Source organism: Crinia signifera, chromosome 9, assembly GCF_055691185.1.
Source record: "Crinia signifera chromosome 9, ASM5569118v1, whole genome shotgun sequence".
NCBI classification, from domain to species: Eukaryota; Metazoa; Chordata; class Amphibia; order Anura; family Myobatrachidae; genus Crinia; species Crinia signifera.
The window spans coordinates 142,803,141-143,044,614 of record NC_139225.1 but is presented as its reverse complement, the minus strand read 5'-3'; the positions used below and the strand labels follow the sequence as shown (position 1 = coordinate 143,044,614).

The 241,474-nt window shown below is 47.8% G+C and overlaps 7 protein-coding genes and 1 long non-coding RNA gene across 15 annotated transcripts; 3 read left to right on the top strand and 5 right to left on the bottom strand.

The window, feature by feature from the left end:
* The first annotated feature begins 17,758 nt into the window (after positions 1-17,758).
* Positions 17,759-57,853, top strand: CLIC1 (CLIC family member 1). Of its 2 annotated transcripts, none has more exons than XM_083160056.1 (6): positions 17,759-17,979; positions 47,946-48,055; positions 50,748-50,873; positions 53,389-53,495; positions 53,605-53,786; positions 55,784-57,853. In XM_083160056.1, exons 1-6 carry the CDS (start codon positions 17,944-17,946, stop codon positions 55,943-55,945), a joined length of 723 nt encoding a protein of 240 aa, XP_083016182.1. In that variant the 5' UTR covers positions 17,759-17,943; the 3' UTR covers positions 55,946-57,853. The 2 variants fall into 2 exon arrangements, with proteins under 2 accessions (XP_083016182.1, XP_083016183.1); XM_083160057.1 differs by lacking the exon at positions 17,759-17,979 and adding an exon at positions 47,302-47,523.
* On the bottom strand, positions 57,841-82,514 carry LOC146036201 (uncharacterized). Of its 2 annotated transcripts, XM_083160058.1 has the most exons (6): positions 81,283-82,514; positions 79,926-80,193; positions 76,180-76,406; positions 74,823-75,090; positions 67,756-67,878; positions 57,841-59,117 (listed from the first exon to the last, which is right to left on the bottom strand). In XM_083160058.1, the coding sequence occupies exons 4-6, from the start codon at positions 74,863-74,865 to the stop codon at positions 58,915-58,917; spliced, it is 369 nt and encodes a 122-aa protein (XP_083016184.1). In that variant the 5' UTR covers positions 74,866-75,090; positions 76,180-76,406; positions 79,926-80,193; positions 81,283-82,514; the 3' UTR covers positions 57,841-58,914. The 2 variants fall into 2 exon arrangements, with proteins under 2 accessions (XP_083016184.1, XP_083016185.1); XM_083160059.1 differs by lacking the exon at positions 76,180-76,406.
* Positions 58,842-142,192, top strand: DDAH2 (DDAH family member 2, ADMA-independent). Of its 2 annotated transcripts, none has more exons than XM_083160052.1 (7): positions 58,842-59,019; positions 132,584-133,019; positions 133,138-133,237; positions 137,058-137,131; positions 137,406-137,525; positions 139,493-139,636; positions 140,262-142,192. In XM_083160052.1, exons 2-7 carry the CDS (start codon positions 132,756-132,758, stop codon positions 140,376-140,378), a joined length of 819 nt encoding a protein of 272 aa, XP_083016178.1. In that variant the 5' UTR covers positions 58,842-59,019; positions 132,584-132,755; the 3' UTR covers positions 140,379-142,192. The 2 variants fall into 2 exon arrangements, with proteins under 2 accessions (XP_083016178.1, XP_083016177.1); XM_083160051.1 differs by lacking the exon at positions 58,842-59,019 and adding an exon at positions 130,534-130,662.
* LOC146036196 (CCN family member 5-like) lies at positions 86,654-91,678 on the bottom strand. Its single transcript, XM_083160050.1, has 6 exons — positions 91,592-91,678; positions 91,286-91,493; positions 90,792-90,962; positions 89,563-89,721; positions 88,346-88,545; positions 86,654-88,263 (listed from the first exon to the last, which is right to left on the bottom strand). Exons 1-6 carry the CDS (start codon positions 91,655-91,657, stop codon positions 87,913-87,915), a joined length of 1,155 nt encoding a protein of 384 aa, XP_083016176.1. The 5' UTR covers positions 91,658-91,678; the 3' UTR covers positions 86,654-87,912.
* LOC146036199 (uncharacterized) lies at positions 142,172-152,098 on the bottom strand. Of its 3 annotated transcripts, none has more exons than XM_083160054.1 (8): positions 151,842-152,098; positions 150,317-150,414; positions 147,532-147,610; positions 146,437-146,778; positions 145,333-145,471; positions 143,999-144,030; positions 143,576-143,649; positions 142,172-143,488 (listed from the first exon to the last, which is right to left on the bottom strand). In XM_083160054.1, the coding sequence occupies exons 2-8, from the start codon at positions 150,329-150,331 to the stop codon at positions 143,393-143,395; spliced, it is 777 nt and encodes a 258-aa protein (XP_083016180.1). In that variant the 5' UTR covers positions 150,332-150,414; positions 151,842-152,098; the 3' UTR covers positions 142,172-143,392. The 3 variants fall into 3 exon arrangements, with proteins under 3 accessions (XP_083016180.1, XP_083016179.1, XP_083016181.1); XM_083160053.1 differs by having other exon boundaries at positions 143,576-143,670; positions 151,842-152,092; XM_083160055.1 differs by having other exon boundaries at positions 143,576-143,670; positions 150,289-150,414; positions 151,842-152,090.
* Positions 152,099-156,301: 4,203 nt separating this feature from the next.
* LOC146036735 (uncharacterized) lies at positions 156,302-163,650 on the top strand. The gene is made up of 2 exons (XR_014460947.1): positions 156,302-156,576; positions 161,177-163,650. It is a non-coding gene; the product is annotated as an uncharacterized LOC146036735 (long non-coding RNA).
* A 7,597-nt stretch (positions 163,651-171,247) lies between these two features.
* On the bottom strand, positions 171,248-202,290 carry VWA7 (von Willebrand factor A domain containing 7). The gene is made up of 17 exons (XM_083160049.1): positions 202,208-202,290; positions 197,094-197,338; positions 188,925-189,206; positions 188,394-188,490; positions 185,280-185,402; positions 184,773-184,968; positions 182,647-182,816; positions 182,435-182,547; positions 182,079-182,195; positions 181,786-181,974; positions 181,544-181,676; positions 181,322-181,450; positions 180,585-180,677; positions 177,433-177,692; positions 176,226-176,356; positions 174,701-174,869; positions 171,248-173,416 (listed from the first exon to the last, which is right to left on the bottom strand). The coding sequence occupies exons 2-17, from the start codon at positions 197,298-197,300 to the stop codon at positions 172,961-172,963; spliced, it is 2,865 nt and encodes a 954-aa protein (XP_083016175.1). The 5' UTR covers positions 197,301-197,338; positions 202,208-202,290; the 3' UTR covers positions 171,248-172,960.
* Positions 202,291-210,404: 8,114 nt separating this feature from the next.
* On the bottom strand, positions 210,405-240,304 carry VARS1 (valyl-tRNA synthetase 1). 3 transcript variants are annotated; one of them, XM_083160046.1, is made up of 31 exons: positions 240,180-240,304; positions 239,012-239,351; positions 236,789-236,932; positions 234,213-234,327; positions 232,532-232,686; positions 232,347-232,431; positions 231,946-232,046; positions 230,448-230,575; positions 230,041-230,205; positions 229,858-229,939; positions 229,019-229,138; positions 228,227-228,335; positions 228,022-228,110; positions 227,816-227,906; positions 227,431-227,555; positions 226,935-227,038; positions 226,665-226,823; positions 226,294-226,384; positions 226,060-226,165; positions 225,381-225,451; positions 222,633-222,758; positions 221,369-221,473; positions 221,204-221,272; positions 221,048-221,126; positions 220,808-220,935; positions 219,576-219,731; positions 219,228-219,434; positions 217,174-217,285; positions 213,824-213,999; positions 213,560-213,709; positions 210,405-212,332 (listed from the first exon to the last, which is right to left on the bottom strand). In XM_083160046.1, exons 2-31 carry the CDS (start codon positions 239,324-239,326, stop codon positions 212,264-212,266), a joined length of 3,732 nt encoding a protein of 1,243 aa, XP_083016172.1. In that variant the 5' UTR covers positions 239,327-239,351; positions 240,180-240,304; the 3' UTR covers positions 210,405-212,263. The 3 variants fall into 3 exon arrangements, with proteins under 3 accessions (XP_083016172.1, XP_083016173.1, XP_083016174.1); XM_083160047.1 differs by having other exon boundaries at positions 240,168-240,268; XM_083160048.1 differs by having other exon boundaries at positions 239,012-239,348; positions 240,180-240,242.
* Between the last annotated feature and the right edge of the window lie 1,170 nt (positions 240,305-241,474).

The following is a 241,474-nucleotide window of genomic DNA, read 5'->3' as shown; positions in this document are numbered from 1 at the left end:
AGCCAAACTGCGGGCAGAAATAAGGGCAGAGGTGCACACATACGTGCAGAAACCTTGGTAGTTTGCATAGCATGGAACGGGTAATACACTCCAGCTGCTGTGCAACTACATATCCCAGCACAGCCTGCTACAATTATGCAGTTAGGTCATGGTAAAACTGTCTGGGCATGCTGCAATGTGTAGTTCCACAGTAGCTGGAATGCTTCACAATGTGTGTACCCAGTAACGTCTATAGCTGGGGTAGCCAACTCCAGTCCTCGAGAGCTACCAACAGTGCATGTTTTCCAGATCTCCTCACGCAATCACAAGTGAAGTAATTAGCTCCACCTGAGGATCTTGTTAAATGTGTTGGTGAGTAACGATTACACCTTTGCAGCAGCTAGGTTGCCAGGAAAATGTGAACTGTGTTGGTAGCGCTCGAGGACTGGAGTTGGCTACCACTGGTCTATAGCGATGAGACCCAGCGAGAGTGACGGTATCGGTAAGTGCATAAAGCCGATGCCAGCGGCGATGTATTTTGCAGCATGGACCTCTGGACCTCAGTAGCTATGTCCTACATCGTCTGTACATGCAGGATGACATTGTTAAGGACCTGCAGGAGTGTGCATCATTAATGATATAGTGCGAACACAGTAGCCGATATCGTTAATGCTATTGTTAGCCATAGTGTGCAAATAGTTAACAATAATTGTCTAATGTGTACCCAGCTGTATACTAGATGGTCTATATAGTAAAAGCTGTATCAAACATTTAAATAAAAAAAATAAGTGGTCAGGAAAAGGTTAAACACAAACATAATAGAAACACTGCACTTTCTATCTCACATTCTCCCACCTTATAGTAATCAAAAGGGCAGCGAAATGGCTGATTTACATACAATCGGTCGAGATTGTATCTAAATTGGCTCATTTTGGGCCATCTCGTCCTGGTGTGTACCCCACATAAGGCTCCTGTCTCTTATTCCTGGTAGCTATTCTCTGGCCCAGTGCACTGACTGATCTTTCAGATCCAAACACACACAGCAAACTTGGTGGAAGAAGTTGCTACCACTAGGCACATGCTATCAAATGATGGCTGGGCATCCACCATCCAATCTTTCAATGTGACGGTATCTGGTCATCGCATAAAAAAAAATTAGATAGAAAAAAAAATCGTATGATTTGTACATGCATGAAAAATGTCCATCCTAGCTCTGCTCTGGGCTGCATTTATCAAATAATATTTGCGGGAAAATCGTTTTCGTGGGTTAACCGCAAATATTAAGTATCCCCCTAATGTATCACAGGGGATGGCAGCAGGGATCGGATCCCCCCCTGCAGCGCCGCCGGACGCACCCCCCATAGGTTTCTATAGGGGATGCGAAGCTGCCCGATGTATCAACATCGGGCAGCCCGGCTTCGCACCCCTGGGCTATCGCCATTCTGATATGGTGATAGCCTATTGTAGCCTATGGCTACATATCGCACTGCCCCAGCGGCAGTGCGGTCAGCAGGGTCGCGGGGGGTCAGCGCGTAACCGCGCATGCGCGGACCCCCCGGCTTCTGGCTCCGGGCATCACAAGGACGGGCTCTTTTCGGAGCCCTGCCTGGTAATACATTCGGGTGAAATTATAGCATTTTACAATGCGATCCTGGGCGGTAATAGTGTTCCCCCTAGGAATTTTTTGGGGCAGGGCGCCGCTGTACGGGATGGGGGCGGACCGGGCCTGCCGACGTCATCGTTGTAGGCAGTCCCAGGCCGCCGCGTCACCAAAGGAGGCGTGCCCGGGCCGCCGCGTCACCAGAGGAGGCGTGCCCGGGCCGCCGCGTCACCAGAGGAGGCGTGCCCGGGCCGCCGCGTCACCAGAGGAGGCGTGCCCGGGCCGCCGCGTCACCAGAGGAGGCGTGCCTGGGCCGCCGCGTGCCTGGGCCTCGCCGAAGTCCGTGAGCTGCCGGGGAAGCCTAGCGCCGCTGAGATTGTGGTGCCTGGAGCTTCCCCGGGCACAACATTAGTCAGGCAGCAGGCTCTTTTAGCGGGGCGCTGCTGGAGGGGCAGGGTGCATTTTGCCCTTTAGAAATCGGGCAGGGCGCAGCGCCCCGCTAAAACAGCCTAGCGGGAACACTAGGTAATATTCTGCCCAGATCGCATTGTAAATGCGATCAATGGTAAATGTCCCTTACACTGCATGATCTGGCAGCAGCTCTAGTAATCATATGACACACCATTTCTATGGTCATAGTTGGATGCCATTTGCCCAGAGGATGGGGGTTTCCTCTGGGCAAGTGGCTTCCCCCCTCCCCGCGTTTGCCATTGGACCCCTACTGTACCATACAATATAAAGGATACTCATAGCACAACAGTTTAATTGCGCTTAGCATGATGAGACATGCTGGGATGTGTAGTAATTAGGGATGGCCATCGGTGCCTTTGCCATCGACGGCAAAAGTGCACATAGCCATCGATAGTGTAAAACTATGCAATGGGTGACCATCGATAGTTTTACATATCTATGGTCTTCTATTATGTGTGAGTGATTGTACTCTGAGCCAATCAAAACACGTGGGCAGGGCTTCACAGGTGTCGGGGGAGGAGCTATGCTCCATGTCCCGGCACTTTGGCGGAAAAAAAAAAGCAAAACATCGGTTTTGCTGTGTCATCAATGTAGGGAAACCATCTGGTTCTCCCCCATCATTGGCAAAAGTATTCGACATCGGCCATAAACCATCGATGATTTTGAATCGTCGATGGACATCCCTAGTGATGTTACCTATCACTATGCAATATTGCTCACAGATGTAAACACGTATAATCTTCCACAGGGGGGACAAAGATGCACGATGTTTCTTGTGGCACCAGGCTGAGTTTAATCAGGACAAGTAAAATCTAATCGAGGAACCACTCCTACCTGTGGAGGCGATGAAGATAGTGGATAGCTGACACACGAGGGCGGAGGTTCTATTATATGTAAGAGACATGATTAAAGACATGCTACACCCGTACTAATAATTTAGGTAGAGTTACTTAACTTCTTATTTCCCAATCCATTATTCTTTTTGATGTGTCAAAATATTTTTCTCATACAGGGGCAGATGTAAGTCTTGGAGAGTGATAAAGTGGAGAGAGATAAATGGGTACATGTACTAAGCCTAGGAGATAAAGTGGAGCTGATTGTTAATTTATCGCTCTAATGTCTCATTCTAAAATGGCTCACTAAATAGACCCAAAGTACCAGCCAATCAGCTCATAACTGGTATTTTTCAAACACAGCCTGATACATGACAGTTAGATGATTGGCTGGAACCTTATCACTCTCCCCTTTATCATTCTCCAAGGCTTAGTACAGACTGTGGAAGAACATTGTGAAATATGAATAGGATAACCTAGTTCTGCCACTAAGGTGACCTGGGCCCAGATGTACTAAGCTTCAAAAAGAGATCAAGTAGAGAGTGATAAACTATCAGTAAATCAGCTCCTGTCATTTTAAAACACAGCCTGTAACATGACAGTTAGGATCAGATTGTCTGTTTCTTTATCTCTCTCCACCGTATCACTTTTTGAGGCTTAATGCATCTGAGCCATGATTATACTTGACAGTACTCTGCTACCCTGAGGCAGTGGCGCATTAAGCACACAACGACAGTGGTGGTCGCCCCGGGACCTCCACACCTGCTGCCGGTGTGGGGCTCCTTTCACCCTGTGTTTGGGCAGCACAGGCGGGCAGGGGGTCCCTGCAGCAGTATGGGCGGTCAGCGCCAGGGTCCCTTCCGCGGATGGGAAGTCAGCGGCGGGGTCCCTGTGGCGGATGGGAACTAGTAGCCAATACCGCTACTAGTTCCCATCTGCTGCAGGGACCCCGCCACTGACTTTCCATGCGCTGCAGGGACCCCACTGCTGACTTCCCATACGCTGCAGGGACCCCGCCACTGACTTCCCATACGCTGCAGGGACCCCGCCACTGACTTCCCATACGCTGCAGGGACCCCGCCACTGACTTCCCATACGCTGCAGGGACCCCGCCACTGACTTCCCATACGCTGCAGGGACCACCCACCCCCCTGCTGACTTCCCATACGCTGCAGGGACCCCGCCACTGACTTCCCATACGCTGCAGGGACCCCGCCACTGACTTCCCATACGCTGCAGGGACCACCCACCCCCCTGCTGACTTCCCATACGCTGCAGGAACCCCGCCACTGACTTCCCATACGCTGCAGGAACCCCGCCACTGACTTCCCATACGCTGCAGGGACCCCGCCACTGACTTCCCATACGCTGCAGGGACCACCCACCCCCCTGCTGACTTCCCATACGCTGCAGGGACCCCGCCACTGACTTCCCATACGCTGCAGGGACCACCCACCCCCCTGCTGACTTCCCATACGCTGCAGGGACCCCGACACTGACTTCTCAGACCGCTGCAGGGACCCCCTGCCTGCCTGCGCTGCCCAGGTAGCAACCTCCTGTGGGAGGGGGGTGTCTGTGGGGGCACCCACAATTTTGTTGTCCAGGGCCCCCTGAGGCTTACCATAGATGTCGCCCGCTACCCCCTTATCCATATTTTGAAGCTGCTGAGCTACTCTTGGGAGCTCCTGAACTTTGCAAGGTCCAGTACAGTGGTTGTTTCCAGAACGGGTTGACTTGTTGATACTAAAAAGGTCGACCGTCATTAAGTCTACCACTACTGCTCGACAGGGCAAAGATCGACACACCAAAAAAAAAGAGGCCAGTGTGCATTAGGTCGACATAGTCAAAATGTCGACAAAAGCAAAAGGTTACCATGGAAAAGGTCGACATGAAAAAGGTCACCGTGAGGTGTTTTTGTGGGGTCTACGTTGACAAATGTCGACATGGACACCGTGTAAGTGTACCACGTCCCCTCGCATGGTAAGCTTCCCTCGCCATGCTTCAGGCACGCTGTTATATTCCCCCTCCGTGTCCACTGGGATGGTAAAGTAGGAACAGGTCCTTTTTTTTCTAACAATTGTGAAAAACACGTCAACCTTTTTTCAAGTCATGTTGCATGTTGACATTTTGCTTGTGTCTATGTAGCCATAATGCATGTCGACACTGGGGCAGGGACTGATGTGAATGTTCAAATATCCTTTGTAAAGCGCTGCGGAATATGTGTGCGCTATATAAGAAACTGTTAATAAATAATAAATGAAATATTAGGGCCGCCGCCTGGAAACCTGTGATTCAGACAGACGTGATGTCATTTAGCTGTGTGCTGGTGTTCAGTATCCCAACACCGGCATACAGACTGCTGCTAGGACCGGTGCCAGAACTTCAAATAGATAAGGATGCCAAGGCCAGAATACTGACAGTTGGCATCCCAATCGGTAAGTATGCAGGGCGAGCTAGCTTACGTCTGGGGAGTTAGGTTTAGGCACTAATGGGGGACTACTGGTGTCCGCACGCGGTGAGATGTGTGCTAGGTGTGATTTCAGCTATACACTGTGCTATTTGAACTACATAAGATTTAGACAAGATTATGTAATTTACAGTATATATTACATATCGCACGTGATTCCCTACACAGGGTGCGATGTGAACCAAACACGATGCAATGTAGTACGCAAATACCGGCACTAGCCCTACAGGCTGTAAGCTTGCAGCAGGGCCCTCCTGCCTCCATGTCTGTCTGTTGTTACCCAGTTTGTTCTATCACTGTCTACAATTGTAAAGTGCAACGGAATTTGTTGCGCTATATAAGAAACTGTAACGGAATCTGCTGCGCTATATAAGACACTGTAACGGAATCTGCTGCACTATATAAGAGACTGTAACGGAATCTGCTGCGCTATATAAGAAACTGTAATGGAATCTGCTGCGCTATATAAGAAACTGTAATGGAATATGCTGCGATATATAAGAAACTGTAATGGAATCTGCTGCGCTATATAAGACACTGTAACGGAATCTGCTGCGCTATATAAGAAACTGTAACGGAATCTGCTGCGCTATATAAGACACTGTACCGGAATCTACTGTGCTATATAAGAAACTGTAACGGAATCTGCTGCGCTATATAAGAAACTGTAACGGAATCTGCTGCGCTATATAAGACGCTGTAACAGAATCTGCTGCGCTATATAAGAAACTGTAACGGAATCTGCTGCGCTATATAAAAAACTGTAACGGAATATGCTGCGATATATAAGACACTGTAACGGAATCTGCTGCGCTCTATAAGACGCTGTAACGGCATCTGCTGTGCTATATAAGACACTGTAACGGAATCTGCTGCGCTCTATAAGACGCTGTAACGGCATCTGCTGTGCTATATAAGACACTGTAACGGAATCTGCTGCGCTATATAAGACACTGTAACGGAATCTGCTGCGCTATATAAGACTCGGTAACGGAATCTGCTGCGCTATATAAGAAGCTGTAATGGAATCTGCTGCGCTATACAAGACGCTGTAACGGAATCTGCTGTGCTAAATAAGACACTGTAACAGAATCTGCTGCGCTATATAAGAAACTGTAACGGAATCTGCTGCGATATATAAGACACTGTAACGGAATCTGCTGCGCTATATAAGACTTGGTAACGGAATCTGCTGCGCTATATAAGATGCTGTAACGGAATCTGCTGCGCTATATAAGAGGCTGTAACGGAATCTTCTGCGCTATATAAGACGCTGTAACGGAATCTGCTGCGCTAAATAAGACGCTGTAACGGAATCTGCTGCGCTATATAAGACGCTGTAACGGAATCTGCTGCGCTAAATAAGACACTGTAACAGAATCTGCTGCGCTATATAAGAAACTGGAACGGAATCTGCTGCGATATATAAGACACTGTAACGGAATCTGCTGCGCTATATAAGACTTGGTAACGGAATCTGCTGCGCTATATAAGATGCTGTAACGGAATCTGCTGCGCTATATAAGACGCTGTAACGGAATCTTCTGCGCTATATAAGAAGCTGTAATGGAATCTGCTGCGCTATATAAGACACTCAAAAGAAAAAAGGTTTGGTACCGTGTTAGCCAGTTGATAAGAAAAGTTTTATTGTTCCTCAGTGAGAAAAACAAAATAGCAATCTAGCAAATATGATACCTTTTAATGGTTAACAAAAATAAATGTTGTTAAAATGCAAGTCTCGAAAGCTTGCATTTTAACAACATTTATTTTTGTTAGCCATTAAAAGGTATCATATTTGCTAGATTGCTATTTTGTTTTTCTCACTGAGGAACAATATAAGACACTGTAACGGAATCTTCTGCGCTATATAAGACACTGTAGCGGAATCTTCTGCGCTATATAAGACACTGTAACTGAATCTGCTGCGCTATATAAGACACTGTAACGGAATCTTCTGCGCTATATAATACACTGTAACGGAATCTGCTGCACTATATAAGACACTGTAACGGAATCTGCTGCGCTATATAAGACACTGTAACGGCATCGGCTGCGCTATATAAGACACTGTAACGGAATCTGCTGCGCTATATATAGGACACTGTAACGGAATCTGCTGCGCTATATAAGACACTGTAACGGAATCTGCTGCGCTATATAAGACACTGTAACGGAATCTGCTGCGCTATATAAGAAACTGTAACGGAATCTGCTGCGCTATATAAGAAACTGTAACGGAATCTGCTGCGCTATATAGGACACTGTAACGGAATCTGCTGCGCTATATACGACACTGTAAATAAATAATTATAAATAGCAGGGAGGGTTAGGGTGAAGGTGATGGAGGGGGGTAGAGGGCTAGGGTACTACGGAGCTCCTTACGGGATCATCTGTATCGGGATGTCTTTTGAACACCAGCTTCCTACACACTGGACTATCATATGTACAGTATACACCGTCCAGGCGCTGTAAGGAGCACTGCTAACCAGTGGGAATGCCAGGGGGTATAGCTAGATCCAGCTTGCCTATCATACATTTCGTGGCTGCTGCCACTCCCCGGCTCTGTGCTAGCACTCTGCACCTGAAATCACCTGGCAGTTAGGTCACCGAGCAGACACTGGGGATCCATGAAGCAGTGGGAGGGGAGAGGAGGCTGAGCAGCCTGTAATTATCTGCAGCGACAGGTAATTTTAGAATAGTATTGTTCACTTCTCAGCAACCGCTTCTTAACCTAACATTCCGCCAGCATATAGCAGAAAGGGCATTGCTGCCATCCGCAGCGCTACCCTCCTGTCCTGCGGCAAGGCCTTCTTAGCAGCATTGTAGGCCCTGGGAAAAGCAATGCACTGTGGCACCTGAACCAGTGTCCACCCCCCCCCCCACACACACACACCATGCCCCCCTCTCACATGCTGCGCCTCATGTTATCTGTCCCCTCTAGATTGGAAGCTCCTGGGTCCTCCTTCCTTCTTACAGCCCTCTTCTCTAGCACTGCAATGACAACCTTCACCCCTACCCATTGGCCATTTAGGGCCTGATTAAGATTTGATCGCTGATGTGCGAATTTGCAATCCGTTGAGTTATGGAATGGCTGCTTATGTGTGGGGATCGTGGTGCACACTGATTTGCAGGGTAATAGCGATATTTTTGTAATTTATTTGCAGACTTGCACGGGGTGGGTTTCCTTGCCTGGGCAGCGGCTATCCACTCGTTGTCACCGGCAACTCTGACGATGAGCGATCAACTCTGAAACGGTGGTGTGTCCAGGAAACCGCTAGGCGTGCCGATCATTTTAGGGGAGCGTGTGTGACGTCAGCTCCAGGCCGGATAAGCATTGTTTAATCGCACCGCAGAGTAAGTTTCTGGCTACGCGGCGCCTGAGATGACTTGGGCCCCATGTAAAAATCATTCGATGATGAGCCTGTTACTGGTTTGGACACATTCTCACAGCTGCGAATATATTTGCAGCCGTACACATCCATTCCTACAGCAGACACATTCATTCGCAAGGTGGGATTCACTCTAGCGGCCGCTGAACACTGACCGCTGCGATCAGCAAGAGCGTAGCTTCCATAGGCGCAGGGAGCGCAGCTGCTATGGGTTCCACAGAGTCCTGGCTACACCCCTGCACGTACGCTACATCCTAGCAGAGTGTCTCATCAGCACTACATCGCTTTATAATTTCCGCTGGTAAAAGATGCAATTAATAACTTGCCAACCCAAATGAAGCTCTTAAACCAGCTAATTGCATATAATTGCTGTAATAATCTAGAGTTACTGTACAATAGATTATTATTATGTGATCGTTAAGGCAGACTGTAGCAAGTTATGATTCTTCAACTGTTTTGTACAGCATCAGGGCCGGATTTGCCACTAGGCCCGTGGAGCACAGGCCTAGGGGTGGCCGTTTTACGGGAGATGAGCTGTGCAGCTGCACGGAGCGCCGCACAGTGTCCGGGCTGCTGGTGCCTGCCACCACCGCTATCACCGCTATTGCCGCTGCTGCTACCAGGGTAGAGATGGGTCATTCGTGAACGAAGCGGATCTTTTTGACGGATTCCAAAAAGGTGAACTGTTGTTCTTTTACTTTCAGTTTCGTTTTTCATTACAATGCATTTGCCTGATCTCAGCACTGCCACCTGTGGCAGCTGAGATGTACTAACTCTGGAGTCTGAGTACAGTGCTGCGTCTGCAAGTGAAAGAAAGAATAACAAGGCTGCTGCTGCTGCTAGGGATGGTCATCAGTGCAGAAAAAAAAGTTTAAAAAAAATGGCAATAAATGATGTCTAAAACAAATTATGCTTCTTTATTATCAAATCAGCCCGTTTTTCAAAGTGAGTCGAGGACCCGCCTAAAAGATCTGGATCTTTTCACGGAGTGATCCGCTGGTTCACAACTCATCTTAGTGGCCCGTTTTGCCCATCTTTAGGTGTCTCACCTCACTCCCTGCCTGCTGGTGACTGCTGCTGCTGTGGAGGAGGAGGAGCGCAGTGTCCAGGCTGCCAGTACCTGCCACCTACACCATTGCAGCCGCTGCTGCTGCTACCTGGGCGTCTCAGCTCTCTCCCTGCCTGCTGGTGACTGCTGCTGCTGTGGAGGAGCGCAGTGTCCGGGCTGCCGGTGCCTGAACAAGTGGAAGCGGTGACTCCCGGGAGCAGCCCTTTTGATCTCCCTCCACTCTGACCTATGTTAAAAATCCCAAAAGGGTCCTCCCTCCCTCGGGGTCCAGAAATGTTGTTCATAAAATGTTGTGCCATGGGGCGGCCTGACCCCTAAATTCGGCCCTGAACAGCATGGAGGGTTATTTTTTTATTGACCAATTTCATTAATGACAAGACAGTAATAAACATATATGGTATGGGGCACAGTATGATGTAAAACCAATTTCGAAGGAAGTGTAGCCCTGCATACATCCACACACGTGTCATGGTTATTCTGTCGGATTTCCGTTATTGTACGTCCCCCCTCCCCTTCTTCCTTCCTCCAGACTCTTGCATCATATTAAAACCTTGTGTTCTAATGTTAAACCCACTTTATGTGCTTAATCCAGGGGTTCCCAAACTTTTTTGAATCACGGCACCCTAGTGTATCGGAATTTTTTCGCGGCACCCCATGGCCCAAAAACAATTAATTAGATTGGCTTTATATGCGATTCTTAGGGTCAGTTATGTGGTAAAGGGCAGGATTTGCTTCTTTTTGTACACATTTTATGATTGGCAGCCACCAGCACTGGTTTTGCCCATAAATAATTAACCATAAAAAAATTGAATTGGTCCTGGACCACCAACCTGGGGCACCCCAGCAAGTGTCCCGAGGCACCCCAGGGAGCCACGGCACACAGTTTGGGAACCACTGGCTTAATCGTTAAAACTCCGTCAGAATGTTCGCTTCTGCAATGTCACTGTGAGCTGTGACAGTTTTTACTCTCACTTTGAGCTGTGCCGGTTTTTAGCCCATAAACTCTGCACCCCACCCCCAGTCCCTATATACTCCTTCCTCCAATCCAATTGCTTTACCTTTCTGTTTTGACATCTTTTAGCACACAAAGGAGTAATTTTCTGTAATGGTCAGTGGCGGTACTTCGCCTCATCGGAATCAGATGAATGATAATAACTCCATAAGGCCCGTGATAAATTAATCGTAAAGAGAATATCAATAACATTATTAATTCAGGGATGGATTTCCAGACAGAATGTTTGGACTACATTACAGGATCGCATACAATGCATTATATCACCTTGTAGTAAAAAAACATTGGGTGGTTCTGTACCAATGATGGTGGGAAACCATCTGGTTCTCCCCATTGATTACAAAATTATTCAACATAGGTCATAGGTCATCAATGGTTTTGAATTACTGATGGTCAATGGCCATCCTCTCCTTCACGAGGCAGTGGCAGTGCAGGTCCAACCTCCAGACTCCAGAGCCTCCCCTGGGCTACATTGACCCATTTTTCCTGCCAGCTCTGGCACCGCTGCCTGGTGACCAATTCTGCTCCTTTCCGCCTCTAGAGAAGCTCTCCCTGTTGTCGGAGGCCGGAGATGAGCAGAATTGTCCCCATCGGAGCTGGGTCACCGCAGTTCTGGTTGAGGTGGAATGGGGAGAGCCCCAATAGTTTATCCAGCTGCCCCCACTATGAGACTGCATAGTGCTCTGGGTGGTGGGGGGGCTCAATCATTATTACTTACTAGTAGTTCTACTTGCATGCTCACCAGCATAACTCACATCCCTGCAGACATCTGGCTCTACCTCGCGAAGCTTATAATCTAATTATCCGACAACATAATGCACTTACTGTACACAGCAAAACTAGTCAAGCCAATTAACCTGCAGGAGGAAACAAACACCGGGGAGTACACTGATTGTTTGCAGCCTAGGTCAAAATAAAGGGTGTGGTCAGGACTCCACAGTAAAATGGTGGAGGTGTGGCCACCTGATGAGGGTGGGGCCTCTGGTATGGGCGTGGCCACGTCCCTGTGAGAAAGAATTGAAATAAACGAGAGGGATAGAGAGGAAGCAGCTGTCTCTCTCCCACCCTGCACAAATGACAGTGCTTTTTTTAATGCCACGCCCCCCCCCCCCCATCCAGTGGCCCGCCCCCTCTATTTTACCAGGGCCTGGCCAACCTGTCAGCGCTCTTGTATGTATACAGTTTATCTTTCACCATATATCTTGGCACTGAATTGATGAACCCAACATACACTGTTATATATATGTTATATATGTAGCATATGACGAGAGTACAGAGCAGTGCTCTTCCTGTAATGGCCCATACACACTGGGCGGCTTTGAGCTGAAAGCCGCTCAAAACAACAAGTTTGAGCGGCTTTTAGCTCAAAGCCGCCCAGTGTGTATGCCCGGCGGTGAGCGTGATGCGCTCTCCCACATCATCGCCGGGAAAGCCGTTCATCTGGTGGTATTACCAGCAGATGAGCGGCTTTGAGGACAGCTCTGCATAGCACTGCGCTATGCAAAGCCCCCGCCCCGCTGACAGCGCCAGGCAGGCAGAAAGCAGCTTAGTGTGTATGCACTGAGCGGCTTTTCCCCCTAGCGATGATAGCGACCATTGCTGTCCATACACACTGAACATAATCACCCATAAGTCTGGCTTTTGTTCTTTGTAGAAAGTGACACATTGCCGTATGCAAATACCCTGTGACAAACAATTGTGCAGTGCTACTCTTATATCAACACACTGACAACATCCACATTATCCCAGGAACAGGAGGACAGTGTTCTGCAAATAAAATAAAAAAAAAACACTTCCTAAAAAATATGAAAAAGTCTCAAATACAAAAAAAGAATCATAAGTGTATCAAGACGAACAATGTACAAATTAAATAAAAACAGGACAGACCATAATAAAAAAAAATAAACATTTCTGCTGTTCTCTTCCTTTCTCTAAAGCTGGGTACACCCCAAACGATACGATATCGCTAATGATTTCTATTGAAATGCCTGGAACTCATCGACAAACTGTATAGTGCATGCACATCAAATTATATCATTAACTACTGTATATATCGGTCAGTGTCCACATCCAGTAGTATGCTGTCATCAATACAGAAAGTTGCATGTATAGATGACAGATGGGGTCCATAAGAGTGAGCATTATTACCGATATAGTGCGCATTATTACCGATATAGCGTCATAATCTAGCGTAAACCCTAAACCTTCACTTCCAATACACTGTTATGTACTAGCAGACAGAATTATCTCATTTATTATTTTACTATGGACTAGTGACTAGTACCACTTTCAGACAGTAATGTATGAGATTCCCACCTTTGCCCGGCATTTTTAGTGCCGGGTCATTTGCCGATTGTAGCCTGAACCCCCTTCACATAGAAAAGCAAATCCAGGTTAAAAAATTCTACCCAGTAATTTGCTGAATCATACCCCGTTCTCACGGCCGCAAAAACCCGGGTTTTTGCCAGGGCAAGCAGTAATTTACCGTGTCCTGTCTCAGTGTGAAAGTGTCTTTGTGAAATTCCCGGGTGTTATGCCCTGGGAATTACACACAGGTTTTTTGCAGGGTTTGTCCTGGGTAATACACGGGTATATGGCAGTGTGAACAGGCTAGACCTGGGTTTTTCACACATGATGCCAAAATACAAGCTCATTGGGGGATGTAATCATGTGATATGTGACAGCCAGCCAATAAAAGTTGGTTTTCAAACAGCCAATCACAGCAATTTGCACAAATTTCCCAACACCCAATCAAATTCCATACACTTGTTTGAAGGCAGACCATGGAAAGCAGTGTGAAAGGGGCAGACCTGGGAAATTCCCGGGTCTGAGGTGCAGTGTGAAGGGGTCTGTTGAGCTGACAAGCTCTGTGCCCTGCCAAAAATCTGGCAAAAAAACCCCCAGGATTGTGCAGGGGCGGAAATGAGAACATGGTATTACACAGGTATAACTTCTGTGTGAAAGGGTCAACCCAGGTGGAAAATCCCAGGTCCTTGACCCTGGAAAAATTCCGGTTGACCCTTTCACACAGAAAAAGGACCCATGTTGAACAGCAGATTACAATTTTCTAGGGTTTTACCGCATTTACATATGTACTAGGGAGGCAAATCCTGTGATCTGGATCAGCAGGATCCAAGATTTAGACCAAAATTTCCATGATTTCAGTCAGGTTTTCAGGATCAATTAGCACATATGCATTTGAGTTATATATGCCGGGCAGCACGGAACACCAGCAGCGCTCAGCTCAGACGCTGCCTGACAACCTGTGCGGTATGATGTTGGCAGTCACACTGCACAGACACACCTTAAGGACATAACATGAAAAAAATTAGTTTAACCTGCATTTTTGACCCCGCCCCTAAGAAAGGAGGAAGTGGGTGTGTCAAAGTATTAGCATAAATATGACCTTAAGGACTCGGCTCCTATACACCCTGAGGAAGTCTCTTAGGGAGATGAAACGCATTGTAGATACTGTATGTGTTTTATGGTATGAATAAATGTTGTATTTGGTACTTTTCACCCTATGAGTAATGCACCCTTGTTTGTGTGTTTGAGGAAACCGTGAATTTGGGATGGAGACTTGCCCTTATTTTATGAGATCATACAAGTAAACCATGCCTAGGAGAGGCCTACATCTGGTACAGTTTCACACCATACGCACCATGAGGTCCCTGTGATATTTTGTTTTTGAGGGACTCTGAGGATCAAAGTTTATTTTAATTTCAAAGATACATTTTGAACTCTTATTATATAGTGACGCATTATCAGGTGCAGACCAATAGATGTATGATTCGTAAGTAATAGGATTGCCAATCTGTATATCTGAGGTGCTATTGCTCTCTGGTAAGGGCAGACACATAGTATTCAGGTTGTAGTTTATTATCCTTTATTTATAGTGCCACACAGGCAGAAGCAACACCATAAAAAGTGTATACACTGTACACTGATACTCTCCAAACATAACAGGATATGAAGTGCACAAAAAATACAAACAAACAAAAGCAGAATGTAGTGGGAGACAAAGCAAAATAAACATGTCAGGCAATTAATAAACATTTATACTACAGACAACATAACCACAGGATCATCACTTGTGGAATGGCTACCCTAGTGGACACAGCAGGTAGGTGCAGGGCCACTGTTGGCAATGTGGATGTAGATTTATTTATTAACAGTTTCTTATATAGCGCAGCAATTTAGTTGCAGCGTCTTATATAGCGCAGCAGATTCTATTACAGTGACTTATATAGCGCAGCAGATTCCGTTACAGTGTCTTATATAGTGCAGCAGATTCCGTTACAGCGTCTTATATAACGCAGCAGATTCTGTTACAGCGTCTTATATAGTGCAGCGGATTTTGTTACAGTTTCTTATATAGCGCAGCAGATTCCGTTACAGTGTCTTATATAGTGCAGCAGATTCCGTTACAGTTTCTTATATAGCGCAGCAGATTCCGTTACAGTGTCATATAGCGCAGCAGATTCCGTTACAGTGTCATATAGCGCAGCAGATTCCGTTACAGCGTCTTATATAGCGCAGCAGATTCCGTTGCAGTGTCTTATATAGCGCAGCAGATTCCGTTACAGCGTCTTATATAGCGCAGCAGATTCCGTTACAGCGTCTTATATAGCGCAGCAGATTCCGTTACAGCGTCTTATATAGCGCAGTAGATTCCGTTAGTGTCTTATATAGCGCAGCAGATTCCTTTACAGTGTCATATATAGCGCAGCAGATTCCGTTACAGTGTCATATATAGCGCAGCAGATTCCGTTACAGTCTTATATAGCGCAGCAGATTCCGTTACAGTTTCTTATATAGCGCAGCAGATTCCGTTACAGCGTCTTATATAGCGCAGCAGATTCCGTTAGTGTCTTATATAGCGCAGCAGATTCTGTAACAGTGTCATATATAGCGCAGCAGATTCCGTTACAGTGTCTTATATAGCGCAGCAGATTCCGTTACAGTGTCTTATATAGCGCAGCAGATTCCGTTACAGTGTCTTATATAGCGCAGCAGATTCCGTAGCGCTTTACAATAGTAGACAGTGATGAAACAAACTGGGTAACAACAGACAGACTTGGAGGCAGGAGGGTCCTGCTGCAAGCTTACAATCTATAGAGATATAGGAGGTAAACACAAGGACAGGCAACAGTAATAGCATAGCGGTCCCACCAAGTTACAAGTCCAGAAGGGAAGCTATATAATACATACTGTAAGTGCCTCGGAGGGTTATGTGTGCTGTATATAAATATGATAGGTTTGCCTGAAGAGGGGAGTTTTCAGGGAACGTTTGGAGACTAGTGGAGAGTCTTATTGTGCATGGTAGGGCATTCCATAGGATGGCAGCAGCCCGATGAAAGTCCTGTAATAGTGAATGGGAGCTAGTGATCTGTGCAGAAGAGAGACACAGATCTTGTGCAGAGCGGAGTGGTCGAGATGGGGGATACAGTATATTGTGATAAGTGCAGAGATATAAGCTGGTGCAGTATGGTTATATGCGAGTAGAAGTGCTTTATATTGAATACGGTAAGATACAGGCAACCAATGGAGGGACTGGCAGAGCGGATCAGCAGACGATGAGCGTCTTACAAGGAAGATCAGCCTAGCAGCAGCATTGAAAATGGATTGTGAGGTCTGGGTTTGGTATACGGTTGTAAGTATTGGGTTGACACCAATAGGTCAACATCGGTCTAGGTCGACACAAGCATTAGGTTGACGTGGGTAAGGTCAAAAGGTCGACATGGGGTTTTCACTGGTTTTTTGAGCCGACAGGCGGTAGGTCATGACCTACCATCCACTAGGGTGTGGTGGGAGAATAAATGCTACATGCTACATTTCAGTGTCCATGTCGACATTCAGGTAAAAATAAACAGTGAAAAACCCCATGTTGACCTTGCCCATGTTGACCTATGATTGTGTCGACCTAATGACCTGTCAACCTAGACCCATGTCGACCTAATGGTGTTGACCCAATGCTTGTCAACCTAATGATCCATATCTGAGGGTTCTGTTCCTGAGAGCCAGGGCAATGACCTGAATTGAAAGTCCCGGGAATAGCCCTGGTTGGTTGCAGGATCGTAGAACCTGGACTGTCAACCCGGTTCAGACCCTTTCAGACATAATGGGTCGTCTCGCTGTGTCCCAGCAATATCCTGGGTTTTTGCTGATGTCTGAAAGAAAGGGGTGTCAGTATGTGCTATTAAATGATATTTAGGCAAGTGTGGAAGTATACTAAAAAAAACATTTTTTAAAAAGTTATTCCAGTGATTTGGGGGCCTATTTACCATGGGATCACCCGCCCAGGATCACATTGCAATATGTGATCTATCGGTCTAATGTATTGTGCGGCAGGGGTACCGAAAGGAGTCCATCCCTGTGATCTGCTCTCGCGGAGTGTATCGCGCAGCATGGCCCTCGCTTGTGATGTCATACTGATTACACAGACAACAGAGTATGCTGCTGACAATGCGCGGAAGTGGGCATTGTCAGCGACATAGAGCATACACACTAGACTACACCATATTAGGATGTTGTCGTTCCTGTAGATCTAGACGCGGCTGACTATCTTTAGATAGAGGGATTCCACTAAGGGTGCTTGACTGTAACATGGTCGATCCAGACAGCATTGATCCACAATACCTCAAACCCTTATAATACCCCCCTTCCACTGCTCTTCTGACAAGTACCAGGAACCCTGCACTCTCTTTCCAATAACCTTCCATACAGTAATCCATACACCTGTCTGCACTCAGGATAATGTCATCTCTGCATGCACGACATACACACACTCTGTCAGCAATGCAGCAACACACTCCAGATCCCTTCTCCCTCTCTGTCTGCTGCTGCTAGACCATAGCTGTCTAACCAAGGCAACACTGACTCCAGTCTCCAATCCCTGCTGTCTCTCCTCCACACCCCTGCCCTGTGCTGCTCTGTGTCTCTTCCTGCCTGGGTTACAGACCCACCCCTCCTGCAGTCACTTCCCACCCCACCCTCTGGGCTCTAGGCAGCGAGGCAGCTCCCATTCACATCACACGTTCTCTGCTGCCTTCTCTCTAGCAAAACTTTTATTTATTTGTTGTCTGAAGAAGAGAAGAATAGAGGAATATCAGTATCTGGCACAATGTCCCAGCAGCCAGAAGTGGAGTTATTTGTGAAGGTAAGATAGGAAACGCTCTTTTATTGCACTTAGTAAATACAGTAGTGCTTACTATAGTGCAGGGGTTGTCATGTACATTGTTGCCACTGGTTCGGATGTGTAGTGGCCAGAGGTATCCAACAGCAGGTGTATACAGCACACTGTATGTATATTCCCCATGATATGTATGGAAGCAGTATATTTTGTACCTAAATCAACAAATATATAGACATAAGTTTGTGTGTATGTATATATATATATATATATAAATCCCCTTTGTAAAGCACAACGGAATATGCTGCGCTATATAAGAAACTGTTAATAAATATATATATATATATATATATATATATATATATATACTTTTTTGTTTTTTACTTCTATAAAGACTAGTTTTTGAAAATATTTGTTACTTTTTTGGGGGGTGGGGGGGCTCCCTTTCTGTATAAATTGACTTTGTGGCTGGCTACTGTATTAATTGATCGTTTTGACATATAAATGGGGGGGGGGGTAATTATCAAAGATTGTGAGAGAGTATCAACCAATTTGCTCCTAGCTTTTTCAAACACACGCGACATATAACGCAGAAGCTGATTGGCTTATACATTATCTCATAATTGTATCTCTCTATGAGCATTGATTAAATAACCTCCTTGGTCTTCAGTGGGTTTTATTCAATTAATTTTTGCTTAAAGGTGGAGATATTCAATTTTTTTATTTTAAATATTACGGTTAACAAAACAATTTCTGCAGGCGTTGACTGAGGAAGTGATTGGAAAGGATTTTGATACGGACAGGATGAATTAAGGAACTGAGGGGTAGATTTATCAAGCTCGATGAAGTGATCAAGTGTCTGATTTTTATCACTGGCCAATTAGCTCCTACCTGTCATTTTTCAAACCAAGCCTGTAACTTCACAGTTAGGAGCTGATTGGCCGGTGATAAAAAACCAGACACTTTATCACTTCACCGAGCTTAAAAAATCTGCCCCTGATACTCTTCCATCCTTTCACCATTGATATTGTATAACTGAAACGTTTGTCTTTTTGTACAAACTGCTTGACAGTTTTTTTTTCTGCCATTATTTTGATTGTTCCAGTTTTTAGGAGAGCAAGGCATTTTGTGTGTGTGTATGGGGGGGGGGGGGGGGGGGGGTAATATAATTTAATAAAATGTGTTTAGTAAATTCACACCCATGCACACACACTTGTAACCTGTTATGTTTGTACTACCCCTGTATAATGATTACACCAGGTCTTCTGAAGAACAGGTTTAGGTTGTTCGTGGAGGGGGATGGTGATAAATACAGACTGATACCTCTTTCACACAGAAAACCAAGTTACTGGGTGAAGCAATTATGGGGCCCATTTATCATGATCGCATTTACAATGCGATCTGGGCGGAATATTACCGCCCCAGGATTGCATTGTAAAATGCGATCATATCGGGGCAATTTATCAATATTACGGGCGCATAGGAGCCCGTCCCTGCGAAGCCCTAACCCGGAAGCCGGGGTGTCAGTGCATGCGCAGTTATGCGCTGACCCCCGCCGACCCCTCTTACCGCACTGCCCTGCTCGGGCAGTGCGAAGTGTAGCCATAGGCTATAATGGGCTATCGCCACATTACAGTGGCGATAGCCCCGGGGTGCGATGCCAGGCTGCCCGATGTTGATACATGGGGCAGCTTCGCATCCCCCATAGAAACCTATGGGTGATGCTGCCGGTGGCGCTTCAGGGAGGATTGCGGTCCCCCTTTAATACATTTGGGGGATACTAAATATTTGCAGTGAACCGTTTTCGGGGATTTAACCGCAAATATTGCTTGATAAATGCGGCCCTATATCCGGTAATTTGCCATTCAATACGGGTCCTATTTCTGGGGTCAATTTGGGTCGTAAATTCCAGGTCCTTGACCCTGGAATTTACCAGGGTTGAGGACCCTGGAATTTACCAGGGTTGAGGACCCAGGATTTATTACCTGGGTTGACCCTTTCAGAATAAATACACGTGTTATTCAGCATATTACCGGGTTTAAATTTTTAAACTGATAATTTGCTGTTCAGTGTGACAGAGGGTCAGGCTGCTCCCGGGAAAATGACCCGGCACTCTAAATGCCGGGTAATTTGTACTATGGAAGTTACTGTAATAGTAATAGACGCAGCATCAGCACAGCATCTATTCAGTGATAGAGTATAGATATGATTCTCACCTAGGATCTGGGGGCATGGCCAGCAGCTTACACATCATTGGTCATGCCCCCATAGTGATGAAAAATGGGGGCGCGACTTGCAACTGTGACATCCCCAACGAAATGATGCCCCCTTGGACCTAGGCCACGCCTTATTTTGGCCATGGATTCCGTTTAACGAGCATCCAGATCCTCGGGTATATTAAGTGTTGGTGTGTGTTTGTTTGCATAAGATGGGGGAAATAAAGTGACCACGGTTCACTGGAGCTACCGACAGGAAATGTGCTGTGTGTAGCTAAATAATGTCCCCCTGAGACAACTGTGCCTAACCCCTCATACTTACCATGGTGATTCTGGCCATCAGGATGCCACTGGGCATTCCCTCTAATATGGGGATAGATTTATCAAAACTGATGGTTATGGGCAACTTCACCTAACTCTTCACTGCTTGATCCATCAACATCATGGTAACTCGGATGGTGAAATTGGCCAGATAGCCTGATTCTCATGCATCCAGCTATAACTCGTGCTGTATTATTATTGGTTGTAATAATGTGACATATTACATACGGATTCAGTATAATTTCCCGGCCGCTGTAATGGTGGCAGCGGAGGAGCCCAACGAGGCCCATCATGGGCACGGTTGCTTGCTTCTCTTGTTGCAAGGTTTTATTCCCTCCTCTTTTGGGGTTGTGGACACCCACGAGGGAAAATAGACCCTGTGAGCTGGGATTCTGGTTAGCCGTAATGTTGTTATTCGGGATCTTGGTGTTGGCATCCTGACTGTCAGGATCCCGACTGTCAGCATTTTAACTACATCCCTTACAGGTGTGGTATAGGGGTCCGACAGTCGGCATCCCGACAGTCATTATTCCGACGTTGGGATCATGACTGGCCGGACCCAGACAGCATGGTGAGCGCAACTAAGCCCCTTGCGGGCTCGCTGCACTCGCCACGCTGCGGGCGCGGTGGCTCGCGAGCCACCTATTCTATTCTCCCTCTATGGGGGTCGTGGACCCCCACGAGGGAAAATAGCAGGTGGCCGTCGGGCACCCGGCTGTCGGTGTTTTGACAGTCATCGGGTTAATGCCTGTCGGGACCACGTCCAGCACCCATCCCTTATATGTGCTGTGTAGGGGCTTCCTGTGTCTGACATATTACATACACTGTATAGCACAGAGGATGAGGGTAGAGGTTAGCATGAGGCAGAGGAGGTTAGGGTTAGGCACAAGGGTGTGGGGTGGAGTTAGGAAGAGGTAGGGGATGTTAGGTACTAGGGTGTGGGTTGGAGTTAGCATGAGGTAGGGGAGGTTAGGGTTGGGCACTAGGGTGAGAGCTAGGATGAGGTGGGGGTATTTAAGGGTGAGGATAAGGTGGGGGGTTTAGGATGAGGTAGGGAAGGTTAGGCACTAGGATGATAGACTAAAGGTGCCCATAGACGGTCCGTTCATCGGATCCATTCGGCACTTATATAGTACACATCGCATTGCATGCATTCTGCATGCGATGCGATGAACAGCTAGTACAAAAAGTATGTGCAGCACATACTTTTTGTACCGTACGATGAGATGCGCGGGAGCACGCATCGCATAGTACAGAACGGACGGTCCGGGAACGGACCGTCTATGGGCACCTTTAGGATGAGTTAGACACTAGGGTGAGAGTTAAGGTTAGGATGAGGTAGGGGAGGTTAGGCACTAGGGTTAGGTTGAGGTAGGGGAGGATAGGCACTAGGGTGAGGGTTAGAATGAGATAGGGGAAGTTAGGATTAAGCACTAGGGTGAGGGTTAGAGATAGGATGAGGTAGGAGAAGCTAGGGTTAGGCACTAGGGTGAGGGTTAGCATGAGGTAGGGGAAGTTATGGTTAGGCACTAGGGTGAGGGCTAGGATGAGGTAGGGGAAGTTATGGTTAGGCACTAGGGTGAGGGTTAGCATGAGGTAGGGGAAGTTATGGTTAGGCACTAGGGTGAGGGTTAGCATGAGGTAGGGGAAGTTAGGGTTAGGCACTAGGGTGAGGGTTAGGATGAGGTAGGGGAAGTTAGGGTTAGGCACTAGGGTGAGGGTTAGCATGAGGTAGGGGAAGTTAGGTTAGGCACTAGGGTGAGGTTTAGGATGAGGTAGGGGAAGTTATGGTTAGGCACTAGGGTGAGGGTTAGGATGAGGTAGGGGAAGTTAGGGTTAGGCACTAGGGTTAGGGTTAGGATGAGGTAGGGGAAGTTAGGTTAGTCACTAGGGTGAGGGTTAGGATGAGGTAGGGGAAGTTAGGTTAGGCACTAGGGTGAGGGTTAGGATGAGGTAGGGGAAGTTAGGATAGTCACTAGGGTGAGGGTTAGGATGAGGTAGGGGAAGTTAGGTTAGGCACTAGGGTGAGGGTTAGGATGAGGTAGGGGAAGTTAGGGTTAGGCACTAGGGTGAGGGTTAGCATGAGGTAGGGGAAGTTAGGTTAGGCACTAGGGTGAGGGTTAGGATGAGGTAGGGGAAGTTATGGTTAGGCACTTGGGTGAGGGTTAGCATGAGGTAGGGGAAGTTATGGTTAGGCACTAGGGTGAGGGTTAGCATGAGGTAGGGGAAGTTAGGGTTAGGCACTAGGGTGAGGGTTAGGATGAGGTAGGGGAAGTTAGGGTTAGGCACTAGGGTGAGGGTTAGCATGAGGTAGGGGAAGTTAGGTTAGGCACTAGGGTGAGGGTTAGGATGAGGTAGGGGAAGTTATGGTTAGGCACTAGGGTGAGGGTTAGCATGAGGTAGGGGAAGTTAGGTTAGGCACTAGGGTGAGGGTTAGCATGAGGTAGGGGAAGTTAGGGTTAGGCACTAGGGTGAGGGTTAGCATGAGGTAGGGGAAGTTAGGTTAGGCACTAGTGTGAGGTTTAGGATGAGGTAGGGGAAGTTAGGGTTAGGCACTAGGGTGAGGGTTAGGATAAGGTAGGGGAAGTTAGGTTAGGCACTAGGGTGAGGGTTAGGATGAGGTAGAGGAAGTTAGGATAGTCACTAGGGTGAGGGTTAGGATGAGGTAGGGGAAGTTAGGTTAGGCACTAGGGTGAGGGTTAGGATGAGGTAGGGGAAGTTAGGGTTAGGCACTAGGGTGAGGGTTAGCATGAGGTAGGGGAAGTTAGGTTAGGCACTAGGGTGAGGGTTAGGATGAGGTAGGGGAAGTTAGGATAGTCACTAGGGCGAGGGTTAGCATGAGGTAGGGGAAGTTAGGTTAGGCACTAGGGTGAGGGTTAGGATGAGGTAGGGGAAGTTAGGGATAGGCACTAGGGTGAGGGCTAGGATGAGGTAGGGGAAGTTGTGGTTAGGCACTAGGGTTAGGATGAGGTAGGGGAAGTTATAGTTAGGCACTAGGGTTAGGATGAGGTAGGGGAAGTTAGGGTTAGGCACTAGGGTTAGGATGAGGTAGGGGAAGTTAGGATAGTCACTAGGGCGAGGGTTAGGATGAGGTAGGGGAGGTCACGAACTAGGGTGAGAGAGTTAGGCACTATGGTGAGTGTTTGTTACCCCGATATGCCAGATAAATCATGCTGACATTCTACATCACGCCGACTTTTCTTCAGTGTTGACATGGTCAATGATGACATATCAATTCGTTAATATTACGTCCGTGGGTGATATTCTCAAGTCAACAAAATATACCCGTCACTCAGGAGTGGGTAGAACAGTTTATGCCAATGGTTAGGTATAATTGTGTATTGTGATGAACATTGGCGCAATCTGTTGTATAGTGTGTGGTTATAACTGGTGAGTCTAATACAGGGCTGGGCAACACCGGCCCTCCAGATGTTGATGAACTACACATCCCAGCATGCCTTGCATCAGTTTCAGCATGGCCACATAGCAAAACTAACATCTGGAGGGCCGGTGTTGCCCAGCCCTGGTCTAATAGAAGTTATGTTTAGGTCCCATATAGATGTGTTCTCCCGAGTACATGAATACTGCTGGCTGGAAGCATTCTCCTATAGATCACACCGGCAGGGCGCTGCTGCAATGTATCGGGATGCATGAGCCTGTGTCACGGTGCAGTGTAGGGAGGTGTTGCACTCTGCCCCCGGCCAGGGACATGTTTGCTGAGCACTGGTAGAATGTGCTGCTGTGCACGGAGCATACTCCCTCTCTATAAATATTAACCTGCAATACCAGAGCAGAAGAAGAGATTATAACAAATGCTGCAAGAGAACTTTATATTGTGATCATGTCAGCTCTGAGAACAGGTCCTGGGTCCAGAACCTTGGCCTCCCCGTGGAACCGTGGCCAGGAGCCAGTGGTGCCCTCATCGGTGGTTTCAGAGCTGCTTTCTGTCATGAGAATTGTATTTTAGTTGAATGCAGATTTGGAGAAGACTGGACTCGGGCAGGAAGGAAATCGCTTTATAAGGAGGGAGAGCCTAGAAGTGGACAAGTGCTACTTGGGAACCGTGGAGGGGGGTAATGGGAGATAATACGGCTGCTTCCTGTGACAACAGCTGTCTGACTGCTACAGGAAATGTGACTTATCAGCAAACATCCTGTGCTCACATACCAGGACCACTGAGTCTTCTGTGCGAGTGTGTGAGTGTGTGAGTGTGCTGGGCTGGTCTCATTGCTGATGGGACTTTCTTACAGGCAGTGATTTCTGTTACAATGTTAATTAAACATAGTTGACAACACTATAACATTTCAGGTGGCGTGCTGCTTTGCTGGGCTGCGCATCTAAGCAGGTGGCGCGTTGCAGGTGGTGCGCTGCTTTTCCAGGCTGTGTTGCACATATAGGCAGGTCACGGTGGCACGTTGCTTTTCTGGGCTTCGATGCGTGTCTAGGCGGGCGGTGCACTGCTTTGCTTTCCTGCGTTATGCATCTAGGCAGGTGGCGCACTGCTTTGCTGCGCATCTAGGCAGGTGGTATGTGCTTTGCCAGGCTCCGCATCTAGGTACGTGGCATGTGCTTTGCCAGGCTGCGCTGCGCATCTAGGTAGGTGGCATGTGCTTTGCCAGGCTGTGCAGCGCATCAAGGCAGGTGGCGCGCTGCTTTGCTGGGCTGCGCATCTAGGCAGGTGGCGCGCTGCTTTGCTGGGCTGCGCATCTAGGCAGGGCCGGATTTGTGCCTAGGCCCGTGAGGCATCGGCCTCAGGGCGGCACCAATTAAGGGCGGCAGGCAGGCTGACATTCTGTTAAATGGCACAGCGGATGGGCAGCGGCGAGTGACGAGCGCCGCCGCCGTAGACATGAGCTCGTCACCAGCCACTGCCCACCCACTCTGCCATGCACATTACATCACCGCTTAGTGGCTGGGTCCGACGGTCCCCCTGCGGGTCCGTAAATGGCTCAGGCTCACTGCTGCCAGCTTCCGCCCATTGGCTACTCTACACACACACATTCTATTGGCTGCTGTGTATCCAGCAGCTGAGCGACGCGCAGATCCTCCCTGCACTCAGTCACAGTGTGTGAGTCGGAGAGAGACTGACGGAGACACTGTGCTAATCACTGTACTAATAAGTGCCTCCCTCCCTCCGGGTCCTCCGTACAGTGAGCAGTCCACAGTGCTTAAAAAAATATTAAGGTGGGCTACAGTTACATTTTTATGAAATATATATAAATAACAATGTATATACATATATGATTACATTAAAATAGGGGGAGGGGGGGGCGGCACAAAAATGTTGTGCCTAGGGGCGGCCTGACCCCTAAATTCGCCCCTGCATCTAGGCCGGCTGGCACGCTGCTTTGTTGGGCTGCGCAGCTAGGCAAGTGGTGTGCTGCTTTGCTGGGCTGCGTTATGCATCTAGGCAGGTGGCGCGCTGCTTTGCTGGGCTGCGTTATGCATCTAGGCAGGTGGCGCGCTGCTTTGCTGGGCTGCGCATCTAGGCAGGTGGCACGTTGCTTTGCTGGGCTGCGCATCTAGGCAGGTGGCATGTGCTTTGCTGGGCTGTGCTGCGCATCTAGGCAGGTGGCATGTGCTGTGCTGGGCTGTGCTGCGCATCTAGGCAGGTGGCAGGTTGCTTTGCTGGGCTGCGCATCTAGGCAGGTGGCATGTTGCTTTGCTGGGCTCGCTGCGTATCTAGGCAGGTGGCATGTTGCTTTGCTGGGCTCGCTGCGTATCTAGGCAGGTGGCATGTTGCTTTGCTGGGCTGTGCACTTAAGGCCTGATTCAGACCTGATCACTGTTGTGTGATTTTGCGATCAGATAGCTGCCACCTAGACAGAGTGAAATCCCACCCGGTGCAAGTCTGGGAATGACCCGCTAATGGATTGCTGCAAATCCATACGCACCTCACTCTCCATCTAAAGATTTTCCCAGTCTGTGCAAGTGCCAGTAACACTGATCCTCCCACAGCTCTGCGACAGAGCCAGGCTGATAGGGACTGACATCACAGACCCTCCCTGAGCACACCTGGGCATGCCCGCACACTCCATGACACTCCCAGACACGGCCGGTTACACCCCCCAATGCCGGCTTCCGGTCCAGTTTCCAGGGGATTGCGATAAAAGTAATCACTTTTGCTGTTTCCTCTGCTTGCGCTCTACGATCTGCATCATTTGATAATTGATCAGCTTGCAAATTCGTACAGCAGCGGTCGGGTCTGAATGCCTCCGCCTCCACCACCACCCAAGGCAGGTGGCGGAGTGCTCTGCTTCATGCGCATCTAGGAAGATGACACACCGGACCTCTATTGGTGCACACCCAGTGTTAATTGAGCTACATGGTTTATAAGCCAGGTCTGTAAGAGGAACGGAGGAGTCACATGGCCGTCACGGAGCTCAGGCTGGGAGAGGAAGCACCAATTGTATAGAAGTGGTCACTTAAAGGCCCATTTATCAAGGATGGCTGGAATATTACCGTCCATTTTTCAATGCGATCCTAGCGGCGGGATGTATCGGGTTGACGTGGGTTTTTCACTTTTTTGTCCTGAATGTCGACATGGACACGTATTGGTGCACCATATCCCCTCGCACAGCTCATTCCGCTTGCCATGCTTTGCGCACGGTACCGCCCTACTCTCGCCACTCTATCATATTCTCCCTCCACGCCTTAGGGCGTTAATATGCCGACTGTCAGCTAAAAAAAAGTGAAAACACCATGTCGACCTTTTGACTGTCTACAGAGACACTGTCAACCTAGTGCTTATGTCGACCTTCCAACCATGTCATCCTTAAGCATGTCAACCTATTTTAGATGTTGACCTAAGCTGTGTCAACCTTTAATGGTTGAACCAATGCATGTTGACTCTTAGTGTGTCGACCCAACGACCGTATACCATTATAGCACCCACATTTTGAGTATTAGATTACCATTTTACAGGAGACCTATAATATATGTGGCGGATTGGACCAACATATTGGGCATATCACCTAGTGTGAACCCGCTATTTTGCTGGCCATGCAGGCTCCCGTGGGTCGGAACCTATCGTCGTTCCGTCGCAAATGTGTATATATTTTCCGATGCTAGGTCACATCGCTTGCGATGTCGGGCTGGTTCCATCCTGTGTTCTAGAGAGCATGGCATCTCCGTCATTAATTGCTACGAGGGCATTGGTTTGTTTGTTTGGTTTGTTGTATGCATGTTAGTTTGTTATTTGTATTGTACACAAGTATCATAGGCAAATAACAATTTGCTGTTACTTTTTTGTTTAATGTTTATTTTTCTTTATTGACCCGATCCCGTTCTATCTTTTTACACCTCCAGCTCAATGTTTATATTATGCCCCATGAAAATGACAAATTGGTTGTAGCCTCTGATCACACAGGACTCCAAGCACACACAGTACAGTGTGACAAAGAGTGAATTAATAAATAGTAATCCTTCAGTATGCGCGGTTTAATGCTCCTGTGTTTACAATAGACAGGAAGTGGTTGTTCCAGAACAATGGTCCGTCATAAATTCACTCTAGCACCAGTAATCCTTAATGGTCGTCGCGTCCTGCCAATCTTTCCCATATTTGGATGTTTTCCCCATGTGGGGGATATTCCGGAAGATCTGTTTCTTACAATACGAGTCACGTGACACGCATACCCATACCTTCCAAATTTTGACGCGTGGCCGAAATACGAGGGCATGGCCTGCCAAAAGGGGGTGTGGTCTACCAACCGCAACATTTTGCAAGGCCACGCCCCAGTTTTGCCGCTGTGGGAGCATGGCCCAGAGGCTCTGTGAGCTTCCATCCATGCCTCAATCCCCTCTGGCTGTGGGAATAGACGCTGCTAGGCTGATGACAGGGGGGACTCCCACTTGCCCCTCCTCCCGCCACGGGACGTGAGAAGGTCCCCAAAAACCGGGGCTTTCCCATGAAAAGCGGGACAGAAGGTAAGTCATACCCCTTTTCCACCTACAGTCTTGGTCTGAACCGGGATTTGGAACGCCGGGACAGATGTATTAAGCCTGGTAAAGTGATAATGCACCAGCCAATCAGCTGTGTTTCAAAAAGCGAAGGAGTTGATTGGCTGGTGCGTTATCACCTTCCACTTTGACAGGTTTAATACATCTGCCCCAATCTTCCAAACCAGGTCAGACCCACGGGTGCAGTGTCAGCTGTGATCTCTTGCCGTATGACCCAAGTTATCCATGTACACTGCAGCTCACCCAGGTCCGTGCCGGGTAAAACCCTGCTAGCTGCCTGTGTTGGATTGCCAGCTTACTGGTCCCGGGTGGACCCTTTTGGACCAGCAAAATCCTGGGTTGCTGATCATTCGTGTGCAATAAACTGGATTCTCAGGTCCATGGAATAGGTTGTTTCATCTGAGGAACACCGTCCAAAATCAGGCACTAAATACCCTTAGATGATTCGTCTAAAGCAATATTTCCCAACCCTGGTCCTCAAGTACCAACAGTGTTTTCGGTCACCCGGCAGGTGCACTCATTATTCAGACAAAGTTTGTGAACAGATCCACAGGTGAAGCTAATTACTTCACTTGCGATTGGGGGGGGGGGGGCAGATTTACTTAGCCTGTTGAATTATTAATGTGGCTGGTACTTTATCCCCGGCCAATCGGCTCCTAATTGCCATTTTTCAAACCCAGTCTGTGACTTGACAGTTAGGAGCTGATTGACTGGTAATAACGCACCAGCCACATTATCACTTAACTGGCTTCATATATCTGCCCTTCTATGTGGAGACTTAGAAAATGTGAACTGTTGGAGTTACTTAAGGACCGCGGATATTGAGATATAGGCATACAGTATATATAGTGTTCCTTCTAGCACCCGCCATATTTGAAAACCCATGCAGTTCCTCTTCCCTGCCTGGGGTGTCGCTGTCTGCTGTAGTGCTTCTAGCACAGTGTGGTCTGTATATCAGCACTGATATGCAAACCAGACCTGTGCTAGAAACACCACAGCAGATAGCGACACCCCAGGCAGGGAAGAGGAACTGCATCGGTTTTCAAATATGGCGGGTGCTAGAATGAACACTATATATAGAAGGCCGATACGGCAGTGAAGGTTGCCTATTGATTTTGTTTTTCTTAATATTGATCAGGAATTCCTTCTGGAAGGGACTATGACCCTTATTGTGGTTCACTTGCAAAGGCAAATTCCTTCTCAAATGGACAAAACCATGTGCACTGCAGGTGGGGCAGATGTAAAATGTGCAGAGAGGATTAGATTTGGGTGAGTTATTTTGTTTCTGTGCAGGGAAAATACTGACTGCTTTGTTTTTACACTGCAATCTAGATCTCACTTTGAAGTAAAACCCCACCAAATCTAATTCTCTCTGCAATAGTTACATCTACCCCACCTGCAGTGCACATGGTTTTATCCATTTGAGAAGGAATTTGCCTTTCCGAGTGAACCAGAATCAGGGCCTATGTTTGTATTTGTAGACGCGTTCAGTCTGTATTGTGTGGGTGATGGTATGGAAGATGTAAGACCATGTTATAGCGGACCACGCTTTGCCAAACCCATCTGGTCAGCCCGCTTCTAGATCTACAGTAATGGAAGTTAGATGCAAGCGTTGGTCGACGGGAGCGTTATCGATTCCTGTGAATTTGCGCATTCACAAACCTCTTTAGCAGTGCTTGGTTGGGGGGAGAGGAAGCACTGCTGCCTGGCCTGTTGGAGGGCAGGACCATCGGAACACCATCGAAGGTTTACCATTCGATAGCGGCAAACATTGGAGGGCCGCCATCAAATGGTAAAACTACTACCATGTGATGTCCATTCCTAGTTGACCCATGATTTTTGTTATTTACAAATTTTTGCTTATCTTGGGCCAGATCCTCTAATACCCCTTTTACACCGCCGAAAAATCCAGGTCAGCTGCGGGTCAGACCCGGATCATCGGCGATGTAAATGGGGTATATCCGTGTCTATTTACACGGGCCCTCTACCCAGGTCCTGACCTGGGTAGAACCCGGATAGGACCCGTGTAAATGGTCCCACAGCGTGCAGCGCTGGGGAAGATGTGCCCAGCTGCTGCGGGAGGAGGGGGGTCCCTGCGGCTGCTGAGGGGAGGGGGGGTTCCTGTCCTGTCAGCCTGCGGTCGGAGCTCAGCGGAGGGGATGATGTGTGCCGCTGCTGTACCCTCCCCCGGCAGCCGGTCCCTGCGGCGAATGGACAGTCAGTGTCGGCGGGCCCTCCAGCGCATAGGAACTAGTACTAGTTCCCATGCGCCAGAGGGACCCCCGCCACTGACTGTACATTCGCCGCAGGAACTTCGCGGCTGCGGGGAGTGGTACAGCAGCGGTGCACATCATCTCCTCCGCTGAGTGAGCTCTGACCTCAGGCTGACAGGTACCCCCCTCCCCTCAGCAGCCGCAGGGACCCCCCTCCTCCCAGCACCCAGGGACAGCACTCCCCATCTACCCCCTAAAAAACACTGAACCTGGGTCAGCCCTGCCTTAAATATTATATATATATATTATTTAAGGCAGGGCTGACCCAGGTTCAGTGTAAATGGTGCAGACCCAGGTCAAAGTGCTGTGTAAATGGGGCATAAAGCAGGGTCAGACCCTGTATACTCCAGCATCCAAAGACCAGGGTCCGACCAGGGTTTTTGGTGTAAAAGGGGTATAAGCTTCAAAAGTGATAAACTGGAGAGTGATAAACAGCCAGCCAATCAGCTCCTACCTGCCATGTCACAGACTGTGTTTGAAAAATGTCAGACAGGAGCTGATTGGCTGGGTGTTTATCACTCTCTCAATTTTATCACTTTTGAAGGTTAGAGAATCTGGCCCCTTGTCTCTTTCCGGTTATGTGACCACCTTCAATAGAAACTAACACCCTCGCTTCGGGACAGATGTTCCTGTGTATAGTAAATAAAGCAAATGTTGGAGAAACCTATGTTGCCCATTTTCATGAACCTGTCCACTGCCTGTAGATCTATACATTGTGGCTCTATCATCCGTATGCCCCTGCTGTATTGGGCATTGATCATACGTGCTGCATAGACTTTTTTATTCTTTTTATTGAAAGTGGACTTGTAATGGAGTGGCTCCAGAAGTGGGGCTACAACACAGTCCAAAATTCAAATGGGGGAGGCACACCAACTGCCATTTCAAATACTGCCAAATATCGCTGTATGTGGTCACTGGCACTTGGTGCGGCTTTCGTATTTGAATTTTCAACTGTGCTGCATACTCTCCTCTGGAGCCTCCCCTGGTCACGTGACGTCCTCCGCTGTCTGTGTAATTGGCGTCAAAATGACCGAACCACATAACGGTAATGTCGATGACTGTGCATGGCTCAATGGAGCAACACTTGCTCCACCGGGCGCCATTTTGTGTCCGCTGACCCGCAAAACACTTGAATTTCCCCAATAGAGGTGAGGAGCAGTGAAAGCCTTTTATGTAGTATACATACTCCCTGCTTTCCCCATCGCCTCATCAAGAGCTCGCTTCTGTACCATTTTGCCACATGCCCCCCTTCTTCCCAGTCCCACTCGCCCAGTATCTCCACCTAGTTCAACCTACTGCTCTTTGTGCTCTGGACACTTTCAATGGCAGAATGAACAACCTTGGTGTCTTATTAGTCAGCACTGTACTGGACATTGTAACCAATGTATGGTGCCCAACATGGCCGCCACGCCTGGTACTCTATAGCAGGTACTAAAGCAGTGGTTCTTAACCTCACCCCCAACAGTGTACGTTTTCCAGGCCTCCACACAGAATCACAGGTGATATAATTAGCTCCACCTGTGATCTTTTCAAATGTGCCAGTGAGTAATTAGTGCACCTGTGTATCTGTGAGGTGACCTGGAAAACATGCACCGTTAGGGGTCCCCGAGGACCGAGGTTGAGAACCACTGCTCTATAGAATACAATGTACATTGCATAGGCCTGATGACTTAGCGACTATATTTTATTTTATATTTTGTCTTACCAATTTAGTGTCAACGCTTCAGCCTTGTGTAATCTTATCTTGTGTGCCTAAAATGGATGCTTCACCCACATCCTTCATGGGTACGATGAATAATCCATGGAACTGATGACCCAAAATGTCTGCCACGCCCTTGTATTCTATTGATTTTTTTTTTTTTTTATTGAAATCTAAACGATCTGCAAAGCAAATATGGAGCAATGTACACTGTGCTATTACAGATGTTATAAAGCCATCCTTGAGATCTGTGACCTGTATTAATGGACTTTTCCTTTATATGATCGCAGAACTTACGGGTGACTTGACCCTTTCAGGTCCAACGTCTGGTCAGGCTCAGTAGCCCTAGCGCTAGTAGCAGATCCAGTGGTGAGACTTTAAAATAAGAACATTAACATCATTCTACATTCAACGTAGACCGTTTTTGAATAAAAAAAAAAAAAAGACAATTTAAACCAGACTTTTGAAAACTAGTTTCAGGGAGATTATAGTTGATAATAGAATTTTGCTAAGTGACCCATTGAGGAGGCGTGTCATGCTCCACCCAAAAGGTGCATATATGGAGAGATTGTGAAAAGAGATTGTGAATGTGGCACCTAGAAGCGTGGGTGTGTACTGCTACATCTGAGAGGAATCTTTTAAAATGACATATCCAAATGTAGATGAGCCCCAAAGCAGTTAGTAAGAGCTACTACACTTGGTAAAGTGCTGGGAAATGGTGCTGAGGATTCAATGTAAATGTATCTGTCTCTCATTCCTTTTCCTCCCCATAATGTAACAGTGTAATGTGGGCTAGCTGACTTGAGGGAGATTGCTGGACTAATGAGGGAGAGTGGAAGATTGCTGCAAAAAAAAAATGGTTTAATGGGTGGGGCTAATGCTTTAAAGACCTACAACCACGGTTTAATGACCATGTCAATGGAAGATATGACTTTTAAGGAGCAGATTCAATTCTCAGCCGATATAGGGCTGATTTATTAAGCTTGGAGAAGAGATAAACTGGAGATAATGCGGAGAAAAGGTAAAAGGAGATAAAGCACCAGCCAATCAACTTCCAACTGTCTTTTTCAAACACAGCTGATTGGCTGGTGCGTTATCTTCTTTTACCTTTTCTCCGCTTTATCTCCAGTTTATCTCTTCTCCAAGCTTAATAAATCTGCCCCTAAGTCTCTCAGGTTAGGGATGGCCATTTACCATCAAACATTCAAAATAATTGATGGTTTATGGCCGATGTAGAATAGTTTTGCCATCGATGGGGGAGAACCAGATGGTTTCCCTCCATCAATGGCAAGCATAACCAAAGAGGTTCCTTTTTTTTTTGCTCCCTCCCCATGGGGCCGGAACATGGAGTATAGCTCTGCCCCAGCACCCATCAAGCCCCGCCCCCAGGTTATGATTGGCCCACGGGCCAATCAGTCAAAGAAAATAGATGACCATCGATAGGTAAAACCATCATTGGTCAGTCATTGCATAGTATACCACCATCGATGGCAAGTTGCACTATTGCAACGATTGCAACCATTGATGGCAATGGCAATGATGACCATCCATACCGCAGGTAATGGGCCCATAGCTATTCACTTACAGGCCAGCAAGCGGCATCAGTTAATAGTGATTTCTGCTTGCACCATCCGGATCGCTAACTTGCCTGATATTGAATAGGTTAGTAGCTCCAGGCTTTTCTAGCCAATAGGAACAGACCGCGTGACCAAACCCGCAGGTAATTAAAGGCGCAATGTTATTATTTAAAAATTAGCTGCAAGTACCTGAAATGTTATTGACCTTGATATGCTGAACTTTCTGTTTGGCACTGACAATGAGAAACAGTTACCGCTTTGGGAAGATATCTGGATCGGCTGGTTTAGCCTAGTAGCGGTGAGTTTGTTTGTGGAAACCAATCTGCAGATACGTGAGGACCAATCCATGTGCAACGGTCTTGTGTGTTAACTCCTTAGAGTCCAATATATTTGCTGTCTGCAATTTTAACTCTAGAACGTGTCAAGTAGACACTTTGGGATTTATTTACTAAGACAGGAGTTCCATTGAAGATGGGTGTGTTGCCCATAGCCATCAATCAGGATCTACTTATTTAGCACATTCTAGAAGATAATAGATGGGATGTTGCTATGGGTAACCGATCAGATTCTATTTATTCTCTTCCAAAAGATGCTATATAAATAAGAAGTAGAATCTAATTGGTTGCTATGGGCAACATCTGGTCTTCAGTAAAACCCCTCTGAGAACTACAGATCATCAGCTGCTGTAAGGCCAACTGGTGCCTGTAGCACCACAGATTTGATCACCCATTGCATCCTGTATGTGGGCTCCGCATGGGACAGTTTGTGTCCGTATTGCCCATTGATCCCATTGCACAGGCAGATGTGCCGGATTCTTCAGCGTTTTGCTATTTTGGTTCCCAGCAAATTTTGTTCAGTTGTTCTAGAAAAGTTATTAATTTAAAAACAAAAGTCAAATATCGTTATGAAATCGGGTGTGGATCGTTTGGTCTACAACAACCAGGTCGACATGGGTCTAGGTCATCAGGACATTCGGTCGACACAAGCAAAAGGTCGACATGGGGTTTTTCACTGTTTTGACTCGAAAGTCAACACTGTCAACATGGACACAGTTTCAAGTGCACCGCATCCCCTCGCATTGCTTGCGGTTCCTTGCTACGCTCGGCACACTATTTTATTCTACCACCATGCCCTAGTGGATGGTAGGGCATGAAATACCTACTGTCGGCTCAAAAAACAGTGAAAAACCCATGTGGACCTTTTGACTGTCGACCTTGCTTGTGTCGACCTAGACCCATGTCGACCTAGACCCATGACAACCTTGTTGCCTATCGACCCAATGCTTGTTGACTTAGTTGCTGTAGACCTAATGACCGTATCACATGAAATCTTATCGGACCAGATCGGTTGGTTGTGCTTCCAATGACCTGATTGGCTACCCGGAAATCTTGCTGCTATAGGTGCGTGAATTAAGCCCTGCCCACTGCAGTATCTTATCTAGAGACATTATTGGGGTAATACCAAGGCACTCACCGTAATCCTATGTCTGCCTGTGCGTGAGGTCATCTGCCAGCCTCAATGTAGTACCCCATGCGGTGGGGCCATTGGGCCTGAGAATCACACTCAAAATCTTTCCTAATTGCTTAATGATATTGCTGAATTGTAAGCTCTGTTGCCCAGGCTAAAGCTGGCCAAACATCAGGTCGACCTGCACACAACCCTGATCGTATGCAGCTCATGGAGAGGTTGAACAAGCGATTGTATGTGATTGATTAAAAGCGACGTATCGTGAGTAAACATCTCACGATGTGCGTTTATTCCATTGTATGACCCCTTGAAATTGTACGTTTAGGTACAATATCGTTCTGGTGTATGTGGGCCTTAGGAGATCAAATCAGTCCAGGTGCCTAAAGGGCAGTGATCCCTTAAATCCGGCATGTCCAAACTATGGCCCTCCTGCTGTTTTGAAACTAAAAGTCCCATCATGCCTATTAAGGAATGCTAAAACTATGGCAGGGCATGCTGGGATGTGTAGTTTCACAACAGATGGAGGGCCACAAGACATGCCTGCCTTAAATCAGGGTTGCCGACTTTTAAATGCTCCTCTCCGGGAGAAGCCCGGAGAAGAGACTTTCCTCACCCGATCGGGGGGCGGGGCTTGACTGTGACGTCATTAAGCCCCACCCCCATTACGTAAATAGGAGAAATGACTGATCTCCATGGAGGAGGCGGGGCTAAAATGACACGATTGTGCCATTTTAGCTCCGCCCCCTCCTCTGAGACCCGCGGATTGTGGCATTTAAATGCCGCGATTCGGGGGGCTCAGGGAGGTCCCACAGATTCCGGGAGGGTTGCCCACCCTTTCGGGGGGCCGGGAGGGGGACCCGATTTTCGGGAGACTCCCGGGAGGGTCGGTAACCCTGCCTTAAATGAAAAAAAAAAAATCTGATAGTATTTTATAGTATAGTATAGTATGGTCAAAATAAATCAGTTCTGTAACTTATGTCAGTGGAACTGGATGGAGCCACAGAGGTGATTTAGGTTTTGTTGTGTGTCTATAGCAGATCTGGCCAGCCTGTGGCTCTCCAGCGGGTGTGCTCTTAGAGAATGATAGAACTCTGACAGTGCATGCTGGGATATGTAGTTTCACAACAGCTATTATGTAGTTGAAACTGGATTGGGCCACTTCTGCCCAGTGATTGCATGTAGGTGACAGTGAAGAGGCTGCGGCCCAGGTGAGACAATCAGTCCGGTGTTTGCACAGTAACGGTCCAGCACCAGCTGTCATTCTGTGTGTTTACTAAACCTCATCACTGCCTGTAGCCCGGCGGGCAGGACACTCAGGAAGGTGCAGCTAATCCTCTGCAATCTCAGCCAGGTCTGCTTCTAAATGTCATTATTTTAGTTCCCCCATAGTAATATAAACAATTCCGGATCCCCTTGTTACATGGAGTTTGTTCTTCCTATGGGGTGCTGGACGAGGTCCCTACAGCCGGGATCCCGACAGTCATTTACCCGACATCGGGAACCCGGCTGTTAAAACACCGACCGACTGGTTCCCGACGGCCACCAGCTATTGTCCCTCGTGGGGGTCCACGACCCCCATAGAGGGAGAATAAAATAGGTGTCGAGCGTAGCGAGCCACCATGCCCACAGCATGGCGAGCGCAGCGTGCCCGCAAGGGGCTTTGTTGCCAGTCGGACTAATGACTGTCGGGATCCTATACCACACCCCTTCCTATGGAAGCCCCTCTTGTTGTAGTAAAACAGTGACCGGATCCTGTGTAATTGTGCTATTATGCTCAGACCTCCCTCTATGGACCCCCACGGTGGAGAATAGCCCCTGGCAGTCGGGATCCCAACTAGGTTAGTCAATCCCAGGATTGGGATTGCAGATCCCAGGATTTGGCCCCAAAATTGCCGTGATTTTAATCCTAGGATTGGAGTTTCCAATACTGGGATTTCGGGATTAGACTGCGCATGCTAAACCCGGCTGTTCCTTATCCGCCACCGTCACCCGCCCGCTTCCGCCGTCACCCCAGCATCCGGCCGCACTCTCTTGGCGGCACCCTGCAGCGCCACAAAGCCCTGCCTAATTTTGCGGCACGGCCACTTTGGAAGGGACAGGGGAGATATTTTTATTGGGGAGACCAATCCCGGGATTGACTAAAATGCCCCATTATTGGCTTCCCTAATCCCAACTGTCGGTCATTTAAAAGTCGTGATTCTAATGTCGAACTAACGTCCATCGGAATCCCCGCGGCCTGCCTTCCAACATCGCTAACCTTCAAATTATGACTTGCTGCGTCGAAGGGGCGGCTGTCCCAGAAAGGGCTAGCGTGAAAGGGAGAGTGAGTGGGACCTTGTGTAAAGGGGTGTGGCCTAGTGCTTGCTTGTTTTTTTTTTTTTACATTTTCAGGGCGTGCCCAGCGCTCTTGTAGCAACTCTACAGCCCCTGGTCCCCTCCTGCCCTCCTTCCCTCCCCCCTGCACTGAAGAGATGCCACGCAATCTTTTCAGCAAAGCTATTCTTCTATATTGAGAAGCGAATGACAATTATTATTTGCATAAGGTACAAAGTCATTGTACATATTTCAATCTCTGAATTTAAAGTCATTATTAGTTTTGGAGGTGTTACAATGTGGAGCTGGGAAGGGAGTGGTGCGTGCGGGGAAGAGATAGAAACAGACACAGGAGAGTAGGCAGGGAGATGGAATAAGACAGAGGGTGGCAGCGTCTGGTGACATCTAGTGAGGAATATAGCCCCCTTGCATGCTGAAAACTATGGTGTCCAAAAAAAGGGGTGGGGTATACTAAGGAAGGCGTGGCCTCACGGGAAGCCCCTTATTACATCACCAGAGATGCTGGGCTTCCCCTGGAGATTTTACCTTCATGGCTGACTCCTCGTCAGTGACCCGGAGCTGGTCACCACATGATATCTTGGTCACTGCGCAGGAGCTGGCATTTTGGTATCACCTCTACAGAGGGTGACACCTGGGTGCGGCCCGCATTCTCCTAGTGACACCCGTGGGGCATAGATCATAAAATCTTGGAATTTTGGAGACATCCTATAGTCTCCAATGCCGCTTTGGCCAATAAACAATTGTGATTAATGACCGATAGTCATGACGAAAATGGTCCCATGATCTGGCGAAAACACATGAGTTCGGGGATAAGTCCCTGATCCCATAGGCAAACTCAAGGGGTCTTTCTGGTTGCTGGAAACCCCCCTCCTCTTGGCAAGTGCCTTAAATGACAACAATAGCTGGTATATAATATGACCAATAGAGCTGGCACCACATCATGCAGTGTAAGGGACATGCCCAGTGTACCAGCTTCTTCTACCACATTTACTGTATGTGTGGATCTGAGCCCTCAAATATCACAATAGACCAGAGAGCAGCTGCCAGGAGGAAGAGACAGGAGTCTTACTATGAATTGGGAGATTGTGAGCTTAGAAAGTGCAGTACTGTTCTATTATGTTTGTGTATTTATATTTTATGTTTAACCTTTTCCTGACCACTTACTGTATTTAAATGTTTGAAATAGCCTGAACTATTGACCAGCTGTAGTGTTATATGTTAATACTGCATTCCGTACAGTATCCAGTGTATAAAGTCCAATATTCAGGGCTTTTACCCCTCCCCCAGACTCCTGTACTTACTCCAATGTGCTGCAGAGTGGGAAATTTTGGATTACTTTTGGAAACCCCCCTCTAAAAATTCTGCCTTTGCCACTGGATCCCCGTGTGTAATTATCGGTGGCTGGTTATCTGGTATTATGAGGTACGCGAAGCATAATGCGCGATAACAGTGGTTAAGTGATGCGGACGTTGGGGCTAATAGGATAGCCCTGGCGAACCAGCTTATACGGCTGGAAACTGACATGTTTCTCAGCCAATAAGGAGCGTCCTCAAAGAATGACTGAGCACTACCAGTATATTATAACGATACAGAAGAACGGATAGTGTGTGTGTGTGTGTGTGTGTGCGGCAGCGTTTCCTCTCACTGTAATGCTGACTGTGGCTCATCATACTGTCACAGTCTGCGGTATTAGCTGACACAAGTGAGAGAAGCCGATGCTGCTTTCAAGGCCTGCCAGACCTCTCCCCTCAGATTGTCTGTGGGAAGCAGTGAGCAACAGGCAGCTACAGTCCGTGTTGTCTGTGGGGCTTTCCATAGGCCGCCGCCCTGCCTGACTTGAAGTATGAGTAAAAAAAATATATATAACATTTAGGAGTTTTTAGCAATGTAGTGTGACCATGCCAGTCAAAAGTGTTGTCATAACACCGCTCTGTCGTATCCCAGGGCAACAAAATAAACCACGGTGCTTGACGACATAACTGACTAAAGGACGTCTGTAAGATGGTGACTCATTTAGTAAAGGTTGCAGAAGGGCAAAGAACCTATTCTTTCGAAAGTGATTCAAATTAGTTTTCAGTAGCAGTCCGTCACCTGCACACACCCACCGAAACACACACACACACACACACACACACACACACACATACACACACATACATATACACACACATTCTGGAGACAGCCATTTTGGATCCGAACTTTAGGTCAATCACTATTTGTCCACATAATGGTCAACATTTTTCATGTGTTTTTTTTTTTTTATTATTCTTTTTTTTCCACTTTTTCGTACTTTTACCATCCATGTGGACTACGATTCGGAACGGTAAATTGTGCCGATGGGACAGGGTACACTAATTGGAGGTCCATGTGCTAGAAGTAAGTTAGAGGGGATACGGTCACTAGGTTGACATCGGTTAGGTAGAAAGGGTCATTTGGTCGACTTGTTTTTTTTTTTTTGAGCTGACATGTGCCGACAGGCATATTTCATGCCCTACCATCCGCTAGGGCGTGGTGGGAGAATAAAAGTGTGCCGAGCCATGCGAGGGGACGCGGTGCTACGTTTCAGTGTCCATGATCACTTTGTCGACATTCGAGTAATAAAAAAGTGAAAAACCCCATATCGACCTGACGATTGTGTCGAACTAATGACCCTGTCGACCTTCATGCTTGTTGACCTAGTGGTGTCGACCTAGTTGGTGTCTATCCAATGATCCATACCCAGTTAGACACCCATAAAAAAATTTAAAAGAAAAAGTCAATGTTTTTATGTCTCAACCATTTCCATGTCGACCTTTATTCCATGTACATCTTGTGCATGTCGACATTTTGAGGTTGACCGAATAACTGTCAGATTGATATGTACCCGTGACCTATCAGAGGGCCAGATGTATCAAGCTTCAAACAGTGATAAACCACTATCCAATCAGCTGCTAACTATCATGTTAGACGGGGTTTGAGAAATGACAGTTGGGGGCCAACTGGCTTGGAGTGTTTATCACTCTCCACTTTATCACTATTTGAACCTTGATGCATCTGGCCCTCGGAGGAGATCATGACTAGTCTCCTGTCCATGCCGTGTTGGTATCACCTGGTCAGTTTGCAGGTTCTGTCGCTCATGAATTTTAATGCGGCCCAATAAAATATGGGTTGCTGTATGAAGCAGTGAAGGGGTTGCCCCTAGCAACCAATACAGCTTCAAGGCAGTAAAGCATTTATCAAGTACCTTCTATAAAATAATCTGTAGGAGCTGATTGGTTGCCATGGGAACTTCTCCACTGGTCCATCTCTCCATCTTCTCACTGCTTGACACATGACCCTCGGAATACTCCTCCATGCAGTGTGTGGCAGGGGTGTACTATTTGGGGCAGCAGTGCTGTTGTGTGTATTCGGGGGAATGAGAGGAGATCATCTATAGGTCTCCAGTAGGTTTCGGATGTTCTTATAAATGTTTGTGTTCCTAAACTTCAGTCACTTGATGGCCCTGGATTAGCGAGATTAATGGAAGTCACTTTCTATTACGAAACGTATTGGTGTTGGCACCCAAGTAGAAGCCAGAAGTGGCTTTGTTACGCTGAGTGCCCTTTCACGCATGCATAATAATGAGTGACTAGGAAAAATGCTCAAACAGGACACATTAGCTATAATAAACATTCCCATGTTATGAGTAAGCACCACGTACAGAGCTGGCCGCGGTAAGATGCTCTCCCCTCTCCCACACTCCTCTCACCGTGTGATGAAACCAGAGTTTGGGGCCTTCTAGATAAGATGTGAAGGTTCTCCTGAGTAAACCGTTGTGCTAGGAATTTATCGCTCTCCTGTTTCACCCTTTGAGTGCCAACGGTGCTGGGAGCGTTTCTCAAAATATCCGCTAAAAATACCAGCGCCACTCACAGAATAAGTAAATACAAATACAGCCAAGTCCATTGATTTGTCGCTGTGAGCAGCGCTGGCATTTTGAACGGATATTTTTAGGATCTCTCACGGCAAAAAGGTTTGCTTGGCAGTATTCACACCAATTTTGACAAATTAACTTGGCACTCAAAGGGTTCATATTCTCTGGACCCAATCTCTGGAGCTTTGGCGGAACTGCTGGCACTTGCAGTTCCATGTCAGCAGTAGGTACACCATGACAAAACGATAGGCCAGATTCAGAGATGGGCCCAATGGCGATGTACTATACAGTGTAGCGTTTGTTTTTTGTCCCGAGATGTTTTTACATTGTCTGTTAGTGTTCATTCTAGCACCCGCCATATTTGAAAACCCATGCAGTTCCTGTTCCCTGCCTGGGGTGTCGCTGTCTGCTGTGGTACTTCTAGCACATGTACTGTATGGTTTGCATATCAGTGCTGATATACAGACCACACTGTGCTAGAAGTACTACAGCAGACAGCGACACCCCAGGCAGGGAAGACCAACTGCATGGGTTTTCAAATATGGCGGGTGCTAGAATGAACACTAGCTGTTGCTGGGGAGCTTTTATTCACAGAGTGAAAGTAGCGGACTGCTTGTGTGAGGTAAAGTGGCGCCTCATACACAGCCATTTTGCACCCATTTTATGTGTGGCCAATAGTCCTGCTTCACTGGCCGTTCCGGTGCAAATCCCGGTGGCTGCAACGTTTGCGTATTTTTGCACAGCAGCTACTAATGAGCAACCACAATGGCATCAGCGTCCATCTGTGAGTCGGCCATTTTTGTTGCTTTGCCATGGTTATGACCATTACCCGCTGACGGCCTGAGGTGAATGAGCAGTAAGAATGCAGAAGGCTGCTCATCCATGCCTGGGCATAATGCTCTCAAGAGGAAATCATTAAAATGGAAGCTTCCAGATTAATGATCTACTTTGGATATTATTGGTGACTAATACAGAGCTACTAGGAACGTGCAGAAATCTCAAGAGCTTACTGGAACTGAAGGCTTCTGAGACCACGGACGGTAATGCCCTCATTTCCCACCTTGTAATGCGGGAGGAGTGCAGATGTAAATGGCCTAAACCATGGGTCCTCAAACTGCGGCCCTCCAGATGTTGTGAAACTACAAATCCCAGCATGCCTTGCCACAGTTTTGCTATAAGGGAGTGTTTACAAATCCCAGCATGCCTTGCATGTTTTAACACTCCCTTATAGCAAAACTGTGGCAAGGCATGCTGGGATTTGTAGTTTCACAACATCTGGAGGGCTGCAGTTTGAGGACCCATGGCCTAAACTATTGAAACTTTTACTTATTGGGGTTGGTTCCATTAGATATGGACTGCCATTTACATCACATTGTTTTTCCATGTGCTGGGAATATGGAGGAATATATTTGTGTTCACCTCTGACTAAAATAAGGAAATATTTTCACCCGTGATCCCTTACCGTACATTGAATTGATGTATTTACAGATCTGTCCATATGCACAAGTGCTTAAACTGCACCAAACAGACCTAGCAGCTGGGCAGCCGATTGTGGCTAGAACCACTTCTGTGTTTTTTTTTTTTTACTTTTTTCCCATCATGCACTGGGTCCACGTATAGCTGGAGGGGGCATATAAATCTGCCGGTACCCGAAGCGTGGGAGTGAAGGTACAATCCAGCTGAAATAAATCAAAATAACTTACACCTACGTAAATTACAGATACATTTAAATGAGGGCATCTAACAACTTCCGGCATTTGTATTGTTCTTACATGTGCCATATGTACGGCGCTGCCAACCACTTGTGGCGCCTCCTAACTAAGATGTAGTCATAATAGTTGGTGTTCATTCTAGCACCCGCCAACTTTGAAAACCCAAGCACTTCGTTTTCCCTGCCTGGGGTGTCGCTGTCTGCTGCAGTGCTTCTACCAGAGTGTGGTCTGTATATAAGCACTGATATGCAAACCAGACCTGTGCTAGAAACAGCACAGCAGACAGCGACACCCCAGGCAGGGAAGAGGAACTGCATGGGTTTTCAAAGTTGGCGGGTGCTAGAATGAACACTAATAGTAATAGCTGTGCATTGTGGTATGGCTGCAGGGAAACGTGTTCCTGTATATACAGTACAGAGGTTACGTTTGCATCCTGGAGCAGAGACCTCTCACATCCCTGTCACACTGAGCACGGTGACTGAGTCCATAAACCCTGGGACGGATTAAGGGCCTAATGGGCCTGGAGCTGATAATGTACAAGGGCCAATTATGAGAAGAGGAGGAGGTGAGGCCATACACTATAAGCCCCCAGTGTCTCCCTAAATATATAAAAATACAAACATTGCAATTGTAATACTTACAATATATAGCCAACCATGTGGCCGTGTGATGTCGGTCTGGTAATTATCATGCTGCCATGGTGAAGGGCCTATTTTTGTGGAGGCCTGGCCTGGAGATGCGGCTCCATCCGCCCCATTGTAAATCTGGCCCTGCTTAAACCCCCTGGATGAAGTGCTCCTGCTGCCTTACCAGATCTTGCAGCCCAGACTTGCCCTTTCCTATGGGAGGAAACCAGTGCGTACGGGCACCACCCTAGTCAGGATTTACTTAATGACATAATCTCTTTGTAGGGGCCGGGTGTGGTGTGTGTACTCTCACTTGCTCACAGCTATTTCTGTACAAGAATTTCTCTCCTATTAAAGATTTAAATAAGACGTTTATGCCATTTCTGTGCCCTAAAGTCATAATACCACTGCACCTTCCTATAAAATGTTTATTACCATTTTTTCTCAATTATAAATAGGCCTACAGCACTGCAGCCTGGTCACCAATGTGCTCCCATGTTTCATTAATTTGTTGTTTGACGTACAGTATGTGTTTGTTTCTTTGTTTTGCTGTAAATGTCAGTCTTGCTAAGTTTCAGTGACTGTTTAGACCAGGCACATCTAAACTTGAATTTCAAACTAGGGGTGGCCATCGATGTTTATAAAACATTGATGATTAATGGCTGATGTCAAATAGTTTTGCCATCGATGGGGGTGAACCAGATGGTTTCCCACCATCGATGTCAAGCTTAAACTAATAGTTTCCTTTTGCTTTTTCCTCAAGGGGCTGGGACACAGAGTAGCTTCGCCCCTGACACACATGAATCCCCGCCCCCCGTATTCTGATTGGCCCACATGCCAATCCGTGAAAGAAAATGGATGGCCATCGATATGTAAAACATCGATGGTCATCATTGCATAGTTATAGACCAGCAAAGGCCAGTTGAACTTTTGCCATTGATGGCGAACATCGATGGAAAAGGCAACGATGGCGATCCCTACTTCAAACTACACATCCCAGCATGCCTTGCAATAGTTTTAGCATTCCCTAATGGCAAAACTGTGGCAGAGCATGATGGGACTTGTAGTTTCATAACAGCTGGAGGGACATGCCTGGTTTAGACCTCTTGATTGCATTACTGTGTATTGGGAGAACCTCTGGAGGAACTCAGGGAGTCGCTGTTACTCACATCCAGGGGCGTAACTAGATATTCGTAGGCCCCATAGCAAAGGTTTGGGGCCCCCTATTTAGCAACTGAAGGTGAGAAATGTATGTAAACATGCTGTTGCTGGAACGGGAGCCTGAGAGGTGCTGCGCACGCATGCGCAGCAGCCCTCCCATGGCCTTTTTGGATTTGGGCAAAGTGCTGCGGCAGGGGGAGCGCGGCCGGCCCCTTTTTAATGAGTTTTGGTGGGCCCACTGGGAAATGGCCCGGTTTCCCAGTGGGCCAATCCGCCCCTGTTTCATTGGCATGTGCACAAAAATGCTGGGCGGGTCCCATGAAATGCAGGTGGTCCATGGCCTGCTTGGGGTGGGCGGATGACGTCACATGATGTCGCCGCCAATTCACCTGGCTTACTTTTAGCAGAGAACAGGAAAAATCATTCGATGGTGAGCTACCATCAAATGATTTCTCCTCTGTCCGGGCGCATCGAGCAGATGCACAGTGAGGGGATCTGCCCAGAGGGGGCTGTGTCTGCGTTTGCCGGGGCAGCGTTAACCTGCTTGATGGGCTCCGAATATCCGCAGCCTAGCGTGCAGTTCTGAATCAGGCCCTGTGTGTGCATGGTATTGTTTGGCCAGGAGTGTTCTGGATTTCAAAGGAAATTGTGTAAGACATTGGGTTGTTCATTCAATCTATCCATGTGTGGGCACCGTTACATGCAGTGTGAGTATAATGCTGTCCTGCATATGTGCAGATCTCCTGCTATGTGTCCTGATCGGATGCGATACATGGCGGGTGCAATAAAAGCATCTGTGCGCATCTGGTTCCAATAGATTATACGTGCTCCACATATGATCCACAGCAGGGGTGTCCAACCTTTCACCTTCCCTGGGCCACATTAGAAAATTTGGTTTGGGCCGCACATAAAATAAAATAACAGTAACGATACCTGTTCATCCAAAAAAACATGTGTGCAGGGGCAGCTGTGATCCCGGTGTGCAGAGGCAGCTGTGATCCCGGTGTGCAGGGGCAGCTGTGGTCCCGGTGTGCAGGGGCAGCTGTGATCCTTCTTGCTTGATGTTCTGCGCTCTCTCCTACTCTGCGCGCTTTACGCCCTGCGCTCTCTCCTGCTCTGCGCGCTTTATGCCCTGCGCGCTCTCCTGCTCTGCACGCTTTACGGCCTGCGCGCTCTCCTGCTCTGCACGCTTTACGGCCTGCGCGCTCTCCTGCTCTGCGCGCTTTACGGCCTGCGCGCTCTCCTGCTCTGCGCGCTTTACGGCCTGCGCGCTCTCCTGCTCTGCGCGCTTTACGCCCTGCGCTCTCTCCTGCTCTGCGCGCTTTACCGTCTGCACGCTCTCCTGCTCTGCGCACTTTACGCCCTGCGCTCTCTCCTGCTCTGCGCGCTTTACGCCCTGCGCTCTTTCCTGCTCTGTGCGCTTTACGCCCTGCGCTCTCTCCTGCTCTGCACGCTTTACGCCCTGCGCGCTCTCCTGCTCTGCGCGCTTTACGCCCTGCGCTCTCTCCCGCCCTGCGCGCTTTACGCCCTGCGCGCTCTCCTGCTCTTCGCGCTTTACTGCCTGCGCGCTCTCCTGCTCTGCGCGCTTTACGCCCTGCGCGCTGTCCTGCTCTTCGCGCTTTACGACCTGCGTGCTCTCCTGCTCTGCGTGATTTACGCCCTATGCTCTCTCCTGTTCTGCGTGATTTACGCCCTGCGCACTCTCCTGCTCTGCGCACTCACCTGCACTGCATGCTTTCTATTCTGTTATCTCTCCTGCTCTGCACGTTCTTTGACCTACGATCTCTCCCGCTTTGTATGCTTTTTGCTCTGCACTGTTTTTTGCCCTGCTCGCTCACCTGCACTGCATGCTTTGCACAGGGCTGCATTAAGGTTTAAGGCAGGGATGGGGAACCTTTTTTGTGCAAAGGGCCGTTTGTATGGGGAAAAAATTCTTCAGGGGCCATATGTAAAAATTTCTCTTACAAATTGTCCTGTTTGCAGCCGTCCCACGCTTCGGCGGCTGCCGCTGAATAGCACTGACAGTCTCCGGCTGCTGTTGATTAAGAGGTATCTCACGAGAACTACCAACCTCACGCGAGATTTCCCCTGTACTTGACTCCCGGCAAAGCCACCGGGCGGGTTGGCGGGCCACTCAGACCGGCTACGGGAGCTGGTCCCCGGGCCTGAGGTTCCCCACGCCTGGTTTAAGGGGATCCCAGGGCAACTAATGCCTGCCTTTGAATTCTGCGCTGCCTACTCTGAATAATCACCGCTGTCCTGCCATGGAGCCTCAAATTCCTTCTGTGCACACTTACTGTCTGCAGTCGGAGGTGGAAGAACCCAGAGATTCATGTAGGAATGTGCTAGGGAGGATCTGCCAAGTGTGGGAGACCTAGCTGCCTCTCACCTGCTTATCTGACGCATCTCTGCTCTACAATCATCCCCACCTCGCCCTCATTCCCCAAACCACCTCTGCTTTCGTTACTGCTCGCTCCATATTCTTTTTCTTATTTGCTTTTTAACGGTCTATTTGGCCCCGTTCCACCCTTCCGCTCTCGCTCTCTCTCGTCACTTACACTCCTGGACACTCTCTTGGCCTCATTCTCTCTTGCACAACGCACTCATTGTTAATGTGTAACATAGATGCCCAGTAGTGTGAGCGTATCCAAGTCTGTGTATGGCTGTAGGAATCCTGCTGTTCTCCCTTGTTGTCTATGAATGTGGTTCACTGTTAAAGCTTCTGATCCCTTCTCCCTCTCTCTCCTCCTCCCCAGGCTGGCAGCGATGGACAGGCCATTGGAAACTGCCCCTTCTCCCAGCGCCTGTTCATGGTCCTCTGGCTGAAAGGAGTTACGTTCAACGTCACCACAGTGGATATGAAGAAGTGAGGCATCTGGTTTATAAAGTTCAGTCTGTAATGCCATATAAATGTTGGTAAAAATATATTGTTGACCACAATAATTCTAAAATTACACAGTAGTGTTCACTTTAGCACCCTGCATTTCCAAAACCTCTTAATCTTCCCTGCCCGGAGTGTCCCTCTCTGCTTTTGTTGCTTCTAGCACAGTGTGGTCAGTATTTCAGCACTGGTATGCAGACCAGACTGTGCTAGAAGCACAACAGTGGAGAGCGACACCCCAGACATGGAAGAGGAACTACGCAGATTTTGGAAAATGCAGCTTACTAGAGTGAGCACTATGCAGTAGCACATACTTGTGGGAGATGCCAATCCTGATGTAAACAAGTAGATACGAAGCTCGCTGCCTGTCAGTCAGGCAGCGAGCGAGCTCAAGTCGCTTGCTGCGGGGGGTCTAAACCTGTGCATAAGCAGAACCCCACCATCGACGGAGGGGCTAAATTTCTGCTCTACAAGCAAGTCTGAATCGGACCCACTGTTCAAAGCAAAGCATGGTGTATTTGCTTTGGACTGTGTTGCCTTTTACCGTTATAGCCAGTGGCATAGTAACAGAGCCTGCAGACCCCATGGTGACTTGGAGACGCTGAGGGTACTGTAGGGACAACTGTCCGGGGCCGCCACGCCGCTGTCCGTACAGCAGCGAGGAGCTGCCGGCCTGAAGAGCAACCTTGTGGGAGAGATGTCTCACCCAAAATGGCTGCCACCTCACAGGAGACAGTTATTAAACCTTTGAGTGTCAAAGGAATTTGTCAAAATAAGTGGGAAAATTGCCAAGCAAACCTTTTTATTAACCCTTTGAGTGCCAAAGTTGCTGTAAGAGATCCTCAAACTATCTGATAAGAATGCCAGCGCCGCTCACAGCGACTGTTCTTTTTTAGGGTCCAATATTTAACAAGACTTCAATTAAATGACTTTGGTTGTTTGTTTTTTTTAGCCGATATTTTGAAGATCGCTTACAGAAACATTGGCACTCAAAGGGTTAAGTATGCTAGAGGTGGCAGTGGCCATTTTGGAAGGAGCATTTTCAATAGTACGAATAATCCCTCCACATAGAATCTAACGGCCAGGGAGGCCTCAATTAGACCGTCCTGTGGGTGTTTTAGATGAGGGCTGACAGCCTGGGGTGATTCACCCTCTCTGAGTGTCTCTGCCCTAGGACGTATTGAAAGGTGGCAGCGTGCCATAGGGCAGAGTCATAAGCTGGCATCGCAGGCGTTCTTTCCACACCCAGCCCACAATAGGCAGCGAGGAGGTGGCAGAGGTTTAGCTGTGAATGTTATTTCTGTCCATCCCTGTATAATACTCCTGACACAGAAGCCTGCGTTATAGGGCATCATATAACCCAAGGACTGTTCTTATATAAAGGCTGCGGTTTATAATCCCATATCTATATGAGAGGTTGTTGGAGCCCATAAAACATATAGGGCCAGAGGCACTAAGCTTCAAAAGTGATAAAATGGAGAGTGATAAACAGCCAGCCAATCAGCTCCTACCTGTCATGTCACAGACTGTGTTTGAAAAATGTCAGGTAGGAGCTGATTGGCTGGCTGTTTATCACTCTCCATTTTATCACTTTTGAAGCTTAGTGCATCTGATGAATAATCACAGTACTACTCTGCAGTATATACTGATATAACAGTAGAGGGCTAATGTGGACATTTTGATCAAACCTATGAGGCTGTATTTGTCATTTAAGCTGGGTACACACTTCATGATAATATGACCGATTATTCCAAATCGTAACGACAGTATTATCTAGTGCAGGCCTGGTCAACCTGTGGCTCTTCCAGTTTGAAACTACAAGTCCCAGCATGCATTGCTAGTGTTTTGCTAATAAGGAATGCTAAAATGGTGGCAAGGCATGCTGGGATGTGTCCTTTCACCCTAGGGATATTCATCTAGAATTCTGTGGATTTAATACTTGTTCCATGTAAACCATCTGATAAGTGTCACGCTATACAATATAGTGCACATTCTAGCACTCTGCACCTGTCATAACCCACTCAGTTCCTTTTTCCTGCCTTGAGCCTGAGATACAGACCAGAGTGTGCTAGAAGCATCAGACTAGAATTTTAACAACTTATTTAATGTTATGTTTAACTAGGGATAGACATTGGTAACCCAACACCTCTTCGTTCTGACATCGTGATGTGAAGGCTACTACCCATCACTCTAAACCAGTGGTTCTCAAACTCTGTCCTCAGGACCCCACACAGTTAACATTTTCCAGGTCACCCGGCAGGTGCACAGGTGCACTCATTACTGACTGACACCTTTTAAAAGATCCACAAGTTCAGTTAATTATTTCACCTGTGATTCTGTGAGGAGACCTGCAAAACATGTGGGGTCCTGAGAACCTGTGCGCTAAACTATTCTAATCCAGGGCATAATTATCGATGCTTACTATGTACACGAAGCAGGCGGAGATTTGCTTACGCGCACTAAAGGTGCATACACACTGGGCGTATTTGCCCATTGTGTATGGACAGCGATGATGCTGAAAATCGCTCTGTGAATACACACTGAGCGATTTTCGCCCGTGCAAGCGATTTTCATGGGGGTGGACAGCTTTTGAGCCTCCATGGAGGCTGGTGCAAGAGGCTTTAGTAAGTAACTTCAGGTTAGATTTAGATTTTAACAACCGTTCTTTATGCCACAGGAAGCCAGAGAGCCTGAAGAATCTCGCCCCCGGATCCCAGCCGCCCTTCCTACTATTCCGAGGGGACCTCAGGACAGATACTAATAAGATAGAGGAATTCCTGGAGGAGACCCTGTGCCCACCCAAGTATGTACTTACAGATTAGGTAATAGATACGTTATCCCACTGAGGTATGAGGCACGAAGTGTCTCGGGTACGGTGGGACGATGATTGGTTCAGCAGATAGAATATGCCCCTTTAGTTGTGTCTCAGTGACCGATCCACCGCGGTCTCCTGGACGCAGGCCTAGTGGCGGAGTTGCACGTGTGGTTGCTAGGAGGGCAGCAATGCGCAGTGTAACTCTGAAGGCGCATGCAGGGGATGAATGTGGTCATTGAATTTGATTCTAGTTTAGGGCATTACTTCCCCTTCCCCAGGAGCTAACGTTTTCTACGTGCGGTTCTGGTTCTTGCTTCACCTGCAGCTCCGCGCGTGGTGTTCTGGTTGGTAATCAAGCACGTGATGGGGATACGGTCATTGGGTTTCGCGACATGCATTAAGGTCGACGTGGTTTTTTTTCTTCAAAATAGTGAATAAAATCGTGTGCCTAGTGTAGCGAGGCACCGTGCCCAAAGCAGGGGGCGCTGTGCTACGTTTCAGTGTCCATGTCGACTGTGTCGACATTTGGGTCAAAAAATTTGAAAAATCCCATGTCGACCTTCCTGCATGTGGACCTAAATGCATGTCGACCTAATGATCCATACCCCACATGATGAACCTGAAGCACTTTATACAGTAACTATAGTTTGTTGCTGGACCATGTATGGAAACAGACAAACGATCCAGATACATGGGGGAATATAGATGCCCAAACAAGGATCCTGACCCTCCCCGTTAGTTCCTAACCATAACCTTCCTACCCCCCTATCTAAACATAACCCTCCTGGCCGGCATTTTAATTCTAACCTCCCCCCTCCCAGCCTGAACTGCCCAACATACCTTTGATCGGGAGTCAGGATTCTGGTGTCTGCATATTCTGCAATGGTCCCTGAGACCCGATTTTACATTGATTTCAATATAAAAATTCCCAAAACCCCCATTTTAATACCAAACCCCCCCTCATGTTTGAAATGCCCCCCCCCCCCCATTGTTAACGCCACCCCACTATTGATGCCAACCCGAAGCGTGGAGAGCACAGCGAGCCCGCGAGGGGCGCGGTACGCGTCCTCGGACCTTTTCATACCCCTATTATTCACGTCGGCGTGGAGTTGATTTTATAAAGTGCGGCGAGCGCAGCGAGCCACCGAGCCCAAAGCGTGGCGAGCGCACGCAGATACCTTCACAGGTATCCGCGTCCCCTCGCGGGCTTCACAGGTATCCGCGTCCCCTCGCGGGCTTCACAGGTATCCACGTCCCCTCGCGGGCTTCACAGGTATCCGCGTCCCCTCGCGGGCTTCACAGGTATCCGCGTCCCCTCGCGGGCTTCACAGGTATCCGCGTCCCCTCGCGGGCTTCACAGGTATCCGCGTCCCCTCGCGGGCTTCACAGGTATCCGCGTCCCCTCGCGGGCTTCACAGGTATCCGCGTCCCCTCGCGGGCTTCACAGGTATCCGCGTCCCCTCGCGGGCTTCACAGGTATCCGCGTCCCCTCGCGGGCTTCACAGGTATCCGCGTCCCCTCGCGGGCTTCACAGGTATCCGCGTCCCCTCGCGGGCTTCACAGGTATCCGCGTCCCCTCGCGGGCTTCACAGGTATCCGCGTCCCCTCGCGGGCTTCACAGGTATCCGCGTCCCCTCGCGGGCTTCACAGGTATCCGCGTCCCCTCGCGGGCTTCACAGGTATCCACATCCACTCGCGGGCTTCACAGGTATCCGCGTCCCCTCGCGGGCTTCACAGGTATCCGCGTCCCCTCGCGGGGCTCACTGCGCTCGCCACGCTTCGGGTTGGCGTCAATAGTGGGGTGCCGTTAACAATAGGGGGGCATTAAACATACTTTTTTAACGATATTCAATGTGAAATTGGCCATATTCACATTGTGACGTATGTCAAATCGGGTTGATCGCATCGCAGGCCATTATAATGGCCCGCGACCGACGCGATCAACCCGATTTTCACTTTAAAAATAATTTAACATTGTTCCCTATGGGAAAATCGCGTTGATCGCATCGTGGCCCCTTATTAGGGGCCGCGATGGACACGATCAACCCGATTTTGTCTTTCACCGGCAAATTAGCTGGTGATTGACAGAAATTCGGGTCCATCGCGTTGATTGTATGCCTTAAGTGCCTTAAACTTAAGGCATACAATCAACGAGATGGGCGCCGTGCTAGGAACCAAGTACCGATCTTTCATCTGGATACCGTCTGACTTTCCTCTATGTACTATTTAGTCTTACATCCTTGTTCTATTGGAGCTACAGATGGAGCCATCCTCATCTAGACGTCTCTGGATAGCCATGGTGAGCCATAGCTATCCCAGGCCTATTGTTCTCAGCTGCAATACAATACATAGAACAATACAGTAAGGGATTAGCAGAGAAATCCTATCACTCACTTAATCCTATAAAAGGGCTAGATGAGGATGGCTCCGTCTGTATGCTGTAAACACAGCCTCAATGGGACGTGGCAGTAAAAGCGATAACTCTGAGATATGTGTCCCCCAGATACCCAAAGTTGGCAGCGAAGAACCCTGAATCCAACACAGCCGGGCTTGATGTCTTTGCCAAGTTCTCTGCCTACATCAAGAACTCCAACCCGGGACTCAACCAAAGTGAGTATGAGTGAGGCCCTTTATAATCTATCAGGGGTCACTACTAGTTTTTGCCCCCCTGCTTCTACCCATTGCTCTCTCTTTATCCCAATCTCCTCCCCCCCCCCAGCTCTGGAGAAAGGGCTGCTGAAGGCCCTGCGGATCCTGGACAGTTACCTGAACACGCCTCTTCCCGATGAAATAGACGAGAACAGCGCAGAGGACGAGACCGTGTCACAGAGGAAGTTCCTGGACGGAGACGAGCTGACGCTAGCGGACTGCAACCTGCTCCCGAAACTACACATTGTACAGGTCTGCTGGATGGGGCAGTGTGTGGGGTTTAATGGACATGGGCTATACTCCATGGGTTCTGTCATGCATCGGTGGCATGTCCAGTATATCCCGAGCACTGATTGGTTATTGGTGTTTAACCAGCGCTGCAAACAGGGAACATTGATTCCTACATAGGAGCATCGGAGAGAGAATAAATGTCACTCAAACCAACCAGCTCCTGAGTGCCAGGTGCAGGTTGTGCTGGAGAAATGACAGAAGTTGACTGGTTGCTATGGGCAACTTGTAGACTTGATCTCTCGCCAAGATTTGGTTAATCTCCCCCCATTATCTACCTACATGTGAATGCGGGATACCTGGGGCGTTCTAGATAGACAGTCAATATGTGGAAAGGATTTCACGGACAAAATGTTGACATGCAATATGTCGTCAGGATCAAAAAAATTTAACTTGAGTTTTTCACGTTTTCTTTTTTGTCCCGAATTTCGACGTAGGTTGCCATGGACACCGTCATTTTTTTGTTGTTGAAAACTCATGTCGACTTTTTGACTGTCGACCTTCCCATTGTCAACCTTAGCCATGTTGACCTATTTTATGTGTCGACCTAATGTGTCGCTCTTCATGGTGTCGACCCAGCGACAGTATCCCTCTGCCGCAGGGAAATCATTTCAGATTTCATGTCATCTCAAAGCCTTGAGTCATTTCTCCGTAAAGGTTTTAAGTCAGGGGTGGGGAACCTTTTTTGTGCCAAGGGCCGTTTGTATGGGGAAAAAATCCTTCGGGGGCCATAAGTAAAAATTTCTCTTACATGTCCCATCGCATCTGATCGCATCAAGTGGTGCCCAGTGCAACACCCGATGTTGCATGCCATCCTGCGATGGACATCGGGTGCTGGAAGAGTGGTGGTGTGTGGCTGTGTAGGCGGGACCGGAGCTGGGGACCATATCGGTGGAGCTTTCAGGCGGCGGGACTTGTCAGAAGCAGCAGCTGACATTTAAACACTGGACGGCCCTCTGATTGATTGGCTGAGAGAGCTCTCTCTCAGCGGCATCAGCCAATCAGAGGGCCGTTCAGTGTATCTGCTGCCGCTGCCGAGTCCCGCCGCCTGAAAGCTCCAACACTCCGGTCCCCGCTACACAGCCGCCGTGACTCCCCTGCTGCTGCGGAGTCCCTCCGGTCCCCAGCATTAAGGTACTGGCTCCCCGCCAGCACTCCGGTCCCCATCCCGGCCCCGCTCACCGAACCCGCCGCTGATTGCATTCAAGCAATCGCATGTGGTTTGATAAATATTCGATAACTATTATGTGCAGCTCATAATATCTATCGATGCGACATTCGACTGCGTGCCTGCGCATCGTGTCGAATGTCAGCTTGAATTGAATGATTGCATGCATTTTTATCGGCCAGATGTGGTCGAAATCGAATGTGTATGGGCAGCATTAGGGGGATATTCAATCCTGGGTCATGACTGTGGGGCAGGCCGTGACCAGTGTTCCCTCTAAGCTGTGCGCACGTGCGCGCGCACACACCTTGACGAGCGTGCGCACAGACATTACAACTGAGCGCACAAAGCAGCAGTGGTCCCTTTTTGCAGTTGTGGACTCAATTAATGTGTGTTTCACCCATTAACTACATTGTGTGAATGTTTAAATGTTTAATATCATTTTGAAGTAAAGTTAACACAAATGCTGAACGTCATTTTCCAGTTATATATAAGTGACGCACAAAAATGTAAATTTCATTCCAAAGTTGCACAGCCAAAATCTTTAGCCGCACACAGCCTTCGTAAAATTAGAGGGAACATTGGCCGTGACCCTGTCCTATTTTTGGTGGGCTCGATGAAGAATCGGCCAGCTGGAATAAATGGTCCGCCTGCTGAATGCCGAAAAGGGAGTGTGGCCGTGAGATACGGCCGTGGATCGTCGAGCTGCGGCCAAGAGGTCAACATTCTACGGCCTTTCTAAGCAGAATTGTCTCTTGTGGACCCCTTCACTCACATCTCTTCTCCTTTTTTTTAGGTGGTTTGTGAACATTATCGGGGGTTTAGGATCCCAGACGAGTTCTCCGGCATTCAGCGCTACCTGAAATACGCCAACCAACGTGAAGAGTTTTTTAATACGTGTCCGGCCAAAGATGAAATTGTACAAGCATACGGTGAGGTGGCCAAGCACCTCAAGTAACCAGTCCTGGCTCCTTACCGAAGGAAAGAAGAGCTCCTCGTATTTAAATTCCAGAAAAGAAAGAGAGAGAAAAAATAACATTCCTAACTTTTTGTATCTCCAAGAAGGATAGCGCATCAATTGGCCTGTCCGCCTGCCAGTCATTTAATGAGTTGTGTCTCTCCTCCCACCCACCCCCTTCATTCTCGGGACACTGTCATACAGTAATATAATAGGATGTAGTTGCCGGACACCACCACTGGGCGGCAGTTTACTTTAATTGCTCGCATAGGCTGTGACTGTTGTACTAGCAAACGGTCACATGTTCATAAGGGGTAATTCATTTCAATTGTGCCTTAAACTCTTTAATTTCCCTATGAAGGAATGACTTCTTCCAATTCGTACGACTGACACTATAGTTTTATTTGCTACAATGAATTTTGTGTTCATTTTTTATCTTTTGCAACCAAACAACCCCCAAGACAGATAAATGAGATAATTTGTTTCAAACTGTTTTATACACGTGCCGGCGTTCAGCTATATATGGACCGTGCCCAATCCTGCCCTTTACCATTATCCACGTCTTGTCCCTTGTGCGCATTGAAATCAAATATAAAACTGTGTGCAGGCAAGACTATATAGTACAGGTCTGTACTATATAGTCCAAAACAAATGCGCTTAGCTTGACGTGCGTTTCGAACCCGATCTACAAATGTGATCATGTCTGTGGTATGATATAGAGACACGGTTACCAAACCCAGAGGGACGTTGTCAGGAAAAAATAGTGATCTTGGTAAAATTTGCGGGAAGGCGTATACAAACTAGAAAGGGAAAAAAAAACACATCAACCAAAACTCAAGAACATTGAATTTTTAGGGGACTTTTTAACTTAAATACAGTTTTATTGAAGCGGTTTAGAATACTCCTATACTGTAAGTTTCTTTATTAGGAGTAAATGTCTCTAAATACTTTGTATGATTGGGGAGGGGGGGGGGGCTGCTTCCTGTCTGTCATCTGCTATCTATCCGGTAACAAGAATAGTTTACAGTGGTTATACACAGAATCCAGCATCCGAACGCCTTTCAATTATTGACTTTTTGAGTATATGTATTCAGGAACATTAAAAAATGTGCCTATTCCTTGAGGAGTAATGTGTATATTCGGTATATATCAGCAGTTCTGGCTGAGAACAGCAGTGGCGGCTTCGCTATATCCCCCTGTGGGCCGGAGGTGACCCTATTGCATGGAAATAAAGGGGATACATTTATATTATTAAAGAATTTTTTTTCTCATTATATAAACTCCGCATAGAAGTTGTATATTTAATATGCTGAGGAAATCATTCTGAAAATTCACATTTGTATTAAAAAGAAAACATAAAACCCCAAAAACAGTGCACTCCTTATGTATGTCTTGCTGGGAAGCCTGGTTCTGGGAAAGAGCCTGCAGCTGGGTGTCAGATCATGAAGGGCCAGATGTATCGAGCTTAAAAAAGTCTTATCCCATCCACATATAAATCTTAATGATGATATAGCGATATTTGTTGTTACATTGTTTCTTTAATGTTTGCATTCAATTGTTATGATTGATGTCTCTTCCTGTATTTGGACCCTCTGCGTTGTCATTTATGCTCTTACAAATGCTCTGTCTGGTCCCTACTTCTGCCATCGTCATTGTATGCTTAATCTTAATAAAGTATATGATTTAAAAAAAAAAAAGTGATAAACGGCCAGCCAATCAGCTCGTACCTGTCATGTTGCAGGGTTTGAAATATGATAGGTAGGAGCTGATTGGCTGGTTGTTTATCACTCTCCATTTTAACACTTTTTGAAGCTTGATACATCTCGCTCCAAATCACTATAATCCCAATCATGGTGAAACCTAATTCTGCATGTACCAAATAAAGAGATGCAGAGTCATTTGTAATAATTGCATTTATTTGTAATAATTTAGCCATACATGTGAAGTACAATATACTAGGGATGGCCATCGACCATCGATGATATGAAATGGCCGATGTTGAATACTTTTGCCATTGATGTGGGAGATCCAGATGGTTTCCCTACATCGATGGCACAAGAAAACCGATGATTCTTTTTTAATTTTTTTTTCTAATGTGCTGGGACACGGAGCATGTTCTGATTTGCCCATGGGCCATTCAGCTAAAGATAATGTATGATCATCGATAGCTAAAACTATTGATGGTTATCCATAATAGTTTATGACTATCACTGGCTGGTTGCAGTATCACCATCGATGGCAACCACCGATGGCCATCCCCAGTGGTGCAAGTAGAATTTTTTTCTTGGTGGTACTGATAGCCTCCACCAAAAATGGGCATGGTCATTTGTCATCAGGGGGCGTGGTCACACAAAGCTAGAGGAGTGACTAAATGACAATAGAGGCGTGGACACAGGAGACAGGGAATGAGAAACAGGGAATGACTGGGGGTGGGTTGGCTCTTGCTTGGGGGAGAGCCAGGCAGCTTGTGCTTACAATAGTGGAGCCTGCTCTTCATGCTGTCGGCGCTGCTGATGCCTGTCAGTGTGACAGGCTAAATCAGCAGTAGCCGGTAGCTGCATACAGCACCAATCAAAACGCTGGGTGGGCGGGCTGCGGATGCATTATATTTAGACTTAAAATGAAAATAGAAATGACAGTGGATCAGGGGTAAGTGGTACTGCGTACCTGCAACATATTTCTTATGGGTACTCCGTACCACGCCGTACCCCCTTACTTGCAACACTGGCCATCCCTACATTATACATGACCTTTTACTTTTAAAAAACAAATCCCAAAAACGCTACTGCACCACCTGCTGGTAGGAAGTAGTATTGCAGCAAGTGTAACACTGGGCAGTTAAAGCCAGTCAGTTTATTAATACACATAACATGCATCTATGAAGACAGAATGGTTTATTTGTGTAAATGTGCAGCCTGGGCCCTGGATTCCGCACAGTGTGCAGCCTGTACAGCAGTGGACCAGTTCCTTCACCATAGGAGCAGAAGCAGCAGAGGGGTCAGCAGGGCGATGCTCAGAGATATTTTGGAAGCAGTGGCGGAGTTGCAGAGGTCGGTGTCGCAGCACGTGTTGTGGTAGGTCACGTTGATGCCCAGCGCATTTTTCTGCCCGCTGATGCCACACAGAGACTTGATGGCGCAGCTCATCTCATGCAAGACGAATGGGAAGTTCTCTGTAGGAGAGAAAGGGCACTATCACTGTGTGCAGACGAGTGGTCCTGTAATGCTCAGGGCTGCCTTGTTCCTATGAGTCTGGGGAGGGAACCTCCTGCTACCTGGCTATACTCTGTATGTAGCTAGTCACCCCTGCCAAGCCATGGTCATTCACACCTCTGTTGTCATGGAAACCCTCCACTAAACTGTTCGCCAGCTTCTAAAGGAAATGTCACAATGGTTGTGCAAATGTGGATCAGCGACCAGAGGGCTCTGTTAGAGGGGAACGGGGCTGGTACAATGAAGGAGTTTCCAAACTGCCTCCATCCACCGTTCATCTTCCAGATGACCCAGCTCCTACAGCAGGGCCCAGTTCCCCATCACTTACAGAACATAGGGGTAGATTTATTATGCTCGGTGAAGTGATAAAAGCCCTTATTCTAGTTCACACTTAGAGGCAAATTCCTTCTTAGATGGACAAAACCATGTGCACTGCAGGTGGGGCAGATGAAACGTGCAGAGAGAATTAGATTTGGGTGAGTTATTTTGTTTCTGTGCAGGGTAAATACGAACTGCTTTATTTTTACATGCAATATAGATCTTGCTTTGAAGTAAAACCCCACCCAAATCTAACTCTCTCTGCACAAGTAACATCTGCCCCACCTGCAGTGCACATGGTTTTGTCCATCTAAGAAGGATTTTGTCAGAAAGAGTGAACTAAAATAACCCCCACAGTGTCTAGGTTTTATCACCGGCCAATCAGCTCCTACCTGTCAATATTGAAACCAAGCCTGTAACTTCATAGGAGCTGATTGGCCGGTGATAAAGACCACACACTTTATCACTTCACCAAGTTTAATAAATAAATCTGCCCCTTATTCTGAGGGTAAAATTCTGGAATTCTGTGTAGTGCTTTCTATCAGGATTTGCCCAAAATGAGATACACGGGGCGACCGGCCTCTGTGCTGAGTGACGGGCTTAAGCGCGATCGCTTGCAATGTGTGCTGAGCCATCTGTGCAGCGCGGGCCCTTGCTTGTTGTTTATAGGCCACGCTCCAGGATCTATCAGGAAAGACACTGCAAGCACAGTCTTACCCTGCGGGGCTATGATGATGCACAGGACCGCACATCGCCATCGCTGCAGGTTATACACACGGAGCGATCAGTGCTCCATTTCTAAGCGATCTAGTCAGCTCCCTTAGAAAATCTCCCCATGTGTATGACCCTTAATACTTTAACCCTTATTTATCAGTGTCCTCTTTATATTTCTGTGCATGCGATTGCCTTACAATTTGCATAATGTGCGCGTGTGTGTGTGTGTGTGTGCGCTTACATATTGCACTGCTCTGCATAGAGTATTTAATCATTCACAGGCGGGCAAAAGCTGAAAGAGTCCAAATAAAACCAAAATGCATCCGCTCAAGTTCAGGGTCTGAAGTTCTCAAACTTTTTGTTCGATTCTCAAAAGAGTAGAACTATAATTTGTGAGAAAAAAAATCTCTTCACTCCTGGTGCTACCCGTTCTGATTTCCACACACACCTGTGCTACCAGTGCTGGCTACCACACTGACTGCCACGCACCTGGGCTACCAGTGCTGACTGCCACACACCTGTGCTGACTGCCACACACCTGTGCTACCAGTGCTGACTGCCACACACCTGTGCTACCAGTGCTGACTGCCACACACCTGTGCTACCAGTGCTGACTGCCACACACCTGTGCTACCAGTGCTGATTGCCACACACACACCTGTGCTACCAGTGCTGACTGCCACACACCTGTGCTACCAGTGCTGACTGCCACACACCTGTGCTACCAGTGCTGAATGCCACACACCTGTGCTACCAGTGCTGACTGCCACACACCTGTGCTACCAGTGCTGACTGCCACACACCTGTGCTACCAGTGCTGATTGCCACACACACACCTGTGCTACCAGTGCTGACTGCCACACACCTGTGCTACCAGTGCTGACTGCCACACACCTGTGCTACCAGTGCTGAATGCCACACACCTGTGCTACCAGTGCTGATTGCCACACACACACCTGTGCTACCAGTGCTGACTGCCACACACACACCTGTGCTACCAGTGCTGACTGCCACACACACACCTGTGCTACCAGTGCTGACTCGTGCAGCAAACACAAGGAGAAAATATAAACTCCACACATACAGTCACATGGTGGAATTGAGCCAACAATCCCAGTGCTGTGAGGGAGCAATGCTAACTGCTGTACTACCTATAAATAACACCTGCCATTTTGTGAATGGGTTCCTTGCAGTCCTGTCTGCTTTCTCCCTCTCCAGCAGTCTGGATATCGGCAACTATACAGTAGGTAACTCTATGATTCCATGTCCCACCTATGACAGTGTAATGGTCTTATACAAGTCATATACAGATATTATTTATTGGTCCTGACGTCCAGCGGCTGCAGTGTGTGAAAACCACCATGAGTGAGTCCGAGAGGACAAGTCGCATTGGTACTTCCTCATCTTTGCGGCCACTGCTTACACTACGGAACTTATGTAGCGTAATCGTCTCCTCATGGGCTCGCTTTGGTAATAGAGGGTGGCGTGGACACAGGGTGATCATGTGAAAGTACCTTTAGTTGTCGGAGGCAGGTGGCCAGACCTCAGCAATTGCTTTCAGAATAGCGGCTAACGTAACTAGCATAACGGTGGCCGCAAAGATGAGGAAGAACTGTCGCAGCTTGACAAGAAAAGGCTATAATACATTTTTATGGGTTTATTTCCCAACTATATGGTGTTAAGCTGGCTATACATCTACAGATCGATTGACAGATCTGGCTGGTTGGAACAAACACCTGGCAATATCTGAATGACAGTTTTTGGCAGTTTTCCCTTATTTAAAGCAAATGGTCAACTGTCATTTGCCCTCATCCATTACCAGGATTTGTTTCAACCAGGCAGATCGGACAATAAATCTGTAGATGTATGGCCACCTTTACTGTATATTAGGGCGGAGTGAAAAAACTGAAATTGAGAAATTCAAAATCGGCTAGTGTGGAAAAGTTGTGACTTGACTTGAATAAGAAACGTGCAAAAGCATTTTGATCTGAGTCAACATCTTCTGTTCTGGCAAGAGGCCTGAAGTTTAACTTTTTTGGTGAAAATGACGAAAACTATGAAGATGCTCCGATCTAGTTAAAATTATGTCAGGATGTCTTAGAGTGGTTCATTAATATACTTTAGAATAGTAAAAGAGAGTACGAGCTTGTCCTAGTGCAAAGTGACTGACTTTGGTGGGAGAAAAAATCCCTAATAATTGACCCATTTTCATGGTCACAATTGTGAATATTGGGTACTCTTTACTTAGAAGGGCGCCCATCATGGCCATCTCGGGCATTGAATGCACTAAAAAATCGGGTGCGATGCGACCGACGAGATGCCCGAGATTTCCCATAGGGAACAATGTTAAATGTCTCAATTGACCCGATTTTCCTGTTCAATGCCTCAATTGACCCAATTTTTCCATAGGAAACAATGTTAAATGGGCCACGGAGGCCAAATAGGCACCCTGAAGTGTATAATGGCCACCCGAATTGTTAACGCCACCCCACGATCAACGTCAACCCGAAGCGTGGTGAGCGCAGCGAGCCCGCGAGGGGCGGCGGTACGCGTCCTACAACCTTTTCATACCCCCACTATCCACGTCGGCGTGGAGTTGAGAATAGAAAGTGTGTCGAGCGCAGCGAGCCACCGAGCCCGAAGCGTGGCGAGCGGACGCGGATACCTTCACAGGTATCCGCGTCCCCTCGCGGGCTTCACAGCTGTCCGCGTCCCCTCGCGGGGCTCGCTGCACTCGCCACGCTTCGGGCTCGGTGGCTCGCGGCGCTCGCCACACTTTCTATTCTCAACTCCACGCCGACGTGGATAGTGGGGGCAGGGGCGGATCCAGGATAAAATGACAGGGGGGGCACCATGATAAAAGAGGGTTTAGGTGGGGGAGGGGCGGTGTTAGTGGTGCCAGTGTACATGCTAAGAGAGCGGCAGAGAGAGGGTGGGAATGGGATTAAAAATAGGCCCTGGCAGTTAAAGTACGCAGGCCCACCATGGCGACAAAAGTGAAGGATGTAGTTGTGCGCGCGCCGAAGGCGCGCTCCGGAAAAGGGGGTGTGGCCACTCAACAGGGGGCATGTTCTTGAGTGTAGTGTACAACACCATATACAACTTCTACACATTATGCAACAAAATACTAGACCCCATTATACTTGTCCTTTACACATGATGCCAAATGGAATGAGCCAAAATTCACATAATGCCACAAGGATTGAGCCAAAATTTAAATAATGCCACATGGATTGTGTCAAAATTCACATAATGCCACACGGATTGAGCCAAAATTCACATAATGCCACACGGATTGAGCCAAAATTCACATAATGCCACACGGATTAATCCAAAATTCACAATACGCTTCATAAACAGGGACATTGTCCACCAAAGGCGCGCATTAAACATTTACACCATAATGTCCATTACATGTTCAGTTACACGCTATTATGTCCATTATGTGTTATGCCAAACACCATAATGCCTATTAAAAATGATGCTACATAAGTGCGGCTTATCTACATGCTCATTGCCAAGGGTTCCATGCTCATTGCCAGAAGTTCCATGCTTGTTGCCATGTGGGATTACATGCTCATTGCCAAGGGGGAATACATGCTCGCGGTAAATGGGGGACAGCCGCCGCCAGGCAGAAGTGATAGCCACTGACAGTGGCAGTGCCTGGCTGTTTTCTGGTCCTTGCTATTTGAAATAATACCACACCAGAAAATGCATTCCCATGTTGGCCCCTTTTACACTAGCCTAGTCCCTGCATTTTCTGGTGTGAGGGGGAGAGAAACCCCCCCCCCCCCCTTTAACCAGTTATCTAATTTAACCGGTTATGTCTTCGGAACCAACTGACCCATTTACATGAGACAAGTATCATATTGAAGAACTTTTGAGTGGGCTTTGAATGATTTTGGTCCAGTGAAACTGGAACATTTGGTTCCAGAGTAATCTGCCCTCAAAGAACATGAACAGCCATGAAATTACATTTCAAAAATAAAAAAATCGGTTTATCCACAATATCTCAGGAACTGATTGATCGATATGGACCAGCCTGGTATCATATTGAAGGCCCAGCGATTTGTAATTGAATGAGATCAACCACAAGCTTCTGTGATGCCAGGGGAGGAACTGGCAGCCGTCGGAACCAGGTGGGGGTCGGAATTAACGGTTCCCATATTATCCTATGGGGAAAAACGATACAGCTTTGCCAGGCGATATCTCCGGTTACCAGGGGGCTAGAGACACGTGGCTGGGCTCGTTGGAAAGCCCTGGTCCTCAGCTACAAAACAAATGACAGGGGGGGCACGTGCCCAGGTGCCCCCCCCTGAATCCGCCAGTGAGTGGGGGTATGAAAAGGTCGTAGGACGCGTACCGCCGCCCCTCGCGGGCTCGCTGCGCTCGCCACGCTTCGGGTTGACGTTGATCGTGGGGTGGCGTTAACAATTCGGGTGGCCATTATACACTTCAGGGTGCCTATTTGGCCTCTGTGGCCCATTTAACATTGTTTCCTATGGAAAAATCGGGTCAATTGAGGCATTGAACAGGAAAATTGGGTCAATTGAGACATTTAACATTGTTCCCTATGGGAAATCGCGGGCATCTCGTCGGTCGCATCGCACCCGATTTTTTAGTGCATTCAATGCCCGAGATGGCCGAGATTTTTTACTAACGATGCCCACGATCAAAATCGTGGGCGCCGTTCTAAGTAAAGAGTACCGTATATTGTATGTTTTCTCCTGAACGTGTTTATAATAGAAGAAGCACAAATACTCTAAATGGAATTTCGGTGACACTGTGTGAAATATAGCACTGCATAATAGCCCTTAATCAGACCTGATCCCAGTACAAATTTGTTCTCAAAATGGGCAAAACAAATGCTGCATTGCAGGTGGGGCAGATGTAACGTGCTGAGAGAGTTAAATTTGGGTGGGGTGTGTTGAAACTGAAATCTAAATGACAGTGTAAAAATAATGCAGCCGGTATTTACCTTGCACAGAAACCAGACAGATCGGACAATAAATCTGTAGATGTATGGCCACCTTAAATCTCTCTGCACATGTTACATCTGCCCCACCTGCAGTCCAGCATTTTTTTGCCCATTTTGAGAACAAATTTGTACTGCGATCAGGTCTGATTAAGGGCCATTATGCAGTGTTATATTTCACACAGTGTCACTGAAATACATGAAATTGGATTTATGCTGCTCTCTTTGCAGTGCATATACAAAGATAGACAATCCTGTGTATATAAATAAGAAATAACTGTTGCAGTCTGTTATTGAAAAACAGTAACTGTTACAATAAGTATTACAAGTAAGTGTAAACTGCCTAATGTATCATTTTACATATCACTTCTGTTTATTGACAGAAAAACAGTGTTGCATCCCCTATACTGGGAACATGATTGGGCTGCATTACAGCATATAATTATGCCAAAGATAAGCCAATATATTAACTGTTAAATATGTTGAAGTGTATTATGATGTAATAAATTGTAAGCTTGCAGCAGGGCCCTCTAACCCCCAAGTCTGTCTGTCATTACCCAGTTTGTTTTATCACTGTCTACTATTGTAAAGCATAAAGGAATCTGCTGAGCTATATAAGAAACTGTAAATAAATAAACAAATACATCTAATGTTTAGGGGAAAAAAAACAAGAACATTGATTCAAAAAATAACAGGTTAATCATTCTATGAGTGGTGTCCAGCAGTACATATATGCCAATCACTGTGTTCATTTCTAGGCAGCAGGACCGTCTTAACAGCAGTGTGGGCACCTGGGCAAAGCAATGCACTGGGGCCCTTACCCATTCTCCCCTCCTAGGGGTGGGGGGTGGTAACAGCAGCAGCTTTGATGTCCCACGGGTGGCAGGGGGTGCTCTATCTTCCATTCAACATGTAGGACCTGGAGCAGTTACTTCTGCTAATTACTCCTTTACTGCACAGGTGGTGGGAGGGTGAACACTAACGTGTGGAAGGGGGCACTGAGCTGTATGAAGGGTCCCTTGTAAATGACTTCCAGGGAGGTAGGGGGTGTTTTATACACAGGGGACGGTTGGATAATGGAGTGGGCTTAATGTTCGTCATTTTCCGGTGGAAGGGCAGCTTGTTTGACTGCAGATATCGCCATTATCTGGAAATAGATTTCTTAGCCTAGTATAAAAACCTAGAGTCCCAACTTTCAGGAGGTGCTGGGAACTTGGGTATCAGAGATCAGGAGCCAGAGCAATCTATTGACAAAAATATAAAACTACACCAGACGTTTGGAGCTGGAGCAGGGACCGGCTGCTTGAAGGCTGATATCTCTGGTTCTGGGCATGATAGAGACAAGCCGCTAGTGTCAGAGAGAACCTGAGAAATATGACTGGAAATTGTATTTAACAGGTCGGATGTGGACTGCTGCTTTGAAGTTGGATATCTGCAGTTCCCCAGGGCCGATTTTCAAAATTTTGTTATCCCTGGAAAAAGGGGATCCTCAGCAATCAACATACAGCCCTTATACTCCGGGGGCCCCTGGGCAAGTGCCCATTAAGCCCATACAAAAAGACAGCCCTGCTAGGCAGGATTGATCAGCAATACTTATTACAGCATAATGCACTCTAATGTATTTAACTGTTAATATATTGGCTTATCTTTGGCATAATTATATGCTGTAATGCAGCTGCAGGTGGGGCAGATGTAACATGTGCAGAGGGAGTTAATGTGGCCATACATCTACAGATTTATTGTCCGATCTGTCTGTTTGGAACAAAATACTGGTAATGGATGAGAGCACTTTGCTTTGAAATGCTGGAAAACTGCCAAAAACTGTCATTCAGATATTACCAGGTATTTGTTCCAACCAGCCAGATCTGACAATCGATCTGTAGATGTATGGCCACCTTTAGATTTGTGTTGAGTTATTTTGTTTCTGTGCAGGGTAAATACCGGCTGCAATTTAGATTTCAGTTTCAACACACCCCACCCAAATTTAACTCTCTCAGCACGTTACATCTGCCCCACCTGCAATGCAGCATTTGTTTTGCCCATTTTGAGAACAAATTTGTACTGCGATCAGGTCTGATTAAGGGCTATTATATTTCACACAGTGTCAATGAAATTCCATTTAGAGTATTTGTGCTTCTTCTATTATAAACACGTTCAGGAGAAAACATACAATATTCACAATTGTGACCATGAAAATGGGTCAATTATCAGGGATTTTTTCTCCCGCCAGTCAGTCACTTTGCACTAGGACAAGCTCGTACTGTTTTTTACTATGCTAAAGTATATTAATGAACCACTCTAAGACATCCTGACATAATTATAACTAGATTGGAGCATCTTCATAGGTTTCGTCATTTTCACCTAAAAAGTGAAACTTTAGGCCTCTTGCCAGAACAGAAGATGTTGACTCAGATCAAAATGCTTTTGCACGTTTCTTATTCAGGTCAAGTCACAACTTTACCACACTAGCCGATTTTGAATTTCTCAATTTCAGTTTTTTCACTCCGCCCTACTGTATATACTGTTAAAGTGTAATATTGCAGCATGAGTGGTGTAATGCATATTGTGACCACCAGGGGCCGATTACTTACTTGTTTTCCCAGTGGCTATAGAGGAGAGACACCTCTCATTGGGAGGGCAGGTGACTGGGAATTTAATGCAGTCCATCGGAGAGAGGGTTGGGAAGAGGCAGGTGTAACATTTCAGACAGTGTCCTAGAGGGTGAAACACAGCGTTACATCATCCCAGCGTCCCATCCACTGTGCAGTATGTCACCCTGATCTGTGTGGCTGCCTGCTAGGCATATGTATTACAACACCAGAAGTACATGGATGTGAGATGAGTTACTGTATAGGCGAGGTCTGTGTTGGTATAAGGAAGAACACACACAGACCGGGCCGGCTCTACCAATAGGCAACTGCCTAGGGGCTCCAGAATCTGGGGAGGGGGCCCTAAGCCCCATACACACTGGGCGATAGAAGTTGCGATATTGCTAATCTTGGGTCTAAATTTTAGACCGAGATTTCCTCTCCTGTGTGAAGTGGGGGGTCTGACCGCAGCTGCCGGATAAGCTGGCGTTTGAAAAGCCGGATAATTAGAATTGGCGTATGAGGGGGGTGCGTTGAATACTGACAGGGTGAGTGGTGACAGCGAGCAGGAAGCTCTGCTCACTGTCACCACTTGCCCACAGCATTGAATACCTGCCATTGTCAAACTAATGGCCTGTCGAACTAATGACCTTTCGACCTAGAACCATGTTGACCTAGAACCATGTCGACCTTTTCCCATGTTGACCTAATGGTGTCGACCTAATGACTGTCGACCATCATGCTGTAGACCAAATGATCCCAACCCCCTTAATCGCCCCGCGTGTACACAGCGGGCGATAGCGGTGCGTGGCCCCACAGCGTCGCTATTGCCCGGCCGAATAGACGCTTCTGGCAAGTATATTTTGACTAGATGCTGCAGTGTCTATTCGGCTGCACGCAAGGAATTGCTTAGTCAAAATCGCCCAGCCTCCAGCCGTGTGTTCACCCCTTTATTTATATCAAGATATACTTCTGTATGGTGAATGCAATCATCCCGTGTAGTACAGCCAATACCGTGCATGTCACTGAATGAGTATAGACATAGTAACATTATACTGCATGCTTTCAGAGGCTCATCTCTAGATCTAGGGATACATTGGGCCAGATTCTCTAAGCTTCAAAAGTGATAACATGGAGAGTGATAAACAGCCAGCCAATCAGCTCCTTCCTGCCATGTCACAGACTGTTTGAAAAATGTCATACAGGAGCTGATTGGCTGGCTGTTTATCACTCTCCATTTTATCACTTTTGAAGCTTAGAGAATCTGGCCTATTGTCAGATAAAACTCCCAGACCAAGTATCTGACTTTCTGAAAACACACGGGAGGAGAATTATCAAAACTTGTAGAGTAATATCGTGGAGAGAGATAAAGTAGCAAACTATACAGGCTGTCATGTTACAGGCCATGTTCGAAAAATGGCTGTTAGCAGCTGATTGGTACTTTGGGGCAGATGTATTAAGCCAGACGAAGAGATAAACTAGATATAAAGTGGAAGGAGATAACGCACCAGCCAATGAGCTGTGTTTGAAAACTGACAGTTGGAAGCTGATTGGCTGGTGCGTTATCTCCTTCCACTTTATCTCCTCACCAGGCTTAATACATCTGCCCCATTATCTCCTTCCAAGGTTTAACACATCTCCCATACAATATCCCTGCCAACAATTGCCTCTCCAGCTGCTGTGGAACTGAGGGGTCATGTCGCACCGTGTATGCCTATCTTATACACTATGATGCTGTGACCAATCAATTTTCTAAAGGAGCTACATTTTTTTTATTTATTTAATCAATCTATCAGACATTCAGTTTTATAAAGAGAATCTGGTTGCTATGAGTTACAGCACAAAAGGTTGGTTTGCGATGGGTCACAGCACAACTGCCCTCCTTATGTTATTGGGCCAGATGCACTAAGCTTCAAAAGTGATAAAATGGAGAGTGATAAACAGCCAGCCAATCAGCTCCTACCTGACATTTTTCAAACACAGCCTGTAACATAGCAGGTAGGAGCTGATTGGCTGGCTGTTTATCACTCTCCATTTTATCACTTTTGAAACTTAGTGCTTCTGGCCCATTATATTTAGTGCTCCCCATAGAATTACAATTCATGCTCCTCTTTTATCGTGGACACTTATGTCCCCCCATACTGGTCAGGCTTCTCTCTTCACAGCTATGTATACGTTGAATATTGGGTGTCCGCTTAGGTTGGGTGCCCAAGCTTACCAAACTAATTTATAGGACAGTGATGGCTCACCTTAACACTGTAGCTGTTGTTGAACTAGACATCCCAGCATGCTCTGCTTCAGTTTTGGCCATGCTAAATCTGATGCAGGGCATGCTGGGATGTGTAGTTCAACAACAGCTGGAGTGTCAAGGTTAGCCATCAAAGTCTTGGATATAGCTTGTAAACTGGAGTTGAGATGAGTTGGAGAAGCTGAAATAATTATGGGATCATGTACTCTCTGTATAGGGCAGATGTACTAAGCCATGGCGAGTGATAAAGTGATGAGAGGTTCAAGGGTAGATGTATGAAGCAGTGATAAGGGAGGAGAAGTGAGCCAGAGGAGAAGTGGCCGATGGCAATCAATCCGATGTTCTGTATCATTTTATATCATGCACATGATAGATGTTACTTCAGTGCTGATTGGTTGCCATGTCTCCTCTGGCTCACTTCCCCCTTATCACTGCTTCATTCATCTACCACCGAGTACCAGCCAATCAGCTGTCACGTAACTGTTACAGGCTGTGCTTGAGAAACGTCACTTAAGAGCTGAATCTGGGTCGATCTTATTAGCTCCGAAGGGTACGAGGTGCCGTTCCAACCCAAATTAAGCCAATCTCGCACGATTCGCTGGGCCAATTTCGCAACCCTATGAAGGTGCAAGCTCTTTTAGGCAAATTCTGTCTGCCGCAAAGTGTGCCCGGTGCCGTAATGATTCTTGCACTCGTGAATCATCCGCACCTAATAGGATCGACCCCCTAAGGCTTTGGTAAAACTGCTCCTATGTCTGATGTCTCTATATTATACCACCTACAGTATACTGTAGTCATTATTTGGTCTGCATTCATATAACATAACCAGCGGGCAATCTCTATAGCACCTCCAACTCTGCCTGGCCTCTCTATAATATATGCACCTCCCATTTACCGCTGTATAAGGTGCGCTGGTTCCGGATTACTTACCGCTCTGTACTAGTAACACCAGGGATGTGACCACGATGAAGAGATTCATGTTTGATGACCTGCTTGCTGCTATCTCTGTTTGGCCCTGTGTGTCTCTCTTATATCTACTGCTCTCCCTGTAATTACTGACCTCCTCTTCCTAATTATCTGTCATTCCATTACTGTTAACTATGCAGCAAGTACAGTTATTGAATACTGGGGTCTCTCCGCATCCCAGCAACATGCTGACTTATTATTATGTCTGGACTTTTATTCCATCTATATTCCTATAACCCAATAGTGGGGATGTGGAAGTTGGGGTACACTGGCAGAGATGGCTATTGCAGCTTGTCTGTAAGGAGCAGTCCCACCTGTTGGGGTGTTTATTAATGTCATGTCATGCATAATGGTGAGTAATGAGTCATGTGGCACAGGCAGACCAGGCCTGCGTAATTACTTCATATGATCTGGGCATGCATTAAATACATGGTTTGTGGAATATTTATACACAGCAATGTCCGTATCCCTTTGGAAAACCGGTGCAGCAGATTAGTAACTGCGATGCAAAACCAAGTGCTGGAAAAGGGGGGTGGGGCTCATGAGTTAGGGGCGTGGTCTCATGGGCTGCACCGCCAGGGGCGGATTGGGAATTAAATCCAGCCCGGGAAATATCTTAAAGCAGCCCTAATGGGGGGGGGGGGAGGGATCTGTTGTGCGGCAGAGGCACGCCCAATTTTTTTCAGGGTGTGGCCTAGCGATAGGGGCTTGGCCTATTTAAATGAGACCATGCCCCATTATCGCTGCTGTGGCGGCATGGCTAGTGGCTCTCTGAGCTGCTGGCTATGTCCCCAGCCCCTCAGGCTGCAGATAGGTGCATGCGCACAGCATCTATTCTGCAGCCTGTGGGGCTGGGGAAATAAAGACAAGGGGTGACAGTGGGACTATCAACTGCCCCCCCTTTGTGGTGAAAAAAAGCAGTTTACTTTTTTTCACCACAAAGACCCGGAGTGACATCTGTTTGTATATCGCTATTTGTGTGGAGTCGGTTTGACGAGTGATGGGCACCTGGGCATTTTAAGTCTTGCGACTAAGAGGATGGGCAGTGCCGGACCGTACAGCAAGATATAGATTATATATAGATAGATAGAGAGAGAGAGAGAGAGAGAAAATGTACAATACCGGCTCGCCCAGCGTCCTGATACCAACTTCCCCGGGTGCCCGCTGCAGGTAAGGCTAGCCAGCCTTAGGTAAATACAAGATATACGGATGAGCAGCACTCCTGAGGACCAATAATACACGCTTACTGGTCGGCTGTAGTTAACTACAGCCGCCTGTAAGTGTGTATTATTGGTCCTCAGGAGTGCTGCTCATCCGTATAACACACACACATACATACATACGCAGGGCCGGATTTAGGGGTCACACCACCCCTAGGCACAACATATTAACACCCCCCCTTCCCCCTAGTCCCATTGGCTGGAGCATACAGAGCTGGGGGGGGGGGGGGGGGACACAGGACAGCGGCAGGGGATGGGACAGCGGCAGTAATTGTGTCTCTCCCCGCTCACATTCTCAAGTGCAGGGAAGGAGAGAGCCGCCGCCGATGCCCAGCCCACTGCTGCAGCCTGATCCGGCGAGCGCTGCTCGGGATTACCAGGCTGCCCTCTCCACCGTCCGCAGACATGGTGGAGCTGTCTTCCAGCGAGGAGGATTGGTTTTCTTCTAGGGGGAGGGCAATTGCCCCCTTCACCTCCCCCTCTATCAATCCCTGGTTACACAGGCGGCACACACAGCGCTGCTGGCTGCTTACACTTCCTGCTGCCCAGGAGGAACGCCACTTCTGATAGGGTGGCAGCATCCAACATCAGATTGGCCCCTCACTGCTGCCCGTTCAGCCATGGTCACAGGCAGCATGCCTCCCTGTGATAGGTGGTAGGTAGAAATTTTGCTCCCCCCCCAGCCCCAAAAAATTGTTTAGGCAATTAGGCGCTCCCAGTGCTAACAGTAAAAATATGCCCAAACACGAATTAAAGAAAAACATAAGAATTTATGAAGAACCTATAGTGTGGCCATTCCAAAAAAGGGTTTGTGGCAATTCTTATTAGACAATATGCCACATGCTGTAATGCATATTACAGAATATGCCACACTGTAATGTCTACTACATAATATACCACACACCATAATGACCCTTACACATTATGCCCCATACCTTAATGCCCATTACACATTATGCCACATACTGTAATGTCCATAACCATTATGCCACACACAGTTATGACAAATGCACATTATGCAATAACGTATTGCCAATTACACATTATGCCTTATTCTAGTTCACTCTTTCTGACAAAATCTTTCTAATACCCCTTTCAGACATACGTGAAAATCCCGGGTTTTTTCACATGAACGCGCCCAGACCCGGGACTAGTGTATGTCTGAAAGGGTATACCCGGGATTTCACTCCCGGATACTGAGCACCTGCAATTGACCAGGGTTTTTCCCGGTATTTAACTCCCGGGTATAATACCCGGCTTATGTCTGAATGGGTTTACCCGGGTTTTTCAGTTTTAAACATGTGATGTTGCTTTTTTTTGCTGCCGGGGCGTGTCCCATTTTAATGATGAAACACTGAAATGCTTGAAAAGCCTGGCTTATGTGTGAAAGGGGTATACCCGGGTTTTTCCCGGATTTGATGTGTAGTGTGAAAGGGGGTCTATTACTAAAATCCCGGGAGTGACCTGGGTTGAAAATCCCGGGTATACCTGGCCAAAATCCCGGGTAGTATGTCTAAAAGGGGTATTAGATGGACAAAACCATGTGCACTGCAGGGGGGGCAGATGTTACTTGTGCAGAGAGAATTAGATTTGGGTGAGTTATTTTGTTTCTGTGCAGGGTAAATACTGACTGCTTTATTTTTACACTGCAATGTAGATCTTACTTTGAAGTAAAACCCCACCCAAATCTAATTCTCTCTGTACAAATTACATATACCCCCCTGCAGTGCACATTTTGTCCATTTAAGAAGGATTTTGTCAGAAAGAGTGAACTAGAATAAGGCCCATAGTGACACACAGTGTAGGTGGATCCAGAACAAAGTGACAGGGGGGTCACCATGACAGTGGGAGAGGTTATTTGTGTGAGCTCCTGGAACAGTGGCCATGGCCTCACAATGGTGTCCTCTTAAAGGGAATGATGTAGAGAGGCAGTGGACAGTGAAAAGGTAACAGCGAGAGGCAAAGAGTGATGTCTGAAAGAGGCAGAGACCGACAGGAGAGAGAGGGAAATAGGGAGATAGTGACAGTCACACCAGGGAGAAGTAGATGGGGATGTAGTTGATAAATGGGAGAGATAATGGGAGATAGAGGGGCAGTGATTAACAGGGAGAGACAAAGGGTGACAGTGAGAAGCAGTGGGTGACCTCAAGGAGAGAGTAAGAGGTAATAAGTGGGTGATGCCAGGGGAAGGCAATGTGTGTCAGAGGATGGCAGGTAGAGGCATTGGATGACAGGAGAGAGAGGTGACAGAAAGAGATAGTGGGGAAGGAGGAGGGGGATAGAGGGGAAGGCGGGGAGGGAGCGAGGTAGAGAGAATGGAGGGGGATAGAGAGAGTGGGGTACAGGGAAATGGAGAGGGAGAGACAAACAAAGAGGATGAGAGGGAGGGAGAGAGAGGCTAAGGAGGGAGAGAGAGGGAGAGAAGGAGAGGAGAGAGAAATGGAGAGGATGGAGAGATCAGGGGTAAAGGCAGGAGAGAAAGGAAAAGAGAGACGGAGGGGTGGATAGAGAGAGATGGAGAGACGGCGAGAGAAAGATGGAGTTGGCTAAGATTGGTGCAAGTGTGGTGTGAAGCAGCTTGGGAGGTAGAGGGCCATACTGCCACATCCTAAGCTGCGCTAGACCTCTAGACTTACCTCTGGCTGTCAGCTCCCGGCAGCTGCAAGGGTCAGACCCCATCTCCCGGCTCCTGCTTCTAGATGTCAGCTTCTGACTCCTGCGAGGTTCAGACTCCAGCTCCCGGCTCTTGCTTCTGGCGTCAGCTCCTGGTGTCTTTCAGGGTCAGGCTCCCACCTCTACATGTCTGCTTCTGGCTTGGCCTCCAACCTCCATGATGCACTGATGCTGTTTTCTTGCTGTCTTGACAAAGACCCAGATGGGGTTGAAACGTGCACAGCGGGCTCTCTGCAACGGCCAGGGATGACAACAGAAATTATGGGGCCCCATAAACTGTTATCTATGCCGCCCCTCCCCATCAAACGTCATCAATTCCTTCCCATGCTGGGACATAAACTGGACACACTCCCTCCCCCCTTTGGTCTGTGCTCTATAACACTGACCCTCGCCCTGCGGCCTGCTCTCTATCACATTGACGCTTTCCCTCACCCAGTGGCCTGAGCTATATCACACTGACTCACTCCCTCAACCCGTGGCCTGTGTCCTATCACACTGACACACTCCCTCAACCTGTGGCCTGTGTCCTATCACACTGACACACTCTTTCAACCTGTGGCCTGTGTCCTATCACACTGACACACTCCCTCAACCCGTGGCCTGTGTTCTATCACACTGACACACTCCCTCAACCCGTGGCCTGTGTCCTATCACACTGACACACTCCCTCAACCCGTGGCCTGTGTCCTATCACACTGACACACTCCCTCAACCCGTGGCCTGTGTTCTATCACACTGACACACTCCCTCAACCCGTGGCCTGTGTCCTATCACACTGACACACTCCCTCAACCCGTGGCCTGTGTCCTATCACACTGTCACACTCCCTCAACCCGTGGCCTGTGTCCTATCACACTGACACACTCCCTCAACCCGTGGCCTGTGTCCTATCACACTGACACACTCCCTCAACCCGTGGCCTGTGTCCTATCACACTGACACACTCCCTCAACCCGTGGCCTGTGTCCTATCACACTGACACACTCCCTCAACCCGTGGCCTGTGTCCTATCACACTGACGCACTCCCTCAACCCATGGCCTGTGTCCTATCACACTGACGCACTCCCTCAACCCGTGTCCAATCCCACGACACACTCAATTGCCCTGCCCCTGCACTCTATTATGCTGACGAGCTCCCTGACCCCACACAGGATAATTCTGACCCTCCCAACTAATTAACCCTCATACCCTGAGGCCTAACTCTTAACCCTCCCTCAGCCTAACACTTACACCCCCCCCCCCTTCCCTGAGCCTAACCCCCCACCCTCAGCCCAACCCATCCCCCAAATAAACACACATACCATAGTTTGCACTCTTACCTTTGGAACATCCACAGAGTGCAGTCTGGTTGCTTTTGGGCAGCATCTCTTCCCCTTTGCCCAGGCAGCAGCAGCGGCAGCCATCACACCATGAAGCTCCGCCCCCAAACCAGGTCCCGTTTAGCTCCGCCCCCATCGGGTCCGCGAGGCCCCGCCCACCCGCCGAAGGGGGGGGGGGTGTTTTGGGGAGTGGGCAGTGGCTGCCGCTCTCACGGCATGCATTGCAGCTGGGGTAGTGGAAGCCTGAAGGTTAGTTGGAGCCGGGCAGGGTGGAAGGGGGAGCGGTGGGCAGAGAGGAAGGGGGAGCTCTCTGGCTGTCAGTGTGAGGACGCTCAGTGACCCGCCCCATCAGGGTCACTGAGCATCCTCACACTGACAGCCAGAGATAGAGAAGTATACTATTGGCTACAGCTGCTGCAGCAGAGCTGAGATAAGGGACTCCTACCTCCGGCCGGCTCCCAGAGCCAGGGGCGGATTGGGAATTAAATCCAGCCCGGGAAATATCTTAAAGCAGCCCTAATGGGGGGGGGGGGAGGGATCTGTTGTGCGGCAGAGGCACGCCCAATTTTTTTCAGGGTGTGGCCTAGCGATAGGGGCTTGGCCTATTTAAATGAGACCATGCCCCATTATCGCTGCTGTGGCGGCATGGCTAGTGGCTCTCTGAGCTGCTGGCTATGTCCCCAGCCCCTCAGGCTGCAGATAGGTGCATGCGCACAGCATCTATTCTGCAGCCTGTGGGGCTGGGGAAATAAAGACAAGGGGTGACAGTGGGACTATCAACTGCCCCCCCTTTGTGGTGAAAAAAAGCAGTTTACTTTTTTTCACCACAAAGACCCGGAGTGACATCTGTTTGTATATCGCTATTTGTGTGGAGTCGGTTTGACGAGTGATGGGCACCTGGGCATTTTAAGTCTTGCGACTAAGAGGATGGGCAGTGCCGGACCGTACAGCAAGATATAGATTATATATAGATAGATAGAGAGAGAGAGAGAGAGAGAAAATGTACAATACCGGCTCGCCCAGCGTCCTGATACCAACTTCCCCGGGTGCCCGCTGCAGGTAAGGCTAGCCAGCCTTAGGTAAATACAAGATATACGGATGAGCAGCACTCCTGAGGACCAATAATACACGCTTACTGGTCGGCTGTAGTTAACTACAGCCGCCTGTAAGTGTGTATTATTGGTCCTCAGGAGTGCTGCTCATCCGTATAACACACACACATACATACATACGCAGGGCCGGATTTAGGGGTCACACCACCCCTAGGCACAACATATTAACACCCCCCCTTCCCCCTAGTCCCATTGGCTGGAGCATACAGAGCTGGGGGGGGGGGGGGGGGGACACAGGACAGCGGCAGGGGATGGGACAGCGGCAGTAATTGTGTCTCTCCCCGCTCACATTCTCAAGTGCAGGGAAGGAGAGAGCCGCCGCCGATGCCCAGCCCACTGCTGCAGCCTGATCCGGCGAGCGCTGCTCGGGATTACCAGGCTGCCCTCTCCACCGTCCGCAGACATGGTGGAGCTGTCTTCCAGCGAGGAGGATTGGTTTTCTTCTAGGGGGAGGGCAATTGCCCCCTTCACCTCCCCCTCTATCAATCCCTGGTTACACAGGCGGCACACACAGCGCTGCTGGCTGCTTACACTTCCTGCTGCCCAGGAGGAACGCCACTTCTGATAGGGTGGCAGCATCCAACATCAGATTGGCCCCTCACTGCTGCCCGTTCAGCCATGGTCACAGGCAGCATGCCTCCCTGTGATAGGTGGTAGGTAGAAATTTTGCTCCCCCCCCAGCCCCAAAAAATTGTTTAGGCAATTAGGCGCTCCCAGTGCTAACAGTAAAAATATGCCCAAACACGAATTAAAGAAAAACATAAGAATTTATGAAGAACCTATAGTGTGGCCATTCCAAAAAAGGGTTTGTGGCAATTCTTATTAGACAATATGCCACATGCTGTAATGCATATTACAGAATATGCCACACTGTAATGTCTACTACATAATATACCACACACCATAATGACCCTTACACATTATGCCCCATACCTTAATGCCCATTACACATTATGCCACATACTGTAATGTCCATAACCATTATGCCACACACAGTTATGACAAATGCACATTATGCAATAACGTATTGCCAATTACACATTATGCCTTATTCTAGTTCACTCTTTCTGACAAAATCTTTCTAATACCCCTTTCAGACATACGTGAAAATCCCGGGTTTTTTCACATGAACGCGCCCAGACCCGGGACTAGTGTATGTCTGAAAGGGTATACCCGGGATTTCACTCCCGGATACTGAGCACCTGCAATTGACCAGGGTTTTTCCCGGTATTTAACTCCCGGGTATAATACCCGGCTTATGTCTGAATGGGTTTACCCGGGTTTTTCAGTTTTAAACATGTGATGTTGCTTTTTTTTGCTGCCGGGGCGTGTCCCATTTTAATGATGAAACACTGAAATGCTTGAAAAGCCTGGCTTATGTGTGAAAGGGGTATACCCGGGTTTTTCCCGGATTTGATGTGTAGTGTGAAAGGGGGTCTATTACTAAAATCCCGGGAGTGACCTGGGTTGAAAATCCCGGGTATACCTGGCCAAAATCCCGGGTAGTATGTCTAAAAGGGGTATTAGATGGACAAAACCATGTGCACTGCAGGGGGGGCAGATGTTACTTGTGCAGAGAGAATTAGATTTGGGTGAGTTATTTTGTTTCTGTGCAGGGTAAATACTGACTGCTTTATTTTTACACTGCAATGTAGATCTTACTTTGAAGTAAAACCCCACCCAAATCTAATTCTCTCTGTACAAATTACATATACCCCCCTGCAGTGCACATTTTGTCCATTTAAGAAGGATTTTGTCAGAAAGAGTGAACTAGAATAAGGCCCATAGTGACACACAGTGTAGGTGGATCCAGAACAAAGTGACAGGGGGGTCACCATGACAGTGGGAGAGGTTATTTGTGTGAGCTCCTGGAACAGTGGCCATGGCCTCACAATGGTGTCCTCTTAAAGGGAATGATGTAGAGAGGCAGTGGACAGTGAAAAGGTAACAGCGAGAGGCAAAGAGTGATGTCTGAAAGAGGCAGAGACCGACAGGAGAGAGAGGGAAATAGGGAGATAGTGACAGTCACACCAGGGAGAAGTAGATGGGGATGTAGTTGATAAATGGGAGAGATAATGGGAGATAGAGGGGCAGTGATTAACAGGGAGAGACAAAGGGTGACAGTGAGAAGCAGTGGGTGACCTCAAGGAGAGAGTAAGAGGTAATAAGTGGGTGATGCCAGGGGAAGGCAATGTGTGTCAGAGGATGGCAGGTAGAGGCATTGGATGACAGGAGAGAGAGGTGACAGAAAGAGATAGTGGGGAAGGAGGAGGGGGATAGAGGGGAAGGCGGGGAGGGAGCGAGGTAGAGAGAATGGAGGGGGATAGAGAGAGTGGGGTACAGGGAAATGGAGAGGGAGAGACAAACAAAGAGGATGAGAGGGAGGGAGAGAGAGGCTAAGGAGGGAGAGAGAGGGAGAGAAGGAGAGGAGAGAGAAATGGAGAGGATGGAGAGATCAGGGGTAAAGGCAGGAGAGAAAGGAAAAGAGAGACGGAGGGGTGGATAGAGAGAGATGGAGAGACGGCGAGAGAAAGATGGAGTTGGCTAAGATTGGTGCAAGTGTGGTGTGAAGCAGCTTGGGAGGTAGAGGGCCATACTGCCACATCCTAAGCTGCGCTAGACCTCTAGACTTACCTCTGGCTGTCAGCTCCCGGCAGCTGCAAGGGTCAGACCCCATCTCCCGGCTCCTGCTTCTAGATGTCAGCTTCTGACTCCTGCGAGGTTCAGACTCCAGCTCCCGGCTCTTGCTTCTGGCGTCAGCTCCTGGTGTCTTTCAGGGTCAGGCTCCCACCTCTACATGTCTGCTTCTGGCTTGGCCTCCAACCTCCATGATGCACTGATGCTGTTTTCTTGCTGTCTTGACAAAGACCCAGATGGGGTTGAAACGTGCACAGCGGGCTCTCTGCAACGGCCAGGGATGACAACAGAAATTATGGGGCCCCATAAACTGTTATCTATGCCGCCCCTCCCCATCAAACGTCATCAATTCCTTCCCATGCTGGGACATAAACTGGACACACTCCCTCCCCCCTTTGGTCTGTGCTCTATAACACTGACCCTCGCCCTGCGGCCTGCTCTCTATCACATTGACGCTTTCCCTCACCCAGTGGCCTGAGCTATATCACACTGACTCACTCCCTCAACCCGTGGCCTGTGTCCTATCACACTGACACACTCCCTCAACCTGTGGCCTGTGTCCTATCACACTGACACACTCTTTCAACCTGTGGCCTGTGTCCTATCACACTGACACACTCCCTCAACCCGTGGCCTGTGTTCTATCACACTGACACACTCCCTCAACCCGTGGCCTGTGTCCTATCACACTGACACACTCCCTCAACCCGTGGCCTGTGTCCTATCACACTGACACACTCCCTCAACCCGTGGCCTGTGTTCTATCACACTGACACACTCCCTCAACCCGTGGCCTGTGTCCTATCACACTGACACACTCCCTCAACCCGTGGCCTGTGTCCTATCACACTGTCACACTCCCTCAACCCGTGGCCTGTGTCCTATCACACTGACACACTCCCTCAACCCGTGGCCTGTGTCCTATCACACTGACACACTCCCTCAACCCGTGGCCTGTGTCCTATCACACTGACACACTCCCTCAACCCGTGGCCTGTGTCCTATCACACTGACACACTCCCTCAACCCGTGGCCTGTGTCCTATCACACTGACGCACTCCCTCAACCCATGGCCTGTGTCCTATCACACTGACGCACTCCCTCAACCCGTGTCCAATCCCACGACACACTCAATTGCCCTGCCCCTGCACTCTATTATGCTGACGAGCTCCCTGACCCCACACAGGATAATTCTGACCCTCCCAACTAATTAACCCTCATACCCTGAGGCCTAACTCTTAACCCTCCCTCAGCCTAACACTTACACCCCCCCCCCCTTCCCTGAGCCTAACCCCCCACCCTCAGCCCAACCCATCCCCCAAATAAACACACATACCATAGTTTGCACTCTTACCTTTGGAACATCCACAGAGTGCAGTCTGGTTGCTTTTGGGCAGCATCTCTTCCCCTTTGCCCAGGCAGCAGCAGCGGCAGCCATCACACCATGAAGCTCCGCCCCCAAACCAGGTCCCGTTTAGCTCCGCCCCCATCGGGTCCGCGAGGCCCCGCCCACCCGCCGAAGGGGGGGGGGTGTTTTGGGGAGTGGGCAGTGGCTGCCGCTCTCACGGCATGCATTGCAGCTGGGGTAGTGGAAGCCTGAAGGTTAGTTGGAGCCGGGCAGGGTGGAAGGGGGAGCGGTGGGCAGAGAGGAAGGGGGAGCTCTCTGGCTGTCAGTGTGAGGACGCTCAGTGACCCGCCCCATCAGGGTCACTGAGCATCCTCACACTGACAGCCAGAGATAGAGAAGTATACTATTGGCTACAGCTGCTGCAGCAGAGCTGAGATAAGGGACTCCTACCTCCGGCCGGCTCCCAGAGCTAATGAACGTGCGCCCAGTGGTGCTGGCTCCTCCCCGCCCCGCCTGGGGCTGCGGAGGACAAGTTACGCCACTGCGCCCCATACTTCCCCACAGCCTTTTAATCACCGCGGGAGGAGCTGTGTGCGCCCGCACATGCGCACCAGCCCTCCCGCGGCCATTTTAACTGTGGGCACAGCCGAGGCCGGACGACTGGCCGGCTGGGAGGGAGGGTGAGCGGCCGCTTCTCTTTCAAAATGTGCCAGCCCACCGGGAAACGGCCCGGTTTCCCGGTGGGCCAATCCGCCCCTGCCCAGAGCTAATGAACGTGCGCCCAGTGGTGCTGGCTCCTCCCCGCCCCGCCTGGGGCTGCGGAGGACAAGTTACGCCACTGCGCCCCATACTTCCCCACAGCCTTTTAATCACCGCGGGAGGAGCTGTGTGCGCCCGCACATGCGCACCAGCCCTCCCGCGGCCATTTTAACTGTGGGCACAGCCGAGGCCGGACGACTGGCCGGCTGGGAGGGAGGGTGAGCGGCCGCTTCTCTTTCAAAATGTGCCAGCCCACCGGGAAACGGCCCGGTTTCCCGGTGGGCCAATCCGCCCCTGCCCAGAGCTAATGAACGTGCGCCCAGTGGTGCTGGCTCCTCCCCGCCCCGCCTGGGGCTGCGGAGGACAAGTTACGCCACTGCGCCCCATACTTCCCCACAGCCTTTTAATCACCGCGGGAGGAGCTGTGTGCGCCCGCACATGCGCACCAGCCCTCCCGCGGCCATTTTAACTGTGGGCACAGCCGAGGCCGGACGACTGGCCGGCTGGGAGGGAGGGTGAGCGGCCGCTTCTCTTTCAAAATGTGCCAGCCCACCGGGAAACGGCCCGGTTTCCCGGTGGGCCAATCCGCCCCTGTGCACCGCTGTTTTTGTTAATGCAGGGTCTGGGGGATGCAAACTTCACCCCGGATAGCGTATTATCTGCAGTGCCCGCTAACACCTAGGGGCAGGAGCCGGGTTCTGCACTCAGTGGCGCCGTGAGGGGGGGGGGGTACTTTGGAGGGAGAGAGAGAACTAGATGCCGCTGCAGCAGCCTTTCTCTCCATCCCAGCAAACGATGCTCATTGTTGTGTGCTGAGTGGGGGAGAGAGGCAGCAGCAGCCTGTCCTCTCTTTGTCCCTGTGTGTCGATGAACCCCGCTGCCCACCGGGTCAGACACCCCCTTGCGTGGTGCTTGCGACCACAAGAACTGTGTAATTTATTTTAGTAGGAGGCCTAGCCACACCTGCTCCCATTGATCATGCCAGACCTGCTCTCATTGACCGCACACGCCTAATTTTACCATGGGGCCCAGTTGAACTCCACCCCCCCCCCCCCCCCCCCCTAGTGACGCTACTATCTATACATAGAATAAAATTAAGGTTGTGTCTGTACATAAAATTTGTTTTGAGAAATACACTTCTAGGAACTATGAAGATAAACATATAATTCTGAATGTCTGTCTGTTCGTTCCGGCATCACCCAGAAATTACTGGATGAATTGTATCACACTTTCAGTATTGTGTAGCTTAGGAATCTAGAAACAAATTGAGGAATGTATGATCTCAATGTGGTGTGAGTGAAGCAATAAAAGGAAAACCAGACACTTGACATTTGGCATGTATGTATGTATGTATGTATGCATGTATGTATGTATGTATGTATGTATGTATGTATGTATGTATGTATGTATGTACATATATCTTGCCTTGTAAATGATTGCTGCTTTAGAAAAAAGTCAAAGTAACCTCAAGCAAACTCAGACCCTATTACATACATATCAGTCACTAATCAGGCAGGTCATCTTGACTCACAAAGTTTCAGTTTACATGTTAATCCAGTAGATGGCGCACCAGGACATTATAAACTGCCATCACTGTCTTTGTAAAATTAGTTCTGCTGAGTAATAACAAACATGCAGGTGAGCAATGCCAGGAAAGCACTTTACGGGGGAGTTAGGGTTGGGAGGGTTAGTGTTAGGCTGCAGTAAAGGGTTAAGTATCTGGTATCAGCAGGGGCGCCGACAGGTCAGCCAGGCCCCGGTAAAATGGAGGGGGTGTGGGGGCCTCCAGGAAGGGGCGTGGCTACATCCCATGGAAATTTATGCAATGTGAGGGATCATCATTGCATGCAGAGGGAGAGAGGACAGGCTGCCGCTGCCGCTGTCTCTCTCCCCAGCTCAGAACATGGCACTAAGCAGCTTGTGCTGAGCTGGGGAGAGAGGCTGTGCTGCGGCGGCAGTCTGTCATCTCTCTGTCCGGCTCCCTGCAATGGGGGAGGGGGGAGAGGGACCCAGGCCCAGTAAGAAAATTACCCCCCCCCCCCCTCTCAACGCCACTGGGTATCAGGCAGGGAGAATTAGGGGGCTAGGAGAGAGTAAGTATACTACTTTAATATTCAAGATGTTGCTGTCAGTTTCTGACTGCCCGCATGCCGGCCGTGAGTCACTTGTACGTATTTCGTGCCTATGGTAGCCAATCAGATTATATCTATTATTTATCCAGCACTTTCTATAAAACGAGGTAGCTCAGTGGTTCCCAAACATTTTCGAATCACGGAGCAGTATAGAATATCAGACATTTTTTTGTGGCACCCCTAGGCCTAAATTTTCTTATTGAGCATTTAAAAAAAAAAAATATTACATTAAATAAAGTGTTTATACGTCATCATTATGTGGCGAGGGACAGGATTTTTTTTCTGTTTGGCCACATATTGTATGACCGGAAGCAGCAAGCACTGGTTTTGCCTGTTACACCGACCATAAATAATTTAAATTGGTCCTGGTCCCAGGGCACCCCTGCAAATGCTCTGCGGCACCCCAGGGTGGCACGATACACAGTTTGGAAACTGCTAAGTTAGCTAATCAGTTGATCTTGCCAATTTCTCGGATGGTGTAATGGTTAGCAGCATCACTGCCTCACAGCACTGAGGTCATGGGTTCCATTCCCACCATGGCTCTAACTGTGCAGAGTTTGTATATTCTCCCAGTACTTGTGTGGGTTTCCTCCGGGTACTCCGGTTTCCTCCCACAATCCAACAATTTAAATATACTGGTAGGCTAATTGGCTCCCAACAAAATTAACCCTGAATGTCTGTGTGCGCATGTACATGTGGTAGGGAATATAGATTGTAAGCTCTACTGGGGCAGGGACTGATGTGAATGTTCAACTATTCTCTGTAAAGTGCTGCGGAATATGTGTGCGCTATATAAGAAACTGCTAATAAATAAATACATTTCTCCACGTTTTCCCATTAGAAGAATTTTCGCATAATTGTTCTTAAAAATGGTACTTGTGGAGTATCACGGCTTCCATCGTATGGCATCGTATGCCATATGTAGTGACATACGATGGCATACGATGCGATGCGATGTTTTACCAATTTTTGCGCATTTTTGCTCAAAAATCGTATGCCATCGCATGGCATCGTATGCCATATGTAGTGGCATACGATGTCATACAATGCGATACAATGTTTTACCGATTTTTGAGCATTTTAGCTCAAAAATCGTATGCGATCGCATCGGATGCCATACGATGGCATCCGATGCGATGGCACCCGATTTTGCACTGAAATGCATCAGAATGCATTGAAATGTGTATTAAAGTAGTGAAATGCCCCCAAATGCCATTTTTCATAGTGCACCACCCCCACTATCAACGTCAACCCGAAGCGTGGCGAGCGCAGCGGTACGCGTCCTACGACCTTTTCATACCCCCACTATCCACGTCGGCGTGGAGTTGAGAATAGAATAGTGTGGCGAGCGCGAAGCGTGGCGAGCGGACACGGATACCTGTGAAGCCCGCGAGGGGACGCGTATAGCTGTGAAGGTATCCGCGTGCGCTCGCCACGCTTTGGGCTCGGTGGTTCGCTGCGCTCGCCACACTATTCTATTCTCAACTCCACGCCGACGTGGATAGTGGGGGTATGAAAAGGTCGTAGGACGCCACGCTTCGGGTTGACGTTGATAGTGGGGGTGATGCACTATGAAAAATGGCTTTTGGGGGCATTTCACAAGTTTAATACACATTTCAATGCATTCTGATGCATTTCAATGCAAAATCGGGTGCCATCGCATCGCATCCGATGCGATCGCATACGATTTTTGAGCTAAAATGCTCAAAAATCGGTAAAACATCGCATCGCATCGTATGCCATCGTATGCCACTACATATGGCATACTATGCCAAGCGATGGCATACGATTTTTGAGCAAAAATGGTCAAAAATCGGTAAAACATCGCATCGTATGCCACATGCGATGCGATGCGATTTTTAGCATACGATCTGCATACGATGCAGGTCGTGGGAGCCGTGATACTCCACAAGTACCTTAAAAATTTTAAATAAAAGAAAAGAAATCCAAGTGTTTCTGTAAGAAATGATCTCCAGGCCCCCTGCTAGCGGTGGGGTATGATCCAGCTGGCCCTGGCTGCAGTGTATAAAATGCTGCTAGTTGGCTGATTTATTTCAGCGCAGAAGTCTCTTGCTCTTTGCCAGCAATTTATTATCAGAAGCAGTGAAAGGGGGTGAGGCAGAAATTAGGGTGTATCGTGTACGTGATTGGCCCCTGGAATGTACTGTAATGTATCTCCGGTGACTCACAGTAACCGCTTGTGAATCCTCGTGATTATCACAAGATTTAGGGCTGGGACCGCCCGAGTGCAGGAGGGGGGGCAGGGAGGTTTGTCAGTCTCTGTGTCTCATCTACCGAATGTCATATGTTTTATAATGACCTTTCCTGGCTCTGTCCACTACTCCTCACAGCCCCTTGTCTTTACTTGCCCATTATACCCCCATTATCACCATGAACACTTCCTGTAGCTCAACCACAATCCTCCCCCTCCACCCATGTCATCTTCATTTAATTATACGCACAAATGAATAGAACGGAACACAAGAAACATGTGACAGCGTTTTATTTAGTTCTCAATGGAACAGACACAGAGGGCTCACGCGCCTCAATATTCAGAGAGGAACCAAAATAAATATGAGCCGCAAAGTTGGCCATAGCTGGCATAGGAAACAAGCCGATGGTTGGTGACAGGACACTATTTACCCAGAATGCACTATATATAGAGATGCCCTAAACCTTTGTCACTCAAACTTAACCATTCTTATTTGTCTATTTTTTAAAGGTAATTGTTCTGGGAACTAAAAATGCGCCATCTGAAGCAACCACTGGTAAATTCGGAGGTTGTGTTCTCATGATGTTGTTTAGACTCACAAAATGGCTGCTTCGACTGGGTATAGGTTGTGTGTGTTTGTTCAAAATGGCTGCTCTGGCTCGGTATAGGTCATGTGTGCTACCACAAAATGGCTGCTTCCACTGGGTATAGGCTCTGTGTGTTCCCACAGATGATTCTCTGTACTTACCACTAGTACACGGGAGTCTTTCTGCTCATGCGTTGAGTGACTTCTATAGGGTAACCCCTACTGCATCCAAGCTCTAAGATTTACCTCATTCCAGAGCTTGGTACATATCACAAACAACAGCGAAATCTTCCGAAACAGCCATTTTGTACGTTTTGGCTGCAGTTTTAGCATCGCCGCATCCTGCCCCATATGTCCAGCAAGAGCTGTCCTTTGCGTTAATGTTATGTGTTAGTGTACATGCCATTATTAAGAATGTGGTAGCCGGAGAATGACGGTGAAGTTGGGCCGTGAATGTTAAAACATCCCAACTTTTAGAAGATGCTTAATAAATAAGAAGTAGATGTGAAATAGAATTCCCATCTTAGTAAATTTCCCTCCCAAAATAAGGGATTATCAGCAGACTCTGCATGTGTGTGAAAGCTGGCGATTCCCTCAGCAGCGGTGCCCAGGTGGAGGGGCCCTAGTGCTGCATTTACCGCATTTTCACTTGTTGCCCATAGCAACATCCCATCTGAAATGGAACTCCCATCGTACCCTGACCCTATGACCAATCCACCCCTGCATTTATGTTTTCTGCGTAGGTTAAATATGGTCTGATTTTGCATGCAGCCCACAGACAGCTACATTTTTACACTGACATTTACATTTCAGTTTGAACACACCCCACCCAAATCTAATCTATCTGCACTCGTCCCATCTGCCCCACCTAACATATTTAAACAGCTAATACTTTACAATTGTTTTATTTTCTTTATCCTGTCTCTTTTCCACTGATCCGCCGTCCCTTAGTCTCGCAGTTGGCCGTCTCTTCTCACTGCTTCATGTGTGGTCTCGTCCCCTGACTGCATTCCTCTGTCCATCCTCCGTCTGTTCCCGTTGCGATTCTTCCCTCTCTTTCCGCCACACTGACACCTCACCACCAACATCATTTTATGTGTGATATCTCGCCCACGGTGGGCACACTTAAATGGCAAATGCCGGGTCTCGCTCATTGAAGGGAAGCAGAGGCGCCCGTCTGAGCAGTGGCCACAGAATCTGGGAAGCTGGGGGTATTCTGTCAGACAGCCTCGGTAACGGAGGTGCAGGGGCTGGGTCCAGCGGATGACACGGCTGCAGACACTGGAAGACTTCACGACCTGCCGGGACGAAGCATAGGAGTTGTAGTGCCATATATAGCTGGGAAAGCAACATTGGTCCTTTGTATTTGTGCATTCTTACCGTGTAGTTGGCGTGGGTATATTGCCCCTTGCAGGGTCTGATCATGCACAGTCTCCTCTCAAACATAGGGGTGCAACTTTCTTTCTTATAAGTAATGCGCACTGAATTCCCAAATCCACACGATCGTGAGCACGGGGTCCAATCAGTGTCTGTTTTACAAAGGGGCGAGTCTGACGCTGGCACAGGGTCCTCCTCTGTATCTGCGGAACATAATGATACCATTGCTGTCCTTCTGTCTGTATTTCTACTGCAAACCCGTTACCTCACACTGGCCATTACTGCACTCCCAGCATCACTGTACCCTCAGTGTACATACTGCATTCCTAGCACCCACAGCCAATCACACTGCATTCCATGCACCCACAGTACACACAAATCACTACACTGCACTGCACTACTAGCACACACAGCCAATCACTGCACACGCAGTGTACACACACTGCATTCCCAGTACACAGCCGATCACTACACACGCAGTGTACACTCATCCCCATCACTACTAGCACACACAGCCAATCACTGCACCCACAGTGTACACACACTGCATTCCCAGTACACAGCCAATCACTGCACCCACAGTACACACATCACTACACGCACTGCACTACTAGCACACACAGCCAATCACTGCAACTGCAGTGTACACACCCTTCCCCATCACTACTATCACACAGCCAATCACTGCATTCACAGTGTACACACCTCCTCATCACTACACTGCACTACTAGCACACACAGCCAATCACTGCACCCGCAGTGTACACACACTGCATTCCCAGTACACAGCCAATCACTGCACCCACAGTGTACACACCTCCCCATCACACTACACTGCACTACTAGCACACACAGCCAATCACTGCACCCGCAGTGTACACACACTGCATTCCCAGTACACAGCCAATCACTGCAACCACAGTGTACACACCTCCCCATCACTACACTGCACTAATAGCACACAGACATAGCCAATCACTGCACCTGCAGTGTACACACCCTTCCCCATCACTACACTGCACTATCAGCACATACAGCCAATCACTGCACCCACAGTGTACACACCTCCCCATCACTACACTGCACCGCACTACTAGCACACACAGCCAATCACTGCACCCGCAGTGTACACACCTCCCCATCACTACACTGCACTACTAGCACGTACAGCCAAATATGGTTCCCCATTCACATCTCTACTACTGCAGCTGTCTGGTTACCTGAGTCAGGGGCTTCTCTGCTGGTCCTGATTTTAGCCCCTGCACCGGGAGCCACCTCCAGAGCTGTGATGTTACTATCCCCAGCCAGGCGCATCTTCCATCCCTGATCCCAGCTGGACATGTCGCTGCATCTCCGCTGCTTGCAGCACTCACCTGGAACTGAAAATAGGGCAGTCACAAAAACAGGGGTGTAACCAGATCTTGTGGGCCCCATAGCAGAATATTGAAGGGGCCCCTGTCCCAGTGATTCTTGAGAGAGGCCTCTCCACAGCAGTTATTAATGGTATGCCACATAACAGTGCCCTAGTTAATATTCGGCTACATGCACCTCTCACACCAGGCCGGGCAATGGATGAGACCTGATCGCTTAGCAGGCACATCCGTGACATAGGTATGCAACTGTATAACCTGGGTCCAGGCCCCCTAAGCCTCTGGGCCCTGTAGAAATAGCACCACTTGCACCCTCTATTGTTACACCCATGCCCGAAATCCACACTGACTCTGACATTGACACTGACTCTGACTCTGACACTGACTCTGACTCTGACTCTGATACTGACACTGACTCTGCCACTGATACTGACACTGACACTGACATGCGGACAAACACAAAAAAAGTTAAAAACTCACGTGAATCTTTTGACTGTCAACCTTCGCCTTGCCGACCTAATGCTTGTGTTGACATTCCGACCCGGTCGACCTTAGCCTTGTTGTCCTATTGCAAGTGTTAGCCTAAGCCCAGACGACCTCCAGTGGTTGACTCAATGTATGTCGACCGTCTTAGGGTTGAGTGACCGTATCCCATCACAATTACAAATGGGGCCCGATTCTGGTTCACTAGCAAAAGTAAACTCCTTCTTTAATGGACAAAATCATGCTGCACTGCAGGTGGGGCAGATGTAACAGATGTGCATAGAGAATTTGATTTGGGTGAGTCATTTTGTTTCTGTGCAGGGTAAATACCGGCTGCTTTATTTCTACACTGTAATATAGATCTCACTTTGAAGTGCAAACCCCACCCAAATCTAACTCTCTCTCTCTGCACATGTTACATCCACCCCACCTGCAGGGCAGCATGGTTTTGTCCATTAAAGAAGGAGTTTACTTTTGCGAGTGAACCAGAATCAGGCCCATGGTGTACTCTACGTCAATCTGGTACTAAAACATTCGGCTGCCATTACATTTACCCAATTTACCCGGGTAATTCTGTATATAGTGAATGGTCTTACCTGTTACTTCTTTGCAGTGGGGGAGAAGGGGCTCCTGGGATTCGGGGCACAGAGGCACACAGTCTATATTCCCAATATCACATTTACAGTAACGGTCACATCCGATTCGGAACCCTTGTCCGTGTTGAATCTCGCTGCCATTATGGAAGCAGGATCGGTGTTCCTGGAGGACTATGGGAGAAGAAAATATATTGTCATATAAATAAAGCAGATCACAGGTGGTGCTAATCAGCCCAACCCTGATCAAACTTGTACCGGATCCTCCACATTACCGTCATGTGGAAGTATGATGTCCTTGCTACACTTTCTATATACAATTATTAACCTCCATCCAGCCTAATGTAGCCACAGGCTGTAGCAACTGCAATGAGCCCTCCTGTACTAAGGTCGCCCTACACTTTAACATTCCCTGCAGCAGAATTCTGGGGCTGGGTTCCATGAGCAGTAGCTGTAGTTGTTTAAAAAATAAAATAAACAGCAATAAAACGACAAACCCTTGCACACTCCTTGCTGTCTCATCTCGGGGTCCCCTTGATAGTCACAGGTCAGGTTTTTGGTGGGGTCACACGGCCTGAGACCATCACACTGGGCACCAAGGTCTTGTATACAGACTCTGCACCCACATCCACAAGTGTCAAGCACCTTGGGCATTCCAGGAGGGCACAGAGAGTTGTCAGGGCATTGGCAAATCTGTGGACATCCCTAAAGGAGAGACACAAAAACCCATATTAGAGAACACGGCGGGGTGCTTGGGAGTGGTAACACACAGTACACAGACAAGTACCAGACACACGTCTTACCAGTCTCTCTCCTACTGCACATGTCACCAATATTACCATAAAGCTGAGTCCTGTGTATGTTTCCATCTCTGGGAATTACAGCAGCTGTCACAATGTATTTTCAGCAATACGTACCCAATATATATAAGGTGGGAAAGCATCATCGCATTGGCCAATGAGGTACTTGCATTATGACACACAGAACATTAGATCTGAGGATGTCTGCTCTCTGAGATAGCGGTCACAGCGGGAGGAAAGTGGTTATGTTGGGATGTTATTTTAGGAAATGTTGGGGAACTATTGTGTTTGTGTCCCAGTGACCGTTCTGATGACTAAGGATGGTCTGACAGCTGGGTGCAAAGGTCCAAAGGGGTCTATGTACCAATCCTTGGAGAAAGATAAAATGGACAGAGATAAAATCGGTTGGCACTTTATCTCTCTCAAAGAGATAAACCTATAAAAAAACAAACCCTGCAGTAACTTTTTCTAGCCTATAGAGGGCAGTGTGATTTGTGGAAGATACACCAAAAAACACGGTGAAGGCAGACATTTTTGGGATGTGAACCAATATTCATGAGACTCGTGACCTTAATAATAACAGCGCCTCATGAATATCAGCCAAGCCATGTATCAGTCTCTGGTGTATAGTAACTGAATAGGCGTCAGTCTGAGGAATACTGGTTTACAACATGGCTGCTTGCATCCTGCATACAGTAGGTCACTTAAAACTGGTGATCTACGGCTTTCTCTATAATTAGAAGCAATGCAGTTATACAAGGCGCCTCATTTTGGAAGGGGAAAGCCAGGTGTAAACCATTCTAAATTCGGTTATTGGCAATGTTGACCTTCAGTGGCCGAATCAGTGACCCATACCCCATTGTTTGTAGATACTGTACATAAAAGTGATTTTCTCTACGTCATCTGCTTTTATACATGCGGATGTTCCATGTACAGTAAGTGGACATTTATCACTTCTTTGTACGTCTTCCCCGGGATAAGCTAGGCGGAGGGGAAGACTGGTAATGATGGCATTGGAGTCACCTATAGTACATGCACAGACAAGCTAGTGCGTTCACCCCTCAAACTTCCAGTCAAACTGCTGAGAACGTAAAGACTGTGAAGCCACAGAACTTGGGCATTCTAAAGGCCCCCACGCACTGGGGCGATTCACATGAAATTTGGGCTCTTTTTATGCCATTGGAGGAATCAATCACATGATAATTGTCTAAATCGCATGTGAATGACAGCAGGTCCGATGAAATGCGTGGTTCTGTGGACTCAGAGTCAGAAGTGATCTGACTCTGGCATTCCAAACGGACTCACTGGCAGTGGGTGAGTCTCACCTAATTTATTTGAATATTACCTTAAGAGAAGCTTAAGCGGCAAGCTGGGGAAATTCAGGCCAGCGTGCAGAGCAGAACACAGCAGGCACAGGTCAGAGGGATAACCCATGAGCACAGCAGGTGCAGGAACTGAGATAGTACCGAAGTGCAGAAAGCAGTGCATGTTACCAGAATGTACCGATGAGCAGAGCACAGCAGGTGCAGGTTACCAGAATGTACCGATGAGCAGAGCACAGCAGGTGCAGGTTACCAGAATGTACCGATGAGCAGAGCACAGCAGGTGCAGGTTACCAGAATGTACCGATGAGCAGAGCACAGCAGGTGCAGGTTACCAGGATGTACCTATGAGCAGAGCACAGCAGGTGCAGGTTACCAGAATGTACCGATGAGCAGAGCACAGCAGGTGCAGGTTACCAGGATGTACCTATGAGCAGAGCACAGCAGGTGCAGGTTACCAGGATGTACCGATGAGCAGAGCACAACAGGTGCAGGTTACCAGAATGTACCGATGAGCAGAGCACAGCAGGTGCATGTTACCAGAATGTACCGATGAGCAGAGCACAACAGGTGCAGGTTACCAGAATGTACCGATGAGCAGAGCACAGCAGGTGCAGGTTACCAGAATGTACCGATGAGCAGAGCACAGCAGGTGCAGGTTACCAGAATGTACCGATGAGCAGAGCACAGCAGGTGCAGGTTACCAGGATGTACCTATGAGCAGAGCACAGCAGGTGCAGGTTACCAGAATGTACCGATGAGCAGAGCACAACAGGTGCAGGTTACCAGGATGAGCAGAACACAACAGGTGCAGGTTACCGGGATTGAACTAGAGAGTGGAGTGCAATACATGTCACCAGGATGTACCGATGAGCAGAACACAGCAGGTGCAGGTTACCGGGATTGAATTGGACGATGGAGTGCAATGCATGTTACCAGGATGTACCGATGAGCAGAACACAGCAGGTGCAGGTTACCAGGATTGAAGGATAATGCAGACAGCAGTGCAGGTACCGGAAGAAGCCTGGAGAAGAGACTGTCAGGGGCACTTTGGGGGCAGGGATTCACGTCATCAAGCCTGACCCCAAATACCATGATTCGCGGCTCTATAAGGAGGGGTGGGGCTATAATGACAAGGTTTGCGTCATTTTAGCCCCTCCCTGAGGAGACACAAATCACTGTATTTGACGGCGGAGTGGGGGAGACGGCTCATCACGGCCACAACATGCCAGCCGGGCCGGTGAGAGAGAGGGAGCTGCAGTAATCAGTGTGGAGGGTGAGCGGTTGCATTAACCCATAAGTCCCCAGCACTTTTCCCATCCCCTGACTACTGTGCAAAAAAAAGGGTGCCCCCTACACCAGGGGTGGCCGGACTTTTACAACCCGGGATCTACTTTTTGTACATTTACATACCGGGGATCTACCGGCATTTCACCCTGTGTAAAATATACGATATATGTATATTATGCAATATGTTATTTACACCTTATGCAACACGGAATTAGAGAAACCTCACATGACAGTATGCCACACATGACACAGGGAATGTGCCCGAAATTCACATTCTGACACAGGGATTGGGCACGATATTCACGTCTGGATACTGGGAATGAGGCCGAAAATCACATTCTGACACAGGGAATGTGCCCAAAATTCACATTCTGACACAGGAAATGGGCACGAAATTGACATTCTGACACATGGAATGAGGCCGAAAATCACACTCTGACACGGGGAATGAGCCCGAAATTCACATTCTGACACGGGGAATGCGCCCGAAATTCACATTCTGACACGGGGAATGAGCCCGAAATTCACATTCTGACACGGGGAATGCGCCCAAAATTCACATTCTGACACGGGGAATGCGCCCGAAATTCACATTCTGACACGGGGAATGCGCCCGAAATTCACATTCTGACACGGGGAATGAGCCCGAAATTCACATTCTGACACGGGGAATGAGCCCGAAATTCACATTCTGACACGGGGAATGAGCCCGAAATTCACATTCTGACACGGGGAATGCGCCCGAAATTCACATTCTGACACGGGGAATGAGCCCGAAATTCACATTCTGACACGGGGAATGCGCCCGAAATTCACATTCTGACACGGGGAATGAGCCCGAAATTCACATTTTGACACAGGAATTTTACACGATATTCATGAGCTGACACAGGGAATGAGCCCGAAATTCACATTCTGACACAGGGACTGTGCCTGAAATTCACATGCTGACACAGGGAATGTGCCCAAAATTCACATTCTGGGGGGTATTCAATGTGTCGCAGTTATTTCCGACGTGGGAAATAGCGGCGGCTCCCTATTCAATGCTGTCTTTAGCGACAGCATTGAAGCTGGATCACGGCAGAACGGGCCCGACTTCAGAAGCTGGCGGGCCCGTTCCCGGCCGCAAATCGACAATCCACGGCCGTTTTCGCAGCCACGCCCCCTTTGCGCCGATCGGCAGGCGGGACATTGAATCCCGCCTGTGGTTCAGCTGTCAGGCTGACCGCACACGGGCCAGGATCACGGCTGTCGGCAGGGATCGACAGCCGTGATCCTAGATTAAATACCCCCCTCTGACACAGGAAATGGGCACGAAATTCACATTCTGACACATGGAATGAGGCCGAAAATCACATTCTGACACAGGGAATGGGCACGAAAATTCACATGCTGACACAGGGAATGGGCACGAAAATTCACATGCTGACACGGGGAATGTGCCCGAAATTCACATTCTGACACGGGGAATGAGCCCGAAATTCACATTCTGACACGGGGAATGAGCCCGAAATTCACATTCTGACACAAGGAATGCGCCCAAAATTCACACTCTGACAGGGAATGAGGCCGAAAATCACATTCTGACACAGGGAATGAGGCCGAAAATCACATACTGACACAGGGAATGAGGCCGAAAATCACATACTGACACAGGGAATGAGGCCGAAAATCACATTGTTACACAGGGAATGAGCCGCAATTCACATCCTGACACAGGGAATGTGCCCAAAATTCAGTGTGCTACACAGAATGATGCAAACTGCACATTGCGCCACACGGAATTAGCTAAAATTTACATTGTGCCACACATTATGATGCAAACTCCAAATTTTACACTGAATGATGCAAAATTAGTTGATGCGGTGGGAGGGGGGCTCTCTTTACAAATGTAAGTTCATCCAAGTTGCTGCCTGGAGTTTTGTGCCCCTAAAATATATATATAATTATTTTTTTTCAGGGGCACAAAACTCCAGGCAGCAACTGGGATGAACTTACATTTGTAAAGAGAGCTCCTCCCCCTCCCACAGCATAACAACACATAAAAACAAAACCCTTTGGAAAAACTTATTATCCCACATGCACAGTGCACTTAGCTACCTGCCGCCGCTGAGCCTCCCTGCTGTCACTCACTGTGCGCTCAGACTTCTGTCCCGCCGCAGCTGAGCCTCCAGTCTCGGCTGCTACATAACGCTCCCAGTCCTGTCCTGCCGCCACTGAGCCTCCCTGCTCCCTGTCCTGCCACAGCGGGATGAACATACATGCTGCTGAAGTCAGCTCCAACATTTGCTTCACTCTTCCAGTGCGCGGGTGACGTCACATGTGCACCCGCGCACTGCATGACTGGGAACGCTGAAGCCTCTGTTCTGCCAGAGGCTTCAGCAGCTATGTGCTGCTGGTAATTTGATCGTGATCTACCCGCGGGACCTCCGCGATCGACGGGTAGATCGCGATCGACCTTTTGGCCACCCCTGCCCTACACCATCCCCCCTTCCAGAAGCAACCTAGCCATTAACCCCACGTTGGACAGGGGAATAGCAACCCCGGGGAAAATCACGCTGATCAGCCTACCCTTAACTAGAGATGTGCGGCGGCACTTTTTCGGGTTTTGGATCTGGATCTCCCTTCGTGTTTTGGATCTGGATTGGTTTTGGCAAAACCACCCTTGCGGGTTTTGGTTTTGGTTTTGGATCTGGATTTATTTGGAAAAATGCTAAAAATTGCTAAAATAATAGTTTTCAGGCCTGTTTTTGCCCCTAAAGTGTTATTAAGCTCAATAACATTAGTTTCCACTCATTTCTAGTCAATTTTGATCACCTCACAGCTCACAAAATAGTTTTCATTTACTGTAGTAGGGCCAAAAGGTTATCCTGAGGTAGCTGGATGTCTAGGCTAGGCGACAGCAGTGGGCATCACATACAGGTGGACCTTACACTTCCAACCTGGCACATGTTAGAAGCAGAGCAGCACTGCAGGGGCAGATAGGGTGGCAGTTAAAATTGTCCTTGTAGCTGCGCTCCTCTGTTAGAAGAACCTCCACACAAGTACCAAGAGCCCAATGTGGATTGATTTTGCAGTTTGGCATGTGCAGCCAAGGAACAGTGGGCGTTTGGTGCAGCATTGACTGTGTCTGCAAGTTAGTATCTGTTTGTATCAGTTTAATATCTAATAAGACCACTATCTGGCGTGAGGTCAAGTGGTTTCTGGATGCTGGGAACAGTTGCCTGCTTATCAAGCTTGAACAGACTGGATAGGCGTGCATTCCACCACTTCACCACTTGACGTGTGTTCCTCCCAAAGCCACGCGCTTGGTCTAGTACGCTGACCATCAGCAGCTGTTGGGCCTTCTTCTTCCCAACCATCCATCCATCAATCCATCCATCATATCCCAATGATATGACCAATTCATGTGTGTTCCTCCCAAAGCCAGGCACTCGGTCTAGGAATGGATAAGACCATGGATGTGCCTGAGGACATTTTTTCATCCATTATGGATGAGGTGGAGAGCGAATCACCCATCTCCCCACCATTCATCCATCAGATGCCCAAAAAGTCTTTCTTGCTCCGAAGAGCCAAAAAAGACGCAAAAAGACGAGGAAGGAAATGATTGGCTGTGGCCCCCCCACCCAATAAATATATATATAATAATTAGAGGAATGGCGAAGACCACGGATGTCTCTGAGGACATATTGTCATCCATAATGGATGATGATGGAGAATGAATCACCCATCTCCCCACCATTCATCCATCAGATGGCCAAATATTTACTCTTGCTCCGAAGAGTCAAAAGACACCAAAAGACGAGGTAGAAAAAGATTGGCTGGGGCCCTCCCACCCAGCCCGACATCCGGGACATCCCATCCAATAAATATATATGATAATTAGAGGAATGGCGAAGACCACGGATGTCTCTGCTCCAAAGAGCCAAAAGGCACCAAAAGACGAGGTAGGGCCCTACCACCCAGCCTGACATTTACATGTCCGATTGTACAAAACAGAAAGAAAAATGACCAAGCCATAGTACAGAAATGCAACAGAAAAATCTACCAAATGATCAGTCTCCCAGGAAAAGGATCTGCAATGGAACCTCTGCAGAGAGTACAACTTACTCCACGCCCAAAAAGCAAAAGGTGATGAAGTCTTCAGAAAAGTCTTCCGAAAAGAAAAGTGAGGAAACCAGGGTGAAACGTTGATTAAGTGCAAAATCACCAACTGCTTTCCAACGCATCGACCAAAGTCCTGTAAAAAAGAGTCCTGCAAAAAATTCTGTGCAAGAGTCCTACGAAAGACTCACCACAAAAGGAAAGCAAAGCGCTTGTCAATTCAAGTCAAAAAAATAAAAGGCGAGAATATGTAAAAGATATATTTAGTATCTGTTTGTATCACTTTAAAATCTAATAAGACCCCTATCTGACCTGATTTTCTGATTAGTGATTAATTAATTATCAATTGCTATAATAAACTGATCGGTGAACTCTGGGAACATTTCCAGTCGCCTCTTCATTTATCACCTAATTGGTGGAGGGGAGGGGGGTAGTTGGTGGCAGATGAACAAATTCCTCCACCTCTCTAGGACCCCAGGTTTGGAGATCTAGTCCACCCTAGACTGTGGTGTTTGTGAGGTCAATGAGTCTGCGACATCTGTCACCCAATTTACCGCTAAGGTTAATTTGTTTGGTATGGCTGGCTAGAGCGAAAAAAAGATGAAAAAAGAAGAAGAAAAACATTTGCTGGGGCCCTCCGACCCAGCCATCCATCCGGGACATCCCATCCAAAAAGAAGTACGATAATAATAGTTAGGGTGAGTTCATGGATGTCCTCGATGACATCATTGAATCTATAATAGATGAGGTGGCGAGATAAATCCCCCATCTCCCCACCATTCATCCATCAAAGATTTTAAAATTAATGACGCTCCAAAGAGCCCACAAAACGACGCAGAAAGAGGTGCAAGATGACATTGTCCTTGGGCCCTCCCACCCACCCTTATGTTGAATACAGGACATGCACAGTTTAACAAACCAATCATTTCAGCGACAGGGACTGCAGCGGGAGGGACTGTCAACTGTGGCTGAAATGATTGGTTTGTTTGGGCCCCCCACGAAAAATAAAAGGCAATGGGCATTGCACAAACTGGATTTACAAGAGGTCATCCTCAGCGTCAGATTCCTCAGCCTCATCCTCTTCTTGACACACAATTAATTAGTCGTCGCTGGAATCAACCAATACAGGAGGACTGTGTGCAGTAGGAGGACGTAAGTGTTGGCGAAGGAGGTCCAGTTCGTGGAATTTGAAATTCATTTTTATGAAGAGCATCTTCTCCATGTTTTGTGGAAGTAACCTCCTACGCCGATCGCTAACAAGGTTCCCAGCTGCGCTGAAGACTCTCTCAGAATAGACACTGGAGGGTGGACAACTTAAATAAAGCAAAGCCAGTTTGTGCAAAGGATGCCACATTGCCTTTTTTTCCTGCCAGTAATGGAATGGACAGTCTGACATACCTATATTGATGCTATCAGCAAAGTAGTCATCCACCATTCTTTCAATGGTGATAGCATCATAGTCTGTGGCAGTCGACGTGTCCATGGTGCTAGGAAGCTCCTTCAGTCCGGACCAGATGTCAAATAGATTTCCGGACTGAATAGCAGTCGGTCTTTTAGGAAAATTTTTCCTCGAAAATTTTTCCTCGCAACCCCTGTGGTAGAAATTGAAGGAGAAGTTGTGCGCCTGCCACGTTCCGCTTCAGCTGACAATTTTTGGACCAAGAGGTCTTTGCACCTCTGCAGATTTGTTCCCATTGGTAACAAAGACACGATGTAAGACTTAAACCTAGGATCCAGCATTGTCCCCAAAATGTAAAGATCTGATTGTAAGACATCCGCGACCCTTGGATCGTTGCAAAGGGAACTAATGGCGTGATCCACTAGCCCAACATATCTAGCAGAATCAGTGTACTTCAACTCCTTCAATTTCTCCAACTGCTTCTGCAAAAGACCTATCAAGGGAATGACCTGGCTCAAGCTGGCAGTGTCAGAACTAACTTCGCGTGTAGCAGCCTCAAAGGGCTGCAGGATCTTGCACACCACGGAAATTATTCTCCACTGAGCTTGGCTCAGGTGCATTCCCGTTCCTCTCCCTATGTCATAGGTCGAGGTGTAGCTTTGGATGGCCTTTTGCTGCTCCTCCATCCGCTGAAGCATATAGAGGGTGGAATTCCACCTCGTGACCACCTCTTGCTTCAGCTGATGGCAGGGCAAATTTAGCTTTTCTTGCAAGTCTTGCAATCTCCTGCACGCACTTGCAGAATGGCGAAAATGTCCACAAATTTTCCGAACAACGGACAACATCTCTTGAACACCCCTGTCCTTTTTCAAGAAATGGTGCACCACCAAATTTACTGTGTGAGCAAAACATGGGACATGTTGGAATTCGCCCACATGTAATGCCCTCACAATATTGGTGACATTGTCGGATACCACAAATCCCGAGGAGAGTCCAAGTGGGGTAAGCCATTGCGCAATGACTTCCCGTAGTTTTTCTAGGAGGTTTTCCACTGTGTGCCTTTTACTGAAACCGGTGATACACAGTGTAGCCTGCCTCTGAATAGCAATGGGAGATGATGTTGCTGCTGCTGCTGCTGCTGTTGGTGCTGCTGCTGAAGGCAATACATCCACCCAGTGAGCAGTCACAGACATGTAGTCTTTTGTTTGCCCTGTTCCGCTTGTCCACATATCCGTGGTTAAGTGGACAGTGGGTACAGAGGCATTTTTAAGGACAGTAACAACGCTTTTTTTAATGTCCGTGTACAGCCTGGGTATTGCCTTCCTGGAGAAGTGGAACCTAGATGGAATTTGGTAACGGGGACACAGGATCTCTAGCAACTGGGTAAAACCCACAGAATTAATTGCGGATACTGGACGCACGTCTATTACCAACATAGTTGTTATGGCGTCAGTAATACGCTGTGCAACGGGGTGACTGCTGGCATACTTCATCCCCCTTTCAAAGGATTGACTTACAGTCAGTTGCTTGGCTAAGTGATCAGGACTAGCATTCCTGGTCCCTTTCCTTGAAGCAGCAGCAGCAGCACCAGCAGCAGCAGCAGAAGCAACAACAGGTGTACCTGATAAGGATGCTTCTGAGGAATCCAGGATAGGAGAGGATTAAGTCAGGATCATGACATTGGGTGCAGGACTACTTCCCAATCCCATAATCTCTGAGGATGGGGATGATGCAGTTGTTTGAGGAGATTGCAGGACCTTGGATTTAACAGAGAAAGGGGAGCAGGACGGTGACGCTGGGCGGGCTGCTACATGTTTGTTCACAGTTTCTTTTGACAAAAACTTCTGATGGATGTGCTGCAAATGCCGTAACAGTGAGGAGGTCCCAAGGTGCTGCACGTCCTTACCTCTACTTACAATAGCTTTGCAAACGCTACACACGGCTTGACAGTTGTTGTCCGGATTTGGGTAGAAATAATTCCATACATACGAGGTGGATTTTTTGGTCTTTTGCCCTGGCATGACAATGGGCTTTTCCACACCCCGGACAACAACTGTCTCCGTCGGTGCCTTAAAACAAACAACATCATCCCCAACATCGTCATCATCCGCATCCCTCTGTGTGCCAGCTTCACCAACAGAATCCACATCCAATTCCTCAGAAGCATCCTCAATAACCAGGTCAAAATCTTGACTGGGGATGCTCTTGCACACACTTGCAGAGGGCATGCAAATGTTGGAATGAACCTCCTCTTCACAAACAGTATTTGAAAGGTCCGGCTCACATATGGCATCCACGGACACACTTAGACTCTCCTCTGGGATTTGTGACATTTGTGAACTCGCCTTTGTCTTAAAAACTTTCATTCTTTTTTTTTGTAGTAGCAGAAGGGCTACCATCATTCTTCTGAGACGCTGTACCATCAGTCAGAAACAAAGGCCAAGGCCGTAGCCTTTCCTTCCCACTGCGTGTGGTGAACGGCATATTGCCAATTTTATTTTTCTCCACACGTGACTTAATTTTTTTTTTATGGACCATTGTAAAATTTGATTTCTGCTTTGCTTTTACATGGCCTCTAGGCCTTTGACCATCGGCCTTGCCATCATGAATCTGACTGGTGGTAGCAGCTTCAGAAGTTCTATCAGGTTGCTGATCTCCCACTATTTCCTCCTCCATCATCCTCCCCCCCCAAAAAAAAATTTAATACTTTTATTTATTTTTCTGATTTTTTACACTGGACACAGCCTGTGACACTGGACACTGCCCCTGGTCACTGGACACTGCAGCACGACACAGCCCGTTACACTGGATATATGTCGTCACACTGGACAAAGGATATATGTCGTCACACTGGACACAGGAAATATGTCGTCACACTGGACACAGGATATATGTCGTCACACTGGACAATGGATATATGTCGTCACACTGGACAATGGATATATGTCGTCACACTGGACAATGGATATATGTCACGCTGGACACAGGATATATGTCGTCACACTGGACACAGGATATATGTCGTCACACTGGACACAGGATATATGTCGTCACACTGGACACAGGATATATGTCGTCACACTGGACACAGGATATATGTCGTCACACTGGACACTGGATATATGTCGTCACACTGGACACAGGATATATGTCGTCACACTGGACAATGGATATATGTCACGCTGGACACAGGATATATGTCGTCACACTGGACACAGGATATATGTCGTCACACTGGACACAGGATATATGTCGTCACACTGGACACAGAATATATATCGTCACACTGGACACAGGATATATGTCGTCACACTGGACACAGGATATATGTCGTCACACTGGACACAGGATATATGTCGTCACACTGGACACTGGATATATGTCGTCACACTGGACACAGGATATATGTCGTCACACTGGACAATGGATATATGTCACGCTGGACACAGGATATATGTCGTCACACTGGACACAGGATATATGTCGTCACACTGGACACAGGATATATGTCGTCACACTGGACAATGGATATATGTCGTCACAGTGGACACAGGATATATGTCGTCACACTGGACACAGGATATGTCGTCAGTCGTCACACAGGACAGGACACAGGATATATGTCGTGAGTGACTTGTGACACTGGACAATGGATAAGATATAGGCCGTCACACTGGACAAAGCCCCTTGTATTAATGCTGCCTCTGTACACAATGTACTACTCAGCAGCACTGCAGCCCCTGTGTGTGAGCACTGCAGCACTGAGTTAGTTAAATCACAAAAAAAACACAGGGTTCAGGGCTAAATAAAATAAATCACAACACAGGGCTTAGGGCTAAATAAATCACATCAGGGCACGGGCCACAGGACAGCCCCTGGACAGTGGACACTGCAGCCCCTGCGTGTGAGCACTGCAGCACGACACAGGATATATGTCGTCACACTGGACACAGGATATATGTCGTCACACTGGACACAGGATATATGTCGTCAGTCGTCACACAGGACAGGACACAGGATATATGTCGTGAGTGACTTGTGACACTGGACAATGGATAAGATATAGGCCGTCACACTGGACACAGCCCCTTGTATCAATGCTGCCCCTGTACACAGTGTACTACTCAGCAGCACTGCAGCCCCTGTGTGTGAGCACTGCAGCACTGAGTTAGTTAGTTAAATCACAAAAAAAACACAGGGTTCAGGGCTAAATAAAATAAATCACAACACAGGGCTTAGGGCTAAATAAATCACATCAGGGCACGGGCCACAGGACAGCCCCTGGACAGTGGACACTGCAGCCCCTGCGTATGAGCACTGCAGCACGACACAGGATATATGTCTTCACACTGGACACAGGATATATGTCGTCACACTGGACACAGGATATGTCGTCAGTCGTCACACAAGACAGGACACAGGACACTGGCGTAACTAGGCCACCGCAGCCCCCGCCATGGCGGGGAGGCGCAGAGTAACTATGGGCGCCGGCGGGGCTGCGGTGCTATAGTTACCCGCTGCGCTGCTGCCCGGCCGCATCTTCGGTCACTGTCCCGTCACTCGCTCCCGGCGCCGGCTCCTGCTGATAATGAAAAGTGACACTTAGAAAATGGCTGCCCCCGTATTGCAGACAGTTTTGGCAGCCATTTTCTAAGAGTCTCTTTTCATTATCAGCAGGAGCCGGCGCCGGGAGCGAGTGACGGGACAGTGACCACAGATGCGGCCGGCAGCAGCGCAGCGGAGACTGGAGCAGCGCTCTGTCAGGTATGGGTATGGGGAGGGGAGGGGGGGGCGCCGGGGAGGGGGGGGGGCGCCGAAAAAGTTTGGCGGGGGGGCGCAAATTATATAGTTACGCCACTGACACAGGATATATGTCGTGAGTGACTTGTGACACTGGATAAGATATAGGCCGTCACACTGGACACAGCCCCTTGTATTAATGCTGCCCCTGTACACAGTGTACTACTCAGCAGCACTGCAGCCCCTGCGTGTGAGCACTGCAACACGACACAGGATATATGTCGTCACACTGGACACAATATATACGTTGTCAGTCGTCACACAGGACAGGACACAGGATATATGTCGTGAGTGACTTGTGACACTGGACAATGGATAAGATATAGGCCGTCACACTGGACACAGCCCCTTGTATCAATGCTGCCCCTGTACACAGTGTACTACTCAGCAGCACTGCAGCCCCTGTGTGTGAGCACTGCAGCACTGAGTTAGTTAGTTAAATCACAAAAAAAACACAGGGTTCAGGGCTAAATAAAATAAATCACAACACAGGGCTTAGGGCTAAATAAATCACATCAGGGCACGGGCCACAGGACAGCCCCTGGACAGTGGACACTGCAGCCCCTGCGTGTGAGCACTGCAGCACGACACAGGATATATGTCGTCACACTGGACACAGGATATATGTCGTCAGTCGTCACACAGGACAGGACACAGGATATATGTCGTGAGTGACTTGTGACACTGGACAATGGATAAGATATAGGCCGTCACACTGGACACAGCCCCTTGTATTAATGCTGCCCTTGTACACAGTGTACTACTCAGCAGCACTGCAGCCCCTGTGTGTGAGCACTGCAGCACTGAGTTAGTTAAATCACAAAAAAAACACAGGGTTCAGGGCTAAATAAAATAAATCACAACACAGGGCTTAGGGCTAAATAAATCACATCAGGGCACGGGCCACAGGACAGCCCCTGGACAGTGGACACTGCAGCCCCTGCGTGTGAGCACTGCAGCACCTAGTTAGTTAAATCACACTACAGGGCTCAGGCCACAAGTCTACAACACAGGGCAGTGAGGGCAGGTCACGGAGCACAGCACAGCACGGAGCACATGGCACGGAGCACAGCACAGGGCAGTGAGGGCAGGTCACGGAGCACAGCACGGAGCACATGGCACGGAGCACAGCACAGGGCAGTGAGGGCACAGGTCAGGTCACGGAGCAGATGACACAGAGCACAGCACGGAGCACACGGAGCTTCCCAACCACCCTCTTCCCTCTCCAAGATTGGAGTGAAGATGGCGGGCGCGCGTGCGTCTTTTATAAGATCCCGCTCCCGCGAGAATCCGACAGCGCGATGATGACGTTCGGCCTCGTTATTGGTCCGGAATTCAGGCGGGAACACCCAAGCCGGCTCGGATCTGGCCCGGATCCCCGATATTCGGATCTGTCGGATCTCGGGGATCCGGACCCGCTCATCTCTACCCTTAACCATGAGGTAGCTACAGTAATAGACCCGGTGACCAGACACCTGTTGAGCCAAGGTGGGTACAATAGAGAGGAGAGAGAAAGACTGAGCCTAATTAAACCTTGTGCTACCCTCTACCCCTTTATAGCTGGGAGGACTGAAGAACCTCTGTTGAGTTTATTGATGAGCAGCACCCTGCTTGGTAGCTGAGCCACTGAACTTTGGGCTCCTTACACAGCCAAGGAACTTTCAAGGCCACACTTGAACTAAGCTTAACAACATATTAGAACCCTGTGGATTACAAATTCCCCTTAGGCCCCATCTGGAGGCAAGGAACTTCTGTTAAAGATTCTGTTTGGGATACACCAATGGAAGAACACATTGAGTCAATGACTGATAGTGATTCACACCAGGTACCAAGTGCACTATAAACACACTCATTGTTTCCCAATAATATCTAGCTGTCTATCGTTATCTATGCTGCAAGAATTATCGGTTTATCATTATCTATGCAATAACCAGTCTTGTTTACCTTTATCTCTACACTAGTCAGTATAAGTGTTGTTTTGATTTGTGCAGATGTGATGCTAAAGTTTATATGCCATTGAATGTGAAGCCTAGGCAGTTTCATAGGATAGAAAGGAGAAAGTGGTCTATACTGATTTGTTGTTAAAGTTGTCAGTAGGAGCCAGAGAAAGTAGCGACTTCTTGTAGTCGTAGTTAGCCAGACAGGCGGTGAGTTATTTGACGATCATGATGTATTACTGATTGTTCTTGAAGGTACAGGTTGTTCAATACTGTGCAAATCAAGGGTTAACCCTTTTGAGCCGTACTTGGTTGCCTGCCTCCAATTCGTTTCCAAGAAGAAGGAGAGGTCCAGTCCAGGAGAACAGTACTGGTAAGAAAGACTTGTAAATTGGTGGAAACCACAAATTGTGGTTTCCACAATTGGCGTCTGACGAACAGGATACGTACATTAGAAGAGGATAAAACCCCAACTAAGTGTCATTCAAGATGTCTCAGGAAGAAGCTCAAGGAAACCTGCAAATCATACAGGGCACGGACCAAAGAGATGCATCTGGGGAAACAGCTCCACTGCACGGACACCGGCAACAATTAACGTGCCGTACTACTTCGGAGCACCTTGGCTGCCCACCTATTCTGGAGAGAGCAAATAGTCAGACTCCAACGAATTCCGTGACGTCAGGGATCAGATTGAGATCCTGTTTAGAACGAAATACAGAAGGTCACAGTTCTAGTGGCGCAGTTGAAGGGTTTCGCAAAGAGGGAAGTCAAGTCATGGCCGGCGGATCAGAAAGAATCAGTGACAGGGATATTGAACAAATTGGCAACAGTCTTCGATGCTAAGACACTATCAGAACTGAAGACGCAATTTTACGCTCGGAAGCAACAACCGCACAAACCTAGACCAGGGAAGATGGCTATGAATTCTGAAGTGGCCATTCAGCAACAAGCCCAAGACACCGCTGCAAAGGACCCAAATGCGGAAATTAAAGGACAGATCGCTGATTTAACCCAAGGGATGACCGACCTCTGCCGAGAACTGAGAGCCCTGAAAGAAACACCTTCCCAACAGAGATCTTGGAGGACAGAAAGAGAACCCCGGTACAGTAATGAAGGGAAGAAATATTTTGTGGAACTCTTGTCGCCTTCCATCGGATCGGTTCGACGAACAGGGAAGGCCAATATGCAGGCGATGCATTGCATTGAGAGAACCTGTAGACAACCAGAACATTTAAATGAAAAACTCCTGAGATCCGGGACCAACCATCTGGAGAACCTTCAACAATAGGTCCTTCACCGCAAGAATGGCTGCCAAAATATGTCGGCCAATGCCCTATGATTGAAATTAACGGAGTCACTTTACCAGCCCTGCTAGACACTGAATCCCAGGTCACCACTGTCCAATGGGTCAAATTTGCCACACTGGAAAGAAGAATAAATTCTGGCACCGCCCCGGCATGGCTGAACCTGTTAGCCAGCAATGGGCAGAATATTGACTGCTGCGGATACTGTGAGGCCAGGGTAAAAATAGAGCAAACTCAACTACCCAATCAAGGGTGTCTGATTACGACCTTTGAAGATAAATGGCTGCCGCCCATAATAATCGGAATGAACATCCTAAGATATTGCCCTGAAGAACTAATCTCGACACTGAAACAAGAACTGTTCACCCGAAAACTGAGAAACGAACCCTGCAACACACCATCTGCGTCCTGAGGAGCCAGGCGGGGTAGTAAGTGCTGGCTATACAGGTACAATGAAACGGTCAAGTGATTTAATGTCCGGAGTGGGTATGGTTTCATCAACAGGAATGACACAAAAGATGATGTCTGTGTCCATCAGACGGCCATAAAGAGAAACAACCCCCGGAATTTTCTGCGCAGTGTTGAAGATGGCTAGACGGTGGAATTTGATGTGGTGAAAGGCCCCGTGACTGGCCCCGGTGTTGTGCCAGTTAAAGGAAGCCGGTTTGCTCCCAACAGACGTCGGTTCCACAGACATTTTTACCGGCCAAAGGGAGAGAATGCTGCAGAATCTGGTGGAGAAGGCGTAAATACGGACCAAGTGAGCAAAGGGGAGAGAGTGGAAGAAACGTCCCCTCAGCAGAGACCTGTCCAGCGCAGACGTCCACCTCCATTCTTCTACAGATGCCGTTTTGGTAGGGGAGGCAGAACAGCGAATCAGGAGCTTAATACCCTCCCCAATGGGACAGAAGTTATACATACCGATACAGTTTGGGTGAACAAACACAAGTATCGGATCGAAAGTAGTGGAAGAAAGGATGGAGACAGCCCGCCACCGACAAAAGACAAGTAACGACCAGGATGTGAATGCCGAATCATTCCAAGTGGGAGACCGAGTTTGGAAGAAGGATAACCAACGGAGTACCAAACTAGATCCCATCTGGGAATCCATACCTTATGTGGTTGTCCACCTTCCGGCTACAGACACTGTGGTTATGGGATAAAGAGAGATGGAAGTGACCACCACACTCTCAAGATGGTACACAGAAACCAACTCAAGCTATGCCATAGCAGATTGAGTCCGGAAGATGGAGTGCTAGGCTGTACAGAAGAAGAGTTAACACAAGTCTCCGACAATCCTCTGCAAGACCCAATAGATCTCCTACTCTTCATGAGAGGACCCCTCCCTTGTACCTCAGGGGGCGATATAGCTCCAACTGCACCACATGATGTTGCTGCAGAAGAAAGAAGGGAGGCCGAGGAACTTGGGCCATCCCTCCGCGAAGATGGAACAGAACAGATGTCCGGCAGAACCGTTCGAAGTACCAGAGGGGTCAAACCCCTCCGATTTAGAGAGTAATCGTACTGCTTGATGTGTAAATGTAGAGTTATAGTCAAAGATATGTATGTTATAATCTCTGCCAGAAATACTGTGTTCGAATTTGACTATGTACATTTTGTATTGATATAAAAGAGAGGCGTGTGAAGTTGCATGAGGACATGCAACTTTTCAGAAGTAAAGCATGTGTGATATATATATATATATATATATATATATATATATATATATATATATATATATATAAATGCTTTAACTAAAAGGGAGAGAGCACTGTGAATAGGGGTGAAAGCCTGGGTAAGAATGGACTTTTCACCCAAGCAGCCCGGGACTGGAAGGTGCGCTGTAAAAGGAGGAGAAGGAGGGGGTGACATCATGGAGCACGAGGGAGAGGAGTGAGGTGCGAAAAGGAGAAGGAGGAAGGAACCTGGGAACGGCGTGGCTGAAGGACAGGAGAGGTGATCGGTGAAGGAAGGCTGGGCCAACTGATTTGTTGTTAAAGTTGTCAGTTAGAGCCAGAGAAAGGAGCGACTCCCTGTAGTCATAGTTAGCCAGACAGGTGGTGAATTATTTGACTGTCATGATGTATTACTGATTGTTCTTGAAGGTACAGATTGTTCAATACTGTGCAAATCAAGTGTTAACCGTTTTGAGCCGTACTTGGTTGCCTGCCTCCAATTCGTTTCCAAGAAGAAGGAGAGGTCCAGTCCAGAAGAACAGTACTGGTAAGAAAGACCCGTGAATACTCACCTGTGGTTTCCAAAGGAGAAGCCTATTATTGCTGTATGTGCAGTAGGTGCCCCGCCCTAGAAAATGGAAAGCCTTATTTTAATACATAGATCTGGTAAACAATAATTCCTGTAGTTTTATTTCTGTAAACCACAAGGATGAGACATAAACCACTAACCTCCCTGTTCTACAGTTCATGGGAAATCTGCTATCCGTAGATATGTCGCAGAGCTATCCACACAGCGTCTATTCAGGGTGACAGGGGGACGGGACAGGACTCCCAACTGCCCCCCCCCCCCCCCCGCCACGGGACACTGCCGGGAAGGTCCCAAAAACCGGGACGTTCCCGCTGAGTCCGGATGTGCAAGGACTGAGTTGCTGTCGGTATCTGAGGAGGATAAATTAGGATTTTTTCTGCCCAGCCCCCTCGAAGCAAAATGTAGTGCTTCGCAGGTTGAAAGGGAGGGGCTAAAGTGACTCAATTCTAATGGAATCTCGTCATATTGGGTCTGCACCCTCCCCACTGACCTACGAATCTCTGCAAAGTGCTGCAAGCAGGCAGGGCATTGCAATATCAGTCCTGCTCTCTTCTGTCAGGGGGAGAAGGGGGGGGGGGGGTCTGTTCTGGGTACCCAGAAATCCCCTGTGTGAGCTGCTGCCATCAGTCGTACCCAGGGGCTGGCTGGCAACTTTTAGCCTAGGGGGCAAGTCCAGAGCACTGGCCCATAATCAGCCAAGTCACCGTCGGAAGGAATGCTTTTGCGCGCCGTAGGCGCGCCGAAAAATTAGGGGCGTGGCCTATCATAAGGGGCGTTGCCTGTACCATGATTGTATTGTGTACCTGCAGATTGCACATTTTAGCGAACCTTGTAATACCCATTACACATAAAGCCACATGCCGTAATGCCAATTACACATTATGCTGAACACCATGATGCCAGTTACACATTACGCCCAAACACTGCGATGCTAATTACTCAATACACCGCACACTGTGATGCTAATTACACAATATGCTGCACACCTTGATGCCCATTACACCCCATACTGTGATGGCAATTACCCAATGCTCCCCACACCGTAATGTCCATTACGCCCCATACCATGATGCCCATTACACCGCACAATGTGATGTCCACAGTGCCAGATATGCCCCCACAGTGCAAGATATTCCGCCACAGTACCAAATACACATATGCCCCCACAGTGCCAGACACAAATGCCGCCACAGTGCCAGATATTCTGCCACAGTGCCAAATACGCATATTCCTCCACAGTGCCAGATATGCCCCCAGAGTGCCAGAGACACATATGCCCCCACAGTGCCAGAGACACATATGCCCCCACAGTGCCAGAGACACATATTCCCCCACAGTGCCAAAGACACATATGCCCCCACAGTGCCAGATATGCCCCCACAGTGCCAGAGACACATATGCCCCCACAGTGCCAGAGACACATATGCCCCCTCAGTGCCAGAGACACATATTCCCCCACAGTGCCAAAGACACATATGCCCCCACAGTGCCAGATATGCCCCCACAGTGCCAGAGACACATATGCCCCCACAGTGCCAAATACACATATGCCCCCACAGTGCCAGACACATATGCCCCCACAGTGCCAGATACACATATGTCCCCACAGTGCCAGATACACATATGCCCCCACAGTGCCAGATACACATATGCCCCCACAGTGCCAGATATGCCCCCACAGTGCCAAATACACATATGCCCCACAGTGCCAGATACACATATGCCCCCACAGTGCCAAATACACATATGCCCCCACAGTGCCAGATACACATATGCCCCCACAGTGCCAAATACACATATGCCCCACTGTGCCAGATACACATATGCCCCCACAGTGCCAAATACATATATGCCCCCACAGTGCCAGATATGCCCCCCACAGTGCCAGATACACATATGCCCCCACACAGTGCCAGATATGCCCCCACACAGTGCCAGATATGCCCCCACACAGTGCCAGATATGCCCCCACACAGTGCCAGATATGCCCCCACACAGTGACAGAAACACATATGCTGGGGTGAGGGAGGGGGGGGGGGGGAGAGCGCTTACCCACTCGCTAGCTGCGGGCCGTGCTGCGGCTGGATCAGCTTCTCCAGCCCTCCTGCGCTGGCCGCGGCTTCCAGAACACGGCCGCGGCTACAGGAAAATGGCCGCCGGCCTCCTGCACTGAGAACATGTCCTCAGTGCTGGGGGCCGGCGGCCATTTTCCTGTAGCCGCGGCCGTGTTCTGTAAGCCGCGGCCAGTGCAGGAGGGCTGGAGAAGCTGATCCAGCCGCAGCACGGCCCGCAGCCAGTGGGTGGGTAAGCGGCCCGGGGGGCATATGGCACTCTGCCCCCCGGCCCAGCCCGCCCCTGGTCGTACCATCTAATCTCGTACTAGTCCTATGTCAGGGGCAGATTCTCTGTCCGCGTACGGCCACCAATGTGAGAATGAAGCCTCTGCGTTCGGCTGTGAGATGCGCCCGTAATACGTCCGAGAGACAGAGCCCCTGCATGCGTCTGAATAGCAGCCCCCAGACACGAACAGGAACGCACAATACATTACACACACCATGTGACTCAGACATTACTGTGACTAGGGATGGCCATCGTTGCCTTTGCCATCGATGATTGCCAATAGTGCAACTGACCATTGATGATGTTAAAATATGCAGTTGATGACCATCAATATTTTTATTGATGGGCATCCATTTAATTTGACTGATTGGCCTGGGGGCCAATTAAAACACAGGGGCGGAGCTGCATGGTCCATGTCCCGACACTTAAAAAAAAAATACGCAAACCATCGGTTTTGCTGTGCCATCAATGGCAAGTGTATTCGACATCGACCATAAACCATCGATTGATTTTAAATCATCAATGGTCGATGGCCATCCCTTACTGTGACTCTGCATACACACAGTGCAACACATGCGCTGTACACGCTATTAGGGATCTTCAAGCACATGAAGTAGCAAGAAATAGGGCCTAGTTATCATTTAATATTTGCGTCTTATTCCCCAAAAACATTCCTGCTTTGGCAGCAGCCCATACAAGCTAAACGGTATACGGTAATGGCACCTGTACACTGCAGAGGACAGGCACCTGTGCACGTGCAGTATCTGCCTCCTTACGGGTTGGGATCATTTGGTCTATTGCATTATGGTAGAAAGTCATTAGGTCGAATCCATTAGGTCGACATGCTAAAAGGTCGACATGATTCTAGGTCGACATGGGAAAAGGTCGACATGATTCTAGGTCGAAAGGTCATTAGTTCGACAGGTCATTAGTTCGACAAGGTCATTAGTTCGACATTGTCTATGTCGACATTCACAAGGTCGACATGGGGTTTTTCACTGTTTTTTTACCTGAATGTCAACACAGTCGACATGGACACAGTTTAAAGTGCACTGCATCCCCTCGCTGCGCTCGCTATGCGTCGGGCACGGTGCCTCGCTACGCTCGGCACACTATTTTATTCTCCCACCACGCCCTAGTGGATGGTAGGGCATGAAATACCGCCTGTCGGCACATGTTGGCTCAAAAAACAGTGAAAAACTCCATGTCGACCTTGTGAATGTCGACATAGACAATGTCGAACTAATGACCTTGTCGAACTAATGACCTGTCGAACTAATGACCTTTCGAACTAGAATCATGTCGACCTTTTCCTATGTCGACCTAGAGTCATGTCGACCTTTTAGCATGTCGACCTAATGGATTCGACCTAATGACTGTCGACCATAATGCAGTAGACCAAATGACCGCATCCCCTCCTTACTGCCTATGCGCAGACCTCATATTCTATGGGCTGCAGCGGTAACAACCCATAGAGCAATCCCAAAGGGAGGGAACACCTCCCAATGGGACTACATTGGTGACTGGCAGGTCGGATTTCCAATAGGAATCACAGACTGCATCTGTCTTCACCATACTTGCCTACCTGACCCTCTCCATGAGGGAGAAAATGCTCTGTTCCTGGACTTCCCTGGTAATGTATGATTGTCATCAGGGCTATTTTTCAGCAGGCTCCAGCAGGAACTGAGGCCCTTATTCTAGTTCACTCTTTCTGACAAAATCTTTCTTAGATGGACAAAACCATGTGCACTGCAGCGGGGCAGATGTAACATGTGCAGAGAGAATTAGATTTGGGTGAGTTATTTAGTTTCTGTGCAGGGTAAATACTGGCTGCTTTATTTTTACACTGCAATATAGATCTCACTTTGAAGTAAAACCCCACCCAAATCTAATTATCTCTGCACAAGTAGCATCTGCCCCCCCTGCAGTGCACATGGTTTTGTCCATCAAAAGGTGCCCATACACTAGTAAGATTTATCTTCAGATCTGGCTGGTTGGAACAAAAACATGGTTATGGATGAGTGCAATGTTCCCTCTAATTTGACAAAGGCTGTGTGCGGCAAATGATTTTGGCTGTGCAACTTTGGAAGGAAATTAAAAATTTTGTGCGTTAACTTTACTTCAAAATGATATTAAGCATTTAAACATTCAAATCACAGCACACAATGTAGTTAATGGGTGAAACACACATTAATTGAGTCCACAACTGCAAAAAGGGACCACTGCTGCTTTGTGCGCTCTGTTGTAATGTTTGTGCGCATGCTCGTCGAGTTGTGTGCGCGCGCACGTGCGCACAGCTTAGAGGGAACACTGGATGAGTGACAGTTTGTCAGTTTTCCAGCATTTCCAAGCAAATGGTCAACTGTCATTTGCTCTCATCCATAACCAGGTTTTTGTTCCAACCAGACAGATCTGCAGATAAATCTGCGTGTGTATGGCCACCTTAAAAGAAGGAATATGTCGGGGGGGGGGGGCGTGGCCTAGCGGTGCATGGAGTAGGACACGTTCTAACGGAGCTCCTGACCGCATAATCCTGTGAGATATCCTGAACCAGAAGAGAGAACCTCTAACGGGGCAGAGGCTGATTGACCATATACCCCTGACGGTGCTGAGTCGACAGAGGGGTGTCTACGCTGCCTGGATTACCTGCTTGGTGCTGGTCCCCGCTGTGAGCGCTGCTCCTGAGACGCGCTGCCGGGCGCCATCTTGAAGGGGAACACGGAGGAAGACGCTGAGGCGCAGACGGCGAGACACCTGCTGGGACCGCTGCGGCTGCTGGTGAGGTGACTGCGCTCCTATACCCCCCGCCAACCGGGACGCAATACTTCCACAGCCTTAGGACATACTACGCTGCACTGCTCTAGCGGCGCTTAATTGGGCCCCCCCCCTCCGGCTGAAGGACGTGACAGCGGGGGAACCTCTCCCCTGTCAGACTCTCCTCCAAACCACTACTGCCAACGGAGGGAAAGTGGGGAGACGGGGGCAGCGGTCCCACCTGAATCGACAGACCGACAGACCCCGGCTGGCGCGGTGAGTGACACGCCGCCATTTTGTGGAGAGGAGCCCTGGCCGGAGCAGCGGCCATCTTGCAGATCCCTGTGCTTGGGGGTGATAGATCGCTGGGAGCCCTACACTGCGCTAATAGTAGCTGAAACTGACTCAGAGCTGTACCAAAACATACTGAGTGCCTGCAGTGGATGGAGAGATCCTTCATAGTGATCTCCCTCCTTATTATTCTATACTAAAAGACTGCCTGATAGTGTGGGACCCCGGTGTGACCTCCCTTCCAGTGGGCATATAGGAGGCTGTTGATCCGGGCCTGGACCCTGCTGGTGCCCCCCCCTCCTGGATGTGCAGGACGGTGACCAGTGCAAATATTACAGTTACTGTATCTCTGCTGACCCACTCTAGATTCACACCTGTTGTCTCCTCCCCCTGAAATATTTCTGATAGTGAGATATCCTGTGCACCTTGTCCCGCACCCTGAACACCTAATATTGTGCCTATACTACTGTCTGCCGTTGATTTGCTACAGAGGGGCTGTTGTGATCTTTCCCCCTCCTTGGCCGAACTGTACCACACTCTATGTCCCGAAGGAACACACCAGCTGCTGCGGCGAAGCTGGCAAAATTTGCCAGGCTAGACCCGCACCGACCCCCTCGTCGGCCCCTCCTGAGCTCCCCCCCTCAGAGTCCGATATGGCGGAACCGTCAGAGGTAACACTGGCGCAGCTCCTGCAGGCAATTACGGATTCGGAGAAGAGATTGGCGGGCAAGGTGGCGGAGGTGAAAATCGACATATCCTTCATAAGACAGGACATGCAGAAACTGAGGGACCGAGTTGAGGAGACTGAGACCCGAATCTCTACACTAGAGGACACTACTGCACCTATCCCTAATCGACTCTCCACGTTGGAATCCCAGATGTCAACATGTCAACAGAAGCTGACAGATATGGAGGGGAGGCTGCGGAGAAATAATGTGAGATTCGTCGGGCTTCCTGAAAAAGCGGAGGGTACAGATCCGGAATCTTTCTTGAGAACTGGCTGATATCCCTGTTCGGTAAGGAAGCCTTTACCCCTCAGTTTGCAGTGGAGAGAGCACATAGAGTACCCACACATCCGCTACCACCTGGTGCACCTCCACGCACGTTTATTGCAAAGTTTCTCCACTATAGGGACCGGGACTCTGTTCTCAGACTTGCTAGATTGAAGGGCCCCCTTGTCTACGGGGGTCAGCGGGTGGCAGCCTTTCAAGATTTTTCTGTAGAAGTCCAAAAATCCCGATCCCAGTTTACTGGGGTTAAACAACGCCTCCGCACCCTCCAACTGAAGTATTCAATGCTTTATCCGGCGAGATTGAGAGTTGTGGCTGGCACCCGCACTCACTTTTTCGACACACCCCAAGCCGCCTCGACATGGATGGATACACAGCCGGCTCCGCGGGAGCTCCCTCCTTGAATTGGCCCTCTAAGTGTGTATACTGGTGACTGTCCGCTGTCTGCATAGCCTTTATCCTTTTTTTTTTTTTTTTTTCATAGACACTCCTATTGGTAATGTATGAAACATATGGCCATGTTATTTAGGGATAATTCCCTATCAAGAGGTAAACTCTCCTATCTGACCAAATGAATATATGTTGCGGTCAGGACTACCATGTATCTTAGGTCATAAATAATAGTTGCCCCCTAAGGGTTATTCTTTCTTACCTTTTTTGATTGTTATTGGTTGAAATGTCTCCTTAGAGGAGTCGATTTGGGGTTAAATGTTAAGGGAACAAAGTGTACCTATGTTTAGGTGGGTATGCCGGGTGGGTTGGGTTTTTCTTGCTTATATTAGTTTTTTTATTTTTAAGGAAGTGTGTACATTGTGCCTGTATATTTGCTCCTGGATGTTGGATGAGGCGGGATGGCTCGACATGACACTTTTGTTGTGTGTTGTCCCCTCTTATCCATTATCTACCCCTGTATTGCGCAATGGTGAATGTTATAGGATGGAATGTTAGGGGTCTTAATGACCGTGTAAAACGCGCCTTGGTGCTGGGCCAACTTAGGACTCGCTCCCCAGGAATCGCATGCCTTTTTGAAACCCACCTCGTGGGTAGCCGAGTGCTTGCACTTAAAAAACCCTGGGTAGGGTGGTCCTTCCACTCAGTCTTCCATCCCAACTCTAGAGGAGTCTCGGTATTAATACATAGACGTATGGGCTTCAAATGTCAAAAAGTGCAAATAGACCCTAGGGGCTGTTACGTATTCTTGGCAGGTACCCTGTATGATTCTCCCCTTGTAGTTCTGGCCATCTACAACCCACCTCCATACCAACCCACTATTATCAACAAAGCGTGTACCTTTATGCAGGATTTTCCATCATACCCAGTTATAAGTGTCAGAGACTTTAATGCTGTGATGGATGAATCTCTGGATAGATGGAGACCTGTTCCAGGGGGGGGACGGAGTGGGGCAACACCCTTTGCTCGACTTATAGGGGAGGTGGGCCTGGTGGATGTATGGAGACTAAGATATCCGACGGCTAGCTGCTTTTCATGTTTCTCTGGCACGCATGGGGTTTTCTCACGTATTGACATGGCATTGATATCTAGACGGCTGGTCCCCTCTGTGACTGCTATTGAATACTTACCCAGAGGTGTCTCTGACCACTCCCCGGTGTGCCTTGAGGTGGAGTTGGAGGGCACCAGGGGTGCAAAATTTTGGCGTTTCAACCCTTTCTGGCTGACGCAGATGGGAGCAGCCTCTGAACTGTTAGTGATGTGGGAGGAATTTTTTGAAAATAATCCTGTGGAGGGGGACACTGCCCTGGTGTGGGATACATTTAAGGCGTTCTTGCGGGGCTCATTGATCTCCCGGGTCGCACAGCTGAAGGTCTTTAGTCGTAGAGTTGAGACCGAATTGGAGAGGCAGAGTACAGAGCTTGAACAGAAATACTTGACAACTGGGCTTGCGGCGGACCGCGTGGAGTGGCTGGTTGTACATAAACAATGGACAGAGATGTTGTTGGATAAATCCAAGCGACGTCTTCTGTTCCAGTCTCATGACTTCTACACACAGGGGGACAGATCGGGTAAATTTCTGGCTTACTTGGCCAGAGAAAACATTCCGCCTACAATTGTACACAGCATAAGACGGGAGGATGGTGGAATATGTACGGGGATTCTTCCAGTGGCGACCTCTTTTTATAATCACTTTGAGAAGGTATACGAGACCCGAGTAACCTACAGCCCGACAGAACTAACTAACTACCTTAATGAGATCACGACTCACAGTTTAAGCACTGACTCCAGGGAATTTCTGGATGCCCCCCTCACAGTGGAGGAAGTTGAGGCGGCAATTAAGGCCTTCCCCAATTCTAAGTCCCCGGGAGTGGATGGTCTCCCAATTGAATTATACAAAACCCATATAACATTCTTTGCCCCTAGACTCCTATCCCTGTATAATCATTTGCTGAAACAAGGCTCCCTTCCTGTGTCTATGGCGGAGGCGTTGATTGTCCTTATCCCGAAGCCTGGCAAAGACCCGCTATCCCCTGACTCTTACCGACCCATCTCATTATTATCTACGGACGTCAAAATATTGGCCAAGCTACTGGCGATACGTTTGAATGCGGTTGAGCTTCAGGTGGTACATGCTGACCAGACTGGTTTCATGCCCGGCAGATCGACAACCCTAAATCTGCGTCGCCTTTTCACCTATTTGCAGTGGGCCCGGGAGGGAATGGAAGACGCGGTGGTGGTTTCTTTGGACGCAGCCCGCGCTTTTGATTCAGTTGAGTGGAGCTACCTGTGGGAGGTTCTGAGCAAGTTTGGAATAGGCCCAAATTTTCTCTCATGGGTCAAGTTGCTATATACTGGGCCGACTGCCCATGTGATGGTTAACGGTTATACCACAGAATCCTTTAGCTTGGGTAGGGGAACCAGGCAGGGGTGTCCCCTGTCCCCCCTGCTCTTCGCACTTGCGGTGGAGCCGTTGGCCTGTCACATTAGGGCGTCCCCCTTAATTAGAGGGTATGGGATAGGAGATACTGAGGAAAAAATCGGGTTATATGCAGATGATATGATCCTGTATTTATCTGACATGACCTCCTCCCTTCCAGCATTACTGACCCTGATGACGGAATATGCTCGATTCTCGGGGATAGGAATAAACTGGGATAAGTCGGTGGTATTTCCCCTACTCCCTACTACACAACAACCCCAGTCCTACAGCTGTCCCCTGCGCTGGTGTACACAATTTAAATACCTGGGTATCCAGATTTCCCATACTCCTGCCGAATTTATATCCTTAAACCTAACCCCGCAAATTGACCACCTACGCCAGAAGGCCCGCACCTGGCAGACACTCCCCTTGTCGGTAACGGGTAGGGTGAACCTCATTAAAATGACGATTCAGCCCAAATTTCTATATATACTACAGAACTCGCCCACTTACATACCTATTTCCTACTTCCAGCTCATTACTAGACACATAGTTTCTTTCATATGGGGAGGTAGGCGTTCCCGGGTGGCAGCTAAAACCCTATGCCGATCAAGATATGATGGAGGCTTAGCACTCCCAGACTTAAGACTGTACTACCTGGCGGCACAATTGGCCCAACTCGTTGGTTGGGTCACATTGGCAAACCACGATAACTTGTCTACGGCTCTTTTGAGCAGGACTGGCCTGCCCTTCACACCTTTGCAGTTTCTGCTTGCAAAAACTATGATTGGGACACTTCCTCCTCTCCTACAACAGGCCCGTAGGGTGTGGGTGTCGGTGGGAAATATACGGGGAGACCCGGTGGTAGACTCCTGTTCTCCTATCTGGAGAAATAAAGAATTCCCTGAGTTATACAAATTAAAAGCAGGCAAGGACTGGACATCATTTGGCGTCTCTGAAATAGGCCACCTCTTTCAGGACGGGACGTTTTGTTCCTTTGAAGAAATGATTGATAAATATGCAGTACCGAGACAGTTCTTCTATAAGTATCTCCAGCTTAGACACGCGGTGGGTGCGCAGTGGAGGGGAAACACACCTGAATTAGCCACATCCCCGGTTCGCTCATTGGTTAGTAAGCTCCCTGATCGAGGGAGGGTTTCAGCTCTGTACTCTCCTCTGCTCACCTTTTCGGGGGTAGACCGTTTGGAGGGTTTACGGGCCAGATGGGTGGTAGACTTGGGGCCTATTGAGGATGAAGAGTGGTCACATATGTTGAGCTCGCCCAGGGATGCCACAGCATTTGCACGTTTCCAGCAGATTCAGTTATATGTCCTGCACCGGGTATACTGGACCCCTCACAGACTTATGAAGATGGGTGGTACTGGGTCTGATGCGTGCCCCAAATGTAGGAGCCCAGATGCAGACTTTTGGCACCTACTGTGGCAATGTCCACGGGTGCAATCCTTCTGGATGGCTGTATTGGCTAGCGTGCGGGACACGGGAATACAGGTCCCGCTGACTGGCCCTCGTGTATGTGTCTTCGGACTTGAATTGGAGGAACTGCTCCCTAGGTGTCATAGAACCTATGTTAATACCCTTCTCACACTGGCCCGTGTATGTATTGCAAGGACCTGGATGGGGCCCTCTGCCCCAGCGCACGCAGCGTGGGTAGCCCTGGTTAACACTACCGTATCCCATGAGCGCTTTATGTACACCAAGAGGAACTGCTTGGGGAAATATGATAATGTCTGGAACCTATGGCAGTCATCTGCCTTATACCTACAGGACCCGTGCCTATGATTTATTGAAACCCCACTCTAGACATGCCGTGACCCTTAAATACCGGTTAGAGTCTAAGACTCGACCAAAATTAACTGGGACCTTGTATCCTATAAAACCATTGCACCCCTTACTTGTGATGATAACTGCCTAATATCATTATGTATATGTATAGAAGGGAGCACGACAAACATATACTGTTCATATTACAACGTGGAATAATGTAACACACAAATAATTGTTTTTGTTTTGTTTGCTTGTTTTATTACTATATTTTCTTTTTTTTCTTTATGTTAGTTATGTAAATGTATTACATGCAATTTTCAAAAAAAAAACAATAAAAAAAAAACACTTGATTCAAAAAAGAAGGAATATGTCAGAAAGAGTGAACTAGAATAAGGGCCTCAGTTCCTGCTGGAGCCTGCTGAAAATAGCCCTGATTGCCATCACCTGTAGTGACACCTTTCTTATCAATTACTTAGCTCCCCACAGGTGTTGGCAATCATACATTACCAGGGAAGGCCAGGAACAGAGCATTTTCTCCCTCATGGAGAGGGTCAGGTAGGCAAGTATTGTTGACCTGGGTTGTCCCGTTCGACACACACACAAAAAAAAGTGTGTTGCAAATTGCTGGGTCAACATGCAGTAAGAACGGGGTATTAGTGGACATTTACCATATAGGAATCCGCTCATGTGTTTCATGTTCTGTAAGTTCTTGCTGCAAACTAGAGCCGACTTGTTGGGTGATGAAGGAGTTAATAAGAGCAGCCGCACCCAGACCACAGCCTGGAAGGCTTATAAGGATAATTAGCCCCATTCTTCCAGTGCAGATCTGCATATGGTGGTAGGTGTTCGGGGCATGCTGGTTACTATATTGCTGGGTTAAGGGGCGTACACACTGGGCAATGTGTGCTAAGTGATTTAGGCCAGGGGACTTCCCTTGAGCTTCCTGGTAGCTAGATCACACATATACACATAGCGATGTGTGCTAACCAATGCTTTGTATGCACTTGCCAGGGGAAATATCTAGATATTGCTTGCATGCAGCCCTAACCCAAGTTCACGTTCTGCAACATGGCAGTGGGTGACAGGGAGAGGCAGAGGTGACTGGGAGAGGCAGTGGGTGAGAGGGAAAAACAGTAGATGACAGGGGCAGCAGTAGGCCCCTTAATCCTTAGGAGACCTGATGCACTGCACCAATGGTAGTCCTGCCTCTGCCTGCATGTGCTAAAGATCTCAGCAGTGGTGTAACTAGATACATGTGGGCCCCATAGCAAAATTTTGTAAGGCCCCCTAATTATCATCTCATACTGAAAAATATATACAGCACATGATACTTTGACAGGCTAAGTGGGCCCCTCTCGGCTCTGGGCCCCATAGCAGCTGCACCCCCCGCACCTATGGTAGTTACACCCCTGTATATAACATGTAACTGTGACAGGGAAGGTGGCCCCTCTCGGCTCTGGGCCCCATAGCAGCTGCACCCCCTGCACCTATGGTAGCTACACCCTGTATATAACACATGTAACTGTGACAGGTAGGCGGCCCCTCTCAGCACTGGGCCCCATAGCAGCTGCACCTATGGTAGCTACACCCCTGTATATAACACATGTAACTGTGACAGGGAAGGTGGCCCAGCTCAGCTCTGGGCCCCATAGCAGCTGCACTCCCTGCACCTATGGTAGCTACACCCATGTATATAACACATGTAACTGTGATAGGGAAGGTGGCCCAGCTCAGCTCTGGGCCCCATAGCAGCTGCACTCCCTGCACCTATGGTAACTACACCCATGTATTTAACACATGTAACTGTGACAGGGAAGGTGGCTCCTCTCAGCTCTGGCCCCATAGCAGCTGCACCCCCTTCACCTATGGCAGCTACACCCCTGTATATAACGCATGTAACTGTGACAGGTAGGCGGCCCCTCTCAGCACTGGGCCCCATAGCAGCTGCACCTCCTGCACCTATGGTAGCTACACCCCTGCATATAACACATGTAACTGTGACAGGGAAGGTGGCCCAGCTCAGCTCTGGGCCCCATAGCAGCTGCACTCCCTGCACCTATGGTAGCTACACCCATGTATATAACACATGTAACTGTGACAGGGAAGGTGGCCCCTCTCAGCTCTGGGCCCCATAGCCGCTGCACTCCCTGCACCTATGGTAACTACACCCATGTATTTAACACATGTAACTGTGTATTTAACACATGTAACTGTGACAGGGAAGGTGGCTCCTCTCAGCTCTGGCCCCATAGCAGCTGCACCCCCTTCACCTATGGCAGCTACACCCCTGTATATAACGCATGTAACTGTGACAGGGAAGGTGGGCCCTCTCAGCTCTGGGCCCCATAGCAGCTGCACCCCCTGCACCTATGGTAGCTACACCCTGTATATAACACATGTAACTGTGACAGAGAAGGTGGCCCCTCTCAGCTCTGGGCCCCAAAGCAGCTGCACTCCCTGCACCTATGGTAGCTACACCCCTGTATATAACACATGTAACTGTGACAGGGAAGGTGGCCCCTCTCAGCTCTGGTCCCCATAGCAGCTGCACTCCCTGCACCTATGGTAGCTACACCCCTGTATATAACACATGTAACTGTGACAGGGAAGGTGGCCCCTCTCAGCTCTGGTCCCCATAGCAGCTGCACCCCCTGCACCTATGGTAGCTACACCCCTGTATATAACGCATGTAACTGTGACAGGGAAGGTGGGCCCTCTCAGCTCTGGGCCCCATAGCAGCTGCACCCCCTGCACCTATGGTAGCTACACCCTGTATATAACACATGTAACTGTGACAGAGAAGGTGGCCCCTCTCAGCTCTGGGCCCCAAAGCAGCTGCACTCCCTGCACCTATGGTAGCTACACCCCTGTATATAACACATGTAACTGTGACAGGGAAGGTGGCCCCTCTCAGCTCTGGGCCCCATAGCCGCTGCACTCCCTGCACCTATGGTAACTACACCCATGTATTTAACACATGTAACTGTGACAGGGAAGGTGGCTCCTCTCAGCTCTGGCCCCATAGCAGCTGCACCCCCTTCACCTATGGCAGCTACACCCCTGTATATAACGCATGTAACTGTGACAGAGAAGGTGGCCCCTCTCAGCTCTGGGCCCCAAAGCAGCTGCACTCCCTGCACCTATGGTAGCTACACCCCTGTATATAACGCATGTAACTGTGACAGGGAAGGTGGCCCCTCTCAGCTCTGGGCCCCATAGCAGCTGCACTCCCTGCACCTATGGTAGCTACACCCCTGTATATAACGCATGTAACTGTGACAGGGAAGGTGGCCCCTCTCAGCTCTGGGCCCCATAGCAGCTGCACCCCCTGCACCTATGGTAGCTACACTCTGTATATAACATATGTAACTGTGACAGGGAAGGTGGCCCTCTCAGCTCTGGGCCCCAAAGCAGCTGCACTACCTGCACCTATGGTAGCTACACCCCTGTATATAACACATGTAACTGTGACAGGGAAGGTGGCTCCTCTCAGCTCTGGCCCCATAGCAGCTGCACCCCCTTCACCTATGGCAGCTACACCCCTGTATATAACGCATGTAACTGTGACAGAGAAGGTGGCCCCTCTCAGCTCTGGGCCCCAAAGCAGCTGCACTCCCTGCACCTATGGTAGCTACACCCCTGTATATAACGCATGTAACTGTGACAGGGAAGGTGGCCCCTCTCAGCTCTGGGCCCCATAGCAGCTGCACTCCCTGCACCTATGGTAGCTACACCCCTGTATATAACGCATGTAACTGTGACAGGGAAGGTGGCCCCTCTCAGCTCTGGGCCCCATAGCAGCTGCACCCCCTGCACCTATGGTAGCTACACTCTGTATATAACATATGTAACTGTGACAGGGAAGGTGGCCCTCTCAGCTCTGGGCCCCATAGCAGCTGCACCCCCTGCACCTATGGTAGTTCCGCCCTTGCGGCCATGGTAATGTGCAGGACTGAAGAACATATTCCACTGTGAGGTAAATGTTCTATGGCCTGTATCTTGTGGATATGTATTAGAATGGATAGTACATGGCCTGCGTCCTCTGTATAAGAGGAGGGATGCTACATGGCCTGCGTCCTCTGTATTAGGAGGAAGGATGCTACATGGCCCGCATCCTCTGTATTAGACGCGGGCCATGTCTGTGATACATGGCCTCTGCATCCTGTGTATTAGGAGGATAGTGTCTGTGGTACATGGCCTCTGCGTCCTGTGTATAAGGAGGATAGTGTCTGTGGTACACGGCCTCTGCGTCCTGTGTATAAGGAGGATAGTGTCTGTGGTACATGGCCTCTGCGTCCTGTGTATTAGGAGGATAGTGTCTGTGGTACTCGGCCTCTGCGTCCTGTGTATTAGGAGGATAGTGTCTGTGGTACTCAGCCTCTGCGTCCTGTGTATTAGGAGGATAGTGTCTGTGATGCACAGCCTCTGCGTCCTGTGTATTAGGAGGATAGTGTCTGTGGCACTCAGCCTCTGCGTCCTGTGTATTAGGAGGATAGTGTCTGTGATGCACAGCCTCTGCGTCCTGTGTATTAGGAGGATAGTGTCTGTGGTACTCGGCCTCTGCGTCCTTTGTATTAGGATAGTGTCTGTGACACACGGCCTCTGCGTCCTTTGTATTAGGAGGATAGTGTCTGTGACACACGGCCTCTGCGTCCTGTGTATTAGGAGGATAGTGTCTGTGGTACATGGCCTCTGCATCCTGTGTATTAGGAGGATAGTGTCTGTGGTACACGGCCTCTGCGTCCTGTGTATTAGGAGGATAGTGTCTGTGGTACACGGCCTCTGCGTCCTGTGTATAAGGAGGATAGTGTCTGTGGTACACGGCCTCTGCGTCCTGTGTATAAGGAGGATAGTGTCTGTGGTACACGGCCTCTGCGTCCTGTGTATTAGGAGGATAGTGTCTGTGGTACACGGCCTCTGCGTCCTGTGTATAAGGAGGATAGTGTCTGTGGTACATGGCCTCTGCGTCCTGTGTATTAGGAGGATAGTGTCTGTGGTACACGGCCTCTGCGTCCTGTGTATTAGGAGGATAGTGTCTGTGGTACTCGGCCTCTGCGTCCTTTGTATTAGGATAGTGTCTGTGACACACGGCCTCTGCGTCCTTCGTATTAGGAGGATAGTGTCTGTGGTACTCTGCCTCTGCGTCCTGTGTATTAGGAGGATAGTGTCTGTGACACACGGCCTCTGCGTCCTGTGTATTAGGAGGATAGTGTCTGTTGTACTCTGCCTCTGCGTCCTGTGTATTAGGTGGATAGTGTCTGTGGTACACGGCCTCTGCGTCCTGTGTATTAGGAGGATAGTGTCTGTGGTACACGGCCTCTGCATCCTGTGTATTAGGAGGGTAGTGTCTGTGACACACGGCCTCTGCATCCTGTGTATTAGGAGGATAGTGTCTGTGACACACGGCCTCTGCATCCTGTGTATTAGGAGGATAGTGTCTGTGACACTCGGCCTCTGCGTCCTTTGTATTAGGATAGTGTCTGTGACACACGGCCTCTGCGTCCTGTGTATTAGGAGGATAGTGTCTGTGGCACTCGGCCTCTGCGTCCTGTGTATTAGGAGGATAGTGTCTGTGGTACATGGCCTCTGCGTCCTGTGTATTAGGAGGATAGTGTCTGTGGCACTCGGCCTCTGCGTCCTGTGTATTAGGAGGATAGTGTCTGTGGTACACGGCCTCTGCGTCCTGTGTATTAGGAGGATAGTGTCTGTGGTACTCTGCCTCTGCGTCCTGTGTATTAGGAGGATAGTGTCTGTGACACACGGCCTCTGCGTCCTGTGTATTAGGAGGATAGTGTCTGTTGTACTCGGCCTCTGCGTCCTGTGTATTAGGAGGATAGTGTCTGTGACACACGGCCTCTGCGTCCTGTGTATTAGGAGGATAGTGTCTGTTGTACGCCGCCTCTGCGTCCTGTGTATTAGGAGGATAGTGTCTGTGGTACATGGCCTCTGCATCCTGTGTATTAGGAGGATAGTGTCTGTGGTACACGGCCTCTGCGTCCTGTGTATAAGGAGGATAGTGTCTGTGGTACACGGCCTCAGCGTCCTGTGTATTAGGAGGATAGTGTCTGTTGTACTCTGCCTCTGCGTCCTGTGTATTAGGAGGATAGTGTCTGTGACACACGGCCTCTGCGTCCTGTGTATTAGGAGGATAGTGTCTGTGGTACTCTGCCTCTGCGTCCTGTGTATTAGGAGGATAGTGTCTGTGGTACTCTGCATCCTGTGTATTAGGAGGATAGTGTCTGTGACACACGGCCTCTGCGTCCTGTGTATTAGGAGGATAGTGTCTGTGACACACGGCCTCTGCGTCCTGTGTATTAGGAGGATAGTGTCTGTGACACACGGCCTCTGCGTCCTGTGTATTAGGAGGATAGTGTCTGTGGTACTCTGCCTCTGCGTCCTGTGTATTAGGTGGATAGTGTCTGTGGTACACGGCCTCTGCGTCCTGTGTATTAGGAGGATAGTGTCTGTGGTACACGGCCTCTGCATCCTGTGTATTAGGAGGGTAGTGTCTGTGACACACGGCCTCTGCATCCTGTGTATTAGGAGGATAGTGTCTGTGACACACGGCCTCTGCATCCTGTGTATTAGGAGGATAGTGTCTGTGACACTCGGCCTCTGCGTCCTGTGTATTAGGAGGATAGTGTCTGTGGCACTCGGCCTCTGCGTCCTGTGTATTAGGAGGATAGTGTCTGTGACACACGGCCTCTGTGTCATGTGTATTAGGAGGATAGTGTCTGTGGTACATGGCCTCTGCGTCCTGTGTATTAGGAGGATAGTGTCTGTGGCACTCGGCCTCTGCGTCCTGTGTATTAGGAGGATAGTGTCTGTGGTACACGGCCTCTGCGTCCTGTGTATTAGGAGGATAGTGTCTGTGGTACTCTGCCTCTGCGTCCTGTGTATTAGGAGGATAGTGTCTGTGACACACGGCCTCTGCGTCCTGTGTATTAGGAGGATAGTGTCTGTTGTACTCGGCCTCTGCGTCCTGTGTATTAGGAGGATAGTGTCTGTGACACACGGCCTCTGCGTCCTGTGTATTAGGAGGATAGTGTCTGTGGCACTCGGCCTCTGCGTCCTGTGTATTAGGAGGATAGTGTCTGTGACACACGGCCTCTGCGTCCTGTGTATTAGGAGGATAGTGTCTGTGGTACACGGCCTCTGCGTCCTGTGTATTAGGAGGATAGTGTCTGTGGTACTCTGCCTCTGCGTCCTGTGTATTAGGAGGATAGTGTCTGTGACACACGGCCTCTGCGTCCTGTGTATTAGGAGGATAGTGTCTGTGGTACACGGCCTCTGCGTCCTGTGTATTAGGAGGATAGTGTCTGTGGTACACGGCCTCTGCGTCCTGTGTATTAGGAGGATAGTGTCTGTGACACACGGCCTCTGCGTCCTGTGTATTAGGAGAATAGTGTCTGTGACACACGGCCCCTGCGTCCTGTGTATTAGGAGAATAGTGTCTGTTGTACTCGGCCTCTGCGTCCTGTGTATTAGGAGGATAGTGTCTGTGGTACATGGCCTCTGCATCCTGTGTATTAGGAGGATAGTGTCTGTGACACACGGCCTCTGCATCCTGTGTATTAGGAGGATAGTGTCAGTGGTACATGGCCTCTGCATCCTGTGTATTAGGAGGATAGTGTCTGTGGTACATGGCCTCTGCATCCTGTGTATTAGGAGGATAGTGTCTGTGACACACGGCCTCTGCATCCTGTGTATTAGGAGGATAGTGTCTGTGACACACGGCCTCTGCATCCTTTGTATTAGGAGGATAGTGTCTGTGACACACGGCCTCTGCGTCCTGTGTATTAGGAGGATAGTGTCTGTGACACACGGCCTCTGCGTCCTGTGTATTAGGAGGATAGTGTCTGTGACACACGGCCTCTGCGTCCTGTGTATTAGGAGGATAGTGTCTGTGACACACGGCCTCTGCGTCCTTTGTATTAGGAGGATAGTGTCTGTGGTACTCTGCCTCTGCGTCCTGTGTATTAGGAGGATAGTGTCTGTGACACACGGCCTCTGCGTCCTGTGTATTAGGAGGATAGTGTCTGTGACACACGGCCTCTGCGTCCTGTGTATTAGGAGGATAGTGTCTGTGGTACTCTGCGTCCTGTGTATTAGGAGGATAGTGTCTGTGACACACGGCCTCTGCGTCCTGTGTATTAGGAGGATAGTGTCTGTGGTACTCTGCGTCCTGTGTATTAGGAGGATAGTGTCTGTGGTACACGGCCTCTGCGTCCTGTGTATTAGGAGGATAGTGTCTGTGACACACGGCCTCTGCGTCCTGTGTATTAGGAGGATAGTGTCTGTGACACACGGCCTCTGCGTCCTGTGTATTAGGAGGATAGTGTCTGTGACACACGGCCTCTGCGTCCTGTGTATTAGGAGGATAGTGTCTGTGGTACACGGCCTCTGCGTCCTGTGTATTAGGAGGATAGTGACTGACACACGGCCTCTGTATCCTGTGTATTAGGATAGTGTCTGTGGTACTCTGCCTCTGCGTCCTGTGTATTAGGAGGATAGTGTCTGTGGTACTCTCCCTCTGCGTCCTGTGTATTAGGAGGATAGTGTCTGTGACACACGGCAACTGCGTCCTGTGTATTAGGAGGATAGTGTCTGTGGTACACGGCCTCTGCGTCCTGTGTATTAGGAGGATAGGGTCTGTGGTACTCTGCCTCTGCGTCCTGTGTATTAGGAGGATAGTGTCTGTGATACACGGCCTCTGCGTCCTGTGTATTAGGAGGATAGTGTCTGTGACACACGGCCTCTGCGTCCTCCTGTGTATTAGGAGGATAGTGTCTGTGACACACGGCCTCTGCGTCCTCCTGTGTATTAGGAGGATAGTGACTGTGACACACGTCCTGTGTATTAGGAGGATAGTGTCTGTGGTACTCTGCATCCTGTGTATTAGGAGGATAGTGACTGTGACACACGGCCTCTGCATCCTGTGTATTAGGAGGATAGTGACTGTGACACACGGCCTCTGCATCCTGTGTATTAGGAGGATAGTGTCTGTGGTACACGGCCTCTGCGTCCTGTGTATTAGGAGGATAGTGTCTGTGGTACACGACCTCTGCATCCTGTGTATTAGGAGGATAGTGTCTGTGACACACGGCCTCTGCGTCCTGTGTATTAGGAGGATAGTGTCTGTGGTACTCGGCCTCCGCGTCCTGTGTATTAGGAGGATAGTGTCTGTGGTACTCGGCCTCCGCGTCCTGTGTATTAGGAGGATAGTGTCTGTGGTACTCGGCCTCCGCGTCCTGTGTATTAGGAGGATAGTGTCTGTGACACACGGCCTCCGCGTCCTGTGTATTAGGAGGATACCGCGTCTGTCTGGATGGGGATCTGGCTGGGTGTGATCTGCTTTGGGTGTACATCTTGGCCTCGGCGTCTGCACCAGCGCTGTGACTGTAGGAGGAGAGAGCATGTGGCTGCTGGAGGGAGGGAGGGGGAGAGATGCAGGGAGAGGGGAGGGATACAGGGGAGATGGAGAGAGCGAGGGGAGGGATAAGGGGGGAGGTAGCAGGGACGATTTGGACTGGGTGACCCCAAGCTCTCTGCGGTTTGGGGACAAGGACTTATCACGTGCCAGCACCTTCTCCTCCCTGTGGTGAGATATGCATTTATATTCTCCCCTTCCCTCCCTGTGTCCAGGCCCTGGGCTCCCTGCCTCACCCTGCTTCTCTCCTCCCTGCAGCCTGCTACATTCCTCCTCTCTCCCCTGCCTGGTACTCTGTCCTTGCTGGTGTCTGTCTGGCTCTGTCTCTCCCCTCTGTGACTGCAGGGGTCCTTCTCAGCCCCCCATGTCACACCACCCTGCACCCTGTCTCCTATAGACCCCTCTTCTATCTTTCTAACAAAAAAAAAAAAAAAGGCCAGAAACATGTGATCCCAAATATCCCTGGGAACCGTCTGGGCCGTAACTTGTTTTGGCAGGACCCCTTCTGTCTCTGTCTATTAATGTTATTGTACAGTATGCCCTGTATTATGTGCTGGTGGTATAGAAGTAGGATCATTTAACCCTATCTGCGCTGGGTTCAGCGTGATTGCTCATAGCCCCTCATTAACCCCTTCAGTATAAAGTGTTGGTATTGCTTTGGCTAACTCTGCGATACTTGAGTGTGAGTGTGAGTGTGGCCCAGGATTACTACGTACATACCACTGGGGGTGGCAGGGTCCTCATTGTGCTGGACTACCACCAGTACATGGGGTGTGAGCACTAGTGGCATCCTCCTACTGTATATATACACCCAGGCTCTTAACCCATTCACTGCTGAGTATGCTATGGAGGTTGTGGCCCTGACAATGCTCTGACTTGACTCTTTCAGTGCTGGCAGGAAGGCTACGTAGCAACACCCTTAGGGTAAAACCTTAATGTTTCCTTTTTTGCTCTCCAGGAAAAAACCTGGCTGTGTCTTTCTAATCCCAGGGAAGTGAGTAAGCTGTAAACATGGCATGGGTTTATCATGGTACAAACCTGCCGTTCCTGAAATGCTGTCATGTTAATCGCAATTATCATCTTAATTATCTCCCTGTGTTTATCCCAAGAGTCCCAAATTATAGATAATGTAGAAAAGATCACTGCATGCAAGCTGTCCTGGGCCCCGGCATCTGGAAGTGCCTGGGCAGCTCATTTTTCCCACCGCAACCCCCCACCCCCCCACCCCCCCCCCCCCCGACTGCTTCCGCTGCACTGAACAAAGCGGGTCCTGGAGCGCAGTCTTATGTAGGGTACACACCAGGCTGACCCGCTCAGTGTCTCGTCCGACCCGCTCACGGTGACGCGGGGGGGCACGACCCGCTCACGATGTGCACCGTGAGCGGGTCCGATCCGATGGCGACCCGCAACCCGGCTGTATGATCGTCATTGAGATCCTACCTGCAGCAGGTAGGATCTCAATAACGACCGACCGACCCGCGGGACCGCGCATCGGATCGGTATCGGTCCACACCAGGTCAGAAAAGGGCCCAATCAGCACACAATCTACATCCAATTGGTCGGAATTGGATCTAGATTGTGGGGATCGGGCCCTAGTCGTCCTGGTGTGTACCCAGCATTATTCAACCCAGGACGCTGGTGGTCAATTAAAATGCTGCACCGGCTTTTGAGCCAATCAGAACTCGCATTCTGGCTGCCTGTATGCTAGCTCTGATTGGCTCACCAGCTGGTGCTGCATTTTAATTGGCCATCCTAAGTTGAAGAAGCCTGCGCTCCGGGACCTCCAGGCTGCAGCTCAACTGAAAAGGAGATGGGGCAGCAGGAGCCGGGTTAGGTAAGTCCAGTGAGGAGGGGGAGGCCTGGGGACTGGAAATGAGTCCCAGGCCCCAAAATTCTGCAAAACTCTGACCCTAGGGTCAATTGAGTAATTGAGTTAATTAGTGGGAGAATGGCAATAGGGAGGGGCACGATGTCCCCAAGCAATGCCCTGTGTTTACGTTCTGGTGTTTGTTACCCATATAATGGCTGTATGTATGTATGTATATACTGTATGGTGTGTATTCAGACATAGTTGTCATTCCTCTTCTTCCAGGATGTGAAGCCAGGAAGGAAACAGGAGGCTGGATAGAGGAACTCATCCAGGCAGGAGACGAGGGAGCACTGTGGAAGGGAGTGACCGTAGCCCCAACCAGGTCACCATCTGCCGGTCCTGTTTGACATCATTAGGACAGTGGACCTCAGTTCCCCTACCTGGGGTGTAAGAAATGACTGGGAGATACACCCATGCTGTGGTAAGGGGGGTGCCCTCCTCTCTGGCACAGGAAGGAGATGGGCAGGTGGACCTGGCGAGGGCACAGAGGGAGAGTGGGGTCTTCTGTGGCATCTTGAGGCAGAAGCTGGGCCTTCAGGTGATCGAACTACCCCCAAACGAAGATCTCCCCCGGGGACAACTAATCGGGGACATGGCAGTTGTGATCGCAGACACCGCCTTAATCACTCGCCCCTATAATCCTGCAAGGAGAAAAGAGGTGAATTCCTATTTATCTGTCACATATGATTATGTATGCGTCCCATCCTCGTTTCCTAATCGTCCATCTGTGCCCCCGATTCCTCCTCACCCTCTGCTTCTCTCCATCTTACCCTCAGACAGAAGGTCTGCAGAAATTGTTTGAAGAGCTGAAATTCCGAGTATGTGAACTTGAAGATGAGAACGCCACACTGGATGCCAGTGATATACTATACACAGGTGGGTGATTGTCTGGGTCGTCATTGTCGGAGCCCAACTGGATCCTCAGGGAAATGGGGAAGATGCATCAAGACTAGAAAAGCGGAGACCTAGCCCAAAGCAATCAATCTCCTTCTGTCATTACCTTAGAGCAGGCATGTCCAATCTATGGTCCTCCAGCTGCTGTGTAACTACACATCCCAGCATGCCTTGCAATAGTTGTAGCATTTCCTAATAGCAAAACTGTGGCAATGCATGTTGGGAATTGTAGTTTCATAACAGCTGGAGAGCCATAGTTTGGACATGCCTGGTTTAGTCCACCAATGCTGATGTTAAAGATCTTCTCCGATTGTCAGGAGGCTGTAAGAGGGAGGGAGGGGGGGGGGGGTGTGGGGGGGGGGTGTATTTGGAGCATTGGAGAAGGTCCCGTTTGGGACAGTGACTCGGAAATCAGAGCAGAACTCAGCTAAGCAGGTGCAATATTAGACCTGTTCCATGAGTCCTGTATAGAGAACAGCAGAGGAGATTTGGGAGAGGATGAGTTTTAGCCAGCGATTAAACGGCCGATTGGCATGGAGCCACGGAGTTCAGCAAATAGAGAAGAGGGTATTACAGTAATCTATCTGGATATGAAAACAAAGGAACGTCCATGTACAGGGTACAGTTCATCCCGAATGTTCTGTCTGACAGACAGGGATTCTTCCATTGTTATGAGTGCTAGGGAAAATAAGGGAAGATGTTGGCGGGGAAGCGCTTCCACAGAAATGTCCCACGTGCACTCTGCAGAGAGTCCTTCATGATTCACCTCCCATCTAGGAGGAAAGCCCGGAGCGATCGCTAAGCATGGCTCATTAACCCCTGGAGTGCCAATGTTGCTGTGAGCAATCCTCAAAATATCCGCTACAAATGACAGTGTCGCGCACAGCCAAGTCAATCAAATGACATTTAGTTAAATATTGCACCCAAATAAATAAGTCGCTGGGAGTGGCACCCTGGATTTTCTAACGTATATTTTGAGGACCTCTAACAGCAACATTGGCACTCAAAAAAAAAAAAAAAATATTTGCCTATTTTGACAAATTCCCTTGGCACTCAAAGGGTTAACAGCCCAATTGACGTGCTCTGAAAACCTCCCCTTATTAGCCACTGGCTGAAGCCACAGTAATGTTTACGTTCCAACTTTGGAAACTTTTTCGGAGAGGGGTCCGACAAATCCCTCTCCGTCACACAGTGCTTGCACGTGCCCCGACCTGATGCGGTGTGTTCGCTTACCAGCTGGATCTGAACCCAGATATAAATTGGTAGCTTAACTTTTTTCAGACTTCACTGGGATTGGTTTGATTTGGATCCTGTGTCCTGACATGTGACAAATTCCCCCAAAAAGGCATTGCAAATCGCCACGTTATGTGCCATTATGGAATCTTAAGTTTTGGGGGCTTTAACAGGAATAAATAACCCTTTGTTATCAACAGCTGTTACTGAAACCCAACAGAATCAATCAGCAAAGCCTAGATCTATAGATGGGAAGGACTAGCAACCTAATTCTGGGATGTACAAAAGCCTGATTTTATTCATTACCACTTTCTTATATAGCGCACACATATTCCGCAGCGCTGTACAGAGAATATTTGAACATTCACATCAGTCCCTGCCCCAGTGGAGCTTACAATCTATACTCCCTACCACATGTACACGCGCACACACAGGCATTTTAGGGTTGATTTTGAGGGAGACCATTAACCTACCAGTATATTTTTGGATTGTGGGAGGAAACCGGAGTGCCCACACAAGCACAGGGAGAAAATACACTCCACACAGTTAGGGCCTTGGTGGGAATGGAACCATGACCTCAGCGCTGTGAGGCAGTAATGCTACCCATTACACCATACACCGTACTGACCAATGATGTATAGCAGTCTGCATGTACAGAGCCGTTTCTGCAATGAGGGTCTCTGTGACTCTTGAGCCGCCACATGTTTAACCTAAACAAACCTTTGGGATCAGAGCAATTATATAGAGGGATCCTGGCCGTGGGGAGCTGCTCTCAGGCAGAGCAGAAGGAGAGCAGGTTAGAAGCTAAAATGCCCAGGAGTGAGGGTCTGGGACCTGCGCACCTGCCCCTTTTTCTCTGCATCAGGAATGCCATTGTACACAGGTGGTCCATCCATGGCTCCTAACACAGCAGCTTCTACCTGCCAGCATACAGGTATCTACTGGGGGTCTTTACTACAGATTGAGCAAATCTGCTTCATCACTGTGCAGGAAAGTGGGTGTGAGAGCTGGGGGACCAATCACAAACTAGCCTGATTGTGGCTGATGATTTGAATAAAGTGATGTAAGCATGCTTGGGATAGGCATTTAAATATCTTTACACAGAACTAAGGACCACAGAGGGCTGAGGTTACCCAACGGATAAATAAGGGGCAGACTAGATGGCCTAAGTCAGGGGTTGCCAAACTTCTTCGAATCACTGCACCAGCGGCGGCTCTTACCTCTGTGGAGGAGGGGGGCTGCCACAATGTGCCCCCCCCCCCCCCTCCGCTGCCGCTGTGCTTGTGGTCCCCGCTACTGCTGCCACCGCCAATCCTGGTCCCAGCATGCACAGTATCATCCTCATACTGCGCAGATGCGGAACACTGTTTTTATGGGCTGCCGCTCGACAGCCCATGTAGAGGCATCCCGGAGGGAGGGAACACCTCCCAATGGGATGGCCTTGGGTGACTGGCAGGTCAGACTTCCAATAGGAGGTCACTGCCATTCACAGTGTAGCCAGAGCAGGCTCACAGACTAGGGGCTAGATGCACTAAGCTTCAAAAGTGATAAAATGGAGAGTGATAAACAGGCAGCCAAATGTCAGGCAGGAGCTGATTGGTTGTTTATCACTCTCCATTTTATCACTTTTGAAGCTTAGTGCATCCGACCCTCACTGTGCTAAGTGGTTCTTCTCTGCCATTACATTCTATGATTCTAAAATTGGTCCTCATGTACAGTACACCTGCAATCCCCTTCTGGTGTTCAGCCAGGGCTAAGAGCCCACACAGAGGTCCTTATTCTGGCGCCCGAACCCCCGTAGGCATGTGAATGGATGATTTGCGTAGTCATCAATTCGCAGCCTTGGGTGTGGGGGAGAAATCATCTAATCGAATGATTACTTCAGTGCCCACAGATCTGAGACACCTCTATGGCGTCTCTGATCTGTGGGAGCCCTGTGTGGGAAGCAGGTGGGCAGCTGACAACCTCTAATGCCAGCTGCCTGCCCTCCGCACCATCAGAGAATTACCATGGTAACGCCCATGAAACACTGGGCGTTCCCATAGGCAAAATCCCAGGCCCGCAGGACTTCTGTGGGCGCTCACGCATAGTGCTGCACATGTGCATAAAAACCTATGTGCACTCCATGATCCAGTTCCAATGTATCCCATGTGCCGCAGGTGGTTTTTGACCATGGGGGCAGATGTAAAGTCTTCGAGAGTGGGTAAAGTAAAGAGATAAAGCACCAGCCAATTAAATCCTAACTGATATTTTGAAAACCACAGCACTGAGCCTTGAAAAGTGATACAGCAGAGAGCACCAGCCAATTGGCTCCTAAATTTCATGTTATAGTCTAGGTTTAAAAAATTACCATTATGAGCTGATTGACTGTTACTTTAGGCCCTTTATTTTAACAACCAATCAGCTCATAGGGGTCATTTTTCAAACCCAGCCTGTAACATGACAGTTAGGAGCCAATTGGCTGGTACTTTATCGCTCCCCACTGGATCGCTTTTCAAGGCTTAGTATATCTGTTCCGGAGACCTCTTCTGCATAGCAGTAATGTCTGCTCATATTTCCTGTGTTACAGGTACAGAGATATTTGTGGGTCTGTCCAAATGGACCAATCTCCAGGGAGCAGAGATGGTGGCGAAAACATATCAGGTAATTAACCATATTCCATTCCACGGGTAAAAATATTTTCTACAATGGACCCAGTTATCCTCCAGCAGTCACCTGCCATTGTGCTGTCTGCAATATAACTATCCTTCGCCTGCCTCCATCTTGTTCTATTGGTCACCATCCCTACTGGGGGTGGGGAGCCATTATAGGCTGGTAGTAGTCATACATATACCGGTTAACTCCACAAACATGGCTGCCTCTTGTGTTCAGTGCTACACAAATCTCACACAATGCATATACTGTATCTGCTTTCTAGGATTATGCTGTTTCCACTGTTCCAGTTGATGGAGACCTGCATCTAAAAAGCTTCTGCAGTATGGCCGGCCCGGACACTCTGGTTATCGGGAGCAGCAGCGCGGCTAAGAAAGCCCTGAAGGTGCGGCACAAACCGTATGAGGAGATTGGTGGTGTTCTTATAATGATATTAGTGTGTGCAATAATATACAGTATTCCCTCATCTGCAGTCTGGTCTGTGTATTTCCTGATATGCAGTGAAAGCAGTTATCTGGCAGACTTGCCTACTTTTGAAAACTAGTTTCAGGGAGATTATAGTTGGTATAGAATCTTGCACAGCGCCTCATTGTAATGTGGGCTAGGAGAAATGAGGAAGGGAGGGAGATTGCTGATATTTCAGGGAGTCGGCTATGGTATCTGGTAGTTGGGTAATTCCCTTTGCATACGAGTTAAGCCATCTTGGTGGTACAGGAGTCAGTGATTTCTGTGTAGCCGTAGGCCTATAAAGGGAGTGCTCTCGTGTACTGAATATTTCAGTTCATCAGTTTTGGGCCATATCATATATACAGTATCAGATAACTCATGCTTTCATAAATGGAGGTGACCATTTCTGTCCTCAAACATACAGAAATGGCTGCTTCCACGTTTTTAGTCTGATAAATGCAGGTGTGGATTAAGACAGGAGGGGGCCTGTATGCAGGGACAATGCAGGCCACACTCCTCTCTGTCAGCCGTCTCCGCACTGTAGACTATGGCTTTGTGCCAGATTGTACTGCACATGCGTAGGTCTCTAGCCAAATGGCACCTAAGCCTTCTTCCCAGGGACGTACCATGGGTGGGTAGTGGCCCCAGTGCATCACTCTGCCCAGGGCCTGCAATGCTGTTAAGACAGTCCTGGTACCATGTGTAAGGATAGGGGACAAACACATTTTTACAATTTGTCCCCTTCCCCTGTGGGTGAGGTGTAATAGGATGCTAATTTTTTTTATTTTATTTTTTGTAAAAAAAAAAAAAAACAAACAACCAGGTGCATTTACACGTTTTCCAAAATTCAAAATTGCATCCAGACAACATCAAAAATCCTAAAATAAATAGACCAGGTCCAGCCTGAAAAGAACTAGAGCCATCGAAGGACTTATCCTCTCCTTGTAGATTAAAGTAAGCCTGGACTTTAATCCTGCATTGCAATAGACCGAATTGGGGGCGGGCTCTGACATCATGTGATGTCATCCGCCTGCCCCGCCCCAAGCAGGGCGCACCCATCATTTTTATGGACAGGACCATAAAAACTGCTGGGCAGACCTCACCAACAGTTCCCTGCCTGTCCAGCATTTTGGGAACGCCTGTGTAGAACTCGCCGAAGGCGTTTGCTCTGGGGGTGCGCACATGTGCAACAGTGACCATGCGCAGACCCACCCCATCGAAAATGGGGACGAATTTGCTGCTTACCAAGCAAGTCTGAATGGGCCACTGTCTAATCAAAATAGGTTATTACCATGTTTAATAACACTGGACTAAGATTGGATTAATGTTTTCTGAACAGGTGATAAAATGGAGAGTGATAAACAGCCAGCCAATCAGCTCCTACCTGCCATGTCACAGACTGTGTTTGAAAAATGTCAGACAGGAGCTGATTGGCTGGCTGTTTATCACTCTCTATCACTTTTTTAAAGCATAGAGAATCTGGCCCTTTCACACGAGCTCTTACCTGGCAATAACCTGAGTTTTCAACAGAGTATGACCCTACTATAGTTGTAAGTCAGGCATGTCCAAACTATGGCCCTCCAGCTGTTGTGAAACTACACATCCCAGCATGCCTTGCCACAGTTTTAGCATACCCTAATTGCAAAACTGTGGCAAGGCATGATGGGATATTGTAGTTTCACAACAGCTGGTTTACACACACCTGCTGTAAGTGATTCTTTTGGGTTCCAGAACAATGGTAAGTTGGATGTTTGGTTCCCAGGTGAAGAAAGATTCAATGCCACGGTATTAGATCAATAAATATTGCGGTCGGAGTAGGCTCATGGTGTCCATGTGAACAGTCCTTGTTGTATTTCCCGGTTATTAGAAACTAATTCCTGTCTATAAATGCCATTTCCCTCTCAGGTGATGGAGCAGCTCACAGATCACCATTATGAGACGCTGACTGTGCCAGACGACCCAGCCGCTAACTGCATCTACGCTCGCGTGGGTCCTAAAACCAACGTCTTGGTTCACCGCAGTGCGGAAGAATATCCCAACAGTGTGCAGGTAACTAGGATTCGCTGCACTCTGTGGTGCGTAGTAATGCCTGGCTCCGCTTCTGGGCTCTGTGGGAGTGGGGCAACTCCTGAAATGCTCTGCACACACCCGATGCTGTCAGTTAATAGCTAATGTTTACACTGTATGTATCGTTGCACAGAACACATTATTAAGTTGCACGGTTACTTACTACCAGTGTACAAAGCAGCGTGAATATTAGAGACTAAGGGCGAGATATAATAGGATGAGTTTTTTTTTTTTTTTTTTTTTTTTTTTTTTTTATAGTCCTGTTCTGAAATCTCGTGGGGAAAAAGGGTGGGATGTAGTAAGCAAAAAATGCGGTAATACCCCTGTTTTCGGGGGTTTTACGGCGTTTTTTTTTTTTTTTTTGTAACCGTTACCAAAAATCGCACTCTATTCCGTTTGCGAGTTGTTTACTTTGTAATGAACATCTGCATGTGAATTGACGTGTACAATTCGCATCCTATTACATTACAAATTACTCAAAACAGGCGAATTCGTCCGTGTTTTTTTTGTTTTGTTTTTTTTACTAAAAATCTCACCTATCACATCTCACCCTTAGCCTTGCATATGTTTGAACCTCCTAAATCTGCTTCATCTCTCTTGCATCCAGGTCTTTCAGAAGCTGACGGATTACACGCTGGTCCCAGCTTCCTGCACGGAGGTGTCTAAGATCGGAGGTTGCCTGTCCGCTTGCTCCATACTGATCAGCAGAAAGCTGGAGATCTGAGATCTAGGCCTCCCTGCTACCGACTGTGCCAGACTGCACACACACTGACACTAGGCTGTGGGTATACAGACAGTCCTCACAAGCGCTTAATTCAGTGGGTTTACCTCTATCATCCACATATTACACCGATATACACACACACCTGTAGCACATAGTGTGTGTCTATTACATATCTCCAGGACCTGTATGAATGTCTAAGGCTGTCTGTAGATATCAGTAGCTTTCTGAATTAAGATATTTTTTATTTCTTGGCATAGGTGGGGAGAATGTAGGCCGGTCTGGCTGTGAGATCCGTATCTGGTTATCAAGCACTGTTAAGCCTTCATTTACCGTAGTGTTCTACTTGAGTAACATTCTAGAATAGGTTACCCAGTGTCGTCTGACCCATTGTTCTTGTACAGTTCTGGGGTGCATATGGAACTTTAGAGTGAACTCTTTTTTTGTTAGGGGCTGTGATTTGACACGTGTAATGTATGAAATGGCCACTAGATGGTGCACAAGTGTCTGAATAGAAATGCGATATTCTACAATTGTCTGGGTTTTCAACCACTTTGGATTCATTTAGCCATTTCCGCCGTGACAATGCACAGACTATCTTGCTACTAATGTAGTATATTTTTAAGGGGAACGGCTAATGCTTAATTGCAAACTCTTCTGGTGCTAATTAGAGCCCATTATTTTGTGTCTGTCTTCTATCCGCCTCATCTCTTGGCCTCTGCAAAGTGCCCTTCTGTGTGTAGGTGAAAGGGATGAAGACATTTTGCACACTGAGAAAATCTATCTGAGAATTCTGTACATCTATTCATGAACAATTTGCAACCTGTGAGGCATAAGGTAACAGTGCCTCATGCTTCAGGGTTGCCACAGATAGGTGGTGAATTGATAGCTGAATATTGGTGAAGCCAAATGGCTGTCTCCTTGGGGGCAATTCAGGTTGGTTTGCAAAATCCTTCTTTAAAGGTCAAAACCATTCTGCACTGCAGGTGGGGCAGATGTAACCTGTGCAGAGTGAATTGCATTTGGGTGAGTTATTTTGTTTCTGTGCAGAGTAAATACACGCTACTTTATTGTTACACTACAATTTAGTTTAGTTTGAACACCCCCACCCAAATCTAACACTCTCTGCACAGGTTACATCTGCCCCACCTGCAGTGCAGCATGATTTTGCCCATTAAAGGAGTTTGCTTTTGCAAACCAACCTGAATTAGGCCCCTTATGTGTATCAGTGACAGGTGTTAAAGTCCTTCCTTCGGCCACAGAACTTTTTTTTTTTTTCTCTACCTCAATCCCTTTCTCTACCTCTTTCACTTCCACACACAGTTCTTTCCCACCCGTCTTCCTTCCTTCCTTAGGTTCCACAGCAGAAGGATTTTGGGATCATTGGGATGTCTTAGTCTTGCTTTCATGCAGACAACCGTAATCCAATAATAATGTATCTGGCCGCTAATATGGAGTCCGTTTGGTCTCGTCACTCTGTTCAGACTTGTCACCAGTTTTGAATGTACAAACCTTGGAGGCTGTTGAGACTTCTTGGCTGCGATCTCCCAGTGGCCAGATTGTCCCTATTGCCTGCTGGTGCTACAGCCTGATGAATAGGGGGGTAGACTTTCTGCTCTCCGTAAGTCTTCATTTATCTTGTCATATCTGAGACTTGAAAGGCTTTTCTGTCCCCCTAAATCCCTCTTGGACAAAAGGACAAATTACGAAGCTGCATCTTCTGCCGTCCCCTCAGCCGACTCCTCTACTATATGCTGGAAACTGTTTTGTTTGTTTTTTTAACCCTCTAAATTTATAAATAAACTGCTTCAAGAGAATCTGATTTGTTGCATTTTATTTTGTAAAAGGATAGATACTGTATACAATGGGCAAGGGGTGGAGGTTGGGGGTGGTTCATGGTCAGAATATAACTGGTTTTTGTTATTAGATTTCCAGTAGGTAAAAATAGGCAGGATACGGTTGCTAGGTCTATAGCAAGTAGGTCGATATGACTCCAAGGTCGACATGTAGGAAAGTCGATGTGACTGAAGGTCGACATGGGTTAGGTCAAGAGGGTCATTAGGTCGACAAAAGCATAAGGTCGACTGTCAAAAGGTCGACATGGGGGTTTCTTTTTCTTTGAGCCGACATGTGCCGACAGGCGGTATTTCATGCCCTACCATCCACTAGGGCGTGGTGGGAGAATAAAATAGTGTCTGGCGAGCGCAGTGAGCCATGCGAAATTCAGGCCAAAAAGTGAAAACCCCATGTCGACCTAATGCTTGTGTTGACCTAATGACCATGTCGACCTTAATGCATGTCGACCTACTTGCTGTCTACCCAATGATCCATACCCAAATAGGCAATAGGGGGGTATACAAACTACAGCCCGTGATTTCAAACACCGCTGGCAGAAATATAGTCCCCGTCTTGGATTCCTCTGGTCCAGGCCAAAATGTTGTAGGTCTCTCCTGCTTGATGTGGTTCTGGTGGCGTCCGTATGTGCATTGTGGCCAGTGCAGTCCTCTGGATGGCGGAGTACCAGGTGGATTCCATCCATAGATGTCAACCATTAAAGAATATAAAAAAAAAAATTCCCCAGGGCCTGGGACATGGAGCATAGCTCCACCCCTGATACCCATAAAGCCACGCCCCCATGTTTTGATTGGCCCACAGGCCAATCCGTCAAATAAAATGAATGACTGTCGATAGGTAAAAACATTGACGATCATCCATTGCGTAGTATACCACTATCAATGAGCCAGTAGTACTATGGCCATCGTATTGTGCCGGCTAGTTCATAAAGGGTCCGGCACTCTTTGTACAGCTCTGTATGGCACCTATATGGGGTTGCTGAAGATCACATTTAACAAAATAAGCAAATAAAATTTAACTAGAAATAAAATTAAATACAGTGCCACATAAAGGGTGATTGGCATGTGTTGGGTCTAAATCTTTCCAATAAACACGTTTTCCTATGTTCATATTCTTTACTAAGAAATAAACCCCGGGATGGACCTCCTCCAACTAATGTAACATCACATGATGGTTGCATACACAGTGGAATGATGTGTGTGGAATTTCTGTAAGGCCGGCTTTGGTATCAATTCCAGCTCCACATAAGATACGGTGTCCTGCAAAATAAAATGGAGGAAATATAGATATACTTGCATGGCACTGTGGTGCCACCAGAGGGCGACATTGCAGTCACTAATACTTACAGTGTCCACTGGTGGAATAGTCATGTTGGAATTTAAATTCTCTGTGAGCTGGAAATTGTCAGATCTTCCTCTGCCTGAAGCAGAAAGGGCATTTTCTATAATATAATACAAGACCATATAATATGCAGACCGTTCAAGCAGTCTTCCAGAAGTCCAGCTGAGCTCTTCTACAACTCTGAAAGCATGCAAATAGGTCACTCCAATAACCCCCCCTTTCTTCTTAATAGTGCATCCCCCCCCCCCCTAGCCTGATGCCAATGTCCCCCCCCCCCACACACACACACACTCCCTTTTATCTCTTGAAATATTATATAGATATATTTTTGTCTCTTCTTGAATAGCCATGCCTATAGGCTCCTCCATTAGAGTTTAGATATTCCTACTACAAGTTTGTAGGTATAATATGAAAACAACATCCGTTACCTCTGGCGTCTGGGCGTTGGACGGATCTTTTTCTACAAAGAGGATAAAAATAAACTTACTGTAAAAGATACATAGGTATCTACAAAGGTATAATGTAAGTACAATGGCGGTATGAGGGCACATATAGCTTGGGGTTCTGGGGTCAGGAAGCAGGTGCTATTTGGGGTAGGTCGTATGTGGTTCTGATCAGTGGCGTAACCCCCAGAGACATTGGAGGCAGTGGCCACAAGGCTTAATCTGTCAAAGGGGCCCCCAATAAAGGGATAATAGATCTCTCCACTCATTTCATAGAGATTTGCTACAGTCACTGCTGACTAACCAGCCCCCTTGTGCTTAAGAGTCTATGAATGTGGCACCTGGTTGCGGGCCGCACCCCCTAGTGACATCACTGCGGCTAAAGGTAGACGGTGGGGGTATGCGATTTTAGATTATTATTTTTTTATAATTATTACTATTTTTTTTTTTGTGTGTGTATGTTTAATAAGGAGATTGGGGAGAGCTGTGCCAGTCGCACAGAAATCACAAACTTATTATGCGGGTGGACCCTCTTTGTGCACTATTAGTATTCAATATTTTGATATGCGAGGGTGTGCTACCATAGACACATTCTGTATGTTTTATAACCCTGGAAGACCTTTTTAAGGTGGTGTTTTTTCAACTCAACTCAACTCAGGTTTTACATATATCAATGCTTGAGCACAGATGGCTAAATAAATTACTTTGGCACTAATTAAGTCAGCTGAGCTCAAGGCTGGACTGATGAGAGGATTGCATCATTTTAGGACCAGACCACTATAGACACGCAATTTGCGTCATGATGCCATGACCTGTATGGGGCCCAATGACGCAAAGGACACGACATATACTTGGTGACCGCGGTTTGGCCCTCCCCCTGCTTTGCTGCTTCCCTGCTCCCATATTATCCCATTGTGGCTGGCAGGCTCCTCTGGTGCTAGGTCTGTCCTATCACCCTCCCACTGTGTGCACATTCGGGGGATGACATAGGCCTTCTGAAACTATTCCACAGAACAATAGAGAGCAGATGTCAGTATGATTAATGACAACAAAGGTCCCTTTACTCAAATTAGGGGACATCAACTCCCTCATGTATTGTCCTAGAAATCTCAGACTCCTAGGGGTGAATTTACTACGATGACAGTTCTATGTCAGATGAGCCGTTCCTATTGGCAACCCATCAGAATCTACTTCTTATATTTTTTTAGCAACTTCTAGAAGATAATAGACAGGATCTAGAAACAGTGATATGGAATATGTCTGGATAACACTGACATCACCTGGATACAACGTATGGGTTAATGGTTACAGTTATATACCTGCATTCTCCCAGTAAGCAGCGACTTGAGGTAGTGCCAGTCACTATAAGCAGGGTGATCAGCAGAGATGCTGCAGTTGCCATTGTCAGAATAATTCTATATGAAACGGCCAATCCCGAAGCTGAAGTCTCCTCTATACCTGTAAATGACAACCAGAAGTTCCTCTGAGAGATGAACCGTGTGATAGGCCTAATCCTACCTATCAAATCACCACAGATCCAGGCCAGGCTCCTGGTCCATGACCCACCTGTGACCATGATATGTAGATGGCCAATTACACATACAAGATGGAGGAGGTCGGCCATCTTGTGACTGCATTTTTTTCGCCACACATCTATTTTATTTTTTAAGCAAATTTCCCCACAACCAAAATGGTTTCTAAGGTGCAGTCATGGCCCATCAATGAGCCGACTGGTGGGATCAGATGGCACTGGGGGGGGGGGGGGATGTATTAAACGGTGTGGGGAGAGAAAGTACCAACCAATCAGTTTCTGTCATTCTACAGGTTATGGGGCAGATGTATTAAGCCTTAAAAAGAGATGAATGTAAGGGTTATCAAGAGAGATAAACGTCCAGCCAATCACCTGTTAACTGCCATCGAAAAAAGTCAGTTAGGAGCTAATTGGCTGGACGTTTATCTCTTACATTTATCACTTTTTAAGGCTTACTACATCTGCCCCAGTGTTTGAAAAATGAGAGTTAAGGTGCCCACAGACACATCAATTATCGAATGCGTTTTGTACTTTTTAAGCACAAATTGCATCTTATGTACAATTATTGGATGGTGTTTATAGGCTTGTGCGATGCGATAAGCCCGATATTGTATGTCTAAAAAAGTACGTGCTGCACGTACTTTTTAGACTACATCTGAAATTTAACATTACAAACATGGGTTCATCACATGCATCCAAGTGCACATCTCATAGCAAGCTGGAAGAAAAATTGTATAGAACCATTGTACAGTCAAAAACGCATAGCACAGTACAATTGTAGCGTCTGTGGGCACCTTTAGGAGCTAATTGGTTACTCCAATCTTTGATACATCTCCCCTTCTGTCTCCCGGCAAGGGGGTGAAGAGATTCATAGCGCCTCCTGTCCAATTACCTGTGTCTTCCTTCTTTTCCGCTGGTGGGGCTGATGTTGGGGGTCCCGGGGGGGCTGATGTTTGGGGCCCCAGGTAATACTGAGCTCTGAGATCAGGAAACTCCTCCACTCTGCACTTCCACATGCCAGTGTTGTTCCTCTTCTTCTCCAGCCGGTACAGAGCTTTCCGCTGTCTTACTCTAGAGAGACGAACCAGGTGCTCATTTATGGTAAAGGCGAAGGTGTAGAACTGCGGAGCATGGGTGGTCCCATTCACACAGAGCTGACAGAGCATGGTTCCCTGGTCTGCTGGAGGACCTCCTGAGGAGAGGGTGAGGGAGAGAGGTGCGAGGCTGGAGCAACCTGTGAGGACCCAGAGAGGGATGTGTGAGCGGGGTTGAGGATGAAACATTCTAACTAGTACAAGAGAAGTTGCCCATAGCAACCAATCAGCTAGATTATGGCGTTGCCGGGTCCCGGATGATTGCCCGACAGTTGGCAATCTGACGATCAGTACTCCGACATCGGAATCCCAACTGTTTAAATGCCCGACAGTCTGAATCCTGACTTACAGGGGCTAATCTCTTGTGGGGGCCATGACCCCTATAGAGGGAGAACAGAACCGGTGGTGAGCACAGTGAGCATCCGAGCCTGCAGTGACGGAGTACCATCGGTTGGGATTCCGATGTCGGTATACTGACCATCGGAATCCCGACTGTCAGGTGTCACACCCACGTGACCACGCTAATAACAGTGGTCTTGTTAATGGAATGTTGTGTAGTTAAATGCAGAATATTGTCCAGCCCAGACTACAGTAAATCCAGTATATGGTACACGACTGGCACCTGACATGTACAGTATTGCTGTATATTAAGTGCTGATTTTGAATTCCAGACTCATCGGTAATTCCATGATGGATAACTATACTGTAATAAGTATCATCATTAGTTCTGTGCCTTGTGTTGTAGATTTATGCTGAACTGATTTTTGTCTGCACCTAATATTCTGTATGTTAAACTATAATTAGAGCTTTATGTTTTAAGACTTTAGATATAGTCAAATCTGACACATAATAAAAAGAAAGCTGTCAGTATACCCGGCTCTGACCCTCCTCACCTTCCGTGCGGCAATGCATCAGGAGACTGTACACCAACATGAACCAGAAGCTCTTATCTTCCTGCGTCCTTGTAGAAGTCTACGATTACAAAATACTTCTCTCTTTGTCCTCTCATTACACTTTACTCTGTTTTCCTGTTACTATGTCTATTCACCTATATGTACCCTGGCACCGTGTCTGTATTCCTTATCACCTGGCACTGTGTCTGTATCCCCTGTCCCTGTATCTCCTGTCCCCTGTCACTGTGTCTGTATCTCCTGTCCCCTGTCACTGTGTCTGTATCCCCTGTCCCTGTATCTCCTGTCCCCTGTCACTGTGTCTGTATCTCCTGTCCCCTGTCACTGTGTCTGTATCCCCTGTCCCTGTATCTCCTGTCCCCTGTCACTGTGTCTGTATCTCCTGTCCCCTGTCACTGTGTCTGTATCTCCTGTCCCTGTATCTCCTGTCCCCTGTCACTGTGTCTGTATCTCCTGTCCCTGTATCTCCTGTCCCCTGTCACTGTGTCTGTATCTCCTGTCCCTGTATCTCCTGTCCCCTGTCACTGTGTCTGTATCCCCTGTCCCTGTATCTCCTGTCCCCTGTCACTGTTTCTGTATCTCCTGTCCCCTGTCACTCTGACTGTATCACCTGTCCCATCACTGTGCCTGAATCACCTGTCCCCTGTAATTCTGTCTATCACCTGTCCCCTGTCACTGTATCTGTATCACCTGTCCTCTGTGACTGTGTCTATCACCTGTCCCCTGTCAATCTGTCTATCACCTGTCCCCTGTCACTGTGTCTGTATCACCTGTCTCCTGTCTCTGTATCTGTATCCCCTGTCACTGTGTCTGCATCTGTCTCCTATCACTGTGTCTGTATCACCTGTCCTCTGTCACCGTATCTGTATCACCTGTCCCCTGTCACTCTGTCTATCACCTGTCCCCTGTCACTGTGTCTGTATCCCCTGTCCCCTGTCACCGTGTCTGTATCACCTGTCACTGTATCTGCATCTACTGTGTCCTGTCACTGTGTCTCTATCACCTTTCCCCTGTCACTCTGTCTATCACCTGTCCCCTGTCACTTTGTCTGTATCACCGGTCACTGTGTCTGTATCACCTGTCTCCTGTCACCGTGTCTTTATCACCTGTCCCCATGTCTGTCTCACCTGTCCCCTGTCACTGTGTCTGTATCACCTGTCTCTGGTCACTGTGCCTGTTTCACCTGTCCCCTGTAACCTTGTCTGTATCACCTGTCCCCTGTAACCTTGTCTGTATCACCTGTCTCCTGTCACCGTGACTGGATCTCTTGTCCCCTGTCACTGTATCTGTATCCCCTGTCCCTGTGTCTCTATCACCTGTCTCCTGTCACCATGTCTGTATCACCTGTCCCTGTGTCTCTATCACCTGTCTCCTGTCACCATGTCTGTTTCACCTGTCCCCTGTAACCTTGTCTGTATCACCTGTCTCCTGTCACCATGACTGGATCTCCTGTTCCCTGTCTGTATCACCTGTCCCTTGTCACTGTCTGTATCTCCTGTCTCCTGTCACTGTATCTGTATCCCCTGTCCCTGTGTCTCTATCACCTGTCTCCTGTCACCATGTCTGTATCACCTGTCCCTGGTCACTGTGCCTGTTCCACCTGTCTCCTCTCACCTTTTCTGTATCCCCTGTCACCATGACTGTATCTCCTGTCCCCTGTCACTGTATCCCGTTACTGTGTCTGCATCTACTGTCTCCTGTCACACTGTCTGTATCACCTGTCCCCATGTCTGTATCACCAGTCCCCTGTCACTGTGCTTGTATCCGCTGTCCCCTGTCACCGTGTCTGTATCCCCTGTCCCCTGTCACCGTGTCTGTATCCCCTGTCCCCTGTCACCGTGTCTGTATCCCCTGTCACTGTGTCTGCATCTACTGTCTCCTGTCACCGTGACTGTATCACCTGTCCCCTTTCACCGTGTCTGTATCAACTGTCCTCTGTCACCGTGTCTGTATCCTGTCAACTTGTCCGTTTCACCTGTCCCCATGTCTGTATCACCTGTCACCGTGTCTGTATCACCTGTCCCCATGTCTGTATCACCTGTCCTCTGTCACCGTGTCTGTATCCCCTGTCCCTGTGTCTGTATCCTGTCACTGTGTCTGTATCCCCTGTCCCCATGTCTGTATCACCTGTCTCTGGTCACTGTGTCTGTATCACCTGTCTCCTGTGACTGTGTCTGCATCACCTGTCCTATGTCACCGTGTCTGTATCATCTGTCCCCATGTCTGTATCACCTGTAACTGTGTCTGTATCACCTGTCCTGTCACCGTGTCTGTATCACCTGTCCTGTCACCGTGTCTGTATCACCTGTCCCCATGTCTGTATCACCTTTCCTCTGTCACTGTGTCTGTATCACCCTGTCTCCTGTGTCTGTATCACCTGTCCTATGTCACTGTCTGCATCACCTGTCACCGTGTCTGTATCACCTGTCCCCATGTCTGTACCACCTGTCCTCTGTCACTGTGTCTGTATCACCCTGTCTCCTGTGACTGTATCACCTGTCCTATGTCACCATGTCTGTATCACCTATCACTGTGTCTGTATCACCTGTCCTCTGTCACCATGTCTGTATCACCTGTCCTCTGTCACAGTGTCTGTATCACCTGTCCCCATGTCTGTACCACCTGTCCTCTGTCACTGTGTCTGTATCACCCTGTCTCCTGTGACTGTATCACCTGTCCTATGTCACCACCTGTCCCCATGTCTGTATCACCTGTCCTCTGTCACTGTGTCTGTATCACCTGTCCTCTGTCACTGTGTCTGTATCACCTGTCTGGCAGACATGGTGCTGCAGATCCAGTCTGTCCATCGGCCTCCGTCTTGTCTGTGCTACCCCAGTTCTGTTCCTCCAGCCGCAGGAAGAGATACTGTAAGAGGCGGAATTGTCATTTTATCTGTGAAAAACAGCCCTAAAATGTAATATAATGGGAAGTCAGGCTGGCTATATACAGTATATGTACACCAAGGAAACCACAGAGGAAAAAGACAGGAATAAAGAATGTATCTGTCATTGGGTTTCATGCTCATTGCCAGGGGTTACATGCTCGTTTCCAGGGGTTAATTAATCATTGCCAGTGGTTTTTGCTTGTTACCAGTGGGTTACATAGTTGTTGTCAGGGAGTTACATGCTCATTGCCAGGGGCAGAGGCAGACCTACCATTGGTGCAGCAGCTGCAGTGCACTTGGGCCGAGGACTAAAGGACCCACCTGCCCCTGTCACCCTCTTCCTGTCACCCACTGCTTTTTTCTTTGAGACTGCCTCTCCCAGTCACCCTCTGCCTCCCCCTATCACCTCCTGTCACCCTCTGCCTCTCTCTGTCACCCACTGCCATGTTGAATATTATGAACTTGGGTTGGGGTGAAGGGGAGGGGCCAAATCATATTTTTGCACATTGGCTCACCACCCACAAGTTCCACCACTGGCCAGGGATTTACATGCTCATTGCCAGGGGCAAAATATCGGTACCGGGAATCTGTAACTTCTGGGTAGCGACATATGCTACCCAGTAAGACCTCTAGTATCTGTCTCCTCCAAGTCTACAGACATTTTTGGAGGGACATTTTCAGCAGATTCCATATGGATGGCCAGACCCATTGAAATCTGCAGAAACCATTCCCCCCCACAGAGCCAGCTCCCCTAAGCACCGCTTGGGCTGCAGTGCCATTGTTACGCCACTGAGAATGAGATGCATTATATTGTTATCCCCTTACTGTAGTGCTAATGAGCTAATGGGCTTGGCGGAGATTTGTGAAAGCATTAATATACACCACCGCCCTTCGCCGCCTGCCCGCTGCAATGTCAGCGCATATATACTGACACATGAGGCTGGCATTGTGGTGCGGTGACGGAGACCCTGTAATCGGGTCTCTGTCACCTCCTGGACGCCTTCTTCTCCCCTCATGCCGGGAACAGCTAACAGCTAAGCAGGCGCCTCCTCCTCCCCCCTGCAGCCGGAAGGACGTCCGGCTGCGTTACTAGGGGGAGGAAGGGTTTACCTGGAATAAGGTAAGCCAGAGGGAGGGGGACAGGGGGGTCGGCGGGTTGGCGTCGGGCGGCGATAGAAGCCCATAGGCTTCTATAGGGTATCGCCACCCAAAGGTGGCGATACCCTGCCCTGCGCTAACGTGGCGGCGGGGTATTAGTACATAGGAAAATGCGGTAAAACTAGGGTTTTACCGCATTTTCAGCTTAATACATCCCACCCAAAGAGAGATAAAGTACCAATCAATCAGCTCTTTGCACTTAACATTGGTATTGCAGTGATGCTAATCTGTTATTTGTATTTAACATTACCAGCAATATCCCTCTCCTCCGTGGTGTCCTCCGCTCTGTAGCTGGCAGTGTATGGCCGTTAGTGGCTATGTATGGCTGTTACTGGCTGTGTATGGCTGGCTCTGTTGCTGGCTGTGTGTGGCTATGTATGGCTGTTGCTAGATGACTGGCTATGTATGGCTGTTGCTGGCTGGCTATCTCTATTGCTGGCTGTGTGTTGTGTGTTGCTGGCACACAGCCATACATAGCCTGTGTGTGGCTATGTATGGCTGTTGCTGGCTGGCTATGTAGGGCTGGCTGGCTCTGTTGCTGGCTGTGTGTGGCTGTTAGTGGCTATGTATGGCTGTTGTGTATGGCTGGCTCTGTTGCTGGCTGTGTGTGGCTGTTAGTGGCTATGTATGGCTGTTGCTGGCTGCATATGGCTGTTGTGTATGGCTGGCACTGTTGCTGTCTGTGTATGGCTGTTGTGTATGGCTGGCTCTGTTGCTGGCTGTGTATGGCTGTTGTGTATGGCTGGCTCTGTTGCTGGCTGTGTATGGCTGGCTCTGTTGCTGGCTGTGTGTGGCTGTTAGTGGCTATGTATGGCTGTTGCTGGCTGTGTGTGGCTGTTAGTGGCTATGTATGGCTGTTGCTGGCTGTGTGTGGCTGTTAGTGGCTATGTATGCCTGTTGCTGGCTGTGTATGGCAGTTGTGTATGGCTGGCTCTGTTGCTGGCTGTGTGTAGCTGTTAGTGGCTATGTAAGGCTGTTGCTGGCTGTGTGTGGCTGTTAGTGGCTATGTATGGCTGTTGCTGGCTGTGTGTGGCTGTTAGTGGCTATGTATGGCTGTGTATGGCTGGCTGTGTGTGGCTGTTAGTGGCTATGTATGGTAGTGTGTGGCTGTTAGTGGCTATGTATGGCTGTTGTGTCATGAGCATGGCAAATTCACAAACTGCATGACTCACCCTTTAGTACTCACAGAAACCAGAAAGCGAGTGCTAAAGGGGTTGTCTCCTGTTGTTAAATGCAGCCCACAGTCTGCAAAACAATTGTTAGAAGCTGATTGGTCAGTAGTATGGGGATATGTATCAAAGCTTGGAGAGAGGTAAAGTGGAGCTCCTATCTACCATGTTACAGATCAGTTTGAACAATGACAGGAGATGATTGGTTAGTAATTTATCTCTCTCGACTTTATGCATGCCTCTGAACTGTCCCGTGGTGGTGGTGGGGGGGGGGGGGGGCAGTTGGTTGTCCTCCCTGTTACCCACCCAGCGTAGAATAGATGCTGTGTACACAGCATCTTTTTACTGAGACAGAGGGGCTGTGGGCATGGCCAGCAGCTGTCAGAGTGCTGGCCATGCCCACCACAGCGGTAAAAATGGGGGCATGGCCTCACAGGAGCACCGCAATAGTAGGCCCACCCCCTGACCATAAGGCCCCACCCCATTTCTGACCACGCGCCTGTGTTGTCTGCATGTTTCCCTCCTCCACTAGACCCAAAGTTGGGAGGTACCCTCAAGCTTTGATAGATATGCCCCTCATTGTGCTACTAGCAGTATGAGCGGTTCCAGTGAGTATGGTGAGAGCCAGATAACCGCTGTCTTCTTAAACTGGCTGCATACATTTTCCCAGCATAAATGGTTCCTCCCACTTGTCCCAAATCCCTATGTTAGCGGTACACTGCAATCAGTATTCATTAGACAGTTGTGTAATAAATAAGACGTTTTATTTATCGCCCCTGAAAATAAATCAGTCAGTTCATATTTCAACAGTTTATTTGCCCAGGTGTTGATCACCGCTGTGCGGATCATGTACAAGGGGGTTAAGCTCCCATCTTAATAAATGTCCCCCCATCATCAATCATTAATCTAAACTTCTTGAGATTATATTGATGTCTACGTTTAGAAGATATATAGGGGGCAATGAGCTTAACACTTTCTGGGATCTCTATCACCTGTCGGAAATACTATTCAGATACAGTACCCTATATAATGAAAGGCTTACGCTGCTCCTCACCTCTATGGGAGGGGGGAACTCAAGTGTTGTGCATGCCAACTGCCACTAGATGGCTCACGATGGGGCACTTTAAGTGTTGCTCTATTTGGGTGCACACGGCTTGTGTAGTTCCGTCATTTTGACGCTCTGATAACTAGTTTGCTTAGACTTTACATCATACAGTTTATTAGTGGAGTCAATGCCTCATTATGTATGTATATGTATATATTTTATATAATATAATATTATGTAATAAAGGCCAAGGAGATTACATATTTATAATACACTATATCATTATGTGTAGTTAGTTATATTATAGGAAAGAATGACTTATAATGCATACAGTGTATGAAAGAAGCTGTATCTATGGTAACCACAGGCAGATAAAACTCTCCAGATAACACTTCAATATCCCCATTAGAGTTCAGTCATTTTCGCCCAATATTTCTTGAATGGATACCAGTCAGTGGGAGGATTAGCTGGAAGGATTCATCTGCAGAAGTTCATCACAGTAATTCAGATCTGTTAAAGTAACCAGCAGAATCACTGTTAGCTGTGTATATATATAGACCCAGTGGGATATGCAAGAAAAAAAATGAACCTGTTTATTGTTACTTAAGGCCTTAATTCTGGTTGGATCGGACGGATGCCTATTTGCGGAACCGAGTGTTCTTAGCCCCGCCTTCCGTACGGATCGCTCACACCGTCCAAATGCGGTAAGATGCCGACTGAACGGACCGCAAGTGGATTTTCCATGTGAACACCTCCCCCATCTGTGGGAACCTCCCCATTATTCGATGGTCGCCGACCATCAAATGCTGGACCGAGTGCTCAGGCAGCACCGAGTGCTCCAGACCACTCGGGCATTTCTCCAAGCAAACGCAGGGATATGGTCGGGAAGCTGGCATCCGGCTATGTCATAGAGTATGTCCGCCCCCCACACGTGGGAACGCCCATGAAACGCGGGGCGTACGCATATGGTAATGAGCCCAAACAGGTCTTCACGCCCCTCTTCACCCCCTGCTCTGATGGTTCTGTACGATCATTTTCTGCACGGAACTCACGCCGCGTTCGCACATGCGCAGATACGCCTCTGCACATGCGCAAACACCAACCATCGGCTGTCCGTCCGCACTCGGAGCCATCCGACTCAATCAGAATAAGGCCCTTATTGCCAGCAAGCATACAAAATACTATTCAGCTCTAGACAGACGTGTTATCCCTTGGTTACAAGACTCCATGATTGCTGCAGTTCAAATCCACAATGTTCCACACATGTACCACAACCCTTATGTGATACCCCAAGATCCTGGGTGTCCCTACACATACTAATGGGTGTGGGTTGTTAGGTCTACACCAACTAGGTCGACACCACTAGGTCGACATGCAGCAAGGTCGACATGGGTCTAGGTCGACAGGCAGAAAGGTTGACATGGGTCTAGGTCGACATGGGTCTAGGTCGACAGGACATTGGGTCAACACAAGCATTAGGTCGACATGGGCAAGTTCGACAGTCGAAAGGTCGACATGGGGTTTTTCACTGTTTTTTTTTACCCGGATGTCGACACAGTCGACATGGACACAGTTTGACGTGCACTGCATCCCCTCGCATCCCTTGCGATGCTTCGGGCACGGTGCCTCACTGCGCTCGGCGGATTTTTTATTCTCCCACCACAACCTAGTGGATGGTAGGGCATGAAATACCGCCTGTCGGCACATGTCGGCTCAAAATACAGGGAAAACCCCATGTTGACCTTTTGACTGTTGACCTAGCCCATGTCATCCTAATGCTTGTGTCGACCTAATGACCTGTTGACCTAGACCCATGTCAACCTTGACCCATGTTGACCTTCCTGCCTGTCGACTTAGTGGTGTCGACCCAATGCTTGTCGACCTAGTTGGTGTAGACCTAATGACCATATCCCATACTAACACCCATGTTACATATATCTGTATGGCTATATATAATATTGTATTTGTGTGTGCCACAGAAAGAGTGAGTGATAAAGTGGTGATCCAACAGTTGGTCACGTGACTTAGAGGCTGCTGGAGCCAGGAGAGGGGGCTGATGGGAATTGAGAGCTCTGAGGTAACGGATAATGGAGGAAGGGTGGCGCTGTGTGTGACAGAGCAGTACAAAGCTGGCTGCTGTATGACCATGAGTCTGGCTACATTAAAAAGTGTATAAAAATTGGGAAAAAGGGGGTGCCGGATGACACTCCGTCAGGGGGGGGATCCTGACTATCAGGATACCGACATCGGGATACTGACCGTCGGGATCCCCCCTGTCGGAGCGCCATACCACACCTGGTCTAGGACACTGGGCAACCTTAACTGTGAAAAGAAGAGATGGGGTACAACAAATTATACATCTATATGTATAATAATAACAAACAAACAACAGAGAGTACGCAGACAAGAAAGAATAAGAAATAAGAATAGCACATAAATGAAGTGTGGGTAATGAGTGTAATGATACATTCCTGTAGAGTTATCTGTGCACCAAGATCTGCAGCAAAGCAATAGTAACTAGTATACAATACCTATACTTGGTCACAGATATACAGTAATATACTAGTAAGCCCGCTCGAGGCAAATGCTTCGAAAGCTAGTAGATGTAGTTTCACTTGCTGCCAACAGGTGGCGGTGTTTTGGAGTCGCATGGACAGAGGGAACATGTAAAAAGCGAGAGACCCTTTAAAGTTGACTGCAAGCGCTGACCCCCATCATTGGCCGGGGGACAGAATTCGGCCCACTACGAGTGTGTCTGAATCACCTCCTTGGTAAGATGCAAATGAATGCTAATTACAGTAAGTCAGACGGGCATGCCGCAAGCTCTGATAAACAGCCCGTTCTACATTTACACACATCCTTGCTCTTAGCTCACTCATCTCTGCTTGTCTAAATACTTAATAGTAGTATTATACTTCTTAGAACAAGGGCCGATTAGGCAGGAGAGGAGTTAAGACTCCTATGTTTTTCCTGTTATGGTCATGTGACATCCTTGTCACAAGCCGTAACTGTATGGGGTGATTTGTTAGTCATCTTTAGGGGCCAATTATATTCAGTGGGTGGTTCCCTTTGTGGTTTAGTTTAAATAGGGATGGGGAGGAGCTATAAGCTAGAACTCATTTTTTTTTTTTTTCTTAGCGAGTTTGTCCTGCGTTGTGCGAGGGGACCTGGGCGTGGCTTGTGTAGTTAACATCCAGACTGGCCCATGAGGGTTAGGTGAGCCCCCACGATGATCGATGCATCAAAAGGGGGGATGTTTCAGTCGTTCCCCAGAGCAGGGTGTAGGTTACAAAGCTGGAATTGGGATGCAGCGTCTCCTGGCCACCTTTCCTCGTTATGGCAATTAATAATTTGAATAAAAAGCTGTGAGCTTTTATCCAAGCAGTACTGTGCCTGTGTTTTTTTATTATTAAATAAGGTTCTAAGATAATTAAGCGCATGAGTATTGTTGTTTATTGCTAGGTTAGTAGGTTTTAGGTGATTTACAGTTATGGGTTCAAGGTTTGAACGGTTTTAATAGGAATAAACTTATGGAGCTCTTACTTATTTTAGTTATATAAAAATAATGTTAATTTTATGTTAAAAAAAACATTTTCTACAGTCCCAATACGCGATTTTTCTGGTGGCCCGAGTAGACTGTTGTCTTCTTCAAGTAAAATTATGGATATATGGTAATATAAGGGTAGATTTATGAAAAATTCTAAAAATGAAAAGCGCTGATGTTGCCCATAGCAACCGATCAGATTCTGTCTGTGATAGAGAAATGCTAGCTACAGTAGATTATGTTCATTTTTAGAAGCTGTAGTAAATCCCTCGTAGTGTAATGTTTCTCTCGCCCTTCGTTCCAAGGAGATTGATAGAAAGTAATGTGACGGCAAAAGTCTCCTTCTTTGGAATCTGACATTGACCTTGGGAGCAGAGTAAGTGGGGAAAGCTTAGTAAATACAGGCTCAGCAATCAAGATAAGATGCTGATAGCTGTCCGGCAAGGGCGTTCTATATTCCTAGGTACAATGAGACATAAGACCAGTTGGCAGAGACACCGTACAATAAGACATAAGACCAGTTGGCAGAGACACCGTACAATAAGACATAAGACCAGTTGGCAGAGACATCGTACAATAATACATAAGACCAGTTGGCAGAGAAACCGTACAATAAGACATAAGACCAGTTGGCAGAGACACCGTACAATAAGACATAAGACCAGTTGGCAGAGACACCGTACAATAAGACATAAGACCAGTTGGCAGAGACACCGTACAATAAGACATAAGACCAGTTGGCAGAGACACCGTACAATAAGACATAAGACCAGTTGGCAGAGACACCGTACAATAAGACATAAGACCAGTTGGCAGAGACATCGTACAATAAGACATAAGACCAGTTGGCAGAGACACCGTACAATAAGACATAAGACCAGTTGGCAGAGACATCGTACAATAAGACATAAGACCAGTTGGCAGAGACATCGTACAATAAGAAATAAGACCAGTTGGCAGAAGCACTGTACAATAAGACATAAGACCAGTTGGCAGAGACACCGTACAATAAGACATAAGACCAGTTGGCAGAGACACCGTACAATAAGACATAAGACCAGTTGGCAGAGACACCGTACAATAAGACATAAGACCAGTTGGCAGAGACATCGTACTATAAGACATAAGACCAGTTGGCAGAGACACCGTACAATAAGACATAAGACCAGTTGGCAGGGACACCGTACAATAAGACACAAGACCAGTTGGCAGAGACACCGTACAATAAGACATAAGACCAGTTGGCAGAAACACCGTACAATAAGACATAAGACCAGTTGGCAGAGACACCGTACAATAAGACATAAGACCAGTTGGCAGAAACACCGTACAATAAGACATAAGACCAGTTGGCAGAGACATCGTACAATAAGACATAAGACCAGTTGGCAGAGACACCGTACAAAAAGACATAAGACCAGTTGGCAGAGACACCGTACAATAAGACATAAGACCAGTTGGCAGAAACACCGTACAATAAGACATAAGACCAGTTGGCAGAGACACCGTACAATAAGACACAAGACCAGTTGGCAGAGACATCGTACAATAAGACATAAGACCAGTTGGCAGAGACATCGTACAATAAGAAATAAGACCAGTTGGCAGAAGCACTGTACAATAAGACATAGATCTCATCTAATAAAAAAAAACGAGATGCGATGATATGCCATATTGTATACAATTTTGTATACAATAATTGTAACGTGTATGGGCACCTTAAAGCTGTGTACACACTGCTGCAATTAGGCATAAAATCGCTGGCAAAATGGTCGCTCAGCGACCATATTGCCAGTGATTTAATGTGCAGCCAGCGATAAATGGCTGGGAGCGCGCTCCCGCGGCCAGCCCTTCATGGTCGCTGGTCGCAGGAGCTTGCTCCTCCGATTCTGCCTAAAAATTGCTGGTCGCTGGTGCACAAAGCACTGTGCACCAGAGACCAGCGATATCTAGCCTCCAGCGCCGGCCGGGACCCGCACACCCGCCCTGTCACAGCGTGACACGCCGGCCGGGACCCGCCCACCCGCCCTGTCACAGCGTGACACGCCGGCCGGGACCCGCCCACCCACCCTGTCACAGCGTGACACACGACCACCCCTTGCTTCCTCCTGCGTCCCTGCCCGCGCATACAGCACAGAAGCTGCTGCGCAAATCTCCCCCCCCCCCCCCACTGTGCCAGCACCCACACCTCCTGCGCGCCCCACTAGCCAGTAAGTGCATAGGCTGTCTTTAGAGGGCATTGGTGTTGGGCAGCATGATTATGTTCATGCTGCCCATCAATGGTGATTTGCACCATCGATGGGCAGCATGAGCATTACCATGCTGCCCCACACCAATAGTATGTGACAACCAAAAAAATGAAGGGGGCATTGGTGTCCGGCAGAATGATTATGTTCATGCTGCCCATCAATGGTGATTTGCACCATCGGTGGGCAGCATGAGCATTACCATGCTGCCCCACACCAATAGTATGTGGGCTCAAAATAAATGAAGGGGCAGTGGTGTCGGGGTGGCAGGGGCCGCACGGCCGTCTTGTGCCCCCACACCCCTGGCAGGAGCGGGGCACTAGCGGCTGCTGCCGCTAGATTATCCTGCCCCTACAAAGATGACCCCTGCTACATCTGTATATACACCATATACACTTTTATTCCCTTCCAGAAGGACTTCCCACAACCCATGTCAATCATAAATGAATTTAAATAGAGGGTAATAAAAATCGAGTCAAAATTGCTAGCAATTTTCAGGGAAAATTGCTGGTCCCTCTGAAAAACTGGACACTGAGCAATATATTACTCAGCAATATATTGCAAGCAATATATTGCTAGCAATATATCTCCCCCGTGTGTACACAGCATAAGACATAATACCAGTTAGTACAATAAGAAATTAGACCAGTTGAAAACCGTAGTAATTGATAAAAAGTAAATATTTCACACACATGGTCAGAAAACAAAGCAAGATAAGAGCACTGAGCCAGGAGGCCAACACTATGCTAAATGGGTACATTCTATAAAATAACAATTAGAAGCTTGTTATTGGCAACTTTTCTACTTGTCACCTTAAGGCTACATATCCCTTCAAAATGTTCTGCACTACAAAGCAGCCCTGCCCAATCTTATATTTATGTATGCTGTCGGGAACTTAAGGGAAATTCATACTCCTGGTTAATCTGTGACCGGTATCCTCTTTGGTTTTGATGGAGTTTGTTGACCAAAAGGTTTATAGAACCTGGTTTTCCTCTGTGGTGACAGAGTGAATATTAGAGCTAAAGGTACTTGTTTCCTAGCACGGCGCCCACAATTTTGATCTTATTACATCTTATACAATTGCATCGCATCGCATGCAATATAGCGGCATGCGATGCATGCGATCCAATTTTTAATTGTACAAGTACCCTGATGGGCGCTTTCAATGTTAAATGCAACCCAATTGGAAACGCCACCCCCAATATCAATGCCAACCTAAAGCGTGGCGAGCGCAGCGAGCCCGCGGGGTGCGGCGGTACGCGTCCTCCGACCTTTTCATACCCCCACTATCCACGACGGCGTGGAGTTGAGCTTGTACAATTAAAAATCGCATTGCATCGCATGCCATTTGCTGGCATGCAATGCTATGCGATATTTCATTGTACAAGCACTCCTGTTAGTTTAACATGAATATCGCATCGCACACCACTAAGTACGGTATGCGATGGGCGCCGTGCTAGGAAACAAGTACCGAGCTAAATGTTCATTGGTTTGAATTAAGAAATAACTTGTAAATCAGGATACAAAGAGAAGCCCTTATTATTCCCTGGAGATCTTTCCCTTTTTCGCTCTCACCTGCAGGAACTTACTAAGGGAGGAGCCATTGGTGAATCAGCTGAGGAGCACCGGAAGCAGGACCAGCAGTAGGAGACCAGTCACGGGTCCACGACCTGGAAAGAAATTATATAATGTCCAGTGAGCTCTGTACAGCTTGACAAGGTCCACCATTGCTGTTTGTCTGAGCCAGAGGAAGATATCCAAAGTATTTCCAGGCAGAGGCCAACAGGGTGTGCTGGAACTTGTAGTCTGCTACCCTTACCCTAAGTCATTGTGGAACTATCACTAAAAGAATGGCAAAGACAATCATCAATCAAAGAAACAAGTCAGAATTACTGTCAGGGGTGAAACTCCGAGAGGCAATGGAGGCGCCTACCCCCGGGCTCTAAGCCCTGAATGGGCACCAAACCCCAGCTGGCCTCCGGGTGACTGGGATGAACTTACACCTCTGATTACAGCTGGCAACCTTGTGCATAGCATCCAAGACTATCACAGAAGCCTGCACCACGTGCTTCATCGGTGACAGTAGTGAATACTTTCCCCGGCCACCTGCATGCCTAGGCCTTTACACACAACACAACCAACTGTGTAAATAACAACAGTCTATAAGTGAGCAGAACAATAACAGTCTGCACTGATGAGGCTATTAAGGGATGAAACAGTCTGTCTACTGGTGGAAGTTCTGTGCCAGCACATTCTTGCACCAGATTCTAAAAGATAGGTGCATGTGGCATTGACGTAAAAGCCTGCTAGTTGCATCCCGTTACATGGTGTTACTTTATGGAGTGGCTTATTCGCAAATAAATATGATCTCCTAAAGGGTGGTGAGCATATAATTGCCTCTTGGCTGTACCAGACTCTTCAGAAATTCTCAGTATGTGTGCCAGGCAAGCAGATTACACATGTACTGGAGAACTGAAAGTCCAATTCTACAAAACTAACACAAAAAAAACCCATAATAGTATAAGAACCACGGTTCCCCATGCATCTGCTGCAGCTGGCAGTAACCCTTAGATAAATAATGTATCAGCAAGAATCTGTGGTTTACTCATTCATAAACCATCACTCCCATACAGTATATCTATATTGTCCCTAGAACACTACTGGTATAATTAGAATTAAAGTCCATTGTTTTGGACAGATCTTTACTTACATAGACTGGATTCTCCGATGGAGCTGGTCACAGTAGTGGTTGATGCAGATTTGCTACAGGTTGATTTATGAGGGTACACCACTGTGGTATTTGGGGCCACTGTTCGGGCACTAGTCTCATTGCCTGAAGATATTACTGGTCTACTATTAGTTGTTGTCTTCAAACTGGTTCTAGAGCTAGTACTGGTGGCAACTCTAGAGTTAGTACTGGTGGCAGCTCTAGAGATAGTTGTGTGTATCTTGCTATAGGTACTGCTCAGAGTAGTGGGGGGCTTACAAGCTACTTTAGCAATAATAGACACCGCTGATGAACCCATGGAATTTGAAATGGAGATTATTTTTATTGTTTTGAGGTTTACCGTCACTGTTGCTATGTTAGATGACCCACTAATATTATGGAGTTCTTTACTCATTGTTTTATTAACAGTATCTATAGTCAGCAGTAGCTCCTGATCATAGACATCTGTGGAACAGAGGAGAGTATTGCCAGATTCTGTCTCTTTGACCACCTTTACAGACAGTTCTGGCCATGTACAGGAATTAATGGTGCCACCAGATCCAGAGGACACCGGGGCAGTATCGTTACATGGGGAATTTGGCCTGGGCCTCTGAGCTTGTACGGTCAAACGGAGTTGGGACGCTGACGGTTCTTCCACGTTTGATGATATAATCTTTGTGTTGTTGTTCCCTGGTTGGGGTACGAAAACTGTAATATGCAATGTGACAATATCAAGTGTAGGTGAAAGCTCACTGATCGTCTGAGTCTTCTCCTTGCTCACGAGTGGTTGTTCGTTTAAAGGGTCGTTGGATTCAGTCTTTATGGCTGAAAAAAATATATCATTATCCAGTATTATGTTTTATTAAGGGGACATGTATTAATTACACAAGTTTTCAGCCGCAATATAATATTCTGGTGCTTAAATTAAATAAGGAACTCAAACCCTGTTTACTGGAAGAACTCTGACACTGGACCAACCAACCCAGGTAGTTTTTCCCTTTAAACTGATTGCAGCTTTAAGAAAGACATATATTAAACCTTCCCAAGAGGACAGATGATTCACAATAAGTGGTGGGATATACTCTTACCAGGATGGTATGCTGTGTGCCACAATGTTGTGTAGGACCTCCTGGTGGCTATGTTAAGGTCTAAGGTTACTGTATACGGTTGAAGATTGTATTATGTATACTCAAATGACTAACGAGAAGAATTCTAGTAGAACTAAAGGAAAATCAGTAATGACATAGTTGCAATGGAATTATTAAAAAATATGGAAACAATAAATGAATGATGTATCTATGAAAACAATAAGTTGTGTACATAAAATATACTTCACACTGTTCCAATATTTCTTTTCATTTTTTCCCCCATATTCGCACTTCAATCCCTGTATCTAATAATACGCCATCATTTCTTCTTCTGTTGCATCTTTTTAACTCTAAAAGCATATTTTATCATTTTGAGAAAGAATTTGTGATAAATTATATAATTGAGTATCTACTGGCACCACGGTAATTGACATTGATTCTTGGAGTGCTAAACCACAGCCCCGATGTTATATATATATATATTTATTTATTTATGAACAGTTTCTTATATAGCACACACAGATTCCGCAGCGCTTTACAGAGTATAGTTGAACATTCACATCAGTCCCTGACCCAATGGAGCTTACAATCTATATTCCCTACCACACATATAGACGCACACACAGAAAAATGCTAGGGTTCATTTGTTTAAAGCCAATTAACCTACCAGTATATTTTTGGATTGTGGGAGGAAACCAGAGTACCCGGAGGAAACCCACGCAAGTACGGGGAGAATATACAAACTCCGCACAGTTAGGGCCATGGTGGGGATCAAACCCATGACCTCAATGCTGTGAGGCAGTAATGCTAACCATTACACCATCTGTACTGCCCCAATATATATTACACTGGGAACAAATAACAGCTACTTATCTTCTAAGAGTATATTATTGATGTTTCCCGAACTGGACCATTCCCCCGACATAAAACATAATTACATTGTACATGTGTAATGTGCACACCAGAGGGTATCTGTGTAATGTGCACACCTGGGGGTATCTGTGTAATGTGCGCACCTGGAGGTATCTGTGTAATGTGCGCACCTGGAGGTATCTGTGTAATGCGCACACCTGGGGTATCTTTGTAATGTGCGCACCCGGGGTATATGTGTAATGTGCGCACCTGGAGGTATCTGTGTAATGTGCGCACCTAGGGGTATCTTTTTAATGTGCGCACCTGGGGGCATCTATGTAATGTGCGCACCTGGGGGTATCTGTGTAATGTGTGCACCTGAGGGTATCTGTGTAATGTGCGCACCTAGGGGTATCTTTGTAATGTGCGCACCTGGGGGTATCTGTGTAATGTGTGCACCTGAGGGCATCTGTGTAATGTGCGCAGCTGAGGGCATCTGTGTAATGTGCGCACCTGAGGGCATCTATGTAATGTGTGCACCTGAGGGCATCTGTGTAATGTGTGCCCCTGAGGGCATCTGTGTTATGTGCGCACCTGAGGGCATCTGCGTAATGTGCGCACCTGAGGGCATCTGCGTAATGTGTGCACCTGACGGCATCTGTGTAATGTGCGCACCTGAGGGCATCTATGTAATATGTGCACCTGAGGGCATCTGTGTAATGTGTGCCCCTGAGGGCATCTGTGTTATGTGCGCACCTGAGGGCATCTGCGTAATGTGCGCACCTGAGGGCATCTGCGTAATGTGTGCACCTGACGGCATCTGTGTAATGTGCGCACCTGAGGGCATCTGTGTAATGTGCGCACCTGAGGGCATCTGCGTAATGTGTGAAGCTTAGGTCATCTGCGTAATGTGCACAGCTGAGGGCATCTGTGTAATGTGCACACCTGAGGGCATCTGTGTAATGTGCACACCTGAGGGCATCTGTCTATGTTTCCCCCTCCTCTGCAAGCGATATAACATTGGATCAGTGTGACTATATACTGTATAGATCATTCTTATCTTACCTAGAACGCATAACGCCAGCAGAAGGAACACTTTCCCCCCGTCCATCTTACAGATCAGAGACACAGACAGCGAGACCTACCAATAACTGGTAGTCTGAGCATTTTATACCAAAGCTCCTTTACATATGGAGTCTTATCACTGAGCTGGGCTGCTACTGTACACATTACTGATAAGGCTGTTTGACATGTAAAACGATAAACCTATGAGCCACTATTCCTTATGCTGTACATACCTTACTATAATGCCGTAGACATAATCTGCGTCACTGGGGGGTGCGGACCACACACGGGTGTCCCCTGCTGAGGGGTGACATTGAAATGCCAGCGTCTGCTCGATGGCAGGAGCTGGGTGTTGCACTGTAACATTACATGCAGCACCAGGCTACTGTCACAGTGTAGGAGCCATTTCATACAAGACCAAGGCTTCTCTTGCCGACACGTTCACATGGTCTCCATGCACACCAGGTGACAGAAGGTATATCAGGCCTGCCCTTTGCCTCAGTGCCTAAACCAGTGATTCCCAAACTTTCTTGAATCATGGAACCATAGCAGGGGAAAACGCAGGATTTTCAGAAGGGGCTTTCCAGAGGGGCGGAGCAAAGCACGGAGATGGACACTTAGGTGACCCAGTATATGCCGGGTCAGTTAAAGTATTATAGATAGACCAAATGTATATAAATAATAATAATAATAAAAAAAAAAAATATATATATATATATATATATACAGTATATACAGTATATATATACATATATATATATATATATATATATATATATATATATATATATATACACACAGGGGCGTCAACAGCAGTGTAGACCCCTGGGCATAGCAATGTATTGGGGGCCCTTACCGATCCTCCAGTGGTAGGGGTGGGGGGTGCTATGAACGGAAGCTTTGATGTCCCCCAGGTGGTAGGGGGTATTATATCAACCGCTCAGCATGTAGGGCCTGGATCAGTAATTTCCACTAATTACCCCTTTACTGCACAGATGGTGGGAGATGAGGTGGGAGAAGGGGGCATTGGGCTGAATGAAGGGGCCCTGATACATAACTTCCGGGATGGTAGAGGATGTTTAATAAGCAGAGGAGGGGTGTATAGTGGAGTGGGCTTGTTATTCATAATTTTCTGGTGGGCGGACAGCTTGCTTGACTGCAGATATCTCCAGTTCCCATAAATAGATTTCTTAGATTTTAATGGAATTAAAAACTAGAGAATCCCACCTATTGGGGACTAGGGGATCAGAGTTCAGGAGGCAGAGCAATCTGCCAACGAGAATATAAAACTACATACCAGGTGTGTGGAGCTGGAGCAGTAACCAGCTGCTGGAAGGCTGATATCTCTGGTTCTGGGCACAGTAGAGACAAGCTACTAGTGTCCCTCAAAGGGGGAGAGTCTCAGCTTTTGGAATATACCCTCAGAAAAAAAGTCAGACAGAACCTGAAATATCTGACTGGGAAGAGCAATTAACAAGCTTGGATGGGGACCACTGCTTTGAAGACAGATATCTCCGGTTCCCAAGGGCCGATTTTTAAAATTCTTGTACCCATGGAAATAGGGGTCCCTCAGCTTTCAGTCTAGGGCCCTTAAACTCCTGGGGGGGTTTCTGGGTACTCAGAAACCCCCCCTGCTTGCGCCACTGAACCTGGAGGAGTGGGGTCCCCCCCTCTCCAGAGTGACCCCTGCCCAGGCTGAAGCCCGTGGCTGTCCCTGATGCCCCTTGGGCGGTGGGCATCGGGCTGATAAATGGTTGAAAGTAGAATTGTTGTGTAACTACAAGTCCCAGCAAACCTGCACCGCCTGCAGGGACTTGGAGAGCCACAATTCCCAGCATGCGGGGCATTAAAGGGCCTGCTGTGTCTTGTAGTTCCACAACAGTACAAATAGTGAATAAATACACACACATAGGAACAGAAAAAGTTTATTACACACATAGCCCACTCATACTATACTTACCAAAACTATCTTGACATGAAGGATCGGTCCCCTTGTCCAGCAGAATCCATTTGGGGTTCCTGTGGAAAGAAAACATACTCACCAACTGTAGACAAAAGAGGGACTTGTCTTTACATCTATGGCTCCTCCCACAGACCGGGAGTTAGGGCCGCCCACCAGCCAATCAGGATCGGAGAAATGGCTCATGGACGGGACTAACTCCCGTTCTGTGGGCGGAGCCACAGATGTAAACACAAGTCCGTCTTGTGACTACAGTGTTCCAGGGGACCCGGAGAAGCAGAGAAGCCGGCATGTGTGTATGATTTCTTTCCACAGGAAACCCAAATCGTTTTTTTATTTTAACTTGTACACATTTTTTAAGACAGAACCATGCACTGATCTCAATGATCTGTGCATGGTTCTGTCAAATTCGCCAGTCAGAACCTGGTCTATTTTCTTTGCGATTTTTGCTAACATTTACCAAAAATCGCACACTATTAAATTTGCGCGTTGTATACTTTATAAAGGGTAAACATCTGGATGCGAATTGAAGTGTGAGAAAAAATCGACAGGTCAAAATTTTGTTTAAAAAAAAGTGTGATCTTTAGCCCAATTCGCATCAAATTAAATGAAATGTGCGATTTTAGGAAAATGTGCGCATTTGCCCATTTTTTTTTTGCAAAAGTCTAAAAATCACACTCTATTAAATCTTGCCCTATGTTTCTTAAATATAGGGCAGCACGGCAGGCGTAATGGTTAGCATTACTGCCACACAGTACGGAGGTCACAGATTTGATTTCCACCATGGCCCTAGCTGCGGAGTTTGTATATTCTCCCCGTACTTGCGTGGGTTTCCTCCGGGCACTCCGGTTTCCTCCCACAATCCAAAAATATACTGGTAGGTTAATTGGCTCCCAACAAAATTTCCTTTTTTCTGTAAAGTGCTGTGGATTATGGGTACGCTATACAAATAACTGGTAATAACATTAATATATACAGTATATGTTATTACCAGTTATTTGTATAGTGCACACATATTTCACAGCACTTTACAGAGAAAAGCAAATTTATATCTATTCAAAAACATCTGATTGTCCTAAAATAAAACATTTTGCTATTTTCACATTTAAACCTGTGTTTGTAATAATTCATAACAGACTTATATCAAATTAGCGCAGAGTTCTTTGTCAATTTATTGAACAGGGAGGGAATAATAGTAGGTATTCTATGACAGGAAGCACTAAGATCATAGAGTCGAAGACCCCGATCAGAGAGACCAAGGCCACCAGCACCATCAGATGGACCAAGTGGAAGCCAATATGGACCAAGCCATGCCTCAGCTCCGGAACGTATTTGTTCTGCACTAGGACAACCCTCAGACTTTTTAAATAATTAAACAAGCCTGGCAACTTTGCCAACCTCAACACAAACCCAGATTTATAATAGCATCGCATGACTCAGTGGTATGACACCCGCATTCTGCTTGGAGAACCCCCCATTGTGTTATCCAATGGGTGAGCACCAGGCACCCCTGGTTTTATCCAGTATAATTATCTGATAGGTGATAGGCAGGGGTTAAAGTGGGGCGGAACTGAGTTCCGGCAGTTGTAATTGAAGCCAGAACTCAGTTCCGCCTCCTTCCGCCCACCGTGCACGGGCACAATTATATTTAAATTTCCTCCAGCAGGCTGGCTCATATTAGAGCTCAGCCTCCGGAGCCCGCCTAGTATCCCCCTGCCTCCGCAGCAGCCTAGCACACTGTGTACGGCTACCCCACCAGCCGCCATCCGTACACAGTGTAGCAGTAGCACCTCCTCCCGCTTTCGTCCTGGGACTGGGCGGCCATCAGTCAATCAGAGCTTGCGGACTGGCTCCTGATTGGCTGCCAGACCCCGAGCCAATCAGAGCTCGCAGGCCGGCTGCCAATCAGGAGCCAGCCCGCGAGGTATGATTGGCTGACGGCAAGGGGAAGAAGAGACAGGTTATGCGCTCCCCTCCGAAGGGAAGCGGCAGTGGAGGACGAGGAGCCAGCACTCGAGGATGACACGGACTCTCCTCTCCCCGACACCAGCAGCAACAACGGTGAGTTGTGCTGCTGCTGGGATATTCTGTTACATATTCGGGGCATATGTGTTTATTGCACTGTAGGGGCATACCAGCTGGCACTGTGGGGGCATATATGGCACTATGGGGGCATCTGGCACTATGGGGGCATATCTGTGTCTGGCACTATGGGGGCATATATGTGTCTGGCACTGTTGGGGCATATATGTGTCTGGCACTGTGGGGGCATATCTGGCATTGGGGGTATGACTGGCAATGGGGGGGTATCTGGCACTGTGGGGGCATATGTGTAATGGGCATTATGTTGTGCGGCGTAAGGGGCATCATGGTGTGGGTAGTAATGTGTAATAGGCAATACGGTGTGGGGAGTATTGTGTAATTGTGTAATTGCCATCACAGTGTGGGGTGTAATGGGCATCACGGTCAGTGTTCCCTCTAAGCTGTGCGCGTGTGCGCGCGCACACAACTCGCCGAGCCCGCGCACAGACATTACAATTGAGCGCACAAAGGTTAAAATCTTGTTTTAGTGTGCCACGAGTTTAATAAGGTTGAAAATCACTGCTATAGTCTATATGTGTGGTGTGTGAAGTCTGTAAACATTCAAATTGCTTTATTAACTCAACAGAACTCGAAACCTAGGCCTGTATACGTTATGTGACGCACAAAAATGTACATTTCCTTCCAAAGTTGCACAGCCAATATCTTTTTCTGCACAAAGCCTTCGTAAAATTAGAGGGAACATTGATCACGGTGTGCAGCGTATTGTGTAATTAGCATCACGGTATGGGGTGTAATGTGTAATTGGCATCACGGTATGCGGCATAATATGTAATAGGCTACTGAAATCATTATATACTGTTTATCTGTAATGCCAGTCATCGTTTGAGCTTGATGTGAGGCATACTAGGTCACTGTGTGGGCCTTTATGTTTTTATGTCACTGTGTGGCCTTCAGCCGGCCAACTTAAGTGTGGGAGGATAATGACCATTCCTGTGGTAACCAATGTTTGGTCATGCAGCTTGGAAAGTGGGTGTAAGGTAATTGATTTCCTGTTAGACCACGCCCCTTATATATATATAATATTAAACCACACACCCTTTTTATTAAGCCACACCCTTTTGGCACGCAATTTCTTCACTGTCACGTTATGTATTGGGGGGCTCATTTTCATTTATTCGCCATGGGAGCTAAATTGTCTAGAAACGGCCCTGGTTGGAGGTGCATTATAAAAAATAAAAAAAAACAGCTTTCTGATAATGCCTGTGTGTATACACACACACAGGCCCTCATTCAGATTGTCTCATAAGCTGCAAACATCGTAGCTTACCGAGCGCCTGAGATGCCCCCTGCTGAATACCTGCCCGCCACTGAATACCCATGGTGCGTTCTGGCATTAGGGGCATGGCTTATTCCAGGTGGGAGGTGCTAGCGGTGTGGCCCGCAAGGGTGGGTGTAGAGGGTTGAGTTCCACCACCTCCCTAGCACTGGTGATAGGTGTAAGCAGTATCAGCCATGTGGGTGCTGTGTGTGTGTGTGATGTCATTATTAATGGAACTCTACCAGAGAGGGCAGAGTTGTTCTTCTACTGTATACATCTCCAAATCTGAGTGCCACTAGTAAATACATCTATATACCCAGTGTCGAATAGGCTTAGCAGTAAAGGACAGGATACCAAGTGGTACAGATTAGGACAGGGACAGAAGGGCCATACAGTACAGGAGGAGACGCAGGTAGCAGGAATTGGGGGTGGGTATGGATCATAGGATAGACAATGTCTGTGTTGACTCCAAAAGGTCAACATGCACTACACTACACATGCACAATGTCGACATTGACAAAAAGTGAACACTAGCATAATGTTAACATGAAAAAGCTAACATGAGTTTTTTCATGGTCGCAATTTCCACATCAAATGTAATTATACACAAATACAAACATTAAGTAAACAAAATACATCTGTTTTATTCCCCGTCACAGATTAAATTGGAATCTTCTTGACTGCAGTTCTCTAAAATAACTTATTACTATTGCTAAATTTCCCCGACAAATGGGGTGTGGTCACAGCAGGGTGGGGGCGTGGCAATGGCTGGAATCACTTTGTCCAAGTATAGGGCTTAGATTTATCTTCATGCTTCCTGTATCATGTACACTGATGCTACCTTTGGACGCACCTACAGTACCTAGGGGACACTGTGCACCTGCTCTGTCCAACCCAACTCTGTGCAAACCTCCATCTCCCACCTTGGTTTCTTACAACGTGTGAAATAGATATTGAACAAGAACCTGATATACTTACTGATGTGACTTTTACTTTAATATCCTTAGTACATACCGTGTTTCCCCGATAATAAGACACTGTCTTTTATTTTTATTTATTTTAAAAAAAAGCACCATAGGGCTTATTTTCGGGGTAGGGCTTATTTTAAGTCCTCCTTTAATTACATGCCCACAGTCCTCCTTTAATTACATGTCCCCAGTCCTCCTTTAATACGGTAACATGCCCCCATTCCTCCTTTGATAACATATGGTAGGGTAATGCTCACCAACAATAAAGAATTCATATAACTACGCCAGAGCTTCTTCGTGGCTGCACACCACTGCTCACCTGGCTCCCTCTGGCTGCTGCAGCCGTGTGATGTGCGCGGTGATGTCACGCGCTGCCCGCAGTGCATCCCTGGACTGTCCGGGAGTAGAATGGTCCCTTACAAGCATGGGGGGTGAGGGGGGTGAGGGGGGTTAGTGGGGGTGGAAATGGGCTAGAATTTACGGTAGTGACTTCACTATGGAATTTTTAATAGGGCTTATTTTCGGGTAGAGCTTATTTTGGACCAGTGTCTAAAATCAAGGGTAGGGCTTAATTTTGCGGCAGGGCTTATTATCGGGGAAACAAGGTATGTGTGAAGAGTCTGTCATTATTTTATAAAACACAGCTTACTAACATTCGCACAGGCTTATGGCGGGATGTACTAAAGGGAAAATGCGGTAAAACCCCCGTTTTACCGCATTTTCCTATGTACTATCACCGGTTCGCCCCGTTTTCGCAGGCCAGGGTATCGCCACCCAGAGGGTGGCGATACCCTATAGAAGCCTATGGGCTTCTTTCGCCGCCCGACGTACGCCGTCCGCGCGCCGCCCCCCCTCCCGTCCTCCTTTAACCTCCTCCTCCCCCTGGTGTGACAGCCGGGAGGACATCCGGCTTCAGGGGGGAGGAGGAGACACAGGGGGACGCTGGCAGCCGCCGGGAGGTGACGGAGACCCCCGCAGCCCACATCACAGGTATCGCGGGGGTCTCCGTTACCGCAGCCCGATGCTGGCCGCATATGTTAGTACATATGCGGTAGCATCGCGGCGGCTGCCGTGCGAAGGGCGCGGATGTATGTTGATACATCCCGCCGTTAGGGAGTTTTTATACGGTACTGAAAGATTTTGTGCCATTGCAAAGACCACATCTCCGCTGCTCCCAACATACAAAACTCTACAACAAACTTAAATAAGGACAAATGAATCACATATGGGTAAGAGCTTCCACAATCCCCTACCATGGAGATTCTGCTTCTTCTCCCACCACTGTGCTTCTATGAGGACCTTCTTGTCCACAGTCAATGGCTCTTGGCCACAGGACAATGTATCGGGCAATAGTACACAATAATTTACAAGACGTCATTGTCTTTTGGGCTGTGTGTCTCACCATCTCTCCTCCTATAGCGGTAGCACGCCCACCCTACGCCTACTACTATTGCAAATATAACACAAGCGATGACCGACACTATTAATGATAGCCAGTGGTTTCTTGGCTGCATCAGATTGGCTGTCACCGGTGCCCATAATGGGCACTGCCACGCTGCATCCCTGTAATTAGTGAGCAATAGTTCAGCTTGGGGGGTACAGCATGTGGATGAGAATTCAACACGGTCATAGTATCCATCAGGTCCATGTGAGGTTGTCCCTGAACCATTGAGAACCTTCACTGATCTTATGCCATCGACATGTGACAGCAGGAGGAGGGCGTTCCAGGGGTGGTCCTGACACAGTCCCGGCAGAGGAGACTCAGGGCAAGAGCCAGAATAAGAGGGAAGAGTGCAGACAGGAGGAGTCACAGGAGTCGCCTGAGAACAGGAGGAAGACGTTACAGAGGTCACTGTCATAGAGAGATGATATGTTGGAGAATACTTATTACAGATATCAGATATTCATACTATACAGGTATTATACACATCATAAACCCAAACATAAATACTGAAACACATAATACTAATAATATAATTGATGTACTCTATATATCCTATAACAGACTGACTACTGGAATGGGCGAAATAAGGATCTGATTCAGACCTGCTGGCTAGGATGCGTATATTCAGGTAAATGCCACCACCCGAATCGCCCACCACCCGAATCCCCTCACTAGCATACAAGGGGATGTATACTGGAAAACATCTCCTCGCATGTAGCTGAAGGAGTTAGAAAAAATTTGATGTACGCTGACCATTGAATGATTTCTCTCCCCTTCGGTAATAAAAGTAATTAAAAATGGATCTTTAATCCCAAACATCGGGGAAGGGGTCAATTCGACCCGGCTACGAGCAGGACTGAAGCAGCTTCTAAGTGAATGCTAGAATAGTTTGGTTCAATATCGCCATCTTGGGGCCAAAAGTGGTACTACAGCAGCTGCATGTATTAATTTCGTACATTAAATCTGCCAACAGGTCAGGGGGTATGGGTCAAGAGTCAGGTATGTTTTGTCGAAAATCGAAATATGTGTAGTCATGTTGTGCCCAGCATAATGTTGTCATGCTCAAAATGTGGACAGTGAAAATTTAGACTGGTACCGAATGTTGGCGCCTAGTTTTAGGACTTATAATTTCTATTGCCTGCATTTTGACTGTGCCTGCATTTCATATGTTGACATTCTTATTGTAGATAGTTCCTGTGTCGACATTAACAGTGTCAACATTTTAACCATCTAGTCCCTTGATGGCTAACCTTGACACTCCAGATGTTTTTAAACTACACATCCCAGCATGCTCTGCTTCAGTTTTGCTATTTTGGCCATGCTAAATCTGATGCAGAGCATGCTGGGATGAGTATTTCAACAACAGCTGGAGTGTCAAGGTTAGCCATTAAGGATCTAGTCATTCTGAAATTCAACTAGTGACCGATGTTTAGTTGATAGTGCTGGAGCTGGAGACGCAGTGTGTATGTGCAATGATATGCTATGTCTCCAGGTGCTGTGTAGGAGAAGCCGCATCCTGATTGGATGGCTATGGCCGTGTGACGGTGGAGGTGGGAGCCTTGCACAAAGGCTGTGCTATTAGTTTCCACCTCTGAATCCCCACAATATTATGGCTGCAATTCTATCACACAATGCCTATCATATAGCAGTCAGTACTCACCTCTCTGTTACCAATAACCACCAGTGAGAGATGGGTGGAACATGGTGGCAGATTGCTGTCACATTCTTCAGCCGTTACCAGAATGGTGACAATCACATTGTGCTCAGTGTCATCAGGAACTTGGATCTCCATCTGCTGTAGACGTGTCTCACCGGGTCCCATCTGTATCCTACATGGGGAGGGCACAGGAGGTCTCAGGGTAGATGATGCAGTAAGTGGAGAAGGGACAAGTTGGGGTAACAGACATGGAGAGGGACAAAGGATAGATCAGGAGGAATGAGATGGGCAATGGGTACAGACATGGAGAGTGGTGGGAGAGGGACAAAGGATAGACCAGGAGGAACGTGATGGGAGAGATGGACAATGGGTACAGATGTGGAGAGTGGTGGGAGGGACAAAGGATAGATCAGGAGGAATGAGATGGGCAATGGGTACAGTCGTGGAGAGTGGTGGGAGAGGGACAAAGGATAGATCAGGAGGAACGTGATGGGAGAGATGGACAATGGGTACAGGCGTGGAAAGTGGTGGGAGAGGGACAAAGGATAGACCAGGAGGAACGTGATGGGAGAGATGGACAATGGGTACAGAGGTGGAGAGCGGTGGGAGAGGGACAAAGGATAGACCAGGAGGAACGTGATGGGAGAGATGGACAATGGGTACAGACGTGGAGAGTGGTGGGAGAGAGACTAAGGATAGACCAGGAGGAATGTGATGGAAGAGATGGACAATGGGTACAGACGTGGAGGGCGGTAGGAGAGGGACAAAGGATAGGCCAGGAGGAACGTGATGGGAGAGATGGACAATGGGTACAGTCTTGGAGAGCGGTGGGAGAGGGACAAAGGATAGACCAGGAGGAATGTGATGGGAGAGATGGACAATGGGTACAGGCGTGGAGAGCGGTGGGAGAGGGACAAAGGATAGACCAGGAGGAACGTGATGGGAGAGATGGACAATGGGTACAGTCGTGGAGAGTGGTGGGAGAGGGACAAAGGATAGACCAGGAGGAACGTGATGGGAGAGATGGACAATGGGTACAGGCGTGGAGAGCGGTGGGAGAGGGACAAAGGATAGACCAGGAGGAACGTCATGGGAGAGATGGACAATGGGTACAGACGTGGAGAGCGGTGGGAGAGGGACAAAGGATAGACCAGGAGGAACGTGATGGTAGAGATGGACAATGGGTACAGTCTTGGAGAGCGGTGGGAGAGGGACAAAGGATAGACCAGGAGGAATGTGATGGGAGAGATGGACAATGGGTACAGACGTGGAGAGCGGTGGGAAAGGGACAAAGGATAGACCAGGAGGAATGTGATGGAAGAGATGGACAATGGGTACAGACGTGGAGGAGCGGTGGGAGAAGGACAAAGGATAGACCAGGAGGAACGTGATGGGAGAGATGGACAATGGGTACAGACGAGGGCAGGCGGTTCCATCGCTTTGCTAGGCACTAGAGGGAGCTGTGGAGAACATGCCCCAGAAAGGTCATTACAATGAGTGTCCCATTGCAGTGGTTCATCCGGCTCACCTGAATGTAGTGGAGTCCTCGCTCAGGTCATCATTGAAGGTGACAGAGTAACAGTGAGATGCTCCAAAATTTGTAAGTTTCAATGAAACCGGATGCAGGAGTCCTGGTTTCAGAGGCGAATCGCTAGAGATCTGTAAAACATTAATGTTATATCACGCCTCAGAGGATCCATGCGGAACATATGGTAGGCGTAATATAGTGACAATCCAATACATAAATTAGCAGCCATCTTAGGGACTGATTCAGACCGGCTTATTATGGTCCAAATTCAGCCCCGTCTCCTATGGTGGGGTCAGCGCATGTGCAGACTCCCGCAGAGAGCTCCTTTAGCAACATTCTCATTCGCCAGGGCACTTACACAGTGATTGACAGACAGAGGGCGTTCTGGGATGGACACCCGTCGGTTCATGAGCGTGCCCAACAAAACGGTGAGCACATCCATAGAAATGCTGGGCGTGCCCCAGGGAACCCTGCTCAGGGCGGATGGATGACATCACATGACATCAGCACCCACCCCCAAATCGGGGGCTACTTTTCTGCTGCAATCAGTGGATAAAGTCATTTGATGGTGAGCCACCACATAATGATGTCTCCTCTGTGTGAGCGCACGCGAGGATGGGAGTCACCCTGTCACTGCTAAGCAGAGAAGTGGTGAATAGATGTTCACAGAACCAAGCCCCTCCCCCATGACAAAAATGGTAGGTGTGGCTCCCAATGGTGTCATCATTATCATGAAGCCACATCCCCTTTTACAGACAACACTCTCCCTTTTCGGCGTGCTCACAGTGGGTGTCTCAGCCCTTGCACATTCAGCTGCACCGATGTACACAGACTCACCAATACACACTGCTGAGTATACTTTGAGTTGTGACTCAGAACCAGGCCCATAGACTGCTATAGATAAATGCAGTGTAAGTGCAATAATTGCTCCTTATCGGCCATCTGTGTCCTGTAGAGTTATTTAAGTTACTTTCCGAACCTGATCTTCTCAATGCATGGCGCTAATTAGGATGTTGACGCTAGACACTATCAATATATATAAAAGGCTAACAACTCTTCACCTCTATGAGGTGAAGTACCACCACTGACCACTAGAGGCCACTCGACGGACCAAATTACTCCTTTGTGTGCGAAAAGATGTCATTACAGAAAGTGAAAGCAATTTTTGTACAGTACAAGATAGGCCAGAGAAGGAAACCTCGCTCACCTCCAGCATACATTCAGCCAATTTCAGCTGCTGCGGGGCTTCGCGTTTAATCTCGTGTCCCTTCCCATCCTGGCCTCTCACAGTGACACTGAATTCCCCAATCGGTATATTCCCGACCTGTGCCACTAGGAGCCCCGTCTGATTGGCTGCTTCCAGTTCCACTGTCCTCGTATCCCCGGTGACTGTGGTCAAGCTGACATGGCTTAGGTTGGCCGATGCTGGGAGACCGATAACATCCACTACCAGGATTGCAGGGACTCCTAGAGACGACAAAGGAGGTGGGATAGAACCAGCAAGAGTATATTAGACACAAACTACACAACAAATGCAGAACTAGGCTGGGACCACCCAGTAATGTCCCTGATAAGGTCCATACACACTGAGCGATTTTGCCCAGCGCTCAGTCTGCTGGTAATACCATTAACTAAGGAACTGAATTTGATGATCAGAATACTAGGATATTGATCCAATACAACGCTGATCATGTATATTATATCGGACTCAGGGCGTGACTTCAATCATTGGCATGCTGGCATATCTGCACCAAACCCATTGGTTTGCCCACTGTGACGAACTGCCGTTGGTGTTGATGCGGAGTGCCACTATGTCGCCATTGGGATTTGGACACACACTCTTAAGCTAATAAATGTATTATTTTGATTAATCAGTATTAATATTATTTTTTGTAAATTATTATTATTCATAATTTTATATAATTTTCTGTCCTAGAATAGTTTGTATGTTCATTTGTTATTTGACTGGTTTCCGAGAACTGCTCTATTGGCGTCCGGTTTCCCTGACAATGGACTAGGAGCCGGACATGTCACGTGATCTCTCCAAGGTAGAAATAACATTTTTGGACAGCTGATAAAGTCTCCATGGTGATGCAGCTACACTAAGGGGCTGCTAAAGAAGGTTGCCATGGAGACGTGGCTTCACGCTCCATCCACCGCCACTCCATGGTGTTGTAGCTGCACCAATTGGGGGCTAAGAAAGGCCACCATGGAGACGTGATCCCAAGCCCCTCCTGCCGCTACTCTGTGCAGCTGAGAAAGGTCACCATGAAGGGTTGTGTCTAGATCCACTTCTGATTTTTTACCAGGTTGTGACATTAGGTTAGGGCGGAAGTTGTTAGATGCCCTCACAGCGTTTTTTTAAATTTTATCTGTAATTTATGTAAGCTTACGTTATTTCCTTTTATTTCAGCTGGATTGTACCCGGCCTATTATCATCTTCCTTCCTGGTCACATGATGAAATAGCATCCCATGTGACTGGTATAAGCCATTGACTGATCATGACCCAATAGTTATGTTATGGGGGACGGGATAGGGTATGAAGGTTAGAGCTAGGCACTAACAGGGAGGGTTAAGCTACGGGGTAGGGGCAGGAGGAAACACAAACACTACACTCCCTAGGTCTTAATGATACAGCCCTTTCCTGGTTCACATCTTACCTATCTGATCGCTCTTTCAGTGTTCGCTTCTCTGACTCTACTTCCTCTTCACTACCTCTGTCAGTCGGAGTTCCGCAAGGCTCAGTCTTAGGTCCTCTGCTTTTCTCAATCTATACCTCCTCGCTTGGCAAACTAATCAGCTCTTTCGGATTTCAGTATCACTTATATGCGGATGATACTCAAATCTATCTATCAACCCCAGAGTTGTCACCAGTGGTTTTGGGCCGAGTCTCTGAATGTCTCTCTGCCATCTCATCTTGGATGTCTTCTCGCCAACTCAAACTCAATATTTCCAAAACTGAATTACTTATATTCCCGACCATCTAAGAACAGTTACCATCCTGATATCTCCATCACTGTTGACAACGCGACAATCTACCCTACCCAACAAGCTCGTTGCTTAGGGGTCACCCTCGACTCTGACCTGTCCTTTGTTCCCCACGTTCAATCTGTCTCCAAATCATGTTACATGCATCTAAAAAACATATCCAAAATACGACCGTATCTCACACAAGACACTACCAAATCTCTTATCCATGCACTCATTATATCCCGCATTGATTATTGTAATAGTCTCCTAACTGGCCTTCCCAAGAACAGACTCTCACCACTGCAATCCATTTTAAATGCTGCTGCTCGGCTGATCTTCCTTGCAAGACGCTCATCGTCTGGTGATCCGCTCTGCCAGTCCCTCCATTGGTTGCCTTTATATTACCGTATTCAATATAAAACACTTCTACTTGCATATAAAGCTATCAACCATACTGCACCAGCTTATATCTCTGCACTTATCACAAAATATCTCCCATCTCGACCACTCCGCTCTGCACAAGATTTGCGTCTTTCATCTGCACGGATCACTAGCTCCCATTCACTATTACAGGACTTTCATCGGGCTGCTCCCATCCTATGGAATGCCCTTCCATGCACAATTAGACTCTCCGCTAGCCTCCAAACTTTCAAGCGTTCCCTGAAAACTCACTTCTTCAGGCAAGCCTATCATATTTAAGTTCTACACGCATAACCCTCTGAGGCACTTATGTATTATATAGCTTCCCTTCTGGACTTGTAACTTGGTGGGACTGCTATGCTATTACTGGTGCCTGTCCTTGTGTTTCCCTCCTATATACCTAATAGATTGTAAGCTTGCAGCAGGGCCCTCTAACCTCCAAGTCTGTCTGTTAAACAGTTTGTTTTATCACTGTCTACTATTGTAAAGCGCAACGGAATCTGCTGCGCTATATAAGAAACTGCAAATAAATAAATAAATAAATAAATAAGGTAAATATATTTACTGGACCCTTATCAGTATTCTGTATATTGGTATGCTGGCATCAGTATTCTGACCGCCGGCGCCCTGTCTGCTGCTCGTCCTTATGTATTCCAGAGAAATGTGGTGTGTTTGCAGGTAATGAGGGTAAATAGGTAGATCGTTCAGACACATGATTGGGTTGAGGATGGTATTGGCACACTCTGCGCGGCAAAGATTAATCTTCTGTACCACTGAGAGAGAAACATCCTGGTTCTGCCCTGTCTCCTCTGCCTGGAAAATGCCAATATGAATCCATTTGGCAGCTCCTAGGCCACATTGTATTTGGCAATGCAATGTAGGGAATCTCTTCTGTAATTGTACTCTATCTCTTTCAATGACCATATACAGCCTGCGTTATAACATGGAGGGAATCTTTTGTTACCTACCTGCCACCGGTTGGTTGTTTAATTGGTAGAGTCCCGGATGAGACCCATTTACAGGTGTCCCGAAATAATAGAGGAAATCCACAGAGCTGCGACCTAGAGATAGAGGTAGAGTTTCAGCTGGGAACATGAGATGGGACAGGAAGGAAGGGCAACTTAAATGTGCTGGGGGCGAAAGAATGGGAAGACCAACAGAAGGCGATGAGAGGCGCCTACTATGTAAGGGGGTAGAAACATTATACGCGATGCATTACTGTGAGATAGCGGTTCTGTGTTATCCTCGATATGTCTCCTCTACTAGAATACAGGACACAGGGGCAGACTTATTAACTTGGGGAAGTGATAAAGGAGCCGGTGATAATGCACCAGCCAATCAGCTCCTTGCTGTCATTTTTTCAAACCCAGCCTGTATCCTGACAGTTAGGAGATGATTGGCTGGAGCATGATCACCGGCTCCTTTATCACTTCACCAGGCTTAATAAATCTGCTCCATGGGGCCTAGTTAAGGGCCACATGAGACTGATGTTGAAAATGTTCATGGTCATATTATGAAAAGTGGACCAGTGCCATGTGAGCGTGGCCAGTGCCCTGTGGGCGTGGTCAGTAACCTGTGGGCGTGGTCAGTACCCTGTGGGCATGGTCAGTGCCCCATGTGCAAGGTTTTAGTCACCATTTTACACAGTTTAATAAGAAAGCCTCCTAGTTGTATATGATATATTTCCAGAATAACATGATCTCACCTTGCACGTGCAGACTGTGGGGTCCAGCAGTTTCCATATAAACTTTCCAGTCACCCACCTGCAGAGGATCACTCAGGGTTACCCGGATAAACTTGCCATGGATCTGATGGCGGCCATTTTGCTTACGGCCTAGTTGGATAGAAGACTGATGACATTAAGTTATTACATTCAGTATGGCGCTCACGTTCTTTATTCAAGCATATCATAGCGGAGAACCCTCACCTGTAGGGTCCTGAATATTATATTTCCTGATGTCTCCATTAATGTATAGAGTGACGCTGTGCACAAACGCGTCCACCAGAAAAACATAAGTCGCGGCACCTCCCTCTGACCTCTGCTTATGTAATAGCGTGACCTGCACGATAAAGAGGAGAGGGACGTAACCTCTACAATTACCGTTATCAATTAGGTCCTCTTACACAGAGTGGTCAGCCATAACTAGTTGCAAGGGGATCTCCACTCACCACATCAAAGTGAGCAGAGTCTGCGATGACCTCTGACACCTCAGCGATGTCACGGTTGTTGGTGAAGATGATCTGGCCGCCTGAGGTTGAAGCAAGGTCAGTGTAGAGGTCAAACCTGTGTGGGCGTAGCAATTCCCTCTTGCTCCTCCCTGTAGTCCGGGAAGGATCCTCTGTTATTAGGAAAGACACCTGAAGAGACAATAGAAATGCCTGTGCTTCTATCTTATTCATATTGTTATGTGCTGTCTTCTCCGCTCTTCTGCCTAAGGACCTGGGAGGTATCATTCGCTCACCTTGATCTTCTTCTCCTGGATTAAAGCCTCCACGGAGCTCCTGAGATGGATGTCCTTGGAAGATGCATCAGTGAAGACGAAGATCTCGGAAAGAGGTGGAGTGTTGATCAGCGCTAGCTGAGAAGAAAGATAAAGATGTTAATGACAGCAATGAAAGCATATAGGGGAGACATGGAGGGGGGGTGTATCAAACCTTGGGGAGAGATAAAGTATCAACCAATGAGATCCTAACTGCCATTTCATATACTGTGTTTGATAAGGGAAAGGAGGTGATTGGTTGGTATTCTCTCTCTCTCCAAGATTTAATACATCTCAGGCAGAGAGACAGAAAGAAGTAGTAGAAGGAACTTACACACCTGCAGAGCCGATAGACACATCTCCGGTTCATCTCCCCCGCCAAGAGCCATTAGACTGTCCAGTATTTCCAAGAACTCAACAGGGTCACTTGTCTTGTACACAGGACCAAAGTCTAAATATAACAAACAGAATATGTCGCCTTGTTGTACAATACATCAAGCTGTAACTTGTTTATGACAGACAGGTACAACACGCGGGTGGACGGACATACTTGGGTCATTGAAGGGCACCAAGATGTAGTAGTCCGGTTGCAACAGACTTTTACGCTGACGCTCGATAATATGACGGGACTGCAGACGGGCCGATGTGATCTCCTCTCCCATGCTGCCGGTGGTGTCCAGCACAAAGCTCAGTGCCGGGTAGGCGGATACGCCAAAGAGTCTGCAAGAGCAAGTAGAAGAGTTGGTAGAGAACAAGAAAATGAGCAATAGAGGAAGCTACAAGGAGCAGAAGAACGTATAGCAGGGGTCAATATAAATCCCATTGAATAGAACTGTTGACTGTATCTACAGCTGTGGGCTTTGTAGCATTGAGATCAATGCTGGAGAGTTTGAATGAGAAGGAATGTAGAATGATGGAATCTTGGGTGGGTATAGCCCCATTAGGAGAACAAGGGCATCTGTAATGATCAATACCACGTGGTGGGTATGTAAATTATCATATCAGGGTGCAAAGCACTTATCATAAGTAACAGGTGACAATCTGATCTCATAGTATAACGGTAATTGGCCTAAACTCTAATTTCTAGTGAAGGTCATATAACTTTAGGGGCCTACACACGGGGAGATTTGCTGAGCGTTCTGAGTGATGCTAGATCGCTCAGAACGATTAGCAAGATTGTGTGTGCTGAGTGATCTGTCAGGGCCAGTGTTTTCCGGTAAGATTTATCTCCTTTCGAGGTTTGATACATAGGGGCGTAGCGAGGGTGGAGTTGGTTGAGCACGAGCTCTAGGCGCCGAAGGATCACAGGGCACGGGATCCTTGCACTACCAGCTCGTCTGCTCCGCGCTGTGCCCGGATGTCCGATGCTAGTTTCAATTCAAGTCTCCCACCTGGCCGATAGGCGCTTGCGGTCCAGCAGCCAATCAGAAGCAGCACTGGTGGCTGCTGGACTGCGAGCGTCTATTGGCTAGTGGTCCAGCAGGAGACTTGAATTTAAAATAGCGGCGGACAGCTGGGCACAGCGAGCGATCTGGGCAGGCAGGGGAGTGGGCTACAGCAGAAGTCAGTCCCCCTTGGCAATGAGCAATTTTAGTCCCCCTTGGCAACGAGCTATTTTAGTCCCCCTTGGCAACAAGCAATTTCAGTCCCCCTTTTTAACAAGCAATTTCAGTCCCACTTGGCAACAAGCTATTTTAGTCCCCCTTGGCAATGAGCAATTTCAGTCCCCCTTGGCAACGAGCATGAAGCCCCTTGGCATCGAGCATGAAGTTCCTAGCAATGAGCATGTAGGTAAGTGGCACTTATTTGTCAAATGTGTAATGGGCATTACGGTTTGTTATATAGTATGTGATGGGCATTACAGTTTGTTATATAGTATGTGATGGGTATCATTGGCCTTATGTGTAATGGGCATTACGGCATGTGCAATGGGCATTACAGTGGGTGGTACAATGTTAGGCTGCGCCTCCTTCTCACACCATGCAAGAGCCCCACCTACTACAGACCGGGGGGGGGGATGGAAACATGCTCTTGCTCTGGGCACCATGGCACCTAGCTACACCACTGTTAATGCATATGTCCCTTATAAGACCTGTAAGTCTAGCATAGGGAACAAGGGTGTAGGAGTAAAAATAAGGGCAGCTAAAAGACCTTGATGACCCTCTAGATGGGGCGGATTTGGAACTCATGGGGCTCTAGGTAAGATACCGGTTTGGGGCCCTCCTCCCTCTAACACTCCATAGCACTATATATTTTTGCTGCTGATTGCAGAGATGGCATCGGTAGAGTACCTTGCTCAGTTGCGTAAACATCGGCCCTGCGTACAAATCTGAATCAGGCTCTAGGTGTTTTGGAAGTAGGCCTAATACCGGTTTCTGTGTGTCCAAACATTATTTATTCTACATAGCACATAAAAGGGACAGGTCTGTGTGATGTCACGATGTCATATGGTAGTCGCGCAATGCTCCTCTGGGAATGTTTTCAGGGTATCTTTAGGGGGCTCCTTGGTATCTACTGGGCCCTAGGCGGGCGCCTAGGTTGCCTTGTGGAAAATCCACCTCTGGCCTCTAGTGGAAATGACATTTTAGACCATGTTTTAGTTTTCCGGTAGTATCATGGTTAGCATTAAGCCGCCCACTGTTGCCATGGGCTACCGCACCTTCCTCTTCCTCTCACCTCATCATATCTGCATCGGTCACCTCCCTCCGCAGCTCGCTCAGGAATTTAATAGATGCTTTTAGCGCTATCTCGGCGGCTGTGCTGTGCAGAAAGTGGTGGGGGGAGAACATTGCCATGGCGGTGTCCTTGTTGATGCCCCCTCGGGCACTGCGTTGTCTGCTGTCGTCAAAGGGTCCACCGTGACTGCACTTTCCTAATGCACAGGGAAGAAATGGACTGGAATGTATTCACGGTCTACACTAGCAAGGACACAGTGATCAGCGCGTAACAATCTCCAGGAAAATGGTGCCCCCTACACCCATAGATATGGAGAACTAATATTCACAATCATTTATCCATGTTATCTGAAATCTACAGTCCAGTGCACAAGTGGATGGGTTAGAACCAACTTGCTACCATAAGACATATTAATGTTTTATATTATCCAGTGCCCAGGGCTGTATTGTCTCCAGGCCCACTCTATACATACTGGTATTGTGTAAGGACTCGGAGTAATGTACGCACCTTGAGGCTTCTCAGGGGTCTCTCCATAGTATCCTGACGTCAGGAGATGTCTCTTTTGGATGGCTGCGGCAATGTTATTCTGACAAGAGACATCAGCGCAATCTGTACAGGTTTGATCAAAGACTGAAAGATGGAGAGAAAAGAGAAATAGAGGGAAGGGTCCCAGGGTAAGTACTGAGGCGAGGGTCAGTGTGGGAGGGAGGGAAGGACAGACATGGGGCAGTGGTCGCTCACATATACAAGTAACAGGAACAAGTGGTTACAGTTCTGGCAAGAAATCGTGTGCTGGCCAAAACACAATGGTGGGGGAGATTTACTAAGCATTGGAGAGAGATAAACTGGAGAGATGACATACTGTACCAGCCAATCAGTCCCTAATTTCCATGTTAAAGGGCATGTTTTAAAAATGACAGTTAGAAGCTGATTACTTGGGGCCCAAATCAGACATGTGTTTTCACAGCCTAGATTAACGCTCCCACCCCCCCACCCCACTCACACACACACACACACACAACATCGAATGATTTCTCCTACTGTACAGTGTACCGTGTGCATGCATGGAGGCAGGGCCCTCCTACCTCTATGTCGGTTTGTTTCTACCCAATTTGTTTAATCACTGTTGTTTCCAATTGTAAAGCGCAACGGAATCTGCTGCTGCTATATAGGAAACTGTGAATAAAAATAGAATCTCTTCACTGCAGATAGAGAGCTGGGGGGCTGCCCAGTTGTTACTGGAGTGCTGGGCATGCCCCCAAAAATGATAAAACAAGGGGGATACGGCAGGGTTGCCGACTTGCAAAAAATCCTCTCCGGGAGAAGCCCTGAGAGGAATCTTTCATTACGAGTTTGGGGACGGGGCTTAACAGTGACGTCATTAAGCCCCGCCCCCATTACGACAAATAGCCTAAATAACTGATCTCCATGGAGGGGGCGGGGCTAAAATGACACGATTGTTCCATTTTAGCTCCGCCCCCTCCTCTGAGACTCGCGAATTTCGGCATTTAAATGCCGCGATCGGGGGGGGGGGGGGGGCTCAGGGGGGTCCCCCTGATTCCGGGAGGGTTGCCCACCCTTCCGGGGGCCGGAAGGGGGGACCCGGTTTTCGGGAGACTCCCGCAAATTCCGGGAGGGTCGGCAACTCTGGGATATGGTCATTTGGTCTACAGCATTATGGTAGACAGTCATTAGGTTGACAGCATTAGGTCGACATGGGAAAAGGTCGACATGGGTCTAGGTCGACATGGGAAAAGGTCAACATGGTTCTAGGTCGACAGGTCATTAGCTGGACAGGTCATTAGTTCGACAGTGTCTAGGTCGACAGTCAAAAGGTCGACATGGGGTTTTTCACTGTTTTTTGAGCCGACATGCGGTATTTCATGCCCTACTATCCACTATGGCGTGGTGGGAGAATAAAACAGTATGCTGAGCGTAGCGAGGCACCGTGCCCGATGCATTGCGAGGGGATGCGGTGCACTTTAAACTGTGTCCATGTCGACTGTGTTGACATTCAGATAAAAACAGTGAAAAACCCCATGTCGACTTTTTCACTGTCGAGCTAGACATTGTCGAACTAATGACCTTTCGACCTTTTCCCATGTTAACCTTTTCCCATGTCGACCTAATGGTGTCAACCTAATGACTGTCGACCATCATGCTGTAGACCAAATGATCCCAACCCCAACAGGTGTTGTGGTGCTAGGCCATGCCCATCTATCCCTTAGCTCCGTCCCTTTTTGGGCCGAGCAGGCTTTTGGTGAGGCAGGTCCCGATTTCTCAATTACCAAAGTTATATAATGCATACCTCCCAACTGTCCTGCTTCTGGGGCCGGCAGTGTGAAAGGGGGGCAGTTGGGAACCCCCCTAGGGTTACCACATCATCCCTTTAATTCCGGACACATATTAATTACACAGGTTCTGTGGCTGGCTGACTTCAAGACTCCATTTCACCTGATTTTAAACTGCCACAGAACCTGTGTAATTAATATGTGTCCGGAACCTGTGAATAGATGCATGCACCCCGCATCTCTTCATGCCCCCACAGCGGCAAAAATGGGGCCTGTACTCGCGATGTTCCCGCGAGGCCACGCCCCATTTTAACCTTTTCTGCGACAGCAGCACAGGGATCTCACACCCTCTATTTCTCCCTAAATATATAAAAATACAAAAATTGCATAATTTTGTGTGGAAAATAGAAACACAATTTTAATACTATGGCCAACCATGGGGCGAGCTGGTGCTCATCATTCTGACATGGTGATGGGCGTATGTTTGTGTAGGGGCCCCATTGGTAATCTGGTCCTGCAGTGCGGCACCTTATTCCTGGTCACTGTGACATTTCTGTCTCACCCCCTCAGATGGTGACACCCGGTGCTGTCCGCACCCCTATATTATTATTATATTTCTCATTGTTTATACAGATGTAGCCGGGCTCACGCCAGCCAACGTCAGCGGACGGCTACCGCCATGTGGCAACGGAGCCTGCCGCCTCCCCAACCGGCGCTGCCGGGCCCCCTCGCTGCTCCAACACCCCCCGAATTGGGCAGTGTCTCCGTGAAGCGGAGACGGGCAGGGATACTGGGATGCGTGTGAAACGCACCCGCATCCCAGTCCCTATCGCCGGTGCTCGCCAGTGAAAGGGATCTGGTGGGCGCCGGCAACAGATGAGCCCGGCTCCATCTGTATGTCGCCACAAGGGTTCAGCAGCACCGACCAATACATAAATAAGCAATAGTCCTAGGCAAATATAGATAGTTGCATCAGGCGACAGGACACTGAAGTAATAATTAGGGTTGCAGAGACCTAGGGTTAGTTGCCATTGAACGGCGTAAGGAGTAAATATAAATATAATATATATATATATATAGTATATAAGAGAGGAAAGAGCACATGAGGAGAGAGGGCCCTGCTCGTGAGAGGGCAACACTGCCCTCAATAACACAATCACATGAATGGATTGGACAATCAGTTCCTCTTCAGATCACTTCCTGCAGCTGTGATCTGATTGGCTGATAAGCAGCGTTCACACAGAGAGCCAAGAAATGAGGACTGAGAGTCACACACATGCTAGAAAGTGGGAAATACCATAGAGAGGGAATATAGAGAGGCCCGTCCTACCTCCGGCAATAGAGGAGATGTCTTTCCCAGGAGTAGCAAGGTTGGGGTGAACCTCTGTGTGCCCCAGCTCTACCCAGTTAGTATGGCTGTAAAAGTCCTGAGGGAATGGGAGAAAAGAAAAGGGGACAGTGACAGACAGGGTCACACAGATATCACATGATAGAGATGGACAGGGAGATGCAAATATAGTCAGCTTTATTAGCAGAACAAAAAGGCACACGTCACGAATGGGCAAAACCAAGCTGCATTGCAGGTGGGGCAGAGTTTAGAGTGTAAAAATAAAGCTGTCTAACATTTGTGGGCTACATGCAAAAGCAGTTAGTATTTACCCTGCAGAGAAACAATATAAATGTATTTGCTCCCCGTTCATAGTTAAGGAAGGGGTAATAAATAATAATATTCTAACTATGACTTGCAGGATAGCAAATAGCTGCAACCTGTACTGCCACCTGCTGGCCATTTCTGTGGAGTTGCCTTCTAGTCCTTTGCTTATGCTGTATTGTTTTGGTGAGCACAACGCAGGTACATTACCTGCAGCGAGTGCAGTATCTGACCCAGTGTCTCCCGGGCTCCTTCATACTCTCTGGCCTGGATGTTCCTCACCAGGTCCTCCCTGGCCCGCAGCAGGAGGCTGTTCCCCTGTCTCACCCTCTCAGAGTCGAAGTGACGTATGGGGTCATTACGGGTCCCATTAAGAAAGTCCATGTTGGCGTTGGCGCTGACGATTTGTCGCAAGGAGGCTCGGAACTGCCGCAGGGACACTTCATCTCCATAGTAAGCCCCCAATATGTCATCCGCTATCAGCGTCGTGCCCTGTCAGAGCAAGCCATAAGCACAACATGAAACATATCCTTACAAAAAAATAAGGATCAAATATGGTTTGAGGTAACATGTTTAAAAAAGGGGCAGACTAGATGGGCCAAGTGGGTCCTATCTGCCGTCACATTCTATGTTTGTATGAAAAGCACAATCTTCCCTCTAGGGGAACGTACAGACATGGGGAAGCATACTGTGAGTGTAATCAATGATTGTATACATTATGGAATGCTGATCCCATTACATAGGCCTCTATATTATTCTCTTCCTGTTTGTGTGCGTTACAGAAAATGGGCCAGATGCACTAAACTTCAAAAGCGATAAAATGGAGAGTGATAAACAGCCAGCCAATCAGCTCCTGCCTGCCATGTCACAGACTGTGTTTGAAAAATGTCAGGGAGAAGCTGATTGGCTGATTGTTTATCACTCTTCATTTTATCACTTTTAAAGCTTAGTGATTCAATATATTTATTATTAATTGCATGATTATAAGCAAAAATATCCAGGGACATTGGGCCGGATTCAGGATGCTTAGCTAACAGGTAAGTGTCGCCCCGCTGAACACACACCCCCTGCCGCCCGCATCCCCTCACTAGCATGAGAGGAGATGTGCCTGAGAACACAACCCCACGCATTCGGCCGAGGGGGAGAGAAACCATTTGGCTACGTCATGTGACATCAGCCCCGAGCAGACATCGCCCCGCCTGTGTTCCCAGGGGATGCACAGCATTGTCCCTCCTGGAGGCCACGCCCCCTCCATTTACTGGGACCTGGCCGATGTGTTGGCTCCCCTGCATGCTAGTCAGACAGTGATCTGAAGTTATTCTCAAGCTGCTCATAGTTATACCAAAAGGCGTGGAATACAGTCCGCGTCAGTGCTCATTACAATATTTCACATCGATGTTAATAAACAAGCAGCAATTGTTCCATCTCCTTTTAGTTCCCATAACTTTAGATGTACTCCTTCGCATTCCCAAACACTATCTACAGATTGCAGTTGCAATATCTAGTTTGTGTGTGTCTTCTGGCCTTGGCTCATCGTACTGCCAACCTTGGGAACAGCCAGGAGACACGGTGAAATAGATTATTCTGCTAAAAACATATTAAGGAATATATCTCTTTTAAAGAAACAGTAATACATTAATGCTAGAACTGAATCTCATATAGAACCTAAGGCCTTATATGTATATATGTATCTATTAAAGTGAGAATCATATCTATACTCTATCACCTACAGAAGGAAAAGTACATGGGAGAGAGGGCCCTGCTCGTGAGATCTTACACGATACCCTTCCCTATTTCCACATGCTAACTACAGTAGTATGCCATTTTTGGTACTTGTTTAGTTTCACGGCGGCCGATATATCAGATGCGATATCGGCCGATGCGATCCGATGTGATTTATTACCGGTTCATAACCCCACTATCACTATGCATGGAGTTGATTTTATATAGTGTGGCGAGCGCAGTAATCCGCGTCCCCCCCGCGGGGCATGCTATGCTTGCCACGCTTCGGGCACTATATAAAATCAACTCCATGCGTAGTGGGGTTATGAACAGGTAAAAAAAAAATCGCATCAGATCGGCCGATATATATCGCCCAATATCACATCCGATATATCGGCCGCTGTGAAACTAAACAAGTACCCCATTTTTATATTCTATATTGTGCCTAGATAGGTTACCTTCTAGATCAGGGATGGGGAACCTTCAGGCCCGCCAGCTGTTGTTGAACTACACATCCCAGCATGCCCTGCAACAGCTTTAGCATGGCCAAATCGCAAAACTGTAGCAGGGCATGCTGGGATGTGTAGTTCAATAACAGCTGGAGGGCCGAAGGTTCCCCATCCCTGTTCTAGATAAATCATCCTGTACTCCTCCCAGTGAGATCCAGGCAGTGCTGCTCAGTGCCTGGATATAGCGCTCTGTGTCAGTGTCACTTACAGGAATAGAGTTTGTGAGCGACTGTCCCAGCCTCGTCTGCCAGGGGAATGTACTGACCTAGGGACGGCTGGGCACTGCACTACATAAGGGTATTCGCCATTATTACCTGAGTGTATAGTAGCTGGTGATAACTACGTCCACAATGCTATTGCGCCATGAATCAGCAGTTATGAGTCAGTATAATGGGCAGTGAGGGTTACACGAAGCACATGGCTGTAATAGATCATCATGGTTATTATAAGTAACATTAGATCCTGGAGGCTGCTTTGGGCCTCTGCCACAATGTAGCACCATGGACAGCAGCTTCCAGATACTGTACTGGGCTTGTGACCAGGGCAGAGGACCTTCCGATGAGTCAGCGCACTCAGACTAGAACAATATGTCTCCTGAAGCAGAGCATGACATCACTGGCGATCTCCTCAGGGGGTCACTGATTAGTGAATGGATATAACTAGACCATAGCATCATTATTTCAGCAGGCACCTGCTCCTTTCACCAGTTCCCAGCATCCTCGTCTTCCTGGCAGCTCCTTTGTTGCTATGAATATAGTGACTGACAGGGCTGCACACAATCCCCTAACATGCATGGGACTGACAGACCTGGGGGCAAACTGGCCACTTGCAGGAGGCAGGGGTGACGGGCTCCCATTCAGAGGAATAGCGGTGAGCTAAGGCCGGGAGCTGGATGTTCTCAGGCATCGTGGCCATCTGGCAAGTGTGAGACTCATTTATATTCACCATAGTAATAGCTGCCAAGCACAATATAAATATATTCCTATATTTTGTGTATAGGATGTCTATGTAGCAATACGCAATACATTGTTATCCCACGTAGGCTGCACATGTGGATATGAGCAGCCAGCCAAGACTACTGTATGTGGGGTTTATTTACTAAGATGATGGGAGTTCTATTAAAACTACCTGGTGCATGGCGTAGGTGCAGGACTGTGTGATACCCGGCGCATGGCGTAGGTGCAGGACTGTGTGATACCCGGTGCATGGCATAGGTGCAGGACTGTGTGATACCCGGTGCATGGTGTAGGTGCAGGACTGTGTGATACCCGTTGCATGGTGTAGGTGCAGGACTGTGTGATACCCGGTGCATGGTGTAGGTGCAGGACTGTGTGATACCCGGTGCATGGTGTAGGTGCAGGACTGTGTGATACCCGGTGCATGGCGTAGGTGCAGGACTGTGTGATACCCGGTGCATGGCGTACGTGCAGGACTGTGTGATACCCGGTGCATGGCATAGGTGCAGGACTGTGTGATACCCGGTGCATGGTGTAGGTGCAGGACTGTGTGATACCCGGTGCATGGTGTAGGTGCAGGACTGTGTGATACCCGGTGCATGGCGTAGGTGCAGGACTGTGTGATACCCGGTGCATGGCGTAGGTGCAGGACTGTGTGATACCCGGTGCATGGTATAGGTGCAGGACTGTGTGATACCCGGTGCATGGCGTAGGTGCAGCACTGTGTGATACCCGGTGCATGGCGTAGGTGCAGGACTGTGTGATACCCGGTGCATGGTATAGGTGCAGGACTGTGTGATACCCGGTGCATGGTGTAGGTGCAGGACTGTGTGATACCCGGTGCATGGTGTAGGTGCAGGACTGTGTGATACCCGGTGCATGGCGTAGGTGCAGGACTGTGTGATACCCGGTGCATGGCGTAGGTGCAGGACTGTGTGATACCCGGTGCATGGTGTAGGTGCAGGACTGTGTGATACCCGGTGCATGTAGTAGGTGCAGGACTGTGTGATACCCGGTGCATGGCGTAGGTGCAGGACTGTGTGATACCCGGTGCATAGTGTAGGTGCAGGACTGTGTGATACCCGGTGCATGGTGTAGGTGCAGGACTATGTGATACCCGGTGCATGGTGTAGGTGCAGGACTGTGTGATACCCGGTGCATGGTATAGGTGCAGGACTGTGTGATACCCGGTGCATGGAGTAGGTGCAGGACTGTGTGATACCCGGTGCATAGCGTAGGTGCGGGACTGTGTGATACCCGGTGCATGGCGTAGGTGCAGCACTGTGTGATACCCGGTGCATGGCGTAGGTGCAGGACTGTGTGATACCCGGTGCATGGTATAGGTGCAGGACTGTGTGATACCCGGTGCATGGTGTAGGTGCAGGACTGTGTGATACCCGGTGCATGGTGTAGGTGCAGGACTGTGTGATACCCGGTGCATGGCGTAGGTGCAGGACTGTGTGATACCCGGTGCATGGCGTAGGTGCAGGACTGTGTGATACCCGGTGCATGGTATAGGTGCAGGACTGTGTGATACCCGGTGCATGGTGTAGGTGCATGACTGTGTGATACTCGGTGCATGGCGTAGGTGCAGGACTGTGTGATACCCGGTGCATGGTGTAGGTGCAGGACTGTGTGATACCCGGTGCATGGCGTAGGTGCAGGACTGTGTGATACCCGGTGCATGGCGTAGGTGCAGGACTGTGTGATACCTGGTGCATAGTGTAGGTGCAGGACTGTGTGATACCCGGTGCATGGTGTAGTTGCAGGACTATGTGATACCCGGTGCATGGTGTAGGTGCAGGACTGTGTGATACCCGGTGCATGGTATAGGTGCAGGACTGTGTGATACCCGGTGCATGGAGTAGGTGCAGGACTGTGTGATACCCGGTGCATAGCGTAGGTGCGGGACTGTGTGATACCCGGTGCATGGCGTAGGTGCAGCACTGTGTGATACCCGGTGCATGGTGTAGGTGCAGGACTGTGTGACACCCGGTGCATGGCGCAGGTGCGGGACTGTGTGATACCCGGTGCATGGCGTAGGTGCAGGACTGTGTGATACCCGGTGCATGGCGTAGGTGCAGGACTGTGTGATACCCGGTGCATGGCGTAGGTGCAGGACTGTGTGATACCCGGTGCATGGTATAGGTGCAGGACTGTGTGATACCCGGTGCATGGTGTAGGTGCATGACTGTGTGATACTCGGTGCATGTCGTAGGTGCAGGACTGTGTGATACTGGGTGCATGGTGTAGGTGCGGGACTGTGATACCTGTTGCATGGCGTACGTGTGGGACTGTGTGATACCCGATGCATGGCGTATGTGCGGGACTGTGTGATACCCGATGCATGGTGTAGGTGCGGGACTGTGTGATACCCGGTGCATGGCGTAGGTGCGGGTCTGTGTGATACCCGGTGCATGGCGTAGGTGCGGGACTGTGTGATACCCGGTGCATGGCGTGGGTGCAGGACTGTGTGATACCTGGTGCATGGCGTAGGTGCAGCACTGTGTGATACCCGGTGCATGGCGTAGGTGCAGCACTGTGTGATACCCGGTGCATGGTGTAGGTGCAGGACTGTGTGACACCCGGTGCATGGCACAGGTGCGGGTCTGTGTGATACCCGGTGCATGGCGTAGGTGCTGGACTGTGTGATACCCGGTGCAGGGTATTGGTGCAGGACTGTGTGATACCCGGTGCATGGAGTAGGTGCAGGACTGTGTGATACCCGGTGCATGGTGTAGGTGCGGGACTATGTGCATGGCGTAGGTGCAGGACTGTGTGATACCCGGTGGACTGTGTTATACCCGGTGCATGGCATAGGTGCAGGACTGTGTGATACCCGGTGCATGGCGTAGGTGCGGGACTATGTGATACCCGGTGCATGGCGTAGGTGCGAGACTATGTGATACCCGGTGCATGGCGTAGGTGCGGGACTAGGTGATACCCGATGCATGGTGTAGTAAATCACATGTAGCATTATGTCAGTGTGATGTCACACACAGCCTCTGGTAGGCCGCCTCCCTGTGTGTGGTGAGTCAGGCTGCAGACATAAGTCGTTTCATACGTTCACACTCACAGGCAGGGCCATGAGGCACATCGACCACTCATATAAAATGTCACGTATAAGTGTAAGGAACAGGAAGCAGTGAGTATGAGATGGGTACTTGGTCAGAGGTGACCTACATACTATGCATGTACAACTATAGTATATACATACATAGCACATGGAACATTCCCACATGCTGACAAATGTTGTATGTTACCACATGGACCACACGGGATATCCGAGGGGCAATGGAACACGTGACGTGACAGTATGTCAGTATGATCTATCATAGGGGAAAACATGGCTTTTACATACAGGGGGTTATTTTGGTGAATTGACAGCCTGGCTAATCAACGTGAATAGACACCAGGGCTATTTTTCAGCGGGCTCCAGCAGGAACTGAGGCCCTTATTCTAGTTCACTCTTTCTGACAAAATATTTCTTAGATGGACAAAACCATGTGCACTGCAGGTGAGGCAGGTGTAAAACCCCACCCAAATCTAATTATCTCTGCACAAGTAACACCTGCCTCACCTGCAGTGCACATGGTTTTGTCCATCTAAGAAATATTTTGTCTGAAAGAGTGAACTAGAATAAGGGCCTCAATTCCTGCTGGAGCCTGCTGAAAAATAGCCCTGATAGACACTATGCGAAAACGGGGGTGAATAACACGAGTATAGGTCACATTCCCTTCCCGACGGGCCATGCCCAAAGAATTTTGGGTGCGCATCCGGCGCGTGTGAGCATCCCTCCTCGTCCCTCCTCAAACTTGGGAGGTATGTAATAGCGATGGCGACGAACATCAACCAAGCGCACGGATAGGGGACGTACTATAAGACAACCCCTTCAAGTTAAAAACCTCCAAACACTTCCAGGTGACATCTACAGTATGTTGCCCATGCTTCCAGCGTAATACAGTGGTGAGAGTTTGTCCAAAGTGTACCATCTCTTGAAACAAGAGGAGTTTGTATGTACTGTCTTGCAAAGTACTAGTTCGTTACACACTGTTCTTGCACTTTTGTCATCCACTGGCTAATTGAGCACATTACTATCTTATGGAATATAAACAGTTATTGTTCAAAGATGGAACCACTCCCCCCCCCCCCTCCCCCGACACCTAGTACTCCGGAGGGGCCCTGCTGAAAGGCTTTTGCTGTTTCTGGCTGCGTATCTTTGTTTTCAATATCTGTTTCCCAAGGGAACCTGGTGCCAGTCATCCACATCTCAAGGGAGGTTAAGATGCCAATTACACCCGACTTGCATTCCACTGTGCATTAGTTCCTTTATCAGATAATAATGCTGAGTATGAATGTGGATTATTTGGCTGCATTAGGCACCTGGAATCCAGATTGTATGATGTATGCCCCCCCCCCCCTCTATGCAGACTGCTCTACAGATGGGGTCATACATAAAATCTTGAATGTAGACGACCTGGAAGAGGTGGCAATTGTATCTATGGGGCTAATTCAGCATTGATTGCTAATTTGAGAAAACTCAAATTGAGCAATAAACGGGCAAGTGCGTGTGCGTGAGTGACCCCAAATTGAAAGTGAAAATGTGACCGCTTAGCAATCGCAGGGCAGTCGCATTTTGACTGACAGGAAGCCAATGTTTGGGGGTGGTAACCTGGTGTTTTCTGGGTGTGGTTGGAAAAAAGCAGGCGTGCCCAGGTATTTGTGGGGTGGGTCTCTGACATCAGCGCTGGCCACTCCCAGCCCGTATCAGTCGCAGATTAGTGGAAGCCTCAGACTCACTCTTCAATATTCTGGGAATTGCAAATGGATCTGCAAACGATTAGCGATGCATATGCAATTTTGTAAATTGCATCTATTTTTTTTTTCTGGATGGCGAATTTCTCACAGTCCAGTGTGTTCTATATAGTGATCTAACCTGAATCAGTCCCCATGTGCTATCTTCCCTGTGGTATTTTTGGGGGTTAGAAGACACAAGTTGACTTATTACATATACCTGGGGACCGATCAGTAGTGAATCTAATGTGTATTAAATGTATAATTCAAGTGCACGGACTAGAATTTTGGTGGGCACCCTAGGCAGTGTGGGGCCCCACCAGGGCTTTCCTTTGCACCCCTGCCCAACCCTGAGTTCTGATGTAAGTCAAATCTAAATATGCCAATTGACCCACTACCTCAAAGTCCTCCCAGCGAAGCGGAGGTCGGGTGGGATGTTTGTTGTCGATGAGGATTTGCAGGGTGATGTTGAGCACCGCCTCCTCCGTCAGGTCCTGATGGGTGGAAGATCCCCAGGTAAAGGACAGGAATTTGGACCAGAAGTTGGGGAAGAAGGCGTGGCCTCCTGGTATGGCCAGGTACCATAGGAAGAGAAAGGTGAGCATGGGGAGGGAGCAGCTCTTGGAGATCACATTTAGAGAGCCTACATAAAGAGCAAACAAGAGACAGAGAAATAACATCTAATTAGATATTTGGGAATTGCAAAAAGAAAACTCAGCATATCTATGATCACAATCATTCCATACAACAGTGATCTCTCCTCTCACTATGGCCCTTATTCTGATTAGGTCGGACAGCTGCGTGTTCGGTCGGACGGCCGATATATTGTGTTTGTGCATGTGCAGAGGCGTATCTGCGCATGTGCGAACGCCGCGCACGTCCGAACATGGCGTGAATTCCGTGCAGAAAACGATTGTACGGAACCTTCCGAGCAGGGGGTGGAGAGGGGCGTGAAGGGCTGTTTGGGCTCATTACCATATGCGTACGCCCTGCGTTTCATGGGCGTTCCCATGAAAGCGCTGGGCGTACATATGGTAATGCAGCCGTGACGCACGTGTGTAGGGTGGACATCTGACATAGCCGGATGTCAGCTGCCCGCCCATATTGCTGCTTCCACACAGAGAAATGTCAGAGTGGTCTGGAGCACTCGGAGCTGCCTGACCGCTCGGTCCATCATTCGATGGTCGGCGACCATTGGAGAATGGAGGAGGTTCCCACAGATGGGGGCGGTGTTCACATGAAACATCCACTTGCGGTCCATTCGCTCGGCATCTTACTGCATTCGGACGGTGTGAGCGATCCGTACGGTAGGCGGGGCTAAGAACACTCGGTGTCTGTACGAAATCCGCATCCGTCTGAGTCAACTAGAATAAGGGCCTATGTATGGATCTTTTTTAGATTGTTAATCACATTCGTCTTTTCTTGGTCACACAGATGAATGGCCCAGGTAGTCTTTTCATATGTTAGTATCCTCCTCCTCCTCCTCACAGGTTGACAGGCAGAGGACCCAACACCCTGCCTTCTTAAGGTTCTTCCGAACTGGTGCTCTGGTTGATCAATTACATGCTTTCAGCTGCACCAGTTTGAAAGGGAGACATGAACTGGGTTGTTGTTTTTAAAGGGGCAATCATTGACAAGGCAAAAATTTGCCCCTTTAAAGAAATGTCCTTGTTCAGCTATTAGGACTTCATTACATCTGGATCTTGGTTTATTGCAGGGTATATTTCACCCGTTACCAACTATAAAATCCCACTGAGATCAGACGGGGCATCCATTACTCGCTAATGATAAAGCAATGGTCCGTGCAGAATGGAAGCTTTCAGTTGGCTCTTTATGCTCTTCATGAAAAGAAAAAAAATATTTTCCCTTGGCCGGTGATTAATGTTTTTGTAGACTTCAGCTGTGGACTCCGCTTTATTTACACCATCAGCGAAGTCACAAAAGCTTTATATACAGAACCTTACTGTTCGCTATTTCTATAAACTACGCCGATAACATTTTAATCACTTTTTAGGTGACATTGTTTGCACGTGTTCCCCACTGCAGACCGGTCTTGTGCTTTCCCTACACGCTTATTCCACAGGCTACAAATGTTAAGTTACTAAAGGCTCAAATCTGTAAATTTCTCAACTAGATAATTATTCTAAAAGTGGATAAAAACCAGAAAGATGAAAAAGCTGTTAATCAGATAATCTTTGATAAGGTGCTCCCTGCCCCCTACCATAATTCTGAGAAAGCCCATCTCACATCCCTAGTCAGTGGGGGTTACTTATTAAAATGGCATAAGAAAAATAAACGAGTTACTATACAGTAGTTTAATTTCAAATTTTACAAATTCAAGAACTTTATAACGACCTACAAGTTGGAAGGTATGTATATAAGGCAACTTAGTCATATTCAACACCTCTGCCCCAATATAATTCAGAAGTAAAGTTCAAATCCATTTTTTTTTATCAAAAGCCAATTAAAAAAACCTATTCATTAGAACAATGCAGGTAGTTTAGTTCTTTTCTTATAGAATGTTGCTACCCGTTTCTATAGCATTCAGTACAGAATCCCCTATTTCTCATTGTCATATGGAATTTCCAAACACTTGCTTCAATATTTCAGGTCACATAGTTCCCCTGTAACAGCAGTTTGTGGAATTTGCAGTTGACGTGTTATTTGCACACAGAACGAGGAACGTTGAGCATTTACTATTTGTCACCTATTTCTCCGCTGACACCAACCGGAGCCTCCTTATTATTCCCCAGTTACTGACAGATGTAGAACAGCAGACAAAGGCTCCTTCCCTATAATTACTGGGCACTGCCCACTCAATCTGTTCTCGGTGACGTGATTAACCGTCCGCTGAGACACTAGGGAGACCCATTCAAATGACATTATAGCCCATAATATAATCAGCGCTGGAAATGGATTGGACTTTTAAATGTTGACGTTCTGCACTATTATTATAGACAGATTCGCGAGCAGGTCTGGCCAGTTTATATTTACCTTTATGGTGTTGCTGCCTCTGTAAATCATTGAGATACTTTAAGCTGCATTCTAAGTTACTATTACTGAACATTGCGGCCGCTGGACCCGGTGTGGGTCATAGGGTAGACTCAATGAAGGTTGACATAAAATAGGTCGACAGGGCTTAGGTTGACACCTGAAATAGGTCGACGTGGGTAAGGTCCAGAGGGTCAGAAGGTCAACACAAGCATTAGGTCGACGTGATTTGTTCACCTTTTTTTAAGTCCCGAATGTTGGCATCGTCAACATGGACACCGTCTAAGTGTCCCACGTCCCCTCGCTGCGCTCGCCATGCTTCGGGCACGGTGCCTCGCTGCGCTCCTCACGCTATTACATTCCCCCACCACGCCATAGTGGATGGTAGGATATGAAATACCGCCTGTCCGCACCAAACGTCTCAAGTAAAAAAAAAAACTAATTTCGACCTTTTGACCCCCTGTCGACCTTAGCCATGTTGACCTATTTTATGTGTCAACATAAGCCCTGTTGACCGTTATTGGTCAACGTAATGTATATCAATCTTCAGAGGGTGAACTCCTGGATACAACAATGGAGGGAAGTGGTTGTGTTCGCGTGTGATTGTGTCGTTGCGTTATTTCTGATTTGCTGCATTTTCACGTCTGAATTTTATTCCCCGCAAACCAATTTGCGCGCAATGGAAATAAGACTAAATATTAGACACAGAAAGATACATTTGGGTGGTGGGGGGGTGAGCGAGGAAAGGATTCCTATTATTAAATACTCGTTCTGTGTAATATTTTATGTGACCTCTTTCCGAAACTATGGACCTATTGTGAACAGAAGAAAGCTCTGCTAAACCTTTACTGTGCCGGTTCCTGAGCGCACACAGATTATATAACATGACACGTGACGCGGACACTGCTGGACAGAACAGGGTTCCATTAAGAACTAACACAGAGGTTTAAAACTTGGACAAAATGAAGCAAAAAAAGAAATACAAAAAATGATTGTTATTAAACTACAATATGACGTTATCAAACAAGCGCTGAACTCATCTTCTGACTTCCTATCAGTCAGGTTAATAACACAATGAACAAACTACCAATAAATATGTGTACACTGACTTAAACTGCAGTTATTCCACCAATAACATTCAATTTATATTGTAAAGACATCGATTGGACACCAGCACTTAGGGCCCCCATACACTACAATGATTTTTCACGATTTCACTTTCGATCTTTCGTGCTTATATATCCTTTGCAAAGTGGCAAATTTAGTTTTTTCCCCATCTGTTCCGATGCATGGTCTTGTGAGTGCCAGTTAGAAGCCCCCAGATCATTAGGTTTGCACTACTGATTTCTCTGAATTGCATGGAATCGAATGGAAATTTGAGTGTTTGTTTGTTCATGCGATATAGCTGCACTGAGGTTTCTCGCCCCCCCCCAATCCAGCCCATCAGATATTTCTTATGGTAAAATTGTATACCCATATCTCATGGGATTTATCTCAGCTTGATCAATCGCGTGTGATATATCGGTGGCCATACACACACAGATTTATCTTCAGAGATCATCTGTCTGGTTGGAACAAAAACATGGTTATGGATGAGAGCAAATGACAGTTGACCATTTGCTTGGAAATGCTGGAAAACTGACAAACTGTCACTCATCCATAACCATGTTTTTGTTCCAACCAGCCAGATCTGAAGATAAATCTTACTAGTATATGGGCACCTTTATGCAAACATGCCACAAAAGTACAAAATCGGATGGAATCACTCCCAGGAGGGTCCAGGGGGAGTTCAAGGGAAATTGCATCTGACTTCAGGGTCAGACATATTGTATCTTTGTAGTGTATCAGGCCCTTTACACACTGAGATGCCAACAGGATACATTAGATCATCAATTCATGGAAAATTCAGTTACTGCCATCAGCGCCTGGTCTGGGTGCATCAGGACAGAAGTACCTACAGTTATCCGAACTTGCTAATGGGGCCCAAATCAGGCAGACACATATATGAGGATATACTCATATAGGAGAATGAGGAAGGACAAATATAGGACTTTGCTGTATACAGTAGGGATACACAGATCAATGAAAAAAGGTTTAAGGTAAAAGTTCTGATGTTTGGGTCAGTGACAGATCCGATTGGAGTGCAGAGAGGACCGGTCCGGACGGATGTAGCAGCATGGATGGTGTAATGGTTAGCATTACTGCCTCACAGCACCGAGGTCATGGGTTCCATTCCCGCCATGGCCCTAACTGTGCGGAGTCGCTGCGGTACCTTTCCCAGGTGTGCAACGGGCATAGCAGGACTCGCACATCAATACTGCAGCTACACAATATTGTCCCATGTGTAAAACTTTATATAGAGATCTCTACAGTCTAAATCTTGTAGTGTGCAATAATAACCCTGGTACTCAAACACCTGAAGCTGGAACAGGTCTACCCTCCCATATTAACCCCTGACACGACAACTGTAATAATACTACCCTCATTAACCCTTTAGTGTACGCAAGCAATCCCTACGCACCTGCAGTTCTCCGTCTCTCTCTCGTGTGCCCTGACTCTGCGTCTCTAATCTCCAAGTTCACACTAGTCACTTGTCAGTGTTTATCAGCCCCATAAATGACAGGTCCCACCCTCTGCTCTTAAAGGGGACAGCACCTCTATACCACAAAGGGGGCGTGTTTCAGAGATAGTGACATTTTTTTTTCTTCTGTGTGTGGTTTTAAATTCTGCTTTATGGCGAGACAAACGCTGGCAAAAAGGCTGACACAAAAAGGAAGCGGTGATCTGAAAGTGATGCAGTCACGCAGAGCCTGTGTGACCGACACAACAAAGCCCCGGTCACTAGGTTACCGCCACAAATATGTAGTATTATTATTATTATGATACATTTGCTGAATTTAGTATCACATATAATGATAATCACACAAGAAAAACATAACCCTATACACGCCAGGGGGATAGTTTATGTGCTGTGTGATTCTTAGTGTGTCCGTCCCCTTAATCCAGCTCTTTGTGTGTGCTCCCTTTGTGTTAGTTGTGTGTAAGTAACAGGTCATGGGTGCTTTGTGCTGCCACAAAAAACCGTGGCAGGGGGGGAGCGTGAGAAAGCTGGAGGCTTAACCAGGAATATCAGAGCGAGCTTCCATCCAAAACACACTTATAGCCACTGCACCACCATCATCAGCACAGAAGGGGTCTCCCCATCAGCACACTGAGCCCAAGAGCTGACACTCTGGCCCTTATTCTGGTTCACTCGCAAAGGCAAATTCCTTCTCAAATGGACAAAACCATGCTTCACTGCAGGGGGGGGGGGCAGATGTAACATGTGCAGAGAGATTTAGATTCGGTGAGTTATTTTGTTTCTGTGCAGGGTAAATACTGGCTGCTTTATTTTTACACTATAGATCTCACTTTGAAGTAAAACCCACAAAAATCTAATTCTCTCTGCACAAGTTACATCTGCCCCACCTGCAGTTTTGTTCATTTGAGAAGGAATTTGCCTTTGCGAGTGCACCAGAATAAGGGCCTCTGTGCATTGCTGCTTAACTCCGCCCTCATTCTTCTAAATCACAACACGTTCTTCCCTTCTGTCGCTGTTACCGCCACGCTCCCTAATATTCATATGTGGGTCACTTGCAGGGGGTGCAGTGTTGTGACTGGGGATTAGTGGGGAACCAGACGGTGTCATGGGATGGAACCCCACTGAGAGGGCTGCTGCTGCTGGCAGCTGCACCAACCAATTAACTCCTCCGTGCTGCTTTAAGAGTCTATTGAACTTGCCACCAGGTTTTACACAGACTCTCTGCCTGCTAATTACACAGAGACTTGTGCACACAACAAAGGCAGGTCCCCTCCCCCCCCCCCCCCCCCCAAAAAAAATAAAAAAAACAGTGTAGAACCCTCAGACAACTTTAACTTAGAAGTCTGAATACAGTAACAGTGGTAGCTATAGAAACTGCTGCAAGGAAGATGCTTTGACTCACACCAACCAAACAGGTGCTGCCATCTTTTTATTAGTTTATAAAGGAAAAGCAAACATGTCGTTGCTATGGGTTACAGCCTCATTATGACAAGTTTGATGAAATGTCCCCAGAACAGTTCCATGTATGTCATTTCTGACAAATTCTGTAGTCACGGATTACAGCCACCGGTACCCAATACCACCTGCGGTATACAGCCAATCAGCATTGAGTTAAATGTTTGTGTCATGTGACGCAGGGCCATCATACAAGGCTGCGCTGCAGTTACACTTTATATTATTAGTTTAGGTACTTGTGTATTTTGGCGGCGCCCCCGATGTCCGTCGTACGACGAACAGATCGCATGCCATGCACCCGATGGCATACGATGTGATTCGACGCGATTTTGACCCCCTATACGACCAAAAATCGTATAAGCACCCTAAAGGGTGCTTTTGAGCACCCAAATGAGTGCTTACAATGTTAAATGCACCCCCACGCCACCCCCCCCACTATAAACGTGAACCCGAAGCGTGGCGAGCGCAGCGAGCCCGCGAGGGGCGGCGGTACGCGTCCTACGACCTTTTCATACCCCCACTATCCATGTCGGCGTGGAGTTGAGAATAGAATAGTGTGGCGAGCACAGCGAGCCACCGAGCCCGAAGCGTGGCGAGCGGATACCTTCACAGGTAAACGTGTCCCTTCGAGGGCTTCACAGGTATCCGCGTCCGCTCGCCACGCTTCGGGCTCGGTGGCTCGCTGCGCTCGCCACACTATTCTATTCTCAACTCCACGCCGACGTGGATAGTGGGGGTATGAAAAGGTCGTAGGACGCGTACCGCCGCCCCTCGCGGGCTCGCTGCGCTCGCCACGCTTCGGGTTCGCGTTTATAGTGGGGGGGGTGGGGGGGGGGTGCATTTCACATTGTAAGCACCCATTAGGGTGCTTATACAATGTTTAATCGCATCGCATCGTATGGCATTGTATTTCAATTTCAAAATTGTATGCCATCGTGCACTATCGTACGATATCGCGTCGCATCGCATACCATCGTATGCGTTATGGTATGCGATGCGATGGGCGCCGCCAAAATACACAAGTACCTTAGTTTATTTCTGTTGTGTTTTTGAGAATTATTTTTTATATATCTATATATATATATATATATATATTTTTTAGTAACAGTCTAGGGCGATTGCCAAGCGAGGGGACTCGGGACACTTATACGGTTTCCATGTTGACACAGACACCCAAAAAAATAACATTTAACTATCCATACCGGTTTTTACTATGCGACGGCCATGTGGAAGCAATGGCCATACACCATTAAAATGCAGCCGAAGTCAGCGGTGTAACAGAGAATGGCTGCACATGCGCTAAACATCGTATTGTTTTTTTCATTGAATTGTTTTGATGCAATGGTTAGTTACCATGGCAACAAAAGTTTGAATGGTGGAAGCCCAGCTGTTATTTGATGGTGGTCTTCCAATGTTCATCCCTAGTCAGTGCCGAATCTTCTCTATCACACGGAATGAGTCGGGGACGCTGGCAGTCTGGCCGGATGCCAACAGGTTTGGGTCATTTGGTCAATCAGATGTGATGGCGTGCGAAGGGGCTGCTGGGTAGAGTGGTTAAATAATAGTATACCCAGCGCTCACCTGCTAATGACTACATGTGTCTGAGGATAATACTGATGTGTACTGCTGAGGTCTAGTAACAACCACACGGTAATAATTGACTAAAGACAGTATGCTAAGTACTAAGTGTGTTTATTTAAGATAAAAACGAAATAAGAACTAAATAGAACGTCCTGGAAAGATATCAACAGGCGGACCTATGCGGCATCACTCTGGAGGACCCTGATGGGGTGTTAGGGTGTCCTTTAGGGACCCCTATTAACATAGTTCCCCTACCTGGGACCTATGTTCCTTCCAGGTGACCGCAGTGGTCTTAGTTGGGCAGAAAAGGGTGAACTAACCACCCACCCTTTCCTGCCCAATTGATATCTTTCCAGGACGTTCTATTTAGTTATTTCGTTTTTATCTTAAATAAACACACTTAGTACTTAGCATACGGTCTGTAGTCAGTTATTACCGTTTGGTTGTTACCACACCTCAGCAGTACACATCAGTATTATCCTCAGACACATCAGTATTATCCTGACACATGTAGTCGTTACAAGGTGAGCGCTAGGGGTACTTATGTATTATCTGGGCTCCCATGTTTAATGCACCCCATTTTTTCATACCCCTACTATCCAACTATGCATGGAGTTGATTTTATATAGTGTGGCGAGCGCAGCGAGCCACCGTGCCCGAAGCATGGCGAGCGCAGCGAGCCCCGCGAGGGGACACGGTCTCATAAGAAAACCGGGAGCCCAGATATTACATAAGTACCGCGCTAGGTATACTATCAATGAAGGTTGACATACATTAGGTCGACCACTGAAGGTCGACACTTGAAAAATGTCGACAGGCTTGAAAGGTCGACGCAAGCATTAGGTCGACAATGGGAAGGTTGTGTCAAAATGTCAACATGAGTTTTTCATGTTCTTCTTGGTCTTGAATGTTGGCATAGTCGACATGGACACCGTATCAGTGTACCACGTCTCCTCACCATGTTTCGAGCATGGTACCTCGCTGCTCTTGGCACACTGTCATATACACCCACCACGCCGTAGTGGATGTCGACACAAGTTGCCTAAACATTTTTTTGAAAAACTCATGTTGACCTTTTGACGGTCGACCTTCCGATTGTCGACCTAATGCTTGTGTCGACCTTCTGACCCTGTCAACCTTAGCCACGTCAACCTATTTCAGGTGTCGACCTAAGGCCTGTCAATCTTCATAGGGTCAACCTGGTGACCGTATCCTATGGCAACTTCTTCTGTATAGATGATCCGGTAATGCAGGCCGGGATCCATTTCTTAAATAGGCTCCTTTCCTAGTGGTTAGTTGTTATAGGTAATGCCATTTTGAGAGGGACAGCGATATCTCACCTCTCTAAAATGGCTGCCATTTTACCTCAGGCTGTGCACCAAGAGCTGTTCCCTCTATACCAGTTCAGTACATATTGCCGGGACTACATTTGACCTCAGGCTGTGCACCAAGAGCTGTTCCCTCTATACCAGTTCAGTACATATTGCCGGGACTACATTTGACCTCAGGCTGTGCACCAAGAGCTGTTCCCTCTATACCAGTTCAGTACATATTGCTGGGACTACATTTTATAGAGGGTGACGGCTGTTTACAGGGATATTTTAGAGGCTTGCTAACCATAGTTATATCTGGAGTATGTGCATTAAAATATGTATTTCTTTTTCTCAGTAAGCAGAGTGAGGATTGTTCTATCTGCACAGTCTCTGTTTTCTTCGGTTAAAACATGACAGGAAAAGGAAATGCTTCAAAAGCCAAAGCTACTAAAGCCATTATATACCACTGTATACGTGTTCTACCGGTCAGGCAAAATGTCGCAGTCATCATTCCACTTCCTGGCTTGGTGGAACCGGTCCCGAGGCTGGGATGACTCACCCGGCGCCAAGGAACCCACTTCGCCTCAGGTATTGGTCCGGCCTCTAGCAGAAGCTGCATATGGATGACCAGAGGCCCAGATCCAGGAAAGCCAACCATATCATTCTATTACAGTTGGCTCAGTAGGTACCCAGTCTGTGTCAGGACGCTAATGCTTCCCGTCACAATACAATGCTCTTATCCCGCTCCATAGGTCATCCGGCTCATAATCAGTCTACTGCAGAATCTATTGATGAGTCATGTGATGCATTCTCTTCTTTTCCCCTATATGACCTTCTAAGGTACAATTTTTAGTAGAGTCAGAGTTGCATAGTTCTCTGGATGAGGGGGTAGAAGGATATATGGAGGAACCCATTTGTGATGACAATTTTTCATGGAAACAGAAATCACAACCTTATACACAACCAGACTTCTGATTTCAGCCATTAGTCAGGTCCATCATTTTGAGCATGCGCTGTACCTCAAAGCACATGAAGTTTTTCTTATTTAAATGCAAAAAAGGAGCCTTTTCCTTCTGTTTTATCATTTATTGACGAGGCTTAGGTAAAAATACAGACAGGCCAATCTAAGCAACTAGGTTTCTCGATCTTTTCCCCCTTTCAACAGCATGAGGTAGGACAGCACTTCTCAAACTGTGGTTCCTGACCACAAAGTGGGTTCCAACAAACTGAGCATGGGGTTGCTGGCCATCCGGCTGATGACATCTCTGATCTTTCAGTCTGTGATACAAGGAGTCTAAAGCAATATACAATTAAAATTATTTTTCACACTCATCAGATCATTTTGTGCCTCCACAAGGCTATTATGCATGTGCGGACTGGTGAGGACACATGTGGCCGCCATTCTGTGGTAACTTGCTGGGGTCCTGAAACCATTTTTATAGACCAAGGGCGGGCCCGGATCAAAATAGTTTGTAAACCCAATTTGGGAGAATACTGGTTGACGCATCCGTAACAAGACTGTCTAAGGCCTCTATGATGATCTATTTCTGGGACTAAGCTTTTTAAAAGATGCAGTAGACAGAAGATGTGAAACGGTGGTAAATGCTCATTTGGTTTCTCCCGGAATTACTTACTGTTGCAGAAAGTGATAGAAAAGCACACATAGAACAAGTTATAGAAGGAATAACATCTGGTACTTCTAGTGCAGACATGTTAGCTATTCTAGAACAGGTCACTTTACCCTATTCAGGAGAACCTGTAAAGGATTACACTTTTAAGTATATAAGTTCTGGCGGCCTGATCCAGGACTCTTTGGTTTAAATGTTGGAAAGCAGTAGTGAAGTCTAAAAAGACTCTTGAAGCTCTGACCACCGCAGGTTCAATACTAATTGGTCCAAATCTAGACACTATTACAACTGAAGCTGCACGTGACAGGAGTACCTGTAAAGTCCCATAGAACAAATTTGCAAACATTTTCATCACTTGGGGCAGTTTCCAAAATCAATGTGGTCTCTACTAGAATATTTCAGGCTAAGCAAGAGGTGGTCATCAAAGTACTAAAGCTGGCAATCGCAGGCCCAAAAAAAACCACCAAAAGCCTTCTGTATGATGGTCTCTTTCCCCACCTCCAGGTCAATTGAGGTAGAATAAGGTCCAAAAAGAACTCTTTTGAGATGAGTAAAAGGGATTAGTATCAGGGGTTATATTCTTGGCTGGTTGGGACCTACTACAAAGTGTTTCTTTATCAACGGACTTCGAAACAGATCCTGCAAGATTTCTTCTTCAAAAGTCCATGCAGTCCTTACATCTTCCGGAAATAATTGTATTGGTTCCGAAAGAACAATCAAGGAGTTTAGGGGCCTTTCGGCTAAGTCTGGGAGAGAGAGACGAAGCACCTGCTGCTAACGGTCATGTACAAGGCTTCTTTAAATTTGGACATGCAACAGCACCTTGAGTATTTACAAAAGTTATGGTAGAAGGAATGCACTGCTCAGAGCTTATTGCATCACAATTATTCTGTATCTAGAAATTGTCCACAAACAGTTCAATTCCATGGGAGGTGACTATGTGGAGAAACAGACAAAATAACGTTTTAGTTATTTATTTTTTATAGCCAAAATGTTTTATTTTTATGTTTTATAGTATCCAAGGTAGTGCCTGAAGCCCAGTTCCAATCCAAGGTTCTGTAAATCAGTCAGGCAGCAAGGTTGAAGAAATCAAATCCATCTACACACTAAGATAGTTTAACAAGATATTTCAGTTAGTTGGCGAATTACTACTTTGGTGGTTGAGAGACGAGAACCTGGTCAGTCACCAATTGAATTGTTCTGACTTTAAATCTCCAATAGAACTAATACAGTCAAATGTCCCTATAAATGTCTTCAAGCTTCAAATAGCATAAAAAGCTCTCTTGCACTCGCTGTGGTTTCGCCGGAGCAAGTGAATTCATATACAATGTCTCAGCAGTGGTCTACCAGCAGGTGGAAACCATGAGATCATTGGCAAATATTTACATTCGGAAAGATGTGTCCCAATCTGGGGAGTGTATATTCCAAGGGTCACAATTTGTGAAGCGGACCACCTGAGTTAATACAGGGGGAGATGTCTCTTCAACCACAAGTGATTCTACAGTTGGTAGAGCGCTTTGGAAAGCCAGAAGTAAACTTAGCATCCAGGTTAAAGCACAAGCTTCGTCTTTGCAGAGCAAGAGCTCAAGATCCAGAGGCGTTCTGCACAGAGGCCATTCCGTGGAGTTTTTATCTGGCTGACATCTTTCCCCCTTTACCATTGTTGCCAAAAAGTACTCAAGAAGACTAGACTAGGTCGAGTAGCAGTAATTCTCCTTGCAGAAAATTGGCTTCAGAGAACCTGGCACATGGACGTGTTTGGTCATGATGCAGATCCACCTTGACGTTTACCACCACGCGCCGGCTTTCTAAGTCATCAACTCACCCCCCCCCCCCTTAAATTGGACTGCTTTGGGGAATCCTCAGGGTAACTATTTCTTCTTTTATTCTTATTGAGGTTGTGTTGACTTTCAAGCCTTACTGGGCTGTGCAAGTTTTACCAAAGGCTGATTGGCTGTACACAGCAGGTGGATGGTGGCAGAGGGGAGGAGCCTTCAGTTACAAAGTTGGGATAAAACAACTTGTAGCCAATGCGAGTCTCGGAATGCTAACAGCAGCACAGACCATTTCAGAACGTGCTTCATACGTCATACAGACTTATAATCACAGTCAGTGTAATAGGTGTCTAGGAGTACATCTCCCAATAAAACCATTATTAGGCGCTACTAAACAGATTTTATAATGTATAATAATGTCAATATCACACACAGTTGCAGAGCGTCTATTGTGCTTGTGGCAGCACAATAAAATAACCTTCTAAAAGATACCAAGCAGATATAATTCCATTTAAATCCCCTGCGCTAATATAATAAAACTAGACTGACAGCAAAATTATATCAGATTTTTGTACATATATAAAGCTATATGAGGTGGATCAAAAAAAGTCCAAAGAAAAAATGGTGTTGATAAAGTTCAAAGGGATAAACCACAGGAAGCTTCCACTTTAGTAGTGTTAGATATATTGCACATAGTCCCGATCTTAAGGTGCCCACACACTAGAACGATTTTTTGGCCGATTTACGATAAATCTGATAAATGATCGCAGATCTTTCTACTGTGTGGGCACCTTTAGGATCTAGTGCAGCTGGGATCAATGAATAATGTCCACTGTATGCCGAATCTAGAGCACAATCTCAGTCCAGCAATTCTCGGCATTCCAGGGCTAAGATAAAGCGATGATGTTCGGGAGAGCCTTGGATGATCCGGTGACGTGTCCTTTGACGCATTTCGTTCCTTCGTGGGAACTTTATCAAAAAGACTCTTGGATAAAGCTCCCACAAAGGAGCAAAACGCGTCGGGCCAAGTCACTGGACCTCCCATTTGCTGCACCAACACCCAAGGATCTCCCGTACTTTACAGCGATCATCGCTTTATCTTAGCCCTGCTCAAATACCCACGCCTGTCACGCTGAATGCCGAGGATTGCCAAATGGCAGCAGTCACACACACACCTGTCTTTCTCAAATCACATCTTCCACAAGGGAGAGTGGACTCTAGACTGATCCCAGCTGCACTAGCTATGTGCAATATATCTGGTGCCCACACACTAGAAAGATTTGCGATCTTAAGATGTGCGCATAAATTAGCCTTGAAATCTTTTGTCCCTCCTGAATAAAAGATTTCAGGCAAGCGTCCAGCTTTACCATATGCGTTACTATGGATCTTTTGTTAAATCTACTGATCTTTCATGCAGCATGTAAAGGTGGCCATACACACGCAGATTTATCTTCAGATCTGTCTGGTTGGAACAAAAACATGGTTATGGATGAGAGCACATGACAGGTGACCATTTGCTTGGAAATGCTGGAAAACTGCCAAACTGTCACTCATCCATAACCATGTTCAACCGATTATCGGTAAAAATCACCCGATCAGTTGAAAATCAGCCAAAAAAATCGTTCTAGTGTGTCACCTTAACACTATTAAAGTGAAGTTTTCCAAGGCTTATCTCTTTGAACTTTATCAACACCATTTTTCTTTGGACTTTTTTGATCCACCTCATATAGTTTTTTTTATATATGTGCAATATGTTTAAGATTAAGCTATTATAGGAACCTTATGTTATGTTTATCAATTATTTATTTTTTTTATTAAAGAAATTGGATTTAATTTTCCTGTCAGTCTTGCCTTATTGTATTAGCACAGTGAAATACAATTTAATATGGGATTATCTTCCACCAGGATGAAACAATACATACAACTCCAATTCAGATTTCCATGAACACTTAAAATATTTCCCATATCAGACATTTGTAATATTACAGCACATTTTAGAAAAAAATATAAATATTTCCAACAGTTTCAACATTTCCTATTGATGTTTCTTTCCCAGCAGCCCCAGGACACCAGTTTTTTTCTCGGTTTGTTGAGGTTTTATTACATGTAAAAGTGAATGTGCTGTATCAGCGCTCACACGCAACCTCCCGCGTTCAACAGCTGGGGTTTGTTTTTAATTTATTTAAAAAAAAAGAAAGTTCTAGAGCAGAATCTGGGTTGTTGAGAATGTCGTGGGGTCAGATATTACACCATCTTCTGAAAGCTGATCATGGCTTCCTCCACCTTCTGGTATTCTGTCTCCAACTGTTTCATCTGGGGGAAGACACAAAGCGGGATTCGTGAGGGTAGAGGTAGATTTATGGATAAAAAATATTCTAAAGCAGCCCATACACGGTCCATTTAACGGATCCGTTTGGGACTTAATTAGCACACATCGGATCGGATCGGATCCCTAGTGCATGCACTGCGATCCGATGTGTACCTAGTACAAAAAGTATGTGCAGCACATACTTTTTGTACCGTACTATGTGATGCGCGGGAGCGCGCATCGCATAGTACAGAACGGAGCCATATACAACGGACCGTGTATGGGCTCCTTAACACTGAAAAATGTGCCACATCCATACGTAAGGATTCAGCTGCCACCAAGTGATTCTGTGCTGGATCCTATCCTAAATTTACATACTGGGAGGGGCCTAAACGATATAAACAGTTACATTTCTGGACTTTGCACATCACTAAAAACATAGCTTAAGACTAAAAAAAACAAAATAAGCAAAACACAGATGTAAAATAGAAAAGAGCATTTTTAGATCCTAAAGGGGTATTCAATTAGGTGCCAAATTTTTTGACAGTTGAAAAACCGGCACTTTTCAGGGGGTTTTAAGATGCACTTACATTTGACCTATTCAATTAAAGTGCCCATTTTTTCAAAAACTCCGGCACGGGCGACAAACATGTGCATTGGCTAATCATTCGCCGATCCACGTGTTTTTGTTGAAACAGCAGCCATTTTCATCAATATTTTAGTCATGTTTCATCGATGCAGTTTGAACTTTTAAAAGAAGTGAAACTGTACACTTGAAACATGAACAAAAACCGAAAACAGTTGCAATTGAATATCAAAGTCCATTTTTCTCCCCTTGATGAAAAAAAATTTGACTGAATTGAATACCCCCCTAAATCTCCAATTTCCATTACGTCTTCATCTTTAGATGTACTATGCACAATTTCTGAGCAAAACCTGTGGAATTGGTAAAAGTTGCAAAGACACAGCGCCACCTGCAGGTACAGAAGGCGACCGGCAAATCCAGAGGATCTATTGCAGCAGAGAAATCATTACATAGAGGTATTACTAAAGCCAAGTACACAATTGCACAAGTTCCTATTCTTCCTATAACACTTAGAACTGAAGGTCCAGGTGGACATGCAAATACATGTGTACGCTCTATTACAACCCACATCTCAGAACCATCTGCTGATACAGTGACTGGAGGCGCATCAGCAGAAGAGCTGTAGAGACCGGTTGTAGAGACTCACCTTGTCGGAGTCCTGTTGTTGCACTGCAGAAGGGACCTTGCTGTGATAATCTGCCCCTCCCATCCGCTCGCGCAGCTTGTCCAGCTGCCGGCCCAGCTCCGCCTCTTTTACCTTCAGTTTGGTCAACTCCTTCTCTGGATCAATGAGGCCCTGTCAGAAATACAGGTTTCACATTTCCAGGATACGGTCGTACGAAACCCACCTATTCCCCACAACTTTGGTGTGTATTTACAGTAACATGCCAGGATGTGCGAGAGGGATTACCTTGAGAATCAGGTAGACGGTGGCTTTGTCAGCAGCAGTGTTTACGGCGCTCCACTCTGGAGCAGGGTCCTCGGGCTGGAGGATCACAAGAGAGCCAGAGGAAGAGAGGACGGTGATATACTGGGTGTAAGCAGCAACCACGGCTTTGTTAGCATCGTCATGACACTTCACGTAACCTGTGGAAACCCAAGAAGAGACGGATCACGTACCGGTGTCACAAATCATTGCGGGGCTTGCAGAAACAGCAGCCAGAGCAGAGTGAGGTAAGCGGAGACATCCTACAGTGTAATGCAGGGAGGGGGTGTCGGCGGTTGCAGATTTAATGCGGGGGGGGGGGGGGGGGGGCGGTGTATGTAATATAGGGGGAGGGCAGCAGTGTATGTAATGCGGGGGGGGGGGGGGGGGTGCACACCTGGTGCTTTCTGACAGCTACTGATGGGGGAACGGGAGCTGGCCACCGCACTTGTAGGCCGATGGGACGTGCTACATGGGACGCGCCCATTTTGAATGTGGGCAAAGTGCCGCAGCCCAGCCAGCCTAGGGGGGAGCTTTGGGCCGGCCCACCGGGAGATGGCCCGGTTTCCCGGCGGGCCAATCCGCCCCTGGGAATACTCAGAGATGCCTTGACAGACGGCCTGGGGGCTTTTATTTATTTTTGGAAATATATGTAACCAAGATCTCTGAATTATGCTAGCGTGGTCTTTAACCCCTTCACTGGGTGAGTTTTTTTCTGGGGAGCGCTCCCTAAAAAAAAACCTCACCACTGTAACTCCAGGGTGCGGGCAGCGGTGCTGAACACTCCATCCGCCGCTGCCCGGCCCTGCCCCCTGCAACCCGGTTGTGTGCAGTGTGACGTTACAAGGTCAGCCAGGACCCCGGATGGGAGAGTACCGGGGGGGACTGTAGTATCTCAGACACATAATCAGCCAATTCCTCTTTACAGCTCTACACTGTTAATGTGCAACCAGTATTCAGGCTGCGGGATCGTCTCTTCCTATAGACATACTTAGGGCAAAGTCTGACTGTACAGAATAGCACAGACCGCACCTTGACGGTAACCGATGTACATATACATTAACCACACAACCCCTCTGCTTGAGGCTGATTATTTCCGGCATTGGGTAAACCTGCAAGCTATACAAGTACATATAATCCCCGTCCTAGGTTAATATGTCGGTGTAGCCGTTCCCCATCCTGGCATTTCTACTTCAGACTTTAGACGCATTGGAACCGCTGAAAGTTTCTGTTCTCCTACATGATCACAATATTCCTTTCTGTAAAACGTTGCCCTGTTTCAGCCAGAGCTGTGGAGTCGGAGGAAATTTCGAGTACCTGGAGTCGGAGTCGGCAAACAATGCACCAACTCCGAAAATTATAATTAATGACTCTACTGTAAGAATAAAGACCAATGCATGCAGTGCCTCACGTAACCGCAAAACGAACACGTTAAGTGACCGTGAAAAAGCATGCTTTTCATGTGCTTCACTATATGGCACGCAACGCACAATTCGGAGCACCAATACTTATAAATGTATTCTCCCTTGTAGTTTACAACTTATTTCCAACGTTCAATAAGGTTTTCAATACCTCGTTGGTAGAAATCACCTGGTGTAGACTCGAAAAATTAATTCAACGAAGTTCTCCCACCATACGCACAACCAAGCTCTGCCACCATACGCACAACCAAGCTCTCCCACCATACACACAACATCTTTTTGCGCGGATGAAGATCTTGTTTCATGCGCGGGGTCATTTGTTTACCTTGGGCTAAGCCATTCCTTACGCTGGTTCATATTGATGTACAGGCACCATTTTTCGTCGCCAGTAACGATTCGGTAAAGAAATCGTTCCTTGTGTCCATGAATTGAACGGTGACGAGCAAGCAAACCAGTGAAGATTGTGGCTCGTTGATTTTTGTTGTCGTCACAAAGCATGCGGAACTCATGCTCCACACTTCTGAACCTTTCCTAATGAGTGAAGATTCTTCTCTATAGCTAGAAGAGCTTAGAAGGACTTGATGGAACAGCTTCTTGGGTTCAACTGTTAGTGTTTATATTTATTTTAAAACCTGCGTGCCTGCTTGTCTGTATGAGGGTAGACGTGTACATGTTTCTGGAAGAAACTGTCTATCTATACATTTGCTAAGCCTATAACTACATTTCAAGATTAATATAAACCATTTCTAGGTTTTACAGAGTTTGATTTTGGTTCATATAGATAAGCTTTGTTTTTGTTCCCAAAACAACCAAATAATGTGGTTTTTATCTTTGAACTGGTAAAGTTCCTGTTCCTGATGTTTATGTCTACTGCTACTATCCAGCCGTTTTAATTAATTAATAAAAAAAAAAAAACTTTGTTTTCATTGTGTTTGTCCTTTGCTTAAACTGTTCAATACAGTAGACTGTTGGCTTCCCAGCCTCTAGTTTCTGTAGTAATAATATGTATGTTGCCTTTCTTTCCTTCAAGGAATGTATCAAATACATTCGCATATTAATACAGAGGAGTCGGAGCCGAGGAGTCAGTCAGAGGTACGAGGAGTCGGAACATTTATCTACCGACTCCACAGCCCTGGTTTCAGCACATGCATCGCTGTCACACTGGATAATGCCACCCCTGAGGATGGGCCCATGGGGGAATGATGGCGCCCTCTAGTGTTCTAGCAGCTGCCTGCATGATGTGTGGGGAATACAGAGGGCTCTAGTCACAGGTGATTAGAAAATCAGAACGCTTAGGACACATCATTGCCGTATACATTAGTTTATACTGTCCCGTGCCCATAGCATTAGAGCCTGCAAGTCGCACCGCCAGCAGGAGAGATTAGGGATGGGCATCAATGTTTAGAAAACATTGATGGTTTATGGTCAATGTTGAATAGTTTTGACATCGACGAGGGAGAACCAGATGGTTTCCCACTATCAATGTCAAGCTCAAACGAAGAGTTTGTTATGCTATTTCCTGGGACACTGAGCATAGATCCACCCAGGACACCCATAAAGCCCCGCCCCCATATTCTGATAGGCCCACAGACCAATCAGACAAATACAGTGGATGACCATCGATATGTAAAAACATTGATGGTCATCCATTGCATAGTTATGCACCATTGATGTCCAGTTAAACTTTTGCCATCATTGTTAAACATCGATGGCAAAGGCAACGATGGTCATCCCTAGGAGAGGTGGCTTGGCTATCATCGTATGTGATATATCGTATGCAAAATGACCGCGTGTTATTAAGACCTTTACATACACCACGTGGTATAAAGTGCCCCAAACTACTTCATTTGGGGTGCTTAGTTCTCACCTTATACCAGGGAGGGTAATTATACAATGACACCAATGTATACTCACAGTCCGCCTTGGTCTTGGTGAGATTATAGTCAGCTCGCAGAGACCGAATAGACTTTACAATAAGCAGAGCCAGATCCATATTTCTCTCTATTTCATCATCTCGCCAATGGAACTGCAGACAGAAAATTACACAAAGGTAATTATATTCTAAAATATTGTTTGACGTAATTTGTCCTCAAACTGCTAAAGCCATTCGTGCAACCTGAAGCCTGGCTCCAGCCCAACACCTTCACTTCCTACACCACCACCGCCCAATCACTGTCACCTGCCACACCACCACCGCCCAAATCACAGTCACCTGCCACACCACCACCGCCCAATCACTGTCACCTGCCACACCCCGCCCGCCCAATCACAGTCACCTGCCACACCACCACCGCCCAATCACTGTCACCTGCCATACTCCGTCAACCCAAACACCATCTCTTCCTACACCCCCGTCCACCCAAAAACCATCACCTCCCACACCACATCCACCCAAACACCATATCTGCCTACACCCCATCCACCCATCCACCCAGACACCGACACCTCCCACACCCCATCCACCAAAACACAATCACCTCACATACCCAGTCCACCCAGGCACCGCCACCTCCCACATCCCATCCACCCAAACACTGCCACCTCCCACCGCCACCTCACACACCCCCGTCCACCCAGGCACCGCCACCTCACAAACCCCCGTCCACCCAGGCACTGCCACCTCACACCCCATCCAGCCAAACACCGCCACCTCCCACACCCGTCCACCTCCACCTCACACACCCATGTCCACCCAGGCACCGCCACCTCACACCCACCCGTCCAACCAGGCACCGCCACCTCACAAACTCCATCCACCCAGACACCGCCACCTCCCACACCCCATCCACCCAAACACAATCACTTCACATACCCAGTCCACCCAGGCATAGCCACCTTCCACATCCCATCCACCCAAACACCGCCACCTCCCACACCAGTCCACCCAAACACCGCCACCTCCCACACCCGTCCACCCAAACACAATCACCTCCCACACCCTGTCCACCCAAACACCATCACCTCCCACACCCTGTCCAGCCCAACAGTCACCCCATCCACCCAAACGCCATCTCTTCCTACACCTCCAACACCCTGTCCACCCAGACACCGCCACCTCCCACCCACCCAAACACCGCCACCTCCCACACCCGTCCACCCAGGCACCGCCACCTTCCACACTTGTCCACCCAGGCACCGCCACCTCCCACACCCCATCCAACCAAACACTGCAACCTCCCACACCATGTCCACCCAATCACCTCCCACACCCCGTCCACCCCAACAACGTCACCTCCTACACTCCTTACACCCCAACACCATCACCTCCCAACCCTGTCCAGCCCAACACCGTCACTTCCCACACATCGTTCAGCCCAACACCGTCACTTCCCACACATCGTTCAGCCCAACACCGTCACTTCCCACACATCGTTCAGCCCAACACCGTCACTTCCCACACATCGTTCAGCCCAACACCGTCACTTCCCACACATCGTTCAGCCCAACACCGTCACTTCCCACACATCGTTCAGCCCAACACCGTCACTTCCCACACATCGTTCAGCCCAACACCGTCACTTCCTACACATCGTTCAGCCCAACACCGTCACTTCCCACACATCGTTCAGCCCAACACCGTCACTTCCCACACATCGTTCAGCCCAACACCGTCACTTCCCACACATCGTTCAGCCCAACACCGTCACTTCCCACACATCGTTCAGCCCAACATCATCACTTCCCACACATTGTTCAGCTCAACACTGTCACCTCCCACACCTCGAAAAAATTGCCACCATGACATTATCTATCTTTTTATATAGATAGATAGTATGAAAAATAAACTATTATTCTCCCTCCACCCATCCTCTATGTTATTCTCCCTCCACCCATCCTCTATGTTATTCTCCCTCCACCCATCCTCTATGTTATTCTCCCTCCACCCATCCTCTATGTTATTCTCCCTCTACCCATCCTCTATGTAAAAGTCTCTCCACCACACAGGCCCGTAGTGTAACAGCGCTCACCTCAGTAGTCTCAGGATAAGGAGTGACTGTGATACTGGGCAGATGATGTGAGGATCGTCTGGGGAGTCTCTGATACAGTTCTTCTGTGATAAATGGCATGAAGGGGGAGAGAAGACGGAGACCGGCATCCAGACACGAGTACAGGGTGTTCCGTGCTACCGCTATGGCTATTTCATCCATGCCGGAGAACACCGGCTTCAAACACTCCTGAGAAAACACATAACAGGAAAGTGAAGAGGTGAAGTCACAAACAAGGATGAAAGAGCTGCACCTAGGGAACGACATGGGCAAGATGGAATATATCTAGGGGGAAACCCCAGGGACCCATGGGAAAGGAAGGATTCTTACCAGGTAGACGTCACACAGATCATACAGCCAGAAGTTGTACACAGCCGTCGTGATCCCCGGGAAATCATAGCTGTGAAAGCCGGCGTTACACAGATCCACCGCTAGACTGAGACGGCTTAGGATCCATAAGTCCACCAGGCTTTCCTGTCCTGTGGGCTGTAACAGACAGACCAGACATAGGATTGTATAGTATTATAGGAGATCCCATGCCAGGAACACGGATGGCAGGTTCACACTTAGCTTTTCTTTAAGGTTATTTACTCACGCAAAATCAGGTATAGGCCATAGGGTCATACCTGTCCCTATGTCAATAGGTTGACAGGCCACAGTTCGACACATTAAAAGAGGTCGACATACCTTAAGTCGTCACAAGCAATATGTTTAGATGATAAAGGTTAACATAAGTTTTCCCATTTTTTTGGTGTCTATCTCGACATGGACACCGTGTAAGTGTACCGATTCGCTCACCCTGCTTCATGCGCAGTGCCACGCTACGCTCGGCACATTAGTATATCCCCCCTCTACAGATGGAGCCTTCTTCAAGAAGCCATCTCTGGATAGCCATGGTGAGCCATGGCTCACCAAGGCCTATTGTTCTCAGCTGCAATACAATACATAGAACAATAGAGTAGGGGATTAGCAGAGGATTAAGTTAAACAGTTCTGGCTCACTTATTCCTATTAAAGGGCTGAATGAGGATGGCTCCATCTCTATGTCCACTTGGATTGTAAATAATGAAGAAGAAAAAAAGTCCTTTTTGGGGGAAAAAAATTGTGAAAAACTGATGTCGACCAACATTCGACAACCTACGGTACTGACTGTCCACCACATTCCCCCAAAATCAGGGGCTGGACAGGTGTTATGGAATACAGAAACATCCAATATTAGATCAGGCAAGTCCTGGGTTTAAGGCTGTGACTGGGATCTGTGTGCACCAATATTATAGATCCAGCACAAATAATCCACGCAATTGCTTTGATACGTCACAATAGTAGACACCCATCCCGGAGTACAATGTCTGTGGGACAACAACAGTTTGTGGCTACACTTTCGTGTATAAAGCGGTTGTATATTACTGATTGTTAGTAACGGTGTGACGTGACTTCACATTATAAAGCCAAAAGTGTCCAATTTGTCTGTGCTAGAACATAAACTAGAAATACAATAAGGACATCGCTAGAACCAGTGGAAGAGGCCGTAAAACACGGACATACCAATATTACAATACTCACCAGCGAGGAGTCAGGCGGGGTATAATTGTCTCCCAGGCCTCTCATGGCAAACTTGGTTGCATTCCACAGCTTGTTGCAGAAATGGCGATAACCAAGGATCCGGTTGACATCCAGGTTAATATCGCGGCCTGAGCGAGACGACAATATTAAAAGCTTACAAAACGGTTTTAGGAGTTAGGAAAGTCTGGCAATGTCCCAATACCGTCCCCGGAACATACATGCAAAGGACTATACACCCACCCTGGCTGGTATAGGCGCACAAGGCGAACCTTAGGGCATCTGTTCCACATTCAGGAATTCCGTTAGGGTAGTCCGATTTCTGGGGAGCAAAGATAAGAGTAGTTGGCTTCAATGATTATTTGGCAACATTAAAATCTTCATGGTAAGACGACTCACCTGCCCGTCCTTGGCTCTCCCCAGCTCAGCCGGATCCAGGTTACTCTCCAGGAGCTGAGCATGCAGGCCCTGGGAAAGGAGATGGAATGATCAGGAAACCAGGGTAATCGTCAGGGTTATCTTCCTCTTCCCATTCTATCGTCCCGCCCCTGACTCCGTCCTTACCTCTAAGGTTATGCCTTTGATGACATCCAGGGGATCAATGACGTTTCCCAGCGACTTACTCATCTTACGCCCATGGGCATCACGTACGATGGCATGGAGGTACACCTGCCAGATAGTAGCGGCAGAGAGATTATTAGAGCAACAGAGCGGACACTGGTTAGAGAGAAAGATTGCCATGGACAGTGTAACAGTGAGTGCAGGGGTTCTCTAGTGCTCATTCTAGAACCCTGCACCTTTCAAACCCTTGCAGTTCCTCTCTCCTGCCTGGGGTGTCTCTGTTAGCTTAGTTGCTTCTAGTACAGTCTGGCCTGTATTGAGACACAGACCAGACTGTGCTAGAAACATCACAGAAGACAGAGACACCCCAGGCAGGAGAGAGGAACTGCATGGCTTTGATAGGTGCAGGGTTCTAGAGTGAACCCTAGGTCTAAATACAGTGAATGGCCAAGTTCTAAAGCAGTGGCTTTCCTGTAAGTCAGGGCTCTTCATCGATTGGCCCAAGGAGCTCTTCTCAATGGCCCGCTGACCAAGACACAGGTTGGGGGGGGAAAGGAGGCGGGGACAATGGCGCTAAAAGGGTTGGGGCAGTTGGCCAGCTCTGCTGTCACAGCCAGGGGAACAGGGACATCAGGAGGCTGCAGCCGGTGCTTAGCTTCTCACAGACAGGAAGTGAGGTTACTGATGGGGCTGAGCACTGGCAGGAGTAAAGGAAGCCAGGTTGAGCCCGCGGAGCTGCAGGATCCTGCCCTAGCAGCCCCACAGGGAGAGATAAAAACTGGATGAGGGGCATGGGGAGGGGGCTAATTACTCTGCTATGGAGGGGGGAGACCTATGAGGAGTGTGGTGCTACTGACATTGCTATGGGGGGGGGGGGGGGGGGGGGGCGAGACATGGGTGTGGGAGAGAGTACTGCTATGTGGGGGGGGGGGGAGGGCAGGAGGCAGAGACACATGGAAAGTGGGGTTAGTATCAGATGTATGGAGAGTGTGGGCTCAGAGGGCACACAGATGTTTAAAGTTCCATCAGCCCTGCTTCCCACAGGCTGCCAATTACGCATAGTACGCACTGCGCAGTCACACTGTAGATGCCGTTTCCAGCCCGGCTCCCACTGCTAAGCACATAGTGGCCCTCTGGCTTTGTTGCATTATTTTATGTGGCCCACACTGTCTTAGATGTTGAAGAGCCTGCTGCAAGTGACCCACAGTAACAGATGGGGGAGAGGAAATCAGTGACAATGCAAAACGCAGACCACAGGGCACATTACCTCTTTGAAGGGCAGTTTCCCGGTCAGTGTAAGACCGAGCATCACCATACGGGCCACCCAGAAGAATAAAATATCATGGCCAGTCTCCAGGAGTGTACCAGGGTAGAACACCTTCAGGTCCTCAGTCTAAGGCACATAAAGACATCACATTTTACCATATAGGTATAGAAGGTCACAGTGTACAAGAAGGGTCCACAGACTGCTACTGCCCTTCGTCAGATCAGCGGCCATTGGATGATTATAGTCACACTGTAGCCTTTACCATGATAATAGTAGTTCATATAACACTATATAGGACATGAATAAGCACAGGTGAGGGCAGTCACACTGCTGCATCTACTATACTATAGAGAACATAAGTGAGCACAGGTGAGGGCAGTCACACTGCTGCATCTACTATACTATAGAGAACATAAGTAAGCACAGGTGAGGGCAGTCACACTGCTGCATCTACTATAATACAGAGAATATAAGTGAGCACAGGTGAGGGCAGTCACACTGCTGCATCTACTATAATACAGAGAATATAAGTGAGCACAGGTGAGGGCAGTCACACTGCTGCATCTACTATAATACAGAGAATATAAGTGAGCACAGGTGAGGGTAGTCACACTGCTGCATCTACTATAATACAGAGAATATAAGTGAGCACAGGTGAGGGCAGTCACACTGCTGCATCTACTATAATACAGAGAATATAAGTAAGCACAGGTGAGGAAGTCACACTGCTGCATCTACTATAATACAGAGAACATAAGTAAGCACAGGTGAGGACAGTCACACTGCTGCATCTACTATAATACAGAGAACACAAGTAAGCACAGGTGAGGGAAGTCACACTGCTGCATCTACTATAATACAGAGAATATAAGTGAGCACAGGTAAGGGCAGTCACACTGCTGCATCTACTATAATACAGAGAATATAAGTGAGCACAGGTGAGGGCAGTCAGACTGCTCCATCTACTATAATACAGATAATATAAGTAAGCACAGGTGAGGGCAGTCACACTGCTGCATCTACTATAATACAGAGAATATAAGTGAGCACAGGTGAGGGCAGTCACACTGCTCCATCTACTATAATACAGAGAATATAAGTAAGCACAGGTGAGGGTAGTCACACTGCTGCATCTACTATAATACAGAGAATATAAGTGAGCACAGGTGAGGGCAGTCACACTGCTGCATCTACTATAATACAGAGAATATAAGTGAGCACAGGTGAGGGTAGTCACACTGCTGCATCTACTATAATACAGAGAATATAAGTGAGCACAGGTGAGGGAAGTCACACTGCTGCATCTACTATAATACAGAGAATATAAGTGAGCACAGGTGAGGGCAGTCACACTGCTCCATCCACTATAATACAGAGAATATAAGTAAGCACAGGTGAGGGTAGTCACACTGCTGCATCTACTATAATACAGAGAATATAAGTGAGCACAGGTGAGGGCAGTCACACTGCTGCATCTACTATAATACAGAGAATATAAGTGAGCACAGGTGAGGGTAGTCACACTGCTGCATCTACTATAATACAGAGAATATAAGTGAGCACAGGTGAGGGTAGTCACACTGCTCCATCTACTATAATACAGAGAATATAAGTGAGCACAGGTGAGGGTAGTCACACTGCTGCATCTACTATAATACAGAGAATATAAGTGAGCACAGGTGAGGGTAGTCACACTGCTGCATCTACTATAATACAGAGAATATAAGTGAGCACAGGTGAGGGTAGTCACACTGCTCCATATACTATAATACAGAGAATATAAGTGAGCACAGGTGAGGGCAGTCACACTGCTGCATCTACTATAATACAGAGAATATAAGTGAGCACAGGTGAGGGTAGTCACACTGCTCCATCTACTATAATACAGAGAATATAAGTGAGCACAGGTGAGGGCAGTCACACTGCTGCATCTACTATAATACAGAGAATATAAGTGAGCACAGGTGAGGGCAGTCACACTGCTGCATCTACTATAATACAGATAATATAAGTGAGCACAGGTGAGGGTAGTCACACTGCTGCATCTACTATAATACAGAGAATATAAGTGAGCACAGGTGAGGGCAGTCACACTGCTGCATCTACTATAATACAGAGAATATAAGTAAGCACAGGTGAGGGCAGTCACACTGCTGCATCTACTATAATACAGAGAATATAAGTGAGCACAGGTGAGGGTAGTCACAGTAAATACAATAAAATATTGGACACATAAGCATTATTAAAAGCCAGGGTCTCTCACTGGAATACCAGCAGCACCTTACGTCACAGACATTGCAGTCAAAAGCTTAAAGAGGAAGAAGCCATTTTGTGTTCAGAAACTATAAACCTCAGTGATGTCATGTGTCGCACATACTTTTTGTGTGATATGTGATATTGTATACAATAATTGTAAGTGTATGGGCACCTTTAATCAATGTAAAACCTTATGTGCTTTATATGGGATAACCATTATAGGGCTGTTCTAGGAATTGCTAGTCAATGTAGCTGGAATATAACCACCATTATCTTATGTTTAGTCACCGTCTAACCAGTGGTGACCGTCACCGCACTGTATTACATGTCTACAGAGGATCTACTCCCACCTCACAATCTCCTGGAGATGATTGTATCCTGGATTTTTGAGGATCACTCTCACTCTCACTCTCGGTCAGTGTGTTCAGGCTATATGTGATGTGTGTATTTAAGATGCCACCACAAGACATGTTAATACAACTATGGCCTCACCTCATTGGGCCAACCAAAAATGGAGAATGGGAAGAGTCCAGAGGAAAACCAGGTGTCCAGAACATCCTCATCTGCAGTACAAAAAGAAATTGCACACGCACTGAAATTGGGGGCAGTAACATGTTCCTCAAAATAGCAACTCAGTCACACATGTATTAAGTGTTCATTCCAGCACACACAATCCTTCAAAACCCTTGCAGTTCCTCTTCCCTGCCTGGGGTGTCACTCTCTGCTATGTTGCATCTAACACATGTCTAGTCTGTATACCAGTGCTGAAATACAGACTGCACTGTGCTAGAACCACCACCACCGAGCGTGACACCCCAAACCGGCAAGAGGAACTATATAGGTTTTGAAAGCTGCAGAAATATAATACTGCATTATACCATGAGGTACCTAAACCACTATATCATTAACATTCAGATCACTGGTTTCCCAGTACAGACTGTCTGCCTTAAACGTGCGCTTATCTTTTGAAATGTAAATCCCCACCTCCATCAATCAGTCTGAACATAACGGTATCCAAAACACAATGACCGTCCCATGTGACACCAACACTAATTCACATTCCCCATTCTACATATGTAAGCATCCGTTTCCTTCAGTACTGGGGAACAGAACGCTGGCACCATGTCCTAGCACTATATTAGAATGCATGCATCAGTCACACGAACCTTACCTCGTCTAAGTGACACTTTTTCAGGAGCCACGTTAAACTGTTTAGAAGCCTTCGTCCTCACTTCTTCCTCTGAGCGACCACTGATCCAGTACTTGCCGTCAGTGTCCTGTGCAGATAGATAGTATGGTCCACTTGTGGCTAATGATGCATTCCTGACAGTTCTATTACCAAGTGTCTAACCATCCCTCTGCACACACGGAACCAACTACACACCAGCCACGCATCCCAGCTCACCTCTCCAGGCGGCACCGATGGGTCATCAATGGTCACAAAGTAGGCTGGGATTCGGTGACCCCACCACAGCTGCCGTGAAATGCACCAGTCCCTAGGTGAAGAGAAACCACATAACTGACGGACGACTGGTAAGAAGGTAGGGCAAGAATGAGACTGGAAAAGCAGCAGGGAGTAAATACGGAAAGGCAGATAGTGGTAACAGAACATATTAGCTCCCTGTCCAGACCATGCACACAACCAACACTAACTAAAAGCGGGGGGCACTCCGGGAGTTCAGCACTTGCATTGTACCAGGATACCAGTAATAAGCACCTTCTCTGGTGGTGTCCTTTACAGCCACACATAGTGGCAGATGCACATAGACTGCTCACCTTATGTTGTCCATCCAGTTGAACCAGGTCTTATTGTGGAATTCGGGTATGATTGACAGCTGTCCATCACGTACAGCATCGGCAGCTCTTTTGGCCATCTCGTCACACCGTACATACCACTGGGGCTTTAGGAGCGGCTCAACGATGTCCTTGGAGCGGCTAAGGACAGCGCACACAGAAATGACATTAACACCCAAAACAAGGGTGAAATCGGATTACAAATAATGAGAGCGTGGAACGCTGGGTCTATCCGTGGCCACATTACGTTACCTGCAGACAGGAACCACCATCGGATTGTCCTTTATCTCCTTAAACAGCCCCTTCTGTTTCAGAGCCTCCAAAACCGCTTTCCTGGCCTCGAACCTCTTCATCCCCTGAAATATGAAACAAGATTCACAGCTCTGGGGTACAGCTGAAGGCAGAAAGACACGGCGAGGACAGGTTTCATTTCCAAGTATTACTAAGCTAGAACTGAAGAACATATAGGGAGGAAGGTAATGCTGGAAAGGTTCGGCCGCAGTGCGGGATGTGAGCCGAACTTGGTTTTTTTTGTTTTTTTTTTTTTTAAAGGGGCAATCTCTTACAAGGCAAAACCGTGCCTTTTAACTTATGCCCCTTTAAAAAAAATTACACATTCGGCCGGCATAGCGCACTGACGCCAAACTCTGGCGGCATTACATTCTGCCCACAAAAGCAATTAAATCATTTAGACTTCCATAAACAGAACGGGCATTAATAGCGTAAGTGCTCATCCTCATTACCCTACCAGGAATGCAGGCGGCACGTTGACCAGCAGTCCATTGTCGTCCATGATGTTAATAAACCCCAGTGAGTGCCGCATCCCAACCTCGTAATCCGTCTGGTCATGGGCAGGTGTGATCTTCACGGCTCCTGAAATCGGGGAACAGACAGGAGAACGGGTGAAGGTCAGGGCAGAGGGTGCTTTAAAGTGGACGAGGGCCGCAATAGTGGATACAAAGTTAAGGTAAGTGCACACTAAGTCTCAGGAAGTCGTTCTGACAGCCAGAAAGCGGGCATGCACGGTACCATGGGCTGGGAGACGTATGCGCACACACAGGAGTATCACGGGTACACACATTTAGCTGTTGGTAAAGGTCTCTTAAGATTTCTAGTCTATTGGGACCACTGACCTGTCCCGAAACTCATATCCACAAACTCATCGAAGACAATCGGCAGAAGCCGGGAGGAGAAGGGGTGAACCACGCGCTTCCCTTTTAAGTGCTGGAAGAATCAGAGAAAACGCATTAGAGGTGGTAGCTCACAACAGACAACTTGACCTGAACAACGGACATGAATCTATGGAAATGCTGCAAGGACATCCCGGTAATCCTCTCACCTGATAGCGTTGGTCCTGAGGATGTACAGCCACTGCCGTATCTCCCAGCATGGTCTCTATACGAGTGGTGGCCACCACAACCTCCTCACCTAGATCCAGAGAAGACATGGAATGAGCAGGTGGAGAACATTCACAAGATTAAAAAACTTAAGGAGACGAGGAAAGGGGACAGGAAGCAGAAATCAAACGATTATATCAGACTCGCCTGTGTCTTGTACTTTATAAGCAAAGGAGACCAGCACCCCAAATTCCACGCCCTCTTTGTATCCAGGCACAGGCAGCACAGTGCGACCGGTCAGCTCCTTCTTGTCCACCTATAACACAGCGTTTTGGGAATGTCACACAGTTCTTGTGCAAGAGAACATTTCCTGCACTAACCAGCGCGCCCTCGCTCACGCACCAGAAGATAATACTAACCCATATGGAGAAACAGCTATTACTTCAAGGCAGCCCATCAGCATTCTTACAGGAGAACATGAATGGAACATAAAGTTCAATATGTATGTCCATATTATCATATGTGGGGTTGTCATCCCCTTAAGCCCATTGGAATGTCACAGTTTCCCAGACTATCAAACGTTCCAATATAAATGAAGATTTCCAGGGCTAGAAATGGCCATAATAAAGGCGAATACTAAAAAATAACTTCAAACGATTTTTAAAGATGTTAGGCAACCATAGATATTAATGTCTCCAATTGTAGTAGGTAACGGCTGTGGTTTTAGTCAAGGTCTATAAAAGGTCAAAGGTCTGGAACTCATCTGGGCCTCCAAGAACAGAAAGTCTCCGTCACTCCTGCCCTAGCCAACATCCATGTTGTGGACACGGATTTGAGGCCGATACAATGTCACATAATAAAGATCTGCATATAAAGGTCTCCAAGGATTTCACAAGGGAAAACTGGTTAGCTACGGCCCCCAAATTAGAAATCAGATTAAACATTTCCGGGACATCACTACTGCCTTCATCAAAAACAGGGTTTCCCTCTATTCCTCACCTCTATATCGGATATGGCTGAGTTTAGAGTGCAGGACCAATTGACGAGGCGCTTGCTGCGGTAGATCACCCCGGCTTCATGTAGGCGAATGAAGGCTTCCTGCACAGCTTCTGACAGTTTCTGTGGACAGAATGAGGACATAAGCGAGAGCAATAGTGTGGAACAGGGAGAAGCAGCTACAGAAACGGGAAGAAGCGGCTACAGAAACGGGAAGAAGCGGCTACAGAAACGGGGAGAAGCGGCTACAGAAACGGGGAGAAGCGGCTACAGGAACAGAGAGAAGCGGCTACAGAAACGGGGAGAAGCGGCTACAGAAACGGGGAGAAGCGGCTACAGGAACAGAGAGAAGCGGCTACAGAAACGGGGAGAAGCGGCTACAGAAACGGGGAGAAGCGGCTACAGAAACGGGGAGAAGCGGCTACAGAAACGGGGAGAAGCGGCTACAGGAACAGAGAGAAGCGGCTACAGAAACGGGGAGAAGCCGCTACAGAAACGGGGAGAAGCCGCTACAGAAACGGGGAGAAGCCGCTACAGAAACGGGGAGAAGCCGCTACAGAAACGGGGAGAAGCCGCTACAGAAACGGGGAGAAGCCGCTACAGAAACGGGGAGAAGCCGCTACAGAAACGGGGAGAAGCCGCTACAGAAACGGGGAGAAGCGGCTACAGAAACGGGGAGAAGCAGCTACAAAAACGGGGAGAAGCAGCTACAAAAACAGGGAGAAGCAGCTACAGAAACGGGGAGAAGCAGCTACAGAAACGGGGAGAAGCAGCTACAGAAACGGGGAGAAGCAGCTACAGAAACGGGGAGAAGCAGCTACAGAAACGGGGCAGTTTCTTACCGGTTCCATAGTGAAACAGGCTCGGTCCCAATCCAGTGAGCTACCTAGAATCCTCAGCTGGTGATAGATCCGGTCACCTTTTCTGAAAGGGAGAGAACATAGGAAAGATGTGAAAACCCAAACATAAATATATATATCCATGAATGACTGACCCAATGGTGCCTCCAAACAGGTGCGACTTACTCGCTCTTCCACTTCCACACCTCCTCTATGAAACCTTCTCTTCCCAGATCATGACGGGTCTTCCCGTGCTCTCTCCAAAGCTTCTTCTCCACCACCACCTGGGTAGCAATGCCCGCGTGGTCGCAGCCAGGATTCCACAGAGTCAGCTCGCCACGCATGCGGTGCCTGGAAGCAGCATGAACCGGGGCTTACATCCCAACTCAACACACCGATACACCACATTATTATATTACAGAAAACCGATGCAGGTTCCTTCACTTGGTGGAACTCAACCTTCTCCTTTCATAACCACCTCCAACATCTTCCAAAGCAATAATCATGAACTCATCTCTTCTACTACCACCATTTATATAATCAATTCCCATGTATACTCTTGCAAGGTCCCTATTGCCACCTCATTTACTCACCAGCGGGTCAGACCATCCTGGATGGCGTTGGTGAGAGCATGTCCTAGATGGAGGGAACCAGTCACATTTGGGGGAGGGATACACATCATGAACATACCCTTCTCACTGGGCTCGGAGATACTGGTTCTCTGCAACAGAAGGAAGGAGCTGATGCACCCACTATTCATCTGGGATCATTGTAATACCAGCAACATACAGCATTGATGTATCTAACCATAGATCATTCCTGGTACATGAATGGTGTACACTAAGCAGCACGCTAAGTGTTAAGGTGCCCATACACTAGTAAGATTTATCTTCAGATCTGGCTGGTTGGAACAAAAACATGGTTATGGATGAGTGACAGTTTGTCAGTTTTCAAGCATTTCCAAGCAAATGGTCAACTGTCATTTTCTCTCATCCATAACCAGGTTTTTGTTCCAACCACACAGATCTGCAGATAAATCTGCGTGTGTATGGCCACCTTTAGACTTCTAAGCCCACTCATTTTTCGCTTGGCTGCATATAATATGGATGGAACTGCGTCACCGTGATTATATACATACAGCACTCGGACATCACTACCCAGACGAAGACAAAATAATTAGTAGAAAGCCACCAATGATCTATAGAGCAGGGGTGGCCAAACCTGTCCTCAAGATCAACCAACAGTTCATGTATATCAGGCAACCTGTGGATCTCTAGTAGTGTTCATTCTAGCACCCGCTATCTTTGAAAACCCATGCAGTTCCTCTTCCCTGCATGGGGTGTCGCTGTCTGCTGTAGTGCGTCGAGTACAGTGTGTTCTGTATATCAGCGCTGATATGCAGACCATACTGTGCTAGAAACAACACAGCAGACAGCGACACCCCAGGCAGGGAACAGGAACTGCAGGGGTTTTCAAAAATAGCAGGTGCTAGAATGAACACATGGATGCCGCATGTTGAAAATGTGACAGTTGTACCCCTTTCACACAGAAAACCAAAATTACCAGGTGAAGCAGTTCTACCCAGTAATTTTCCATTGAAAAAGGGTCCTTTTTCTGTGTGAAAGGGTCAACCCGGTTCCTAAATCCCGGGTCTCCGTCCCTGGAATTTACCAGGGTTAAGGACTCGGTATTTATGACCCAGGTTGACCCTTTCACACAGAAAATTATCGGGTTGAAATTTTAAAGCCTTAATTTGCTGTTCAGTGTGCAAGGCTGCTCCCGGAAAAATGACCCGGCACTTTAAATGCCGGGTCGTATGTCTGAAAAGGATATTACTAATGGCTACAGCTGTGAACCAGCACATCTGGTAACCGTGGACCGGTAGTATATCTTGAGGACTGGTTTGGAAACCCCTGGTCTAGTCCTTACACCATTGGCATCCATAAATAGGTTACCCAGACCAGGGAATATGTAGGAAAAATAAAAAAAAATCATGAAGCGTGTGAAGGTCTTCTAGAATATTACTATAGGATAAGTGTGTGCTCTTACACAACTCTCACAGAAGTTGTGTAACGTCTGCTGGGAACTCACCCCGTATTCTGGTTTGAAGAATCCCTCCTTTTCCCACCATGGGTACCAGGCGGCTTCCACATACTGTGGGCTGTAAGATTCCGGCATGGCACCAGAGACATCTAATGTTACAGACCAGAAAAGAGTGAAAGGACACGATGAGATTGGTGGAAACCAGAGAAGCTGCAATTATGTATTTTGGAAATGTGCAGCACAATGTATATTGTTTCAGAATATACGTTTTTAGACATTCCACAGCCCAAGACACGGTACCACAAGCCACTGAGGTGGACTCTAATTTACTTACCTATTTCTTCTATTTTACATGAGACTTTTAGGATTATCATTTTTCCATCTCTTGAAAACATAAATGGCTCTTTAAATGTGCATAAGCTTTCCATTGCAAGCTGCGTTAGTCTCACCTTTCTTTTCCCCTGGCGGGGTTGGGATATCGTACACAAACACCCCTAGCTCTTTCTTCTCCTTCTTTTCAACCTTTGTTTTTTTCTGTTATTGATCACACATAAAAGATAGAGAAAAGGTGTAAGAACAAACAAAAGAACATAGGATGGAACAAAAGCTGGTGTTAGAAGTGGGATTATCTTGCCTCTGTTGGCTGCCCCTTTATTTTGTCCTGTTTCTGATGAAACCGCTCCAGCTTTTCTTTCTTCTTGGATTCTTTCTTCAGCTGGGCAGCTGTTTTGGGAGGGCCGCTGGGCAGATCATTTCCTGCGGCTGGGGTCTTGAGATCAACCTTGGCATCTGGGTTGGAAGACAGGTTAGATCATATCTGTACTGATGTAATTGGGCGACATTGAGCATATACACTTGCTGTTTTGAGCGGCTTTCAGCTCAAAGCCACCCAGTGTGTATTGCCTGGTGATAGGCAGTGAGCGCATCATCGCCGGGAAAGCCGTTCATTCGCTGGTTTGCGCTTTGCAAAGCCGTCCTCCCCCTGGTGACTACATTGGGCAGGGGAAAAGCCGCTCAGTGTGTATGCACTGAGCGGCTTTCCAGCGATGATCACAATCATTGCTGTCCATACACGCTGGGCAGGGCCACCCAGTGTGTATGAACCTTTCCTCTCTTCCTCTGAACCAGGCATTAAATAGGGTAGTATCTGGTTTATTTAGGGTTTTGGTCCCTGAATAGTCTTCCCTTACACCGCCTCCCTGCTGTTAAATTATTCGTGGGACTCACGCAGGCAGTATTGCATCCGCCTCAGGACTTTCATTTCATTCTCAGAGATGTTATTTGGGACTCCTTCCTTATTTAAAATTCTTTATGCAGATTAAGTTTATTAAACCAACTTTATCTGCCTCCGTGGTACTTCCTGAGTCACACACGAGTGCATCCAATCCTAGCTCTGACACACAGTGCTTCTACCGCCTTTTTGGATTCAGAATCTGCTTGCCACTGTCATAGCCACAGAGGCCTGCGAGCAGAAATCACTAGCCCCGATGACCTGAAAGCCAGAGAACAATATCCCTGGAAGCTTCATCCAGAGAAACTATTGACTCCTGGATGTACTCTGCTAAAGAGATAAGATCGTCTATCGGCCTCTCTGTTTGCAGGTCTTCAGCAAGCGAAGCTGCCCGCGTTTCAACAGCATTGTTGACCGAAGGAGTCAACTCACCCACCTCCAGACGGCAGTACAGAGGGAAGTAATCTTTTCTTCTAAAGTGGAGGCGGTGAAAGGGAAGACTTTTCAGGGACCAAAAGCTGACGGTCATCTGCTGGAGGCCATCTTGCCCCTGCCTCCAACACTCTGCTGTGGGGGAAAGGGCATGTGGAGTCGCTGGACGGTGACAGGCACCACCTCTGGGGTCAGCCATATTAATTTTTCCTCTCCTCCCCTGTGTATGATTTGCTTCCTCTCAAATCAAGGGGGTAACATCGGCGTATCTAAATATTTTTGGGGGTAAAAGGTAAAAAAGTTCCCTGACCCCTGTATTAGATTGTCCCTGAGTAAACTTTGCAGCACACTTTGAACCAGTGAGTTTGCCCTTGAAACCCGATCACAGAGAGGCGGCAATGGCCCCATTTAATGGCTCCTGTGCAACAACATCTATAGCACACCTGGCAAACCTGTGGCTCTCCATCTGTTGGGAAACTACATATCCCAGCACACCCTGCCACAGTATTATTAATAGGGAATGCAGGGCATGCTGGGATGTGTAGAATCAGCTGAAGAACTGCAGGATGGCCAGGCCTAATCTACAGCAACTATGTGAGGCTGTTCCACTATGTGTTAACAGAATCATTTCCGGATCTCAGGGTGACATTACCTGTACCCTGCAGCGTCACGGTTCCCACAATCTCTTTAAACTGCGGCTGGTTTACACAAGTCTGGAACCAGCGGGTGACATTAGGAAGAGACTGCCTGGTGGTAGTGGAGATGACCTAAGGGAGGAAACAATAGAAGAAAAGACGGTTTACGAATAGAAATCTGGCATAAAATGTGCAGGGGACAAATGTGTATTGTCTACTTATGTAATATTACTATAAATAACAGTTTATTATATAATGCATCATATTCCCCTGCACATTACAGTTCAGTGATAACACAAAACTAGGTAATAACAGTCATAGAGGTATGAGGGCCCTGCTTGCAAGCTTAAGCCGACCATACATCTACAGATCGATTGTCAGATTGGGCTGGTTGGAACAAAATCCTGGTAATGAATAAGAGCAAATTACAGTTGACCATTTGCTTTGAAATGCTGGAAAACTGCCAAAAGCTGCCATTCAGATACTACCAGGTGTTTGTTCCAACCGGCCCAATCTGACAATCGATCTGTAGATGTATGGTCGGCTTAAGCTTGCGAGCAGAGCCCTCATACCTCTATGACTGTTATTATCTAGGACAGGTCGGAAGATATTTAGAGGGGTATGGGTCGACCATATTAAGGTAGACATACATTGTCGACCACTGCTGGTCGACACATGAAAAAGGTAATAATGGCTAAGGTCAACAGGGGGTACTTGTGTAGCTGGCGCCGTGCTACTTCCGGTTTGTAAGCTCGGCAAACTATCTAAAATAAACTAACTTAACTCCATGCCAACATGGATAGTTCATACCCCCACTAATCATGTTGGCATGGAGTTGATTTTAGATAGCGTGGCAAGCGTAGCGAGCCACCGAGCCCGCAGCGTGGGCGAGCGAAGCGAGTCCCGCAAGGGGACTCTGGCGCCGTGAAACTACACAAGTACCCAACAGGGTAAAAAGGTTGACACAAGCACATGATAGACATTGGAAAGGTCAACAGTCAAACGTTTAAGGTGAGTTTTTCACTTTTATTTGCCCCAAATGTTGACACAGTTGATACGGACATTGAAAAAGTGCACAGCGTCCCTCGTCTCGCTGCGCTCGGCACACCAGCATATTCTTCCAGCACGCCCTAGTGGATGTCGGCTCCAAAAAATTGAGAAAAACCAACGTCTACCTTCCCAACGTCGACATAATGCTTGTGTGGTCGGAGAGCCCGGCACACATCAGCGGGCAGGGGATCTGGGCTGCCCATCTCTGGAGCTCACATCTGGGCTAGAGGTGTTCAGCTGGTCCCCTGGCAGGCACATGGAAGTATGTTTTGTAGGGAAACCTTCCCCCTAGCCAGACAGACCGGCACCTGGGTGGTACCTGCCCCCCCCCCCCTTCAGGTGGGCTCTGGATCAGCACTTAAGCTGATTGGTTGAAGACCACAGGGTGGGCTTACCCCCTGTGGTAATGTGTATTGGAGTAGCATAAAAAGAGGGCTCTGCCCTGTGTAAAGTTGTACATCTACCTGATCTGAACGCTGTAACATTATCTGTATGCTGTGCCTCCTATGATAGGAGAAGAGATCTTTTAAGATCTCTTGGCAAATAAACACCTTTCTGCCACAAGACGACCGTCTCCATCTTGCGACCAACTGAATTACTGCAATAATTCCGTTCTCCAGCTGTTCTGAGTATACTGCCCAGCGTCCTCCAAAATTCCGCTCTGCCAGCTACCGAAGCAAAGGTCTGGTCTGTGGCCAGTGGGGAACCAACCAACACCAGTCTGGGGTGTGTCAGCAGCGGGTCGATGCACACACTCCAGCAGGTAGTACTCAGGTGCCAGCGTTTGGGCCAGAGGAGGTATCCGTGGTCCCAGGCGCCACGTAGTAGGAGTCTGGTGGTGGCAGAGATATCCCCACCCACTGCGTAGTGTGCAGAGTCAGTAACAGGCAGCTCCTGATGGTAACAGGGAATCCCCTATTGGTCAGGTCCCGTGAGACCAGAAACCGCTATCTGTCGACCCGAAGGGCGTAGCCAGAGCATAAGGGCAGGTGTCCGGTCACAGCTTTTGTCAACTTTTAAAACCTGTCGACCTTAGGCATGTCAACCTTTTTTCATGTATCGACTTATGGCCTGTCGATCTTAATAGTAGCAACATAACAACCGTATCCCATTTTGAGATAAATGAGGAGATGCACATTGGTGTAGTTTGGTCTATGGCCTTGTTTGTATAAGTAAAAGTATTATACTGAATACGGCAGAGGACAGGTAACCAATGGAGGGACTGACAGTGGACTAGCAGGCGATAACAATGTATACAGGCTTTGTGGGATACAAAGGGAAAAGGTCTTTAGATAAGGGGAATGGCTGTACGTGGCTGCAAGAAGCACAGACACACAAGCTTAACATACAGAGTGGTTCATAACTGTCCTATAACCCACATCAGCCATATTACATATTTATTGACGATGGACTGTCCAGCTGATGGAACCATGATACGGGGGTACATCTGCACTTTGCAAGCGCCACTTATAAATGCACCAGGTACCAGTGTTGAGGCACAAAGTGGCAAGGCCTGCAATGGACAATGAACGGGAGAGGTTACCTTGCTGAACGGCTGAATGAGACAACAGGAGACTGCGATGTCCGCGATGCTCAGTCGCTCTCCTACCAAGTATGTGCGCACTTTCAGGTGGCTGTCCAGCAACTCCAGGATATTCTGCAGCTCCACATGGGAGCGCTCTTTTGTCTGAGAGGGAAAAAAAGAGAGAGCTCCATATAACCAACAGAAACACACATTAATGAGAGACTGCATACAGTCTAATGTACATGCCTTCAAGACAGCTTAACGTATTTTACAGGGAACAGCAAAAGGCAGAATCAAACAACGAGCATGCGCTGTGACTCATAACAAATCAGACTGAAGCTTTTAATTGCCTAACGTGCACTAGAATAAAAACCTAGCCACTGATTGGTTCCCGCTGGCTTTGGCATATATATATATGACAAGGTAAATACATGCTACTCACCATTAAATACCTTGTATTTACCTTGTCACTTTCACACCTGGAAAACGGGGCGTTGTTGCTCCGAAACGTCGGTTTCCACTACTCTGTTTTAATACAGCTTTTTTACAAGAAGACCTACGAGTGCCACTGCCTGTTTGATTTATCTGGTATCCAGTTCCTCCAGGGGGCACCGGGGCAGGTGCACATTTGGAGACTGGTATGTCCTTGCTGTTTTGTATACCGCCTCATAACGCTGACACCACCGGAATATGGTGCAATGCGCGAGACGCTGCTCTCCGTACACCGCCTTCGTCTATAGCACGGCGCTTGCTCTAATGGCAGCAGTGGTCCTGCAGCAGTTAAAAAAGGATTGATTGACCCTCTTAGTAACATAAAAGAAAGAAAACATGAAAAACCGCTAGGCAAATTTGTTGAGCAATTAATTATGCAAATTAATTTATATATATTCATTTTCACTGGCCAGTGACAAAATAAAAACAGAATTTATACATAGAAATAACGGTACTTATGTAGTATCTGGGCGTCCGATTTAGAAATCGGATCGGATCGCATCGCATGCGACCAAATCGTATGCGATGGTCAAGATTTTTCCATAGGATTCAATGTTAAAATGGTCTGAGTCCATTTTAACATAGAATTCATTGGGAAAAAGGGGTCCTTTTTCTTTCCCCACTATCCAAGTGGGCATGGAGTTGGATATAAACCTGTGGCGAGCGTAGCGAGCCACCGAGCCCGAAGCGTGGTGTTGAAATGAAAACTTTCAGTGGCGAGCCCCGCGAGGGGGGACAGAATACTTTTTAAGAAATATGCGTCCGCTCGCCACGCTTCGGGCTTGGTGGCTCGCCACACTATATAAAATCAACTTTATGCCCACTTGGATAGTGGGGAAATGAACAGGACCTTCTTAACATTGAATCCTATGCAAAATCGCATTGCATCTGATTGTATGCCTTAAGGTAAGGCATACAATCACAAAATCGGCAGCCCAGATACTACATAAGTACCGAAATAACATATACAAAACACCTTACACAGACTTCACACAAGAATACATAAGCAGGTATCCAATGCGGCCGGCGAGGGGGTTAAACAGCGAGGATTGCAGAAAACCAGCGATCCTCGCTGTTAAACCCCCGCAGGACGGCGAGAATTCCCCAAAACAGCGAGACCCGCGGCTAATGCAGAAAACTCGCTGTATTTAGCCGCGAGTCTCGCTGGTTCTGGAGCCGCATACGCCAATTCCCCCTCGCTCAAAAAATGTAGCGAGGGGGAATTGGCGTATGCGGGGGGCTGCGCTGAATACTCACATAGTGAGTGGTGACAGCGAGCAGGAAGCTCTGCTCACTGTCACCGCTCGCCCACAGCATTGAATACCCCCCATAGAGTAATTGGATAACGAGCTCTTTGCGATGCTCCGGAGGAATCCATCATGCATCCGACAGAGCAAAACAACGTTCAAGGAAAGAAGAAACTGAGACGAAACCGTTCAATACACATGCGCAACTGGGAAACACGCCACGCCATCTATCGGCAAACCGGCAAACACATTTACCCGCTGCAATCAGATACACCGCCACTACAGGAAAAGTCTCCTTATACCAGGGATGGGGAACCTTTGGCCCTCCAGCTGTTGCTGAACTACACATCCCAGCATGCACTGCTACAGTTTTGCTATTTGGCTGTGCTAAAACTGTAGCAAAGCATTCTGAGATGTGTAGTTCAGCAACAACTGGAGGGCCAAAGGTTCCCCATCCCTGCCTTATACTATAAAGTCAGACTGTGAGACCAGAATGCCTTACCTGTTTATGGTCTATCCCGAAGGCAGCCGGCAGCACTTCAGATTCTGCGTAGTTCACCCACTGCTTAATGAGAGAGAATCCTCTGGGGTCCCCATCTCCTGAGAGACTCTCTGGGGCCAGCATGTAAGAGACAGCCCAAGCTCCCCATACGGAGCCAGTAGAGGGAGACAGCAGGCATGGCAGTGGGAGCCCACGGGGCCCAGTGGCGACCTCATGCACCTCAGGGCGGGGGTGAGGAGAGAACTGTCCGGAAACCCGCACCCAGATGCAACGTGGGTCTGAGGTAGAAGATAGGGGCAGGTAGAGAGTCGACATGGCGGTAGGTGGAAGCAGGTACCTGCTGAGGAAAGCACAATATACTGGTTATAGCACTTACCCAATGGTAGCTTCCGGCACTATATAAACCCCCGTCAGCTGACAGCCTGTGTGAGGTCATCTCAGTTACAGACTATATTACACTATTTCATCACTAATGTGGGTGTGGCCTTTCCACAAAGGCAGGACAGCACATACTGTAGGTAGGTCCTCATGCATATAGCTGGCCATACATCAGTATGCAGCAATCCACGATTTGAATATTTTGCAACTAGATCTAGCGCCTACGCGGAGAAAGGACCTCTGATGTCACATGGGGGAGGAGCAAGATCTGAACATTGGAGGCTAAATGGCAGCTTCGGGCATGGTGCCTCGCTCGCTCCGCTCATTATCTGGTTACTAAAGGTGGTGGCGTGGATAGTGACAGTATAAGCCCATCGGTCTTGCTCCGCCTAGTAGTGAAAGGTCCTTTCTCCAACTTGGATCTAGCAACTACCCTGTGCTAAGCCCTGGTGACAGATGGGCATTAGCACTGGCACCTCTGACATGCAAAATGCCCAATTTACACAAATGTGTCTGGTATGTGGACACACTGCTGCTGTTTCTTGCTCCTGGTATACTTTCTGGGACTTGTAGTTCCACAAGAAGTTAAGCTAACCAATACTAATGCTTGCCTAGTTCGGTATTAAAGAGCTGCATATGGTGTGTAATACATAAGCCCCAGTCTGTTAACCATATTACACCCACCCCCCCACCCTTTCCCGGACATCTACCAGCACCTTCTATGGCCCCCTCCCCGATATTTCCCCACTTGCCCCAAGACCCCTCTCCAGTCTCTCACTTTCTCACTCACTTGTCGTCAGCAGCTTGCCTGCGCTGACGTCATTCACATTTCCCCACGTGTAGTCCCTGCTTCCCCTCTCTTACTTCCGCCCTCACTGCACGCAGCCAGGATAAGCGGAAGGACCCTCGACTTGCCCACACTTAGCTGCCCTGTGTAAAAGAAGCCCCTCCACATAGCTCGTCCGGAGTTACGGTTTGGGGGTATTGTTTTTCAATGATGTAACATCTAATTCAAATAACAAATTGTAATATTGTATATTGAAGTCTTAAACTATCCTTATGTCATGGAAAGGCTGGTTTACATCATCCCTGTGGAATTGTATTTTACATTAGTTTATAATTCTGTACTCCTTATATTATTCCTCCCTCAGTAACCTAAAGGGTTGAGACTAGTTCCCCTTCACCGTAAGGACCTGGGGAGGAGATGAGGCAGGGAGAGGAGGAGCAAGTTCAGAAGAAGGGACCCAAATGGACCCTCGCATAGCTCGCTTCGCTCGCAATGCTTCGGGCACGGTGGCTCGCTTCGCTCGCCACAGCTTTAATAACCTCCTCCACGCCCTAGTGGATGGTAGGGCATGAAATACCGCCTGTCGGCACATGTCGGCTCAAAAAAAAGTTGTCTTGTTCTGACCTTGCTCCTCCTCTCCCACCCCCTCTCCCGCCCCCTCTCCCGCCCCCTCTCCTCCCCAGGTCCTTACGGCGAAGGGGAACTAGCTGCTACCTAACCTAAAGGGACCCGATTTCTGAACTTGTAGAACCTAATTAATTGACGCTGTCTGCTCAGGAGAAGGAGGGCACCCCTGTCAAGGGGACATGAGCGACATCTGACGGCACAGCCTTGTAACTGCAGCCTGATGCAATAGAATAATAGAAACAGAAATATATAACTACATTCCACAGTATCTATTATGTGAGCAGATGGGTCTCAGCTGCTGATAACCAGCAGTTTCATGTTGCATAGAACTAGGATTATTCATTCCTAAACAATGAAAACGGTTGGAGCTAATATTTAGAGCTAATATACATATAACATATATATCAATAGTGGTAGCTATATGCAAAGTAGTTATAAATCTTGATGGCTAGTATACAGATGTGTCCTCATTAACCCATGCCTAGTAATTCCCGGACATTCGTACCTACTATATATATTTTAATTTAGTATCTATGTCACATCTCAGCTGCATACAAGGCTGCTTACAGTGTTCTTGGTGTTTATGATTAATATTTTGTGGCAATCCAGTTGGTATAAAATTGCTGTTTAAGCATACCACTAACTACTATTTTTCTTGTTTATTTGGGACT

What these genes read in the sequence shown, in the direction of transcription:
- LOC146036196 (XM_083160050.1), bottom strand. Translation starts at nt 91,657, where the DNA reads ATGGAAACATACACAGGACTCAGCTTTATGGTAATATTGGTGACATGT. An exon ending in ACAGCAAGGAGTGTGCAAGG is followed by an intron (nt 90,963 to 91,285) that starts GTTTGTCGTTTT and finishes CTTCTCCCATAG; the next exon opens with TCCTCCAGGAACACCGATCC. An exon ending in CAGAGAAGCCCCTGACTCAG is followed by an intron (nt 88,546 to 89,562) that starts GTAACCAGACAG and finishes TATGTTCCGCAG; the next exon opens with ATACAGAGGAGGACCCTGTG.
- LOC146036201 (XM_083160058.1), bottom strand. Translation starts at nt 74,865, where the DNA reads ATGGGGTCTGACCCTTGCAGCTGCCGGGAGCTGACAGCCAGAG. An exon ending in CCGGGAGCTGACAGCCAGAG is followed by an intron (nt 67,879 to 74,822) that starts GTAAGTCTAGAG and finishes TTCACCCTCTAG; the next exon opens with GACACTGTCTGAAATGTTAC. An exon ending in TATAGCCACTGGGAAAACAA is followed by an intron (nt 59,118 to 67,755) that starts GTAAGTAATCGG and finishes TCTCTCCTACAG; the next exon opens with AGAACTTCCCATTCGTCTTG.
- LOC146036199 (XM_083160053.1), bottom strand. An exon ending in TGCTTACTGGGAGAATGCAG is followed by an intron (nt 144,031 to 145,332) that starts GTATATAACTGT and finishes TCCTCTTTGTAG; the next exon opens with AAAAAGATCCGTCCAACGCC. An exon ending in CTATTCCACCAGTGGACACT is followed by an intron (nt 143,489 to 143,575) that starts GTAAGTATTAGT and finishes TTTATTTTGCAG; the next exon opens with GACACCGTATCTTATGTGGA.
- DDAH2 (XM_083160052.1), top strand. Translation starts at nt 132,756, where the DNA reads ATGACTGGGAGATACACCCATGCTGTGGTAAGGGGGGTGCCCTCCTCT. An exon ending in CAGTGATATACTATACACAG is followed by an intron (nt 133,238 to 137,057) that starts GTGGGTGATTGT and finishes CCTGTGTTACAG; the next exon opens with GTACAGAGATATTTGTGGGT. An exon ending in TGGTGGCGAAAACATATCAG is followed by an intron (nt 137,132 to 137,405) that starts GTAATTAACCAT and finishes TCTGCTTTCTAG; the next exon opens with GATTATGCTGTTTCCACTGT.
- VARS1 (XM_083160046.1), bottom strand. Translation starts at nt 239,326, where the DNA reads ATGTCGACTCTCTACCTGCCCCTATCTTCTACCTCAGACCCACGTTGC. An exon ending in TCTTCAAACCAGAATACGGG is followed by an intron (nt 230,576 to 231,945) that starts GTGAGTTCCCAG and finishes CTTCTGTTGCAG; the next exon opens with AGAACCAGTATCTCCGAGCC. An exon ending in CTCAGGACCAACGCTATCAG is followed by an intron (nt 227,907 to 228,021) that starts GTGAGAGGATTA and finishes TGATTCTTCCAG; the next exon opens with CACTTAAAAGGGAAGCGCGT.
- VWA7 (XM_083160049.1), bottom strand. Translation starts at nt 197,300, where the DNA reads ATGCTCACCTTTCTCTTCCTATGGTACCTGGCCATACCAGGAGGCCAC. An exon ending in GAGGACTCCACTACATTCAG is followed by an intron (nt 174,870 to 176,225) that starts GTGAGCCGGATG and finishes CTCCCCATGTAG; the next exon opens with GATACAGATGGGACCCGGTG. An exon ending in TGGTTATTGGTAACAGAGAG is followed by an intron (nt 173,417 to 174,700) that starts GTGAGTACTGAC and finishes TCCTGTTCTCAG; the next exon opens with GCGACTCCTGTGACTCCTCC.
- CLIC1 (XM_083160056.1), top strand. Translation starts at nt 17,944, where the DNA reads ATGTCCCAGCAGCCAGAAGTGGAGTTATTTGTGAAG. An exon ending in ACCACAGTGGATATGAAGAA is followed by an intron (nt 48,056 to 50,747) that starts GTGAGGCATCTG and finishes TTTATGCCACAG; the next exon opens with GAAGCCAGAGAGCCTGAAGA. An exon ending in CAACCCGGGACTCAACCAAA is followed by an intron (nt 53,496 to 53,604) that starts GTGAGTATGAGT and finishes CCCCCCCCCCAG; the next exon opens with CTCTGGAGAAAGGGCTGCTG.